The sequence below is a fragment of the Strigops habroptila genome, chromosome 11 (genome assembly GCF_004027225.2).
Source record: "Strigops habroptila isolate Jane chromosome 11, bStrHab1.2.pri, whole genome shotgun sequence".
In the NCBI taxonomy this organism is placed as follows: Eukaryota; Metazoa; Chordata; class Aves; order Psittaciformes; family Psittacidae; genus Strigops; species Strigops habroptila.
Window position 1 is genome coordinate 16,273,719 of NC_046360.1, and position 281,033 is coordinate 16,554,751.

At 42.9% G+C, this 281,033-nt stretch overlaps 2 protein-coding genes and 1 long non-coding RNA gene across 15 annotated transcripts; all 3 read left to right on the plus strand.

Moving 5' to 3' along the window:
- The first annotated feature begins 3,966 nt into the window (after window positions 1-3,966).
- On the plus strand, window positions 3,967-102,170 carry BICD2 (BICD cargo adaptor 2). Of its 2 annotated transcripts, XM_030501280.1 has the most exons (8): window positions 3,968-4,409; window positions 54,610-54,822; window positions 79,494-79,646; window positions 81,900-82,352; window positions 83,390-84,409; window positions 85,514-85,665; window positions 96,755-96,965; window positions 100,010-102,170. In XM_030501280.1, the coding sequence occupies exons 1-8, from the start codon at window positions 4,170-4,172 to the stop codon at window positions 100,013-100,015; spliced, it is 2,448 nt and encodes an 815-aa protein (XP_030357140.1). In that variant the 5' UTR covers window positions 3,968-4,169; the 3' UTR covers window positions 100,016-102,170. The 2 variants fall into 2 exon arrangements, with proteins under 2 accessions (XP_030357139.1, XP_030357140.1); XM_030501279.1 differs by having other exon boundaries at window positions 3,967-4,409; window positions 96,755-102,170.
- Window positions 102,171-119,028: 16,858 nt separating this feature from the next.
- On the plus strand, window positions 119,029-240,803 carry FGD3 (FYVE, RhoGEF and PH domain containing 3). Of its 12 annotated transcripts, XM_030500876.1 has the most exons (20): window positions 155,831-156,002; window positions 156,232-156,348; window positions 185,528-185,698; window positions 191,290-191,458; window positions 192,331-192,925; window positions 200,804-200,893; window positions 202,078-202,214; window positions 203,972-204,128; window positions 207,614-207,752; window positions 208,585-208,643; window positions 210,717-210,863; window positions 211,381-211,473; window positions 211,929-212,008; window positions 212,440-212,470; window positions 212,952-213,053; window positions 216,777-216,839; window positions 228,512-228,634; window positions 230,065-230,217; window positions 231,936-232,076; window positions 238,550-240,803. In XM_030500876.1, the coding sequence occupies exons 3-20, from the start codon at window positions 185,674-185,676 to the stop codon at window positions 238,772-238,774; spliced, it is 2,529 nt and encodes an 842-aa protein (XP_030356736.1). In that variant the 5' UTR covers window positions 155,831-156,002; window positions 156,232-156,348; window positions 185,528-185,673; the 3' UTR covers window positions 238,775-240,803. The 12 variants fall into 12 exon arrangements, with proteins under 12 accessions (XP_030356728.1, XP_030356729.1, XP_030356730.1 ...); XM_030500868.2 differs by lacking the exons at window positions 155,831-156,002; window positions 156,232-156,348 and adding an exon at window positions 119,029-119,766; XM_030500869.1 differs by lacking the exons at window positions 155,831-156,002; window positions 156,232-156,348 and adding an exon at window positions 119,029-119,766 and having other exon boundaries at window positions 231,939-232,076.
- Window positions 149,705-150,633, plus strand: LOC115614269. Its single transcript, XR_003993669.1, has 2 exons — window positions 149,705-149,994; window positions 150,520-150,633. It is a non-coding gene; the product is annotated as an uncharacterized LOC115614269 (long non-coding RNA).
- Window positions 240,804-281,033: the final 40,230 nt, after the last annotated feature.

Below are 281,033 nucleotides of genomic sequence, written 5' to 3' on the forward strand. Positions count from 1 at the left end.
AAGTGTTAAACTTAGCAACACATCTTAGTTTTAAGAATGACCTTGAAAGAAACAATTACCCAGTGAAGTCACTTGTGCTATGACGAGTTGACAAGCTCATCTCTATTAATCCAAAAAGCTGGTCAGGTCTCACAATTTGCTTGTAAGCCCAGCAATATTCAGGATGTGAACTGATGCTCCATGTCCTGAGAGCAAGTCATTATGCACAGATTTCAGTTTTGGAAAGGGAGGAGCATGGAAGGGTAGCTAATTTGTTTGAGTCTGGAGTTGCAAAGAAAAACCTTAGCAAAATGAAGGCTCAGAAAGTAAGAGGTGCAAGAGAACAAGCCAGTATTTATTATGTAAAAAAATCTTATTGATTAAACAGTTGCAAATGGGTGGGATTAGCAATGCTACCTAGCAGGAGCAGACAAAAGAAAACATAAACGGCAAAAGATTTGGGAAGGAATCCTAATACTTCAAAACATAGTGTGGCAGAGAATCTGAGATGCAATGTTTTTATTTTTCTCACTTGGGTTTAAAAGAGAATCAGGATGTTTAAACCCCCTAGAAACATTCTAGGTTGTACAGTGACGTGATGGTTGTGGGGGTACAGCAGTGTAAATCCAGCATAAGAGAGTTAAGACACCTTTACATAAGAATCCAGCTTTATGGAAATAGCATTGAACTTTTATTTCCACATTAATTTCATCTGGAAATGGTGGGTTGCAGCTACTGCCATTCTAATGTGGGCATTTCTTGATAAGTGCACAGAGCAGGCAGTTTTGAAGGCCACCAGAGCTTGAGCAGACCAGGAGCAGGAGATGGCACGGCCAGTTCAGCTGAGCATGCCTGAGGCAGGATTTTAGGGGGTGAGGTCCAACGAAGGTCCCCTGTCAGGCCTGGGTCTCTGCCTCCATCTCACTCATCCCCTGCTGGGTTTCAAGATATTCAGAGCTGGTGCAAGATTCCCACCACAGAGCTGTGGAATGGTTTGAGTTGGAAGAAGAGGAGTTTGTTTATTTACATGTCCTTTATGATATATTTTTCTGCCTTTCTAGCATGTTGGCTACTCCCAAGGACACCTGAGTTAAGGGATTAAAAGGAACTCTGAGGAAAAGTTACTGACTTTAAATGATCCTCAGTGACACTCTATCTCTTTACTCTGTTCTTCATTAGATGCACCTTCCCCCACTGAGGATACCTATCAGAAGCACTTCTCAATATCCAAATCCCAAACTGCACAATTGGTGATGAAGTAACTACCTCTCTTTGGGGTGTAATACTAGAATTTGCCAACGCAGCACAATCCTTGGAAAAAAAACAAACAAAAAACCAACCCAAACAAAAAACCTCAACCAAATGGTAAATAGTTGAAGTCTCAAGTTTTGGGTAGAAGTTAGAAATGAGAAAAGGAAGCCGATGCAGCAGTGTGAGGCAGGGTGCTCTCCTCCATGTCCTTAGCTGCTGCCAGCCTACCAGTTCTTATATGGGGTAATGGAGGAAAAGTGTATTTCAATAGTTTCACATGAATATGAGGTTGCCTGGAGGTTTTACAGTCCTGCTGCCTTATGGTCTGAATCTACTGAGGGCAGCAGTATGTTCTGCGCCAGTTGAAAACAATGTAAGATCACAGGCAGCCCAGGTAGTGCCTGAGAGTAACAGATAGAGATTTTAAGTGGGCTTCAACACATGCAGCTGACATGGCTTCAGGGGAACATAAAAACCTGACACCGTACCAATGCCGACATATTGATTACAGAGGGGGTACACGAGTATTTTCTGGCTTAAGCCAACCGATATTTATTTATTATTAACAAAATCTTCCCTGAGGAATTCTGAAAATATAAAGCTAAAAGAATTTGACATACACACCATAGGCTGAGAACATTGACTTGCTAGTTCTTCAATCCAGGTGACCATTTGAGTGTTGCATTGGTGCTCATGGGACAAATAAATACATCCCTGCACGTGAAGCACAGAGAGCTTCAGGCAGTTTCAGGGCCCTGAAGAAGAAAAATTGGCTGACGCAGTTTCACAAGGAAGAGACAGTATCCAGCCATTACACAGTTTATGAAAGGGATAAGGGTTTATATGTACCAGGACAGAGGGTGAGGAACACAGGCAGAAGTTGAAAGTAGTTTGAAAAAACCCTGCAGCTGCGGACAAGTTGCTTTATGTTCTAGACCTTGTGGAGTGCTCAAACATGTAATTGTTTTTATCTTTGCCATGTGCTTACCAGTTCAGTGATGGGGGTGGGGGGGTGGTGAAGCAGTTCTCTCCCCCGCCTGGGAGTAAAGCAGAGGCACATTCACATGGCCCCTATGAAGCTGCTTATGAATCGCAATGGTCCAACTAAGAGAGGTGTCGGGCTCTGCCCAGCCTTCATTATGTTTTAGAAATTAATTCTACCTGTGGTGGAGAAATGAATATCCCAGTTTCTGTGCCTTTGCCACCATACTTGCCCAATAGTGTACCCTGTAGCAACGGCTAATCACATTGTCCTACTAGACTGGCAACTCTTTTTTCAAGAGTGTAATAAAGTTGCCCAAGTATTTGTCTCACAACTATTTATGCCAGTTGAACTTCCTGCACCATTTCCCTCCTTCTATTGAGCAGTCCTGCAGCATGCAAGAATCTTGTCCCATGGATGTGCCTCTCCTCATGATGACACTGGGGAACACAGTTTTCATTACCTGTTGGTGGATGAAGAGCTACTTGAAGCAGGAACTGCACTGAATATATGAAACATGGGAATCAAGATGCTGACAGTCTTGCGTCTGGAACTGGGGCTGACACCAGCACTTCTCATGTTAATTAACCTTTTATGCTTTCCACACTGGTATGGCCTACGATACACTCCATTCTGTCTGATGGGAACCATCCCACCATAGCCATGATTTTATCCCCATGTGGGACTTGCCGTTACATCTCCCTCGCACAATGTTCACCTTTTCACACTCAACTGCTTCCGACACCTCCTGACTTTCAACCATTACAGAATCATGGAATCACAGAGTGGTTTGGGTTGGAAAGGACTTTAATGCTCATCCAGTTCCAGCCCCTTGCTATAGGCACGAACACCTTCCACTAGCGCAGGTTGCTCCAAGCCCCTGTGTCCAACCTGGCCTTGGACACTGCCAGGGATGGGGCAGCCACAGCTTCTCTGGGCACCCTGTGCCAGCGCCTCAGCACCCTCACAGGGAAGAACTTCTGCCTCAGAGCTCATCTCAGTCTCCCCTCTGGCAGGTAAAAGCCATTCCCCCTTGACCTGCTCCAGCTCTCGCAGCATCTCCATGGCCTCCTCTGGCCTTGCTCCAACAGCTCCACGTCCCTCTGGTGTTGTTGCGCCAGAGCTGGACCAGGACTGCAGGGGGGGTCTCCCCAGAACACAGCAGAGAGGGAGTAATCTCCTCCCTTGACCTGCTGCTCACGGTCTGGGAGTGCAGCCCAGCACACAGCGGGGTTCTGGGCTCAAGCAAACGGCAGGGCCATGGAGAGCTTCTCGTCACCCAACACGCCCAAGTTCTTCTCCTCAGGGCTGTTCTCAGTCCATTCTCCGTCCATCCTGTGTTTGTGCTCGGGATGTCCTGGCCCAGCAGCAGGTCCTTACATTGTACCATCCTGCAAGCAGTCGTCAGCGAGGAGCCCGCGCCGGGGATGTGTGCGTGGGGGTACATTTTCTGCTGCGCTCTCCCTTGGGCTGCCTTAGGGTTAATTTTCGATGCCGTGGCTGACGGGTGAGCCCGTTCAGGACGATATTCAGCCATCCCGACGGACCTGCTCCCCGGCGTAGCGCTGCGCCCGCACCACTCAGCGGGCACAGCCGCCGACGCCCGGCAGGAGCCGCTCTCCTTTCCCGCTGCCGCCACCACCCGTCGTTGTGCACGCTGGGAGTTGTAGTCGATGCATACTGCCACCCTGCTGGACGCACCGCCCGACGGACTACAACTCCCAGCGTGCTGCGGGGCGCCGGGCCTGCCGTTCCTTTTGAATGATTTCACTGCGGTCGGCGCTTGGGGCGAGCATCGCAGTGGCGGCGCTACGCCCGTGGATGGCAGCCCGAGCGGGCCGCGCCATGGCTGTGCGCGGGCCGCGGCGCTGCTAAGAGCGGCACACGGGCTGTGTGTTCGCTTTCTGGCCTGCCCGCTGGCCGAGCCGGCTGGGAGCTGGCGGCCGCCCCCGTCGATATGTCGTTGGCCATGGAGGAAGAGGAATACTCCAGGCTAGTGATGGAATCGGAGCCCGAGTGGCTGCGGAGCGAGATCAAGCGGCTGTTCCAGGAGCTGGGCGAGACCACCCGGGAGAAGATCCAGGCGGCGGAGTACGGGTTGGCCGTACTGGAGGAGAAGCAGCAGTTGAAGCAGCAGTACGAGGAGCTGGAGCTGGAGTACGAGACCATCCGCACCGAAATGGAGCAGCTAAAGGAGGTGAGGCGGCGGCGGGGACCCGGGGGTAGGTGCCTGCCCTGCGGGGCGAGCCTGGCACTGCGGATAAAGGAGGCGAAGGCGGTTGGGGGAAGATGGAAACGGGGCAGGTCACCGTCAGCGGAGCCCGGGGCGGTGGGCTGAGGGGCCCCGGGGCTGCGGTGGGGCAGTCGGAGAGTCGGGGCTGCCGGCAGAGTTCGGAGGAGGGCGAGCAGGCCTCAGTCTTGCTGCCGGCTGCGCAGTCAAACCGTTCCCCAAGATGACAGCTCTTGGAGACAATTAATTTTCAGACCAGGAAAGGGAAAAAATAAAGGGGGGCGGGGGGGGAAGCTGTTTCTGTCTCTAACCTCCTGTCTTGTGCCGGGGGAACTTGTGAGGGAAGCGTGTAAATGCTTTTATGTCTCTTCCCGTCCTGTCTTGCCTCAGGCTTTGGTGGCAGGTCGGCTTCGCAGCCGCAGCCAGGAGAGGAAGGAGGCTCTCGGCCGCCCCCGGCGAAGCGGCGCTCCCCGGGCGGTGGCTGCCGGCACCGGCCGCTCCTCGGAGCGGGGACCGAGCGGGCGGGAGCGGGGCCGGGACCGGGACCCTCTGGAGGCTTTTGTGTGGAGGGAGGAATCCTGCGTTGGTGTCAGTAACTCCCTTACTGCGGACCACCACAAAAATAATATAGCGGGCTTTAGTCCACAGCTTTCTTCTGGTGGAGTTCCATGTTGTCGTTGGTGGGTTTTATTGTTTTGTTTTGTTTTTTTTAATATATATATATATTAAGGAAACTTCAGCTCTAATCTGTGCAGTGGAGTAAGGTTTGCCAGGAGAAATTCTGTTTTCTTAGGTCAGCTGGCACAAAAGCTTTTCTCATGCAAGGTGTTGTGCAGGTGTAGAATACAGAACAGTGGTGCCTCAGGAAGAGCCTGTGCAGAATGGAATGGACTTCTCAGCATTTATAGACGCATGGTTAGCTCTCCTTATGAGAGCATAGCTGATCCCCTGCCAGTCTGCTACATAGCATGGCCCATAGGAACTTGTTTGTCTGCCTGTACCTTGGTTATTTTGATGATTGCTTCTGTGCAGGCAAATGCTGTGCTGCTTTTCAACTGATTTAGGCCTTGCCTTAATTGCAGAAGATCTGATAGAGCCTAAGAGATGAATGTATTTGAATTTACTTGACTGATGTAAATTTTATCTAATGGCTCTTTAGTATAGCTCATTCAGTTGGCAATGGATTTGAAGTAACATCAAACTACACTATTTCAAAGGGAGAGTTTTAAACTGACTTGTACAAATTCAACTAAATCTGAAAGCCTTTGCTTCCTGAGTGTCTTTTGGTCTTGTAAATAAAGCTTTATTCTGCTTTTATTATGTTACACGAGCATAAGCAAAAGAGGTTAATTACTTTGAATTACATGTCTATAAACTTGTTAACTAAACATGCAAGCTGAACTGATGTAGCGCTATAACTAAAGCCATGTGAGACCAACACGGTTACAGCAGCATACAGTAGCAGAGATGCTATGTGAAAGTCAAGGGCAGAGGCAGTCTTGAAAAGAAGATGAGAGCAATAAAGTTGTGCTAACGGGAAAGAAAAGTCAGTAAGCCCATTCGGTAGGTTGGATGGGAAACATGGCATTGAGAGGTGAACCTCATTCAGCACAGAAAAAGGCTTGAAGACAACTTCTTTTCATTCTTATAGGGCAGCAACACTTCAGAAGCTTGTAAAAGATATTAAAAAAAATAGGGGGGGGGTTAAGAAAATGGCAGTATTAGCAATGATTCACTTCTTTTTGCTTTTAACATTCTGAAGGTTTTGCTTTGTGTGTGCATGTCCTGTCGTAATTAAGTCAAAACCTGGGAGGCAAACAATTCTGGGAACAGCTTGAAGACTCTGCTAGCTAGCCTACGCAGGGAAAAAGCATTGCTCGTCTAGCTTTCTTGGAATGCTGTGGAAGAATCTGGTCTGCATTAGATCTTTTAAACCTTTAGCAGATACATGAAGCGTGCTGTCAGAAGAGGAGTTTGTCTTCTTTGCTGCTTATGCAACCTCTTGCTTTTCACAGGCACAGCTAGAGGAGTGTTGCATACGAGACTTGCCACATGTCAAGCTCCAACCTAAAGGGACTCCATCTGGGGTTACCCGAGGTTGTTCTTGGGAAGGCAGGGGATTAATGGTAGCATGTCAGACTAGGACAGGGATGCTTTCCTTCTCTTGCTTCTTAACTGCGACTTCATGCAGGCTTTTAAAATACAGCAATTATAGTCTCTATAGATCTTGTTTTATTCTGTTCTACTCTATCTGGAGACCTCAGTAGCACAAGGCCGTGTTATGCCAAGTGTTCTGCAGGCACACAGAGAAGTTTCTTGCGCTGCTGGGTGTCGTAGGTTTGGTTATACTTTATTTAATGTTATAACGCATCCCATATCATGGCCCTGTTCATACTGTAGGTAAATGGGCTCCCACTTTGGGAACTTTGTAATATAATTTGTTGAAAGTACAGGCTGTTCTGCTACAGTCATCAGATCTTTCATAGCATTCTGGTCAGGTTCTCCTACCTGTCCCACATCCCTGACTGTGGCAGAATGTCATAGCCTTAACCTCCACAGTTTTATCACTTTGGTAAGTGCAGATGGCATCCTCAGAGCTGTACGCCATTTTATAAAGATGTCCGTGTATTCCCAGTGTTTGCAATTCAAGTCCTCCTGGTGAAGCTGGGGAGCTGTTCTGTCTTGCACTGAGGCTCCACACCAACCTCTCTTTAGTCATGGTCCTTGATAAATTGTCGACTCTCTTGAGTTTGTCCCTTTATCTGCTTTGTGTGGTGACTTGATCTCAGATCTTTTATGGTAATTTGTGCTGCATTTCTTCTATCATTTTAATTTGAGAGAACTAAATTTAAATACAAACCATCTCCCCAGAGAAACTTACTGGTTATCTTGAGTCCCACCTTTGCTTTTGTAAAAGGGAATTGATTTCAAACTTTTATTAAACATTATAGATGTGTTCCCTAACTCAAAGGAATAAGATACTGGCTTTCTTGGAGTGAGGAAACATCACATTGTATACGTATAATTTTTACTGCTGTTTTTTCCGTTCTAGGAGATGTAGTAATGAAGAGTTGTTTCTGTAGGCTGTGTTCAGCTAGTAAGTCATTTGGGAGCCTTTGTCTGCAGTGGTGCTAATTGTGTAAATTATAGAGCTTCTGACCTGTCTGAGCTGTTGAAGACACGTAGAATTGGCTCTTTGTGTGCTCCAGCCCACAAAATTGATTGTCTGGGGGTTCAATTATTTGTGTTCCTGACGATTTGTAGGGGAATGTGGCATGGAAGGTTAACTTGCATAAGGGATTATCTGCTTCGCTCAGTACTTTTGAGTTGCTTTTGAGACATCAGTTAGATTGATAACTATTAGCTCAGTTATGAAACTGGCTGCTGTCCAAAGCTCCTTTCTGATTAAGTAGTTACGTTGTATTGGTAGTCATAGACTTGCATTTAAATCCTTTGGAAAACATGGGTGTTATGTTATGAATTACTTAGTTCTGTAATAACATAAAAGTATGCAAATAGACTGTGGCTGTCCTTAAAGTATAAAAGCATCTGTCAGTGCATCGCAGTTAATGTGATGTATATGGTTTATATATTGTTTCAAAGGGGGGCGGAGGAGAGGGGGGAGGCTTATAAGGAGGGCCAGCAATGATCTGTAGGATGACAGTGGCTCTTGTTTCTGGTTTTTTTGCCTATAAGGATCGTGTACTGACTTTATGCCACGACGTGAATTCTGTCTAGAGGATTCCTGGTAGACTTGGAAGCTGTCTTTGACAGAAAACATTCAAATAACACCTTGCTGCTTCATTTCTGGTTAAGCCAAAGTGGGTGTATTATGCAGCTGAGGTGATATGTTCCGGGCTGTAATATTTGTGCGGTTTATTTAAGTGTACTGCTACTGCTCAGGTGGAGTGTACAGTATCTGTGGTCACTGACAGAAGTTTTATTTTGCTTAATTCACTTAAATATGTAACAGTTACTTGGATATGTAATACATCATCCAGACTGGTTTAACGTTTTCACTGTGCACCTTCAAAAGTAGCAGTGATTTTTCCTTACTGCGTTTATCTAATTTCAAAACATTTTACCAATTGTGCTGCTGTATTGCTGTGCTCATTTTGTGTGTAGGAACATAAGGGCAAAGAGGGTAAAAATGGCTGGGCTAGAGTCTCATAACAAGCCAGTGTTATGCTGGCTGCTGCGAGGCAGGCTGGCAGCAAAGTCTTGTGGCTTCTTTTTGGAAACAGAAGTGCTGAGGTAGGACCAGGCTGACTTGTGTTCTTACATCTGCCTCTGAGTGGTTCCAAAGAATGTTTATCAATATGGTGATAGGCACTTTATATATATAAATATATCTATATAAAATCCTGGGATTAAATCCTCTGTGCTCATAGTTCAGTGCTGGATTGACTGTCTTTCCATTCAGTCATAGTAAATAATGATGTTCAGTAGCTCTAAGGCCTCAGGTACACCTCTGCAGCCTCCTCCTAATAAACATTCAGATGTAATATTGATTCCTGCTGAAAGGGAAGGACCTTAATGACGTTTGAGATTACCTCTAATCTTCCAGTGCTGTTAAAACAAAAGGAAGTGTGTTGGGTTTTTTTGTGTTTGGTGGTTTTTGGGGTTTTTTTGGTGGGGTTTTTTTTGTTTTGTTTTGTTTTGGGGTTTTTTGTTAAATACAATTTAATTCTGGTTAGACACGTGTAAATCTAGACTAAGCAAAGTACAACTACAAATTGATATTGGGGAACTGATACCAGTTTTCACATACTAATGGAAAATAGTTATACTTCTGTGAACCTGTCTTGTGGATTTAATGGCAATGTTACTTGGACCCTCGCACCTGCTGCAGCTCAAATGTAAGAAGAGAGGAGAATTGCTGTGTCTAGTGTAGAATAAGACAGGAAACTGGTTGAGGTAAGTAAAATACTCCCATGTAAACTAAGGTTCTTATATTTTGGTGAGTCATAGTTGGTGTACATTAAGAATAGAGCCACCTGTAATTTAATCTGATGTCTGCAGTGGTAAAGACCCTTAGTACTGTGTTTTGGAAAAGCTACTTTACTTATATATCCTTCTTTTGGAAAAAAGAAAATCTGAGAAGTTAAACATTCCAGTTTTTCCTGCTGTACTAGAAATAGTAATCTGTAAGGCTTCATGTTGTTAACTTCATTCTCTTTGCCAGTGTTGCTTGAACTGCCTTTCTTAAAAATCTGCACAATTATATTCTTAAAGTGATGATTTCAAATTATGTTCTTGTGAAATTGCTGAATTATTGGGCTTTTTCTGATAAAATTCACTACACCTTATGTAATATAACATCCATAAATATTTGCGTGACTTAAATTGTTAAAACCCCCCATGTTTTCAGACTAGTGGTTTTCTCTAAGCTGCTGTAGTCTCAGTTGAGAGCTGGGTCTTGGTGAAACATTATATTTACTTCTGTTTTGTGATGCTTGTGTGTGATGTGCCTTAGCCCAGAATGAGGCTGTCCCTGACCCTTCACCAAATATTAGATAATTTGTTTCTAATTTTCTACATTAGATTAAACCCAAGGTTCATGAAACAAAAGTTTAGCAGCAGTAGTGCCATTTACTACATAGTGCTGGGTGTTCGCTGTCCTGGTGGAGGGGATAGAGTGAACTGTGCTGTGGAACCGAACCAAATTATTTTTTTTTTTTTTTTTTTTTTTTTGGTGGTGGTTTGGTTTTTTTTTTTCTTTTTTTGTTAGCAAATTTCTTGCTTTCAAGTTAGGTCATTCCTAGATTTGGGTTTCAGAGGTGTGTGCAGGTACCATGTCACAACGAATGTGTTGCAGCAGCAGGTAATGAGAGGAGCATCCCAACCTAGTTTTGCTGCTGAGCTTGACCATTAAACTGCTGCCTGAATAATCCAAACCCCACAGTCTGTGCAGTGTGCGTGGATCCACCTCATATGACTGCTGGGATTTAGCAGTCTTGGGTTGCTGCTGTGGCAGCAGCATTATTGACAGGCTGGCAGTTATGGTAGGGGTCTCTATTGGGATGTAGTCTCTCTTGCAACACTTTTTCTCTTTACCCAGATAAACTGTTCTTGTTAGAGACTTGCATTTGGCATCATTCAGTGCACAGTCCCAGATGGGGACAGTTGAGAGCTGAGGCTCTGCATGTGGGCTGGAGGGCTGCCAGGGTGTTCAGAGACAAGGTGACAGGGTCAGCGCCAGGGGACAGGCAGTCTGGGCAGAAGAAACACTGGAGTAACTATTTGAGGGATGGAACACTTCTCCTTTGAGGAAAGGCTGAGAGGCTTGAGGTTGTTCAACCTGGTGAAGGCTCCGAGGAGACCTTATTGCAGCCTTTCAGTACTTAAAAGGGGCCTATAAGAAAGATGGAGAAAGACTTTTTAGCAGGGCCTGTTGTGATAGCATGAGGGGTGACAGTTTCAAACGAAAGGAGATTCAGGCTGGATGTGAGGAAAAAATGGTTTAGAATGAGGGTGGTAAAATCCTGGTACAGGTTGCCCAGAGAGGTGGCGAATGCACCATCCCTGGACACATTCAAGGCCAGGGTGGATGTGGTTCTGGGCAACCTGATCTAGTTGAAGATGTCCCTGCTCATTGCAGGGGGGGTTGGACTAGATGAGCCTTGAGGGTCCCTTCCACTCTGAACTGTTCTGTGATTCTGCATGCTGGCAGTCCATCTCCACAGGTGCCACAGGGTTAAGATTATTTCAAAGCGATATTGCTGAGGGCTTGTGTGAACCTAGAGGGGTTCTGATAGGCACAGCTCTGCAAGTGGCAACTGTGTATTCCTACATCCCTGGAGCCGAAGTTTGTGCAGCCCTGGTGTGGTAGACATGCTGCCTGGAAACTGAAAGTCTCAAACCTACAGTCATCGATGTTTTGTCACATGGGGTTTTTGTGCAGCTCTGCTGTGGTGATACCCACAGTTTACTCAAATCACAATTCTTACTTGTCATTTGAACATCTGCTGGAACGCACTCGCTAGTTTCTGGGCTCTTAATGCACAATTTATACTTTGAATTTAGGACCATTTTTCTTCTAATCTGAAAGAAAATTCTAATGATGTGGAAAATTGCCTGGTTTCCCTAAGAGGCGGGCGAGTGGATGGGAATAGCAGTTCTCTGGTCTGTGTGCTGCCCCAGAGTTAATGGATTCACCATTTCCTCTTTTGCTCTACTGTCTGTGAGGTTGTGACTAATCTGGAGGAGTATGGGGCCATAAGATGACTTCCAGAGGGTGACGCTTCCTCCAAGCATTAGTTTGCTTGCTTTCTCTGCTTTTGGCCGGCTGCAGAGAATTGTTTGTTCAGTTCTGGTAACCCAGCAACAGAGGAATATAAGTGGGTTGGAAATATGATCTACAAAACCTTAGCAGGGGCAAGCGACATAAATAAACTGCAATCCAAACGAATGCAGCAGCCTCCATTTTGGGGAATAGCTGAAGTTTTAAGTGTAGTAGCTGCAGAACTGTGAATTTTTCCATATTTTTCCCATCTTCCACCTCCTGCTTTCCTTCCCCTCCTCTTTTCCCATGACTGCTCTGGATGAAGTGAGCCAACATCCGTCCACTCGCCTGCAGACAGGCGTCACTTTGAAGTGGGTAGATGGGACCTACCTGAAGAGTCTGCTAAGAGCTGTGGTCTGTCTTGCCCATAAAACAGGATGGTTTGCCCCTGGGGCTCTAGGGAAGCAGGGGTCCACACAGAAAACAGCTTGGCTCTGGGGTCTATGTGTGTGGTCATGGGTCTAATTGGGAATGTTCGGCCCAAACTGAAGTGCAGTGTGGGGATGGTCTTGGTTTCTCTGCATTGCTGTGGCTGTGTTAGGCACTTGGGCTGGGGAGTGGCTGCGTACAGCTCTCACTAAAACAAATGGTGTGCCTCGTGGTGTGCTGCACTGTGCTGTGGCATATGCCACACTGCTTTGTCTCCTTAAATCTTTTGTTTTCACCCCTTAATTGCTGCAAACATGCAGCCTGGATATTGGCTGTAGGCAGTGAAGCAGTATCATGGTAAATTCATTACAACGGACTTCATTAGGAAGGCTCTCTGCATGTCCTGTCTGTCAATGTTGAACAGAACTGGTTCTGTAGTTCAGCTCTGGTTCCAAGGCAGAGAACTGTATTAGCCTAATGGATGTATAAACTTATTTCTTCAGTATTGCTACAAACTAAAAGGACACTTGAACTGCCATCTAACCTGCCAAAACCAAACAAGTTTCACTGCTTCCTGTGCACAGACATTTTAGTCTCTTTCAACATTCAGAATCCTTTTGTTTTGAAATGATCGATGGATGATGTTTGTTTGGTGCTTGTTCTGTTGCATGAACAGATGACTCTAAAGTTAAAGAAATTTTTTTGCACTCCCTGCACACAAGGCTGAGTATGTTTTCTGGGAGGGATTTGGTGTGGCTAAATATTGTGACATGTCTGTAACCTAGCCCAGCCCACTAGTTCTTTCTAGAGCTTGGCAGCGGGTGCACTGCCAGTAGCTGTGAATGAAACTTTTCAACAGTATGATACTAGGAAGATAGATGATGCTAGAAGATGCTAGAAAATAGAGAATGCATTTTCAAGCATTTGGTATGTAATTATTTTGTGGTTTTCTCTGATCAGGTAATCATGTTTCACATAAATAATTTCTCTTGAAGTGAGGAACAGGGATTAATCTATTAATTTTCAGCTCAAATTTTCATTTGTCCCTTTCAAATTTTGTATAAATGTGCATAATTTAACAGCTATAATGTGAGACTTGACCTATAACAAGAGGTGCCATTTTGCCCTTCATCAAATACCTATTCTTTCACACAATTCTTTTTTTCCTCCTCAAACTTTTGTGGCTTCAGTCTTGTATATTTCTCATTGTAAAATCCAATTTACACGTTTGGCAATGGCTTTTATTCTGTTGCTCAGCAGTACTGGGATGTTCTTCATCGTCTTATAACTGTGGTGGTATGCAGAGGGTTTTAAAGAAGAATCTGCATTGTGATGAAACATATAAGAAAATGCAAACCTTTGTGCATCCTTTGAAGTATTTGTACCCGTAAGAAGGCTTTGTTCTGGCCTTGCTCTCTAGAAAAATACACAGATTTTCTTTTCTCCGAATTATAATTGAGTGCTAAGCTTTGTGATCTTAAATAAATCTGACTGCTCTAGCTTTTGTTGGCCAGCTTTCTGGTCTTTCATAACAATACAGATGGTTGTTTTTAAATTTTAATGGCTGATTGGTTTTTGAGATGAGTTTTGTCCTGTCATGTAAAAATCTGTTTTATGTGTACATAAGAAGTAAGCCTAATGTGAAAGTGGGATCTTTAGCATACTACAGAGCTACAGAAAATCTGCATTTAAATAGTGTGAATGAGTTAACTTCAAGTGCATGAAAACCAGAACATTTTGTTAAGTTGGAAAATCCCCTTGCCATGGCAGGTTTATTAGGCCTTCTTTGTGGAGGCTTTTTTTTCCTGATGGGAAGGAGAAGATTGCAATTTCAGACATTACACTGGGCTTATTTTTGGTCTTGTCTTGCAATTTCTTTCCTTGTCTATCTTTAATAAGAATTTTACTTTAAATCCAAACTTCTCTAATTTTCGTGTCATTGGTTTTGGCAAACGTTTCTGATTTTCTCAGTCTGCTTGTGGTAGGATATAATGGTCTTTTCCTGCTTGTATTTTTGTGATCAAAACCATTTCAGGTGGGCAGGAAGGCACTTACCTGTCTCCTCATGTCAACTGCAAAGGTTACAAGGAGCTGACAAGGGCAGACTAGTTACTTACTTTCCCTCATTTCTAAGATTCCTCTAAAAGCTGATGATTCAGTTGTGATGAGATCCTCTGGGACTTCAGTAGGAACAGAGAGCGGCCTCATATCACTTTATTTCATAGGTGAGTTATGACAAGCTTGCCAGAAAAACTAATTGAAGTGAGAGGAACTTGGGAAAACATTAAATCCTCATTAAATCCTTCTGTGTACTGGGCTCACACAAGATGTGGTGAGATATGTGCCCTTGTGCAGCAGACCTGTTCAGGGGAGACGTATGTGAGAAAGCTGCCCCTCTAGCCTCAAATACAGCTTTTCGTAGACAAAATCTTGGCTTCGTGCACTGCCTGTTTATTGGCAGTGTTGCCAGTCTTGAATGCCAAGAATTGAGCCTTTAAAAACCAATAATCATACCTACAGTTTTTTGAAGTAAGGCCAGAGGAAGGAGGAATTGATAATTGGTTGACTTGTTTCTTTTGTGCACCCACAGAGGCTAGAAAGCACCTGAACTGCTCCTGTGTTTCCCCTCCTCCTCTCCTGGACTGCAGTAGTTGTATTTTAAACGCCAAATAATTTAAGACCTCTGATACTCATGTATGTATGTATGTGCACGTCTGAGGTGTTAATTGAGTGTGACCTTGTACAGATGTTTGTATTCCTGAGCCCCCAATATAAACAAATGCATGCATAAAACCATGCCCAGAACTCTGTAGCCGCTGTGAATTTAATGTGGGTTAAGGCTTGTGTGTTTAAAGAGCCTTAGTTGCAGCTTTTCTAAAAACAGCAGAAAAATGTAGTCTGTTGTGCTCTAATTACTTACAAATGGGAGATTTAATGGGAACGCAGACGGCCCTGAAACCTAAAGGCCAGGACTGCGATGACCTTTCTTCCCCCACAACAGGAAAATGACGTGCTAGCATTGCTTCGGAGAGTAGGCGCTGGAGCTGGGAAGTTCAGTGAGACACCCTCATGAATACTTGGATTTAGTTCTGCAGTTGCAGCACCAGATTTTTGTCTTGTTTTTCTCCCTCCTTTATTTTAAATGGGTTAGGAATGTTTTATGGGCAGGAAATGGGAATGGCTGTTTTGTGAGCACAGCTGTTTTAAATAAACTAGTGGAAGGAACCCTCCAGCGGCCAAAAACCTCTTGGAATTAGAATAGCTATTTGCTTTTTGAAACAGCAGACTTAGCTTTTAAACAGTCCCCTTGTATCCTTGGTTTAAAGCATCACAAGTTTCCTTACTGAGGATGTTTCCCTCGTTAAAATTTGTGATAAAGTAAATTGAAGGAAAGGGATTTTAGATTTTACGCTTTACTACTGAAGTTTAATCTTAATTTGACATTCATTCCTTCTTTAATTCTGAATTTTTCATCTTGTTACCCTTGTTGAGAAATGAGCTACATTCTGAAATTCCAGAAATCTGTTTTCAAGTAAAACTTAATGTATTTAAACAATTATTGATAAAATTACCTTATATACAGTCCATGAGATTAGCACTTTCTCTCTCGTGTGCTACAGTACAGGCAATTAAACACTGAATGGATGGACTCGGCTAATTTAATGTGACCTTCGTGAACTGCATTGAGAAATCTCTTTGAACATATCAAACCTAATTGTAAACACAAATTTCCCCACAACACACAGCTAACACAATGAAGGTTTCTATATTACACTGGAAGTTAATGAAGCATAGATGTGTATCGAGTATCTTGCAGCATGAGGCAGCTACTTGTATTTTTATTCCTTACTTTCTGTGTATACACATGCATGTCTGGCAACTTCCAGCATTATGGGAAGACTGAAAGAGCTGTTCTTTGGTTTTTTGCATACAACAGCTAAATACAAGAAAAAAATATCTTCAACCTGCAGCTCTTTTTAAGAATGTATTTTGAAAAATGCTTATGATCACTAACTTTTTTTTATATATATATATATAATGAAAGGGTGTGTAAATCGTTCTCTTAAGTAGATCTTGGCAGCTGCCAGTTGTGTGGGGGAAGGGGTAAGGAGAGCAAAACTGTGGTATGAGCTAGGACTGAGCTTGCAACTTTCAGTCTTTGTTTACATGCCCCAGGCCTGTCCAAGCACAGCATTCCACAGAAACCTCCTTCCCTTCGTAGACCTGTGGTGGTGGAGGATGTTGCAGCGTTGTCAGACACCTTCCACTCCCCCCACCCCCACGGGCCCTCTGTCTGCTTTCCAAATACGCTTTCCTGGAGAGTTCCATTGGATCCGTGAAAGCATTTTTGAAGGCATCTTTCCCAATAATGAGTTGTGAAGTTGTAGAGGTGCCTCTCCCATTTTCTGGCTCCTAGAAGCATTCCATGCGTGAAGGTTTGTCCATTTTGTTCAAATCCCTTCTGATGACAGTTGCTGAATTCAATCTCCTAATTACATGTCAGTTTGGTCTTAAAGTTTCTTCAGAAAGATAAAATGGAATACATGGAAAGGACAACAGGTTTTTTTTAGTTCTTTTCTCAAAAGAACTGTTTCTCACACCCTCCTGCCTGTTATGTATTGTATGCTCGAGAGTTACAGTCTTGATGGACTTGAAAGGGAGTCTCTGAGGCTGGGGATAATGTGAACTCAGCAGATTGGACACCTGGGCGGGTGGCAAGTGGGTTCGAGCTGCCCACAGGAACCAAGAGAAACTCCAGCTGCTGGATTTAATAGACCGCAACCATCTCCAGCCTCCTGTCTGTCTTGGGTCTGTATGTTTCTCGATAAATCCACAGCTTTGGTTCTGTTGTGTCTCTGTTGCTGATTGTGAAATCACTGCAGTTGGAGAGCAGAGTAATTTACATAACCTTTATAAAATTTCTCCTTTTTCTGTTCTGGAAGGATTTTTACCAAAAGGTCGTCAAAAGTGGAGTCTTAGATAACATAAAAAACATTAGTTTTATTTGAAATTTAACATCACTAATCTGTCACAAGCCTGTCATTTTCCTCAAAATGTTAGCGATTACTATGTGTAACCCTTGCTTTTAGTTGTGCACATATGTCATGTTTCGTCTTGCATGGTTTATATATGTAGGTAAACATTACATGGTAATTTGTATATTCACTATGTTAATATTTTAGCAATGGCAGGTGTACAAGTATTCGCACAATTGGCTTAAAAAGAAAATGGTAAGTCTTGGCCTTCGACTGAAGCATAGTTAGCAGGGAAGGAATGCTGTTTTGCCTTGGGACAAGTAATGTCCAGACAAGTTGTCTGTCTCCCTTGTGACAATCCAAATACCAGCCAACTTCAAATGAAAGTTTGTCTTCGCGTGACTGATAAGTTTGTCAGTGGTGGAGAGCTGATGATGATCTTACAGCAGATTTGCATGTTAATAGCTTGCTGCTTGTGTGTCTTTTCTTGATCAAGTGGTGGTTTATCTGGGGTGAGCATGCTGGGTGCTGTGATGGTGGGCACTGCAAGAGAGAATAGAGCACTGGGAAGCTGCCACACACAATGGCCTGTAGCTGACTTACAAACTGCGTTGAGAGACAGTACTTTCTGCATGAGAACAAGTGAGATTTGCCTTGCAATGGTTTCAGGCTGGGATGGGTGGAAAGGGTTTAGGACATGCTGATTAGGAACTGTAGGAATGTGTGAGTATGCACTAGATTCTTCGAGCTCTTGGGTGCAGTTTGATGGTTCGAATGTAACATCTGCTAGCTTCCACCTGAAGCTTTGTCAGCAGCTTCCCTGTAGCCACATTTGGCTGAGAAACAATAGGCAAAATACAAGGCAGCTATTTTTGTAAGTTTCTTCTTTTACAATTACAGATTCCCAGACTGGTTTGTGTTGGAAGGGACCTTAAAGCTCATCCAGTTCCACCCCCCTGCCACAGGCAGGGACACCTTCCACTAGAGCAGGTTGCTCCAAGCCCCTGTGTCCAACATGGCCTTGAACACTGCCAGGGATGGGGCAGCCACAGCTTCTCTGGGCACCCTGTGCCAGCACCTCAGCACCCTCACAGGGAAGAGCTTGTGCCTAAGAGCTCATCTCAATGTCCTCTCTGGCAGGCAAAAGCCATTCCCCCTTGTCCCTACAGGCCCTTGTCCAAAGCCCCTCTCCAGGTTTCCTGTAGCTCCTTTAGGCGCTGGAGCTGCTCTAAGGTCTCCCCTTCAGGAGCCTTCTCATGTCCAGGCTGAACCAGCCCAGCTCTCTCAGCCTGGCTCCAGAGCAGAGCTGCTCCAGCCCTCGCAGCAGCTCCGTGGCCTCCTCTGGCCTTGCTCCAACAGCTCCACATCCCTCTGGTGTTGTTGCACCAGAGCTGGATCAGGACTGCAGGGGGGGTCTTCCCAGGGTGCAGCAGAGGAGGAGAATCCCCTCCCTGACCTGCTGCTCTTGCTCTTGGGGTGCAGCCCAGCACATGGAGGGGTTCTGGGCTCAAGCGCACACAGCCGGGTCATGGGCAGCTTCTTGTCACCCAACACCCCCAAGTCCTTATTTGGGGGTAATTAGTACTTTCTTTTGCATGAATGCAGCCTGTGATCTCTACTGTGAGTCCAATTCAAGAAGCTATTTAAAGGTGGGCTGAAGCCAAATTATCCAAAATAATCCCTGGGAAATGAGACAGCTTGCGCTTAACGGGCTAAATTACAGCAGTGTTTGGGGAGTAGTGGTGCTTTAAAACATTTTGCCCCTCCCCCACTGGTTACAGTGGAGTCTTGTTCTAAGATCTTTCAGTAATCGTAGACATTAAGAGCATGTTTGAGTCACTTGGAACAAATCCAGATGTGGAGTTGTTTAGCTCCTGCCTCTCGTGTATTTGGGTTGCTTCAGAAAAGCACATAAAAACTAGGGAGTGAACCATAGCACATACATCAGTAACCACAAGCACAATGTGCCATGTTTAACTTATTTTCTTATTTTCTATTTGCTGATAGGTTATGGGGCCTCCATCTTTGGGGGCATTCAAAACCCAACTGGACAGTGTCCTGAACAACCTGCTGTAGGCGACTGTGCTTTAAGCAGGGAAGTTGGACTAGGTGATCATCAGAGGTCCCTTCCAGTCTCAACTATTCTCCTTTTTTTTGCTATCCTGCTGCTTACATGTGTGCTTTATTATATGCCCTGTAGTTTGGGATACAGTTCTGAAGTTTGAACTCAATTTTATGATTCCCCTCTTCCAGCTATGTTTAGGCAGTGAATACTTGCTGAAAAATTGAGTAGCTGAATCTAGATTTTAGCGAGAGGAACATGTGAGATATGTTAGCAGTTTGACTGGATTTCAAGAGGGATGAAGGAATGTTGCCTGCTGTAACGCTTGCAGCATTACCTCTTGGGAAAGGAATGCTGAGATGCGTTGTCTTCTGTCAGCATCAGGCCTTTTGCAGGCTTTATAGTTTTATTCCCACACTTAGGTTTTTTTGCAGTGATCCTACTAATCACTCTCATGTTCAGGAGTTTTGAAGCCCTCCTTTCACCCCTCTGTGTGACATCAGCCTACCCCGTATCCTTACGAACTGCTATTTAACTCCTAGAATGGTGTGCATGAATTATGGTCACCTTTAACTTCTCTAGGGTTCTGGGATGGTAAAAACCCTGTATTTCAGGATTAGTTTTGACACGAGTGAGCCATTATACTTTTCTGTCCTCTTGGGTCCCCAGTGGAGGCAAGTGCCATGGTGAATTGGAGGGACACTGTACCTGGGACTGTCCATGGCCAGTAGAATGAGGCTTGACGTGTGTATCTTAGTTTGTTATTAGCTCCTCCTTTCTGAATTTTGAGAGGTTTTTAGGAAGATGAGAGAGCTTCTTAGTGTGTAGGGTTAGTGTCAGGGCTGCTGGGACAGTGGACTTGAACATCATCTGGCCTGTAAATTTGGAGGAAAACTTTCCTATCAAAATGTTCTGTATTTCAGTCTCTCATGCATATGTCTAGGGTAGGGAGAGCATAGCTTTCACAGCAGTTCATGTTTAAGACAAGCTTCATCCAAGGACTTACTTACAAATCAGCTTGATCTTACCCTCTCTGTGGAAGGAGACAAAGAAGAGAAATGTCTCAGTAGATTTCTTGTTGCCTCTACTCATTGAACTTGGAAACAGGTAGAAGCCAAACAACTGGAGTCCAGTAAGAAACGTGTTGACAGGGAGCTGCTGATAACCTGCAGGTATATCTGCATAAAATGGAAGCTGTGTGGATTTACATTAGGTACTATAATGGTTTGTGGCTGGTTGTTCTAATCTAGCCTGTGTAGCCAGGCACCCTAAAATGTAAATAAGTTCTTGGGACTGAAGCAAATGGACCCTTTTAACGTGACACAAAGCTTGTTAACATCAAAATTGGTCTGATGTTCCCTCTGACCTCCCTATTGTTAGGGTTTGCGGGGAGCATAGTAAGGCATTCATTCCTTTCATGCTCCTCAGCCTGTGGGACTGCAGCTGGGGAACCTCTCTTGGAATTTGGCTCATCCGGGGCTGGTGAAGCCCCTGCGAGGCATCTGTTCACTTCTAAGGTCTTGGCTCTGAGAATTGTGAGAACTGGCCTGAAAGTATTTATGGACCCCGTAGTTTACCAAGCCTCTACTTGATCAGTGTGGGTTTGTTGTTTCACAACCATCCGGTCTTGTACTTACAATAGGCCTGAAATAGCATGAAAGCTGACACTGTATTTCTATGTGTGCTTCACAAGGAGTGTATTTTCTCATCTTATTATCATTGTTCTCTGTGGCAGGGTCATCTCCATAGAAAGTTATTAATTTGAAAGTACTTCTCTTGCCCTGGGCTCCCCTTTTACTGCCTAGAACCATGCTGTGTTCGTCATGTGTTAGCTTTGTCTTACTGCACATAATATCAGGCTTTGTATGAAGAATGTGGCCTTAATCTTCAGTGGGCACTGCTGTACAAGGGAATGGAGCCTCCACAAGATGCGGAGTTTATGCAGATCTGAGTTTTGTTCCATTGCCTCTTGGTTTAATGAGGTTCTAAAGCTAGGTTTTACTTGTAAAAGATTGCCAGAGCTAACAAGAACAGCCCAGCACTTGGTTTCTTTGTGCATGTGAATGCTCTACATTGCACAGGCTGGATTTTTAACCTTCCTCTTGTGTTTTAAGATCAGTGTTAATGCTGCCTTTGGTATTGCTGTTGCAGCAGAGCCTAGTTACAGTGTTTTCCAATTGGACTTAGTGATCTAGTGTCTTGAAATTTCAGGACTGTAGATAATGTTTGTATTTCTATTTCTCTTTCTTGGAGTGCAGAAAGCTGCTGTAATAATGGAAAAAGTTATGTTTGAGGAATTTGAATAACATCTGTGAGGACAGCTAGAATTCCTTTTACTCCATTTCTTCAGTTTTTCATTAACTTTGAGGCCTTTGTGTGCCTGCAAACAGTGTCTACAGACCACCTGAAAACAGACGACCTTGCCCAAATTCCAGCTCTGAATGTAAAATGAGCTCTTGGAGAGAGAGAATTCTTCCTTGTAGTCTTAAAAAATAAAACGGATCTGGTTCAGTATGTCACGAAGTGCAAGATGGGGCGCTCCGCTTCTCCCAGTTTTGTGTTGGCATCATAGTCTGGTTCTGAATTAATCGTGCTGTAGACGTTAGTCCCTAGATGTACCCTATGTTTCTTTGAGAATGAACAGCAAGGGCAGCAGTGGCAGTGAATGTAATGTTATCCAGGGAAATGGTGGATGGGAGCCTGCTGTTAAGTGTGCCTTTAAGAGCTGTGTGTTTGATTCTGAAAGACTGAAGAATGTAGCCTTAAAACTTCCTTCAGTCCTGACTTGGCTCTTTACTACAGTCTCTTGCTTACTTTTCTAAATCTGGGAAAATGTACTTTTCATTAATTACCTCCCTGTGACCAGAGTAGGGCCAACATGAATGGAGATGTGCTACAGCAACTCATGAAGCTAAACACAGAGGTGTAGTTTAAGGCACTCCACTTAAGGCAGTGTAAACATCTCAGCACATCTGCTGTGTCCCTGCTGTGTAGCTGCATTAAATGCATATTGCATATTTGGGGTCTGGTTTCCTTCCAGGCCCCTTCTCTATTTACATATAATGCATGTCTCTTAGCACATTACCTCTTAAATGTAGTTCGATGCTTTCAGTTGGCAGTAACTTCAACATCCCTACAGTTGCACCCGAGCATGCAGAATTGCTTCACGTTTGGTTCTGGGGAGAGTAGCAGAGCAATGCACTTCTATCAGCATGCCAAGAACATAGTTTATTCAGTCAGATAATATTGCACGAGCACTCTGAATATGTAACTGCAAAAATGTATCCCCCATAAAAAAAAACCCAAACCAAGCAAGTCAAAATCCCTCTGCTGTTTGATCCTCTAAAGTGTCTTGAAGTCATTTTTGAATGTCATGCCAGGCTACTGGTGTTGAAGGGAATTAGGGAAGAATGCCTTGGGCAAATGACACAATTATTCAAGTCAGGTATTGTTCTCAAATAACTCACAATGTTTCAAACTAGTGTGTGCTTACATACTGAACCTGAATTTTGGTTATCCACTTTCTTTACTGTAGCTTCTGCCACATCTGAAGGGGGTCAGAAATGGTCTTGCTTGCATGTGTGAACACTAGTCAAAAAGAGTAGTTCTTGCACATTGGTAAGTTTAAACTAGCACTGTTCCTTGTCCCAACTAAGATGATTTCCCTGTCCTGTATGAAAGTTTAGACTGAAATAATGTCTTGAATGGACTTGTGTCTCTGACAGTTGCTGGTTAGCTAGATTTGGTTAATGTGGGATGTTTTTAACAACTCTTGCATAGCTCTGTTGGAGATGATGCTTTTTGAATTTTACCTTGGAGACTAGCAGGAGAGACAAACTGTAGCCTTAGGCTAAGAAGTTGGAACCAGTTACCGCGCAAATGGGATGAGGGCTGTTGGCTGCCCATTCATATCTGAAGGACAGCGTGGTCAAGCAGCTACAGACTCGCGTCTCTTCTTCCCACTCCTACTTCCCCTGCCCTTAGTTTTGTTCCTTTTCCACAGTTTCCTACTGAACTCCATTGCGGTCTCTGCAGTGCAGGTTCCCTTGATCTTCCAGCTGCTGTTCTTACCCTGTGCCACTATCTTGGCTGTCTTCTCTTAACCTTTTCCCACGGACAGGTGCTCTTTGCCTTATCCTTACGAAAGATTTGCTTTGTCCCTTGACATTAGCGGTTCTCATGGCTCCTCATCTTATCAGTCTTTTCCTGACAATTTTCTCTCCAGTTCCCAGCCCACTTGCTGAAGAACCTTTCTTCCCTCCCTGGTTTCAGGATGCTCACATGGCTCAGCCAGCTGGGAATTAGCATCATCTTTCAGGCCTGAGGCCATCAGAAACACCAGGCAATGCCAAGCTGGGTAAGAAGTGCAGGGGGAGGAGGTTTAACCTTGGCTTAGGGCTGTGTCTATGCATAGAAATCACTATTTTTCATTGAACTTTTTAAAATAAAGCTGGGTTGAGTTAAACTGTGCAGTAGGCTCCGGGATGTCCTATGCCAGCCTAAACTGGGATTATTCCAGTTTTATTGAGCACAGATGTAAGACAGGTGTCACTGCAGCAAAATCTGTTTGAACAAGAATTAGATTTTCCTGGAAGGATATTAGGATTGCTCCAAATTAGATGACATGTGTAACGGGCTCCTGAGTGGCTAGGAGCTACTGGCTCTTGATAGGGTTCCGGCGACCCTACACCTGAGGCACACAATGTGTGTCCTCCAGCTGCCTGAACACAGCGCGATGCCTCTTGCCCCATCACCAGGAATGGCTGGGGAGGTGCCTCTGCTGACCTGGTGCAACTGACACCGAAATGGAAGATACCGGCATCTCCCTGGTACCTGCACCAGCTGGGGCCCTGACCTGAGGCCCCATGCGTTATTTACGTCTGAGCCTGTCAAAAGGCTGCAGCTCTTCCCGGTGTGTTGTGGTAGTGTCTCTGCCCTTCAGCACCGCTGGCTCTTCAGGCTCTTCCTGATTTGCACGCTAGTGGGGGTCTGGGGGTTTGTGTCCCCACTGGCTCCCTTGCCTGGACAGGGCTGTCACTGCCTGGTTGGAAGCTTTGCAAGGAGGAAGGCTTTTAACTGCTGCTTGTGTCTGCCAACTTCTATTGCAGTTAAAGGGTAATCTTTTCTAAATGGTGCTAAATTAAGCCTAAATCCCTCCCTCATGCCACATAAGAGGATGAATCTCCGGTTTTCTAAAAACAGCTTATTGTTTGGGCCACTGTCCAACCGACCTGGACAACAATGGCCTGGGCAATTTGTCTATTGAGAGGAATCAAACTTTTTGTTCAGTCTGTCTGTGTAGACCCTACTCAAAGATCTCCTGTGGGGGATATGGGGAAGCAGAAGAGTTATTTACCACTTCCTTGTATCGTATTTGGTTTGAAGTTTGTGAGGAGGTTTTGTTTGCTGAAGTGCTTATCCAGGCCACGGTGGCAGTGGGAAGAGGACTTTCCTTGTGACTGTGTGCTGGGTCTCTGCTGTCAGCCCTCAGCTCATCAGCTGCTGGCTGTGCGTGGTACGAGTGTTGTGTTGAAGAAAACAGTCCTGGTAGCATGGCTTGGTTTGTTTTAATCAAGGCAACTGTGTACATGAAACTTTAGCTTACATTATTGTTGTTTGACAGAAGGTTGTGGCCACAACATAAATTGGTGAGGAGGGGGGTTAACTTTTGACCTCTCTTTTGGGATTGGTGGTCTGGATTAATACACATGATATGCAACAAATTTCACCTTTGGGGAAAGGTGGGGACTGCCTTCTGATCACTTGTTAACACTAGGCTTTTATGCCTCCTTCTAGGTGAACTACTGTGTCCATAGGGCCAGCTGCAATCAAAAGTTGTATTTGCTTCCAAATTTGTGGAGGTGGTTTTTAAAAGATTCTTAGATAAGGAAATGCAATTGAGTAGGAGGGAGGGGGCAAGAATGGATGAGCAAATTGGTGCCCAACTGTTCAGTGAATGTGCTATTGTAAAAGGTGTCCAGAAGCTTGCTTTTATTACATGTTTTTACACACATTCCTTGGCGGGGGGGGGGGGGGGGGGGAGGGGGTTGGGGGTGGGAATCCTGTAGTATTATAAAGTATTATGATATAAAATCCTCTTGTTATACAAGATTTTATTTTTCTTTCTGTTTGCTTATGACCAGATACATACACATCTGTAACATTCCTATAAAGATCAGGCCCTGTTTTGGCTTTCTTGATGTGATACCAGGCTCCAGGAAGAGATGAATCCTGCAATAGTCTAGTCTCACTGAAGTGTCAGAGTTGCTGGTTTTTGCCAGGGTGCTGAGAGGTGGCTTCAGATGCACAACCACCACAGGCAGGTGACCATAGCTGAACCTTTGTACAGATGTTTGGAATATAATGACAATGAAACCTGCATTACGTTCTTACTAAATGTGACGTCAGAACTTGAGTCAAGATATGTTTACTTGTTTAAAGATGTTTTTTCAATGAGCAGCTACCATCTGTAGCAAGTATTCAGAAAGCAGGCAGCACCACGTGAAGGGCTCTGCCTGGGGATATGTAAAATCTCTAACAGGCATTCCCTGTCTTGGAAAACAATGTAAGCAAAACTGAAGAGCTGAATGAACAGCTGTGTAGATGGAAAGTGGCCTTTGAATTAGTCCTTGCGGCAGCTATAAAGTGAAGTTTCCTCACATGTCTAAAATCCTATTTTTTTTAAAGTTGGTAATGACATTTGTTTCTTCTAGTATACATGAAACTTTGGTTGGAAGTTGATGAGAGCAGGGCTGAGGAATGTAAACATCGCTCCCTGCTTCCTGCTTCTCTGCTCTGCTGCAGGCTTCTGTCCTGCTGAAATCAGGCGTGTGATGAACTTGTGAGCAGAAGACAATAAAATTAGATTCATCACAGGAAGAAAAATATTTCCTTTTTACTTTTAAACAATATTTGCCACCACTTCGTTGGTACTGCTTAAAAAGAGATAGTCTGAACTTAGCCCTTACATCTTTTTATTTTGTTTCTGTATATGCAGTTCTGTCTTGTGTTGTTTAACAAGCAATTGGGGATCTGTGGGCAGGATTTCACATTTATCATCCTCTCTGTGTTTGATGCCTGCCGTGCTAACTACTGAGTTCACACCTTTACAAAAGGGATGTACAGTCATACCAGATCTGCATATGTACCACTTCATACCTAAGATTACAGTTGGAAACAATTACCCATGGAGCAAGGCAGCAAAAATGAGATTTTTGTCTCCAGAAATGGTAACGAATATTTAATTATTTTTAAATCTGTTTGGAAGGAGAGAAAATCAGTTCACTAGATAGACAAATGAAGTCTCAGTCTTCTTAGTTGGAAATAAATTCTTTAATGAAATACATGATGTATTTATGGTTTGACTTGGCTATAAACAGATGTATTCCACCAACTATTTTAGGAGCTCTGACTGTGATCTGCTTTCAAAGACTCCAGAAGTCACAAACTTAATTTATTGCCTTTTGTTTCTGAATGTCTGGGGCTTTGGAATAAAGTAACTGCATAGATTATTCAATTTTCTTGTCTTTGATAATCTTGAACAAATTGCTAAAGTTTGATCTACTCCTTTGCCTTGTAATGTTTCTTGCAGTTTCTCACTGTGTGTAAATCCAGCATGCTGTTTGAACATCTTAATTGGTCTTCACTTGATCCTCATAGCTCTAGTGTCAGTTCAGGTTTCAGACCTTGGATTTGGATTCTCAAGACAGATGTTTTCAAGACAGTCTTCTGGAACTTGTAATGATCTCTATTTTTGTTGATTTCTAACTGTAGTTAAACTGCTTTTTGCATATTTATTAAATGTCCACTGAGCAATTCTTTGAAGAGTTTGGTAATTCCATCTTTTCTGTGTTTTTAAACCTGCAAGCTTTGAGGCATCTTTTAACTTTAAAGATTTTTTTTTTTAAATTTCTTTTTTAATGGTTTTCTGTTGAGGTGCTTTACAGTTCAGACAATAATTAAAAAGTGTACATGAGTCTTCATAGTCTTTTAATTAACAAAAAAACCCCCAAACCCTTTGGCATCACTAAGAATAATCAGGCCTTGTTCTGTTATCATTCAGTCCTTTATTTTAAATAATCATTCTGATCTCTTTTCAGTAGCCTGTGATTGTGTACAACTAATTTGTAGTTTGAAGCCAGCCTTTTCTTGTCTTTTTCCTGTTGCTTGTTTGCTGCTGGCAAGGACAGGCTCCTGACCACTGGGTTGTGTTGTTTTATTTTCTGAAGACCCATTTTGGGTTTTGGTGTGTTGCTTGTTTGTTTTTTTTTGGGGGGGGGGGTTTGTTTGTTTGTTTGTTTGTTTGTTTGTTTTTTTTAATGACAATTCCTCTGAGTTTTTTTTTTAAGGCAGGAATAGACCATGTTCACACATCATCTTTGGCTTTCTCAGATTACATCCAATTTGGAGAATTTTGATTTTGAGCTCTTCCCTGTGAGGGTGCTGAGGCACTGGCACAGGGTGCCCAGAGAAGCTGTGGCTGCCCCATCCCTGGCAGTGTTCAAGGCCAGGTTGGACACAGGGGCTTGGAGCAACCTGCTCTAGTGGAAGGTGTCCCTCCCCATGGCAGGGGCTTGGAACTGGATGAGCTTTAAGGTCCCTCCCAATCCAAACCAGTCTAGGATTCTAGAATTCTGAGTTTATCCTGCTTTCAGACAATGGGCATTGCTGTGGTAAGGTAGCTAGACGTCTCCCGTTGCACTTCACTGTTCTGTCTTGCAAGTGATGAGACTCATTCACTTTCTGTCTTCCCGTGGGCAAAGATTAGGTCTGTCCTGGTGGAACTGAGAACCTTCTATATGAAAAAAAATTCTGTTTTTTTTTAACTGCTTGTTTTGAAAATCTTGAAATATGTAACAGGCTTTCAATTTTCTTAGAGTTGTAATTGCTCTCAGGTAGGCCATGCCTCACTTGCTATAAAAGTACTGTAGCACTTGGTCCTCTTCCTGCTTTTCCATAATCTGTTTGAACCCGACTAATTCTGGGCATCCACAAATGTGGATGTGAACATATTAAGTCCTTGTCTGTGCCTGTCCTTAAATCACATTCTCCTAGTTAGCTACTCAGCAATGAGGATGAAAGTAGTGTTGTTTTGCCAGGAGTGGCAACTGTGATGTCCTCACTTCTAAACCCAGAGGCATGTTGTTTGCCGTAGAAGCCCACCAGACGGAGGGTGTGCACTCTCTTACTATACAAAAAAGATCTGTTCCTCTACAAAAAAGATGTAGACAGGCTGGAGAGGGTCCAGAGAAGAGCCACAAAGATGATCCAGGGACTGGGAAGCCGAGTGAGGAAAGGCTGAAGAGAAGTGGGCTTGTTCAGGCTGGAGAAAAGAAGGTTCAGGAGTGACCTTATCACCAAGTTCTAGTACTTAATGGTGGGCTACAAGGAAGATGGAATATCTCTTTTACAAGGAGTCCAATGGAAAAGTGGAGGGGTGATGGGCACATGTTACTCCTGGGGAGATTCTGACCGGACACAAGAGGAAAATTTTTCACAATGAGAACAACCAGCCACTGGAATAATCTCCCCAGGGAAGTGGTGACTCCCTAGCGCTGGGCACTGTTAAGATTGGGCTGCACAGGGTGCTGGGACATCTAGTCTAGGACATGCTTTGCCAAAAAAGGTTGGACCAGATGATCCTTGAGGTCCCTTCCAACCTGGTATTCCCTGATTCTGTGCTTACATGCATGATCTGGCATTTACTTGCACGAGGGCAAATCTGCAATGTGTCTGGTATGATCAGTGGAATTGCATCCACATAAACAAACTGTGCTGAGTAAATTCTGGGCCTCAGACTTTCAATGTGTGGATGATGCTGACTTGTCCGTCTTTTGTTTTTAAAGATAAACAAATACAAGGAACTTGGAAAGCCATTGAGAAGATGGATTGTTTTTCCACTTATATATTTTGGTGGAAGGGGGAAGTATCACAGTGAACTGATTCTGCCATACAACTCATGCAGACATATAACTTGTATTTGGCTGAAAAATTGGGCAGTTTGGAGGAATGAGATCTGGTTTTTTGGTTTTTTGTTTTTTTCTTATCAGTTTTAATTACAGTGTTTAGTGCATTTTGAGCAAAGACCATTACTTCCAGCTGAAGTGGCCGAAGTCACTTATGTTATTTGCTGTTTGTATTTATGGGGCTGAACTTCAGGGGACATGCCTCCCTTGGTACGTATGGGGAAGAGCAGCTCTGAGAAGTAGCTGCCACCAGTAACTATAGCTCTAGTGATCTTTGTGCCGGCATGCACTGCTTAAGTCCTTCTGAAATCCAGACTGTATGGCCTCTGCCATGGAATTTCTACGAGTCTGTTGATTTTAATTTACCTTGTCTTTGTTTCCTTGTTTCCATGCTAACTTGTCTGTCACCTTTTTTTCTACCTACTTAACGGGGCAGGACTGATGTTGAAGGGCTTTGTGCTTTTTGATGATTGCCAGCTAATGGCTGATTCCTGGTGTAGCTATTATAAATAAAAATCCAATAACTATTAAGAAACTCTTTACTGTTTTGTACGCTGTGCACCTGTCTACATGGGTTTTTGTGTTTTGCATTCTGGCTTGTAGTTTCCTTGGCTGTTCGCCTGTATTCTTCTTACTCTTAACCTGTTTGTGTTTCTGACAACTTTATTCTGTTGCAGTTCAGGCAGAATACGTAGAATAATATAAGCTTTAATGTCTTAATGCAATCCATTTGGATTAGTGCCATTCTGCTGCATTGTCAGGGAGGAGGACCTGCAACAGCAGGGAGAGTGCCTTTGGGCTCTATCTGGCTGCTGATCTCACTGGGGTCAGTGTGGAATTGTGTCACAGGCATCCTGTGTGCAGAGCACAAGCTGGGCACCATAGTGGGTGACTCCCCATTGCTTCAGCTTTGCTTTTGCAGCAGTTCTGTGCTAGCGAAGATTCCCTAGTGTTAACGTCTTTTTGTTTTGTGTGTGCGTGTGTTAGACTAAAGCCTTATGTGGAGACCTCTACGCTTTATGGTAATAAATAAATTGAAAATTTATAAGACTCTCTGTTAAATGTAAATCTAGTTGAAGAAACATGAATTGGCCAAAGGGGCTGCAAGACTATAAAGCAACATGGAGAGTCCTAATTTAAGGAATGGTCAGTGTTTTAAACACAAGGGCCTTGCATAGCTGAAAGAGTGGCAAGCACTAAGGGATCGATACTTTTAATGGGGACCTGTAATTCACAGCAGCAGGACCTCTGCATTCACAGCTTGGGAGTGCTAATTTTTTGTAGTTCTAAACAACAGATGATGCTTATTAAGATCATTAAGAGCTGAAGACTTTGTTTTTATATATATATATATATACACGCATTTTTTTTATTTTTTTTTTTTTTTTTTAGCACTGACCATAGGAAAAGTTTGCATCTGTATTGAGTGAGGCTTCCTGGATGTGTTCAAGTTGTCTTACTAGCATCAGCAATAGTACAAAAAAGTGGCAAGAAATCACTACCAGAATGCCATAATTGCAATTCCAGGGAAGATTTTGGATATACTGAGTGTTTGTTTCTTTCTATGGTACAAACAGAATCTAACTGTGTAGCATGTATAAAGACTTAGATGTCTCTTCTGATATGGTCTGTTTTCTATACTTCTTTCTATCAGTCTAAGTCTTTACTATCTTCCACTTACATGCCTGTAAATGAACACAGAACTGAAGCCGTTGGTGTAAAATTTAGGGCAGGTAGTGGGAACAGGAGAGACTTTGTACTGAAGTTGCCTTTTTGAGCCAGCAATTATGGCTGGAGATGGCAAGAATGGTATTTGTCAATAGTTAACTACACAGGTCCTTAAACTGCTCCTGTGATGCTTCAGTATTACTCAGGAGGCAGAGGAAAAATGCCTTTCTTTTATACCATGACACAACTAGTTAATACGTGACTCTGGCGAGCATTAGGAATTCACAGGGAATGAAGGCAGACTATCCATGCTTTAAAGAAAGATCTTAGGTTTTATTTGGGATTGTCAAGATGTTTAATGTTATGGATGCCTTTTGTTCTGGCTTCATGCTGAATTTTGTGGCTCCTCTTGATGCCGTTATATGTCAAGGTGCTGCAGCCTTGATGTCAAGGAAATAAAAGAATGGGCTTATGTTAATGTTGATTTAATCAATGTATTAATTGGTGTTCCTAAGCAATTCTTCAAAATTCTACAGAATTGTAGTTGTATGTCATAGTTGAAGAACCCACCCTTAATGAGCAGTGCCCAGTTCTCGAAAGCTGGATGGTTTGTGGTTGCATGTGTGATAACAGGAATTAACCCCCCTCTTGTTATTTGGTGCCAAACATGGACATCTTTTATTATTCAGCTGGAGTCTGTGATAAATTCTGAGGTTTGTACACAAGGTAGGTGGGTACCTGACTCATTCCTCAGGAAGTTGGAAAATGAGTATCTGGAAATATTGTGTATCTACAAAATATTCTGATTACGTATCTACAAAATGGAGGAAAATGAATGTGAAACTGATAGTTTTTTGGTGGGGTTTTTTTTTTTTTTTTAGATTTGTAGTGTAGAATAGGTATGTACTTTCTAGCTACTCTAAGGGTATAAAATGCAAGCAGGAACCTTTCTGATGATAGCAATTGCCAATGTTCTCTAATTATTTAAACAATATGGCACTTGAAGGAATCTACAAAAGAGGTGCCAAAGCAGCCCATGGTACTATCAAGTCTGTGCTTTGGAGACTGAGTTTTGGAAAACAAAAATGGTCTTAAATCATGAGAAGTACTAGGGATAATATGGGCCCTCTCCGGAAGCTAACGGGAGAACTGGCTACCCTGGATTTGGAGAAGGCTGAGGTTCTCAATGACTTCCTTGCCTCAGTCTTCACTGGCAAGTGCTCTGACCACGCTGCACAAGTCTTAGAAGGCAGATGCAGGGACTGTGAGAATGAAGACCTTAGGCCCAGAGCAGGAGAGGATCAGGTTCGAGACCATCTTAAGAACCTGAACGTGCACAAGTCCATGGGACCTGATGAAATCCATCCGCGGGTCCTGAAGGAGCTGGCGAATGAAGTTGCTAAGCCACTGCCCATCATATTCGAAAAATCCTGGCAGTCAGGTGAAGTTCCCGATGACTGGAAGAAGGGTAATATAACCCCCATTTTCAAGAAGGGGAAGATGGAAGACCCAGGGAACTACAGACCAGTCAATCTCACCTCTGTGCCTGGCAACATCTTGGAGCAGTTTCTCCTGGAAAGCATGCTAAGGCACATGAAAAACAACGAGGTGGTTGGTGACAGCCAACATGGCTTCACTAAGGGGAAATCCTGCCTGACCAATTTGGCCTTCGATGATGGGGCCATAGATCTGATGGACAGGGGCAGAGCAGTTGACGTCACCTACCTGTACTTGTACAAAGTGTTTGACACTGTCCCACATGACATCCTTGTCTCTAAACTGGAGATACATCAATTTGATGGATGTACCACTCAGATGAAGAATTGGCTGGATGGCCATGTGCAAAGAGTTGTGGTCAACAGCTCAATGTTCAGTTGGAGACCAGTAACGAGTGGTGCTCCCCAGGGGTCGGTGTTGGGACCAGTCCTGTTCAACATCTTTGCCAGCGACATGGACAGTGGGATTGATGCACCCTCAGCGAATTTGCTGACGACACTAAGTTATGTGGTGCAGTTGATACACTGGAGGGAGGGGATGGAATCCAGAGGGACCTTGAGATGCTTGAGACGTGGCCAATGCCAATCTCATGAAGTTCAACCAAGCTAAGTGCAATGTCCTGTGACTGGGTTGGTGCAATTCCAGGCACAGCCACAGGTTGGGCGGAGAAGTGATTCAGAGCAGCCCTGCAGAGAAGGGCTTGGGGGTGTCAGTTGATGAGAAACTGAACATGAGCCGGCTTCAGTGTGTGCTTGAGTTCACAAACCGACCGTGACCTGGGCCGCATCAAAAGAAGCGTGACCAGTAGGTCGAAAGAGGTGATCCTGCCCCTCTACTCTGCTCTCGTGAGACCCCGCTTGGAGTACTCTGTGCAAGTCTGGTGTCCTCGACATAAGAAGGGCACGGAACTGTTGGAGCAAGTCCAGAGAAGGCCACGAGGATGATCAGGGGGCTGGAGCACCTCCCATATGAAGACAGGCTGAAAAAGTTGGGGGTGTTCAGCCTGGAGAAGAGAAGGCTGCGTGGAGACCTCACAGCAGCCTTCCAGTATCTGAAGGGGGCCTACAAGGATGCTAGGGAGGTACTCTTCATTAGGAACTGTAGTGACAGGACAAGGGGTAATGAGTCCCAACTGAAACAGGGGAAGTTTAGGTTGGATATAAGGAAGAAGTTCTTTACTGTGAGGGTGATGAGGCACTGGAATGCGTTGCCCAAAGAAGTGGTAAATTCTCCATCCCTGGCAGTGTTTAAGGCCAGGTTGGGCGGAGTCTTGGGTGACATGGTTTAGTGCAGGGTGTCCCATGGGAGGGAGTTGGAACTAGATGATCTTAAGGTCCTTTCCAAACCTAACTATTCTCTGATTCTGTGATTCTAAGTATGAGAAATATTTGAATGTTTGGAGAGAAAGAGGCGCTTGCTTTGCTGCTGATACAGTGTCATGAGGATTTGGTGATTTAGGACCCTTCAGATGGCTACAGAGCAGTAATACATCCCAGTATAACTGGACCTTGGTGCGGTCTCTTTGGGTACTGTGGCTGCTGCTTAGTGTGGGCTGGAGCAAAGGGGTAGGATCAATAATCTCCTCAGCATGTATGTGATTGTCTGCCAGTCTCTGTTTTGTACTACCCATTTTAGCAAAACCTCTTGCTCTTTCTGGCTGCCAGAAAGAAGAGTGTATGTTATTTCCTTATTTTGACAGGCATTCTGCTCCAAAATAAGCAGTGAGGGCTGTAGGCCTGGCCGGGCTATATAAAAGTAGCTACCAGCGCATTTGGGGATGTCATGCGGTGGGGCTGCTTCCTCCCTTGCTGGTGGGAACCCGTGGAGAGGGGCGTGGCTATAAAGGAAGCCTTTGCTTCCTGGTTGCTAGTGTTTAAGTAACACACCAGCACTTCATTTTCACCTGTATTTTGTAGTTCTCTCTTCCCTAATCCTTCTTTCTTCTTCAGAAAGTGTCATGGGGAGTCGTGTAGATTGAAATACATTTGTCCTCCCTTTTTTTAGTGGTGGAAAAAGCCTGTCCTTGAATTGTTTCTTAGGGTGGTATCCCTAGCAGCTAGGCATTGGAGCATGTGGCAAGCACCCCGACAGTGCTGCCTCTGACTGTACCACCCCACAGCCCTGCTGAACATCAATTCAGCAGCATGTGTCAGATGAGATGGTCACACCAGTGATTTTGCTGTGTGTGCTGTCACAGCTGGCAGTTGCTCTCTACAGCCTGATTGTAGAAACTGTGTTATGAGAAGAATGGTTTGGTTTTGGGGTTTTGTTTTGGTTGGTGCTTGGGTTTTTTGGTTGGTTGGTTTGGTTGGTTATTGTTTTTCCTGTCACCCTTCCTTCTTGCTTTTTAACTCAAACCCCAAAATGAAGGCCCAAATGTCTATGTCCAATGTTTTGTTTAGTTTTGTGGGTTTTTTTAAACAATACCAGACCATAATGGGTAATGGTAAGTGGGTATGCTATGGTTCAGTGTGAAGCCTGGAAGTAGGCTGCAAGCAGGAAATGTGCAATGGAATCAAGAGACTTATCTGGAGTTCATTGTAAATGCTGTCCTAGCTGGACAGAAAAGATTATGCAATTGTAGTTGGATTAAATTTTCTGGGCCTTTCTTTAGACTTGAAGTGGAAAATAAATTCACTACTCAGATATAAGGAGATTTTAATAAAAAAAGCTATTAAAATTACAAGAAAAAGTCTGCTTTTGCAGTGCAGAAATTGCTACTGATCGTATATTTGATGATATACCTTGTGCAGTCTTCTGTGTGGGTGTGAAGGTGATTGAAGACCACTAAAACCAAAAAGCCTGACTGGTAGGTTTGATTTTTATAAACCTCTCTGTGTACAGGGTAAGTGAGCAGCTGAGCTCACACGAGCACAGGTAACTTTAGCATATGCAGTAAGCGATTCCACAGTTACCATTTAGTCTCCTTTGCTACTTCAGTGGTTGGAAGTGTGCCTAGGTATTTTAAATACTTTAGTCCGAGATTATTTTTTCAGATTTTCCCCTAAAGTGCCTCATATCTTTGTGCATTCTGGTACTAACAACTTGCAGGTATTTACATGTGCTGGACTGTGTTTATGCAACCGTGTTTCTTGCTCCTTGTGGAGCAGGGCTTGTTCACGAAAGCTTTATTATTGCCACACCAGTGGAAGAAGCCCCTATCCTGTTCAACAAGCAGCAGGGTAATGAGCTTTACATTAAATATGTTTTGCAGGATGCAGCTTACTTCCTCTTGTTGTTTCTTGAGTGCATGTGCACACCAGCAGGCAAGCAGTGCTCTTTTGTCAGGAGATTCCTCATGCTGTGAGATGCCAATGTCCATTAACTACTATATGATGGAAAAAGTATTACATATTACTGCAGAATTTTATGCTCACTGTTAGATATAGAGATAAAAGATCATTTGTTGGGGTGTAAAACCTTCCACAGCGCACTAAGTCTCAGTGCTCAAGAGAATGCTGCACTGTGTGTGTATAGGTGGTCCTTTGGTTACCAGTGATTAAAGAGTGAGTGGAAGCTGCATCTTCTTGTGCCTCAATGCTCAGACTTGCGCTCAGTTAAAACACTAGTCTTCTCGGTTCTCTGAGTGCAAATGCTGTGTTCAGATATTGCAGCAACATCTCTCAATTGTTAAAGTTAACCCATCATGTTGAAGGACATTCAGCAGGCTTTTTTTATAGGAGTAGGTAGGGAGCCTGGTACCCTGAATTTCTACAATGTCATTTGGTTTCCTCAGTTACATTCTATTACTTAACAGGCAGCTAACAATAAGAGAGCTCTGCCACAGGGTTGTGCCTCAGGGCTAATCCTGCTCCAGCTAATACCACAGCATCTTCTAGAAAGGCAATCTAGAGTTACTTTTTGTATTAATTGGGCTTTCACCAAAGAAAGCATAAACCATCATTTTAACAAAATCAAAGGCAGCTGAAGGGCTGGACTCCTTCCTGGAGTGTGCCCAAATCTTTATCATTACATCACCTCTTGAAAGATGAGTTTGGTGACTGTGTGTAGGGTGGGCTGGCATGATGGGAAGTGATGTATTGTTTTGGAAAGCCTTATGACTTCCCTGTAGGTACTGAGCAACAGTGAGCTGATGTTTGTGAATCTACTGCTGCTTAGCTAAGGTTTATGTTTGGGCCCTGGGGATATTTGAGTGTGTGAGAAAAAAACCTGCTCCCAGACTTGTGGAAATATGAGAGCTTTTGCAATGGTGAGGAACAAATGAGAAGCTGAGGTCTGTGTGCTTGTACTAACCCCTGCACGGTGACTGGCCACAGTGTGGTCATGGGCCAGGGCTCTGGAGGAAACTGGTGTTGGTGCTGGGTGCTGGGATGGGAGGCTACCGTGAGGGCATTCTGCCACATCTGCTTCTATCAAGGCCACTCACATTCTCTCTGCATGTGCCCCAGCAGTCAAACTGTTTGCAGCTGTTCAAATACAAACAAAAAATATTTTTCTCAGGGATGTCTGTGTGGGTCAATTATACAATTTCCATTTTGGTCTAATGTGAAGGACATAATGCATCTCCTTGCTTTGTCAGCTAAGTATAACTCCTCCTACCTTTAAATATGATCACATGTATGTTTGGAGTGCCAGGATCTCGTTTGATTTTTCTTTCATTCCCTTGCGGAAGTCTTTAGTGGTAGGAAAAGTTCAACTGGTTCTGTGGGAAAAGTGTCATGATGTGATACATAAGGCTAAATGTAAAAGAGCAAAATAGCACACGCATTGGGGGAAAATGCTGGTGTTAATGGTATTGAATATTAAGTTAATTGATAAGTTAATTAAGAATCGATAAGTTAATACTTATCTCACTGTCAAGTTATCTTCATAGGTTAAAGGTAGAGACACGAGAAGGAATGCAATACTGTCAGCAGAGGTACCTTTCCAGGAATTTATTGATCAGGTACTCGCTAAGCAGCAATGGATATCAGTGTTTAATAGCATTAGATAAGAGTTTTATCTTCTATTATTTTTTTAATAACAAAATATTATATTATTTATAATATTTATATATTTTATAACAAAGGCTGTGTGAGGCTGGTACTTAAGATCACCCTATGTTGTCCTTCATGGAGTGTGTAATTTCAGTATGATCTTGTTGAGTTTTAAGTAAAGAGCTAACATTTAAAGAAGGAACAGGCTTTTGCTAACATTACTAGTGTCCACTATACCCTTTGGAGGTTTATTGCATACTTCTCAGGACTGCTGATGGTCTTTAATTACTTACGCTTTATGATCAGCTACCGAAGTCTACTGTAGTATTTATAGATGTTTTCAAGTTTTAAAAATTATTCCATTGTAGGTAATACCTATGTCAAATTTTCTTTTTTTTTTTTTTTTTTTTTTTTATGCTAGTCCCACACTTGCTCAGTTCTAGTGCCTGCAGAAGAGTGACAGTCTTAACAGGACACTATTGTTCATAATCTGTGCAGTCACTTCTTGATTCATACGCAGGAGAAGATGAAGACTGGATAGGCTGCTTAAACATGATCAAACTGGCATTGTGAACTGGCTTATGTAAATAAAGCATTTATCAAATTTAGCAGAAGGGTTTAGAAATCAGAAGTTAGAACTGGCAATGAAAATTTCTGTGATATGTTTTTTGGAAAGAGTGAGTTTTAGCTGTGCTTTGATACACCAGTGTGCAGCGAAGGGCATCCTTTGCATGAGTGAGTAGAATTCCATAGTCTCTTAGGCTCTCAAACTACTGAATAGAGCTGATGTTCAACAGCATTAACTCCTTATCCCACACATTTCCATCTATGGCAGCATCTTTCTTTACTCTGAGGATTGGAGCTGGGCAGACATCTGCTTGCAGCAGAGATCATTGATCTGTTCTGATGCAGAGGAGGGAAAGATGCCTCAGGATAGCTTTTTTTTTATTATTTTTATTTTTATTATTTTTCTCCTTCACCCTGCAGGCTTGAAAGGAGGACTTCTTTATGTTGATTTCTCTATTGCTCCCCTTCACCCTCCTGCTCCCGCATGCTCTCCTTTATTTTTAAGAAAGCACAAATGTACGCACAGTGGAACCCCATTCCTCTCTAATTTAAGCTCAGCAAAATGCATTCAAGGCCTTCTAATTTTCCTTTCTTGTTATATGGTTACAGCATTTTTTTCTTCAAAACAAGCCAAAAGAAAAAAAAAACCACGTCAAAAGAAGGAAGAAAGAACCCCCAGACCTTGACTGTATGCCTCTTCTGGTCATTCAGAACAGCTAGAGCAGCTGCTGGTGAGCCACTTACTTGCAGGCAGCTTTGAAGCCTGCTGCTCTCCGGGTGGCTTTCCCACGAGGATGAGTAGTGGTGGAAGCAGCAGCAGGTGCTGATGTGGTCACAGGGGCTCTGTCCTGCTTGTTGTCCCCAAGGCAGGACACTGAGGGCTGAGGAAATGTTCCACACGCTCAGTAAATGTATTTAGATGTCAGTAGTCTCGTGAGTGACAGAGAACACATTTTGTGAAGGTATTAATGCTGGTTTAAAGCACAGACTGTGATACAAAACTAGCATTGGCCTCCTCAGGGGAAGGGTGTCTGAAGGCGATGCCCACCTTCCCTGAACAGTAATGAGTAAACTACCTTGTGGCTAATGTCTTTTGGCTTTTAACTCCAAGGTTCTCTTGGAAGTCAGAAGGGGTAGTAGTGAGTACTGGCAGGGCTGGCTTTGCTCACCCACACCAAAAGGAGAGCATCTGTGCTCTGAGCACATTGCAGCTGAAGGATGTGTGGTGTGCTCTGTTAATCAATGCAAAGCTGAAATGCATCTACTAGAGTGCTCCCAAAGTACAAACAAGCCCCTCTGCTGTGTGTTTATTCCACTGATGGTACGTATGTGGCACCGCTTCCCGGGTGTATGCACACACACGGACGTTGCTGTGCTTTCCAAACTTTGAGAAAGGCAAGGGATCATTTTCAGACAAGCTCTTTTATATCACTTTTCTCCCATATCTATGCCTGCTTTTCTGTTAATTGAACTTGAAACTAATTCCTCTTCTTTTTAACGTGCTTCCTGGAGGAACGCATTGTGCGTGTTCCAGTCTGCTTGTGGTGCATGATAATGTGACTGTGATAACAAGAAAGCCTGAAGCAACCCTTAAACATCTCTGTGTGAGTGAAAGCAAGGGTTAATGCTTGAACATCGGCTCATCTGTTGAGTACAACTAGCTTCACATAGCAGTATTTCAGTGCAGAGGAAAGGGCAGCATGGCATTTATTAAAAACAGCCCCTCACTGCTTGGCATTTCAGCGTGACTTGTGGCTGGATGCGCAGCCTGGAAATGGGGAGAAATGGGCTTTTTGGCTGGGTCAGCACCGCTGGGGACAAACACAGACCATGGGGGTGCCACTTGAGCAGAAATGAGCGTGAGGGACGCTGGTGTCCTATTTTCCTGACCAATTCCTTTACGAAAAGGTTAAAGGAAAGGAATATGCACACTTACGTGTGTAGACTGTAGGCAGTCATTGATGCCCTGTCTCGCACTTCAGCTGACAGTGCTTCATTAGAGCCTGCTGTGATGAGGCCTTCCGGCTCTGGGTTGTTTGCAGCTGAGCAGGAGTTGCGTAGTTTGCTGCCAGCATGCTTTATGGTATTGGATTGAACCTGTCTTCATTATGTTTTTCAAACCCTTCTTTCATTTTTGAAGGTTACCTTTTAATCTTAGAAAATAGATTATTGAAGTAATTGAGGAATTAGGAAGGCCAGTGAATAGCAGAAATGCATTGGTTTTCATGAGCATCCTGGTGCTGTGTGCAGGACAGAATCAGAGAATGGTTTGGATTGGAAAGGACCTTAAGATCATCTAGTTCCAACCCCCTTGCCATGGGCAGGGATGCCTCGCCCTAGGCCATGTCTCCAAGGCTCTGTCCAACCTAGCCTTGAACACTGCCAGGGATGGAGAATTTACCACTTCTTTGGGCAACCTGTGCCAGTGCCTCACCACCCTCACGGTGAAGAACTTCTTCCTTATATCCAACCTAAACTTCCCCTGTTTCAGTTTGGACCCGTTACCCCTTGTCCTATCGCTACAGTCCCTAATGAAGAGTCCCTCTCTGGCATCCTCTGAGGTCTCCATGCAGCTTCTCTTCTCCAGGCTGAACACCCCCAACTTTTTCAGCCTGTCTTCATATGGGAGGTGCTCCAGCTCCCTGATCATCCTCGTGGCCTCCTCTGGACTTGCTCCAACAGCTCCATGCCCTTCTTATGTCGAGGACACCAGACTTGCACAGAGTACTCCAAGCGGGGTCTCACGAGAGCAGAGTGGGGGGGGCAGGATCACCTCCTTCAACCTTCTGGTCACGCTTCTTTTGATGCGGCCCAGGATACAGTTGGTTTCTGGGCTCAAGCACACGCTGAAGCCGTCTCATGTTCAGTTTCTCATCAGCTGACACCCCAAGTCCTTCTTTGCAGGGCTGCTCTGAATCACTTCTCCACCCAGCCTCTAGCTGTGCCTGGAATTGCCCTGACCCAGTCATAGGACATGGCACTTGGCTTGGTTGAACTTCATGAGGCTGGCATTGGCCACCTTTCAAGCATCTCAGGGTCCCTCTGGATTCCATCTCTTCCCAGAAGATCAATGAGAATGAAAAAATTACTCTCTTGTGTAATTGCTTCCCATTCTGTCATCTGATTCAGGATGTAATATCGTAAATGTGCTCCTTCTGTAGATCATGCTTCTGGAGGGATGGCTCTAGGCCAGTGGTGTGATCATATGGAAATACATGGGAAATACTAGTCATGACTTGGGGTGCAAGTCAGGAGTAAGCACAAACCTCTTGCGTTCACTATGATGTCCACCAGTAAGTGCTCTCCTGGCAACCTGAGTTTGTAACAAAGTTAAATGAAGAAAACTTACTAATTCAAGGGCTGCCTGTGAAAACTGCTGCCAAGCATGGAAGTGCTGGGGTATTACCAGGGCTGAAATTTGTCCTTCTTCGTGGCTATATAAATCACTTCTGGAGAGAACCACATTTTTGGACTAGTGCTTAGGTTGGTTTCACCTGGTGCTTCATATAATGGAAGAATGCAATAGGTGAACTATAAACCCAAAACTTTTTTATTGTGTTTCTGTCCTCCTTTTCTTGTAGATTTACTACTATCTTGTACTTCAAAGGGCATTGGGACTCGTTTCCCTATAGTAGGTCAGGAAACTGAAGCAGAAAGTGATGAAACAGTTGTCCAAAAAGTCATCTGAGAAATGTACTGAAGAGCTGGGAATAAAACCAGTTTACTGGAGATTTATAACTATTAATATTTTACTTTCTTACTTAACAAAGTCTATATGAAGGGAAGCAATTGCAAAAGTTAGATTCCACATTTAATATTAGCAAGCAGTTTTATGAGCAAGGGCAGGTTTTTTGTTGTTCTTGTTGGTTGCTTGATTGTTTTGGTGTGTTGTGTTTTTGTTTGTTTTTTCCCTGAGGCATGTTTCCTTTAATCTTTGGGAGGGATGAAATTGGGATGAGGACAGGAAAATTCTGGTCTTTTTAGGCAGAGGGAGGTTGTGAGTTTCCTCTGTGCCAGCAGTTTGCTAGGTTGGGAAAAGGCAGTACCTAACCGGAGCATCACCAGTACAGGGGGATTATTCTCTCTGTTCCTTTTGGCCCACTCTTTCCTTTCCTAGCATAGATCTTTGTACCTCTGCTAAATTTGGGTTAGATTTACATTGGTGATCTTGTTTTATGCAAGTTGGTGTTGTCACGTTATTGACCAGCCTTTTGACCTTGGAAGTGAAATAATTCTCCTGGTGTCATTCTCTAATTCATTTTCTGTTCTTCAGCATAAGATTGGATGAACAAAGAAGAAGAAAGAGAAAAAAAAAAAAAAAAAAAAAAAAAAGACAGACCCTAAAAGTAAATAGTAAGATGAGACGGAAGTAGGTCACACAGATGGAGGGCGTGTGGAATGAAATCCCTTCCCCCTCTCCGCAGAACTCTTTAAGTTATTTTGGAAAGGGCTTTTTTGGTTTGGATCCAAATTTGGTTTTCCACGTGCATGATATGTTACTGGTTTTATTGTCTGCTCACGTGGCCCCTTCCCCCCTGCTTTTCTCCAGATATGAGTTTTGGGTTTGGTGGGGTTTTTTGTGGTTTGTTTGGGGGTTTTTTTGTTTTGTTTTGTGGTTTTGTTTGGGTTTTTTTTTTTAATTTTTTTTTTTTTTTTTAAGTGTATTGATTTAGATTTGAAGAAATCTGTTGGATATTTATGGGTGTCCCATCCCTGGCAGTGTTCAAGGCCAGGCTGGACGGGGCTTGGAGAAACCTGCTGTAGTGGAAGATGTCCCTGCTCGTGACAGGGGGTTGGAACTGGAAGAGCTTTAAGGTCCCTTCCAACCCAAACTAGGCTGGGATTCTGTGATTTTCTCACAGGTATCTTGATAGATCATCTTTTCTGCATGTTGCATGCTGTCTGTTCAGTGCTGTAGTGACCAGGCATGGGCAGGATAGCTGGATGCTACTGTTTGAGAAAGTGTGCAAGCAGGAATAAATTCTCAATGTAAGTATTTGTTTGTAGGGAGGCAGAGAAACGAAGCTGAAGGTTGCCTGGTTGGGAGACTTTGCAGGCTTTGGGTTTGTTCTTTCTCATGTTGATTGATGTTTATCCTTGGGTAAGGCCTTCAACCTCTTTGTGTCTCAGTTTCTCTCATAAAGAAGTAACACTTCTTCCTTTCTGTGAAAGTTGAATTTCTAGGATGAGAAAGACTAAAAATGTGCAGAGCCTCAGTAAATAGCTTGTCACTTCCCCTGTTCCAGCATCTTCTAAGAGCAGCAGAAATCAAAGATGTAAGTGTAAATGCTTACCTAGTGTTATGTGTGTGTTACAATAAATTGAAATCCTTCTGTAGTTTAATGCAAGTGTTGATCATGCAGGTCTTCTCTCAGAAAAAGAGACCTGAGGTACTGAAGTCTGCAGCATGAATTTGCTACCTAAAGCTGTCATCTTTTCTTCCCTGTGCAGTCTGAGAGACACACAACACTCCTGGAGTCTTTTACTTTGCATCAAATCCAAAAGCCTTTTCTTAAAATGTGTTTCATTATTTTTACACTGCTGTTCAGTGTAGCATTATACCTAACACAACCCTTGCAGTCTGTGTAAGGGTGTGTCCCCCCCAGGTGAATCAGAACAGTGTGACACGTCCGTGACCGGCCTTTGATTTTGCTCTTAATAACAGCACAGAGCTACTGGCTTAATCATAACAAATCATGGGGAGGCTCCTGTGAATTATGTCTGACAGCCTGACCCATTTGCAGGCCCATCTGTTTACAGTGCAGGGCAGGTCACTGCAATCTGCGGGATTGCCTTTGCCATGAAGACTGGTGGCTGCTCCTCCATGGTTATCGTTTCCCTTCCCAGCTTGCCTTTTGTGTCGCTGTGATGCTCATGGGGCCATTTTGTGGGATGACATGTTAAGTAGATGTTTTAAATGACCACGAGCAACCTTTACCCCTCCTTGATGTCTTTTATCTGCATACCATGAAGAAAATAGGAGCTGCCTCAAAATGTAATTTGTCAGTAGGGCAGGATGGGACAGACCAAGAAATTTCACCTTGCGTTAGGAGCGTCTAGCAGTAACGGCTGCTTGCATTCCTGGTGTGTGGCCTTTATGAAACAAAGGGATGGTTTTGGCGTCGGCAGGTGTCCATGTCATGACAACTTTGAAATTAAAAAAGCAGTTTGAATGCATGAAACTAGTGGGGAATTGGTGTGGAAGGCACACAGCTACATTGTCCAAAGAGATTTCTAGTTTCTTTGGGAAATAAAAAAAAATCTCAAAATAGCACTTTTCTAGTCCTGAAGTATCTAGCTAGGACCCTTTTTTCATACAAATCACAGAAAAAGTCTGTCTGGGTTGTTTTGCAGTACAATCTTCACACTGCTCGTTTTGCTGTAATTTTTGCATTGTGGGTTTGTGTGGGTTTTGTTGTTTTGTGGTTTTTTTGGTTTTGTTTTTGTTTTTTTTATTTTTTTTCTCCAAGCAGCTGTCAGCTTGAACTTCTGTGCCTGGGGATGAGTGGTTTATGGAAAGCTTGCGCCTTTGCTGCTGCCACTGCCATTGCTCAGCTCATGCTGTCTGATCTGCCTGTGCTTATTAGGCCGGGCAGGATTCTAACACTTTGCTTACTAGTGAGCCAAACCTTTATTGCTGAATGAGGGAGCAGAAGGGCAAGAATTGGTATGGGTAGGAATAGCTTCCAGGTGACTGGCCAAGTAGAGAGCAGGCAGGGAAGCAGCTCTGCCTCTGCAAGGGCAGGTAAGGTAGGGCCAGGAAGGGAAGAACTGACGCTGTTGATTCTCCTCATGCTGGATCTTGTGTGCATTTCTAAATCTCCTGACTCAAGACCTGTCATGTTAATGCCTTTTCACATGAATTCAATCTGGAAGCATGCTGATTTTTAGCTGCTTGAGCGATTTACAGCCTGAAGCCAAACTCTGTGCTTCAGTAATCTTTTCAAACCTCTAGACCCTCTGGTTCAGCCTGGAAGAGGATCCTACATACCAAGTCAGAAAAGAGATGGAAATGGAGCACTCATGCGTTGAACAAAAGAAGTCAAGTGCTGGTGGTTTTAAGTGAAGTGGCTCCTGCATTACTGTGAGCCATTTCCACTGCTTTCAGTTGCCTGTGTTTTATCCCTCAGATTTGTATATTTTTTCTGGTGGGTCATATGAAAGGAGTATATATTGAAGGATGTGAGAGGAGGCTACAGCCCCTTCCCAGCTGTGTCCAACATCTGGCCACTAGCTCTTGTAACAAGATGTAGAGTTGCTGCTTTGCTATGGATTTAGGCACAGTTGCTTTTAGCCCTCTGGACTATGCAAGTTAATAAGGTTAAATGTCTAGATAACTAAGCTGACAGGCTAAATTAGACTCCTGTCATCAAATCTTTTCATGCCAGTGGCAGTGCACTGAAGCAGTATATTCTAAATATAGGCCTCAGTGTGTTTTTACCATTTAAAAAAACCAATCCCTCTAAATCATCTGTGAAATGACCCTGTCATCTGTGAGGGGAGAACACTGTGATCTTATAAGGCATTTGCATTTCATAGAATCATAGAATAGTTAGGGTTGGAAAGGACCTTAACCTGGTATTCCCTGATTCCCTGATTCTGACCTTAAGATCATCTAGTTCCAACCCCCCTACCATGGGCAAGGACACCTGGCACTAAACCATGTCACCCAAGGCTCTGTCCAACCTGGCCTTGAACACCGCCAGGGATGGAGCATTTACCACTTCTTTGGGTAACCTGTGCCAGTGCCTCACCACCCTTGCATTCGGCACTATTATGCATTATGAGAGAAACGAAATTGGAACTTTTAATCTGCTATTAGTAGTAAAGGCATCCAGTTACCCAACATGTTGAAAAATGATATGAATCCTGAAAGGGCAGTGCTTTTATGTTTGTTCCATCCCCAGCAGTTTCAGGTGGTTCATTTGTGTGGCTCTGAGTCCCTGATCCTGACCAGTATGTGAAGGCTGATCCTGATCAGTATGTGAAGGCTTTGGGTTAGATTTCCACCCCTTCCTATCTGCGATACCTTGGAGACAATGCTCGCAGCTTTTGGCACAGTCTTGTTTTCTTACTGACTACTTCTGTTGTTTCTGTCCACCCTGGAGCATTGCAGCTGTAAAGCTGGCATCTGTCCTCTGCTCCCAGCATTCTGCTCAGAATCTTATTTTCCCCTTTCTTCCATACGTCTACAGATACTTAAGCAGCTGCATCCCATGACTCCTTAAAAGGAGTCCTGTATTTGTAATCTCTGGATGAGCAATGCTAGAGGCTTATTGCTTTGGGCAGCAAATTGTTAAGAGACACAAAGTGGAACATAGATGTCTCTTCCCTTTATTCCATATGCAAGGTGGGTTGTGTACCCTCAGTTCTAAACAACTCTATGACTGATTGATTGATTGATGTACAGGTCAAAGACTAGCTGGATGGCCATCATTTACCTTCTGGTAGTGCTTCTTACTTACTCCCTCCATTGTGATGCTGTTGCATGCAATATCACCTTTCCTTGGAGGCTTTTTGTAGCTAAATCCCACTGAAACATGTATTTGTAGCCCAGTGAAGGTTTCTGAAGCACGAGGTTTTGCATGGATTTCTGATTTTTTTTTTGTGACGTTACCTTACGATTCCCCTCTGTAACTTGGACGCAGGGTCACTTGCTTGCTCTTAGCCTCTGTCTTGGGAATTCGTGTTGGGAGCCTCAAGGTGTCTCTGCCTCCAGAGTCCAGGACTCAGACCTCAGCTGAGCTTCATTCTGTGTCTGCCCACCTGCTAATGACATTAAGCTTGACTATTGCCACTTTGCCCTTTCTGATGTTCTTGATTCAAAATGTAAGTGGTATTTTGTGTTGGTATTTTTCAAGCTTTCTTTATCCTTGTTTAGAAACAGCAGCTTGATTTTTAGGTCTGTGAAGCATTAGGAACAAAACTGCACTGTATTTTAGTCATCTTTTCCCCTTGCTGTCCCTTGATAGATGTGTACAGCTTGGTTGCCAGAAGTATCCTGCTTCTCAACAGTGAATATGTCCTCTGTCTAGTATAGCATCTATGTATGTGATTGCAGAGCAACTGAGGATTTTGTAAATACTGTCATGCAAAAAACACCCCAAGATCAAAAAACACCAACCTCCGTCGTTTAGACTCTGCTCAATGTGTGTTTTCAGTAACTTGGCAGTCTGTGTACTCTAAGGACTACAAGCAAGCAGGAGCTGTGGATGATTTACTTGAATTTTATCTTAGCCCCTTTTTCCTTTGTTCTTGAACTGTTTTCATTTAAGGAAACAGAACTGGTGCACAGTAGGAAAATTTGATTCACTCTGAGAAGCTGTTTCTCAGTCAGGTGATGCAACTTGGGCACAGTGTTAAAGCCACTTAGAGGCTGCAAATATCCGTGGCTTGCTTTCAGTTAGAAGTGTTAAAAGCAATTGACTGTTATATGTGGGGTTTCTTATGCGCCCTTGTTAGGACTTCTGTAGACCAAGAAAGATGTTTTCAAATTTGCAATGCTTTCACTTCATGAGCATATATAAATGCAAATTTTAAGCAATTATAGAGTAAACATTAAAATCACTAATAGCTTTAATGCTTTTTTCCCCCTGCTGCTCCTGAGATGGCTATTTAGTAACCCATGACCAACTGGGGTGAGCAATCAGTATGCGAGAGGCTTATTTTTATAAAGGACAAGCTGTGTACTGCAGTAGTGGGATGAAATCGCACATGGTTTGTTGCAAAAAGGACAGAATGATCCATTGTTGTCCCTTTGTGAATGGGCATGAGCAAGCTTGGTGACATTCTCTCCAAATGGTAACCAGTGTCCAGTACTTGACTCTAGGTTGTGTATGAACTGGTTAAGCAAGTACCTGCATCTCTTTGAAAATCTGACCTTGGTTTCTGATGCATGATTTAGAATATGTTGTGTTTTTCTTTTGTTAATTCTCAACTGTTTCTATTATAGCAACCAAAGAATGTGAGATAAGCTGACCAAAGGAAAAAAAAAAGAAAAAAAAAAAGTGGAGTTTTCTTTCAAAAGATTATTTTGGCTTACGTTCAGGCTGGAGAATTACACCAGTTCAACTTTTTTTTTGGGGGGAGGGGAGAAGAAGGGGGGGAATTTGTAAGCAACTTACCTGACAAAACTCCTTCACTGAAACAGTTTTCTGTTGATTTCTGGTTTCTTGGGTGTGTTCTTTCATGGCACAGGAACCTCCCCATCATTTTGACTGACTAAGAAGGAGAGATCTTATTTCTGCTGTTTGCTCCTATGTAACATGGGGGGGAGGGGGTGGGGAGGGAGAAGGGAGGGGGGTGTTGTGACTCTTCCCTTGTCCATATATCTGTTTTAAGCAGCTCTGAGGCTTTTTCTTTGCCTTTCAATTCTTGTTCTGGTTCAATGTGTGCCTCAACTTGCACACTAGGTACAAGCATCGTGTCCAGGGAGGCGGCATAGGGCAGCCTCCCAAGCCCTTGAGAGTCCCTGTGCAGCATGTGGGCTAGTGTCAGATAGCAGCAGACCTTTAGGGACGCCAGCTCTTTGCAGAACTTGGCAGAGGATACTGTGCTGGTCTCTTGCTCAGAAACAGCTCTTCCCAGCATCACTTTTTTTGGGTGCGTTTGTTCTTGATTCTTCCGTAACTTTCCCCAGGCACTGAAGTAAGACTAGTGGGCCTACAATTTCCTGTATCCTCCTTTAAGCCCTTTTAGTAGATGGGGGTGATGTTAACCTTGTTCCAGTTTTTCGGGATGCCCCCGTATCTCCACAGTGTCTCACAGATTATGGAGAAGTGGCCTCACGATGTCATCAGCCAGCTCTTAACACCCTTGGATGGATATTGTCAGGGCCCATCATTTTGAGGGGTCAAACTTCTGTAGTAATTCACACACCAACTCTTCTTCCGCTGATCATGGGTCTGTGTTTGCATCAACCTGGATTTTTGTTCCTAAGGCCTGGGGCTCAATAGTGCTGGTAATGACAGAGATGTGAAGAAAGTGTTGAGAAGAACCTCTGCCTTTTCAGCATTGTTTGTGACCAGTTCTTCTCTCTTGCTTAACAGTGGGCCAGTATTTTCTTTCTGTTTTCCTCGTTGTTTATGTACCTGAAGAACCTTTTCTTGTAGTTTTTGATGTCTCAGGCCAATTTCAATTTGAGCTGAGCTTTTGCATTTCTAACTGCATCTCTGCACACCCTGGCAGTGACCTTGTAGTTCTCAGTGGGTATTCATTTGCTTTTTCATCTCTGGTATGCTTCTCTTTTGGTTTTGAGCAGACTCAGAAGCTCACGGTTAAGCTAAGGGGGTCTCTTTCTCCACCTACTTCCCTTACCTTTAAAGGGGATGAACTGGTTTTGTGTTTCCAAGAGAGCATTCTTGAAAATCTCGCATTACTCACTAGTTCCTGTATCTTCTGTGGAAGCTTCTCATGGAATCCCTCCCAGTTGAGCTTTGAGCGAGCTGGAGTTTGCTCTTCTAGAATCTAAAGCCTTTCTCTTAGTACTAACCTTCAACATGCTCAGCTGGATGCCCAGCTTCACAATACTATGATCACTGCAGCCAGGGTTGTCACTAACCAAGATATTACAAAGCAGGTTTTTTTTTTGGTTTGTGAGGAGCAAGTCCTGGTTGGCACATCTAATGTATACGAGGAAGCAGTCCTCTACATGTTCCAGGAACTTGATGGGTGGCATGTGGGCTGCTGTGTTGTTTTTCCAACAAATGTCTGGGTAGTTGAAGTCATCCGTAAGAACCAGGTTCTGGAGACCCAAATATTGCTTCATTGACCTTATTGTCTTGGTTCGGAAGTTGGTAGCAGATGCCTACTCCAAGGTCCCTCTTGGAGATGACCCCTCTGATCTTGATCCAGAGGCATTCAGTAGGGCTTCCACAATTGCTGTAGTTGACTTACATACATTCAAGGCTCTCCTTAACACAGGGTGCAACTCCTCTTTCTCCGCTTCTCCGCCTGTCTAAGAGACAGCCTATAGCCATCCATTACAATCCTCCCATCATGTGAGTTGTCCCACCATGTTTCAGTTGTTCCAATGATATGATATAACTTTCTGACTTGATGCAGAGCTCCAGTTCCTCCTGTTTGTTCCCCAGGCTGCCTGCATTGGTATACACTTCAGGTGGTTGGTCTTCTGGCTCTCATCTTGGGAGGTACATTTAAAGGAACATTTGCCTCTGCTCTGGTTGGCCTGGCCTATTCCCCAGTTGGTTACAATGGCATGAGAATGTTGGACCCCGTGCCCCGAGCCCTTCAGTTTAAAGCCCACCTCATCAAGCTGGCCAGCCTGCTGACAAAGATTCCCCTGTCTCTTCTAGGCAGGTGGATCCCATCCCTCTCTAACAGGCTATACTTGTCAAAGAATGTCCTGTTGTCATGAAAACCAAAACCTTCATGACGGCACTGGCCACAAAGCCACAAGTTGATTTGCATTATACACTTATTTCTGGTTTTCCTCTAACTGATAAAATCCACCACTTGGGCACCAATACTTTTTGCTTACGCTCCAGGGCTCTGTAGTTATCTCTGATTCTGCCCAGGTTCCAGCTTGCAGCATCGTTAGTGCTCATATGAAAGAGTGGCAATGGATAGTGTGTGCTCTTGACAAGTCTTGGCAGCCTCTTGGCAACATCTCAGACCTTAGCTCCTAGAAGGCAGCACACCATAAGACCCTGTCAAGCCAATGGGTGGATGCCTCAGTGCCCCTTAACAGAGTGTCACCCACTGTGAGCACTCATTGTTTCCTTTTGCAGTGTACAGCTGTGTGCTGCTGGGGCAGTTTGTCCTTGCAGACCTTGCTCATGGGTGTCTACAGCTGTTACAGATTCATATCTGGTTTTGGTTGTAATACTGGAGGATGTGAAGTAGAGTCCTGAAGTAGTGTAGTACTGGGGGAGTGAAGCAGAGTTCTGCTTTGTGGGTTACCACAGTCCAAGGTGCCTCATTCTCTGTGGTGTCTGCCACAGGAGCATGGTTCTGAAACCACTTACCTCTCCACCTGGTATTGTACAGCCTATTACCTGTTTCTGCACCTTGACCACCTGACACAGCAGATCATCAACTGTGGACATCTTTTGCAGGTACTTGCTGTTCCCTAGGAGAGGGGTCTGTGCACTCGTTTCGACCTACCGTCTGTACTGAAGTCTCCTTCCTTACCAGTTCCATTTGGGTGGAAGTGTCAGACATCTTGGGGGCTTTCTCTGTAGAAACACTGGTTGTAACTTTGAAGTGAATGTCCATCATTATGGCAGAGACCTACAGCACCTCCCTGGTGCGTGGAGTTTTACAAGAAAGTCTCTTTCACTGTGATGGGTTTTGTGCAAAAACTATCTGCTCATTTATAAGAGCTCATCAGCTAATTTCCCACTGGCTTTTGGTGCCATAATTAGCCTTTGGGCAGCATTCCCTTATGTATTTGGGGAAGAGAGGGCTGAAGAACCACAAGTACTGGTATGGCTGGTAGGGGATGGCAGCTTGACAAGAGAAAACTTGTGAGGTTTCAGTTGATCTGCAGCTTTGGCAGCAGGTTATAAGCAATAACTGATAATCAGCATTTGAGTGATTTGGTGTGTTCCTCAGGACTTGGCACGTGCCCCTTGCTACCCTCGCACTGGAATGGCGAGCACCCTGGCTGGCAAGTGTTTCATGTTCCCTTGCTCCAGAGATAAACGGCTATACGGTATTTGAGGTGGTGTGTTTAGGGTGGAGGCTGGTTTTGGTTAGTTTCAGATAGTGTTAACACTAAAACAGGACTTCCAATCTGTATCTTATGCAGCTTTCTGAAGAAATCAATGGGAGCTTGTCATACCTTTGTCCAGCAGTGTGAAGTGCTTTCCAATGTACTGATGAGTGCATCTGGCTGAGAAAACAGCTAGACAGCATTTTGGTTCACAAACTATTTGATTTTGCTTTTGGCCTGACCTTTGGAAATCTGGAAGAAAGGAACTTTGATAGTCCCTTAATATTAGTGTCTTGTGATTCCTTGAGGCAGCTGTTAGCAGAACATGATGCTTTGCAGCCCTCACATCCAGCAAGGTGTGCGCAAATGAGTTGCCAGAAACTCATTTATTTTGTGAAGAGATTATACTCCCAAAGAGTATCTATCTTTCTAATATAACTGTGAACAGTTTTCTTCCCTAACTTGGTACCATAGTAGGTAGAAATAGAGGTTTTGGAAGAAGTGGAAGAGCAGAGTAACTTTGACTTCTATTTCTGTGTTTTATATAACGGTAAAGCAAAAGTGGATGAGTAGATGCTGGACTTCTGAGTATGTCAATGTTTATGGGTTTCATGCATATCAGTAAAAAGTCAGTTTTCCTTTGAATAGTCTGATTTAAAACAGGCCTGGGTTGTGGCCATGGAGGTAGTTGCATTGCCCTGTAATTTTGCACAATTTTGTTAAATTTCCTGTTCCTCGCAGGCTGTTGCAATTATGAAGATGGCTTGTATTATGAACATATTGAATTTGTTTCTAAGTCCATACAAGAGAGATAATGAAGCTTGGTTAGAATGGAGGTGCTTTTTAAGTGTTTCCTTATAAATCCACCCAGATGGAATTGTTCCAGTCTGCCTGTCCTGATAACCATCGTCTGTTAAGGTTTCTTGTGTTTTGTGTAGTGTTAGAGTCCATTTAGCATGATAAAAACCTCTCAAACATAAAAGTGGTGATAACTTACTGAACTTTACCTTGCCCTCACCAGGGAATAGAGGCATGTGATGGAAATCGCTAAGAAACAATGAATGATTGACAGGGGATCATGGAAAAACAGCACACCCTCAAGTCTCTGAACAAAAATACATTCTCTTTTATGAAAATGTGAGAAACTTGTAAACTGACAACTGTCATGTAAAAGAGTATGATTTAAAATACAGAATTTATTGTTGTAGGACTTTATGGAGGCCAAAAATGCATAAACCCATGAAAAATAAGGGGTAACTAAATGTTAATAGCTCTTCCAAGTTTACAGCAAGCGTTCTCCTTCAAGGCTTAAAGCAGTCCCCAACTCTGGAAGATTGTGGAGTTTCTTGCATTAGCCTCTGTGGAAGATAGAATATTGAATTACCATAAAAAAGCCCAGTCTCATCTGTTATGCCTGTTTCTGTGTTCTGTGTTGCCTCTCCCTGTCAATAGTGGCTTCTGCAAAATGATGATGTTCTCTTAAAGAAACCCAAGGCCTTTGTGCATTGAAAGTTTTAAGAGCAAAATTAGTCGCTGTTCTCAGGAATTTCTCCCTTAGTGGTGTTACTCAGTTCCTTGATTGGACTCTGCTGTCTGGTCAGATGTGGCTTTGAATATCCTGAGCGCCAGCGTGCTCTATGTTGGCATCCTGCGACCAAGAAAGTGGTGCCACTTCACTGGGCAAACGGATGCCCAGACTCCCCTTGTTCCATGTCCAAGATTTGTAGTAAGTGCAAGTCTATGAAAGGTGGATCTTAATTCTTTATGGAAAAGAGATAGTGTATTTGAGAAGCCTGCATGGTTTTTGTTATCCCTTTAACATTTATGGAGATCATAGGTATTAAGCTTTTAATCTGTTTTGTGGAAACTCATTTGACAAGGACTTGCACAGATGGTGCTTTACTTTCTGTCTGAAATGTGACACTTTTTAATTTCACAATTGCATAATCTCAGTGAAACTGGCTGGAATTTCTTCAATGGGTATTTGTCTCCTGTATCTCTGACTTGCTTATCTGAAATAAAATGTAGTCTGATAGGAGCAGTATGTGGGTCTTTAAATGTAGGCAGAGCTCGCACATTAAATCATCTGTTTCAGCCCTGGTATATTCAGTAAGTACTAAGAATGCATCTGGTCTAATATACAGAAGTAATAAAATACTGAAATTTGCTTCTCTTCAAAGCAGTTAGCTGTTTGTTTTTTTTCTGCACTGACAGTACATTTCTGAAGAGCTAGCAAAAGATGATTAAGTGAAAATGTAATGCATGACTAGACAAGGAGTTTTATGTGATGCTGATCTGTCCTTGGCAGATCAGCAGGTCAGGCTGATCTGTCATTAAAGTCAGGTCAGGTCATTAAGATCAGGCTTAACTCCTGACCTTGATGTTGGCTATGAAAACCTGCTGTCTGGACACTGGCATCCCAAAAGATGCTATGTCATCTGAAAGCTCCAAATACAGGCATACTCTGCTGAAGAGGTTAGATCTCTGTGGCCTGCCTCCTAAGTCCCTTTGCTGGCATGCTGCTGGAGGCGATGTCTCTGGGAGCAGGCAGCAGAGCTGGCTGGGGAAACATCCGCTGACCTCTTTCAGCCGGTGACCTACGTTAGCTCAGGGTATGGAGCCACCCTCTGAACCTCACCCACGATGGGCAGGAATCTCCAGCAGTGAGCAGCTGAGAGTGGTGATACGTTTCTTTGGTATAGCTGCATCAGGAGGAGTAAGTGTGCTCCCAGCCTAAGGAATGGAACAGGCTGCTAAGATGAGATCTGTTTTCAGTGATCCAGTTACTGCAGAAATGAGTCTGACACAACTTCTGCACATGCAGAAGTGTCTGGTCATCTTGCTGACAACTAGTCTTGATTTAACAGCACACTCAAGTCAATCCATTGTTATTGTCTCCAACAACGGTTTATATGAGGGTCTACCTCTGTGTAAGCTTCATTACTGTACTGTGCTTCACTATTTGGGTGCTACGTGTCACTTTCAAGAGCCCCATTGGCCACTCTTTAGCATTTAAAGGTCTGATCTCAGAGGAGGAGGGTGTAGGAAAAGTTCACATTATTTTGCACCAGAGAAATAGGAGCATAAATATTTTCAACACTTTAAAATAGAACTTACACAGAATTCTGGGTTTACTAATAAAAGGTGTGTTTTCTGACTGTCCTAGGCTTTTGGGCAGGCCCATACCAACCACAAGAAGGTAGCAGCAGATGGAGAGAGCAGAGAGGAGACCTTGATTCAGGAATCGGCTACCAAGGAAGAGTACTACATGAAGAAGGTTATGGAGTTGCAGACTGAACTGAAGCAGCTCAGAAATGTCCTTGCCAACACTCAGTCTGAAAATGAACGCCTTAATTCTGTTGCACAGGAGCTGAAAGAGGTGAGTGAAAGGTGCACAGTGCGCACCGCAGCTTGTGTTGTCGTTATGTTTTCTTATTCTGGGTAACAAAAACAAGGAAGATTCTTGAGCTGATCAGTAATACTGGCAGCTGCTAAGATGGATTGTCTCTCGAGACTTCAGTGAAACATTACATCCAGACGAAGCTGTAATTCAGCAGTGCAGTAAATGCAGCTTTCTGAGTCCATCCACTGAGCCAGCCTGTGGTGGCCACAGTGCTTCTGACCCAGTACAAATTCACTCCACCTTGTTCAAATAACTGGTAGTTCTGCAGAAACTGCTGCACTGTCCCCCATGTGATTTGACTGACAGATGACTGCGTATCTGGGCCACACTGGTGCTGTGGGTACCCCACATTGGTTCCCGCTGCCTTAAGAAGCAGAGGAATCTCTTTAGTCCAAGCACAGTGGTGCTGTGGATGTACTTTTTCTGCCTCACTCCCAATTCTTGCTGCAAAATACTTGGGGCATACTTTCCCTTTTTATCTCTTTTTCCACCCTTTTAGGATGTGGGAGCATAACATAAAAAAATAAGAGTAGCAGTAAAGTTTATAGTCTTGTGTTTTCTCACATGAAAGTGATGACTTTTATTTTTTCATAGGTTGCTCATCTTACTATCTCAAAGTACCTTTGACCTTTTATTGTTTCATATTGCAACTGCCTATTTCTGAGGGGAAATAGTTGCTGAGAACTTGACTTAAAAAGTTTAATTATTTATGAAATCTGTAGCTCAGCAAGAGTTCTGTGGCACTGATAAAGAAAAGATTGTTTTCAGAGCTCAAACCATTGCTTAAATTTAGACAGTAAAAGTTAGAGAGACTGCAAACCACAGATGGATGTGGTAAACAATTAGCAGTTACTACTCATGAGCTTTTTTGCAGCTTCCTTTGAAGTGCTGGGTACTAGTCTCATCTAGCCCTGAGATAATGGACTGGCCTCCCTTGCCAGGAGGGGAAGTTATCTAAGAGCCCATGTCTTAATCTCCATGTACAATGTACAACCGCAGCCAAAAATCAGAAATGTCTAATTTAATTTCTTTAGGTCATAGGAACAAATATGTGGATAATATTTGGTGGTAAAATTAATGAAGAAATTTGGGTTACTTCAGTGGAGATTTGGGGGTTCACCACTACCTCTCTTTGGGTATGACAGAGAAGGAGATTTGTGGGGCAAACTCACGGGTGATCAAACAGGCCAGTCAAGCTCCCCTTTTAATTTCATGGGTCCTGGCTGTGGGAGAACAGAGCTGGAATTGGGCCATGTGCTCTGCTTAGGCAAGGAACCAGTCCCTGCAAGCACACACACAACTCTTGTCTGTATTTCCTAACCTTCAAGGACAACTTAAAAGAAAAGCTCCCCACCCTGGAGGCAGCATTGTGTCCATAATGGGTTCCAAACGCTGCTCAAAAGCATGTGGTCGGCAGATTTCAATCCAGCTCCCTGCGTCATGGCAGCTGAAGGTGATTTTTTCCGTGGCTAGATACTGTCATGTTTCAGCCACCTCTGCTTTGAGCTGTGTTTTGCTTTATACAACCCTTGAATGAGCTGTCAGTTTGCGTGGGTTTAGGATGTGTTTTTTTTCCTGTGCTTTGTTCTTCTACCTCACTCACACACCCTTTTACACAAACACACTTGTGTGAGTTGGACCCCAGGGAGAACTGGAGAGGGCAGGAAGAGGGGAGGTTGGGAATGTCAGGTTTCTTGTGAAGATTTTAATTTGGTTTAAATACTTCTTTTTTTTTTTTTTTTTTTTTTTAAGCTTTGTTCTGCCGAGCAGGGGAAGATGCATTTAGTTATTTGACTAGGAATAAAAGCTGATGACAATTACTGGATGTGTCTGATGTTGAACTTCGAATGGAAACTGAACTCAGTTAAAGAAAAATAAAAAATCAAAGCCCAATCCGATAAATAACTGAAGCATTGCAGTTAGGGGGTTCCCTGCATGTCACTTTGTATCATCTCAGTGTGTATGAGATGCCTTTTTTGCCTTTTTTTAGCCTAGCTGTTTCTTCTGCTGCTGGTAAATTCTGGTGGGGTGAAGAAAGGAAGAGGAGAAAAAGAAATGGCATGAAAGCTGTAGTGTTAAAATGGAAACACCTGTGCCAATTGACAGTGTGTGATTTGGGATTCTTCTCATCTGAAGATCACAGAATCACAGGCTGGTTTGGGTTGGAAGGGACCTTAAAGCTCATCCAGTTCCAACACGCTGCCACAGGCAGGGACACCTTCCACTAGAGCAGGTTGCTCCCACCTGGCCTTGAACAATTCTGAAGATGCCTATTTGTGTGTTTCATTTTGGCTTGAATTGCCTTGTAATTACTGGTAGGAAACAGTGACACAAGGTGTATGAAGAGAGATATCTGCCTGCTCCTGGCCCGCAAAAAAGTGGAGTCAGCGTGACCATCTTGAGGGACTTGGCTTTTCTCTCAAAAGATGCATCAGAATGTGTGGCAGAAGTTCAAATAGTTGCTGTTTCTCCATTGCAGTCCAGGTATGTAGAAACAGGGCGATATGCACAGGCCTCCTGTGGTGATTTACAGATCTAATAGCAAATCTAATTTGAAAGTGTTATGTGAGAGAAATCGAGGAGAAGGTGGTGTGGTTGTTGTAAGGTAGTGAGCAAGATGAGCAGTGGGCTTTTCCCCAGTCCCCGTTGCCAAGCTTAGCTTTAGCCCATTTCATGGCAAAAGTTTTATGTTGATACTTGTCCAGGGAGATTCTGTGCAATAAAGAGTTCTGCTGTAGTCTGAAGTGTTGGGGAAGAAGGTAGAATATGATCTACTGCTTTATACCACGGAGATGGTGGAAATTCCTCCCTTCGTTTCTTCTGGTTGCTGATGAAAGAAAAACTACTGTGGCCATTCTCTATGACAAGATGGAAAAGACTTGTAGACGGATCTATTCTTTATAGTGTGTATTTTGGAAGTCCAGTATTATTGCCTGTCGAGAGAACTGACTTGCAAGTTGTCTGGGGGAACAGGAAACTCTGCTTCTGTTGCAACCGTTCTGGATTTGATCCAGATGAGAGGAAGGATGTGGAAAATGCTTATCTATGTGTCCTCTGGCCAGGCAGAGGGCTGCTTCTGTCAAAACTAAAAGGAAGTTTAAAAGCAAAATAACCTACCACCAAAACTCAGAAAATCAACTGAGGCTGAAGCTCTGCCTTATTTTTAAGGGGGATTTGGTTGGCAGGGCTAGCCGCAAAAGTTTTTGCGGCTATCTGAGAGGACACAGAGGTTTACTGTTACTGAAGCTTTTAGTAGCATCCCAAGGAGGATGATTGGGTGCATGAGGCAGCAGCTCCTCTTGAGATGCTGCTGGCAGTATCAGTGGTGATGGGTTGAAACCAGATGTTGACCCACATGGGTTGGAGGTGTGTTCGTGACTGCGCGTTTGAGATGCCATTATTCTTTTTGTGTCTTCTCAGGATACTTGCACGGAAGCAATGAGTTGTTGGAAGAAGACATTCAGTACACCTAGGGTTGCTGGAGCAGACACAAGTGGTTTTGATGCTTTCTGTTGAATTATCTAACTTTGGCCTGTCGAGACAGGCTGGCAGAGTGATTACCGATTATGAGTTTTACTGCTGTCATTAGGTAGCTCAGCAGCTCCTCTGTCCTGGAAGAGTCACTGGAAGGAGTAATTGCTCCTGAGTAATTGCTAATTGCTGTTCCTTTTTAATATTCTTTCATCTCTCCGGTGTTTTAGTGGCACCAAAAAAGATTTTAGAGGGTGATTTGGCTGTGAAGTCATGAGGTAGCCATGCCTGGAGAAGCTGAAAAATAAATGAGCAATTCTTTCCCAGAAAAGTAGAGGGTGTTCTGATTATGTAAACTAAAGAAGGAAATATATTTTAATGAATATATTTTAATTCTGATAAAACCTGTATCTAATAGGATTTATCAGGAAAGTGTGTGTCAGTCTGAAGGTTAATGAACAGCATGCGGTTCCCTGGCCCTGCTATGTGCAGGGGACTCTCTGCCTCTTCGGTTGATAATGCTGGGATTCTCAGGTCTGTGTTGAACACAGACACACAACTGTTTGTCCTGGTTTTGGGGTTTTTTTAATTGTTTTTAACCCTAGAGAAAAGGGATACCCAGCACATAAACCTCTATAAAAATGTCATTCCTTCCATCCTATTCTCTTGCCTCACATTGGAGGAATTGGTCATGAGTTTGTTTGACCAGAGTCTCATGCTCTGGTCAAATCCTGTAAATAATTTCCTTAACTGAGTTTACAGCTTATGAAGCACACCCATACTCTTTAGTAAACCTAAAACAAATAACCAGCCAGCACTGACATCTTCATTCTGCAGTGAAGACCTAGAATTTGATCTCTGATTATGGGCAGCCAAACACTTCAGTGAAGGACACAGATAGTTGTCAGCACTCTGATTAGAACAGCTTTGAGTGGAAGCTGATCTTCAGTCACTGGAAACAAGACACGCTCTATTAGATCCCTTTGACCATGACTGCCTTACATGTTCAGTAATGCATTTGCCTGCAGTCATCTTTCCATATCCTTGTATGCAGCAGTACTGCAGGTGCTTGTATCAGCTTTCTTGTCCTTGCAGTTAAAATAACGTGAACAGAGGTGGAAGAGACGTTGCTGGGAAGCCCAGGACACAGTCTGTTCACATCTCTTCATCGGGGACTGTAGTGATAGGACAAAGGTAATGGGTTCAAACTTAAACAGGCAAAGTTCAGATTAGATATAAGGAAGAAGTTCTTCCCTGTGATGATGGTGAGGCCCTGGAACAGAGAAGCTGTGGCTGCCCCATCCCTGGCAGTGTTCAAGGCCAGGTTGGATGGGGTTTGGAGCAATCTGGTCTAGTGGAGGTCTAGGTTCAACTCCATGGCAGGGAGTTGAAACTGGATGAGTTCTAAGGTCTCTTCCAACCCAAACCATCCTGTGACTCTGTGATTCTAATATTTGACTATTTAATTGCTAACAGGCATTTATTTTTTGGAGGTTTCACAACGGTAGGCCCTTAAGTTGTTAGATGTCACCTTGTCTGCTCAGACTGATGGTGGCTGACAAGTCTTCTATAAATATACAGTAATCTGATTGCTGAAGTTCTTCAGATTTCCTTAACATCATCAGTGAACGAAGAGTATTCCTGAGGTTATAGTTATTGTCCTGGGTTCAGCTGTAGCAGTCATTTTTCTCCTTTATAGTAGCTGGTGCAGTGCTGTGTTTTCAACTTTAGTCTGAGAACAATGCTGATAACACATAGATGTTTTTAGTTGTTGCTAAGAAATGTTTACTCTGATCAAGGTTTTTTCAGTCTCATGCTCTCCCAGTGAGGAGGGGCACGGGAAGCCGGGAGGAAGCAGAGACAGGACACCTGACCGAAACTAGCCAAAGGGGTATTCCATACCACAGCACGTCATGGCCAGTATATAAACCAGGGGGAGTTACCCAGAAGGCTCAGATTGCTGTTCAAATCGGGCTGGGTATCGGTTGGCGGGTGGCGAGCAATTGTGTTGTGCATCACTTGTGTTTATTGTTTTCCTTTTCCCCTTTTAGTTTGATATTCTCTCCCCTTGTTATTTCCCTTATCATTATTATTATTGGTGATAGCAGTAGTGGTTTTGTATTATACCTTAGTTACTGGACTGTTCTTATCTCAACCCGTGGGATTTACATTCTTTCGATGCTCCTTCCCATCCCTCCAGGAGTGGGGGGGAAGACGGGAGGGAGTGAGCGAGCGGCTGTGTGGTTCTGAGTTAGTGGCTGGGCTTAAACCACGGCAGTTCTTTTTGGCACCCAGGGTGGGGCACAAAGGGTTGAGATAACGACCGATCTGACCAGAGTGTGTCTAATCATATTTGTGATAAGCATTCATTGTTTCGGATTAATGGTCACTTGTTGCAATGTTGATTTATTTGCGCTCGGAGTTCTTGCGCTTGATCTCAGAGTATCAGCATATCATACCTTACTTGCAGCCAGTATTTGCTGTTTTAATGTTTATTGGCTTTGAGGCCTGGGCTAAGGTTCTCCTTTCGCTGTACTTCATGGTAACGACTTGTAATACAATAGACTCACTGATCATCAGACTGGTCTGGCACGCATTCTCAGCATGGTCATCACCTCTATACAATGGGAGGCATGTAATGGGAATTTTTAACCATTATACATCTTTCTTTTTCCTTCCCTCGGGGGGTCAACCTATGGAAGAGATATTCCCTCACACCCTCTGCTCCCCCACCAGGCTATTTACAATAGGAGTAGATTCTGGAAAAGTTAAAGATCTTGGATATCCTTTCAATGCCCTTGAAAGCATCCTGCTCCTTTTGCTGGGAACCAGCTTGTTGCTGCATATGCTCTCTATGTTTTGCCTATGGCGTGACCACCCTGAGAACTTGTCTGATGTCAGAAGCTAAGCAGGATCTGGCTCGTGTCTTGCCTAAGGTTAAATGACTATTTAAGAATACTACCAAGAGATCTTCCCTGAGGCTGGACAGTCATGAGTGGCAGGGGGTGTGGGATCGTATGGGCAAGCACTTTAGCCAGTTGGCCCCTCCAGTGCTTTGGAATTTCACTCCTGAACAAATGCGGAATCCTGAAAAATTAGCAGAACACTTAGACAAGGTGTGCTGTTGTCCTGCCAATACCAGAGAGGGACAACTCGCTGCAATGTGCTGGGGCTTGGCCTACACCTATAGGGCCCTGTTCTGTAAGGAGCAGGAAGAAGATGTCCCTGGATGTGATGGCAAAGCAACAGACAACACAGCTGCTCAACCCTCCAAACACAGCAGGTTCACCAACCCCGGTGACAGACACTGCAGCCACTCCAACCCCAGTGACAGACACTGCAGCCATGCCAACCCCGGTGAAAGACACTGCAGCTGCTCCAACCCTGGTGAAAGACTCTGCAGCCACTCCAACCACAGCAGTAGACACAGTGATAGCCAAAGGACCAATCCATGCCAATATCAGTTGCCCCTATAAGCAAGGGGAAAAGCAAATGACAGCCACAAAGAGCAACCCATGCAGTGAAGAAAGACGAAGACCCAATGCGTGCACTAGAGGAGATGCCATCTGAACAAGAGTTATTACTGCGGGAATCGGAGGAGGAGGAAGAGGTAACTTCTCGATCCTGGACCTCCACTGAGCTGTGGAGTATGCGAAAAGATTTCAGCCGTCTTCCAGGGGAGCACATAGTCACCTGGTTGCTCCGATGCTGGGACAATGGGGTCAACAGTCACGAACGAGAAGGTAGGGAAGCCAGGCAGCTGGGATTACTTGCTAGGGAAGGGGGAATTGACAAAGCAATTGCAAAAGAGAAATGAGCCCTCAGCCTTTGGAGGCGGCTCTTCGCAACTGTGAAGGAAAGGTTTCCCTACAAGGACAATATTATATGTCGCTCAGGCAAGCGGGCCACAATAGAGAGGCATCCAGTCCCTGAGGGAATCAGCCATTCTAGAGATGATCTATCATAGGCCGGGTGCCGGGAATGCACCTGTAGATCCAGATGAGGTTGAATGTACACGACCCATGTGGCGGAAACTTACACAGAGTGCACCATCATCATATGCCCATTCATTGGCATCAATGACGTGGAGTGAGGCAGCACCACCAACAGTGGATGAAGTGAATCGTCAACTCCGAGAGTTCGAAGACAATCTTACCACTTCCATCATTTCAGCTGTCGAAAAACTCCTGACCCAGAAGTTCAAACAGCTGAGAGATCTGATCTCTCTGATCTATCCAGCTCCCCATGTGTACCAACCCCCGTCTCAGCTATTAACAGAAGGCGCCCTATTGCCCGAGAGAGAAGATACAGGAGGTACACAGCACAGGCCAACCTGTAGTTTTATCTGCAGGATCACGAAGACATGAGAAAGTGGGATGCAGAACCTACCTCACTTCTGGATGAATGGGTGCACAACTTGAAAAGGAAAACAACGGTCAGGGATGATCCTCCCAAGAAAATTGCTGCTCCAGTCTTTGGTGAGCAGCTTCCCGGATGGAGTGGAAGAGCTGATTTTACTCCAACTCCTGTGATAAGGAATACTAGTCACTTTCTACAAGACGCAAGTAGAGAATCTTATGATCACTCCTCCTCAGGTGGACGAGAGGGGCAATCAGGTTTACTGGCCTGTGTGGATCAGGTGGCCTGGCACATCAGTCCCACAGGAATATAAGGCCCTAGTAGATACCAGTGCACAGTGTACCCTGACGTCATCACACTCTCAAGGGGTGGAACCCATTTTTATTTCTGGAGCAACAGGAGGATCCCAAGAGTTGACTGTACTGGAGGCTGAAATCAGCCTAACTGGGAAGGAGTGGCAAAAGCACCCTATTGTGACTGGTCCAGAGGCTCCGTGCATCCTTGGCATAGACTATCTCAGGAGAGGGTACATCAAAGACCCAAAAGAGTACCGATGGGCTTTCAGTATAGCTGCCTTGGACATGGAGGAAATTAAGCACCTTGCCTGGTCTCTCTGAGGATCCTGTGTCAGAGGATCCTTCTGTTGTGAGGTTGCTGAAGGTCGAAGAATAACAAGTGCCAATTGTGACCACAACAGTGCACCGGTGGCAATATCGCACCAGCCAAGACTTCTTGATTCCCATCCATGAGCTGAACCATTGATTGGAGAGCCCAGGAGTGCTCAGCAGGACCCGCTCACCCTTTAGTAGTCCCATATGGCCAGTGTGAAAGTGCTGTACCAGACATGCTGGAACTTCAATATGAACTGGAGTCAAAGGCAGCCAAGTGGGATGCCACAATTGATATTGCCAGTACATTTTTCTCAATCCCTTTGGTAGCAGAGTGCAGGCCACAGTTTGCTTTCACTTGGAGGGGCGTCCAGTACACTTGGAACCGACTGCCCCAGGGGTGGACACACAGCCCTACCATCTGCCATGGATTGATCCAGACTGCCCTGGAACAGGGGCAAGCTCCAGAACACCTGCACTACATTGATGACATTATTGTGTGGGGCGATAGCGGAAGAAGTTTTTGAGAAAGGGAAGAAAATAATCCAAATCTTTCCGAAGGATGGTTTTGCCATAAAACAGAGTAAGGTCAAGGGACCTGCACAGGAGCTTCAGTTTTTGGGAATAAAATGGCAAGATGGGCATCGTCAGATCCCCACAGATGTGATCAACAAGGTAGCAGTAATGTCTCCACCAACTAATAGGAAACACAAGCTTTCTTAGGTGTTGTAAGGTTCTGGAGAATGCATATCCCGAATTACAGTCTAATTGTAAGCCCTCTCTATCACGTGACCTGGAAGAAGAATGATTTCAAATGGGCCCTGAGCAACAACAAGCCTTTGAACAAATTAGATGAGAGATAGTTCATGCAGTAGCCCTTGGACCAGTCTGGACCGGGCAAGATGTGAAAAATGTGCTTTACACCACAGCCAGGGAGAATGGTCCTACCTGGAGCCTCTGTCAGAAAGCTCCAGGGGAGACTCGAGGTCGACCCGTCGGCTTTTGAAATCAAGGATACAGAGGATCCGAGGCCAGCTATACTCCCACTGAAAAAGAGATACTGGCAGCCGATGAAGGGCTTTGAGCTGCTTCACAAGTGATTGGAACTGACCTCCTGGCACCTGGTGATTGGACCTCCTGGCACCCTGGCTGCCCGTGTTGGGCTGGATGTTCAAAGTCAGCATCACCTCTACACATCATGCAACTGATGCTACATGGAGTAAGTGGGCTGCACTGATCAGACAACGAGCTTGAATAGGAAATCCCAGTCGTCCAGGAATCTTGGAAGTGATCATGGACTGATCTGAAGGCAAAGACTTAGAATGTCACCAAAGAAGGAGGTAATGTGTGTTGAGGAGGCCCCGTTGTACAACAAACTCCCAGACAGTGCCAAGCAATATGCCTTGTTTACTGATGGGTTCTGCCGTGATGCGGGAAAGCACCGGTGATGGAAGGCAGCTATATGGAGTCCCCTGTGACAAGTTGCAGAAACTGCTGAGGGAGAGGATGAATCGAGTCAGTTTGCAGAGGTGAAAGCCATCCAGCTGGCGTTGGACACTGCTGAACGAGAAAAATGGCCAGTACTTTATCTCTATACTGACTCATGGATGGTGGCAAATGCCCTGTGGGGGTGGTTGCAGCAATGGAAGCAGAGCAGCTGGCAACGCAGAAGTAAATCCATCTGGGCTGCTGCATTGTGGCAAGATATGGCTGCCCGGGTGCAGAACCTGGTGGCGAAGGTACGCCACGTAGATGCTCGTGTACCCAAGAGTGGGGACACCAAGGAACATCAGAACAATCAACGTGTGGATCAAGCTGCTAAGTTTGAAGTGGCTCAGATGGATTTAGATTGGCAACATAAGGGTGAATTATTTTTAGCCCGATGGTCCCATGACACCTCAGGAAAGGATTCTATAGGTATGTAGCAAATAAAAGACAGGCTAGGGACAATGTGGACCCTCTCCGGAAGCTATTGGGAGTACTGGCTACCATGGATTTGGAGAAGGCTGAGGTCCTTAATGACTTCTTTGCTTCCATCTTCACCAGCAAATGCTTTGACCACACTGACCAAGTCTTGGAAAGCAGATGCAGGGACTGTGAAAATGAAGACCTTAAGCCTACTGTAGGAGAGGATCAGGTTCGAGACCATCTTAAGAACCTGAACCTGCACAAGTCCATGGGACCTGATGAAATCCATCCGCGGGTCCTGAAGGAGCTGGCGAATGAAGTTGCTAAGCCACTGCCCATCATATTTGAAAAATCCTGGCAGTCAGGTGAAGTTCCCGGTGACTGGAAGAAGGGTAATATAACCGCCCTTTTCAAGAAGGGGAAGATGGAAGACCCAGGAAACTACAGACCAGTCAATCTCACCTCTGTGCCTCACAAAATCTTGGAGCAGTTTCTCCTGGAAAGCATGCTAAGGCACATGAAAAACAACGAGGTGGTTGGTGACAGCCAACATGGCTTCACTAAGGGGAAATCCTGCCTGACCAATTTGGTGGCCTTCTATGATGGAGCCACAGAACTGATGGACAGGGGCAGAGCAGTTGACGTCATCTACCTGGACTTGTGCAAAGCGTTCAACACTGTCCTGCACAACATCCTTGTCTCTAAATTGGAGAGACATCAGTTTGATAAATGGACCACTCAGTGGATAAAGAACTGGCTCGATGTCCAGTTGGAAACCTGTAATGAGTGGTGTCCCTCAGGGATTGGTGTTGGGACCGGTCCTGTTCAGCATCTTTGTCGGTGACATGGACAGTGGGATTGAGTGCGCCCTCAGCAAGTTTGCTGATGACACCAAGCTGTGTGGTTCGGTTGATACGCTGGAGGGAAGGGATGCCATCCAGAGGGACCTGGACATGCTTGTGAGGTGGGCCGATGCCAACCTTATGAAGTTTAACCAAGCCAAGTGCAAGGTCCTACACCTGGGTCAGGGCAATCCCAGGCACAGCTACAGGTTGGGTGGAGAAGAGATTCAGAGCAGCCCTGCAGAGAAGGACGTCGGGGTGTTGGTTGATGAGAAGCTTAACATGAGCCAGCAGTGTGCGCTTGCAGCCCAAAAAGCCAAAGCCAACCGTATCCTGGGCTGCATCCAAAGAAGCATGACCAGCAGGTCAAAGGAGGTGATCCTGCCCCTCTACTCTGCTCTCATGAGACCTCACTTCGAGTGCTGCGTACAGTTCTGGTGTCCTCAACATAAAAAGGACATGGAGCTGTTGGGGCGAGTCCAGAGGAGGGCCACGAGGATAAGAGGGCTGGAGCACCTCCTGTATGAAGACAGGCTGAGGAAGTTGGGGCTGTTCAGCCTGGAGAAGAGAAGGCTGCATGGAGACCTCATAGCAGCCTTCCAGTATCTGAAGGGGGTCTATAAGGATGCTGGGGAGGGACTCTTCCTTAGGGACTGTAGTGGTAGGACAAGGTGTAATGTCTTCAAACTTAAAGCGTGGAAGTTTAGATTAGATATAAGGAAGAAGTCCTTTACAGTGAGGGTGGTGAAGCACTGGAATGGGTTGCCCAGAGAGGTTGTGGTTGCTCCATCCCTGGTGGTGTTCAAGGCCAGGCTGGACAGAGCCTTGAGCGACATGGTTTAGTGCGACGTGTCCCTGTCCATGGCAGGGGGGTTGGAACTAGGTGATCTTAAGGTCCTTTCCAACCCTTACTGTTCTATGTTTCTATGATTCTATGATTCTATATGCTGTTGCCTGCTACGTAACACTTCTGTAGCCCATTAACTAGATGCCCATCTCTGCCACTCTGGGCTTTGAAAAGAAGATATGTGCTGTCATGATCATCAGCAGAGTATAAAGTCATGGGAAAAGACAGCAGCAACAGAACTGTCCTCAGGTCACCATTGGCTGACTCTGACTTCCCTCAGATCATCACCCCAACAAAGAATGAATTTTGAGGAAACCAGACGAGCTCAGCAGCGACCAGACGAGTTCAGTAGTGTTGTCAGCAGGCAACAAGCCAGCACTACACACAGTCTCTCCTGCCCTGAAAGACACTTACAAGAGATGGAGCCTGACGTCATGGACTGAATGAATTCAGCAAACTTTATAGGGATGGTCTATGGACTAAGGAATGATATCTGTGTGTGCGTTTACGCATACATACATATATATATGTATATGAGACAAAAGTGATGGTATATTGAAAAAGTGGGATCTGAGCATGACATGAATGGTGTAGAATAAGAGGTGGATACTGTCCTGGGTTCAGCTGTAGCAGTCATTTTTCTCCTTTATAGTAGCTGGTGCAGTGCTGTGTTTTCAACTTTAGTCTGAGAACAATGCTGATAACACATAGATGTTTTTAGTTGTTGCTAAGAAATGTTTACTCTGATCAAGGTTTTTTCAGTCTCATGCTCTCCCAGTGAGGAGGGGCACGGGAAGCCGGGAGGAAGCAGAGACAGGACACCTGACCGAAACTAGCCAAAGGGGTATTCCATACCACAGCACGTCATGGCCAGTATATAAACCAGGGGGAGTTACCCAGAAGGCCCAGATTGCTGTTCAAGTCGGGCTGGGTATCGGTTGGCGGGTGGCGAGCAATTGTGTTGTGCATCACTTGTGTTTATTGTTTTCCTTTTCCCTTTTTAGTTTGATATTCTCTCCCCTTGTTATTTCCCTTATCATTATTATTATTATTGGTGATAGCAGTAGTGGTTTTGTATTATACCTTAGTTACTGGACTGTTCTTATCTCAACCCGTGGGATTTACATTCTTTCGATTCTCCTTCCCATCCCTCCAGGAGTGGGGGGGAAGACGGGAGGGAGTGAGCGAGTGGCTGTGTGGTTCTGAGTTAGTGGCTGGGCTTAAACCACGGCAGTTATACATCTCTTTCCCACTAGGATTTAAAACTAAGATGCTGAATATTCCTTATATCGTGTGTTGCTTTCTGTTTCTCCCTCTTGAACATGCTGGTAACCCGTACAGGAAAATGCACAACAGATCTCCCCTGCAGCCAGGGAAGCAGAGCTTCCATCTCCTGTGTGCCCTAAAAGCTGTATCAGGAGCCATGATTGAAGAAGGCATTGGTTTTATCAGAGCAGAGAATAAGTGGAAGCAACATTTTATTGTGTTGTCAGTTATAGACTCTGCACTATTGATAAGTGGCCAGTAGTGTGTTCAAATAGTTTATTACAATGTATTCTAAAGTCCTATGTTCGTGTGTTTCTGCGTCAAACAAGAGGGCTCTTTCTTCCTTTTTTAAATAAACAGAGGAAGGGGGGATACATTTTTTGATGCAACAAAAGCATATAAAATTCCCAACATTATTGCTGTAATACTTCTGGATATATTGCAAAGGTCAAAGAAACTTGAGGTAATGTTAATCATATAGCAAAAATATGCTTACAGAACACTTCTGTGCACACATGCGTAGTGTCAAGTAAACTATTTTCCCCATTCTGAATAGTGTCTAATCTGTAATGTGCTTATATAGGTGAACAGCTTAAAGAAGTGAAAATGCTGGAAGATTTATTGTCTTTCATGATAAGAATCTTGGGGAAGCAAGGAAGAAAAAACTACTCAATCTCTAGAGTTTTTTCCAAGCAGAAAGGACAGTAGCAGAGCAGGATTTGCAGCTTTTGGAAGCAGAAGTGTGAAGAATGGAAAAAGAGGTCTGAATGGCATTAGTGTCAAATGCAGAAAGCAGGGAAGAAGGACATTTTTCATGGAGACTATGACTTAGAGCAAGGGAAAAGAAGATGTCTTTAGTGCTAATATTTGGATTAATTGGAGTGAAGGAGGCTGGAAAGCTCTGGAAGTTGATGGTAGATTTGGTTGCTGTGGAGCAGTGGAGCTTGGAGTTTTGGCAGTGCAAGAGTTTTGGTTACACTGAAGGAAGGTGTAAATAAAGACTTCTGCCTTGCCTCTAGGAGGTGCAGAGGGTTGGAGACCCCATGGAGGCAGGGTGAATTGGGAGAGAAAAGAAATGGGAGCAGGGTGGTTGATCTGGAGAAAGAGGCAAGAAGAAAATGGAGGGTTGGGGTTGAATGTTGATGAAGAGCAAGGAGTGAGTTCCTTTTGTTTAAGGAGCTAAACCAAAAATGTAATGGCTTAGTTACAGAATATGGTGAACCTTGCTTAGAAGGCCTCTGTAGCAGGGCTTTGAGGCTGGCTTTATGCTTCAGCTTTGTATACTGTATGAAGTTGCCTGAGTGCTGATATAACCACCAGCAATCCAGAGTTAGCCAGAGTGGGAGAGTTGGACTCCAAGGCTGGTGGATCAGTTCTGCAGCCAAGGTGCTGAAAAAAACCATACAAGCAAGCAGAACTGTGTGAGAGAGTTGAGCACTTTGCATGAGCTTCTCTAAAACCAGGTTGCAGTCTGGTGAGTTGTGGAGGAAAGGGTATTTTGGTTAAAAAAGAAAAGAAAAAGCACAGCATTTGTCCTGCTCTGCATGGTGGGCTACAGTGAGACCTTTTGAGGGTTGCTCTGCTTGGTCATGGTGTGATTCTCCAGCCTGTAGGAGAGGCTGCAGGGTATCCCACATCACTGTATGCTGCCATTCCCTACATTGTACAGGAGGGGCTGCAGGAGAGCTCCTAGAAACTGGTGTGCTCATTAGCACCAAATCTGGGAGTAAAGCAGCCCTGTGACACGGCTTTCAGTGTAGTACTGTGGGGATAAAGATGGTTCTTCCCCACTTCTTCTTCAAGAATTCCATAGCAACACTCAACTTCTAATGGAAAAGCCTCTGAGCACAAAGGCACTGGCAGAGCTGATTACCTGTGGATTTTTAGGTCTCTTTTGGGTTCCAGCGTAATGCTCAAATAATACCCCGCAGCACTGTATAGCAGATACTTATTGATTCGTTACTGGTTTTTTTGAACTGTGTGGTCAGGAGTGTATTTAAACGATGCTAAAATACACTGAAGGAGTTACATCTGATGTGAGCAGTGTGGCTGGGGACCAGCTAAACCTTTTTTTTTTTTTGTGTTTGTTTTTAAGAATGATGAGAGCTGAGTGTTTTTACAAGGAGGAAGCGCTGCATGTAGTTGGTAACCATTTGAAACATAATAAAAATCCATTCCAAAGAAGATGAATTGTCATGGAAATTCAGTTGATGTGCTTTGCACATACTCAAGGAGGCATCTGCTTGTGGTTTCTCTATTGTTGATTCAGAGGGTAGATGTTAACAATGGTTTCTCTTGCTGTAATGGCTGCTGCCTAGAAATTCAGAGTCCAAAACTGAATTAATACTGGAAATGGGGGTCTTGCAAGTCACCACTTGAACACTATGAGTTGAACACTGTGTATTTTCAGATTTTAAAGAAATATTAAAATAAATTATTGTTCTTCTGACATGATAAAACTCCACATGATTCTCAAAGTCTTAATTAGCAGTTCAGGTTCCATGATCCTCTGTTGTGTGTGGACTCACAGGTAGCACGCTTGCTATGCCGGGGGATCTTTTAATTGTTCTTGTCTAATTAAATTGCTAGGTGCCTATCAGAGCTGCAGGAAGAGCAGGATGAGTCTTTCTCTTTAGTCACAGCTCCTGGTAGCCTTCATCACAACCTTTAGCCTGCCCAGGGTGTCTGACTAGCATACACAGTGGAGGAAGGAAGTCTCTTGTATGCAGCTGTGATCTTATAACAAATGTAAAATCGATGTGCGCAATTGCAAGAGTAGCTCAAAATGCTCTAATCAGTGAAATAATGGCTTGAAGTTACTTTGCAAACTGTTAATTCAAGAGGTTTGTTCTCTCCCTCCCTTCCCTCAGTGAAAACTTCTGTTGTGCCAGCAGCGTTGTTTTAGGATGCAGAAGCAGCAGATTTGCCTTGTTGCACCTGGGCTTGGCACTGCTTCCATTGAAGTAGGTGACCCTTGGCCATCCATGCAAGCAAGATTTGTTTAGGTCAGAGTGGAATTCTTTTGAAAATAGGAAAGAGCGTGTACTACGGATTGCCTCAAAGCAGTACTGTGATATGCTTGGGAAAAAGATTTCCTTTGTTTCACCTAGCAGTTCTGTGCTGATGGACTGGCTCAGAACAGCACCCTGAGATTTGTGTTCAAGTCACATTCTGTAGGTTTTAAGAACATAGCTTGTGACAAAAACATCACTTGGGCAGAAACATAAAGAGCCAGTGAGGGGCTCTGCCGGTACTATCAGAGATAACATTGGACTGTTCCCACACTTGGGACTGAGTCAAAATCTGTTCTTTTTTTTCACCCTTGTTTTGGCTTTGAAGTTTAGTTTTGATGTACTTTACTGATATTCCTCTTGATCTTTTTTTTAGGGGAAATAAGTTTTGGGTGATAATGTACCAAGTATCCCTCCCCAGCTCTCCATATATGCCCACTGGATCATTTGTAGATGGAGGGGGTCCAGATTTTTTTGATTGATATCGCTCAGTATTCTTTCCCTTTAGCGAAATTAGTGATTGTAGCAAACTCATTAACTCTGCTACTTTTGAGCATTGATTGCCCAGAGGGAGGTGTCTGCTGCTGTGAGAGTTGAGCAGGTGAGAGAAACCCAGCATAGCTGATATTGCCCTGAGCCAAAGCTGCCTGTCCTCTGTGTGTTAGACTGGCAGGGGAAACACTGAACAAAATAAGCAGGTATTGAGTAATCGCATGCAGTGAAATCCAGACTGCTTCTGTATGGGGTAGCTTAGGTCTGGAAGCAAGGAGGTGTCCTTGGGTTTCCTTAACTGGGTTATCCTGATACTCCAATGTTGCAGAGACTGAAAAAACGACTGATTTCGTCCTGATAAATAACAGATTGGTCAGAAGTTCTAGGAACAGTGTCGGGACTGCTTATGGCTAACTGGCAATATAGATGGTTGTGTCAGCAGAGGCACTGACAACTGCTTCCAAAAATGGGATGCCACTGCTTCTGCTGTCATGGTATTTTGTCCTAAAATGAAAAACCTAGAATGAAGACTTGCCCTTTTTGTGTTTTAATGATGGTGGTCTATGTTCTGGTGGTTATTCTAACAGAGCTGTTTGATCTTCACAATGTCTCAGCCATTCGGGTTCATAGGAACTTGGACAAAAGCTCTTGTGGGAGGAAAAGCTAGCATGGGGTCAGTGAACATAGCTTTTTTTCATGACAAAGGGACTCTTCTGTTTTGCTGCAATTTTGCCTACATGTATATTTTTATACAGTATAATTTTAGTCAAATCAATTAAATTCAGTTTAATCAAAACAGTTCTTAGAAAAATAATGGCTAAAGATGGATTTTTTTAAATTTTTTCTCCTCCTTTATGGAAATATAGGTCAGTGTCATAATAACAGGCACAGAGTGTGCACTTTCTGAGTGGACAAAGCAGGATCTTACTAATTACTGGTATACAGCTTCAGTGCACCAGGTTCTGCATGCAGGACTTGGCTGCTCCCTCCACAGTGTGTCCTGCAAGGAAAAGGCTACTGTAGTGAAAGTATATTCAGAACAACTGACCCTGTGGTATTTTTGGCTTTTCAAAGCCTCTTGTAGCTGTTAAGATAACAGTTGAGAGACAGAGGAAATCTCTGGAAACAGTCATTGCTTGATGAAGATCCAGTTGCTGTGTCTCCACATCTGTTTGTTTCCGTAGAATACAAGCTATATATAACACACTATCTGAAATACAGCTGTGAAAAAGGAAGGAGATTTCATAATATGTATGAAGTAATTGTATGAAGTCATCAGAAAGTTGCTAAAGTCTGTCCTGCAAAGTGGTAAACAAGGCTGCTGAAAGATTGGTAAGATTGGGTAGTGTAAACTAAGCGCTTTCCACATCCAGGAGGTGTGGCACCTTGTGAAAACAGGCCACTAATGCTGGGAGTGCAAATTTAGCCAAAGCTTTTTTCTCATGCTTCAAAAAGTCATCTTCTGATCTCAGAGACTTATCAGTGGCCCCACTTTTGATCACAAGGCTCGTTCCAGTCCTCCCAGCTTCTTCTACACCACTGATCTCCACCACCGCTGCTGCCTCTGTGGGCTTGCACTAATGCCAGTGTTCAGTGCCCAGTGGACTACCAGGCAAAGACCACCCATTAGGGGTCAAGGGGGATGTGTGTTTATCCTCACCTGGGTTGTAAGCTTGCAGTTGAAGAGCATTGCTAGAGCAGGGCTCGATCCTTATACAAAGAACTTAATCAAAAGTAAGTGGTGTATTACTGTAAGTGTTCAGATGTTAACCCTCTCCGCGACAATGAAAGGGTTTGAGGATGTGCTTTGGATTTCACTCTGGACTGGATCGAATGTTTGAACAGATACCAAGCAACACCTTAAGTAATGAGACATACATACTGTAGCAAGACGATGCTGACTAAGTAGTTGTAAGTTGTAAATGGCTTCAGGATATGCTGTGCAAACTGAGTTTCAGCTCAGGTGTCTAATATTGTGCAGAAAAGAAATCCATGACAGTGCATTTCTTTGTTCTCCAGTGTTGTGATAACTCATTCTTAATGTCACAGCTTCACAAAGCTTTCTATTTGACGGTTTGCAGAAAAAAGAAGAAATCAGTAAATGTTGAGCTGAGTACATCAGTAGGTGGTGACACAGCATTAATCACAGCTAAAGAAAATCCTGAGGTGTATGTATCCATGCTAAGAGGCTTTGTCATAGAATCATAGAATGGTTAGGCTTGGAAAGGACCTTAAGATGATCTCGTTCAAATGCTTTTCACAAGTCCAGGTAGATGACGTCAACTGCTCTGCCCCTGTCCATCAGTTCTGTGGCTCCATCATAGAAGGCCACCAAATTGGTCAGGCAGGATTTCCCCTTAGTGAAGCCATGTTGGCTGTCACTGTTTTTCATGTGCCTTAGCATGTTTTCCAGGAGAAACTGCTCCAAGATGTTGCCAGGCACAGAGGTGAGATTGACTGGTCTGTAGTTTCCTGGGTCTTCCATCTTCCCCTTCTTGAAAAGGGCGGTTATATTTCCCTTTTTCCAGTCATTGGGGAATGTATCTGACTGCCAGGATTTTTCAAATATGATGGACAGTGGCTTAGCAACTTCATTTGCCAGCTCCTTCAGGACCCGCGGATGCATTTCATCAGGTCCCATGGACTTGTCATGGTGTAAGTGTTTGGGTAATCGTAGAATCCCAGACTGGTTTGGGTTGGAAGGGATCTTAAAGCTCATCCAGCTCCAACCCCTGCCACGGGCAGGGACACCTTCCACTAGACCAGGTTGCTCCAAGCCCTGATGAGCCTGGCCTTGAACACTGCCAGGGATGGGGCAGCCACAGCTTCTCTGAGCAACCCGTGCCAGCGCCTCAGCACCCTCACAGGGAAGAGCTTCTGCCCAAGATCTCCTCTCAATCTGCCCTCTGTCAGGCTAAAGCCATTCCCCTTGTCCTGCCCCTGCAGGCCCTTGACCAAAGCCCCTCTCCAGGTTTCTTGTAGCCCCTTTAGGCACTGGGAGCTGCTCTAAGGTCTCCCCAGAGCCTTCTCTTCTCCAGGCTGAACCAGCCCAACTCTCTCAGCCTCTCTCGAGAGCGGAGCTGCTCCAGCCCTCAAAGCATCTTAATAATGAGGGGACAGGGAAAAAAAAAAAAACAAAACCCAAACCAAAAGCAAACAAATAAATAAAATAATATTAAAATAAATACATTTAAAAAAACCAAAACCCAGCCACCCCACAACCAGAACCAAGGCCATTTGTGTACATTTGCTATCAAAGTTTCAGTGCAGCTGCATGTTTTCCATTAAAGCGTCAGAGCTATTTGGGAGCATTATCACAAAATATCCTGAGTGAGATCATAAAGCATGTGCAAGAAAATGGAGGGATCAGGCCCAGTCAGCATGGGTTCATGAAGGACAGGTTGTGCTTGACCAACCTGATCTCCTTCTATGATAAAGTGACCTGCCTGTTGATGAGGGAGGGGCCGTGGATATTGTCTATTTGGACTTAAGTAAAGCATTTGACCCTGTCTCCCTCAGTTTTCTGCTGGATAGATTAGCAGTACATGGCCTGGACAGGAGGATTCTTTGCTTTATTGGAAACTGGCTGAATGGCAGATCCCAAAGAGTGATGGTGAATGGCAGCACATCTACTTGGAGGCCGGTCACTAATGGTGTCCCTCAGGGCTCTGTATTAGGGCCAGTGTTGTTTAATATCTTCATTAATGATCTGGATGAGGGGATTGAGGAACCGTCAGTAAATTTGCAGATGACACCAAGTTGGGTGGGAATGTTGATATGCAGAGGGATATAGACAGGGAAGGCTCTGCAGAGGGATCTAGACAGGCTGGATCAATAGGCTGTGTCCAGTGGTATGAGATTCAACAAGGCAAAGCATGGGGTCCTGCACTTGGGCCACAACAACCCCATGGAACACTCCAGGCTTGGGAAGAGTGGCTGGAAAGCTGCTCATAGAAAAGGACCTGGGGGTGCTGCTTGATGGAGCTGAACATGAGTAGCTTGTGCCCAGGCAGCCAAGAAGCCACCAGCATCCTGGCCTGTATCAGAAATAGCGTGGCCAGCAGGGCCAGGGCAGTGACTGTCCCCCTGTGCTGGGCACTGGTGAGGCTGCACCTCGAACCCTTTGTTCATTTCCGGGCCCCTCACTCCAAGAGAGACATTGAGGTGCTGGAGCGGGTCCAGAGAAGGGCTATGGAGCTGGTCTGGAGAGTAAGTGTGATGAGGAACAGGTGAGGGACCTGGGCAGGTTTAGTTCTAGGTTGTTCAGAAGAGAACAAGAGATATCCCTGGAAGTGTTCAAAACCAGTGTATATGAGGTTCTCAGTGATATGGTTTAGTGGTGGTCTTGGCAGTCCTGGGTAATGGTTGGACGTGATCTTAAAGGTCTTTTCCAACTTGGTTGATTCTATGATTATATATAAACTATTTGAGAGGAAAATAAAACCCTGAAAGTTCCATTAGATCAAATTTCTAAGCTGTTGGAATTGTTCTAATTATTGGAAGCCTCAACTTTCACCACTGCAGTGAAGATCACCTGCGTGACAAGGCTGTTCGCAGTCCCTGACAGTGGGCAAATGCTTCTGGGGCAGAGGCAGACCAGCAACCATGTGAACCCAGCAGCACCTCCTGATGATGGCCTTCTCTCCTTCATCTTCCTCTAAGCAAACCTAACCTGATTTCTTTTTCCTAACAGAACTTGCAGTATTCCTTTTTATTTTTTGGACTAGGAGACAAGATCTGAAGAGCTCCAGTTCACATGGCACATACCCACTGTTTCTGAGCACAGTCAGGTTGATACCCACAACAGATATCTTGCAGGGAACAAAAAGCAGAAGAGGAGATGGAATATGTGCTGCAATTCACAGCACATTTGTTCTCCTGCAGAAAGTGTGGAAAATAGCATCCTAGCTATTTATCATAGTTTACATGCAAGCAAGGGTGGATTCAAACTGGTCCCTGTGATTTCTAGCACTGTGCAGGCCAGAGGGACTCCTTGCAGAACTCTGCCGAGGCAAAGCTGAGAGGATGAAAATGCCGAAGATAAGCTTTCTAGCAGCAGGAGCAGGGTGGTCTATGGCCTTTAGATCAGGCAAAATCACTTCCATATCGCAGTCCTTTCCTAGGCAGGATGGATGGGAGGCTTCTGTGTAGCGGGAATATCTTCTAGGGTTGAGAAGTTGAGGGGTTTGGTCAGGTAGATGGACACTCAGCAGCCATCAGTTCTCCACTGTGATATTGATATTTTAAAGTGCTGTGTGATTTGCTTTGGGTGGAGGTAGGATTTCGTAAAGCTGAGAGCCCAGCCAGGCCTGCCTGTGTGACCCCGCTTCCCTTTCTCCCCTGTGTTGTGAGCATAGGAGGAAGGAAGAAGCCATTGAAGGAAGAAGAGTCACAGAAAGGTTCAAACATCGGTACGTCAGCTCACCATTTTTATAGACTTGGAGAATTGTAAAGCACCACCTCTGAGGAGATGTGCAGTGTCTGTCTTAAAACACATAAATACCATTTTCCATATGGGTAATAGAAAAATCTGATCAAGGAAGGATGCAGTAGCTTCACTTCCCTACAGAAAAAATCTTGCCATTTGGTCAGATGTATGAGCTAGCATGGCACCCAGTTTAACCCTGCAGCTTGCAAGCATGCACGTTTATTTGACAAGAAAGTGTTAAGAGCAAGCTGAATGCACAGCTTGCTAAACAGCCAATAAATCTGGGTTATATCTTCCTTCCCCAGTCAGGAAAAAAGGGAGCTGTTTTTAAATCTGGCCTTCCTGCACGCGCTGAAATGGAATGATTTTTCTTGTGCTAGGCAGAGCATGACAGTACTTTCACATTAAATAAGGAGCTCTTACTGTTGCTCTGAATTAAATGGGCAGGATTAGGCAGAAACCATTCCTTCTTCAGAAAAGACTGGCTCCAATGATTTCTCCAGGCATTGACCTCTGCAAAGATTAGGTCATCCACGGAGGAAGAGGAGCAAAGCAACCTGAATGGTGGGGAGAGCAGCTCACCAGTAGCTTTGTGGGAGGTCTTCCATTTCATTTCAGTTACTCAGGAACAGGGAAAATTATGAATAAGATCTCCTAATTTGTATGAAACTCTGATGCAAGAGCCTTTTGCAATCCTAACTGTTAAACAGTTTGGATTGTCTGGCTGAAGGCTCTTTCTGCCAAAGGCAAGAGGTCTTCATTGCAGTGCTTAAGGAGGAAGAAGTCAGGATGTGAATTCGTGTCAGCCTGTAGCCTTTAGCTACCTGCAAGCACCTTTCCGTATGCGCCCTGGGTCTGTGCAAAAATAGAGCCAACAGTTGCTTAGGCCTGGAATATGGAATGTAGCAACTTTTCATTTGCATTGCTATGCTGAAGTGTCTGGTTTCAGCAATTAATGTTGATTTTTAGCTCCTCAGCATGCTGGGAGGCAGGGCTCTACATTGCTAAAAATAAGCAGGCAAGTTTCTAGCATATAATCTTTCTGTACCTGACTTGTGGGGAGCTATAATTTACATGTATTGGTCTTAACAGTTGCAGGTGATTCTGTGTTTGTTTTCAGAACATGTCAGATTCAAGTTTGCTCCTGCTATGAACATTTCCTTTATCTCTTAGCTTTCTGTAGGGGTCTCATGATACCTGTGTTGTATCTCTTCTGTGTATTCCTGCTGCACACTTGCAAAGGGACTGAGACCAGATTTTATTCATTGCTGACATTCCTGTTTCTAACAAGAAGTGGAGAACGGTAAGGGAAGATGAGTTTGTATGCCAGAGGATGAGGCTTTCCCAGCTAGGCTGCTAGATAGGTGGAACCAGAAAGAAGATACATAACCTACCTAGCTGAATTGATAGGCAGCCTCTTGCATGAGCTCACCTTTGTTTTGCACTGATTTAGAACTGTTTGGAAAACCATCCTGTCACTTCACAGGTACAGCTGCTAAAGTATCTGGACACTATTTTCATAGGCAACTATACTGCCTATTTTCCCATCTCTGAAGAAATTTCTGCTAGTGTCGAAGAATGTATTTTTCCCTTTGTTTTAATTAAGGATTTAAAATGTGGCTTGAAGGAAAATAATGTTGAAAAAATAAGGGCGAAGTACAGTGAGCCATTCACACCTGGATATGTGCTAGTTCAATTTATTTAAGTTTCTCTGTATAGTCACGAAAGATCTAAAGATCATCCTACATCAGTATATTAATTTTTTAATTTTTACTTCTTATCTATCCCAAAGAAATAATGGTAATTTTTTTTTTTTCCCCCAGGTCTTTCTTTGAGTTCTTGCACAAGTCTTGGGGCTGAGGGAAGGGAACATTTTATAAATCAACCACAGTCGCTATTTCTTTCTGCCTAGGATCTTGGATTTCATTTGAGTTTAACTAGGTGTCTCTCTCCAAAGGGTTACATTACAACATATTTCCAAATTATTGCACTGGGCATAAAGAAAAGGTCTGTTGAAAAGCAGCAGTAAATACATGTCCAAATGTCTGGAGTCATCTGCATCTGTCTGTCTCTTGTGGAAAGGCCCATCTTGTTTAAGTGTTAACAGATTCAGGCATTGACTTCTGATCTGGAAAACTTTTGACAACCAGTGAGGCAATAAAGGTGTGAATGTTGCTTTTCCTGCTTGCTCATTGACTTTTCTCTGAGTCAAGGGTGAGAATTTGTGAGAGAAGACAGAAAACAAAATCTAATTATTGTGTATAGATGACTTGGGTTTCTGTACATCATTTGGGGTAGTGGGGGAGCTGGGAGGAAGAATTTGTTTGAATAGAATCTAATTGATTAGTGCACATAAGGAAAATTAATTATAGCTGTCCAAATCACCACAATTGTGGGGTTCATTTGTTTTTCCAGGTCAATCAGAATGTGGAGATCCAAAGGGCCCGTCTACGAGATGATATTAAGGAATATAAATTCAGAGAAGCACGTTTGCTGCAAGACTACACTGAGCTTGAAGAGGAAAACATCTGTCTCCAGAAACAAGTGTCTGTCCTGAAGCAAAACCAGGCAAGTTTTTCAAAATAGTGAGCATTGCTTTGGTAGTAACAGTTAATTCCTGTGTTACAGCATGGTTCTGTCTCATTTCAGCATCCAACCACTTATTTTTTGTACTGCTTTTGAGACTATAAGCTCTATCTTTTAGTACCAAGAGTTGTCCCAAAATATTTAAGTCCTTTCTATCTCTGTTTATACACTGTCATAAGACTTTATTGCTTCTACTTTGACCTCCAAGTCATTCCACTGCCTTCTCTCTCTTTGATGGAAGTTTCTACCAGTCTGCTTTGTTACTTGGTTTAGTCTTTGCTACACTAGTTTTTCAATGTCTCTTTGCAGTACTCTCCCATCTACCCATCCATCCACTCATCCATCTGTCCTCTTCTACAGTATCTGTAACTGGGTGTATTTCTGAACATATGTTTCTAATGCTACTTATTGCTTACTTTGTCTTTCCAGTTCTATGCTCCTCCTCTCTTGCAGCTAGTTTCATTAAACATGGGCTACTGTTATATTTGCTCTATACTGTCAGACCCATGTGACTGCTCATCCGAAAGGTCACATTTTTAATTGCACAGTTCCAACTATTTTCAGAATTTTAGAAAACTGCACTTTTTGAACAACCGAAGAATCTTCCTGAGTCACCATTAGCAGGGGGAGTTAGCTTAGATGTAGCCTTTAGCACAATTTGCTTATCTTCACCTATCAGATGGGGACTTGCTATTTTTATTCTTCAGGTACCCATCATCCTCATTGTATAAATAAAACTTGAGGTTCCATTGAGAAAATGGTATACTATTCCTGAAATAGAAGTTCCTGAAGAAAACAATAGTGTTAATACCATCTGTCGTAATGAGCACATAGCAAAAACTTACTAGGATTTGCTGCAGAACTCCTTCAGGGTTCTGAATGAAAGCTGCCCCACAAAGCAAGGTATTTGAGATATTGAACGTATTTAATTTATCTCCAGGTGAAATTGCATGTCAATGTTTTTATCACTTTGGCCCTGCTCATGTGCCCAAAATAGGGCCATTTTTATCTCATTCATTATACTTAGAGGAGCAAGTGGAAGCTCAATGTTCACATTCTAAAATACCAATATTCAAGAGTGCTGTCATTCTGGGTTGAGCTAACTTTCGCCTCAGATGCTGTCTTGCTTGTCAGTTACTAGTAATTATTGGCTACCTGTTTGTATTCTGCAGCCTTTGGAAATAGACTGCAATCTTGAGTATTTGACATCAGTGGACATATATAGAACAAAGAGCTAATTCTGTTGATGGCAGTGGATTATTACTAATCTTACTTTATGAATTTCAGTAAGCTTTCATTATCCTACTGATGTAACTAGAAGAAGCCATCAAGTTTTCCCAGATGTAACTTGCAAGACTGAATTAGCATAATTGCTTCCTGGTTTTTAAATCAGGTGTGGTTCAGCACCACCACATTGGTGTTTGTTGGCATCTAAAATTCCTTTAGCAGTTGGCAAAAATAAATGTATCATGTGGCATGTTTTCCTTTCAAGGTAAAGTATTCTTTAGGCTTTTTTCTTTTTTTTGTCCAAGGGTTTCAAAATTTTACCCCAATCGTTGGTGTTCAGAATTTCAGTGTAAGAGAGGCTTAGAAAAAGGCAATTTTATACATAAAACTTAGACATGACATCAAATTTCATGTAGCGGCATTGGGAGTCTGAAGTGTAGAGTCTATAAATTGTAGCTCTCAAGATGTGCTGAAATGATGATGGTGACAGAGATGATAAAACATTTTATTTTGAATATCTAAAAGCAGAGTTTGATTGCTGCATCCAAACAGTTTTAAGCCCAGTGGCGTATTCTAACAGCAGTGCAGCAGAGTGTCAAAAGCATAACTTTGCAATGCTGGATTTTGAAAATGTTGAGCTTGAATTTGTGGGAAGGTTGGACAGGGAATTTGTTAATCAAACAGAGAAAGAGTTTTCATAATGTGCTAGGAAAGCCTGTTTTGTGATGCCTTTATCACATGCTGTATCTTCCACCTGTCTTAATTAAGCTGGAATATATCAGCTCATTTGTGGTTTGCTTATAATTCTTCCTCCTTGCTCTTTGTGAAGGTAAGTTGTGTAAGCAATTTACAGTCGAAGTGCCAAAACTAGACTCCAGTACTGAAAAAAATTAATCTATTCTCACCATATTTGGTGAATCAAGCATTCAAAAGTAAAATTATTTGGTGCCTTGCAGGGAGACATTTTCATTAGTGTTCCTCTTCACCCCCCAATTTGTATATCTCCAGGTGGAGTTTGAAGGCCTGAAACATGAAATCAAAAGGCTTGAAGAGGAAACAGAATTTCTCAACAGCCAGCTAGAAGATGCCATACGGCTGAAGGAGATCTCCGAACGGCAGCTTGAGGAAGCCTTAGAGACGCTGAAGACAGAGCGGGAGCAGAAGAACAACCTTCGTAAGGAGCTGTCTCACTACATGAACATCAACGACTCCATGTACAACAGCCACCTGAATATCTCTTTAGATGGTCTTAAGTTCAGTGATGAAGCCACAGAGCCCAACAATGATGAAATCATGAATGGATTTGAACAAAACTGCCTCAGCAAACTTAGCAATGGCAAGAATAGTACATCAACACCCAAGAAAAATGAAAGCTTCCCACCAGCCCCAAGTCTGGTTTCAGATCTTCTAAGTGAATTAAACATTTCTGAAATCCAGAAGCTGAAACAACAGCTTGTACAGGTATATGGGCTTCCTAAACAACTGTATACTTCCAAATAGCTGCTAGAGTTTACTGGGGTTGTTATTTCGGTCTTTTCAATATCTCACATGGACGCCATACAGTATGAACTATATTTGTAAAGGCTCTGATTGATTTAGAACTTGAGGATGTTAAAATTTTGTCAGTGAAAAACTGCAGCATGCTGCTGTTCTCATGTGCGGAAAAACTAGCAGTCATGTCCTGTGTTTGGAGGACAGTTGTAGTGCATCTTCTGTGCAGTACATGGTGTGTCTACTTCATTGTGTCCCTAGTGAGAAAGATAGTGTTTTGTCTGAAAATTTATAGTTACCCCAGTCATCTTCATCAGAAGTTTTGTACATCAGAACTCCTTTCTCAAATTGTTTCAAAGAACATGAAGTTTTAATCAGCACCAAGCATTTCTGTGTTATGTTTGTGCTATGGGGAGGTTGGAGAGTTTGAAACAAGATGTGTATTTATGTTGCCCAGAAATGTTTTGAACGTTTTGTCAAGCACTTTTTAAGTTTTCCATAGAAAAAGCCTTTGTGGAAAAAATAGCTGGATTTTTTCAAAATGAGACCTTTCAGAGGAGAAAGTTTCAGTATTTCTGAGTCTTTCATGAAACTCCAACTTTCCACCATAGACTAGCTGCAAGTTTTCTCATTTTTTTCTAATGCTGTTTCTAATAACTTGATAATTTGCAAGATAACAGTACACTTTAGCTTATCTTCAGCTGGAAGAATATTTTCACACAGAGACCATCAGCTATGGAAGAAATCTGTAAAATGTGGATTTTGAAGTGAAAATGAGAAAGAATTGGCAAGGAACACTGTGCTCAAGATAGCTTTAGAATAAATGAAACAGCTTTTTAATAAATTAAAAATAAATAACCTTTAGAATAAATTAAATAGCACACAATGTGAAAGTGATTGGGTTTCTGTAACCATATGGATCTTGGCTAAGTTGCTGGTTTTTATAATAAAACCATTTAAGTGATACAGTTCCCTTTATGTAAGATGTTTGTGTTCATTCATTTCAGATGGAAAGAGAAAAGGTGAACTTGTTAACAACATTACAGGAATCGCAGAAGCAGCTGGAAAATACACGGGGGGCCCTCTCAGAGCAGCATGAGAAAGTTGGCAGACTCACAGAAAACCTAAATGCAATGAAGAAACTCCAGGTCAGCAAGGAACGTCAGTCTGCCCTTGACAACGAGAAGGACCGAGACAGCCATGAAGATGGAGACTATTATGAAGTTGACATCAATGGGCCGGAGATCCTGGAATGCAAGTACAAAGTGGCTGTGGCAGAAATTACTGACCTAAAAGAAGAGCTCAAAAATCTTAAGGCCAAATACAAAGAATGTGAGTCTAAGTATGAAGAAGAGAAGAGCAGATACGAGACCGAGAGCCAGGTTCTCACTGAAAAGATCACCTCCCTAGAAAAATCCAGTAGGCATGATAGAGAACAGGTCACCAGGCTGGAGAAGGAGCTGAAGAAAGTCAGTGATGTTGCTGGAGAAACACAGGGCAGCCTCAGCGTGGCCCAAGATGAACTAGTCACCTTCAGTGAAGAACTGGCCAATTTATATCACCATGTCTGCATGTGCAACAATGAAACTCCAAACAGAGTGATGCTGGATTACTACAAGGAAGGTAAAGGTGGACGCAGTAGTCCAGAGGCCAAGGGAAGAAGGTCTCCCATTCTCCTTTCTAAGGGGCTGTTAACTATAGAGCTAGGAAAAGCAGAGAATGGAAGCGGTGACAGCAGTCCATCTCCAGTGTCATCGCTGCCGTCGCCTGTGTCAGATCCTCAAAAGGAACCAATGAATATTTACAACTTGATTGCTATAATCCGGGATCAGATCAAACACCTGCAAGCTGCTGTGGACAGAACCACCGAGTTGTCCAGGCAGCGTGTTGCCACTCAAGAGCTGGGGCCAGTGGTGGACAAAGACAAGGAAGCACTCATGGAAGAAATTCTGAAGTTAAAATCCCTGCTGAGCACCAAGAGAGAACAGATAGCAACTCTGAGAACTGTGCTGAAGGCCAACAAACAGGTAACCAGGTCTAAGAGATGTGAAGGTTATAGTGTCAGGGAATTAAGCCATAAACTCAAGAGAATGAATCTTTGAGGTCATGCTGCCGTACTCTCAACTCAGAAGGGCTTTTGTTGCTGGTACTTGTTTGGTACCAGACTGAAGTAGGCTGTTTCATTAGAGGCACACAGCTGTCCTACTGTAAAGCTCAGCACTCTGGCTTTAACTGACTTTTGCTTGTCACATACTCATGAGACTATTTATTAAGCTTACTGCCTGTCTGAATTATATCAGATTATATTTCATGTAAGGCACCTAAAATGAAGAGGTAAATCTTACTTTCGACTTGAAAGAATTCTAGTAGTAACCTAATTCTAGTAGTAATTTTGAGTAGTAACTCAAAAGAGTTCTTAAGTACTCTTCTCTCTCAAACTGCAAAATAAAAGAAAGCCTACTAAGATGAGGATGTGATATGAGAACATGGTCCAAATAAGAGGGGTGAGAGGTAAAATTAGGCATTGGGGATTGGGCTGTACCATTTGATACACCTTAGCAGTGCAGTAGATGAAAATAACTGTCATTAAGACACATGTGACATGCTTCATTGTCTCCTCTGAAGTTAGAGTAATGCAAATTAAAGTTGTCTTTAAAAAAGTATAATGTTGTTTAAGAAATGTATGGCATACTTTTAGGGGTTTTTTGCACATTTTAATAAAGATGTCTCGAAATGAAAGATAGGCCAGCTGCTGTAAGGGTTAGAGAATTGTGCAAGTGATTGATGAATGCATTTAAATATAGAGATACTAGGTAGACTTGTATTTGAAGTATGTAAAGTTTAATTTCTTTTAGTGGTTGGAGATGGGAGTCACTAAATGTATATTCTGTAACTTTCCTATATGCTGCTGCATCGTTAATGGGAGTAGGAGACCCATATGTCCAATCTGTTTCCAGTGTTCAAAAATGAGATCTTATTTAATCTGTACAAGAAAAGTTGACCAAAATTTTAACATTCCAGTGCAAAGTGAATGTTTCATCATGTGAATAGCGATTAGGGATGCCTTAGCCAGCCACTTTGTGAAGAGTTTCATTAACTAGCAGGTTTCTGTTCTTTCTGGTAAACAACAGACTGCAGAGGTAGCCCTTGCCAACCTAAAAAGCAAGTATGAAAATGAGAAAGCTATGGTTACAGAAACCATGATGAAGCTACGAAATGAGCTGAAGGCTTTGAAAGAAGATGCTGCTACCTTCTCTTCCCTGAGAGCAATGTTTGCTACAAGGTAAAGAACATAATGCAAAATGTCATTTCTTGCTTGTGTGGGGGAAGAGCAGAACACCCTGCCCACCTCCCCATGCAGAGGGTGGTGGGGTGGGTGCCTTTTTCCAAGTGCATTGCTTACAGTGTTTGTGTGTGATATGTTCTGATTGATGAGGGAAATGCCAGGGATATATGTTGATATGTTGATACAAAGAAAGAAGTTGTGGTGGTGGTATTTAATTTGGGTGCGAGATTATCCCTGGTTCTTGAAGCCATTAACTCTGAGAAGGAGTGACGTTTAGCAGGGCAAAGCGAGTGTTTATTGCACAATAAAGATATGACTCTGCTTGACCTGTAATGATCCAGAAAAAAGTAAAGATTTTGCAAACATTTTACTATTCTTAGTTTGTCTATCCTGTAGTTGTCATCTCTGACATTTCATTTACCTGCATGAGCTGATTTGGGTTGCACATGTCTTTGGAACTTGTTTCTGCTTCTTAGTTGTGCTTGCTGACATATCACATGCTGTAGAAGTGATAAATGCTACTTTGATCTGCATGTTGCTTAGTGCTACTGTCGCAGATTTCTTCCGTAAGTCTATGTGTTTCTTTTGGTGAATGTTGAGGCAACAACATCACATTACAAAATCCAGATCTGCTTCACAGCTAAGGAACATTCAGTTGCTCCTGCATGGAGATGACCCTGGAAGATGGGAGAAGAAAAATCTTTATCTAAATGTTGCCAGTCCCAGCTCGGTGGGGTTCACAGGGACACCCCGGTAATGTTCATTTGCCTGCGTATTCCATTCATTGCCTAAAGAAGATGGAGAAGAGAGACTGCAAAGGATGCTCTGTAATGTAACCTAGACACTTGCTTTTAAGCTAACCCAAGGAAATGGGGAGTCTGTGTGCACTGTGTGCTGCTTCTGTAGGCAGCCTTCTGATGCCCCTTCTCTAGGCATCTTTAAAAAAACAAACAAAAAAAAAACCAATCCAAAACAACATCCCAAAAAAGGTTTTTTCTGTCATCTGCTAAAAAGTACCATAGAAAGGAATCACAAGGGTGCTTCTGAGGATTCCTGAAGCTTTTCAGTATGGGTCTTTTGTGGGGCTGATTCTGCAGCAGCACTCATGCTCCTTGGGTAATCTTAGGCTTCCTGATGATTCAGCCTTTCTCAGCAATATCAATGCATGTGGGTAAGCATGGAAAGGAGAAATGGATACCAAGGAATGGTAAAGGTTGAATTGCGGCAGCTCATTATGCCAGAGAAAAGAATGCCCTGTACAGTGTGGATTTGTCCTACTTTCTTTCCTCTCTCTCTCCTCCTCTGCAGGGTACTTAATATGCAGAAATTGCATCACTTTGTTAGCTGTAGATCAGCTGAGAGGAAGGAGAGGAAGCATGCTGTTAACTTTCAGTTCTTTTTCCTAGATGCAGATGGCTAGCTGTCTGAATTACACGTAACTGCAGTATGTTTTCCATACATGTTTATTTTCCTGCCTCAGTGTGAAATCAAGCGACTGTGAATGGCTTGGAGAGGAACTGTCAGAGACATGCTGGAGGGTAATCCTCTCTCTGCCTTTCTCTTGGCGCATTATCTAGAGATCAGTCTTGTCCTTTTACTGGGAAGACAATAATCAGCACTTAAGCTTTACTTAGTAAGTGTAGTGAAAGAAAACAAGGGGCCAAGAGCAAAGGAAGGCTCAAAAAACTGAGCGTGGAGTGAGTGGAGATGTGGTCTGCTGAGCCTCAAGCCCTGTGAGCACCTGCATTCCTAATGGAGGCATGGCAGGGAAGCAGCCAGGCCTCATATTTTGCCTGGGACAGTGGCAGTTGCACAGATCATGAGGAACTGCTGCTTTCTACCACCGCACCCAGTGTTTCAGATGCCACAGTAGCTATCAGGAGCTATTACTGCAGGTAGGGTACTGCCACCCCTTCCTCCCTGGTCTCTGGTCAGAGACCAGTAGTAGCTTGGTGGTTGGCTGAGTGCCTTCATCTGTCAGTGGTTGTTTCATCCAAGTCTTTATTTCAGGTAAGGTAAGTTTGGAAGGGGTATTCTTAAGTGCTTTGGTGAAGATAACCTCAAAAACTGTTTGGAATCTGATGTTTAGGTGTGTTTCAAATATCAGAAGTATATCTTCACCATCACAAACCTGTGAATTAAGTCACTTAAAAGTACACAGTAAGTTGTGTTTCTTCCCTGGCCAAGATGTTTGTATCAGCAGAGACTAATCACAAGTGATGGGTCCTTTACCCCAATGTGTTTGTTTCAGTGTTGTGTTCGAGTGTGGGATAAAGCAGACTACTGCTGCACACAGATAGGTATTTTCCACAGGAAAATGCCCATTTTGTGGGATGCAAGAGAGCTGTAACGGTACATGAGAGTTGAAGGCTGAGCATGAATATAGTAACTGACCTAATTTCGTTTTCAAACTAGGTTAATCCCACTGATTTGACAATACTACCAGCTATTTTTAATAAGTAATGAAAATACAGTAAGACCTTAGCTTGAGAAAAAGGAAGGTTTGCAAAACACAGATTAACACTTCCAGCACTGAGGGTCTGCTGCAGCACTCTAGGCAACACTGTATGGCTAAAATCAGGTTGTTGCACAAAGGAGTAAATCAGGGTTTGTGTTATGTGCTATAGATGTACGTGCAATAGCTATGTTGTTAAAAAAATGTTCTTAATTAAAACAGATATCCCTGTTGTATGTACAAACAGACTGGAAGCCAGGTGAAGATCTGCCCTGTAGAGCTGAAAATGGTATTATCTGCTTAATTAGACTGCAATAGGTATTTATGTATCATTGTATTACAATCAAATATTTTGATGTTTCAATAGTAAACTTTATATTCACCAGAAAAATAAAAAAAAGGATGCAGTCATTTCTCAATTTAAAATCCGAAGATAAGTTGAGCATCTCATTTGTTTTACTGTGTCAAGTAGGTTTGCACTTGCTAATGGGCAACTTGGGTGCTGCAAAATGTAAATCAACAGCAAACAATGTAGCAAATGTTCATTAGGGTGCAGCCTTCAGCTTTATTACAAGATGTGAAGTGGTACTTCTTTTTCTTTACAGATACCAATTGGCTCCTGTACTTTACCTGCTGTCTGGAGCAGCTGTTTGAAAAGACAATTTCCCAAAATAATCTTTCTCAAAATTCATTGTGCAAAATTCACAAAATTCATAGTGTGGTTACCGGTTTTTAGAGGGTTATGAATGTATTTACTTAGGCATTTAAAACAGAATAGCTTGTCTTCATAAAATTGAATATTGTAGAGAAAGCAGTCAGTTCTACACTACACTTGCAACATTGAATTACAGTAATAGCTGGGTGGGTATGTTCTGTGTTTTAAAGACTAAATTCTTGCAAATTGGTGAAAGAAAACATGGCTTCACACAAACCACTCATGTTAGAATTTTTACCTTACACAGTGTAACCTAAGAACTAACTTGTTTTCAAATAAAATCTTCAGTGGAAATTTCCAAAAGGCAGAAGGAATCTTTAAAGTGCAGTTTGCTCTAAGAGTGTGAATTGCCTCTTGCGTTTTAACTGCACTATAACAAAATAGTATAAAGACTACATATTTGCAGTTAACTCATCTTTCTCAGGTCTTTGTTCAGGTATATATGAATCAGGGGGCTACTTACAAAGTGTTTTTTGAGTAGTTATTGAGTTTAATGTGACCAACACCCTATGTTAAAAGCCCCACATAAGGCAAAAGCAGTGAGTGAGTAGGTCCCAGACTGATAGCAGTAGATCCTATGCTGGTATTCAGGTCACTTCAGAGTGGTGTGGGGGGGAGCACAGAGCCAGGAGCTGCTGCTGTTTTCTTCCTGGCAAAAGTTTGTAACCTCCAAAAATATAATATGGTAGGCTTAAATTATTTTTTAAACTCTCATCTAATAGCTTAAGAAAATAGGAAGATTTTTTTTTAATACACAGAATAATATAAATCCCTACTTAAGTGCAAGGAGGGAGTTTAGTAGCAAATTTGAGATAAATTAATTCATCTTCATTTAAAATATTGTCAGAAGAAAGACTGATTCCTGCCTTTGCTATACAAGAGCTTCTCCCAAGGGCTTTGAGGGAACTCGAAGTGAATATGTCCTGTTTTCCAATGACTTGGGGTGGGAGTGAAGCAGTTTCTTGTCTCGTAGGTCAAGATATGTTTCTAGATAGCCTGTAAGCAATTTGTCATTCACACTTGCAAGCACGTTAGGGCTTAGGTTTCTTAAAATTGATTTTGGAGGAAAAAAAGTACTGTATCAAAACAGAGGAAAAATACCTAGTTTGGAATGTAAGCTTGAGTCTTGTTTCACTTAACTTTGCATTAAAGAAGGAGAGGGTAAGAAGACTGTAGGGTTCTGCTAGTTGTTTGGAGAACACCTCTGAACCTGCAGTTTCCAGAGTACACTGTCATTAATAGTGAAGCACAAGTACACAGATGCATCAACTCACAATTCAGGTTAAAGTCCTTAAAGGATGGTTACATGAAAAGCAGGAGGCCAGTATGGCCATCACTTCACAGCCAAGAAGAGGATGCACTGAGGAAAGCTTGTAATGGATTGGACAAGAGAGCAGTTTAAACACAAATCTGCATGATAAAAAGCAAAGGGTATTTATTTTGTTATGCTAGTCTTTTCCTTGAGTTTGATTTAGTAGAATTTGAGTAAGCATCCTTACAAAATGTCCACTAAATCTAGGAAATGGCAGAAACCATACACAATGGAAGTACAACATGGCTTTTCAGCTTTCTCTTCCCCGTGTTATTTTTCTGGTGGTTTTCTGTTATTTGATATAGCCTGCAAGTTTCTTGTCTCTTTAACCTACATGTTAGGTACTCGTGCATTTATGGGAGGATACCATAATCTCTTCTCTCTATAAGTACCTCCTGTGTGGCAGGTCACAGCCAGACTGTTGTGGTAGATGGAGTAAAGCAGGCTAAACCCAGCCAAGGTGGCTCCTTCTTGGCTTCTGTGGTCAAGGAAGGCAACAAACCCAAACAATTCTATTCATATGAAGTTGCATTTGTCCTAATAAACCCTTACAGACTTAAAGTGTCTCTGAGAAGTGACTTGGGACACATCTTCACTCCTCTGATTAAAGACACAGGTTTCTCAACTTTGCTGGTCATGTATTCTCTGTTTCTTTTCCAGAGCCTGAGAAGAAGCAGGGATAGTAAGAGAACAGACATTTCTCATCCCTCTAAAATAAACATAGAACAGTAATTAAGAACTCTAGCAGAAGGAGAAGATTTTCAAAAGCAGAGAACAAATGCGCCTACTTGCAGTTAATGGCTGTTCCCATGTTCCAGTGTTTCATAAATTGTAAGTAAAGGGAGAGACAAACTCTGCAACAGTCAGCAAGGGGACAAGTGGTAAACATTAGATCGTACTGGAAAGACCAACAGCACTTAACATGAGCTTAAAATTGCAAGAGAGGGCTTGTGATAAAGAATCAAAGCCATGATTACACATGAGGAACAGCAGCTAGCTGTTGTTGATTAATGGAGAAAGGTGTTCCAAATGAATGCATACATAAGAGTAAAACAAGCTCTGTCAGTTTTCCAAGTATCCAAAGCATTTGGGAAAATATTCTTGTGTTCGTGGACAGCAAAGGCCTGCAGAATATAAAGGAGTTTAAACTAATGCAGAGAACAGCGCAGGACTGAGAGTTGTAGCTAAAGGGTCTCCATCCTGGACTCCACACAGTAGAAGTATTCAACTTCTCTAACAATGTCCTGTAGGGTAGATGCTCAGAGGAGCCAGACACAGAAAATATGACTTTGAAAATTTCCAGAATGCTACTCCCAGACGGAAGTAACAGCATTTGCCTCTTATTCTTGATGCTAGATCTAGAGGTGATGAATGATGTCTGAAGAGAAAAATGTCTGGGCTGCCAGCACACACATGAAAGCAAGGAGACAGCCAGGAGTCATGGAAGGCATTGAAAGGCGTTCAACTATCTTACATACAGGCTACAAAAGCCCACGAGAGATGTCTTGCACATAGTCATGTTTATAACACTAAGGTGCCTGCTCTAGACTCTAAACGTGTCTGGCAGTTAAAATGTATATTGCAAGTAATGCTGGATATATTGAGACTCAACCTTGATGATTGTGCCCCTTGTAGATAGACCCTGGACCTGGGTTGCGAGAATGAGTTCCCACTCTTCTCCCAGATTTTTTTTTAAGTGGCTGTGTGTCCACACCACTATTTCCTATGTGTGTGGCGGTTTGTTTGTATGCCTGTTGTTAAGGAGAGTAAAACACAGGAGGTGCCTTAGAAATATTCAGAGTAATGACAATACCAACTCTTGTTGTGTGTTTGCCCTTTGCTTTTAAGGAAAATGGAAAGCGAGTTACTTTACCTGATATGGGAGACCACTGCAGCAGCAGTTATTTGTATCCATAGTGTTTTAGATAGGCAAGTCTTGGTTTCATTTCACAATTAATAGGAAGTGTCAGTGCTCATAGTCTGTAAAAAACAAAGCTCTTGCACATCTTCAGTGGTCTAGGGTAGAAAGGGATGGAGAGTTCAGGATTAGATCCTTCAGCCCTTGCTGTCCCCTTCGGTGAAGAACTGGGAAAAATGTCTTGCCTGTGTGATAGCTTTAAACTTCCTTATAATCTAGTTCAATAGGGTTGTTAATTTCAACCTTCAAATATACAAAAGCAGCTTTCTTTTAAATTCTAGGAGGAGGGAATTTGCCATAAAGTTTATGATCTCTCTTTGGGAGTTTTTATAAGTGAACATTTAGAAGAGCTGCAGTGTCCAGCGGTGTGGAGCTGATTGTTCCCTCTCAGTGCTGGAAATAATTCTTCCAATATGTTTCAAACTACAAGAGAGATTTGTGGTCTGATTATTTAATAGTTTTTACTAATGGACATTGATTATACATGGCTGATTAGCAACGCTCTGGAAAACTATAGCTGGTTATAAACCATTCTCTGTTCTTAATGAAAATCACAATGATTTATACAAATAAAGGCCAAAGGATTTATTCCCTTCAAATACACAACTCGGACGAGATCAAGGTATTGAGGAAAATCAGCAATTAGCTAAGGTTTCCATAGATACTCCCTTAAACTTGCTTATCTATAATCCTAAACTGCCTAAATCTGGGGTTTCTTTCTTCTGCCTTCTTCAGGATTTGTGCTTTATTTTGTTCTTCAGAGATACTTGAAGACCACATTACTGAAGCTGTGATGTGCATGGTTTACAGCTGTGCAAGCCTAAAAATGTCTAAAAGATGCTCACTCAGCACTCCTGCAGTCAGGTGGGGAAAGGTGGTAAAATTCAGCCATTAATATTAGTTTCTAATACAAAGGTTCAGTTTGAAATAGCAGCTGGCTAGTATCACTTATAGCAGAATGCAGTCAATGCTCATTTACGTCTTTTTAACAGCTTCTTTGCTAATATGTTTCCCAGTGTTTAATAAAGCTGAAAAATGATTTTTTTAATCCTCCGTGTTTTAATTTCTTATGTAGCTCTTGTGATCTCTTGAGCTAAAAGTTAAAGGTTTCCTTCAGTCACATCTGCTTTGCTTTCTTGGAGGCTGTCATGCGATACTCGTATTGATTGCAGAGGAGGGGGAAAAGTTGTAATTATGTCTAGGTGCATTTGGTTACATCCCTTTTTTCTTTCTGGAACAGATCTTGATTCAGTACTGAATTAAGCTATAAATGTTATTGAATATAGTACAAGCTAAAGCTTAAATAAAATGGTATGTAGAAATAAGGCACAACTGGCATTTGTGGGAAGCAGTGGTATGCAGCTTTTGAAAACAAGACAACCCTTCTAGTTTTCAATAATTTGGCTTCAGATAGTGTTTTAGAGGATTTAGTTTTTCTTTCTTATCATTATATTTATCATTCAGGATATTTCCTCTGTGTAGATATTTGTTTCAGCTGGTGTTGTTTTTAAAAATCTGGTTGATGTCTCCTTAAGCTCCCTTTTTGTTGTTGTTAATTACCAGTCATAAGAAAACAGGCAACATCAAAGCTGTCTGTTCACTATCCACTTAAAACTGTGAATGTGTAAATGTACAGCAGGTTTATACTAATTTCATATTCTTCTTTAAAGCATGAAAGCTCAATTATTTCCTTTCAAAGATGGTTTTAAAACAACGACATTTTCCGTCGTTGGCTTTTGTATTGAATATGCAGCTGGGAACTAGCTTAGCACATGGCAAATTAAATTGGAAAAGTGAAGGATCTTTTATTGTTGTACCTGCAAAGCCACGAGAATAGATACACGTACCACAACAACACGTAGCTACTACCACTAGGTAGAGCAGTGTTAGAGGCTGTGTCCTCTTCAGTGCTTAGGGAGGCTAACTTTTTGGAGAAAATTAAATTGGGAGTCAGTGAACAGAAGGAAGGCAGATCCCTCTCCACATGCAATGTCTACATGCACTTTTAGGAAACTTTTCAACCCTCACTTGTTCCGATCAAGTGAGCAGTTGCTGTGTTTTGCATAGTGTAGTGTTCCTCTGACGCTGGACAGCCGTGCTTGCAGCAGGGTTTGGTTTTGAGGCTGTATCACTTCATTTGACTTAAAGATCAGGAGAACAGGTTTGGAATGCATGACCGTTTGTTGTCATAGTAGTTAACGCTCCTGCCTCTCCCTAATCCTCCTCTGTATAGGAGAGAACACTTATTAGGATACAGTAAAAACCGCAGCTGCAGCAATGCTACTGGTAACACTTCCTTTTTGTTGAAAAGGAAGGAAGAACTCCTTGCATTGAGTTTTGTGAGAGGGAGGGATGGGGAATCTAATTTAGATATTTGAAACAGTGAATGCCTTGTAATTTCTAAGGAGAGTCATTTGATGTTATAATTTTAAACCTCTGTGCTAACAGAAAGCTTGATGAGATAATGACTTGCTACAATAACCTTTTGGAATCAAAATCAGGACTTTAATTATAGCTTGGCTCACATCTGAACGACTGTACTGCCTTCTAGACTCTTGACAAGCTTTGTCTGTGTTACCAGTCAGCTCTCAGGTTTGGCACTGTGTTAGATCAAGAGGCATTTGAATAATACCAGAAACTAGAGAAGAGGATGAAGAGACATAAGCAAGACTGTGTGGCAAGTCCCTACTCTGTTTTACTGCAATGGTTTTGTTTTCTTTTTATCACCTCTTTTATTTCTAAATGGGGCAGGGAGAAACCTGCCACTTGCCTTGGCTGGTTTTGATTAGCACCTCTAAGTAGACAGTCTACAGCAATCTTGACACTGTTTCACTGCGCTGGAAATCCTAGGGCTAATTTAACATACTGTTCTGTGCCAAAAAAAAAAAAAAGTGGATACATTTTGATTCACAAGAAAGGAGCTGGGAAAGGGGGAGCAGGGAAACTCCCCATAGTTTCACCTTGCCCATCTCTCTTGGGAGGGTAATACTGAGAGTGAAACAAGGGTAATGGGGACAGGTCACTCCAGTGTCAATTCATATTTTGCTGAAGTAATCACATTACATTCCTCAAGGAATTTGTAACACTTTCTGGACATTCCCCTGGTTTGCAGTAGTGGAGCTTTGAAGGAATCAGGTTTGAGGTGTGGGTAGAAACTAAAGAAGAAAGGTAACTCGTGATATAACCAGGCTTACGCTTTTCACCTCAAATGTCATGAGTGTGTTTGAAAACTGGAGGGAAACCCCTCAGGCCTCTGACTGTTCTTCAATCTGTGCCTTGCTCCCTGCCGAGTGAAGAAAATACATATCTCCCAATGCAGAGCAGCAGGCTGCAGGGTTAGTGGTGATGCTGTGAGCTGCTCGTTTCTGTAGCCATGCCCTCATTTTGGAGCATGAGAGGGGAGGATGTTGTGCCCACAAGGTGTAGTGGTGTCTTTTCAGACCTCCTAGGGCCATTTCAGACTGTGTTCCTCTTTAGTGCTCATGGCAAATGGGATAAGGTTTGGCCCTTAATAAATGATGATAAATGTCCCATCAAGTTGGAAGGTTTTCCACTTTGATGTTAAAAGGAGCTTCTTTGTGATTGTTTTTGCTTTTATGAAGAAGTTTTATTTTACAGGTGTGGCCATTGTAAATTCCAGCTGGTACCTATGAATATTTATTTTTCTACCATACACGTAATTGATCTTCTGTGCGTGCAATAAATATGGATCTACATGTAAAGACATTAGTTTTTCCATGATGCACTGTGCATTTTAAGTAGTAGCTTCCAAGTTAAGTGAAAATGACCATAGATGAAACAGTTTGCAGGCATTTGTACAGCTTCCCCCCTACAGCATTCCCAGTAACACTCAGTTCCTTTGTTTAACTGTTTTAAAATTAATTTTGATGGTGAAAACAATTATATAAAGGCCACTTGCTGTAGAGATAACAGTAATAAACCAATGTTTATAGAATTTTTAGGAATCTGAGTAGGTTAAAGTAGAATTATGAAAAATGCTTGCTTGTAACAATGCTGCTCAGTCACCAGTGGAAATCTGTTATTTGTTCTTTACTTTGAGGGTGGTGAGGCACTGGCACGGGTTGCCCAAAGAAGTGAATGAGCCATCCCTGGCAGTGTTAAAGGCCAGGTTGGATAGAGGCTTGGGTGACATGGTCTAGGGTGAGGCATCCCTCCCCTGATGGGTTGAACTAAATCATCTTAAGGTCCTTTTCAATCCAAAGTGTGAAGTAACAAACTATGAATTTCAGGTGCTCATCAAGTGGTATAATAGCTACTTTAGCAATGGTCATTTTACAGCACTCCTCAGACTGCAGCCTAAAGGTTAGAACTATAGTGGTCTCTGTATAAGTAGAGACAAAAGTAATTTGGCTGCACTGTGTCTACTCACTATGGAAGGACATCTGACTAATCTTGAGACATGAGTACTTTTATATCAGGCTCCATACTTTCATAGTTTAAGGATGCTGTTAATTATACTACATCTTGAAAGGCATGAACGTGTGGTGTGTGGGATTGTAAGAACTCCAGTGAAAGTAATTGTGATTTTCTACAGGTGTGGTCGAAGTTCCTATTTAAAAGAGCAAGCAACTACAAAGCTATCCCTGCTAATATTGGCCAGACACAAGGGATTCATGTGTTACAGATGGAAACAGGATTGCTAAAGATTGCTATATTTCCTTGCAGATGTGACGAATATGTCACGCAGTTGGATGAAATGCAGCGGCAGCTTGCAGCAGCTGAGGATGAGAAGAAGACTCTGAACTCCTTGCTTCGGATGGCTATCCAGCAGAAACTGGCGCTGACCCAGCGCCTGGAACATTTGGAGCTTGACCATGAGCAGTCCAAAAGGGCGCGCACAAAATCTGCTTCCAAAGCCAAGAGCAGTAACCCAAGCGTAAGTCATATTCAGTCCTGCGGAGACAGGTCTGAAGGATCTGTCCTTAACAACCAGGTTTTTTGCAATGAGAAATATAAAATCTATTGTGACTAGGACAGGTATGTAGAAAAATCACATTATGCATCTTATTTTATGCTGTCAGCGTAAATCTCCACTATCTAATGTCGCAGTGAGTTGACTTGTACTAGTATGTTGTTGAACCAGGTAATACAAATTGTATTATGGTGGTCTTAACTGTAACTAATTCATAAGTATGGGGATGCTATTAACAAGTTAATAGTGGAAAGGAATTAGCTTTTTTCCACAATTAACATGTATGGGTTTTGCTGTTTATGGTAAATGTTAAAAGAGTACACCTGATATAGCATATCTGGTGCTACTAATTGTAGTTTGTATAGTGCAAACGTGATCCTTTCTCCAGGGTTGCAGCATACTTTGGTAAAAGCATTTACAGGCAGAAACAAACAGAAAACCTTCCTTGTTATTGTGGCTTAAGAAGTGGTGAAAAGCAAATATTAAAATGCAGAGCATTTTGAAACTGGAACCAAACTTAATTTGCCTATTGTGGCAGATATTAAGAACTTGCTGTCAGATCACCACTGTCCAAAGTCCTAAAGCTTTTATAGGCTATAAAAGCTAGAAGGAATATTGGTAGGGTACACTCTTTACACTCTGCTTCTCTCTCTTCAGAGGGTTAACAGAATAAACTTGCACATTTATATTAAAAATATGCAATATTTACCCCATCTGATATAAAACTTAAAATTTGAAGAATTGGGATCCTACCTGGTAGACAGTTCCACTTTAAGAAGTTATGCTGTGGAAAAGTGTCATGTCCTGAAAGGATCTTTGTGGTCTCATATTGCTCCTTGCCAACATAACTCTTTGGAAAGAATCTGTTTTATATATTACTGTAGCCACAAAATATATATGTGTAGAATTAATGTGATTATGGTCTAGTATTGTCAGTTACAAAACAGGTTTTCTCAGCGTTCAGTATTAACCTACATAGGATTAGTATTTCCGAGCTCTGATAGTTTTTTTTTTTAATACACAAAAGGTACTGCATTCCTTATGCAAGCACATGTTTCACAGGGCTCTACATTATAGGCACAGGAAATTGAACCAGATCATTCTGCTAATAATTATTTATGAAGTAGCTTAGTATACAGATTAATCTTTAAAAACAAGTAAACCTTTGTCTGCTATTAAACTTCTAAGAGGCCTTTTTAGCCACTTGATTATTCAGTATGTTTCATAATATAAAAGTGTACTTCATAATTGGTGCCTACGTAAGAGAAAAAGATTTGAAAATGTTGCTTCTAAAATTGTGGAAAACTTGTGGAGCATAGGAAGGCACGCTTCTCTAAACCAGAGTTTTAAAGTGCCTCAAACTTTATTTTAATGTAAAGCCCTGTTCATTTTGTACTCTTTCAAGTAGTTTTGTATGCCTGTAGTATTACTAAAAGCAATGCGAGACTGCAAGTTGCCTGCTTGGTCGTGCTGTTTTATAAAGCCATTCTAATACTCCTGGTGTGGTACTGCCTCATCTCACTACCATTTCTTGCAGATGGTCAGCAGCTTGCTTCCTGCACATTGCCACTCTGCTTACAAGTAGTCAGGAGATATCACAGTGCTAATATAAGGTAATAAGGAGCACAGCTTGTTTTCCCAGTGAGGGGAAACCACAGGGGATTTTGGCTTCCCAGATATTGGGGGAGGGAGGAGGGGAAGACTTCTAAATTTGTACAGTGAGACTTTAAGTCACTGCTTGAGAAGTTCAAAGAAATAGCAATTCTGGCTTTAGGAAACCAGGCCCTGTGCATGTATTATTACTTTTTTTTAGAAAACATTGAGTTCTCCTGAATTTGAGCTTTAATATTGCTAAGTAGCAGGTCTGATATTTTAGAAGCGAGACATCTTTTTAACAATTTTCAATCCTGCTTTTCTTGTTGCTGCACAATCTTCCAAAAGGCCTTTATTCTTCTCATTCATGCATTAAGAATAATTTAAAAATACTTTGTAAAAGCCACATTTGCATGCTAACTTTCTCTGCTTCCATAGAAACAGTTACAATTTTGCTTCCACTACTAAAGGTAGGGAGCTTTAATGCAGTTTTCACTGCTTCCATGTCTCTAATGGCAGTAATTTTGCAAAATACTAATGGCAAAAAGGTAAATTGGAAAAAGTAATTGGATGCATTGTTCATTTATTTCAAATTAACTGGAACTTTCTTTAAAGATTTCAGTGTTACCACAGTGGTACCAGACAGGCAGTGGTACCAGACTATTACTATCAGTCTTGGCTTATGCTTTCAGTTCCAAGTAGGAACAATTTTGCTATTATGCCAATAGTCTCAGTAGTTATTTTCATCTTCATTAATTTCTGTGAATTATCAAAAAAAAAAAAAAGGTAAAAAAGCCAACTTGACTGCTGTTTGAGCTTGTCAAAGTTATGGTTTGACTTCATGTTACAAAAAGAAGTGAAGAATGGTGGTAAGGTGACTTGATCCTGCTGTTTGTATTTTTAGATAATATTTAAGACTGAGTCTTGTCATTCTTGATTAACAGTTTCTTGAAATGTACATTTTCTGTAAGTCCTTCATATCACTTCCAATGGGTTGGGATAAAGCATGGAAAATTCCTTAAGCCGTCACCTACCTCTGCAAGCAGGCTCTTCTTCTGAATGATATTCTCTGCATTGGCCTGCATGATATAACTGACCTGCATGTTTTGGAGAACCTAAAGCTTCACTGAAAATGTTTCTTGCACATTCATTGCTATTAATGTGCTTGAACAGCAAAGCTTTATTCAGTACTTGTAAGAAACCTTCTTTCTGCAAAGCTATTGCTTCCAGGCTAAACCTGTACAGCATTGTTTCACTGGCGAGCTAAGGTGGCTGCTTCTACCCCAGTAAGCTAACAGACACCCTCAGCCAACTAACCTGCGTTTGCAGCACGTTGTTTTCAGTTCTTTAATTGAGAAATAAACACTGATTCTGATTTTTTCCCCCTAACGCTATTTTATTTTTCCATTTTCCAGCTGTAGAATAGTCCCTGGAGAAGGCCTTTCCATCAGTTCAACAGCATTTCTTAGTCTCTTTCATTATGGTTGAAAGTGGTAGCCCATTGTACAAAGAATGAAAACCACTGATCTGATCCTAAATTTTGAAAACGCCTTTTCCTATATATACTACCTGAAACTTCCTTTTTATGTCTGAAGCTATAAAACAAACAAGCTTTACCTAAAAGTGCTGCTGCAGTAAGAAAACTTACAAGTGCTGAAGAAACCTACTTCAAATATAAAGATCACCACATTAGTTTATGATCTACTAGAAATGTTCAGATGGAGGAATTTCTTATTTCATTGCAGATTCTCATTTTTATCTGATTGTTAAACCTGTGCACTTTTGATATTTTGATATTTTTCTTTAGCTTCTTTAGTTCCTTTTGTAGAATGATTTATATAAATGCAGTGGTTTGTGCTCATAGTCTCTTTCCAGTTTGGGCTTGTGATTTTTGAATTCTACATCAGCATGTGGCAGAGATTTTTTGAGGACTCTAGATTGTGGTTATAAAAGAGTTTCAGCAAAAAACCAGGAGCTCTGCTAAACTGCTGTGCTTCAGCAGCTTTTTTTATTATAAAATATTAAGCTTTATATGTTTAAATTACTGATTGATTTTTTTTTTTTTTTTTTTTTTTTTAAACTGCCATGTTAGTTAAGAAATCCAGGGTATTCAAATTCTGGGGTTTTTTTCATATTGTATTATTATTCTTAGGAATAGTTCAATGTAACAAGAAGAAAACTTGACTCTGCTCTGGTTAAAACAGTAATAGGCACTTGAAAAATATTAAATAAGAGTAGTATTACCTATAAATTCCAGAATTCCTGGGTTCTAGGAAGTTGAAGTATTATTGATTAACAGAATTTTATACAACTATACCAGTTAAATTCCAAATTGGAATTGTTTTGTTACTTTTTCATTTTATTGTGCCAAATTCTGGTACATCTAGAAAGAAAAATTCTAAAGTTGTCAGTGATAGGGTGTTATATATCAGCGCCTTTCTGTCATTAATTATTGCCAGTAGTGCCTTGAATCATTTTAAGGGAGAGTCTTAGAATAGCTTAGTCTAAGTCATGTAACTTAGAAGAAATGAAATAGCTGTTTTGGAATTTATTGAAGACATGGAGCAATAAGTGAAACTGTGTGAACTCCCCCTTCGCACATTTTAATGGGTAGTCTTACTATAGAGATTATATATTCAAGGAATTGTAATAAATTCTGTTAGTCAGTGATATTTCATCAGGCAACTCCTTGCAAATTCAGGGCTGTAGAGAAAAAAACAAAACAAAACAAAACAAACCCAACAAACCCAAATACACTGTGGGAACCAAACGGACTCATGTTGAACTAAGAAGCAAGATATATTAACACATTTGTGGTAACAGTACAGAGAGCATATTGGGAATGTTGATGTTATGTTAGCTTTGTTGGTGGTGGATGCATTTAACCATAGTATTGTTTGCAAATGTGAACAGCAAAGCATTGATATCTTCTCTTGCATGTTGTATCTAATTGTAATTTCAGGAAACAGAAACAGAGAAGTGAATCAACAAGCTGGGCCTATTGCTCAGCTGTTTGTTGAGGCTCACATGAATGATTAAATTGGTGCTTGCTGGGGGGGAGCATTCCCACTCCTCAAAAAAAGTACAAATTGAAATAATACTGACAGTGGGGAAAAGATTTCTGTTTGCTGGAAAAAGCATTATTATTCCTAGACGTGGGGACTTGTATTTCCATCTTCTGTTACAGTATTGATTCATAAGAAATATTGTTGCATTTAAAATAACTACATTTGTATGTGGGTATTTATTTGAAATGATGTCCAAGTACTGTATTATGTTTTATGTGCATTACCTTTTAGTGGTGGATTGGTCTCCATTTAACATCATATGCATGTATTCCTGCCAAGTAACCTTTACACAGATCTGGAAAAAAAGTTTTTAAAAAAAAAAAAAAAAAAAGTTAAAGAGAATGTGGAAACTTCTGAGAAGTGTAACTGTGTGTCCATGGGTGACCTGAGGGGTAGAGAGGGCAAAACCTTACTTCCAAATTAATAGAAATATGTTTAATGTAGGAAAGATCTGCCTGCGTAAAGGTAGTCACATTGGCAGTATCAATAAAAGAAAACAGGAATTGCATTTTCTGCTTGGTGTTTTTGTTTTAAGGCGGCATCATTTCAATTAGTCTTCCTGAGCCATTTTCAGTGTGGGGCTAAAGAAATGTTAATTTTTATCTGAGAGAAAATAAAAAACCTAACTTTGCTGCAGGTCTAGAAAACTCATTACTTGTGCTCATATTTATCCTGTGTGCTATTCCATGAGATTCTCCTGGACCAGCTTTGGCCCTGGTCAGACTGGTTTAGTCTGTTTCACTGAATAACCGTGCAAACACTCATACTAGTACAGGAACTAGTACAGGGAGAGTAGCACTAATGTTTTTGGTGGCAGTGGTGACAAGTCTTCCTGAAATTACATCTTAATTTCTCATATACTCTCCAAAATGTATTAAGATGTTGTTTATCCAGTAGAATTAACAAACAACCCTGAAGGAGTGTGCTTACAGTCTGAGGGCGAAGCTGAGGTTTACCCCATCAATACAAGGATATTCCTTGATTGATGAAATATGGTTCTATACTATAGTTTAATAACTCTTCAGTCCCCAGGTAGGATTCCTAGAACTATTTTGTTTATTGTTTGTATTCCTGGTAGCAGTGAGTTGCATTACACCAGCTAATCTGGGACTCTTCATCAGGGACTGTAGTGATAGGACAAGGGGGAAAGGCTTTAACTTGCCAGAGAGGGGAGACTGAGATGAGCTCTTAGGCAGAAGCTCTTCCCTGTGAGGGTGCTGAGGCGCTGGCACAGGGTGCCCAGAGAAGCTGTGGCTGCCCCATCCCTGGCAGTGTTCAAGGCCAGGTTGGACACAGGGGCTTGGAGCAACCTGCTCTAGTGGAAGGTGTCCCTGCCCGTGGCAGGGGTTGGAACTGGATGAGCTTTAAGGTCCCTTCCAGCCCAAACCATGCTGTGATTTTGTGATTTTAATCAACATAATATATATTGTTACTGGAGAGCAATGTGGCATTTTTACTTAAGCATTGAAAATACTTCTTGAATTGTGTGCAGTATACTATCTGAGCATATTTGCTAGGATACTTGCCCTGGTTGTGCAGTTCTGTATTTGCTATAGCAGAAGCTTTATCTGCAGGGCGATCTAAGGGAGAAATATCTTATAAATATCTATATGTATACAAATGACAGAAGAACAGGAACAGACCTGCTGAAATAGTACAACAGTGTGGTTCAAAAATGCTTTCTTAAGAAAATAAGAAAACGAGAAGGAGAATATTTAGCTTAAAAGCTTGTCTAGTGAATGGCTCCATTAAAACATTAGTGTCTTTGACTCTTTCCATTTAGAAAAAAATGCAGTGCCTGGAGGGAATGTCGCCTGTGCTGAGTGGGGCGGGTGGGTCACCAGCTGCATTCCAGGCTGCAGATGTTGCTTGATTTAGTCTCTGGGCAAGGAATCTGCCTGCGAATGTGTAACACTCCTGGATTCTGTGGGTTCAGTAATCCATTAGTGATAGTTTGTTTCATGCAAGTAAGGCTTGAAAACAAACTCATAACTTCCCAGAGGAGGAACAGGGCAGAATTCAGGTGGGCTTAAGAGGCCTAAAGATAAAGAGAAGCAGACCTGAAAGTCCCCATGTACCTAGTTTCATGGGGTTAAGACAAAGAAAATTAGACATAGGTGCTTTTTGGAGATTCCACTGAATAAGATGGTAACATACACAAATATTTACAGAACTTAGTTTCAAAAATAATTCACATTCTTGTGGGTTTTTTTAAGGCTGATGATGTAGATTGACCTATAGGACCAGGAAAAGGTATTTTTCTACCCAAAGACTAAGCAAAACCAAAATAAAACTATAAAGATCACTTCTGTGAGCTCAAAACCAAGCAAAGCAGCTAATTAATATGATTATTTTGAGTATATGATTATTATATTGAAAGTTTATCTACAAACATTTATCATATATGTAGAATACCATTGTAGAATGTTATTCTACAAACATTTATCACAAACATTCATTAGCGGTTGCTGGGAAAAACACTCGCGTACAAGCTACTCAAAAGATTACTTCATCCTATTCCTTTCTTTTCTTCCAAGAGGTGCTGACCTTTCCCACTAACGGAAATTTCACTGCTTCTTGGTGAAAAAGCAAATTTCCACAAGAAGGGGCTATTGCAGCTGCAGAGTGAACTTTCTTTCCTTGTATACTGAGCATGGTATCCCCAAGGTAATCTAGGATCTCATACATTGGAACTGCATCAGCCAGCCTTACCACATCCGACCCTGTAACTCTGGGACACACTATTCTTAAGTCATCAGATTTGATAATTATCAAGTGAAGTGGTTGTAAAATGTCTTAGATCCAGTAACTGTGTTAAACAATAACAACAACAACAACAACAAAAAAAGCCAGCAAACAAGCTGTATCCAGTTCTAGATGTTAAAGCAGACTCTTTCTGAGGCCTCCAACACAAGAGGTCATGGAGCTGTTGGAGCAAGTCCAGAGGAGGCTACAGAGATGCTCCAGGGGCTGGAGCAGCTCTGCTCTGGAGACAGGCTGAGAGAGCTGGGCTGGGTCAGCCTAGAGAACAGAAGGCTCCTTAAGGGGAGACCTCAGAGCAACTCCTGGTGCCTAAAGGGGCTACAAGAAACCTGGAGAGGGGCTTTGGACAAGGGCCTGTAGGGACAGGCCAAGGGGAATGGCTTTAACCTGCCAGAGGGGAGATTGAGATGAGCTCTGAGGCAGAAGTTCTTCCCTGTGGGGGTGCTGAGACGCTGGCACGGGGTGCCCAGAGAAGCTGTGGCTGCCCCATCCCTGGCAGTGTTTAAGGCCAGGTTGGACACAGGGGCTTGGAGCAACCTGCTCTAGTGGAAGGTGTCCCTGCCTGTGGCAGGGGATTGGAACTGGATGAGCGTTAAGGACCTTCCAACCCAAACCAGACCATGACTCTATGAAGTAAAGATAATATACCAAGTGGAAGCAATGTAATGAAAGCTGATTTTTGTGATTATTCTGGAGAAAACCTAGAGAAATTTTAAAATATATTTAAAACCTACTATATCCTAATACTTAACTAGGACAATGTTTGTGATGCAGGTTAAGGCTACAGACATAAGCAAAGCTTGAGTTAGCTACATATAGAAGTGAATTTAAGGTAGGCTGAGTTAGTTACAAGTATGCACACTCAGATTTCCACCAGCTTAGCAAGTAAGAGTCAAAGTTGGTTAACTAATTTGCAAATTACTTTCTGGGCAGAACCCACAAATAGTATGGCATTCTCTGAATCAAGTTGTGTTAGAAGGACACCCTGTGAGGCTAAAACTGTACCTGCCCAATTCTCCTTGTTGCAAGAATTTTGAACAACTTTTTATTTTTAAAATAATTCTGTGATCTTACTTGCAAAAATGTCAGCAGGTGGATATGTGAATTGTCACTGTCCTATGCTAAAAATACTGCCGCATGTTTTAACAGACAGGAGAAACTTTAAATCTGACAATGCAGTACGTGGTTTTAAAAGAGATCATACATATTGAGCAGACTTTTTAAAAATAAATACTTGCTAGCACATGTATAATTGGTTATTGTCAATAGTGGTATTTGTCTGTTTTGAAACTGATTATTTCTGCTTTTCAAACAGTAATGGATGCGAGTAATTACAAATCTCTATTTAAGGAAAGAAAAACAATGGTTCATTTTAGTATGTGCTGCTTTGTATTGCTTCACATTAAAGAAGATAAAGGAGAAATTATCTTTTGAAACTTTGCTCCCTACTTTTCACACAGAAATGTTAAGTTAAAACAGTCTCTCGGTATACAGGCACATGATCACTCAAAGCTAAGGAAAATTCTATTTGGCAATTTTATCATCACAAGCATTTTTCCCTTAATTTCTGGTGATGAAGCTGTTCCTACCTAGAACAGTTTGTATCCTTATTCCAAATTATGTTGAGTAAATATTCAGGCAGCTTTTACTAATCTCAGATGTTATTTAGCTTTTCCTAAAAGGTAGTGCTTCTACCCTGGATTTCAAATTAATGGAGCTCAAGGCTTTATCAAGGGATAAAGAGTAAAGTATTTGTTCCAGCAGTAGAACATTAGCTTCCTGTTATCGCCAAATGAACAATGAGCCTTTATTAAGCCAATCATCAAAGTCTTGGAGACCAGGCATTAATATCTCTCTGTTTAGAAGACTCATGTCTCTGTCAGGGAGACAACTGTTGAGCCCATGCTATTGACACCTTTGGGAGGAGGGATTTTAAGCATGATCTTACCTGCATCTAAAGAATAGCCTGAACTTGGGCCTTCTTAGGATCGGGAAAGCATTAATTCTTTTTAGCTGGTAGTCATGTGGTTATTTAGTAACAACTCTCAAACCCAAGATTCGATTTGTACAAAGAAGTTCCTTGTGTGTTTGACTTTCTCCGTAGGGACAGAATTCCTAGCTATCAGCTATCGCCAGTGCGCACGTGCTCTTCATACTTAGGGTGGCAAGGTTTTTTTGGTCAGAGCAAATACTTGAGTACAGGGCCAGGACCCTGCTGGTAGGGAGTCACCTACATGGTTTTAGCTGCAGGTACTGCTAGTTAGTTTAGCTCGGGTACTCACCACTACAGCCTGATGTGCTAGAGGTCTGATGTGCTTCACATCTGTTGGCAAAAAGTTAGTGTTTGCTCTTTCCTCACTTCAGATGCTTTAATCTGAATAACAAATCAGGTAACTGATTCAAAATAGTGTGCAATAGTCAGCCTATGAAGATGCTGTCATATTGGAGGATGAAGCAGTTACCCAGCAGAGCTGGAGATGAAGTAGCGCACCTAACCATTCTCAAAGAGCTGGGTCAAAAGAAAGCCAACCACACTGTGCCACTGCTGTGAAGCATCAGACCAAGCACCCAGTCTTCCATCTGTTCTCCCTGTCTTTGACCTTCAGATCTTGCTGCGAACATGAGCAGTGCTTTTCTCTTGCATGTTTGTGTCCTCCTGTTGGGTTTGTGTGAGCAACTATTATGTACTAGTTTTGGTCTTTGCTGACATTACTTTAGGAACCAGCTAGAACAAGAAAGAATCCAATTTTCAGGCACCAGGTACTTTGTTTTTTAGTTGCAGGAACAAAGCCATCTTGCTCTGTAAGACCTGCTGGCTCTTTTACAGAGCAGTTCATTGTGGCTGGCACCTTCCATTCTGCTGCTGGTAATTCATCAGAATGGTGGCACCTTGTAAATGTCTCTAAATTGCACCTTCCTATAGGCTGCCAATGAAACTACATGCCTGATGTTGCACCACTGCTAGTGGGCTTTAGGGTTTGTGGCTTTCTTAAGTTACTGCGTTTAGGTATGATACTAGAACGGGAGGGGAAGAGAAACAGGCTGCTCCTCATCTTGGCCTTTAAGCTTTTTTTCCTTTGTGCTATATGGATGAAAGATTGGGTGGTTGTTTGGGTTTTTTCCCTTTAAATAACAGGAAGCTGTCCCTTCCCCCAGCCCTTCCCTCCATCCCCTGATTGGATCTTGATTTTCAGTAAAAAAACCCAAAAAACAAACAGTTGCTAAAAGCTTGTTCAGCTTTTAATTGGAACAATGAGGGCAGGGAATAGCTGAGAACGCTCCTCCCAAGAGCTGTTCTCCAGAGGCTGAAGTATCTTTCATCGGCTCAGTGCAGTTAGGCTCTCAGTGATGTTCACAACCTCCCTAAGTTAACGACAGTCTACAGCAGAACTGGAATTACAGCCCAGAGAAGGGCTGAGAGCTAAAGATAATGTTTGTGTTCTGCCTTTCTAATCTGGTTGCTGATTGGGCAGTGGAAAGTATGGTAAGAAGACATGCCTTTCCTCCCCTTTGTTTCTTATTATTCTTAGAGACATAGTTATCATAAGCTCTCCTGATTCCTTGTCTGACTTGGGTTAGACTCTTCTTTCTCATCTGGAAGGAGATGTAAAAGTGAGACCATCACTTTTGCTGCTTTATTGTATCTATGGAGCTCAGGGCTCTTCTAAGAAACCTAAAAGAACATCTGCTAGCAAAGGGGCAACAAATAGATCTTCTTCTGTTTCTGTGCCATTTGTAGGAGGCAAAATTGTCATTGTTGCTCCTCCCATTCCTCTGAAGCCAGTTTTCACCAGTGTTCTGTTTCAGAACACTTTTTCTACCAAAATCAGCCACTAGTCCAATCTCAAATATCTATTTGTAGAAAATCTGATGTGTTTCTGACAGGCGGGTGAGGAGGAGGGGAAGTTGCAGGAGGAGAAATGAGAAAGTGTGGTGAGGGGGTGTAAGCATGAGGCAGATCTAAAAGGAAAGTATGCAAGAACATGGAAGAGGCAGCAAAGGAAAAAATGGCAGCAATGGATTAGAATGGACTGTTTGAGCAACCTGGAGCAGCTGGATCTGCTGTGGGCAGGGATTGTTTGGCATAAAGCCTAAGAACAACTCAATTCCAAAAAAGCAGCTGGCAATTTCATGTAGTCTGGTAGTACAGACTGCCTAGTGTGCATTTCTCCATCTGAAAGGGATCAGCCAGCACATTTATTAGCCATCAGGGGCTAGGAAGAGGCACATGAGACCACAGAAAGAAGAAACAGTGCAAGAAAATGAGGAGAACGTGGAAGAGGAGCATGTTCCCTGGCATGTTTGAATGCTTTATGTGTGGTTTTGGAATGTCTCCTGCAAGTCTCCTGAGTTGCAGCAATCCTCTTTCTTTAAGCTTCAGTTCATAGAATGATTTCTTCCAGTTACTCTCTGAGTCAACCTAAATGCAGCTACACTTATCTGAGTGTCAATATCAAGCGTAAGCAGATGCATTTGACTAGCCTCGGGTTAGGTTGCTTTTAAACATGGTTTTAACTAAATCAGTTTCTATGTTGTTATATTGAGAACTAAGTTTGCTGCCCCACCTGCCTATGGAAAGCTGAGAGCCAAGTCTATGTCAGTCCCAGCTTCCAAAGCTAAAGCAGGCCAAATGCTGTCATACCTCATCCTACTGATGGACACACTCCTGGGAGAGCTGGGAGATCTGTGACCCCTAGTGCCCTCTGAAAACTGTGCAGAAAGTAACAGAGAGAAACAGAGCAGAGGCGGGACAGCAGGACAGGTCCACCACGGGGGAGCCACGAGTTTGGCACGGGTAATGTGGTGGCAAGTCCCTGAGTGGTTTAGAACCTAGTATTCACAGCTGTGGTATTACTGTGATAACCACGTAGTGCCCAGCTCTCCCTTACTCATTTAGAGCCTGCAGCTCTGCAACATTCTTACTAGAAGTCCTTCCTTTAGCCTGCATTTGGTGCACACAGCTAAAATGTGGAAGTGCAGATGCTGTTGCAAGTTTGCTGTTGTGGTATGTTCCCCAAAAAGGGTTGCAGGGTTTGTGCAATTACAGACTATCAGGGCTCCTGACACAAAATACAACTGTTCTCATGTGTAGGTGTTAGACTGGGCAGTCTAAAACTGGTTTAAGTAATGTGAAGAAAATTTTTCCAAATGAGCTTCGTGACTAGAGGGGAGGCAAGAGCACACGTCCCAGCAGGGTGGGATGCCAGCACCAGCGGCTGGTCAGGAACGCTTGGTCTTCGACCTCACTGACTGTGGGTTTTATTCTTGGTATCCAGCAAATCAAGGCATAGATTTGGACAGATGAGTTAAAGTTTGTACTTTAGCCGATCAGTTTATGCAGCATGGCTGGAGTATCTGGCTAATGTGTGAAGGTGACTAAGTCCTATTCTTTACAAGTCTGGCCATCACTGAAGATCCAATTCTTCTACATGGCCTTTGTGCTGAAAGTGCCAAATTTCCCACTCAGCCCCCTCCTGCTCTGTCAATTACAGAACTTCTCAAAGTTTGGAACCACTCTTTGTAATCTCAGCTCTGTGAAATAAGGCTGACTGTGGCCTAAGAGAAGGGTGGAGAATCCAGAATGAGAGAGAAATCTTCTTCCTAACTTTCCAAGAACTTTTTCCAGATATCAGGATACAGAAAAAAACCTTCAATAAAACAAAACCCCCGAACACCACCACCAAAAAACCCCCCCAAAACCCTAAAAAAAACTATAGAAGCCCAAATGCCAAAGTTTAAATGTAGTGCTAGAGGCTGGTTTTGAGGTCTTGCCTATAGAACGTTAAGGTATTTTAAAAGGCAAACTCTATGAATAAGTTCACTGAAGCTCGCTGGGAAAAGACAGGATGTCCTGGCAGTTCCTTCCTTCTCTGTGTTCTGGCAGTCTTGTACAGGGTTGTTTCATCCTTGTTCCCTCTTTAATTCCAGGTTAAGGGTACATTCCTGCAAGGAGCACTGTAATGGCGTTTTATCCAGTTCTCATCTCTGTGCAACATACTTTCATTCATAACTAAATGGTAAAAAAATGTCAAAGGGATGTGCTCATTATGCTGGAACACACAGTATCGGGCCTTCCAACTCCGGGGCTGTGGGATTTGGAGCAGTTCTGCCCGGCAAGCAGGAGATGGCAGCGCACTGTAGAGCAGCTCCTCATACAGCCTGCACTCAGCATCCCTGCTTAGGGCAAAGGAGCCGAGAGCAGTGCGGACATGTCATGTTTCTTCCACGCTAAAAGACTTGACTTTTACCCCAAGAATTCTTCTTCCCCGCCCCTTTCTTCCTCTGTTTAGCTTTGCCAGTTTTCCCCATGGCTTTTCACAGCTCATCTTGAATGTATTTCTCACTCTTCTGACAAGTTGCTGGCTTGGCAGGTCTGGAACAGTTTTATGAACAGTTACCATTACTGCAGCTGATTACCTTTTTGAACCATGGGATAGACACTAAATGGAACCACAAGTGCGAAGAAATTTTCACAGAATCATCACAGAATCCCAGACTGGTTTGGGCTGGAAGGGACGTTAAAGCTCATCCAGTTCCAACCCTCCGCCATGGGCAGGGACACCTTCCCCTAGACCAGGTTGCTCCAAGCCCCGTCCAATCCGGCCTTGTACACTGCCAGGGATGGGGCAGCCACAGCTTCTCCGGGCAACCCATGCCAGTGTCTCACCACCCTCTGGTAACTTGGCTTGGTTCCCCAGGATATGCCATTTATCAGTGTGCCTCATCATCAACTCTTTTAGGCTTGAGCTGTACCTGCCATGACCATGAACCTGCCTGCGAAATTCAATGCCTATTAGGAACAGTTTGTGGGCTAGCAAAATCTGTGTTTCCAGCTGCACATTAGGTCAATTGGCTTGAGAGTGGTTGTCAAGCAGGAAGAGCTCAGCCTGCATCTTCCACTTTGCCTGTCCTAATCCAGAACTTGAGAGTACTGTTTCAAAACAGCATGGCCAAGATGCCATCATGGGTGAGCACAGCAGCCTGTGGCCAGTCCTGGGGAGGCGGTTGCAAATAAGCGAATACTTCTCTGTAGTCTCAGCTCACCACTTAGTGGCATTGCCAGTCTGCGCGGGCTCTTTGTGAAAGGTAAGCAGCTAGGCAAGCACTGCAGACATTGTGTCCCACTGTACAGAGAGAAACAAAGCTAAAACTGTTGAAATAAATCATAAATCCCATTATCCAATGGATAGCACAGCCGCACATGCATCGCCAAGAAGCTTCTATATGGCATTTCACAAAAGCTGTTGCGCTTTGGCTTTCCTCACTGTCATGCCATCACTGTTTGAGATCTCACACTATTTTTAGAAGTCAGAGAACCAGGAATCTGCTCTTGCTTTGCAACTGATCAGGAAAAGATTTACAACTGATGAGCAAAGTACATTGGGCTTCCTGCCATCCCAAGCTACTTTCCATTAAGGAGGGATGCTGAATTCCTACCTCTCTGGTTTCCTCATTGGTTGTTTCTTGCTGGTTTCTGTTCTAGCTTGCTTCAACATATATATTTGGGAAAGGTGTACTTGTCAGCTCAGGGCTCTGCCATGCACTGAATCACTCAGAGACAGGATAGCTTTGCTTATGGAATGTTATGTGCTTTGGGTTTTGTGTGTCCTCTACTCATTATGCCTTCGATGGCAATTTCCTTCAATGACTGCAGGAAAATCCAGTGTCTAGTCACAACATGATGAACTAGTCTGAAAAGTTATGAAGAAAGATGTGTCTAGCTGATTACTCTCTTCTGCACTGGACCTGAACCTATGGTGTACCTTTTTGGTTACTATTGCTCTTCACAAAAGAAAAATAGTGCTATAGATGTTTTTACCATCTGGTAAAAAACAAGCCCCAGTGCCAAACTCTAAGCACCAAAACGAAAAGCCAGGTTTCATTAGTTTATGAAATTTTGCTGCCTAGTGCTAATGTAGAAACTACAGTAATTAATTCCAGTAGCTTACCTGCTAAAATTGGTGTCATTTCTCAATAGATAAACCTGCTACATCAAAAGTGGTAAATAATTCTGTTATTTAAAAATTAAAGGCTAATAGTGCTCCAGGAAAGACTTGATTTCTCTCAGAGATTTAAAGAAACTGCACCAGAAAATCTACTCTTGGGTCTGTAGCGCATCTTCAGTTGTATTCTATGGTGAGGCTACAGATCTGATGGACAGGGGCAAAGCAGTTGACATCATATACTTGTATGACACCTGTACTTGTGCAAAGCGTTTGACACTGTTCTGCATGACATCCTTGTCTCTAAATTGGAGATACATCAATTTGATGGATGGACCACTTGGTGGATGAAGAATTGGCTGGATGGCCATGTGCAAAGAGTTGTGGTCAATGGCTCAATGTCCAATTGGAGACCAGTAACGAGTGGTGTCCCCCAGGGATCGGAGTTGGGACCGATCCTGTTCACCGTCTTTGCCAGCGACATGGACAGTGGGATTGATGCACCCTCAGCAAATTTACTGACAACACTAAGTTATGTGGTTCAGTTGATACGCTGGAGGGAAGGGATGGAATCCAGAGGGACCTTGAGATGCTTGAGACGTGGCCAATGCCAATCTCATGAAGTTCAACCAAGCCAAGTGCAAGGTCCTACACCTGGGTCAGGGCAATTCCAGGCACTGCTACAGGTTGGGCAGAGAAGTGATTCAGAGCAGCCCTGCAGAGAAGGGCTTGGGGGTGTCAGTTGATGAGAAACTGAACATGAGCCGGCTTCAGTGTGTGCTTGAGTCCACAAACCGACCGTGTCCTGGGCTGCATCAAAAGAAGCGTGACCAGCAGGTTGAAGGAGCTGATCCTGCCCCTCTACTCTGCTCTCATGAGACCCCACTTGGAGCACTGTGTGCAGTTCTGGTGACACAAGAGAGACGTGGAGCTGTTGGAGTAAGTCCAGAGGAAGCCACAAGGATGATCAGGGGCTGGAGCACCTCCCGTATGAAGACAGGCTGAGAAAGTTGGGGGTGTTCAGCCTGGAGAAGAGAAGCTGCATGGAGACCTCAGAGCAGCTTCCACTATCTGAAGGGGACTACAAGGATGCTTCTTCATTAGGGACTGTAGCGATAGGACAAGGGCTAACGGGTTTAAACTGAAACAGGGGAAGTTCAGGTTAGATATAAGGAAGAAGTTCTTTACTGTGAGGGTGGTGAGGCGCTGGCACAGGTTGCCCAGAGAAGTGGTAAATGCTCCATCCCTGGCAGTGTTCAAGGCCAGGTTGGATGGAGTCTTGGTGACATGGTCTAGTGTGTGGCAGGGGGTTGGTACTGGATGATCTTAAGGTCCTTTCCAACCCAAACCATTCTATGATTCTATTTTTTCTCTTACAAGTAAAGTCATGTGGTAGAATAGTTGATGTATTGAAGCCTCACAAACCGATTCTTGCTTAAGACCATGCTACCTAGAGCCTGCCTTTCCTCATTACAGTGACCTTTAAGAAAATATAGGTATAGAGAAAACCAGATAGTCTAGTATCTCTTGTATATATCTTGTCTGTTACGTATATACAAAATGTATGCACAAGATAAAAATTACATCTACTACATAATTCAGTAGATCAAGATCAAGTTTTTCCATCTGTCTTGATTGACAGATTCCAGGTTTAGTACCTCTCTAATCAAAGCAACCAACTGACAGAATCTCATTTTGGCCAATTTTAGGTTACTGAAAACTTTGGGGTAAAATCTACAATGCCCTTTAGATCATTTAAATATGGAAGTAATGATTTCTGAAAAGGCTTAACCTACATCCTGTTCAGTCTAAGAGCATTTAGGCAGCTCTGTCCTTTCCCTTTTGAATAATGGAGTTTATGTTCCCGAAAGACACTGCTTTTGAAAAATATCACTTTCAATGCATCTGTGCCATGTCAAATGACTCGATTCATACAGCATATCTTGTTTTTGAGGGTAGTATGAAAGTCAGTGTTGTTTGGAAATGTTTAATCGATTGACGACAACCTGTAACTGTTCATTTACTTTATAATGTGATACAAAATAAATTATGAACATGGCAGTTGAAAGGAGCTTCTGGGTCACTGAGTTCATCCCCAATTCTGCAGAGGAACACACACACATTTGACAAGCCTATGGCTTTCAGAAATCTAAAAATAAAAATGCAAACCCAAAGTAAACAAGCTAATGTATGCACAGAGGTGTCTGTAGCACTGCTGCATTCCATTGTAAGTTTAACTTCAGTATTCTGGTTGCTGAGCTAGAGAGGCCCTCACTAAGAGACCAAGAGTCTGCTGGCTGCCACACATGCTGGTTTTTAGCTAAAGAGGTCAGAAACACCATCTCATTCTCATCATCCTCTCCTGTGAGTGTAGATAGTCACACATTAAATGTAGCTTTTTTGGTTAGGATATTAGGAGTCCGCTAATGACCCAAGGTACTACCCTCATTTTACAACAGAGACGCACAAGAACACAAGTGGATCCACCACCCTTGTAGCTCATTGTTATTTGTCAAGTAAGGGCAACAGGATTATTGTTTTCCCCAGCCCAGCATTTAAAAGATGAAGAATGGCTCTGTTACCCTCCTTGGGGACTCCAAGAAGAACATTTTTAGTTGTGAAGATCAAGCTCTGGGGAGAGGTGACACACTGGTCATGCATCATCTGCGACATGAACCTGCTTCTACTTTCAGAGTCCAGATAACAATTCTGCTGTATATTACCTTTAAAAATTCTGAATCAATTTATATGGAAAACAACTGTTAAGCTGGTGTATAAAGAATACCAGTGAAATTAGAAAGTCCAGGATTTGAAATGCCCTAGTGTCAAGGCATAAAACATTAACACTGAGTCAAAATACAAGCCCTAGTAAATATTTAAGTAAGTTCAACTCCTTTAAGTAGTGGGGATAAAACACGGACTATTCCACTCTGCTATAAAAATCTTATGCCAGAGCATAAAAGCTGCTACAGGACATGTGTCCTAAATAGAAGACCGCTGTACTTTTATCTGCAGTTTCTTATTTTTGCATGTCCGTGTCATGCGGGTTTTTTTCTCTCTGGATTACTGGCTGCTCTGGTAACTGCTTTTGGTGAATATGGAATAAACTTCCTTTTGCCTAAGGTATCATTAAAAAAAAACCCCAAAACCTTACCTCAGAAGGGTTTCAGCTTAAAAATATTTCCCTAAAATGCTACCTTTGATGAATAATTTTTTCCCACTTTTTTTGCAAATTTAAAGTGAAAGCAACCAAATAAATTTCAGTGCTGCCATCAATTTTTTTTATTTTTTTTTTTTAATTGCAATTGCTGGTTTAATCTCATTGTGAATGAGAAATAAAGCAGAACTTCTTTCTCTGCAATTGAAAAGACTCAGTTTCAAATTCACAAAAATGAGATTGCATAAATACTCAGAAGACATGTTACAGTAACCTTCATATCTTCATCTTCAAATGCAAAGTAGCCTCTTCAGAAAGGGAGAAAAAAAAAAAAGCTGTGATCAAGATTCTGGGAGTCATAAATAAGGACTCTGTACACAAAAGAACTTTGTATATTCAGTAGAGTGTCATATGATGGCAAAAGCACATGAGGGTCACCCTGAGGATTACATCATCCAGAAGAGAACACAACATGTATCTCTTACATGAAAAGCATGTCAGACAAAGCCCATGTATTTGCAAACCTTAGCTTCTTGGTCTCCAATGTCTCACTAAATCTATAAGAGGTTATTTTTACCCTCTTTGGGTTTATCATTCCTGGGCCTGCAATGGTAATCCTTATTTAACTGCAAAGCCTACCATGAGGGAGAATTAATTTGTGTTGAGAGAGCTCTTCTTGTAAAAGAATTTTAACGTGATGTGACAGGCAATTTTTTTTTTTTCTTTTTGAAGGAGAAAGCATGAGTATTTGTGTGAACTTTACTAACTGTTTACACTCATTTATTGACCCTCTTCTCTTACCTTTGCATACATGTACATTAGACATCAAGGATTTGAAAACAATAAAAAATATTCCATGATAAAGACCACATTCAATAGAGCTGTTGGAGCAAGTCCAGAGGGCCATGAGGATGGTCAGGGGCTGGAGCACCTCCCCTATGAAGACAGGCTGAGGAAGTTGGGGCTGTTCAGCCTGGAGAAGAGAAGGCTGCATGGAGACCTCAAAGCAGCTTCCACTATCTGAAGGGGGCCTATAAGGACGCTGGGGAGGGACTCTTCTTTAGGGACTGTAGTGATAGGGCAAGGAGGAATGGGTTCAAACTGAAACAGGGGAAGTTTAGGTTAGATATAAGGAAGAAGTTCTTTACTGTGAGGGTGCTGAAGCACTGGAATGGGTTGCCCAAGGAAATTGTGAATGCTCCATCCCTGGCAGTGTTCAAGGCCAGGTTGGATGGGTGACATGGTTTAGTGCGAGGTGTCCCTGCCCATGGCAGGGGGGTTGAAACTAGGTGATCTTAAGGTCCTTTCCAACCCTAACTATTCTATGATTCTATGATTCTATGACATTGCCCAGTGCTTCAAAGCTTAAAGGAAAGTATAATGTACTGGATACAAAGTGCAATTTGCATTTGCAAATAAGATTTAATAAAACTAAAGACCTTAACGTGCTCAGCAAGATCCAGTTCAATGCAGAAGATTGCCAATCAGTTTCTATTCTATTTAATAGAAACTTCGACTTCTTTGAGATTAAGCCTAGGAACGACAGAAGTGAAAGAAATGTTGTCAAGGGGGATGGACTTGTTCCTATTAGGACTTCCTGCATGAGACACTGAAGAAAAGAAACTTGGGTACCTGAGATAGCACAGTCAGGAAGACTGTATCCTTTCTGGATATGGATTTACAGCCTGCCACTCAATAAAAGGTTGACTCCTGTGCTTTTGATCAGGAGTCATAAGCTGTGCTGCAAAGCACAATCCCAGGTTTTGCTCCTCAAGCTTTTAAAAGACTGGATGCCTCTTGATTCAGAGGGAGAAGTTACAGTATTCAGAGGAAGCATCCCAGCAAACCCCTTTCTCTTCTAAAACCAGATCTGTACTGGTTTTCCTTTTTGCTGGTAGTGTCAGCCCACGTTCTACTATTCCTTCAGCTCTCTGACACAGGTGCAAAAAAGAGCCCTTCTTTTCTGCATGGCTTATCTGCTGAAACTGCTCTCTGACTCTGTATTACTTACTTTGGTTGAAGAAACAGCTAATTCTTAGATCTGAAAAAACTTATACAGGCCCTTTGTTGCAACCTTAGCTGGATAAAAGTAATGGCCGCAATTTAATGTTTGCTTCAATTGCAAACTCCCTCCAGAATTATTCCACTGATTTTGGTCAGATACAAACGAAATACTGTAAATGCCAGACTGTGAGAGTTGAAAAAAGCACCTACAATGAATATAATGCTCTATTTCTCTGGGGGGTGGGGTGGGTGGATCAAACCAAAATGCTGGCTTGTATGGGGAAAGAATTGGTCAGGAAATAAAAGAAATCCTTCTAAAGAACACGGATTATTTGGTGTTCTGGTGCTATATCAAATATGCTTAAAGTTGTTTCGTCTCAAGTTTATAATTTATAGCATCGACCTTGCTTTCTTGAGCTCAGCAATTTTGGAGTTTCTTTCAGCTGCTGAACACCCATTATATCTGATAACCGTGCAGCAATAGTTGGTAAGATCAGATCTGCTCTGGTGAAAGTACTTCAGAGATGACCAGCCACATTATCCTGAAGGACAGGACTGATTCCAGGGAGCTAGAACTACTTAATACAGCAAAAAATGCAGGGAGTCTAATCTCTGAAATCTGTGTATTAATGCTTTGAGTAGATTTTTGGAAGTAACAGGTACATTTCAAAAGTAACATCAAGAAATCCAGGTTGGTTCATTAGTGATAAACCAGACTAAGAGTTACTCTAGAACAGCTACTCCTTTTTTATCCTGGAATAATCAGTCCAAAGAAATACATTTTAGGAACTTCACTACAGAACTGTTTTTCCATTTCACCACATTATTGAAGTTACTCAAAACTGTATTTCCATAATGGGGACTACATCAAAGTTGGACGTTTCAGGGGAAAGATAAGATGCAACGGCCAATTACTGGGTAATAAAAAGTAGACTTAAGCCCAACGTAGTTAACTTTTGAATTTGCTGGTTTGTTTTTTTTTTTTCCTGAAGGTAAGTGCCTTTGTGAAGACAGTTTTACACTGTTTCATTCTTTCAGAGATAGAGTGCTTGATATATACTTTTAAGCTTAATGCATTTATTTTGCTCAGTATTATTTACTCCTTGCACGGAGGAGCCGAACCCTGAGCTCTCCTTTAACATGGACCTCCCCTAAGAGGCCGGTTTCACCCCGGCTGCAGTAGGAGCACTTCACCAGCGCCCTGCTCGTGGCCTGCCTGCCAGGGCGAGCGTCGCTCTCCCCGCTCCCGGCCAGTCCTGCTCCATCTCCGGGGCAGGGAGCAGGGAGTCGGGGGGGCACCTGTCCAAGCAGCCCTGTGTTTTGGGGTGGGTTTCTGGGAGATGGGAAGAGGTTGGCTGTCTGAAGGGACTAAACACCAGGGCTCGTGTCTGCGTTGCTCGGGCAGTGCCTGCAGGACACGCCGCCAGCCCCGGGACGCGCCGTCCCAGCCGGGTCCAGCAGCTGCACCCAGAGCTTTTGGCTCCGAAGGCAACAGCTGCTGCGGGAGCCCGTAGCCTCCGGAGGCTTTTTTTTTTTTTTGCCTTTGCCGCGATTTTGGGCTTTGCCCTGGGGACGCTCCCCATTTCTTGAGCAAGGAACGAGCAAGCTTCAGCCCTGCGGTGTGCTCGGGGACTGCGGCCCCTTACCCCGGCCGGCTGTCCCCGGCAGGTCGGGCACCGGCAGAGCCCGGACGGCTCGCCTGGAGGGAGTGAGACGCGGCCTCCGCCCGCGCGGGGCTGGTTCGACTCGGTGGGAGCCCCTCGCAGCGCTATCCGCGGGGCCCACGCAGGCGGTGGACGCTCCTCGCCCCGCAGCCGCTCGGTGTCCTGGGCGGGAAGGAGACGCGGGGTGGGATGGGGGGTCTTCTCTTCCCCGCCACCGCGGCCTAGAGCGGGGTCCCCGCCTCCCGGTACCGAGGTGGAGGGTCGGACGGGCCTCTCCTTCCGGGCCGGGAGCGGCACTTGGTACCCCGGCAGCGAGCGTGGCCCCTGCGCCTGGTCCCGCTGGGCTGGGCCGGGCCGGGCCGGCCGGCTCCCGCCTCCACCGCCTTTGGGGGCGCCTTGTCCCGCTCGCGGCGCCTCATGGCGCTTTGCGGCTGAAGTGGGAGGGAGAGGAAACCCACCCCCCTCGCCCGGCGACCGCCTTTGTAACCGCTCGGCCCGGAGCGCCGCCCGGCCCAACTCGCAGCAGCTTGGGGAGCGCCGGAGCGCGGCAGCGGGAGCAGATGGAGCCGGAGGGTAAGGCTGCGCCCTCCGCGCCGGGCCCCGCAGCCCGCCCGGATATCTGCCCCAGCACCCTTGGGCAGAGGTTTCCGTGCGCGCCCCGCGCTCGCCCGCCAGGTTTTCTCCTCAGCGGAGGTTGGGGCGGGCAGGGGCCGCGGGGAGCCCGGGCTGGGGAGTGGGGCGGGCGGGGGTCCCGGCGGGGTGCGGTCCGCGGGGTCGCCCCAGTGGATGCCGAGGAGGCTGCTCCGTGTGCCGACTCCGCTTCAGGTGTGCGAGGCCCGGAGGGGAAGCGCGGCCCGCCCAGGCACTGCGCCCCCACCGCCCTCTCCCCTGCCTTGCCCGGTCGGCGGGCGCTGCCCCGGCGGTTCCGCTGGCGGGGCCTTCCTCTCCCCGCTCCCCCCGCAGGGTGCTGGGCCTGGCCCGGAGCGGTGGCACCCGGGAACGCGGACTGCCCCTGGGGCGGAGGCCCAGCCTGCAGCGGAGCAGCCTGGACAGGTCCGGAAGCACGCTGAAATTTTTGGTGTTAATTTTGTTCTCCCCTCTTCCCCCCCCCACACGCCCCGCCGGAGCAGGCTGCCGTGTGTCTCAGGCGAACCCATTGTCCTTGGGGGCCCGACCAGCCCGTCTTTAGGCCCGAGCTCTGCAGCCGGGACTGGCAAGTGCTGCTGCCCTTGTCCTCCTTGGTGGAGGTGAAGCACTCCTGCAGTGCTTCCCTTCAAACTTGGTGGATGTCCGCAGGCACCGAACAGCCTTGTCCCTGCAGGGCTGACAGAGCTCAGAGGTTGCATGTTTGAGTAAATACAGTACTATATGTGTAATAGTACTGTACGTGTAAATAATAGTACTATATGTGTAAATATATTTTTAGTTCTCCTAAAACCACATAAAACCAGTTCTGTTAAACGCTTACTTCAGTAAGACTAGTTTTAACTTCATAGATTAAATTTATTTTCTGCCAATCCATATTTAGGCTCTTATGCTGAGTTTTTCTCCACTCTTGCCTTTTTAAATACCTTTTGGAGCTGTTAGTACTTGTAATGTAAACCATTTCTAGTTGCAAACTGGAAGCCTCTGAGCCATAATGGTCTGTTGCATTTAGCTGGCTGCCTCTTGTAAGCCCTACATTCTCGTGCAAAAAAAAGAAAAGGAAAAAAAAAACCCACAAAAACCAAGCCCTAAAAAACCTTATGAGATTCATGTTTAGAAAATTGGCTGCATACATTGTAGCTGTTTTTTAAACCTCAGTACCTAAGTCACATTTTCCATTCCAAATATTGAGTGGTTAAACTGTGTTAAAGGGGTATACTCTGCCTTAGCTCCCTTGCAAGCTTTAGGGAATTTTAACACAAAGGAAAATGGCTCTACGATTTACAAGAATCTGGGACTAACTGCTGCTTGCAGTGCCTGATCTGCAGCAGCAGCAAGCAGTGAAAGAGACTGCTGGCAATTGTTAATGACCAGAATTGGGTTTGTTGCCCAAGCAGAGAAGTATGCAGAATGTAAATCAGATATTGATAAAATCATGCATGCTTTATAAGAAATTTATTTTTAATAGAAAGCTGGTTTTCACAGAGCCATTACGATGCTTTAGTTATTCAAAGTAGCAGAGCTGTGTTTATAAAATCATACCCCGAAATAAGTAAGCTGGGTTTGTTCTTGATTTAGCTCATTTATGACTCAGTTCTTTATATTGTATCTCTCCTTACCTTAGTAAAGTTAGAGAAAAATGAGAACAATGAAACTGAGTTTAAAGGAATTCCTTCCTTTGAAGAAATAAATACTTAAAAAATGGAAGTTTTCGGCACGCTTCTCAGGTAGGTAAAGGCAGATCAACCCAAGAAAGAGTCCGTCGAGTTGCAGGCTTGTTGAGGTTCCCCATCTGCACTGGGTCCAGGGATATTCAGCCAGTCTGGCTTCTGGCACCTCCTGAACTACACGGGTACCAATCTTCAGAACGTTAAGTTTGGAGATGGGTCTTCCCACATGGATTGGACACTGCAGGAGCTGGAATACCTGTGTTAGCAACCTCTCCGTTAGATGGAGCCGGGGCTCTCACATCAGGTCCTTGTAGATGGGTGCTATACATATTCCACGGTATGTGTGAATATGTAGTTTTTTTGATTGTGGTTGTCTTCAGTGAGTTATTTCTGTTCTCAGAGTTACAGCACCTAGAGCATGGTGATCTAATAGAATGCTACAGAGACTTAAACTTGCTTGCTCCTGTGACTTTGATCAGATGTGTTCTGCTTGTGTAGTCCTGACTCAAATAATTCTGGAATGGAGCTGGAATTGCCATTGTCCAGTCCCTTTTGGTGGAGCTCCTTGCATTTAAATTATGTCTAAAACTCTTGATGAAAATGAAGCCAGGACTCTTTCTCCCCAAAGGAGCTCTGCCTCTTTCCAAATACGCAGATGCAAGCCCTTACAGGTATCTTCCACAGAGAAGGGGAAGAAAGACAGAAAGTTGATACTTGGTTGCCTATCCTTAAGGGAATCTAGTGAAGTGTAGTATGCCGTGGCAAATACTGACCTGCAGAGTTCTTATGGGTGTCTCCCAAGCTCCAAACATCGACTGAGGTGATAATGTGCGAGGAGACTGGGACTTGGAAGCTTATTTGAAGTGTCTTGGGGACGCAAGAGAGGATGGTATGTTCAAACCAATAAAAACAGTGGAATCGAAATGGAGTGGTGGTGGTCCTCATGGCTTTCTGTGTGGGATGGGCTTCCATAGTGTGATCCAGAATGAGGAAGACTGTCTTAGGTCAGTAGCAGTGGAAGCAGGTTGTTGAAACCCTGGGACACTGGGAGGGAAAGACTTCAGAAGTCAGAATCCAAGGTGATAATTTTTCATTTGTGCATCGTTTGCGTTGCATGTTTTCAGGACAGGCTTTGTGGTTGGGTTTTTCAAAGCATCCCAAGGGTTTTCTGCTCTGAGCTCCCTGATCAGGTTGCTATGGTGTCTGGGGTTCAGCTGTAGCAGTCATTTTTCTCCGTCTTAGTAGCTGGTGCAGTGCTGTGTTTTTGAATTTCAGCCTGGGAACAACACTAATAACACCGATGTTTCTAGTTGTTGCTAAGTAATGTTTACTCCAACCAAGGACTTTCTCAGCCTCATGCACAAGCCGGGAGGAAGCAGAGACAGGACACCTGACCCAGACTAGCCAAAGGGGTATTCTATCCCACATCATGCCCAGTATATAAACTGGGGGGAGTTACCCGGAAGGGCCAGATCACTGCTTGGGTCGGGCTGGGTGTCGGTGGGCGGGTGATGAGCAATTGTATTCTCTCCCCTGGTTATTTCCCTTGTCATAGAATCATAGAATAGTTAGGGTTGGAAAGGACCTTAAGATCATCTAGTTTCAACCCCCTTGCCATGGACAGGGACACGTCGCACTAAACCATGTCACCCAAAGCTCTGTCCAGCCTGGCCTTGAACACCACCAGGGATGGAGCATCCACAGCCTCCCTGGGCAACCCATTCCAGTGCCTCACCACCCTCACTGTAAAGAACTTCTTCCTTATATCTAATCTAAACTTCCACGCTTTAAGTTTGAAGACATTACACCTTGTCCTACCACTACAGTCCCTAATGAAGAGTCCCTCCCCAGCATCCTTATAGACCCCCTTCAGATACTGGAAGGCTGCTATGAGGTCTCCATGCAGCCTTCTCTTCTCCAGGCTGAACAGCCCTAACTCTCTCAGCCTGTCTTCATACAGGAGGTGCTCCAGCCCTCTTATCATCCTCGTGGCCTCCTCTGGACTCGCTCCAACAGCTCCATGTCCTTTTTATGTTGAGGACACCAGAACTGTACACAATACTCCAAGGGAGGTCTCACGAGAGCAGAGTAGAGGGGCAGGATCACCTCCTTTGACCTGCTGGTCACGCTTCTTTTGATGCAGCCCAGGATACGGTTGGCTTTCTGGGCTGCAAGCGCACACTGCCGGCTCATGTTAACTTTCTCATCAACCAACACCCCCACATCCTTCTCCACAGGGCTGCTCTGAATCTCTTCTCCACCCAACCTGTAGCTGTGCCTGGGATTGCCCCAACCCAGGTGTAGGACCTTGCACTTGGCTTGGTTAAATTTCATAAGGTTGGCGTCGGCCCACCTCACAAGCGTGTCAAGGTCCCTCTGGATGGCATCCCTTCCCTCCAGCGTATCAACCGAACCACAGAGCTTGGTGTCGTCGGCAAACTTGCTGAGGGCACACTCAATCCCACTGTCCATGTCACCGACAAAGATGTTGAACAAGACAGGTCCCAAGACTGATCCCTGAGGGACACCACTCTGCGTGCGGCCTTCCACCCAGTTCTTTATCCACTGAGTGGTCCATTTATCAAATTGATGTCTCTCCAATTTAGAGACACGGATGTCATGTGGGACAGTTTTGAACGCTTTGCACAAGTCCAGGTAGATGACGTCAGCTGCTTTGCCCCTGTCCATCAGTTCCGTGGCTCCATCATAGAAGGCCACCAAATTGGTCTGGCAGGATTTCCCCTTAGTGAAGCCATGTTGGCTGTCACCAACCACCTCGTTGCTTTTCATGTGCCTTAGCATGCTTTCCAGGAGAAACTGCTCCAAGATTTTGCCAGGCACAGAGGTGAGGCTGACTGGTCTGTAGTTCCCTGGGTCTTCCACCTTCCCCTTCTTGAAAATGGGGGTTATATTACCCTTCTTCCAGTCATCGGGAACTTCACCTGACTGCCAGGATTTTTCAAATATGATGGGCAGTGGCTTAGCAACTTCATTCACCAGCTCCTTCAGGACCCGCGGATGGATTTCATCAGGTCCCATGGACTTGTGCAGGTTCAGGTTCTTAAGATGGTCTCGAACCTGATCCTCTCCTGCTCTGGGCCTAGGGTCTTCATTCTCACAGTCCCTGCATCTGCCTTCCAAGACTTGGGCAGTGTGGTCAGAGCATCTGCTAGTGAAGACTGAGGCAAAGAAGTCATTAAGAACCTCAGCCTTCTCCAAATCCAGGGTAGCCAGTTCTCCCGATAGCTTCTGGAGAGGGCCCATGTTGTCCCTAGTCTGTCTTTTATTTGCTACGTCTTTATAGAATCCTTTCCTGTTATCTTTCATATCCCTTGCCAGATTTAATTCTAACTGGGCCTTAGCTTTCCTAACCTGGTCTCTAGCTTCCTGGACAATATCCATGTATTCTTCCCAGGCTGCCTGTCCTCGCTTCCACCTTTTATAAGCTTCTTTTTTCCGTCTCAGTTTCCTCAGCAGCTCCTTATCCATCCATGGAGGTCTCTTGGCCCTCATTATTATCATTGGTGGTAGCAGTAGTGGTTTTGTATTATACCTTAGTTACTGGACTGTTCTTATCTCAACCCGTGGGAGTTGCATTCTTCTGATGCTCCTCCCCATCCCTCCAGGAGTGGGGAAGGAAGAAGGGGGGGAGTGAGCGAGTGGCTGCGTGGTTCTGAGTTACCAGCTGGGCTTAAACCACGGCGTATGGGTTTGGTTTTGGGGAAGCCTTATTCTCAAACAAGCTGTGTGCAATGGGATGATTTGGGGACTGCTGCCCTCTGACATGCTATCTAAAAGCCATGTGCTTCCCACTGGTTTCAAATGGAAAATGAACTAACTTCCATAGGAGATCTTTGGAACAGTTTTGTCTTCTTGTGTGCCTGTAAAGTGTCCAGCTCATTGAGCACTGGGTGTTCCTGAGTGGAGCTTGTATGTTACTGCTGACCCAGCTCAATAATAATAAATACATGGTTTTTTCCAAATTGTTTCTACCTTTTTTTGTTCTAGGGGTCTTGTTAAAGTTATCAGACATCAGTAATATTGGTGCAGATGGTCCTGCTGTGGTTAGTGAGTGGGACCAAGTGGGCCATGCGAGGATTGAAAGCTCAGAGAGCGCAAATGCAACAATGATGTGGTTAATGCTTTGTTTCTGCTATGACTATACACTGGTTTCTACTAAAGGTACTTTTAAGATGCTTTTGAGTAAGATTCATTTTCTTCTTCAAGCTGTTTTGTAAATATTTAAAATATTTTTCATTTACTAAATTACTAAATACTGAAAACTTACAGAATTCTAAACCATTTAAAAAAGATGGCTGGTAAAAACAAAGTAATTGTGTTAGAGATTTGAGCTGATTGTGTAGATATTAACTTGTTCGGGTAAATAGTGTGGCAGATTAAAAGTAGCAATAACTACTGTGGTATTTGTTGGTGTTGGTGCTATCAAAATTTAATGTGAAAGTGAATGTTTCACATGACAGCCCTTGGTTTATGATTTTTACACAATGATGAATATTGATACCATTGGCAAAAAGTCTCTTGTTCCAAATTCCCTGAACTAACTGAAAGTTCCTTTCAAGTGAAAAAAAAACCAACCAAAACCAACAGCTTTGTATATTTTTTCGATGTGGAAACAGAGAATTTGGGATAGCCTGAGATAAGGCGGACTAAGGTACAAACAAGAGAGAGGAGAGAGAAAATACAAGGGAGTATCACTGAGGTCCTGCGCTAGTTCCTTCCACGATGCGGCAGCTCTCAGGCCACGCTGCGTGCCCACCACCAGCTCTCAGATCTATCATTTTCTTGTCCTCTGCCAACCCCTATGAACTCGCCGAGTACAGAGCCCAGTTCCCCAGGTACAGGACCCTGGACCTCCACCATGAAAATCCACATGAAATTGGGAATAGATGTTTGCAGATCAGTGTTGCGTTCAGTGGAGCATACGGTAATTGGAAGGGAGTCAGTCATGGCACAGAACTTCAGCTGGTTTGAAGGTTATGAGTAGTGAAATTTGAGAAGGCGTTGGTGGAACAATAGTGGAGGTACACTGGAAAGTGCTTCCAGTTGAACTTTTTGCCCCTCCCTCTATCTCCTCGCTCCTGTTCCCCAGCCAACTCCTAAAAGCGAGATTTAGTGTAACTATATTTGCATTTTATGCTTGGCAATATCTTAAAATTTTGTGGGTCTTTGAATTTGATTTCACACTTCATAGCTTTTCACTGTATCTGTTCTAGCGATCATTAGGAGTTCCGGTACTGAAAGCATGTTTGCTTTACCTTGATACCGGGCAAATACTCTGCTGGCCAGCACAGAGAAGTGCTAGCACATGGTGTCTTCTCCTGCAGTGCTAAATGGAGTGACAGCCTGATGTCCACCTCCGTTTCCTCATTGGTATGGCCACTGCTTTTTCTGGCAGTAGTCACCATGTACGTCTGTGAGCAATACCCAGGTGTGCAGTTGTGACCTGTATTCTCAGGGTTAAGTTACTGAGTTTAAATGATGCTATTTCAAGCATGTTGCCTCAGTGCTGTTCTCAGAATGCTATTCTCCCTGCTTTTTCCTCTGGTGTCACTGACTTTCTTTGCTATTTTTGTCTTTCTGTGAAATGCAATTGTATTTCAGAGTTTATTGGTATTACCCACTTCCTTGTTTTCTGGGTTGCACTTCTCTTATTGTTTCACCAGTCTTAAGACCCTGGTGTGGGACAGAAAGTGATGTGACTGCTGTGGGAGAGCTGGGAGGGGAGCTGGGCAGAAAGGCTGGGGAGAGGAGGTTGTTTACTTAGTGTAACATCGGTCCTCTCTGGCAGGATTCCCTGCAGGGTCCTTGGAGGGTTCAGAGAGGTGATTTCATCAACTTAACCATCTTCAGAAGCTCCAATAACAGAGGGTCAAGGTTTCTACCTCAGAGCTGCGCTACCTGAATAACCCTTCAGATATCATCAGGATACTTTTCTCCCTTTGTCTGTGTTCTCTTTTTCTTAATATGATTAGGGTTTTGGTTCTTGTCCTGGGTTCGGCTGTAACAGTTATTTTTCTCCTTCTTAGTAGCTGGTGCAGTGCCGTGTTTTCAACTTTAGTCTGAGAACAATGCTGATAACACACCAATGTTTTAGTTGTTGCTCAGTAGCGCTTATCCCGATCAAGGACTTTTCAGTCTCTCATGCTCTGCCAATGAGGAGGGGCACAAGAAGCCAGGAGGAAGCAGAGACAGGACACCTGACCCAAAGATATAAGAGGTACACACCACAGGCCACCGTATTTTATTTTACTTGCGGGATCATGGAGAAGACAGGAGAAAGTGGGATGGAAAACCCACCTCACTTCTGAATGAATGGGTGTGTGACTTGAAAAGGAAAACAACTGTCAATGATGATCCTCACAAGAGAGTTACTGCTCCAGTCTTTGGTGAGCAGCTTCCCAGATGGAGTGGAAGAGCTGATTTCACTCCAACTCCTATGATAAGTAATTCTAATCCCTTTATACAAGAAGTAAATGGAGAATCTTATGATCGCTATTGGAGAGGCCCTGCCTCCAGCCGGGTGGACGAGAGGGGCAATCAGGTTTACTGGACTGTGTGGATCAGATGGCCTGGCACATCAGTCCCACAGGAATATAAGGCCCTAGTAGATACCGGTGCACAGTGTACCCTGACGTCATCACACTCTCAAGGGGTGGAACCTATTTGTATTTCTGGAGTGACAGGAGGATCCCAAGAGTTGACTGTACTGGAGGCTGAAATCAGCCTAACTGGGAAGGAGTGGCAAAAGCACCCTATTGTGACTGGTCCAGGGGCTCCGTGCATCCTTGGCATAGACTATCTCAGGAGAGGGTACATCAAAGACCCAAAAGGGTACCGATGGGCTTTTGGTATCGCTGCCTTGGAGGCGGAGGAAATTAAGCAGCTGTCCACCTTGCCTGGTCTCTCTGAGGATCCTTCTGTTGTGAGGTTGCTGAAGGTCGAAGAACAACAAGTGTCAATTGTGACCACAACAGTGCACCGGCGGCAATATCGCACCAACCGAGACTCGCCGATTCCCATCCATGAGCTGATCCATTGATTGGAGAGCCCAGGAGTGCTCAGCAGGACCCGCTCACCCTTTAGTAGTCCCATATGGCCAGTGCGAAAGTCTAACGGACAGTGGAGACTAACAGTAGACTATCGTGGCCTGAATGAAGTCACACCACCATTGAGTGCTGCCGTACTGGACATGCTGGAACTTCAGTATGAACTGGAGTCAAAGGCAGCCAAGTGGGATGCCACAATTGATATTGCCAATGCGTTTTTCTCAATCCCTTTGGTAGCAGAGTGCAGGCCACAGTTTGCTTTCACTTGGAGGGGCGTCCAGTACACTTGGAACCGACTGCCCCAGGGGTGGACACACAGCCCTACCATCTGCCATGGATTGATCCAGACTGCCCTGGAACAGGGGCAAGCTCCAGAACACCTGCACTACATTGATGACATCATCGTGTGGGGTGATACAGCGGAAGAAGTTTTTGAGAAAGGGAAGAAAATAATCCAAATCCTTCCGAAGGCCGGTTTTGCCATAAACACACACCACAGCCAGGGAGAATGGTCCTACCTGGAGCCTCTGTCAGAAAGCTCCAGGGGAGACTCGAGGTTGACCCGTCGGCTTTTGAAATCAGGGATACAGAGGATCCGAGGCCAGCTATACTCCAACTGAAAAAGAGATACTGGCAGCCGATGAAGGGCTTTGAGCTGCTTCACAAGTGATTGGAACTGACCTCCTGGCACCTGGTGATTGGACCTCCTGGCACCCTGGCTGCCCGTGTTGGGCTGGATGTTCAAAGTCAGCATCACCTCTACACATCATGCAACTGATGCTACATGGAGTAAGTGGGCTGCACTGACCGGACAACGAGCTGGAGTAGGAAATCCCAGTTGTCCAGGAATCTTGGAAGTGATCATGGACTGATCTGAAGGCAAAGACTTAGAATGTCACCAAAGAAGGAGGTAATGTGTGTTGAGGAGGCCCCGTTGTACAACAAACTCCCAGACAGTGCCAAGCAATATGCCTTGTTTACTGATGGGTTCTGCCATGATGTGGGAAAGCACCGGTGATGGAAGGCAGCTATATGGAGTCCCCTGTGACAAGTTGCAGAAACTGCTGAGGGAGTGGGTGAATCGAGTCAGTTTGCAGAGGTGAAAGCCATCCAGCTGGCGTTGGACACTGCTGAACGAGAAAAATGGCCAGTACTTTATCTCTATACTGACTCATGGATGGTGGCAAATGCCCTGTGGGGGTGGTTGCAGCAATGGAAGCAGAGCAACTGGCAACGCAGAAGTAAATCCATCTGGGCTGCTGCATTGTGGCAAGATATGGCTGCCCGGGTGCAGAACCTGGTGGCGAAGGTACGCCACGTAGATGCTCATGTACCCAAGAGTGGGGACACCAAGGAACATCAGAACAATCAACGTGTGGATCAAGCTGCTAAGTTTGAAGTGGCTCAGATGGATTTAGATTGGCAACATAAGGGTGAATTATTTTTAGCCCGGTGGGCCCATGACACCTCAGGCCATCAAGGCAGAGATGCAACATATAGATGGGTTTGTGATTTGAGGGGTAGACTTAATGATGGACACTATCGCCCAGGTTATTCACGAATGTGATACGTGCTGCAGTTAAGCAAGCCAAGCAGTTAAAGCCTCTCTGGTTAAGGCTGAAGTACAAATATGGGGGGGGCCTGCAGATTGACTATATCACACTCCCACCGATTTGCCAAGGCAAGCGTCACGTGCTTAGCATGGTGGAAGCAACCACCAGATGACTGGAAACATACGCTGTGCCCCACGCCACTGCCCGGAACATTATCCTGGGCCTTGAGAAACAAGTCTGGTGGCGACACGGCACCCCAGAGAGAATTGAGTCAGACAATGGGACTCATTTCCGGAACAACCTTATAGACACTTGGGCCAAAGAGCATGGCATTGAGTGGGTATATCACATCCCCTACCATGCACCAGCCTCTGGGAAAATCGAACGGTACAATGGGCTGTTAAAAACTACACTGAGAGCAATGGGTGGTGGGACTTTCAAACACTGGGATACACATTTACCAAAAGCCACCTGGTTGGTCAACACTAGGGGATCTGCCAACAGGGCTGGCCCAGCCCAATCAGAACTTTTACATACTGTAGAGGGGGATAAAGTTCCTGTGGTGCACATAAAGAATTTGTTGGGGCAGACAGTCTGGGTTATTCCTGCTTCAGGTAAAGGCAAAGCCACTTGTGGGATTGCTTTTGCTCAGGGACCTGGATATGCTTGGTGGGTAATGCAGGAAGATGGGGAAGTCCCGTCTGTACCTCAAGGGGATTTAATTTTGGGGGAAAACGGCCAATGAACGCAGTTATATGCTGTTGCCTGCTACATAACACTTCTGTAGCCCATTAACTAGATGCCCATCTCTGCCACTCTGGGCTTTGAAAAGAAGATATGTGCTGTCATGATCATCAGTAGAAAATAAAATCATGGGAAAGCCGACAGCAGCAGCTGGAGTCTCCCAGAACTGTCCTCAGGTCACCATCGACTGACCCTGACTTCCCTCAGATCATCACCCCAGCAAAGAACGAACTTTGATGAAACCAGATGAGCTCAGCAGTGACCAGACAATTTCAGCGGTGGTGTCAGCAGGCAACAGTCCAACACTACACACCATCTCTCCTACCCTGAGAGACTGTTAAAACAGATGGAGCCTGACATCATGGACTGAATGAATTCAGCAAACTTTATAGGGATGGTCCGTGGACAAAGGAATGATACCTCTCTCTTTGTGTGTGTGTGTATACATATATATATATATGTGAGACAAAAAGCAATGGTATATTGAAAAATGTGGGGCGTGAGCATGACGTGAATGGTATGGAATAAGGGGTGGATACTGTCCTGGGTTCAGCTGTAGCAGTCTATTTTCTCCTGACCTGAAGTAGCCAAAGGGGTATTCCATCCCATAGCACGTCATGCCCAGTATAGAAACTGGGAGGAGTTACCCAGAAGGCCCAGATCGCTGCTTGGGTTGGGCTGGGTATCAGTTGGCGGGTGGTGAGCAATTGCATTGTGCATCACTTGTGTTTATTGTTTTCCCCTTTTAGTTTTATACTCCCTCCCCTTGTTATTTCTCGTATCATCATTATTATTGGTGCTAGCAGTAGTGGTTTTGTATTATACCTCAGTTACGGGACTGTTCTTATCTCAACCCATGGGATTTACATTCTTTTCAATTCTCCTCCCCATGCCCCCACAAGTGGGGGGGGTCAAAGAGGGGAGAGGACAAGCAGCTCCGTGGTTCTGAGTTAGCGGCTGGGCTTAAACCATGACAGTTCTGAACTCTAAAAACCCATGGCTCTTTGACAGTCAAGTGTCAGCATAAAAAAGTTGCAGAAGTGCTAAAATGGGATTTCCCTTCTATATTAAGACACTTGGTACTGCCTGGATGGTGTAATGTGCATTGGTGGTGGGACTGGGATGTCTGGGCTTACTGTTGTGTGGCATCCCTGACAGGCTGGTCAGAAGGCGCTTTGTGGGTGCCACTCTGTACTTGTGCTGGGCAGTAATAGCCTGGAGAAGGAGCTTTTTGTCATGAAGAAATGTGTCAAGCATCACCAACTTTTGTATCTTTCTTAAATGCTTGTGACTTTCTAGAGAGCTTAGTATTATTAAAAGCTGGAATAACCATTTTTAAATGGCAGAGGCTTCTATGGTATGTTTAAATGTGGAAGTATAGGTTGGTGTTCTGAAGCAAGCTCCTGATGTTGGGTAAGAAGCTTTCAGCAGGCGGTGAATGGAGTAACGTACAATTCATGGTCTTCAAATCTGTTGTTAGTAGTAGGAAAAAGTATGACTTGGGATGACAGAATCTTCAAGGTGTTAACAGGGAGGGATGGAGCAGACCACTGGCAACTGCTATGAGAGGGAAGAAACTGTGGAATGTTACAGGTCCTCATGAATTTCATTGTGGCCATGAATAATTATATTACTGAAATTATGTTTTAAAATGCTGAAATGGTACCTATTGAAGGAAATTCTAGTTCTTGAATTTCTTCAGAGATTGATTTGATGCCACTTCTAAGAAATTCTTTAGCTTAATGAAGATTCCAGGAGACCATATTTTTATGCTGGACTGCTGAATGAATCTATTTTGCATTATATTTGCCATTTTTTTTCTCTTCAAGCATTTTGAATATTCTGTTGCTGAGGTATACAGAGCCACTGCTTTAAGTGTAGCTACCTCTTAATTTATGGTAATTCATGTTAATTTATGGTACAAGTTGATTTATGGTATTCATTGAGCTGGTGAATTAATGTGAAAGGCTAAAACACTGACACTTTGGATTCTGGTTAGTTGTTAGCCTGTTGTTGGAAGTCCAACCTCTATCCTTTGGGCAGAGCATTTGGGTACAGTGTATGCACGAGCATACACATCTGTACACATCATCGTGGCAGTCTGGTTGGAGATTCTAGGAAGCTACCAGCCTGCATATTAAAGAATGTGATTTCTAAAAGTCCAAAGAGCCCAGTAGTACCAGTATTTTTTTGAAGGCAGGGAGACATCTAAATATTGCTTGGGTGTCAGAGTTTTCTTCTGTTTACTTTAGACTTCTGAAAAGCAGGCAGGTGTCTGACTATAATGAACGAATTTAAAACTGGGCTTTTGTTTTCTTAAACTTTTGGCCTCTTTTTATTCTTTCTTTTTCAGCTCGCAGGCTCTGAGCAGAAATTCTCTCTTGGTAACTTTACCCTGAGCAAATATTTACATTCATGAGCTTCTTCTACTTCAGCAATCATTTTGGGCCTTGAGTTTGGAACAGGGTGAATGTTACTGTACCAAACATTGGAGCTGAGGAAGCAGTGGGGATAGGAAGCCTGAAGAAGCCTCCAAATAGGTTTTTAACTGTTTAGTATGTATTGGTTGTCACTCCACAAACATTGATGTGTTTCAGAATGACATTTGCAGAGATACCATATTTCCTGCCACTGGCCCTATGCTTGTGATTTCAATTTCACCTATGTCTTCAAAATGCTGAAAAAAAAAAAAAGTTTATGTAAAAACTGAAGTGAATGGAGTAGTAGAAGGACACACTAAGATGGAAAAGAAGGAAAAAGTGGAGAGTACAGTGCAAAATACTTTGCAAGGGGTGTAGGAAGACATTTTGAAGGAAGAGGGTTTTAAAGTCAAAATTGGTTAAGAAATCTAAAGTTGTAAAAGAGGAAACCCATACAAAACGCAGTTTGAAATTAACCTGTGGACACTGCAGAAATAAATGAAAGATTCTCCAAGGTACAGAACAACAGAGAGCTGACTCAGTAAGGCAAAGAAGGGAGTTCTCTCCCCTAAAACCAGTGGGTGAAAATACTACCAGATTTTGCCCTCATGTGTGTTGTTTTTTGTTTTGGTTTTTTTTTCCCTAGACTTTACTGCTGTTGTCCAGCAGCGTGCCCTGTGCTAGCTGCACTCTGAGAAAGGGGGAAGATAACCATGAACTCAGTTCTCACACCCTTTGTGGGAGAAATAGGCAGGTTTCTCATGAGGGATCTCAGCAGAGAGATGTCGCCACCGATGCAGCATCCTCTTCCCAGCTCATCTCTCCCATCTTGGCTTGGGGCTGTGCGGTGATCTGGCCCTTGGGCTGAACATCGCAGCTGGCGGCAGGAGCATGGGAGAGTGTGTGCTTGTATGGGAGAGCTGGCCACGTACACAAACTAGGCATTGTATTCCCTCTTAAATTTCACAGAAAAAGGGATTGTGCCTCTGCAGCTAAATTTGTACTACTGGAGCTATGGCTGAATCTACAATAACTTACACTGATTAAAGGTCTAGCCCCCAGGCTGTAATAGCGTATAGCTACATGTTGGAACTGTTACCCCTTGAAGTGAAGTAGCATATATGGTTTTTCTATTTTTCTTTTTCCTTGTTTGTTGGATAGCTGCAAAGGCCGGATTGGAGGTGGGTGAATTTGCCTCCAGGGAGATCTCAGTGGCTCCAGTTTCCTGCTGGAGCCAGGTGTGCCACCCCCTGCAGTGCTCCCACCGGCTGCGGGAGGTGTGCTCTGGGAGTGAAGCTTTCCATGAAGGAATGAACAGCGGCTGCCTGCTGAGCCCTCATGGATCTGTTCTACTAATGTCTATTGAAATTCTTGCAGCCTGTTTCTCAGCTGTAAAAATGCAGAGCCAAATATCAAGGTTGGGGAAAAGAATCCCCCCCATATTACTATGCAGTCAAGAAATTAATTTCTTGAAAAAGCCTGTCTCATCCATACTGTCTGGAGTTGTTGGAATTGGGTCGTTGGTCTGAGTTGCGGCTCTTTGACTTTAATGGTTGTGCAGTCGAAAAAGTTGCTTCACTGGGAATGCAGAGCAGATGCTTTTCTTATTCACTTGAAAGGATAGTCTAAATTTTTTTAAATTTTTTTTTTTAAATTTCCCAGACCATGAAAGTCCCCAAAGTTATTTTAAAAATTGCTAATCCTCTTTTTAGAACAAAGAAACTCTGGAAGCGAATTTTGAGGGTAAAGGAGCTGCTGTGTTCATCTAGTGCAGGGTTCAAGCTCTGCCCCTGCCCACAGCCACTGCTTCAGCCATGAAGATCTTTGTAATAAATGGTTATAGAATAGCTAGCAGCAAGAAGTGATTTTATTTTTATTTTTCTTCCCTCTTTTCCCCCCAACTGTTTAAAAATGGGATTGTGTCATGAGGCAGGAGAGTTCATAAACTGTCAGAACACGTGGCCTCCACCAAAATAGACATTTTCTTCTGTCTGGTAACAGATTTAGGGTTGTTAGTACATCTTATTAAAAAAAAGAAGTTAATTTCTAGTTGTTAAGAAAATATATACAGAGTGGTGTCATTGTTTTACTTGTATGTTAATCCAATGTGTTAAACCATTGGATTTTGACAATAAACTTAGTTGGGGAGGTAGGTGCTGTTCATCCCCACTACTGTGTACATGGACAAATTGTTGCATTTTGGATTTAAGCTGACACTCCCAAAACAGTAAGAAACCTGCAGATAAATTGCTCCAGCTGGGGTACAGTGTGCGCTATTTTGATGTTCCTTTTTCTCTCCTCCATCCTTGTTGAATTAGGTTTCAGCAAAACCACTGTTGAAAATTGAGCCGGATCTTGCTTAGTTATTATTATGGCAGCACAGACTCCATAGGGTAATGTCTTGTGTTCTGTTTAGTGGAGGGCTGGGAGCCCAGGAGCCATAAGGGTGCCTGCAATTTGAGAATGGCTTGGTGAAATGCTCTTAAAGATCTTAAACCGTGATAGCGCATGTCTTAAACTGGACTATTTGATTTCCACTATATCTACTTTTGCACCTACATTGCTTGAGTCTCCCAACCACACAGGTATCAGCTGCTATGACTGTATTCCAGATCTGCCAAATGCATTAGATTATCCTGTCTCCTGTTTTCTGATCTATTCCATCAGCTTCACTGGGTGAGCCTCAGACTCTTGTTGAGTCCTGTTACCTGTTTGTCCTGCTTCAGGATGACTGTGGAACCCTCAGACGCTACTGATGAGGCTCAGCATTGGCCTCCGACTTGCTTTTATCCATTTCTCAGTCTTCTTGATCTTTCACCTCGACTGAAATCTCTGGTACCTTCAGGATATTCCTGATGACATCTCTTCCCAAGATGTTTTTTAGATTTTAAATCCAAAACCTTGAGTTTTAACTAGATCATGTGCATGCAGTTTTGATAACTGTGTAATTGTGCTGCTGTTTCCCTGGGTTTTTTTTCCCCCATAATTTATGTTCCTCTATCTTGTGATGGAGAAAAAAAAAAGATCTTATATATTAAGTCAGACTTTTGAGCAAGTGTACTCTGGGTGTAGTTTGCAGAATTCTGGGTGTGGTAGTATGACAAATACCAAGATTGATCATTGTTGTCATTCCCTAGAACTGTGCATCCTACAGGGAATCCCTCAGATGCCCTGCGCAGGAGGTGCTACACACTGAAAACTGGCTTTTTCTTCTATTTTACTATGGGGGGGGTGGGGGTGGGGAAGATGGGGCTTCATCTAACGTCCGTTCATAGAATCATAGAATCATAGAATAGTTAGGGTTGGAAAGGACCTTAAGATCATGTAGTTCCAACCCCCCTGCCATGGGCAGGGACACCTCGCACTAAACCATGCTCCCCAGCATCCTTGTAGGCCCCCTTCAGATACTGGAAGCTGCTATGAGGTCTGCACGCAGCCTCCTCTTCTCCAGGCTGAACAGCCCCAACTTGATTGATAGCTCATATCAATCCCCCTTTTGAAATGTATTAAAAATGTCTAAACATCATGCACCTTGGTTTCTAAAAATGCTGCAAAATCATCATTTGCACTGAAAGCCTCAAAATATTTGGTTTTTGTTTTTTTTTTTTGGGTGTGGAATATAATTGAAGTTTCTCTTTTTAAAATGTTGGGTAGGATTTTCAAAGGGAGCACAGTTAAAGGAGATCTTGATTCTGTAACTTCCATTTCAATTTTGTTTGGGTTTTTTTAATACTTGAAAATCTGGTGGTGGTTTTAGGTTTTTTTAAGTTAATGCACGAGATTGCAGTGGTGTCTCCTTGCTGAAAAGCCATGTGGCAGACCTTAAAATCAAAGTTAGTACTTTTCAGTCTGGCATAATGATGCAAAAGAGAAGACTGTCATTTATTTTGCTTAGAAGCTGAATATGCAGAGTGCTCTGGCTTTTAGTTTTTCAGCAACTTTGATGTTAAAAAACATGACCCAAAGGAATTTTACATTTTTACCCCTGACACTTCTGCTGCCACGTCTTGAGGGGAGGTCACGCTTAAAGGGATGAACAGAAGATGGAGCAAGATAAAGCTGTGTTGGAACAGCCTGAGCAGGAAGTGCTTTGCATGGGTATTGATTCTTCTTGGGTGTCTTATAATGTCAGTGGATAAACAGTACAGGACTAGAGTCAGTCAGCCATACTGCATGCCTGGAGATGCCTAGAGAAAGGGAATCTGTTTGGAAAATGCTTATCCAAAAGGGGAGCCTGGCCTGGAAATACTGGTGGTGATGTTCAAGTTGCTGTTAAAATTACCTACAGAGTTCTGCTTAAAATGATGCTTCTTTATTATATTGTATTTTTAGGTAGTGTTATGGCTGGTTAATAGACTTGTGGAAATGTGTCTGTTGAATGAATGTGTATTTAGTGCTGAATATTATGTGCAGAATAAAAGAAATGTAATTTGCAAGATATTTCTTCATAAGGACTGCATTTAGAAAATAGGTTTGGTTTTTTATGTTAGGAACATGCAGAAAGCTGGATGTAGATTGTTACTATTTCTTGCTTTGGCTCTGACTTTTTATTGAATTTGACTTTCAGTGATGAATAAGTATTCCATGTGTTTATCTGACTCTTAACTGACTCTGAATTTGTCCCCACTGCCTGCACCCAGCTGGCCTATTCAAAGTGATGCGGAAAGTCTTCATTTAAACTGGCTGCTATTGATTAAACTGTAGTGTCTGATTTTTTATTTTTTTTTTCTCCTTTTAAAATCTGTTAAATATATTTTTCAGAGCTCCCCTCTGGATCTCACAACCGCAGGATTTGAGCTAGTTTGTTTAAACAAAAAACTCAACAAAAAACCCAACAAAAATTGGAAGTCTGCATTTTTTCTTCATTGTTATTTTAATGTTTATTTAATGGCAGTTATGATAAAGTCTGATTTATGTATGGTTTGTAGCATAGACTCAGCTATGGATTTCTACAAGCAGAATTTTAGAGTGCTTAGAAGTGTTCGTAGAAGTTAGATAATGATCGATTTGGTGCTATGCCCTGGCTGAAATACATAGCATGTTAAATAAAGACACCGACATATCTGGTCTTGTATCTGGAGCTTGTCTAAACAAGGCGATGTTGCTGCTCTCCTCAGGCCCACCCTGTGCAGGCCCATCTGTTCTTTACATAGTCTGAATGTAAGGGCTAAAATCCAGTTAAATACATTTACAGTTTTTGTTGGCTATTGAAATGAAATCTGGAGTGGTTTTTGGTCGGGGTTTCGTTTTGTAGTTTGGTTTTGGTTTTATTTTTTCTTTGCTGTATTAATTGCAGCACAATCCCTTCTTGAGAGCAATCAGCAATATGACTTCCTTCTGGACTGTTTTTCAGTGCTGACAGTTGTCTTCTACATATTTGGTCCAAATCAGCAGATGCACGCTCCATCAGCCAGACCTGCTTCTGAATCCATTCCTGGCACAGTAACTACTCCAAAAGGTTAATGCAAACACAGTTTCTTCCTACCCTCAACTTCTGTCATACTGACCATGTAAAAATAACTATTTCTGATTAAATTTGAATAGTTTCTTTTTGCTAGTCTCCAGGAGCGCTCCTTAAGCTGTCTGTTGCTAAGCCAGCTTGGAGGTAGTCAGGACCTGGCTCTTTGGGGCTGAATGTGTGAAGCAGGCTGAGATACAGTCAGGGTAGTTAAGGGTCTGCTGACTGGGAAGACAGCAAAATCTGTATTACAAGTACTGGGTTTTTTTTGGGGGGGTGGCTTTTTTTTAAGAAGGCCTTTGAAAATAACGTCATCTGTTGTACACATGATTAAGTGCCTCTGTCCCAGCTGAGGCAAACAGCAGATCCGTGGCAATATGAGCTCAGCTTTAGTTTGCATATGTTGCCAGATCCCTGGATGGATTTGCCACTAGGAAAGGAATGTTATCTTCTGAATTCTGGTTGGCTAACCCACTGTTAAAAGTGGGCTTGCAGTGTTTGTTAGGTAGGACACACCATAGTCTTACATCATGTAGCCAGGATTATTCTAAACAGTGAAATGCTTTCTTACTCTCTGCACAGTCATGCTTAGTGGGATGACACTTCAAAACCAAGCAGTGATACTCAATTTTTAGTGCTGTAGGCAGCCTACAATACTAAGCAGACCCTGTACAGGAGAAGATACAGTATTTACCAGTGTCTTGTCAGGGAAAAAAAAGGATTCTTCTGAGTTCATAAGGATTCAGTATATTTCCTTGCAATTACATCCAGCTTTGTAAGACAATTGGTATTTCTTTTGCTCAGGTTTAGGTCATTAAGTATACTCAGAGACCTGAGCCAAACTCAGAGTTCCCTGGAAGTCATGGTGCAGGTTTTCCTTCCTTTACATTCAAATGCTGGGTAAGACTTAGATTATTTTAAAAAGTGTTTGAGGATACAGATTACAAAATAACATCAGCATTTGAGATCTAGGGTGTTCAACAGTTAAAGATTTTCCTCAACATATTGATATCATTAGGAAAAAGCCCAGTCTATTATAAGTTGTTTTCTACTATCTTTTCCACTCTCTAATTACAGGCTTGATATGGGTTTTATCGTTTAGATGGCATGACAGACTATAGTCAATAAGAGCAGGAAATGACAGGGACAAATGTTTGCTATCTGTTACACACCTCTGTTCCAACAGGAAAATAAAAGTAGGAAGAAAACTTTTTTATTTTTCCCATTAATTTTGCTCTTTGTGAGATGAGTGCGAGTTCATTCTGATAGAAACGAGTCAATGAGACTCCATTTGCAGTTCTGCTTATGAAGAACGTGGGTACATCTAGAAAGCCTAGATTGCTTTGCATTTGGGAGATCAGGGCAGTTTTCAGCAGTCCAAGGTATCTGTCATTCCTGTGGTGAAATGAGATGTTTTAGGATCAGTGGCTCAGGGGGGTTACATATATACTTAATGAAAGCAGTCGGAAAAGTCAGATCCTGGATGCTGAAAAGTGAGAGGGTTTGGGTTCTGTCAAAGAAAAGAGCTTTGCAATGATCTTATTCTGTGGGGAATACTCTAAACTGTTGGCTCTGCAGCAATTCTTGGTGTCTTGCAGGGAGTCACAGTGGTAGCAGAGCTTGTCTTGGTGTCTTATACTGCCTAATCAAGAAGAGAAGCATGGCTAAGAGAGGAAAAGCGTCTTCTGCATTTCTGCAGCAGTTCACCGGTGCTCTGCTGGTGTTGCAGGAAACTCCTAATTGTTAATATTTTTAGGAATGCTTCATCCTCTCCCTCCCCAGCATTGCAAGCCTGAGTTGCTACTGTGCTGGCAGACAGCACACTTGGCACCAACATTAAAGGCAACACTATAAAGATGTATATTTAAAGAATCTGTAAGATGTATGTCAGGAGAAGATTTCTTTAGCTGAAGCTGGTGCCGTGGTAGAGTTATGCCTGTTTGTAGTGAATTAACTGGCATTTAATTGAGTTCTCAGAAGACCACAGATCTCTACTGGAAAAAGTGGGTGTTGTAGGAAACTCTAGATATGACCATGCTAATTCTTGTAAATCTCTCAGTTTCTTTCCACGCCCCTAAACGTAGGGTTTGCAATCCCTAATGGGGTATGAAGACACTGCATTGAAGTGGGTTTACTTGGCACCGTGTTAAAACATGTTGGTGCCTTGAGCTGTAACACAACTTGATTCTGGCATCATTGCTGCACTGCAGTTTGTGGAGGAGGGCTCCTCTTACCATACATGCAGAGTTAAGAGCTTTTTATCCTCCTAGGACTAATAGCAAGGACCTTGGAGCACCAGGGGTACGTACATGCGTGGGCAGTATACCTATCATTAATTTTTTTTTGGTTTGTTTTAATATTTTAGTCTCCTTAGTTGCCTGAAGTATTTTTAGCATCCAGAAGCAACTGGGCATGGAATTGGGAGGTTACTGGAAGGTGAGGTGCTGCTCAAGTGACTTGTTTCAGCTTTTCTGCAATTAGGCAGACCATGTTTACACTTAGTTGCTTGAAAGTTTTTAATCAGGAGAACCAGAAACTTATCCTGTTTCAAGTGCTGACTTACACTGTATAATTTAAACAACTGAACCTTTAGATGTTAGTATACAGTACTTGCAATTTAATCCGACTGTGAATCAGCTACCTTTGAATTGAGCGTTGAGGTAATGCTTTTTGGTCTTTGTCAGCTCAGTTGAGCTTCTGGCAGCTGTTGAGGAAGTTGAAAAGAAGATTGTTTTCTCTAATCTGTTGCTTTGTTACCTCTAATCAGTTGAAGCTTTTTGTCTCTTCCTGACCTCATCTGGGGCAGTTGAGGACTTCATTTCGAGTCTGAAAAAAATTAAAAAAAAAAGAGGATTAGGTTATTCGAGCTTAGTAAAAAACTTTCCTGGACTTTTGGAGTTGCAGCTTTAAAGCTGCCCAAAAGCTTGGTTCAGATCTAGGCTAGCTTGTTACCAGCCAGGCAGCTCTTTCCATGAACTGATCTGTTGGTGTTTTGGATAACCTTTGAGATTCCAACTTGAACTGGAGTGTGTGAACACATAGTCTCCCTTGCAGCCAGATGGACCAGCTTGCTCTCTGTGGCATCGACATCTATCAACGGCAGCTGTGACTTGGGATGCAGAGGTGAGCAGTCCCTCACAAACATTTTTCCAGTGGGTGCTGCCTGTTAGAAATCCCTGCTGAGAAGCTTGCTCCTGCCTCCTCCTGAACAGCCTGGGCTTTATTTAAAAAAATGCTGCAGTGATTGGCTTCTCTCTTGGGTCAGGTTTGGGGAAGGACTTGATTTGGTTAGTAGGTGGGGCATATAAACAATTTTTGGAGTATTTTTGTTCCTGGTTCAAGAGTGGGAAGCAGTTCCGGTTGATATTGTCCTTATTAAGATGTATTCTTAATTTTTAATGTTTAGTAGTAGGTTTTATTTAGGTTAAAAGTATCAAAGAAAGGAAAAATAGCTTAAGTCAGATGTCTGCATCAGCAATAAATGTGGCCTATAAAAGTGGGTCTATAGAAAGGAGCCGGTGCTGAGGACCCTACATCTGCCCTGTGTGTCTTTGACAGTCTTTTACATTAATTAGATCAACTCTAGGTAGGCCCTGTGGGTTGAATGCATGTTAGCTGCTGTTGGGTGCTAGATGCACTCACTGAATGCATCTTCTGTTTCTTCTGAAGGGTATCCAGGTCACATGCTCCGAGGCTGTGGAGCTACAAGCCAAAACTCAGTAGGGTAAGGCATGTAGGGAGACTGGCTTCAAAGGATCTCTCTGGTCAGGACCGAAGTGGGGATGGTGGCACATCCATCATCAGCGCCACTGCAACCCTGCACAGCGGGGTTGGACAGCCAGCTCGGTGGGGCTGTTCTCCAGTTGAGTCTTCTTAGTATTCTTTGTCCAAACCTTTGATCCCACACAGGAAAGGAGCGTCAAGAGTGGATTGATTCTGTATCCGAAAAGTGTACTTTGCTCATCAAGTTAATTTTGGATTAATACTTGAACTTAATGAAGTCTAACTTGTGTAGACCTTGACAAGCAGAGTTGTGGAGCCTGGGTTGCCTTCTCCAGCAATCAGATTTTGCAGTGGTTTCAAACACTTAAAAGTCACTTCAGTTCCATTGATAGCTGTGATCTTCCACAGCTGAAATTGCTTGGAAGTCCAGGAAGATAGTGCTTGCTGATTTTTCTACCTTAAAACTTGATTAACATTCTTCTTTCTAAAACCTTTGAGTGTTTCCCAAAGGCATCTGTCCCATTTACTTACCAGGTTTCCTAAATTACTTATTTAAAAATCAGTGTCTTTAAAGTAATACATTTAGGGGGGGAGGGGGTAGTTGCTTTCATCGTTGAAGCATTAAAACTGATAGAAGTTAATCTTTTGGTGGTGATCCTGGCAAAGGCTTTTTACTTTTTTTTTCTTATTTTTTCTTTCTCTTTAGCTCCATTAGGAGGTTATTGTAGTCTCTCTTCTGTTTCTGGCTTGGTCTCTTCTCTTCAGTGATAAGAAAGGAGATGTATTTTTTGTTTTTGTCAGAGATAGATAGTGCATCTTGGCTTATAGAGAGGAGACCAGAATGTGTGTTGAGAAGGCACAGAAAAAAAATAGGAAGTTTGTTTTCTAGTTTAGTATTTGCTCTTTTATTTAAAACATTGCAGCATGCTTGTTGGCCTTGATTAAGGCAAAAGTAATTTGACTAAGGATTTTTTGATGTCTGTGCTGGAAACATGCATCTTTTTAGTAGCTTTCTGAATGCTTTTTGGTAGCTTTTGGGCAGTAAGTCATAAGTAACTTGAGTTTCTCAAATTTCAGTGAGGTGAGGCCATCAAATCTCTAGATATGTTATGAGAGGCTTATAGTTGATCCTTTTCTAAACACATACACCTGATGGAGGTTTGTACTTCTGCTCTTTGCATCTCTGAGGTCCTATGTATGTATTATTTCTGCTTAGTTTGTTTGATTTTACTTCCCTAGTAAAATTTGCTCAAAGGAGAGGTTACTTTCAGTGCAGTTCTGTGTCAATCCAGCAGATGACACTTGATGCTTAAAGATAAAAAGATGAATGATCTTGCATTTAAAATTCTGTATTCCGTTGTTGATTCGGAAAAAATAGTAAAATTTAGGACATTTTGTTTCCAAAATGTAAATTTTCAGTTGTGTGTATTAGAAATGTTTATATGCTGAACTCGGCCTTTTCCAATGTGCTCAAAAGAAAACAAAAATTGAAGGGAGACCTTTTTAGTAAAGGTTTTGAACAAAACTGTGCAGATAAATCCACAATCATCATCATGTTCTGATGCGCTATTATTAGATATGTTGCTGTTCTTCAAGAGAGGTTAATGGTGGGAGCAAAGACATTCTTAAGGGTGTATTCTTACACTATTAAGCTTATTGGAAGGGAAGTGTTTTTGTGGTCCTTTTGTGTGATGGAGTCCTGGTGTCTTTTCAGGCTCCACCACAATATTGACAGTAATTGCAAATAGGTAAATGGTGTAGACACAGTTTTGTCAGTGCAAAATGTTCTTGAGCACAGACCTGTCCATGCAAGCCAAGCTGTACTGTAAAACCAAGAGAAGGTTGTTCTCTTTTGTACCAGTGCAGAGCTGAACTCCCTTTACAGCACTTACGTGACAAGTCAGAGGATTAAAACTCTGGTGTTAGCATACATCTCCTCTGTGTATTTTTGTGTATACAGAGAACAGAGTAGACAAATGAGCCAGAAAATTTTGTGTGGCAATATTTATTTTTTTTAAGCCAACAAAATAATATGTTGTAAAGGGTTTTGGGAGACGTTTTTTGTCAACCCGGACTCATGCCATCAGATACGGAACTTGGGGTGAGCAAGTGCTGGGAGAAATGGGGCTCAGTCCCTTTGGACAGATCCTGGAGGGGTGCACATCCCCATCTCCATGCTCAAACCGTAGTTACTTCAGCAAGACCTTTGTAACGTGTAACTGTCTCGCTTCTGTTCATCCTGAGAAGCAGCTCGTAATTAGAGATGCATTGTACTTGTCTGTTCCAGTTCCAATCATGTAGTATCTAAGAAGCTTATAGATGTGTAAAAAGGGCTGGTGGGTGGTTCATGGGTAAAATGCATAATTTTATATGAAGTAATCTCCCTCCTGCCAAATAACTTGTTTTGTTGCAGCTGTTGCTCTCTTCATGTCTTTTTCTTTAACCTCTGCTGAAGATATTACTAACGTGCTGTGCCTAAGCAGTGTGATCAATTACACTGCAATTTTTGGAAGCAGCGTACCTCAGTGGTGTTTTAATCAAAAGCTGTAAGATTAACCTAACATCTTATTGATACTGTCTTTGAAATAATACAACTTGAGCACCTAGCACGCAAACTATGTTTCTTCTTCCGGTGGAAAACATCAACCTGTGGCTGTGCCTTCCTTGCTTTCCAAGGTAACTTATTTGGTAAATTCATAGAATCATAGAATAGTTAGGGTTGGAAAGGACCTTAAGATCATCTAGTTCCAACCCCCCTGCCATGGGCAGGGGCACCTTGCACTAAACCATGTCACCCAAGACTCCATCCAACCTGGCCTTGAGCACTGCCAGGGATGGAGCATTCACAACTTCACCCTCACAGTAAAGAACTTCTTCCTTATATCTAACCTGAACTTCCCCTGTTTCAGTTTGAACCCATTCCCCCTTGTCATATCATTATAGTCCCTAATGAAGAGTCCCTCCCCAGCATCCTTGTAGGCCCCCTTCAGAATAGAATCATAGAAAGTTAGAGTTGGAAAGGACCTTAAGATCATCTGGTTAATAGGTTTCTTTCTAAATGATTGTAGGGAAGAAAAAGAGGAGGGGAAAGACTGGACATGTGGAGCTGTAGGGTCCTCCTGAGAGCAGGCTGGAGCAGCAGGATGGGTGTCTTCTGGAGAGCTGCTTCTCAGCCCTAGATTAGGAGCCACTGGAACCGAAGGAGGGTGTCCATGGGTAGCAGTGTTGGCTGTCAGCCTACCAATTCCTTTAGTAAAGATCCAGGTTTGTAGAGTTCAATGTAAATGAACAATATTTTATTTATAGTTGTAGGATTTAAGCTGACTTTTGCAAGTCTACAATTCTGTGTTTTTCAGGTGATATACATTGTCTTTAGCCCAGACAGAAATTCAGATGTTGTCCCGTTCAGTCAAAGGGCCAGTCTGGGATCAGTTTGGAAATACAGATAAGAATGGGTTACTTGTAAAGCTCTGTGGTCTGTCTGCATGAGATGCTACAAGACCTGGCTGTCAGGTTACCTCCATTGAGAGGTGGACAGTGCCAAACGCAGCTTGGAAAGCTCTTCAATGTCAGGAGAAACATTGATGTTTGTTTGGAGTGTTGGCAAAATTGAATTCAGTAGTTGGTATCATTTGTAATTTAAATCTCAGTTTCCCTTTGTCTTTTATCGTATGCACAGACTAAAAGCACATCCTTGCCTCTCTTTCCATTTTGCTTCCTCCACCCTTCATACCTGGGCAGTGTATTCCTCTATTTAAATGGAGGAATTGCACTTCTGATGGCACAAAAGCTAAGCTGGGATGAAATAGTTTGCAGGCCATAGTATGCATTTGTCATGTTCCTTGCAGCTCTTCCTCTTCCCTTTCCATCTATTACCCAAATATTTTGTTTTTCATTTTCACTCTTATTTTTCTTTTCTTATAATTGTTATGGTCAACTCCTTTGTTACTCTTCAGTTCTGTCTCAAAACCCCATGAAAGAATTATACTGAAAAGATAAAGCAGTAATTCCCAGACAAGCTGTACTTCTAAACTGTGTTCAAAGGAGGTTTGAAATTAGGTGATGGGAGTTTATGCATCCCTAATTAGAAGCAAAGTTAAGTGACCATGACAAATTCATTGATGATCAACCTCAGCCCTGATTAAACATCTGTTGAAGCTCAACTTAATAAATTACAGCAGATTATTGCTGCCTGACATGCAGTTACTGGGTGTTTGTGGGGCTCTGGAGGAGCCCCATCACGATGTGTTTGGGGGACCAGTAATGGCAATCTTGGGGCTCCATCCACTCTGCCCAGCTTGATGCAAGAGTTAAAGCCCCTTGTCTTCCCTAACATCAACATAACTTGTTTCTTAAAAAAAAAAAAAAGAAAAAGAAAATCCAGAATCTTGTCAAGGTGTACTACTGAATAGAACAGAAGATAGTGCATAAAACTTAATTTTCTTTTTGATTAAAGAGAATCTGAACAGATCCTGAAGGCAGGCAGAAGGCTGTAAAGTTTAAAGGGTAACAAAATACTTGGCTTAATGTGAACTTGAGCTTACTTGTGCAGAAAATCGTGTTTTACAGGTTGGAGAAGAGTGCAGCAGTCACAAGGAGCTTCAGTGCAGCTCGGGTTTAGTGCTGGTGGAGATCACCTGGGGCTTGGGTGGTTTGTGTGAGTCTGGCACATTTTCCCACTGTGGGGAACTCAGGGATTTCTTGAATATGGTGTTTACGCCTTTCCTCGCTTCACTTAAGTGGGCCCAACTTGTTTTTTCCTTTTAGTCCAACAGATCCAAGATGTGTTGTGTTTTGTAACTGGTATAGTAGTTTCTCACCTTTTCACCTTTTTCATATTCATTTAGCAGTATTGAAAGATATTTCCTTGAGAAAATGGGTTTCTTGAGCCAAGAGTACATTGCCAAATTTTTGTCTAAACCATGTCATTAGTATGGATGAAACAAATGATAACCAGCACAAATTCAAACCTCTTGGCAGTAAGCTAGAACAAAGAGCTCTTTTGACTGTTTTGTGCCAAACGTTTAAACCCATGCAAGAGACTGTGCTTAAAGGAGCAACATTAAAAATAGAAGCCCTGGGTACCATAAAAGAGGCAAGTTTGTACAAGACAAGAGGTCCTGATAACTTCATTCCTCAAGCCAGGATCTAGTTTCATGGCTATTTGAAAAATAAGAGAACAAAGTAAATCCTTTTCCTGCAAATACTGAGCTTGCTCTGGGTCCAAAGCATCTCAGGCTGGACTCTGGTCATGGAGCCGCGCTTCTCCGAACAGCAATGCCCAGCAACCCATGGGGATGCTGCAGAGTGGCAGTTGGCGCAAAGGTCGAAGCACTCAGTCCGTTGATTCATATTTCTTTCTTTAGTTCCCTTAAGCAAAAGCTGCTAAATCTCAGTCAGGAGGTGATTGGATTTCTGTAATTGATACATTATTTCATGTCAATAGAAATGTTACTTAATAAAGTGCTTTGGGTTTTGGTTGGGTTGTGGGGTTTTTTAAAGTCTTTTCTATAATAATAAATCATGAAGTCTAATTAATTATGATTGAACATATTCCGAAATCCAAGATGAAGGCTCTATAAATGACAGGCTTGAGTTGAGTGTAATTTTACAGATCTGTGTGCAGGCACTGGTTTTCTATCCATGCAGTGCAGAAATTAATAGAAATGCCCATATTTTTTATAATTTTTATTTGTTTAATTTGTATCCCTACAGTTTTAACTTTTCCCATGGTGGAGCAGGCTGCACCGATTGCCATGCTAGGCAAGTGCGCTGCTGCTGGTTCCTGGCAAGCAAACCAGGTCATTTGTACCTCTTAAGCCTGGTACAGAAACGAGCAATTGAGTGAATTGTAACCTTTTTCTTTACAGCCAAGGATAAAATAAAGGGGAAAATTATAAAAAAAAAGACCTTTGCTTTGTTTTACATGAAAGCATACACGTGTACAGATAATTGCAAAAGCTGCAGAATAAAGCTTTACATGCAAAAGCTTTTTTTATAAATCAGAAAGTGGAATGATAGCCGATACTAAAATTGCTAATATAATCATGGTCTATGTTGCTGTGCAAATTTCTGCAGAGTAATTTGTCTAACACCATTTCTGTTTTTTCTGAAACAATTTGGAAACTGAGTAAGAAAAAGCAGCAGAGCTCTGAGTCCAGTTGGGTATTTAATTGGAGGGAAGCAGTGCAGTGCTCTAACTGCTCTGGCAGGAGGTGCTTGTGCTGAGCTGGAAACCAGTGTAGAGAAGACTCTGCTATTATCATAGAATCACAGAATGATCTGGGTTGGAAGGGACCTTCAAAGCTCATCTAGTCCAACCTCCCTGCAATGAGCAGGGACATCTTCAACTAGATAAGACTTCCCAGAGCTACATGCAGCCTGGCCTAGAATGTGTCCAGGGGTGGTGCATCCACCACCTCTCTGGACAACCTGTGCCAGGATTTTACCACCCTCATTGTATTGCTGGGTTCTGTCACCTTTACTCATAAAAAGTAGCTGCTGATTCAATCAAATTAATTCAGTTAAACTTTTCAATTCCTTTGACTAAGACTGTTGTATTTTGATATGTGGATGAGAATTAGTTTCTGTTTGTAGGATCCCACATCTGCATATAGATCCTTATAGAAATACAGTTTCTGTTCTGCATAAATTTGCTCTGATCTAAATTTATATATGGGCCCACCTGCCTTTTACCATGGGCCAACCAATACCTTTAAAAGCAATTTTTAATAGAGGACAAGACCTTTCAAACATTAAACCTTGTAATGGCAGCTGTGGAATAACCCTGCTTCACTGCAGCATGAAGAGGAAGCACGTTCTTTGAAAGACCTGAAGTTCTGCTTGGAAGCACTGATTTCAGTCTTTGAAGGGAACGGGTTCTTTGCAAATATACTTGCTGCCCAGTGCAGGGAATTTGTGTGGTAGAATAATGCCTTCTATTTAGTACTTCTTGCACAAAACGCTATTATGGTACTAACTTTTTTGCATTGTGTCTATTCTCTGCGTGTTTCTTTACTTTTTGTTTTATTTTGGTGGGGTTTTGGGTGGGGGGTGTTGTCCTCTCTCCTTCTCCCTCCTCCCCCCCACAGAATTGCATGTTTTGTTTGCACTGGGCCATGGCTAATGTATGGATTTGCTTTCTGCAGCACCAGTTAATGTTCTGCCAGTATGCTAGCAGGGAAATCCCACAAGAATTTCCCTGCCTCTCCCAGGTACCAGGGAGGACGTGTGTGCATCCAGAATACATGAACTTCATTTATTTACTTTGGGGAATGGGAAAACAAAGGCTCTCATTTACTTTTTTTCTTCTTTTTAACTCTGAACCAGCAGCAGCTCAATAGCTGTGAGGGGGGAGAGGCAGCCCTGGCATGGGAGCTGGGCAGGGTGACCACTGGCCAGGAGTCTGCTCCAGTGCTGTTCCTGATGGGAAACCTTGGCAGCATTTCCTTTTTCTTTCTCTTCTTTTTCCTTTCATTTTCAAGCATTCTTTGTTTGGACTGTGAACAAAGTCTGGTTTTGGTAAGTATTTGTACAGTGCCTATCTTTCTGGGCTTTGCTTTCTTTGGGGATTGTTAACTGCTTTTGTAGTAAAATTTTAAAATTAAAGCTAGACACTGTTTGAACAAGCTGCTATCAAAGTGCTCTCACCAAGAGCAAGGGCTGGCATTCCCCATCCCAAATCTTCTAAAAAGGTTACCTACATCAAGTGTATCCACATCCTCAGCTAATTTCCAAGACTGATTCTCTTCACTGCTCTTTCTCTTCCTTTGCCTCCCCAAACCCTCCTGCACCCCTCAAAGCACCTCCAAACTGTGTGTCCAGCTTTAGAGCTGCGTGGAGGAGACCACGACCATGGTCACTTCGGGGAGGGTTAACGGAGGCCACTGCTGTGTTTTGGAGGTGTGGGTTTATCTTCATTTATTTATTTCATGGGGAGGATGAGATGCCATCCATGCCCTAAATGCCTGTCTTACGACTTGGTAAAATAAGTACATGTGGGCATTTTCCTGGCTGTCTTTACTGCTGGACTTTTTCTGTTATCAGGATGATATCAGAACGTCGCAGACCTGAGCACTAACACTGTGTTGCTCTCTTGCACTGTCTGCTGTGGCAGCAGAGTTTGGAGTTTTTGGAATAAAATTGTTCATTGATGTATTATTTGTGAGTAAGTTTTCATTCCTATTGTTCTTAAATAGATGATGCATAAAATTAATCATGGAAAGTTACTGTAACAGCAGCAAACTACCACTTTCAGAGTTTGTAGTTAGAGGGAATGATTGTCAAGGTGCGTGTGTGCGTATATATATATATATGTAAAATATATGTACGCATGTGTGTATATATGTATATTAAAAAAAAAGAATTATATGTATCAAAAGCTTAAAAAGAATTGGCATGGCTCATGCTCTTGCTGAAGCTGTTCAGTGTTATGCACCATTCAAAGTACACAACTGGTTGCCCCTGGACAAAGGCTGTCTTTGTTTTTTGTGTGAAGTCATGGTCTATTTAAAACTCTGTGTTTTAATAATGAATTTCACTGGAAACTGGAGGAAATGAGACCATGGGGTTTTGTCCTGATAAAAACCAAATTGGAAATTGCAAAGACAACTATGAATAAATATGCATGTCATATTTTATTGTTTCTGCTTTCCAGTTTTGCTTCTCTTATTTAAATGTTTGGGAAGAAATTAAAAAGCTCAAATCAGTGACTTCATACAAGTAAGTTCTACCTACTTTTAAAGCATATGCTGACCATGGACAGAAAATGAGAGTGGAAAAAGGTACTTCACACCTTTCAGATTTGTTTTTAATAGGTTTCATTTAATTGGACTTGCAAGACTGACCATGCTCCCCCTGTTTCCCACTTCTTGTTGGCTGGGTCTTGGTTTTCTCCTGACACTCCCGGCATGGTTTTAGAGTAGAGCACCCTGGTGACATGCAGCCCTGCGCTTAAAGTCTGTCTTCAGGGTTTGCTGCTTCAGGTAATCATCAGCATTGCCTGGCTGTTGTTGATGTTAATGATAATAATAGTAATCTATTACTAGTACAATGAAATTTAATACCCTTGTTGAACATGTGGAGTGAAATTGTTGTATCAAAGATCTCTTATAAAGACCCATTCACCTAGTTTTATTGCAGAATATATATATTTTTGTAAGAAGAAGAATTAGCAAACTTCACTAGCCGAAGCTATTTGAGACTTAAGTCTTTTGACACCAGTTTTACCCTGCAAGTGATTTAAATCTTTCACTTTCTTTTTCCTACAGGATCTTAAGGGAAGTGTCTAAAATAGGTTGCAGAAATCTGTATGACCAGGGCAAAATTTTCTGTTCAATTTGTTTAAGCCTGAAACAGCAAAGCTGCTAAGTTCAAAAAGGAATGTATTTTGGCAGCAGAGGTGACTGACAGCAAAGCTAGTTCCATTTTCTCAAAATTTATTAGGTTTTCAAAAATTTATCTTGCCACTGAACAGTGATAAACACCCATTTCTGGCTTAATGCCACCAAGGAAACTCCAAGTGGGTTGGAACAATCATCATTTAAAGTTGCAATGCCCCTGTAGTAACTGCAGATTAAGTTATCTTTTGAAAAAATTACTTCAGCTTCCTTTCTGGTGACTTGGACTGAGTTAGAATGTGTGGAAAACCTGCATGGCTCCCAGAAAGCCTCCCAGGGTGTCCGTCTGCCCACACAGCCAGCTCTGCATAGGAGGAAATGGTAAAATACGCATTGCAAACCCCAGACGGTCCCTGTGTGTCACGGGTACCTCTGTATATCTCCACTTTCATGAGCTGGCTGAGTATTTCACTTGTAGTTGTTCGACTTGAGAAGCTATATGTATTCACCCTGTGTGCTTGTGTAGCTCTCAGACAAATTAATAATTGTAGAGTTTTTGATGATTATTTGGATGTTGTTATTCCGTTAAAACAGTGCCTCTGTTGCACAGTGTTACTGGGTGGGTGTTACTGGATGGGTGCTTTGTGGCATCTTCTGGAGGGTTTGAGATTTTTTTTTTTGTTTTTCTACATGCAGCTACTGATACTATTAATACACAGCGATTCAGGTGTCAACATTAGATACACAGCATTGCAGTCAGGCAAGCTGACAGGGTTTTCCTTTGTTTCATTCGCAGGTGAACGTAGTCTTCAGTATTAAATAAAGGGTAAACAAACAGCAGTAATCTCCTTGTTCCCCGTTTTGCTGTGTACATGATTAGTTTATCTTTAACAATGACCTTTCTTTTTTTTAATAACCTCTTCTTCCATCAAGAGGTTATCAATAATCTATAAGATACCAGCAAATGAGAGATTAATTCTTCAGTTCTTTGCATGTGAGCAATTATAATAAAAAGCATCAAGAAGATTAGGGGAGGATCACACAGTAATAAATAGCCGTTCGCTTGTCATTTTTGTTCCATTTAGTCTTCCTCAATAAGAGACTAAAGTTGGGGTTTTTTTCCCTCAGCTTTGCACATCTGATATCTTGCCTTGTTACTAGGAGACGTAGGTGTATGTGTATGTTACATTGATATTAGCCACTTAAGCCCAGGAGTGTCTGGTAAGAGTCTATTGCTGTTTAGCTGTTAGAAAGTCTAAACCAGGAATGCTTTTTTATTTGTTCAGGGAGTCTCTGAAGAAACTTGCTGACTATCCTTTCCAGACATATCTGGATATGTGTGATTTTTATATACATATCTGTGTATATATATTCTTTGACTTTTGATAAACAATATATACTATTCCTGCAATTTCTTGGCCTTGTACTGTGCTTGAGTTGTTACCTTTGTCTTTCCCTGGCAGGCTGCCTTTTAAAGAAAAGAACAGTACATATGAGCTGCTTCCATGTGGATTCCACTGATCTTGCTGAACTTCCTTGATAGTCGACATTGTGGCTTTCTAACCTGGTTTCCTGCAGAAATGCGGGTTATGCAGTTTTCTGTCTGTCCCCCAGTGCTCGAGAGGCTGTGGGCTCGTTTCAGAGTAGGTTGATAAAAGGGGCAAAGAGCTCCAGAAGGATTTTTTTTATTTTTTCCTTTCGTTTTTTTCCAAAAGTCATTAACCAAATAGACAGGTCCCTGGAGAGGAGGAGGCAAGTGGGCAAAGCCATCAGGTTGCCAGCCACCAGCTGGGCAATGGACTCATGAGCTGCTCCAGACCAGGCCCACCCCTTCTGGCCCATGCACAGTGGGAAGCTGGTGTTGGGGTGAGGGGATGCGCCTGGGAACAGGCCAGGCCACGTGAGTCCCACTGCTCCTCCTCTCCCCCTGCAGCCCTTGGGCTACTCTGGTGTCTGGCTGTTTGGATTGTTCAGCATTTTAACCCTTCCCTGTCACTTGTTTGTAGCAGTTTTTTGCCAATGCAAACAAAGTATTTTGCTGTGTTTGCATTTGCAGATTTAGCCCTGCTCGTCCTTCAGTTTGCGCAGGAATTGGGATTCTCTTGAGTGAAACTTAGTGGTTATAAAGCTGTGATGGTGGGGGCAGCTGCAGGAGCACAGGACAATGACACAGAGTGAGCTGGGTATCATGTCATCATCAAACTTTTATTGTGATGCCATAAGTAAGATTTTGGTTTATTTCTATTATGCCCTTTGATTTGTGGCCTGGTAAAGAAATGTGGAAATCCTGTTTGGTTGCAGAGGAAAACAGAAATATGTGGATAAGACTGTTTACTCCCTGCTTCACAGGAAGATGGACTATGTTCCCTCTGGGGTTTCTCCGCTCCTGTACCTGCAGTATGTCTTCTAGGGATGGTATATGTATAGATGTAATATTACTTCATCTTCCCGCTGTGAGATGATGTTGGGGAAAACATTTTTTCATTTTATTATTTCCCCTTCTCTCAAAGGAAAAATGCTCTTGCAAAAGCTGTTATTAGTCAGAAAGGGACCCAGTTTAGGCTATTTCTTCCACCAGTTCTTCCCTGTCCCCACGTGTTGGGAGATATCGGGCACCCCTCGGGGGGCACGGGGACTGCAGTGGTATCTCTGGGGGGATGAGGAGGGAGCTCCAGGGAGAGGGCTCTGGGGCTGGGGCAGCCGCAGGAGCAGCCACCGCCGGGGTTTCTGCAGAGAGGCTTTTGCTACCTAGTGCCCAGCTGGCTTGTGACTGTTCCGGTGTCCTCACCTCAGCTCTATCCATGTCTGTCCTTTTGTGTGGCCCACAACTCGGTTCCCTTCTTGTCCTGACTTACCTTTTTAAGCAAGCCCTCTGGAAATGATAAGTAAACATGTCAGGGAAATTTGGAGGGGATCGCCCATAGCTGCTGTGCTTGCAAACCCAACATGATCTGCTGAGTGACTCGGGCTTCTTGGTGTCCTCCAAGGAGTGGGGAGGTCTGGCTAATATGCCAAGGTGGAACGCTGTTCAAGAACTATTATTAAAAAAACCTTTAGCAGTTCCTGTGTATTCAGAGGGTGCATGGGGACTTTTTCACATGCGAAAGTTAAATGCATTGGTAATAGTTAATGGTAAACTGACATCTGTGGAGTTGCTGTTGATTTGTGGCAAATACTGGACAGTGAGTTTTACACTTGGTCAGAAGCACTGTGTTAATGTCACTGTACCTAGCAGCTCTTGAATTGATACAAATTAGATTTGTAGCACATATAATCACTTTGATGAAATTGTGTTGGCCATCCTGGCTGGGATTTTGGTTGTAGACTTAAGCCTACCATGTCTTACTTTGGTTGACGTTTAGTGGGAATGCTGACAGACGCAAGGAGGGGAGCATGGCAGTGGATGAAGTCGGGATCTCACTGGGGCAGCAGCCTGGAGCAGGGCGTTGCAGTGCCTGCCCTGCTTTTGCTGATGGGTTGTTCTCGTTTCTGCAAATAACAGCAAAATCATTGGGGTTATCTGTTTCATATTCTGCCTGATAATTGTGCGTAACAGAAATGCTGCCCTGCATCTTAATGATAAGCTGATGCTCCTTATTGAGCCTTCCTGAAACTAGTCATCCTTGCTACAGCCTCAGCTCTGCAACAGGTTCATCTTTCTCAAGCAATTTTTAATTGGAATTGAGCATTAATTCCTATCTGTGCAAATTCTAATATGTAAATGAAGTTCCAGTTTTCCAGCTCCTCTTTGGAGGCTCTTTACACTACACTTGCTTCAAACAGCATCCCCCCAGTATCTCGGAGCAGTTTCATGCTTTTCAGCGGTATGGAATCTGGTGAAAATGAAAGTAAGTGCAGGTATAATTATATTGGTGGTAGTAAAACACATTTACTTCTCCTGGTGCACAGTCCCACACAGCCTGGCGTTAAAGCATTTCCACCAAGCAGCAGCATTGCCATCAGTGAAACCCCCTCCCCTTCCCACATTTATTTCCATGGAAACCCAGGGAAGGCATTCTGCAGCCTCAAAACTACTTTTGCTCTTTCATCATGCAAGCTGGCATTGTCAAAGGCTGAGTGTATTCCTACAGCTTTGAATGAATTAAAAAAAGCTGAATTTGGATGGCCAGTTGTTATTTGGGAGGGCCCATAGCAGGAAAGAACAGGCAACATTCAAGTGACCTAGTGTCTGTACGTTGCTTAGTAAGGCAAACCCAGTCTTGCTTCATTAATTGATTAACTTGGAGGGTGGGGATTGTCAGAAGAATCCTGTGAAGCGAATCCAGTGGTTTCCTGCAGCGGCTCGTGGGGAAGAAGGGGCAGATGGCTGGGCAGGCGGTGCTGGCGGGCTACTGGTAAGCTCGCATGTGTGATCTGCTGGGAATCTTGCTTTCTAATGGAGTCTTTAATGTCTTTTCAGGTATCGTTTAGAAAATGGTGTCTTAACAGATTCCTGCTCTTTGACTACATGATGCATTTGCCTTTCGTTGGTGTAGAAGTGGGAACGTTGAGCGGCATTTGGAAGTGCGTGCTCTGTGTGAGTGATTCAGGAGCTGGTAGTAAAATGTTTGCTGTGTTTCCTGCCATAATGAGCTGGAATGATTCTATGATATCTACGGTGCAGGCTTGCTAAAATCTGTATTTGTGTAGTGTTTGTGTGGAGATGTTTAGAGGATTTTATTATATTTGAGCAAGCTGAGGCTATTTGATTGCTGTGTGTGATATGAGTAGCATGTGGAACTGGTAGTACTTGGTTAAAGAAAACCAATTGCTTGCAAACAGTCTCTGCAAATGGGGAAGATGAAATGATGTAAGTAATTATTTTTTAAAATATTCTGAAAGCAGAAACCTGTCTGATGCAAGCGTGCTCAGAACTGTTTCATCTGGTACCATAAATTGAGTGGTCGGATTATTGGTTTTTAATTTTCTGCTTCTGTTTCCATGTTGTCTGAGTCAAGGAATCATAGTGCAATAATAGTATTGATTTAAATATTTCAGGGGTGCTGCCTGATCAAGGGTTGGATTGCCATTTAACTGGCTTCTGACATGCTGGCAGGATTTTTGTTTTTCCTTCCTTGCATTATTTGGTTGGGGAGAGGTAAAAATGTAGCTTTCTTCTAAATGTGTCTGAAGTACATAATGGCTGTGAAGTCACCATGACAACACGGGGACTTGGATCAGATTTTTCTCCACCCATTTTCTGTTCTCTTGTTTTTTAAATCTGTGTTATTTATGCATTCTCTGAGATATTTGAGGAAGCCTCTGTTGGTACGGGATTTTAGTGCTATCCAGCTCTGGAAATAATGTGTGTTTGCAGGGTCTTCTTTGATTAAGCACAGTCCAATGTGTATAATTTGCTGTACAACTAAGGTGGGATCTAAACAAGGACATGAGCACCTCCAGCAGAAGTTAAGGGTCTGCCTTTCACACAATTACAGTGTTGCAGCCCCGAAAACTTCTGCTGAGCTCTCACATGGTCCCTGGGCTTCCCATGTTCTCATGGCATTGCCATGTGGAATGTGGAGCCTGGGGATATCTGAAAGTTATGTATGAGTTAAGGTGTAAGATCATCTTCATTGGAATTTGGGGCAAGCTTGGGGACAGCAAGAAAAAAGTCAGATGGTGGCGAAGAAACAAGTAGTTCTTCCACATTCCTTTGCTAAGGGACCCTGAATGCACCTCCCGGGTAGGAAGACAGTGGAGGGTTTGGCAGGATGTAGCACTAGCCCTTCCTTCCACTTGTTGGGACTTACTAAAGACACGCTGCCCAGGGCAAAGTGAGGTTGGTGTTCAGGTCCCCTCTTGGGCTGAGGCATTCAAATTTCACAGTTTTTTTCCAGCCTGCCAAGGGTTGGACTGGACAGGGCCCTTCAAGCTCTTTTGCAGCACTGGCACTGTTCAGAAAGGAATGAAAGACTCACCGAGTTAGGGTGTGTGGGATGGGCAGCGGCTGCAGCACACTACTTAGGAGGCTGTTTGGGGAGAGATGCTGGGAGAGCATCTAGCTTCTGGTCTCCACTCCCAGAGCTGCAGGCACATGAATGGAGTTAGATAGGTGCCTAGTTTGTGGTTAGTGTTTTGGTGTGACCCAACTTGGGAATCTTCTAGGTGAGTATTTACTTTGGGGAGTAGACATCTTACCTGGAGATCTTTCCCTAGTGCCACCTTCTGCCTCCTCTCGGCAGGGTTTGTAGGATGGGAGGGAAAGTGTTTGTTTCATACTTGTAACAGCAACCTGTGTAATTTATAATGTATATAGAATAACAAGTAGCAATAGATGCTCTGCGGAGGTGACATTTTAATGTCAGCAGAGGTGGGTAATTATATACTTCTAAGCTATCATACTTACTGATGGAAAAAACCCACTGTAATTTGGGTAAACGGAGGTAGAAATCATTGCAGTTGTCGCTTGTGCCTATGTAAATCTGGAGAAGTGCAGCGTCTGTGACATTTTCTGAGAACATACAGATTTACTTGCCCTAGTGCAGTTGTGAGCACATTTTGGTATTGAGGCAGCTGGAAAGCAAATACAACATGCCGGAGAGGGACTCTTCATCACGGCCTGTAGCGATAGGACAAGGGGTAATGGGTTCCAACTAAAACAGGGGAAGTTCAGGTTAGATATAAGGAAGACATTCTTTACTGTGGGGTTCCTGAGGCGCTGGCACAGGTTGCCCAGAGAAGTGGTAAATGCTCCATCCTGCCAGTACTCAAGGCCGGGTTGGACAGAGCCTTGGGCAACATGGTCTAGAGTGAGGCGTCCCTGCCCATGGCAAGGGGTTGGAACTAGATGATTTTAAGGTCCTTTCCAACCCAAACTATTGACGGTGACTTTTGTCTGTGTTTTATTACCCTGCTTGACATGACAAGATGAAGAACTGTACATTTTTTCTCCGCTGCCATCAACTTGATGTCTTACTTGCTGTCACATAAATAGTATAATAACTTTTTTTAATTTAGAAAAATGTTGAGTTCTGTCTAATGCTGAGCTGAAGTTCCAAGTAATATTTAACAGGAATTATCTAGAGCTGGGTAGGATTGTGTCCTTTGAAGAATCACATGTCTACATCACAGAGCCCTGTTCCCTTCTCCTTAATGTTACCATTTTGAATATTGCAACTGTGCAGAAAATCCAGTCCTTTGGAAATTCATCTTGAATGTTGGAGAAGAGATTTCATTTGAGCCAGAGGATCAAAACGATGAGATAAATCAGTGCTGGGAACAACAAGTAAGAGTCTGATCAAGTTAGGTTATACAGATTTTTGTGGTTACGTACCTTCAAGGCTTTCAAGATCCTTAAAGTTAGGAAACATACCGTAAATGCTAGAGGCGAAAACTTGAAAGTCATGAACTTGGAAAGAGACAACCACAAACAATAAAACAACTCCCCATCTTTTTTCCAAGGTTTGAGCCAAGCCTTGTGCTGTAACAAAATCCAAGCTGAAAGAATCCCTTTAGGTGTATAAAATTCCAATGGGGATAGGGCAGATGGGCAGTGAAGATGGCATTACAGCATTCTTGGTACTTAAGAGATCTGGAGTTTGAAATTACGCTTTTTACTTCATCTGATGGTAGCACCAGTGATTGAAAAGCTCACTGACACTCACCAGAAATCAAGGCATTTGTTTTGGTTTTTTTTTTCCCTTCTAATTTTGTCCATTTCTAAGTGAGGAAAGGAAAGACTTGATTTCAGTCCTACGGAATAGGGTCATGTTCATTTGTAGTATTTTATTAGGAACAACCTAGTTTTGCTCTGTGTCAGAGACTGGCACTACCTTGCATTGTAACTGGTCTTCTTGGCCTTTCCCAGTACAGGGGGAGTGTTGGCATATGCACTGCCATGAAGAACTGCATCCAAGGTCCAAAAATTCTTTTCAACTTACAGGGTGTTCCCCTTTTCCAAAAAAGTGAAGGATTCACCATGGTTGATAAATTAACAATTAATTTTAAAAACTGAATCCTGTTTTTGTAGAGCTGTTGTTCTTTGCCTCCTTTCCCCCCACAGAAAATTTTTTGCATTTGCAAGTTCCAACAGGAAACCAAAATTGAGCATGTTCATTTAAGCATGGGATCAGTTAGGTTTAATTTCCCCTTTAAATGCAAATGTGGCATTAAAAAACCCTTGCCACAAAAATGAGAGAGGTCTGGACGAAATGCCTTGTTGAAAAGACTAAAGGTTTCAACCTCTTTGGTTGTCAAAGACAAGCTAGTTTTAACTTGGGTTAACCTTGGGTTAGATTTATTGAACAACTAGCCAAAATGCCACGGTCTGAGAAGGTGGGAAGATGAAACTGGTTATTTTGCTTGTGAAGGTGACTTTGTTTTTAAGAAGAAAGAAAAATACCAATTTTTGGATACTTCTTTCAGCACTGTCGACGGCCAATGAAAGTATTTTATTGCAAAACAAGAGGTTTCTCTTTTTTTTACATGCTGTTAGGTAAAAATAATTGTGGCACAGTGCTTCTGCTTAGTGGCCAGTTGAGTTGCTGTAGACCATATTGTTCCCAGGGTCCTGCCAGAACATCAGCTTTATCTGTTGTACTACAGTGGGAGATGTCACGGAGCCTAGTTCCAGTTTGTGCAGCCTGTGGTCTTGCTGGCTTCCATCCAAGCACAGTCTGCTTTCACACCTCTTCCCTGTGCATGGGACGAGCTGAATCAATGCAGAGGTGGGTCTATTTATTGATCTGACAAAACCCTTCTAACCAAGAATCGTATAATGTCTGGTTGAGGGAGCAGGGTGGGAGAAGTCCTTCACTTGGAGGAGGTTAAGTACAGTAAAAAACCTGCACCATTAGTCCCACCATCTGTATCTTGCACCTGTGTTAATTCTGTCCTTTAGCACTGGATATACCATTTCTTTCTGCTATTGAATATTTGGTCTGGTTTGCTAAAATGTCCTTTTTTTTGGAAATACTGCCGTGAGTAGCAGAATGAATGGCAGTTACCATTAACTTAACATACTAGCTTGGAAATAGATATGACACACAGAGGACTAACGGAGCTCCAAGGCTGATCCTGCGAAGTGTTGAGTTTCCCTTCCAAAGGAGGTGCACAGTGCTCTTACGTTCCCTCTGAGCAGCCTGGATAGAGAAATACAAAGGGACTGCACCCTTCAAGAGTTAAATGCACAGAATCAGTGAATATTTAGGTCATGGAGGACTGAGACTGGAATAAGACTGAATGTTGCTGACAGCTGATGGGCTTTGTGCTGGTAAGAGAGACTAGAGAATGTCTTCTATCTAGTATTAACACTAGATTTTGAGTTTCTAATTGTACTTTCTGTTGAGTTTGTGTTCTCAGTTGCATTTCTGTTACTTTGCTAGAGGGGAAGTGTGCAACGGGTCTCTAAATGGGCCTTCTAGAACCATTACTTGTGTCTTTCATCGGCTCCTACAGCCCTAGTTGGAGTTGACTTCCTGGTAACAATGGATGTTTTGAAGATTAAATATGGGTAATTTGCCATTTTTTCTGAGGAAATGCTTACAAAATTCGATGTCTTAACTGACTTTCTGCAGGCCTTTGACCCATAAACCCCTTCTCAGCTATATGGATAGTCCTGACTTTGAAAGCTGGGTGACCGTTTGCATGGTACGTGTTGTAACCGTAGTCCTGTGAGCAGTCCCTCTGACTCATGCGTCTTGCCATTCCACACTCAGGCTTGAAAAACCTTTATTTAGCATCCTGGGTAAGGTCTGCAGGAGTCAGGTCTGGTCTGTCATGTCCTCTCTCTGCTGTGGGCCAGACATGCCCCAGAAGCTTGGTCTGATTGTGCTTGCCTGCAGCTGTACCTGGGTGCAATAGTTCTTCTCAGGGAGACTTTTATTCAAGCCCAGCCATGCTAATGTGGCTGGAGAAGTAAAGAAACTGGATCAGCATGGAATTTGTAATAGTGTTGTGAGAAGGGCTGGGTGTTGTTGGTTTGAAGAAGAATTCACTGAATAAAGCTTACCGAAATGCTGTTAATAGGACTTCCTTTCTTTTACGTTTAGTGTCTGTTTACCTGGGAAGAGTGGGGTGGGAATGAGTAAGGGACTGTGAAACACTTGCTGCTGTAGCAAAAAAGTGACCATGTTTCCAAAAGAAATAGGTTTTGGAAACAGATTTATTTCATGCCTTTGGTCATGATGCTTGAATTTGTAAACTGTCATTCAGTGAAAAAAAAATCTCTGTAATTAACTTTTTTTTCTTGTCACTGAGCTTGGTTTTTCTGGTTGGTTTCTTGTCTGCATCAGGAGAGGATTCTCTTTATTTTGGAATGAATTGGGTTTTTGCTTGGCATTGTTGAGAATTGCTCAAACTACACTATTATCATCAGTGTTCATAGGAAATGAAAAGCACCTTTACTATAGGTATAAATGACTGAGCACCCTCACTTCTGCATGCATGGTTAGTAAGGTAACTTTAAAATGTTAAGGAAAGAGCCAAACATTCTCATTAACATGGTACATTCTCCTGGTTTCTTATATTTCCAGGGAAGTGGAATTACATGCATTTTTAATGTTAAAAACAGATAGCATATACTTTGCTATGTAAAATAGAACTGTCCTGTCTTCCTACTTTCATAATAATTTTCTTTGGCAATGGTTTTTAGCATGGGTAGATCAAGACATTGCTGGTTCAATTAAATGGTGACATCCTTGTCACTGAGAAAGACAAAATGTTCACAAAATTCAAATGTAGCTTTAAGACAATATCTGTAACCTTGATTTGAAAGCTTGTTCTGTCTTTAACATGAAATGAAGTAATTTCTAGAATGTGCATTTGCTGAGCAGCAATCTCTTGTGCCTGTTCTGAGCAGGGTATTCCAACAGCAATGTTTCATTAGCTCTTTTCTATTATTATTATAAAAAAAAAGAAAAAGTTGAAATAGAATCTGACAATCTGGCACCCTAAAGTGTTCAGTTGATAGCTGAATTATCTACCCAATACATCCTCACTTATTCCTGCACTTGCCCCATATTGTGTGCCCAGAACACAGCAGTTTGGGTGAGTATTTGTTTCTATGCTGATGTAGGGTGAGAGAAGACTAAGAGAACGTTTCAAAGTAGGGAAAATCCTGTGGTTTTCCTTCATCCTTATGTATTTGGAAACTGATTGAAGAGCTCTCTCAAATAGTATGGGAATCTGTTTATTTAATTAATGTGAAATGGGTTTATTTCCAAGCCACTTAATTAAATCTAGAGGGACGTGCAGGCTGTGTGTTTGCTGACAGTTTGAAGCATGCCCAGAGAGAAGGGCTGAGCTCGGTGGGTCAGGCAGCAGTGTGGTGTGCTGAGTGCTTTGGATCAGGGTGCTGGCAGGTGAGTGGTGGGAAGAAAGTTGCCTTGACCTTAAAGACAAGAAATAATTGAAAAAGGTCAGAAGAAAAGTGATAAAGCAAATTGAGCTGTGCATATCAGGAACTTTCTACGGACATTTTCTGCTTAAAAGTGATATCCAACGTTGGTTTACCTGTTGACTCAGTTACTGAATGGAGCAAGTGGAGGGAAAATAGTATAATGTGCTCTCTTTGTTGACTTCAGCTCCATTTCAGAAAGACATTTTTACTGTGTTGTGTTGTCTCCCTGGTGTTGCTCATGGTTTTAAGGAATTCTTCAGAATAACTGATTGAGAGCCTACGTTTAAAGTGGGTAATGTTTCCATCCTTGCATAATTTGTGTTGTGTGTATGGATCAAAGCCCACAGTTCCATGGGCAAAAAGATAATTGGGCTGTGCAAATAAAGAGTTGTCCTGCTGAAAGGAATGGCAACTACCGTTGTACCCTATTCTTGTTACCTATGGCGTGTGCCCATATAGTGTGTTTGGAGCTCAACTGGGAAAAGCAGAGAAAAGGAAAGTGAGAACCACGAACACAAGTTTGACATGTCACGGACTTATCAAGATGGTGTCAGTTGCTTCAGTGTGGAGGCAAAAAGAAGACATTACACCTAATGGTGGGAGAATAATTCGTCTGCTGGATATGGACAAATCCATTGCTACACGTAAAGTAGCTCCCAATAATACTGTAAGTCATAATCAAAACATGGAAAGAATTCAGATGTATCTTTTAGAGAGATGAATTTAAAATACCTTTGCCAAAGGTTTGCTTATTACTATTTGTTATTACTTACTTATCATTTAATAATAAGAATTAGACTGATTTAAGTGAGTGGACCAATGATAGCCACATAAGAATACCAGATTTCTTATGGTTTCCTTAAGCCTTGGATGATTCAGCTCCCTTCCTAATGAGTTGTGCACCTAAGTACTTACTGTTTCTCAGCACAGCTGTGCGTAACGTAGGCAATTGGGTTTTGGAAATCAGTATTGTTGTTTCATGCAATGGTAAAATACTGCTTTCTTGTTTATTCTTCACTGGTCGTACCACTATTAATACTTTCTTTAGTGGTATAGATTACATTGCTTTCAAGCTTGGTAATTACATCATCTTCAATGTGTGGTAAAATTCAAGCCATCGTCGACCCAGTGGGGACTGTCTGCTAATGTATAGTTGCATTCCCTAGGGGACCATGGGGATGCTCCAAGGACTGGAGCACCTCTGCTATGGAAACAGGCTGAGAGAGCTGGGCTGGTTCAGCCTGGAGAAGAGAAGGCTCCTGAAGGGAAGACCTTAGAGCAGCTCCAGTGCCTAAAGGGGCTGCAAGAAACCTGGAGACGGGCTTTGGACAAGGGCCTATAGGGACAGGACAAGGGGAATGGCTTTAGCCTGACAGAGGGGAGATTGAGATGAGCTCTTAGGCTGAAGTTCTTCCCTGTGAGGGTGCTGAGGTGCTGGCACAGAGTGCCCAGAGAAGCTGTGGCTGCCCCATCCCTGGCAGTGTTCAAGGCCAGGTTGGACACAGGGGCTTGGAGCAACCTGCTCTAGTGGAAGGTGTCCCTCCCCATGGCAGGGGGTTGGAAGTGGATGAGCTTTAAGGTTCTTTCCAGCCAAAACCAGGCTGTGATTCTGTGATTCTCTGGTACTCAAACTTGCTCTGATTCTTCTGTGAAGAACTGGATTTTGGACGTTAATTATGCAGACAAGATCAGCAATTGTTTTAAAGTGTTGTTAAGGACAAAGCGAAGAATCAATTGCTTCTGCAAAATATGGCATTGTGAATGGCACGGATACCATCTGGTGTAATTTGTCTGTCTACCTTTGAAAGCATTGTGCAGAAAGATGAGCTTAGCTTTCTGAGATGATTACCCCTAGTGAATATGAATACCAGCCTATTCCTTCCTCCGTATTAAAAGATAAAAGAAAATTCTGTCATGTGCTTCTGTAAAAATAAACAAACAAACCCAAGCAAATTAAAACCTGGCCTGAATCTTGCAGTCCTTCTAAAATTGTCACTGATTTCAGTCTTTGTGTTCATGGTTTTGTGCTACACAAGAAGTGTTGGCAGGGTGGGAACTTGGCACTCAGAGTTGTGTGGCAGTAAACCCTGTGTTGGAACAAGGTTGGGCGTTTTGTAGTGTCAGACTAGGGGGACAGTTGTGTCTGTGTCTTTGTATGCGTGCACGCACACCATTTAAGCTACCGTCACAACAGAAAGGAATGCAAGCACACAGATTTCTTCTGATTATGAGAAAGGAGGTAATGCAATACAAAACCAGGTTATGACCTCATAAATGCCATGTTGTACTGCTTCACAGCCAGTGAATGAGTTCTCATATTTTCTAACATGGTAACAACTTAAAAAGTTTGTTCATCTAAGAAATGCATGTGAGTGGTTGTGTGGCACATGCAATATCTTTAAACCAATTTCATCATACCCTTTATGGTTTAACAGTCAAAGTTTAGGGCCTGAATTATTTAGGAATGCCTTTCTACCAAGCCATATTGCTACCCAGGTTGTCTTGCTTAATCTGATCTGCTCCCTTATCCAAGTACCTACAGAGTAAAGTGGCAAAGAAATACAAAGAAATTGTGTTGAGTCTCTTCTGACTGTGGATGAGTGCTGCTTTAGGGAATTATATTTTTCCTTAATGAGACTTCCCTTTGTTCAATTCTTAAAAGAAAATCTCAATTTATTGGGAACCAGAATGTTTGAAAAACCTCCAGGAGTTATTTCCACCTGTGCCTCCCAATTTAACCTCTGAGTCAACTGAGAAAAGAGGATTAAATGTGGCTCCTGCAGTGCAAGACACAGAATCCTTTTGTGCTGTTAGACCTTGGATCTGTTCTCAGGTAGCCTGAAAATGTTAACTGATTTGAAATAGTTAAGGGAATCCAGGAATGTAACTGTTTGCCATCAAATTATGGCAGAACAGTAAGTTACCATCGATCAGCTCACATCCTCAGTGGTTAATGTGCAAGCTGTCGCCTGCCCTAATTTTGAGATAAAATGTGTCAATCTGAAGTTTCTTGTTCTCTGTGATCACACAGGTAATTCTGGCAGCTCTGAGGAGGAGGGGGCAGTCATTTGCTAAGCTGAAGAAACTGGGGATGCTAAGTTATCCTGAGTTCTGCTCATGCTGTGTTCTCCTACCTGGAGCTAGTGGCAGAAGGGAAAAGAAGGTGGTGGTTTTTCTTGGTGCTAATTTCTTCCCATTGCATGCCAACTTCTGGAGTGCTTATTGCTGATACCCATCTTATGATGCAATGTTGGGTAGAATATGAGCTTGTACCTAATGAAAAGGGAATGAAAAAGTTATCTTTACTGGTCGAGAGCTAGTACTATACTAGGGTGACTGTCTGCATCTCTGTGAAACGGTGCAAAGTGCCACCCATTAGCAAACTAACACTGATTTCTAGTCATCTTGCAAGAAAAGATAAAGGCCATCAAGGAAGATTAAACAGGAGCAAAGCGTTTCATGTTGTTGCTGGTTCTTACCTATTCATGCCCTTCTGTTAGTCACAGGTTGACCTTCCTTCTCCTCTGTTTCACACCGTTATAACTCACAATTATGTTTGACATTGTGCCTGTCATCATAGCATCTGAGTGTTTCCAGTGCATCATCTGCTTCTTGCAGAGAATTCTCAACTTTATGATCACCCTCCTTCATCAAACAAGTTAAAATTGGACATGGGGGAATAATTCACTTTCGGTTCAAGCTGGAATAAATTTCTTGACCTCTTCGCTCCCAATTCTTCCTGCCATTACTACTGACCCCAGATCACAGGGAGGACCACACAGCCAAGTGCTTTCTCTGTGGAGTTCTTCCCTCCACAGCACAGCCCAAGCTCTCTGTGTTGCACAAGGTAGCAATAAGTGTCCCAACTGTCTCCTCTGCGCTTGCTGCTGCAGATGTGCTGGGGGAATGGATTGCAATGTGCACAGGCTTGCTTAGAAAGGCTTACACGAGTTCTGCTCATATGGCTTTGTTCTGTCCTAGCAGAATTTGATGCCCGAGGGCAGGGCTTTTTAGTCTTTTATCTGTCTGTAAAATGTCATTGAACATCTATGGTATGGTGTAAATAACAACTGTAATGATAGTCTTGCCATGTGGTGTATTTCCTTGGGGAGAACAGAGACTCCTGCTCCACGATTCCCAGTCCCTGATTCCCAGATGGTGGTGACTCTTAATAAACTTGTTTGCATCCTCTTTGAGCATCAAAACTACGTGATTTGGTAGTCATTGACACTTCAAATGCAGTCATTATGAATCCTGCAATCTGCCTTTCAAGTGATGATTTTTTATTTTTTTTTAAATGCCAAGGCCCAGTGATTTAATTTAACATGATCATCTGTATTTCCAACAGATTGCTGAGTGGATTGGATTTTTATGCTGTTAAATGTGATCATAATTTTAGTTCTATGTTCAGAGAAACTAGTCTATTGTTATGGCTCTAGTTTTTATATTTGTAATTCTGAAAATGTTTTGAAATAAGATATATCTTACTGCTTAGAATAATGAGGAACACCAGAGTATAGTACAGTTTAGACTACATGATAAATTGATTTTTCATTGATATGAAAAAGTTTGTATAGTTTTCATGGCTATAAGGAATTATTTGATTTAACTGTAATCTAACTGTTGTAATTCCGTCATCAGATTAGATCAGTGAAATGAAATATTTGGGGAACATCTCTGGTTAGGTCACTTACTTTGAAAACTGTACGTGCTTTGTGTATGCTATGCACTCTGGCATTCAGATATCATTGAATGCTTTTAAATTGCATGTACAGAATTCTGAGATTACTAAAACATGTATGGGGTATCCACTAAATTCAACTTGTCAATGCAAAACTAACCAATCATTAACACACTTAATGTTTGTTATACTTAAGCCAGTCGTGCTTCTGTCAAATGCATCTCCTTGTTTCAGAAAATGGAAGATTAACATAGTATTCCTCAGCGGTAGATCTTGTGCTATGTGCCTTTCTCTTAACATAGACCTTCTGCAAAGGATGTTGCCTTTTTGTGCATCTGAGAAACCAAAACTGGCTGCTTTGTGGAGAGGAAGAAGCATCTGTTCAGTCAAAGAATGGTTTTCCTAGATGCCTGGTTAGGAAAATAAGGCTGTAGATGTTGCATTCCCATATCTAACTGGGTGGAGAAGGCGCATCACAGTGAGAAAGAAGAAATCCGCTTGGATCCATGACCAGAAAATTGGAGACAGTAACTAGATTTTTTTCCATTTGTCTCTAGTTTTATTCTGGTTGTTTTATCAGCAAGCATGCATCTTGCAGTGAACAAAATAGAGGATTCTTCCTGATCATTAGTGCAAATGAGCTTTTAAGTTGAAAACCACCTCCAAACAATTGTTTGCTTGATGGTTACAGTTTTTCCTCTGTTGTCGTCCATAATGAAACCTGACCAGAGTTGTTGCATTTTGAGAGCAGGGCTTCAGCTGAGGGAACCTGGAGATCAGGGTTGATCACTCTGAGTGGCACCAAGCAGTGTATTCCCAGGGAGGCAGAACGTGTACTAAGGAATTTGGAGATGTACTGGTATTACCATGTCATTGTTTATTGATGATGCTAACTCAGGTTCTCACTTTAGATGTAAAGATATTGCTTTAGAAGGTGTCTCATTCATCTTCTTGTGATGCGACGTTGGCAGCAGTTCAGGCTAGCTGAAGCCAATATGTGATAATAGATCTAAAAAAGCTCAAACCAAACAAAACCCAGTTATCTGTAACCCATTCTAAGAACTGATACAATTGTGATCATATACATAAATTATACTTTCTTTGTCAATGACTGTAAGAGCTCAGAATTATAAATACAAGAGTCATTAATGATCTGAAATAATCTTGTAATGATCTTTTTTTACTCTTTCTTATAACAAAAATTCTGTGCATTTTTCTTAATAGCTTCTAAATTTCTGTAATCACTTTTATTTTTGCATCCCTTCATTATTTCCAGTTCTCTTTTCTCCTAACAACGCAGCTTTGCCAGCAAGTATCTTTGTATGCATTGAGTATTCTCTATGCATAAAAGGACAGTATGGAATAATGACACCGAAATTTCACGAAAACCAGTAATTATTGAAACAGCAATTGTGATTCAGTAAATGCATTTTATGCAATAAAATGTTAAACACAAATAGTCAGGTATGTCCTGTGCAAGTAGTATGGTTGATAATTATCCTTCTTAGCTATACATTTATATTTGAAAATGCTGGTTGCCAGTCACATTGCACGTAATGATAGACTAAACAGTCTATGTCAGGATTGAAAGCTATCACCTAAGTAAGTGAGAGAAAATGTATACTATTTTCAGGGTATTAATTTGAATACATATTTTGGGTTAATGAGCTGATTCTGAAATTGTTACCTGTTTATCTTCATCTTGAGCTTCAGATTTCTTCAGAATGTCTTTAAAATCATTACTGGCAGAGTTGTCATGCATTTTTGAGATGAAGTATATATGTTTATTTCTTTAGAATGAAGATATAGTTGTCAGTCATAAGGATTTTATTGTTTGTGATTTATAACTGTTGTCCCAAATAATCACCTGGGTGCATACAAAATGTTCTTGTTTTCACATCTTGTAGTTACTAATTTGATGAAAGTGCATTTAAAGATAACAGGAGAGATGAAATAGTTGCTACAAATAGAACAAATCAGCTGGAGTTTTTTGGGAAAACTAATAATAGTTCCTTCTACTGTAGCTTTTTTCTGTAGTCTGTGTTACAGGCCTTCGAGATGGTGTTGCTTTCTTTAGAGCTTGCCAGGCTGAAATAAATGTAAAGGGTGCTTTATACCATTCTGTCTCTGCTCTGGGATCCAACATACTGGAGCCGGTTCAGTGGTTTTCAGTCTCTTTGAATTTATTTATCTGTGTGTTGTTTGTGTGGATCACCTTTAACCTTTCCAGGTTCTTTTTCTTGCTCTCACTTCAGCCCTTAGAGACTTGTGAATCATAGAATGAAGAAGCATTGATCTAGATGAGGGAGATGTTAGTGCTTTGCTCTTGGTTCCTCCATCTGCAAAATATAGAATATGCTTGTATATTCCATTGGAGTTGGAAGCAACATGGGGTTTGACGTCAGGAGCATGTGGAATAACCTGGCAGGCTCATATCTGCTGCAGGGACGCAGTCTGCAGAGCCTGAAGCTACACAGATGGTGGTAGGGATTGTGTATTCTAGTTAGCTGAGAAGCCAGTGCAGTGTGGCATGGGCCTTTGGTCATTGTTGTAGGCTGCCCAGTGTCTCCAGGGAGTGGTATCTAGGTTCCTGGTGGCTGGGCCACTCTGTGGCTTCCATTGTAATGACTTTGCAGTAGCCAAGTATTGCTTTGTCACAAGTACAGTCATGACGTAGTAGCTCAGAGCTAATGATACTCTTGTTTTTAGCCTCTCAGTGCTGTATACAGCTGCTCTAAACTGCATTTGCTGCTGTGGCCCCATCTGATGCTCAGTCTTCCAATGTGCATCAGAGGGTACTACAGTGACCTGTTCAGTCCTCTCCGGTTCCTGCCCATGTTCAACCTTACCAGATAGAAATAAACTGTTTTCTTCTGTCTCCTTTTCCAATAAAGTGCTTCCTTACTGAGAAAGAACAATTTACATTGTTCTTTTGTTACATTGTAGTAAATAGGAAAAAATAATAATTCTTATAGATGTCATACCATTATCACAGAGTCATAAACTGGTTTGGTTTGGAGGCGACCTTAAAGCTCATCCACTTCCAACCCCCTGCCACGGGCAGGGACACCTTCCACTAGAGCAGGTTGCTCCAAGCCCCTTGTGTCTGTCCTTGGAGATAGTCAAACCAGGTCCTGAACAACCTGCTCTGCATGACCCTACTACTTTGAGTAGAGGGGTTGGTCTGGATGGTCTCCAGAAGACCCTTCCACCCTCAAAGACTCTGCAACTTGGTCATTTTCTGTAAATTCAATCTTCGAGTAGGGAGTTACCAAGAAGCACTAAGAGATTAAATATATTCTCCTTTAATGATTATTGTGAACTACTGCGAATGCACTACTGTGAAATTGTTCTGTATTTTGCAACATGCAGCTCTGCTACCAGAATAGTGCATCAGTGTAAAAATACTCATTATGCTTTTCAATAATGAAGTAAAGAAAATTCAGCTTCTACAGTATGGGGTGACAGCATGTGGTGGTAACACAGGAAAGCTGGTCCTCTCCTTGAAAGCAAAAGATCTGAGCTGAGTTTTACCTACTTTTTATTTAGTACCTAAACAGACTTTGAAATGAGCAGAGGCTAACTACTGTTTTACTAAAACTAATAAAATTATTCAAGATGAAAAAAGAAAACCAGTTGTTTGGGACACTGTTGGAGATAATATATTGTCACCGAATCTTAAGCAAAGAATATTTTTTATTCTTCTTACTTGTTAAATGACAGTTTAGTCATTGTAATGTGTGCTATTAAGAAGATCCACAAGCACATCAGCTGAGCAGTGTGAGAGTCTTGCATGGTGCTTTGGTCATTAGCAAAAACAATCAATACACTTCTAGTAAAAGGAAAAATGAAGCACATAAAGCCTTTTTTTATGACACAGTTTTAAATGAAGGCTGGAATCTGGCTTATCAGGGCTAGCATCTAGCTGTTTCTCACCTTTATGTAGTCTTTTAAATGACTGGAAGGTGGGCAGTGTAACACTTTTCCTTCATTTTTTAATTTATTTTTTATTATCCCCTTTCCCTTCCCACAATATAAACAATTCTGGGAATTGCAGATCCGCTGTCTTCCTCTTTGTTCTTGGGAGAGATTCCTCAAGACAGTAAAATCACCAGATGCAGGTAATCCAAAAGGAACAAATGAAATGGCTTTGGCTGGGATCATTTGTTAGTGTCCAATTGGTATAGACTCTCTAGATTTTTACCATAATAGATTGCTCTGGCGTTATGATTCCTGTGTTAAGGAAGTACAGATGTGAAGTCCCTGAAGTGTTATTAGCTTGAAATATGTTCTTTGATTTGCATAATCAGTGAAATTGTAAATCAGGACTCCTTCATCATAATGAAGGAGTAACCTTCATAATGTAACCTGTCAAGGGAAAAAGAAAAAAACCCAAACAAGCTCTGTGCTCATCTAAGGGGAAATCTCAGGACCACTGAATAACGGTTCTGCCTGCATCCTGTCAGCAGGGGTCCAGCGTGTGCATCTTCTCAGAGGAGAGACCGTGTTGCAGGCATCAGTGAGGGCTCTGAGGTCGTCAGATAAACAAATGGCAGCTTTAACTTAGGAAATCCGTGGTGAAAAACAATAGTTGCAGCCACATACCACACTTTGCCCTCAGTGAGCTTTCAGCTCCTGTCTGAGGACACTGCATAGGAATCAAAGACAGTTTTGTGTGGGGTGTTCCCTTCTGGGGGACCAGAGGTAGTCCCTGGGTGAGCATCTTGGTGTTGTGCAAGAAACATTCAGGTCTCTGAATCCAGAGACCAGAGTTAAACTGAATTAGTAACAAGAAAAGGGTGGGATGAGAAGCCAGTTTGAACTGTGGAGAGGAAGAGGGAGGGAAAGGTAAGTTGAAACAGTGGTGCTCTTGCTGCAGGACGCTGCAGTGGTGGTATGAGGGGGACAGCCTGTGGGTCAGAGAAATGTCTCTTCTTCCTGTCACCTTGCTAGAATGAGAAATATGGTGGTAAAATTATGATGAGAAATGCTCGTCTATCAGTAAGACTTCCTTAGAGAGCATTCTAGTCTGTGTCAAGTGTTGACCTTAATTTTTTTTTCTCCAGGTATGTTGTCTGCCCAATACTATATAATACCACTAAATTTTTTTTGTAGTAAGAAATCAGGAATAAATGAGGGTGCGTTATCTTCCATCTTCAGTGAATCTTTTTGCAAAAGAGAAAACCAAAGCAAACCAAGGTTGATGAATGACTGAATGCTGGGTTTCATTATAAAGGTGATGAAATACATGAACGAAAACCCAGTTCTCCCTCCATCTGCTAAATTAGGCAGTTGCAACAACTTGGACGTCTGATATCTGGGCCTTGCCTGCTGCAGGAATTAAGCCTGAAATCTGAAGTTAAACAAGTTGCTTTGCATTTCAGAATGCCAAAATAAGACAACACCTGAATGCACCAAGGAGATGAGCCTGGCTGCTCTTCTCTTCCCGCCCACCTTTCTGTTCTAGAGAAACGTCATTTGACAGCCCCAGTTGATGGCCAGATCTCCTGGTGTGTGCTGTGAGCAGGGCTCTCATCACCCACAGTGTCATGCTGGCTGACATCTGCCCCAGGCTGCTTCTCGTTTGCTTTGTCACTCTTTCTGCCACAATCTTTATACATCATATAACCTGCTTTCCTTACTAGATGGAAGAGTCTCAGGGTTGGTTTTTTTTTGTCTTACCTTTGATCCTGGTGTCATGGAAAGTTACTGTGCTTGTTATTTTAGCCTAGAGTAATTCAATGATTCCATTTCAGGGGGAAAAGTCAGCTAAATGCTTCCTCCAGAAAAATGAGTTTTTCATAGCCTGTCCCTTTTATTTTGTTAAATCATGAAAATTCATAACTCTGCCTTCCAGTTATAGAGATTTGATGTTCAGTATCCCCCAGTGTTTACTCTATGCCTATGTGAAAAGCAGGCTGCATGTAAATTCTAAGAAAACTATAGCTAAATTCAAGGATTTACTTACCTCTGAATAGTCTCCATCACTAGAGTGAGACATTAAACATGGTTTTTTATAAATTGAAAATATTTTCTTCATCCCTTGCATATGAATGTCACTGGAGGCTTTAAATTATATTGCCAAAGTTTGGGACCAGATCTGGTAAGATGTATCCAAGTTCTGAGATGTGATAGAAATGCTGTTGCACTGCAAAGGTTGCTGGTGGGCTCCTGTGTCAGTCGCTATGGAAACAAGAGCTAAGGGCAGACTCATATTCTCTAGAGGGGTACAGAATATAAGCAAAAAAAAAAAAAAAAATTTTTTTACTTTGGTTCAGGTTTGTCACAAAATGGAAGAAGGAGCTTGAGGATTGCCACTTGGATATGTGGCAAAACATGGATTTTAACAGTGGCATCAGTCAGGTCGTTGACTGTGTAGTTCATTATCATAGCTCAGATAGCAGGAACAGAGAGCTAGAGATTAAAATATCTGAATTAAGACACAAGAGAGAACACACATAACTACTTAAAAAAAGCCCCCCAAACAAACATAAAGTCCATCAACCCCCACCTAAACTCCAGCAAAGTTTAAATTAAATTCACTTAGAGGTTTATTAGCCACTGAAGGGCTTCTAGGTGCTGTGCAGTGCAGCCAGTCCTGACCTCAGTGTCCATGTGGATGGTAACAGAGGACTTGGTTTGCTTTAAAAAGAACAGCTTTTTTAATGTCACTAATAACCTGGGGAGACACAGGTAAACGACTGTTGGCTGCAGCAACGTATCCTGTTTCATACAAAAAAAGAAAATGTTTCTGTTTCGAGCTTTAATGTACCTATTGTTATTCTGGTGGAGAGTGTGTTATGTGGTATTTGACTTTGGTTTCTTTCTCATTTTCCTTTTAAGTGAGTATATTTTCATTCTGTTCTCGGTATGGTTTTTCTGGTTCCTACTTCCTCTTCTGCAGCCCCTTTGGAATCACTGGGGTTGGAAACTGGTCCTACCTCCCTTTCAGCTGCTATTCTTTTCCTTTTGTCTTGTATTTGGTGACAATTGGCTTGGCAGCCTGCTAGAAAATAATAATAAAATAATAAATACCACTTTTTTGGCTAGGGAAAATGACCTTCCATGCAGTTAATGCTAGATTCTGCCTTTTTCTCCTGGAAAAGTATTTTAAATTTTCTCTGTCGGCAGCAAGTGGAGTTGATCACACCTCAGCAAAGGCTGTCATTCCCACTTTGGTGGGAATGTGGAATATCTGAACGATCTTTCGAGAATCCTTGCTTTGTGTTGCCTTTGAGTGGTGTCCTGGCCAGTTGTAGTCAGAGCACCATGAAAAGCCTAAAACAAGAAGCGAGTGCTGCTTAGGTTTGTTGTCTGGGTTTTTTTCCCTTGCCCCAGTGTGAGGTTGTGCGTAATGACTTTCTAGCAGCAGGGTTTCTAAGAGATGCTTGTGTTTTCTTTACCTTGTCACATAGTAAGTATAAAGGAATTTGGTTTACACACCTATGTTGTGCTCTAATACATACTTAGATGTGAGGCTCTTAATTTCTGTGGCTCAAAGATCCTCTCCTGACTGTTGTATATTATATAAATGTATATAAATTTTATACACATACGTACTTATAAATGTAGAGCAAATACTTAAAAATAACTTTTATAGCCCATTTTTAATAGCGGTTTGCCAGCTAACCCATGTCTAAGGGAGAAGCCCTGGTGACCAAACTACACCTGGCAGTCCTGGGAGGCAGGACTGTCAGCTCATGCTGACAGATCAGTCCTGCCTTCTGTGTTGAACTAACAATACCACCAGTAATTCTTGCTGGACAAATGGGTCTGGGGAGTGAGGTTTGTTAATTTACATGCAGAACAGAAAGTGAGAACTGTGCTGTAGTACCCTGTCCAGTCAGTGTTGAGTGGGACAAGAAGTATGCTTGACTGTTGTGAGGAAAAGGCTAATGTACGTCTGTGGAAAAGCTAATTCTTGAAGTGAAATAAAATCAGATTAAAAGAATCACTAAAATTCCGTGACGATTTCTTTATAACAGTTGTGGAGTAATGCCTATCTGCACGGTCAGGTGTGAAACGTCCCAGAGGCAGAGGAGGGTTTGAGTGGCATGGCACAGGACCTGGGTTAGATATTGTTCTGGATGGAGCAATAAAACCGAGATTGTAATAGATAGAGAGACAGCACTGAAATGAGTGTGTAAAAACAGAGAAGCACTAGAAAGAGTCATAAATCACAGAATCCCAGAGTGGTTTGGGTTGGAAGGGACCTTAAAGCTCATCCAGTTCCAACCCCCTGCCATGGGGAGGGACACCTTCCACTAGAGCAGGTTGCTCCAAGCCCCTGTGTCCAACCTGGCCTTGAACACTGCCAGGGATGGGGCAGCCACAGCTTCTCTGGGCACCCTGTGCCAGCGCCTCAGCACCCTCACAGAGAAGAGCTTCTGCCTAAAAGCTCATCTCAATCTCCCCTCTGTCAGGCTAAAGCCATTCCCCCTTGTCCTGTCCTTACAGGCCCTTGTGCAAAGCCCCTCTCCAGGTTTCCTGTAGCCCCTTTAGGCACTGGAGCTGCTCTAAGGTCTCCCCTTCAGGAGCCTTCTCTTCTCCAGGCTGACCCAGCCCAGCTCTCTCAGCCTGGCTCCAGAGCAGAGCTGCTCCAGCCCTCGCAGCAGCTCCGTGGCCTCCTCTGGACTCACTCCAGCAGCTCTACGTCCCTCTTGTGCTGTTGCCCCAGAGCTGGATCAGGACTGCAGGGGGGGGTCTCCCCAGAGCGCAGCAGAGGGGGAGAATCCCCTCCCTCGACCTGCTGCTCATGCTCTGGGGGTGCAGCCCAGCACACGGGAGGGTTCTGGTTTCAAACCACACTGAAGCCGAGTCATGGGGAGCTTATCCTCACCCAACACCCCCAAGTTCTTCTCCTCAGGGCTGCTCTCAGTCCAATCTCCACCTGAATGAACAGTGAAATCTCATTCCCCATTCATAGTGAAGTAGTCAGTGGTCAGACAAATACCCTTAATTTCAATGAAAGCTGTGTAGCTACGTCCGCTTGCAGCTCTCCCGCATGGGTGTGCAGCATGGCTGTACGTGGGGAGCTTACTGCTAGGAGCGGTGCTCAGTGATATGACAGGCCTTTGGTCTGGTTTTGAGAACAGAAAAAGAGCCGAAAACTGGTTTCTCAAGAGTATGTAAGTTCTGAATCAGATGATTCAGCCTTGAATTACTTGGATTAGCATGCAGGAATTTGCTTTAAAAGTAAATTAAAGGTGGGAAGTCTTGATGTAAGTTTATGGAAGATACTATGGCAGTGATGTTTAGTAGTGATCCTGGGGACACTATGGAAATCTCTGTTAAAAGAAACATCCTCACTGAAGGCATTTAAAAGTAGAACAGGATAAAAGTAAAGTAAATCGCAAAATCCCAGTTCCTAGTACTGCAGGTCTGTGGAAGCTGCTCCTTGTGCTTTGTATGTACAGATCTGTTTATTTTAGCTATTTGGTTCTTTCTGTGAAAAATCTTTTTTCTTTCTGGAGATACTTCTGTGGTGTTGTATGTGTGTTAAACTGAATTTACCAGGTTCCTCACAGGCCGCCTCAGACTAAACACCTTGGGGTGCTTTGCAGGCTGTGTGAACTTCTTGTGAGGACACAGACCAGTTGCCCTCCTGCAGCTCCCCAGGGATGGCTCTTGCCCTGAAGTAAAGTGTTTCAGTTGAAAATTCTACAGCTTGTTTCTTCCTTGATGGTTTCCCATGGTAGGATTCTGCTGGGAGAGCAGGAGGAGAGAAGCAGCACTGAAAATTTTCAGGACTTCTGATGGAAACCTTTTAACCAGCCTCCTGAATTGCATTTATTGTCACTTCTGCGGCTGTTTCATAGCAGAAAGCTATTTAGATAACCCAGTCTAACCCTTCTGGGGAGATTATATGTGGTTGTACCAGGGCCCTTCATTTCCCAGAGGGGCTGGGAAGCAGCCTGAGAGTTTGAGTGCTGAGAAGCGACGTTTTCCGGTTTGCTTTGTTTCTGTGGCATGTTACTGCTGTTACTGACTGTTCTTGCATATAATATTAAACCAAGCAGAAAGCTTTTTAAAGACATCCAGCTTTCTCTTCTACTTCGGAAAGATTCAAGCTTCCAAGCCATCCACATCCTATATGTTGCATTTCAGACATGTGTGAAACATAAAACTAGAGAACATTTTTCTGCAGACTCACCACAATCTCCTGTAACTTATGCTCAGTAAAGCTCCTCTGCCTGCATTTGCCACGTTTCTGTTCTTTGAGTCACCCAACCACACTGACGGTCGGAAGTGGGATGGGGGCGTCAGTTCCTGTGAGCATGGCATTTTAAGCCATGAAATGAGAGATGCAGCACGAGCTGGTCACCCTTATTTTTGGTTGTCTTACAGCTTGAGCAAATGAGAGAAAAAGTGGGGGTCTCTGCTTGAACACAAGTAAGTAGTATATATCTCTTTTGATCTAGAATTGTAATCCTTGCTGGATTCTCACTCGCTTTTGAACATATATGTTTTCTTGATTGTATCTTGTTTCTTAAAGCTTATGGTGATAACTTTGCTGTCATTCTTTTTACTGAAGTTGACAGTTTGGAATGACAGAAATAGTTGTCATGTGAAGTAACATGGTTACATTGGCAGTGTCGCTGAGGTGGGTTTGATAGGAGGGCATGTGTGCAGCTCCAGTGTGCACTGCTTTACACCCCTCAGGGGGCTTACAGGCCATCCACACAAGGAAGACGTGAGTTTTTAAGTGGGTTGGAGGAAAACACTGGAGTTTTAGTTAATGAAGCAGCATAAGAGGGAAAAGAAGGGTATAGAACCACAGACTGGTTTGGTCGGAAGGCACCCTAAAGCTCATTCATTTCCAATCTCCTGCCACGGGCAGGGACACCTTCCACTAGAGCAGGTTGCTCCAAGCCCCTGTGTCCAACCTGGCCTTGAACACTGCCAGGGATGGGGCAGCCACAGCTTCTCTGGACACTGTATGCGTGGTGGCAGGATGGGAAAGGCTTTGTCTCTGTTTTGCTTGGCAGGAGAGGGTTAGGTGCTAGTCCAGTGCAGAGCATTGTGGAATTGGAGAGATGAGGAAAAACGGAGGTTCCAGAGCTGTTGGTCCTGGACCACTGAGAAGTGTTGAGTGGTTTGTAACTGATTGTAACAAGGAGGATAACATTGTGGCATTGCTAGAGCTGGCTCAATGAGATAATTTCTTTGCAGTATGTGGCAGGTGAGGCTGTGGGCACTGGGTTTCCCTACAATGTAGTGACTGCTGGAGCTTCTTGAAAGATGGCCTTACCTAGCTGTGCCTGCAACACAGCCTGAGCATGAAGGACAGAGCATTATACTACTCACCAGATTCCTGCTGACACAAGGAAAACATAATCAGCACCTTTTATTTTGTGTCAGAGTTCCTCTTAGCAGTTTAGTTTTTTAATTCGAATACAGACATTAGCTGTGCCCTTGAAGCCCTTTGCTTTCTAGCAGAGTAGGTTTCTGCCGCAAGAACAGGCTCTCCCTCCTGAAAGGCTTTCATTAAGGAGGAAGGGATGAAGAAAGAGAGAACTTCACTGTCAGTGACAGCATTAAGGAATTCTCAAGTGGATGTTTCAGTTGAAAAGACAGGAATGAGCTGGACATAATGAAGCCTGTTAACAGAGATTAGAGGTGCATGGTGTATGCTTGGTTTGTAGCCAGACTTTGGGAAAAGCTACATTCCTGATAAGATGGCTGTTAAGATGGTTAGGCAAGGAATAGCTTTCAGAATGTCTCTACCTGTCAACAGCTGTGGGGCTTGTTGTTATTTTAAAATCTGGTCAAGATATTTAGTTGTCCAGATTCCTGTTAGCTGCAAAAATGTCTTTTACCATTACATAGATTGCAATTCATTTGTCTTTGTGTATTTTCCTGCAGGCAGGTTTTTAATCAGACTGGTTATGGTTGCTTATCCCTTTGTTGTGTCTGATGCATATTACAGAACAGCATTAGAAATGGAGACAACATTACTGGATGCATTTCCGGATGCAAAAGACAGTTTCACTTTTAGATGCTTGAAGAAAGCTTAGGGAATTATAATGTCTTCCCATGCTTAGAGTGGGACCTGGGTCACATTACACTGAGTTGCCTTTTGGAGCTGTTGACTCCGCTGATGTTGCAGAGCACCTAAATCACCAAAGAATTGGGAAACTGGAAGCTCCCAGAGCTGTGGGTGACAGCAGTGGGTGGTAGCAGTGACGGCAGGAGTAGGAAAGCCCTTCCACTGGTCGCTCAGTGTTTTCTCTTCCCTCCAGATAGCAGGGAAGGTTGCCCAAGGAGGAGGAGCAGGGGCTCCATGGCTAGGATCATGCTGCCTGTGGGGCAGCTGGGAGACCTGGGTAGAGCCTCCCCTCTCCTGGGGTTCAAGTTTGGGCATGGCAGAGGGCTTGAGAATTGCCCCTGGACAAGCCTCCCTTGTCCAGGGAGCAGGCATTCAAAGTCATGTCCGTAGAATCATAGAATCAACTATTTCGGAAAGACCTTTAAGATCATCCAGTCCAACTGTTCCCCAGCACTGCCAAGGCCACCACTAATCGATGTCACTGAGGGCCTCATCTACACGGTTTGTGAACACTTCCAGGGACAGTGACAACGTCCCTGGGCAGCCTGTTCCAATGCTTGATCACCCTCTCAGTGAAGAAATTCTTCCTAAGGTCCAATCTAAACCTTCCCTCCATCGTTCTAGATGGATGGAGAAATCCCCCAGCGGTGTTAGTTCTCCGTGAAAGCAAACTTCCCAAGTAGGAGTTGTTTATTAATGCCTTTCCAGCATGTCTAGTCTGCAGGGCCGCCTTCTGTTGGTCCGGTATTTATCCTCCCTGTTACTCCTTGCTCCTTGCACATTCTCTGTGCCTCTTGAAGGGCTAGGAGGTGGGCTGGCCAGATGAGGTGTGGGCTTACTTCCTTTGCCAGCAGAATACCACAAAACTCTCTTCCTCTAAAAGAGGGCTGGGTGAGAAGTCCTTCTATCAGAGCAGCAAACATAGGATGTGCCAAACCAGTAGCTTGTCTTAACATTTCAGGTTCTTGCAGCTGCCTGTCATAGGCCTCCAAAGTATTTTTTATTTTAAACCGGGGTTATTTTTGAATGCTGCTAGCTGAGGACAAGGTACCAAGCAAATGATCTGAATCTGGCTTGTGCATGGGGAAAAAAGCCTGAGAATTGACCTTCAGCATCTTGGGTTCTACTGGTCTCTTTACTGTTACGCTCAGTGGAGCACCCAAAATCCTTATGTTTTATCTTAGTCCAGTAGAAAAATATATCATGGACTCAGAGAGTGCTTTGGTTTGGAAGCGACCTTAAAGCTCATCCACTTCCAACCCCCTGCCACAGGCAGGGACACCTTCCACTTAGACCAGGTTGGTCCAAGCCTCATGCAACCTGGCCTTGAACACTGCCAGGGATGGGGCAGCCACAGCTTCTCTGGGCACCCTGTGTCAGCACCTCAGCACCCTCACAGGGAAGAGCTTCTGCCTAAGAGCTCATCTCAATCTCCCCTCTGTCAGGCTAAAGCCGTTCCCCCTTGTTCTGTCCCTACAGACCCTTGTCCAAAGCCTCTCTTCAGATCTCGGCCTTCAGACTTGCAACAGTGTCTGAGAGCAATTTTTCTAACTATAGGCTTTTTTCTGGGTGCAAACAGCTTAGTGAGGTTAAGGGGAGATACTGGAGAAATTTCTCAGTGCCATGAAAGAGTTTCCTAGTGGTGTTGAATTCTGTTGGAAGGACCGAAGTTATTTTTGCCTTTGTATTGCAAATATAAATTGTACATTCTCTTAGGCATTTTCAGAAGTTTGGTTTAAGTTTTATCTTACTAGGAGCCTTAAATATGTATTATTTTATTAATTAAGTGCAAAGAAATATCTCTGGAAAGCACTATCTTTTCCATTTTCTGCTTGGATTGGTTTTGAACAGAGAAATTGTAAGCAGTGTTGTTCATGTGACTAGAATTACAAACAAGCCATGAAGTACATATGCTAAAATACGTTAGAGACACAAGGACTGCGCTTAGCAAAGGTGACTTTCACAGCAAAGTGTAAGATGTTTGAAAGTGCTTGCTCAGGCTGTTAAAGCTCTGCCAGTTGTATGTGCTTGGGAGGTGCTGGCACGTCCATGTCTGGACAGGTGGTGACTTTCTGTCTGGAGCTGTCACAGATAACCACGGATCAGATGTGAAGTCAGCATCAGCCAGGGTCTCTGGGAATAATAGTTTATTAGCAGTAGCTTTTTATAAGTTTTGGACAGAAATAACCACTTTTTATCAATTCGCATGTACCAATGCACATCCCAAGTGCTTCCATGGCAGTTATGGCTAATCTGGTCTAGGGAAGGTTCGCACAATCCAGTGCTGGACCAGAGAGCAAAGAGAAGGTAGTTTCTACCTTGGGTCGTGCAGGTTTGGTGGGTGCAGGAGGGCAGGTGATGGGGGTCCCATCACCTCCTCCCACCTCTGGAAGTGTCTAGGAGAACCACAGACATTTGGCGGTGGCTCTGTGGGCTATGCCTCGATCTTGTTTATGTTTTCCCTCTCCTTCTCCATTCCCGGGATCACCCTGGAGTGTGCTCAGCAGACAGTGGGTTTTACTTTCAGAGAATTCCATGTGAAATAATCCAGTAAATCTTGTTCTCACAAGTAATTTTATAGCACTTGAAAAAACATGTAAGGAAAGTGGATTTTTGTCTTGTGTGAAAAAAAGCACCCCTTGGGGCCACATCAGAGACAAATAGAGAGAACCATCTTGGCTTCAATTGAATAAAAAAGAATGAAAGTCACTTCTGTGGTTTCACCCATTCATATTTGTCTTGATGTAGAGCCAACACTACATTTGGTGTTTAAGAAGGCACTTGTGGCTTTCCAAGTTCCTCTTCTTTCCAACTGCTTACCAGTTTTATTTTCTTCTCTGCACCCACATAGTCTTGGCATCTATAAATGTGTAAGTCGGGTGTGGGCAGTAGGTGAGCAGCGATATATTTTCAGCAGTAACCTGTATATGCAATGTGCAAGATGATACAAGATGATACAAAATACTGTGGGTTTAGATGTTTTGTTTTGTGGGGGGTTTTTTTGGTTGGTTGGTTTTTGTTTTTGGGTTGGGGTTTGTTTTTTGTTTGTTTTTTTGTTTTGTTTTTTGGGTGGTTTTTTTTATTAGTATCAGGTCTTGTTTAATGGGAAGTAGCATAAGGCTTTGCTAAGTATTTACTCTGCAGATGCCTCTGTCCACAAGTCCTTGAGCATTTGGCACCAAGGTCAGAGCTTGTTTTGGGCAAGATGGACATGTTTGTTGAGTACATACTTTTGAAGGGTCTCGCGCCTTGATTGTTTGATGAGTTTATGCAGTAGAAGAGAAAAACTTCTATATGGATTCATAAAATATGCATCAAAGTGCTCAACTTTTCAGTAGTGTAAGCAGGTTGTAAGAGCTTTTAGCCTAGAGATAAAAGAGGTGTCTGGCGGTGCCATGCACTTGAAAGCAAACAAGCGAGCACAAGCTCTGATTTTTATCACTAAGAAAGAAAGATGGTCGGACCTGCTTTCTCAACAGTGAATCTCAGTAGAAAGAGAAAAGAATTGGACTTTAATTCCTTTTGATACTTTACAAAATGGTACCAACAAGATAGTCCTTTTTTGTGGCATTGGTTGAAGAGGAACAGGGATGTTAAGGGCAACCAGTACCTTATCCCAAGTCAGCATAAGGGTAGCTGGGCTCAGCTTAGAATGCCCAGCTGAAGATACCCCTGGGTTGTGGTACCCGATGGCAGAGACAATGCTGCTGTGGTCAAATGACATAGCATGGTTAGAGGTGTCTTCTGATCTCTCCTATAGCTGTTAGAGGTACAGAGATTTGTCCACTGAAGAACTGGATCATTAAAGTAATTTTTAGGAAAATGCAGCATTGCTGGATTGTCTTCCAGACACAGGCACTGGTGAATACCTGCTGAAACACCAAGCTCTGTTTTCTGCCCTTCTCATTTTCATGAATTAGAGCTCTTCCCTTGTGCTTGATTTTAATTGCTTGGTGTGTTGAGCTACTGTTAATAAGCAGAAAGTCTTGGTCCTTCCCCTAAAAAATCATCCTGCTGCAGCACTGCTCTTGCTGTTGCTATCAGAGGGATATGTTGGTACTCAGAGCTGAGGCATCTGTGTAAGCTCTTCCTATGATGATGTGTTTGCAATAATCTATTAATCTGCCCTAATAATCTACTTCTATTTTCACTGCCTTTCCCTGATAAGTGAGATTATATTTGAATGAAACCTAGTACTTATAAATTCCTGGTTTCAGCTGGAAGGATATATTAATAGCTGGTCTCAAATCTGCTGAAAAGCAGATTTTGTGCTAGAAATGCTAATGAAGCTTCAACAGCAGCAACTGTCAGCCATACCAGGGAATTCCAGGGTTGTATATTTGGGTGGCAGAGATCAGTAAATACATTTGTGCCAACTGACTTGATTTTTGTCAGCAAAATTGACTGTAATGTTAAAAAAATAAAAATGTGTGTCTCTGTGGAAGTTTCTGCGTTTTGAGCCCTCAGCTAATCTCCCCAGGCTGACTGGATGTGTCAAAGGTTTTATTCAGAAGGTCACATCCTTATTTAATACTATTAGTATAAACTCAGGATAATTTAGCTGATACGGATGGAGATGCTTGTCAGTTCAGTTTTTTGATCTTAATATAAATCTCGCCAAGAATAGGTTGCATTTGTGAAGCTAATGCCATGTTCTTGAACACATCACAGGAAGGCAAAGGTTGATGTTTCACATTTAGATGAATCCTTTCTACAGGATGCAGGTTATTTCAGCTAGTCCGCTTTAAAATGGGAATATGGAAAGAATGTTTGCCATTTTTTTAAGGATTAGCATTCAGATTTGTACGTTTGATATGTTTTCCACTTCTCAATACTGCTGGAAGGATGTATATTATTGTGTTCCACTGCAGCAGTTTTAAACCACAGTCCTTTTTAAACTCTTTTTTTACCTTCTTATGACATACTAGTAAAGCTGTAGGCTTGCCACAAATCCAAAAAAACCCAAACCAAATAAAAAAATGCAGTATCCACTATGTGAAAGTGGATATGTAGGTTTATTTCCACAGTCCCCACAGAAATGAATCAAGAATGTTAAATTAAAAGACAAACAAACGTATTAGTCGCTTCTTTCTCTGTTTTCCCACTGCATCATATCTTAATGGCATCTTTCAGACCAGAGCCTTTTGAAAGAAGAAATAATCAATAGCAGTAAAATGCAGCTTGAACGATTACATATCCTGAAGGAATGGTGATAGTACCATTCTCCCCATGCAGGACATGTTTCTAATTCACCATGACTTAGTTGTGTGTCCCTAAATAACATGATGTTCTATGCTGAGGCACTTGTATTTCTGTTTGGAGAAATCCTTTTGAAATTGTTTTTATCTTCTATATTTACTCTTTTATTTTGGGTGTCCTTAGTAAAGAAGTAATTAATTAATTGGAGATCTGATTACCAAAACTCCATCTGTCTTACCAATCAACCAATTTAATTATCATCAGCTAGATGATCATTAGGGCTGGATATATTGGTTGTAATAACTTGTGAGTGAATGGCCCACCCTCCTCCTACTCCCTTCCCTTTCCTCAGGAACTTAGATGAGTGATATGCTTCTAAAAGTAGCACAAATTTTCTTCAGGATTAATAGAACAAAATAAATACTTTTTTCCCCTCCCTCCTTCAGGTTGCCCTTGTCCTCCTTTTCAAATCAAATGTCACATTGACTCAAATCCAGTGTTGGAAGCACGGGGGGAACTGCAGCACATCAGCCCGACGCAATGTATCCATCAAACTGGAAGGAAGCCCAAAACCAAAACTCCACTGGCCAAAATGCATCCTCTGCAGAAACCCCAAGGCAAGTGGCTTTGTCCTTCTAGCAACTGTGCAAGCTTCTATTGCACTTGAAGTGTAGTATTTTTAAAATGAATTGGTTTAATTTTAGGTCACCGCAAAATAATTATTTCTGTGTTTGAAGGTTCAAGTGCAGCTGGTAGTGTTTGATTACCTTGATTTTTTCCAGTGTTAGATAACCTGTTAGGGAAGTCTTCACGAAGAAATTGATTCAGTAATAACAAATTACTTAGCTGGTCAATTTATATCTCCTGTATTGTTGTTATACCTCATTCAACTGTAAAGTGTAAGTTTATTTAGCAATATTGTTTCCATTCTTTAATAATTTTTAAGTATTTAGGTAAGATCAGCTTATTGTTAAAAACTGTTCTGTTTTCCATTTGTCATGTTCCATTTTGTCCATGTCAGAACTGTGCAGAGCAGCAGGAAATATCTAAATTTAACAAATGCATTTTAAAAATGAGAAATAGAAGCTAAATCAGTCATGTGCAAGGGTGGCATGTGTGCTGTGGTGATCGCATAGGCCTGCTAGAATCATAGTCAAAGAGGTGGCAATCCCAAAGCATGGTAGAAAAGAAGCCAGGAAGATATTCCATCTGGTCTGCAGGCAGGTCTTCTGCTCTCCCCAGCTTTTCTTCCCTAAAACTTGTGAATGCTAAAAAAAAAATGCAGTAAATTTTTTGAAAGAGGGTAAATTCTTTTCATGTTTCTCCATCAGTGAAATGACATGTGGTTGTACTTTGTCATGTCAGTTGGTCAAGTGCCTCCCCTGCCACCACACTGTAGAGTTGGTTAAAATACTGTCTAAAATGGGTGATTGCCTTAAGGGAATTACAAATGCAGAAAGCATATAGTTTGGAACAAAGGAGGGTGATCCCAAAAAAGAGTCTAAGTTCATAAACCAAATTTTATATAAGAAGCATGTCCATGTGATAGTTGGTCATTGTCACGTGAGAAAAAGAGAAAAGATATTTTGGTCACTGCTGTAAAAGTAGCAGAAGAAGAAATAGAAGTCCCAGTGAAAATTCCCATGAGAGGCTGTTGTGTAGTACCCAATACTGGAAAATCACACCACATACTGGTGTCTGACACTGAGCCAGGTTAGCCAAAGTGACAAATCAGCATTACAAGTCTTGGTCATGGATGTGCCAGTCATCTTCCTGAAAGACACTTCTTTGTCATCAATTCTAAATAATAATTTTATTCTTTCACTTCACTTCTTTATAATAAAACTACTTTTTAAAAGTATCTGCAATTAGCTTACATCCGACAGGAGAGGACAGGATATATGATACTTTGCAAGGAAGGGTAGATGGTACAATTTTTTTTCTATTCACTTTTATTGACTTTGTAACTTTGAAATGGCTTTTCTTCCTGTAGAGTTTGTTGATCTCCTGTTACTGTATGAGTTGTATACCCAGTAAAGAAATGAGAACACTTAAAACACTTAACGCCTCTCCAGGAAAATGAAATTGTCGAAATAATACTAAAAAAAAGTTGGCTTTTATTGAATTAACTGTATTGAAGTTGACATTTTTCCTGTAAACCATCCTTACTTCTCCTTGGTGTCCATGTCCATAAATATGTAGTTGTGACAGTGTGGTACATTTCCTCGCAGCAACAGAATCATAGAATCGTAGAATAATTAGGGTTCTGTGAGGAAAGGACCTGAAGATCATCTAGTTCCAACCCCCTTTCCATGGTCAGGGACGCCTCACTCTAGACCATGTCAGCCAAGGCTCTGTCCAACCTGGCCTTGAACACTGCCAGAGACGGAGCATTTAATATTTCTTTGGGCAACCTGTGCCAGCGCCTCACCACCCTCACAGTAAAGAACTCCTTCCTTATATCTAACCTGAACTTCCCCTATTTCAGTTTAAACCCATTCTCCCTTGTCCTGTCACTACAGTCTCTGATGAAGAGTCCCTCTCCAGTATTCTTGTAGCCGCCTTCAGACACTGGAAGCTGCTCTGAAGTCCCACACAGCTTCTCTTCTCCAGGCTGAACAGCCCCATCTTCCTCAGCCTGTCTTCATACGGGAGGTGCTCCAGCCCCCTTATCATCCTCATGGCCCTCCTCTGGACTTGCTCCAACAGCTCCATGTTGTTTTTATGTTGAGGACACCAGAACTGCACACAGTGCTGCAAGTGGGCTCTCATGAGAGCAAAGGGGCAGGATCACCTCCTTCGACCTGCTGGTCATGCTCCTTTTGATGCAGCCCAGGACACAGCTGGTTTCTGGGCTCAAGCGCACACTGAAGCCGGCTCATTTCAGTTTCTCATCGACCAACACCCCCAAGTCCTTCTCCACAGGGCTGCTCTGAATCGCTTCTCTGCCCAACCTGTAGCTGTGCCTGGGATTGCCGTAAATCTTTCTTCTGTTTTTTGTTGGTATTTTTATGCAAGAACCTTTCTTCCCAGGGCTTTCTCCCTAGAGCTATATGGATGCCTCATTAAGGCCTGTTTCTGTGCCGGCATCACCACCTGGGACTCTATGAGCGGCTCTCTACCCCCACCCAAAGTTGTGCCATTGGGTCATTTATTCTTCTTATGAGTGTATTCACGTGCGAGGGAATAACTCTTCTGCTTCATCTTGTGTGTTTTTTAAGGCCTTTTCTTGTCAAGGGACCATAACTGAAGCAAGCAAATTTGCAAGTGAGGCACCACGTGAATTTCTCTTGGTTAGGTCCTCCCAGCTTTCCAAGTGAGTCATGCCAGACCCACCACCTGATGATGGGATGATTGATGGGAATGCCTCCATCGAGTTGCTGATAAATGCGCATTACTGTAGAGGAGGCACTTGGGAGAGAAATTCCATGGCCAGGGGGGCTGAAGTAATGTAAAGGTCAAAATGCTGGTTTGGGAGTGAGGAAAGGGACCTAATTCCCTGCTGGTTTACAGCCCCAGGTTGTACCTTCTCCCACATATTTAACCTTGTCTTTCTTTCTTTTTAATTCTGTCCCTCTTCTTCTCATTGTTTCACTTGCTTCTTCTGCAATAAAGATTTTGTGTCTTGGTTTCTGTCCCTTCCAAACAGCTGTAGGCTGCTATCATAAAATCATAGAATGGTTTTGGTTGGAAGGGTCCTTCAAAGCTCATCTAGTCCAACCCCCTGCCACGGGCAGGGGCATCTTCAACTAGGTCAGGTTGCTGAGAAACACATCCAGCCCGGCCTTGAATGTCTCCAGGGATGAAGGAGGACTGGGGAAATACCATTCCAGTGCATGGCTTCAGCCTTCAGGGACCACCTGGAGTGTGCTACGTAATACTAATATCTCTTCCACGCAGCTGGCTTGCTTCCTTTCTCCACCAGTTTACTTGTCCGTGAGCAGAACAGGTGCTGGAAGCTGCATCCAAGGTTGTGCTGCTTTGTGGCTGGGACCTGCAAGCAAGAAAATAGCAGCTTTGTTTCCTGCATGGGCTGATGTGTGGAAGGTGGCTTCAGAGCATGGGCAGGAGAGCTCCCTGGGCTCCCACTTTGGGTCCTAAATCGCCACCTAAAAGCACCTACTTTTTTTTTTCTTTTGTAGCAGTCTAAAATGGTTTTGAGTTTAAAAGTGTGTGTTGTGATGTGTAAATTCTGAGTATAGGCTTTTTGTGCCAGCTCTGCATGGTTGAATTTTGCTTCATAAGTCATGCTTGATAGGCTTTGCCTCCGTGCTCAAAATTATTTCATTAAATAAAAATTCAGAACTAACAGAAGTGTTTTCTTCCTTACTTTTTGTCCAGTGCGGTGTGCTGTCTTGGGTGACTCAGATGGAGTCCACTAACAGGAAAGCTATAAAATGTTTTCCTGGACAGCAGTGACACCCATTGCCATTAGTGTAAATGCTTTGGCAGTGAACTTCTGAGTGTTGTGGACCAGTCTGAAACTATGAAGGGCATGACAGGGGATGTGGGGCAGGTTCTGTCCTGTCTGCGTGCTGCATTATGCCCCTTCTGTAAAGAGCCTAGAGCTTGCCTTTGCTGGCTAGATGAGCCAGATGGCTGCATGGATACTTTTTTTAGGGTTGATTTTGTTTTTACAAGGAGATATGGCTGGGCTCTCACTGATCATGCGGTGTGTGAGTGAAAACCCAGTGACCTAAACATAGGGCTCCACCATCCCATTCATATGCAAGATTATTTCCTTTTCCTGATCACCTGTTATTCCTGTGTAAGATAGGTTTTGTGGTAGTGGTTTCAGAATTGAACTGTTAACACCTTTATTTTAAGACAAGAATTCCAGATGGTTTTGGAGACTGCACTAATAAGTCCTTTTATAGGAAGTGTCCCATTTGGTACTGAAATAAATTCAGTAATATAGATAGTTTAAAGCAGACCTTTACTTGGAGCTCAAAAACTCTTTGAACAGTCCTTTATCACGGACCTCAGACAATGACTGTCTATGGCAGCTCCTGATCCGCTGGAGCAGGGAGGACATCTGGGTTGATGTTGGAGCTCAGAACAGATGCAGAGCCTTCTGTGGGGTAGGGACAACAGCAATTGGCTTTTTGGGTGCATATGCCTCCTATGAAAAGTAACCCTGAAGTTATATTCAGAGCAGTTGCTAATTAAAACTCCGTTACAATATTAATCACATTATGCTGATGTGCCATCTGGACCATTTAAAAATTGGAAATGCCTGAAATAAATTGTTCTTGAAAGAAAACACATATTTAGAGTTTCCTCCTTTAATGTATTAACTCTGTGGATAGTCTGGACTGGAGGTGATCCTTGGCTTTGCCCACCCAAGTAGCGTGTGCTTTGGGAGTAGTCATGCAGTTGGTTTTTCTACCTTGTAGTGTCAGGTCTGTCCATGTAAGGCTGCTCTCACTGTGTGAAGCTACAGCAGCACGTGAACCTGTTGCCAGGGGTTACTGCTTGCGTATTTTCAAACTCATGAACCCTGCAAGCAGTGCAAGGTCTGAATAAATTTTTTAAAATGACATTTTTTTAAAATACTGTATTAAATGTTGTACCCTCACCTCCTGCTGAATCCTTAAGCAGAAATGTATACATTCATACAACCTGTGCTTTATTTATATCATACAGAACTGAATGCAGAACCAAAAGAGGAAGTGAAGACAGCACCACAGAAGATGGGGGAGGGAGAATGAAAGGAAGAGAAACTGTTATGTTCTGCCTGTGGCGCTTGTGACCAAGCAAACACAAGGCACTGAAATCCATGGTGGGATGGGTTTTGGTGGCTTGTTTTGGGTTGGTTTTGGTTATTGTTTTCCAGTATAAGAGGTTCAACAGAGTGCCTGAGTTCTAAAACGTCTGGGAAGGGATTTTGATGGTGAGCACATTTGCAAAATCGAAGGGTGAGCTGTGCATCCTGTTTCATAACAAGGAAGCGGTGAAGTTCTGTGAGTTGCTGGGTCGTTATCAGGATACAGCACGAGAAACACAAAATAGAAGCCTGTCATTTCTCTTTAGTGTACAGCAGCTTGCTTTGGCCCAAGAAATACTTCGGGACTGGCTCTGTGCCGTTTATAAAGGATGGGGAAAGAATGGATACCCCGATCTGCACTGAGTGCTTGAATTTTGTTCCCAGTTTAAGATAAAGAAGATGGAGATTTATCCTCCCATTTTTCCTCCTGTCTTTTATTAGTACCTCCTAAGCCTGTCCATCTCAAACCCGGGCAGGAAAGAATTCCTCCTGCACCTTCTCGGCCTTTGCCAGCTGATCCCAAGTCGTCAAGGAGCATAGCACCTGGAGAAGAAGAAATACCCATATCAGGAGGAGTCAACACACTCATTGAGAGATTTGAAAGTATTAGGTAAATATGGCTTTGGAGATCTGCTCTAACCTCCCTTTTCTGCATTTTTAACTTAGAACCTAACCATAGAAAACATTAATTGTAATTATCATGTAGGAACTCCTCTCAAGATGTTTTCTACCAGAAGTGCAAAACTTGACTGACTACACAATGAGTTGCTTTTGCTTGTTTGTTTGTTTGTTTTTATAAAAGCATATATTACAGCAACTTTCAGTTTGTAACACACAGTTGTTCTTAAGAAGCTTAAGAGCTGCTGAATTTGGTAAGTGTTCTATGAGAAACAAGAGGCCAAGAGTCTGCTTTCAGTACGTTGCCTTGATGTTAAGGTTGGGTTTTGGTCGTAGGAACTTGACTACTGTGATATAAAGTAATTGAGTTTTCTGCCTAAGATTCAGTAAACACCAGACGTTGTTAGCTTGCTTCTTGGAGGCAGGGGAGAGTTAAATCACAATGTGTTGTGGAACGGTGTCCTGTAGAACAGCATTTCCTCTGAAACTTTATATATAAGGGGCACTAAATGGTAAAATATGTGTTTTGCTGTAAACCCAGGTTGTTTACAAATACATGAAAACTCTCTGAAGACCAAATCAAACCAGACTGTTCTTCAAGGCAGCATTGGGAGTATTAAGGGCCCAGGGTTCTAGTGGGGCCATTTCAGTAAAACTTACAGCTGGGGGTGGTGTGTTTTTATTGGGAATTGTTGGGTGAATATCATTATGGCAATGTGCACACACTTGCCTCCTAGGATTGTCAGAGGGGTGCAAGAAATACAACTTGAATCAAATGATAATCAGGCCCTCTGTGTTTTGGGGCACTCTTGAAACCTCTGGATGTTATTATGAATGGCTGTGGTGCTTTCTCTTTGCCTGCAGGCAGCCTGTACATATTCTTCAAAGAAACCAGCTCAATTTAGCTCTTAAGATGGACCCTGGCCTGGACTCACCCAAACAGCCGAGCTTATGTGACTGTGACATGGTGGCTTCCAGCAGTTCTTCAAATGAGAAAAGTGAACCAGATGAAAATGAGCCAGACGTCCCGTGCAGTGCAGATCTGTCCAACACAGACATCATGAAAATCAAAGAGCTAAGCATAGGTGATAACAAAAGCCGTGAAGACTGTACTGCTGTGCCTGTGAGCAAAGAGCCCTCTGCAGAGCTTGGCAATAAAGACTCAACTGCAGAATTGAACAGTAATGGTAAAATTCCCAACAGAGACAGTGGCATTGACAGTCCTTCTTGTAGCGTGGCAGGGGAAACCTTCCCCAGTGAGGAAGGTGCAGAGCAGAAAAAGCCTAGCATGGCTGGGAACCCAGGGGAGATGGAATCTGACAAAAAGGGCATCAAACCTTCCTCTGCAGAGCAGAAGAGAGACTCCACACAGGAGGAAGACAGTGACATTGATGAAGGAAGCAGCGAGGAGCAAGAGACAGTAGAAGTGCCAAAGTTAGAGTATTTGGATATAAACAAGGTAAGGTAGTTTGGTTCATTGCTGTTAAGTGCTCTGAGATCCCTTGAATCACTTTCATATATTGTTTGGGGTTTACATCAAAGGATCATGACAATCATCATGATTTCCTGCTTGATGCAGGTCGTAACTTGCTCCTCACCTAGATAGTACGATTTAGAAAGGTTCCCAGTCTTGATTTAAAAGGTTTCATATAAGAGAATACATCATAGCCAGAGGTAAGGAGTTAAAATTTAAGTGCTTTTGTAGGTGAGCTTTTCTGTGTTTTGTTTGGGTCGAGCAGCTTCTAGCTGCTAGATCATGTTGTTTTCAGTGGGCCCTCATGATCTGTGGAGGGCAAATTGAATAGTGCATCTCGCAGGGTCACAGCCTTGCATCCTACAAGGACGTGCATGATGGAATCTCTTCCAACAGTGATTTCTTTTTTAAACAAAGACTGTGCTTCTATTGGTGTGATTACTTTTTGAGTGCAAAAAAGTTGTTTTGAGGGTGGCTATATCAAATTACTCTTCAGGAAACTGTAGCTAGAAGAGATTTTCTTTGAATCCAGACTAATGTAGTCCAGGCTGTTCTGTATTTGCTGCATCTGCCTAAGATTAATGACAGATTCCTTTCATTATCTGTTTATCAAGACAGTTATTTTTAGAAATAGTGATGATAGGATGGGTTAGTTTTTTTCCAAAAAAGAAAATAGAAGATGCTTTGAGCAAAATGTCTGAAAAACATTCCACTTTTTGTTTCTTGGGGTTTTTAGTTGGTGTTTGGGGATGTTTGGATTTTTTTGTTTTTTCCCCCCTCATCCATCATGACAGTAAAGTTAGTATAATGGATTTTTGTTCTTCAAAGTATATGGCGAGCACGAGCAACTAATGAACTGTAGCATTCACACCTCAGTTTGTGCCAATCGGGTGGTTCTGTTGAAATCACCAAGTATATCCCAATTCGTCAAGTGCTTGTTCCCTTGGAAACATGACAGTTAAAACTCATGCAGTAGCTGCTGGGTCAAATCAGGCAGTGACATGATGAAAATTGCATGCATGTATGAGGTAAATGGGGAGGATGTTATCTTGTTTGCCCCTCTCTGAGTCTGCAGTCCCTGACAGCTGTTGCAGATTCAGGAGGAGGAACCCGTCAGCCTATCCCACCTCCATGAGAGCCAGGGAGCACACCCTTGCCTTGGACTGCCTACGCTGGATAGGACTACCTGGGCATGGAAGGCTGTGGTGCAGGTTGCCTTGGACTTGCACAGGAATAGGCATTGAGTTTAGGGGATCCAGCAGGACTGCAGGGTCTGTACTGCTAAAGGAGACCTCTGTCTTTTATCTTGTGTGCAAGAATTTAAAGTGGGTGTCTGCAGGAAGCGTCTTAGAAATGAAGACTCTGATTAACATCTTGCTATTAGCATCTTTTGCTAATACAGTATCTTGTATTATCCACATCTGCACTTGTAAAATTATGGGAGTGGTGGATACATGAGGATGGTGGGACACTTGTACAGGGTGCCCAGAGAAGCTGTGGCTGCCCCATCCCTGGCAGTGTTCAAGGCCAGGTTGGAAACAGGGGCTTGGAGCAACTTGCTCTAGTGGAAGTTGTCCCTGCCCATGGCAGGGGTTGGAACTGGATGAGCTTTAAGGTCGCTTCCAACCCAAACTACTCTGTGAGTCTATGATCTATTAACACAACATCTAATGCAGCCATTGACATCCCCAACCTCCTCAGTAGTCTGCAGTGAAAGCTTCTTTACATCTCAGATGGGCAGCATCACCCTCACAGTGCAAGGCTTCTTGCCTGCTGCTGTTGGTTTTCTTCGTGTGTGTGTTTGTATACATATACACACACTGTGAAATACTGTCATTATTTTATATTCATAATATATGTGCATGTGTGCAACTGAAATGTTATTTAAAGATTGTTTATTAGTTGTAACATGCCAGCAAGAAAATAATGCATTGAATTAGACAAAAAATATCTTTAATCTGGTAATTAAATTTACTGTTTGGACTAGGAATGCACTATCAAACCAGATGTGACAAGCCAAGCAGAAGACTTTGCCATGTGATTTGACTTGCTGGCAAATGCCAGTGTCTTGTGATACATGAGTTTTGATGGCTGTTCTGTAAGTCTTGTTCCTTGGGTTAAGTATCCATATAGTATGAAATAATGCTGATAAAACACAGAGTTACGAGGTTATAATTCTCTGCTTGGTGAATTTATAAAAGAGATCTCTCTAGAGGATGGTTTTTTGTTTTGTTTTCTCGTGTTACTCTCCTTCCTGAAGTGCATTTAGGTGATGCACTTCAGGCTCTCCCTTGCATTTTGAGTTGATTTCACCTTCCAAAAGGCAGTTTTGATGCTGTTAGCTTGGTTTTGCAGCCAAGTGGAGGGGGAAGGCTTAGAGGCTGGCTGCCTCTTCTGCAGTGTAAGGGTTGTGCCCTTTTCTGGGGATGCAGCATGTGAAGCCAATGTGCATGTGCACATCATCCTCCTGCTCTCCCCTTCAATTCTGCTGCAGATTTGGGACACTATGGACCAAGGCTTAGGGTAAAGGGCCATGGCTTCCATCAAAGAGAGCCATTGTGATTCGAAGTTGACTTGATCTGTGGTTATTCTTAGGCTGAAGTTCACATCACCCTTGACAAAACTGGGAATTTTCCAGAAAACAGGATACCTGTCCTGCTTGAAGAAAGAGGAGAGTTCAGTCAGCACCAGCTGCTGGCTTGAGGGAGGGGGAGACCCCAGCTCCCCCTAGAAAGCTTTGTGTCGGGAGCCAGCATCTTTTTCCTGCATCCCCTGTGCTATTCCTAGTACCAGGCTTTGCAGCTGCACGACAGGGGTAACCAAGGTCTCCTTACATCAGCAGCTTTCCAGAAAGCTTTGTTGTGGTTGAAGGAAGATGCATAAGAAGTACAGCTGCAGAATAATTTAGTGATGGCTCAGTAACTCCTAGTACATCAAGCTAAGCGAAGCTCATGAATAAACATAAGTAGGGGAAAAAAAAATCAGATTTGCTTCTTTCTTCTCTAATTTTCTGTTTCAGATCTCTCTCCATCCACCACCCAAGCTTTCACACATCCCATGGCTGGTGAAGCAATGCTGCCAGATGTAGGACTCGTATTGTTTTATTTAACTCTGCAGTGTGATATGGCTTCCTCTGGGAGTCTGCAGCACAGTTTTACCGGTCTCACTATTAGCTCCAAATTATTGGAATATGGTTTTAAATCTCAGGAGTGACTTACTGAGCTTTCCAGTTATCTCTTGACAAAATGAAAATGAACAAAGGGAGCTTATTCGTTTTGATGATGTCTCAGAAAATGTCAGGAGCTCCAGAAACTGAGGCATGTTAGCCTTGATGGTTACAAAAAAAAAGGCATGAAAGTGAGACTGAGGGGCTGTCATGCTCTATAGTCATATACCCAAGGCTTCTGCTGACGGCCTAGGAGCAACAGAGTAATACTCTGGAGATGGCTAACACTTCGTCGTATCTTTTTATTTAGATATTTTTCACTAAAAGTAATATGTGCTCATTAGTAATCACTAAAAAATGCTTTTCTCCATCTGTCCTGCTTCCTGCTGTGCCAAATAGTAATAATGAAGTCCCACATGGGCCTTACACAGTCCCTGACACGTGCTTACATTCTGCCTGGACATGGCTGGAGTTTGACTTCTGATTTCATTGTCCTGTTTGTGCTGGAAAAGTTGGCCTCCAGACCTGCAAGTCAGACCTTTGGGTAGGATTATCTCCATGTATTATCTCCATGCTGAGAAAAAATTGCGTAAGTCAATGTTTTAACCAGTCATAATGCTGGCTAAGAAAAATTAGATATGTTCTCATCATCTTTTCTTAAAATATCCTAAGGAAAATGAGATCTCAATACAACAAAGATGATCACCAAGCACAGGATAACTTTTCCATATTGTTTTCAGCATTTTTGAGTAGGAAGTTTTCTGTCATCTTTCTAGGACTTTCTGTGTTCTTTGTAGGTATGGCTAGTGGGGTTTTAAAGCATAACTGTATGTTATTTTAGCCTGAGCTGTATCCCAGCAGCTTTCCTGCAGGATTCTTTGGAAGCCCCTTGTGACAGAGGTGCTAACTGAATACTGAATGTGGATGTGCACAACCAGTTGTATGAACACTGGTTGCTGCAGGGTATTGCTCAAGTTTTCTCCTATCAAGCCCTCATTTTTTACTTTAAATATTCATTTCCAGTTTGCTTTTCAGGACAGATGGGTCGGTCTCTGCATCCAGGGCTCTGTGGCCTGGGTGTGCTCAGCGGGATCAGCCGTGAAGGTGAGTAGGATCGCAGGAAGCAGCGATGCACTTGTGGGCACTTGACAGCACAAGTCTGCTCAGCATGTGCTGCACCCTAATCTGTGTCTGTGACTGCGGTATTTGAGGTGCAGATGCGTTCCCACCATTGGTGTGTATCTGACCTTTGAGAGAAGTTGGTTCTGTTTGTTTTCAGGCTGGTGTTTCCTTTTTCTTTAAAATGTCTTATGGACAGTAACAGCTGGAAATGAATTTTTGAACCTTCCACAAAGAAGTGAAAGAGCGTCTTGTTGCTTTGAGCCATGGAGTGAGCTTTCTGTGGCGTGAAGTCATAGAATAGGATCATAGAACAGTTTGGGTTGGAAGGGACCCTCAAAGCTCATCTAGTCCAACCCTCCTGCAATGAGCAGGGACATCTTCAACTAGATCATGTTGCCCAGAACACATCCAGCCTGGACTTGAATATGTCCAGGAATGGTGCAGCCACCACCTCTTTGGGCAACCTATGCCAGGATTTTACCACCCTCATTGTAAAGATTTTTTTCCTCATGTCCAGCCTGAATCTCCCCTCTTTTAGTTACAAACCATCACCCCTCATCCTGTCACAACAGGCCCTGCTGAAAAGTCTCTCCCCATCTTTCTTATAGGCCTCTTTTAAAAGGCCACAATAAGGTCTTCCCAGAGCCTTCTCTTCTCCAGGCTGACCCAGCCCAGCTCCCTCAGCCTGGCTCCAGAGCAGAGCTGCTCCAGCCATCACAGCAGCTCTGTGGCCTCCTCTGGACTCGCTCCAGCAGCTCCACGTCCCTCTTCTGCTGCTGCCCCAGAGCTGGATCAGGACTGCAGGGGGGGGTCTCCCCAGAGCGCAGCAGAGGGGGAGAATCCCCTCCCTCGACCTGCTGCTCACAGTCTGGGAGTGCAGCCCAGCACACGGGAGGGTTCTGGGCTCAAGCACACGCTGAAGCCAGCTCATGTCTGTGTCAACACCTCCTGCTTCCCTTTTCTCATCTTTCTTCTGACCTCAGCAGCGAAACAATTTTGACAAGGCTCTGCAGTAGATGTCCGGTTGGGATGTGTGACTGTGGAGGACAGTCAGAATATACTATGGCTGTGCTGAGAGGTCAGTTAGCAAGTGCATTGGGCAGAGCAGAATATAATCCACGTTTGAGTTTGCAAATGTGTTTTACTTTTACTTTAGAAACACAGACCATGAAATACCTCATTCATAGTGAACTGAACTGTGGCTCAGGCTTTGTTGAAGCTGTCCTGCCATGGCACAAAACAACATTAAAAGAATGGGACTGCATCACGTTCATTTATCTACTGTTTCATTTAAAACGTTTTGTCCATTGAAAAGCAAATATGTTGCAAAGTAGTCTGAGAAACAGCTCACTGCCCCTAGTAGAGACAGCAACTGCAGACAGAGTCGCTCTTTAGAATTGAGCTCAAGCTGAGAGCCTGTTTAGCTGCTGTTTGGTATTTAAGCAGATGTCAGCAAGGTTTTTTTGGAAATAAAAACTTAATTGCAGATGGTGAAGGTCCAGAGGTTAGAGAGTGGCTGCGCTGTGAAGATTTACTTCTGAGAACAAACGTGTTTGCTTGGAAATAATGATTTTTCAAATTCTGAATTCAAAAAGCTCAAAAGATGCTGTTGGCAGCTGGCATGCCAGCCTGTTCCATCAGTGTCTTTCATTCAGGCTCTTTTCTGGGCCCTGCAGAACTGGCAGGTAAATTCTTTCTCAGTGAGAGATTCTCGTAGTTACTGGAATTTGAATGTCCAGCAGTGCATTTCATTCTGAGCTGTAATGTTGTGGGTTTTTTCTTTTTCTTTTCCCCTAAATATTAATATATATCACATGAATGAATGGAGCAGGATGTTCTGTACATTGCTAGGATATCTTAAGACAGTATTTGAATTTGCTTGAAATAATGTGAGTAGTGGGGTAAGCAGAGTATGTGCCAAAGCTTTATTCCTGGCATGGTTGCCCATCTCCAGGTTTGTGCCTAGGAAGAGAGGGATTGCTTTAAAGGAAGACCGATGTGCTTTTAAACCCGGAAAAGCTGTTCACCTTCCTACAATTAATACTTACATCATGGAACTGTGGGTAGTTCATGCTAAGTGGTGTCTCATTTCATGTAGGATAACTGTGGGTCTGGTTTGTTCGAATTCTTGGTTAGCTTTGAAGAGTCCTGGAGCTCTTTTAAGTTGTATTGCAGTTTGCCTAAAGGGGGGTAAGGCGATAGGGGTGTTACTTTAATTTTTTCTTGTCAGCTGTGTTTGGAAACACAATAAAGTGATGTTGAAGAAGCTCAAAGAGAGCATTCAGTTGACGTTTTCTAGCAATCTGGTCGTGGCCTTCAGGGTTATGTCTAGAAGTGCCTGACACAAGTGCTGGCAAGCACACAGAGATAGGCATTTGGGATGGAAAGCTCTGCTCCTGGTGAGAGGCCCAGGTGCTTCCCGAACTGGAAACAGCCCTGTGTGTTTAACAGACTTCAGCTGGACTTCTGCTCCATGGATTTGTCCAGTCCTTTTGTGAACCTGCTTGTCTGCAGCGATATCTTGCTTGAGGAAGTGGCTCTTGGTCTTTAAGCAGCACCTTGGTAATTTTATTTGATGCCCTTTAGTTTTCTTGTGGAAGAAATAGTGAATAATTGCACTCAGTTGTTGCTCTCTGTTCCGTTAATCATTTATACATCTCTCTTACCTTCATGGCAGTTGTTTTTTTTTGTGGATCCAGCCTAGTAGAATTTCCCTACTTTGATCATCCTTGCTGCCCCTTTTAGATGTTTGTATTCCTGAACACAGAACAGCCAGCCCTCAGCTCTGACTGGTTTGGTAATATGTAAGCATGGCGTTGAAAACCTGCGCCCTTAGAAAGGTATCTAGAGAGTGTCAGAAAGCTAAAGCCTGTATCCTAATAATTTGAGTATTTTAAGCACTTGAAGAGCAAAGAGTCTGCATAGCTTTTGGGTAAATCATGAATAAAGTCAGTGCTTTATAACTGCATTCAGGTTTTTTAATTAATCCTTTCTTATTTATTTTTTTAAAGGAGTTTAATGAAAGACTTCACGGAGTGACTCAGGTTCCGTTGCTGAAAATTCTTTCCAGGGAATAGGCTGGTCTTTAAAGCTGTGCAAAAATCTCAGAAATATGCCATGGAGAATAGTGCTGTGCTGGCCAGGGAGAAAGACCTGTGCCCAAACTGGTCTGGTTTCTAGTTTTCTTTTTAGTCACAGGACCTGAACCAAAAAAGGAGAACAGTGGATTTATAGTCTAGTGCCTTAGTAAGCAAATATAGACTTATTTCCAGATTTGGAGGATGTTTTTGGTTTCCTTACAGAAATCATAATGAACTTAAGTGATATGCTGATCAGCCGTTGACTGCATTACTAATTGTTCTTTCAGAAAATAGCTCTAAAAATGTCTCTGGAGCAAACTGATCCTTTGATGACGGATGCCGAGCATTTCAGAGCAGACTCTGAAATGTATTACCATCCTTCACTTCAGGCTTCTCTGCTGGCAGGGAATCTGGCCCATTGAAAAAATGGAAAAGAGAAGAGTTGATGAAACTTAGGTGCAGATAGATTGTGTTATTTGTGACTTTTTCTTTCAGTGTACAGAACCCCAAAAGCTATTCAATATCGCAAATGAACTGCTCCATACAGAAGAAGCGTATGTTAAAAGACTCCATCTGTTGGACCAGGTAATTTGATTTTGAATAAACTCTGCTTTCTTTTCTGTGAGCAGCAAGAATGTCTCCTGTTCATCCCCTAACCTATAGCCCAATAAGGTGAAACCCCTGTTTATAGGTGGGAGATGGAGTTTGCTTGCCAGGCTGTGTGCCATGGGTCCCAGAGGTGAGCTTTTGGCAAGGGAGATTCCAGAGCTGGAACCTAAGGATTAGGATGTTGGAAAGAAGAATGGGAAAGCAGCAGCCCAAGATACAGATACCATCAACATTTGGTTATTCCCTGGGCATACATGGAGAGGAAACCTCAGGGACAATGGAGGCACTGAGAAATTATGAAATCAGTGATTGCTCTGTAATGTGCAAGAAGTTTGAGTTTTACTAAAATCAGGCCACATGGGTAAGTCCCAGGCTCACAGAAATTAGAGGGTTTTTTTACCCACTGTGTTTCATAATTGTTGTCCATCATGTTTACACATGGGGATAAAGTAAAGCTGACGTGATGAGCCTGAACTTTCTTCTGCATAAACACCAAGGCGAGTTTGCAGAGTTCAGGCATTTCTATAATTAGCTCAAATTAAAAAACCAAATCTGAATGTGCAGGAAAAGAGAAAGATGAGGATGAGTCACATTGCTAATAAAGTGCTTGTTAAAACCAGGGCAGGGAGAAAATTGTCACCTTGCTAGAAATCTTGTTAGAAGCTGTAAAACTTGCAGAGCCCTCTGCCCTCTGACTCTAGGACCTCTGTGGAAGACTTTCGAATGTTTGCTTTGGATAAGCAGAGACTGTTTCAGGACCTTAGAAGTCATGGGTGTCTTTCCCTGTTGTTCAGTACACAGAGAAACAAAATAATCACATAGTTTATTTTGCTTCACAGAAATAGGAGTAAGTCCTCTTCAGGGACTGGTTGTTCTTTGCAACTGGCACTCCTAAGTACAAGATGCCCAATCTTCTTGTTAGCTCCAGTCTTTTTGCCATACCCGTATGGCTATGGCCCATAGTCACAAATCTAACCCTACTTGACAGTGGGCTTACATTTTCTGAACCCTCTGAAAGACCTCAAGGAATGACTACCAGAAGTCAAAAGTTGTAGCTCTCTTCTAAGGCAGTCAGCTTTGTAATACTGCAATCTAAAGCCAGTGTGTCCAGGATTGGTTTTTGTAAATATATGTTGGTACTGTCTTGTTGTCTTACGCAGGTTTTTTGCACTAAGTTGTCAGAAGCAGGTATCTCATCTGAAGTGATCACGGGCATCTTTTCAAATATTTCTTCCATCTATTGTTTCCATGGACAATTTCTTCTTCCTGAGCTCAAAACAAGAATTACACAAGAATGGTGGGTAACTGTCATTACAGTTGTTTTAAAAATGCATTTTCAAGAAACCAGAGCAACCATAAGGCCTCATCTCATTCCAGATTTTTAATTGTTTAATGCAGAAGCTCAATTGTTATTTAATACATTAGTCTGCAATCCCTGAAGCATTTCTGACTTCCGAAATAGACTTGAGCCCTCAAAATTTCCAGAGTACATTGTGAGAATTTTTTCAGTCCAAAGTATTGCCAGAGCTGTTTTCCTTAATGTACTGCCACTCTCCTGTTAATGCAGTACTGTGGAATTGCAGTATTGGGGAAGGAAGGAAATTGCTTCTTTTGGCTCCAATAGATAAAGTATTTCGGCCCCACTCTGAGGTGTTAAAGAACCTCAGTTCTCAAAGAAGGAAAATGCATTGTCATGTCACAGTCCAGGCTCGCGTGACATTTTGGAGGTGTCACCAGAAACAGCCACTTTGTGGGGTTTTTTGAGTTTTGTTGTGGTTATATAAAATTAAATGTTAGAATTAGCATTATAGCAGTCAACCAGTGGAAAATCTTGACAGATGAGATGGATGACTTCATATCTATAAATCTGCTTATGTTGTTACACAACCACTTCTGTTGTTGAGCACCACAGCGTTGTGCAAGTTTTTACCCCAGAATTTGTTGGCCTTTTGTTCTAGGAGATAATAAATACTGTTGGTTACAGTGTATACCTGCTTTCTTTAAGAGAATAGGTGCAGTTCAAGTTTTTGGGTTGGTTTTTGTTTGGTTGATTTTGTTCCTTTGGGGTCTTTTTGTGGGGGATTTTGTTTGTTGAGGCTTGAGGGTTTTGTTGTTTTTTTGGGTTTTGGTTTTGGTTTTTTTTTTTAATTTGGAGTTTGTTTTTGTTTTTCAATGAGTAGGAAAGGTCAAATACCAATTAAAATTTGTCAACTGCAGAAAGTTGTAGATAAGGCAGAAATGCAGCAATGGGTAGAAACATTAATTGTAAGGCAGATGTAGGAAACTTGATTTGAGATGACACATTGACTGCATAGTGCCCTGCAGTGAAAGTTTCAGATAGTGCTGCACCTTTCCAAGTACCCTGACTGATGAAGACAAGACCAGAGTTCACATCTCTCTTGACTGAGGCCAGTCTTCATATAGCTCATCGAAGACCAGAAGGAGTTAGTGAGTATCAGCACCCTTGGACCTGACTTGGCACTTACAGGTACAGCTGTAATAAAGGGAAGGGAAACTGCAGAGTCTGAAAGTCAGAAAGGGCAGAAGCTTGTTTGATAGCTGAAGATTTCAGCAGGAGAAGAAAGCTGGGGGAGAAATGGCTGGCACTCTGCCCAGCTGTGAATTTGGAGGAGACAGATGTCTCTGGGACTGCCTGGCTGCACCGAGTGATCTCTCTGTATTAAAACCTCTTCAGATGTTTGGCTGTGGTGGAACAGATGATTTTAATGAAGTGAAAGTTTCCTGCAGGATTTTGTGCTGGACAGCAGAGATGTATAGAAGTCTCTTTAACAATGTGTGGTCAGTTTGAATTTGATCTTCACTTACAAGAGTGACACTGGGGGCAGAACGTCTGTACATCTAGATTAATGTTGGGCATTTCATCTAGGGTACCACATAGATTACTTTAAATTTATCCTGAAATATCTTATTGCATATGTGTGTAAGTGCTTGTGCGTGTGGGAGACAACTGTTACAGTCATGCAGTTGCGGTTTTTCTCTGAAGATAGTACTGATTTCCAGAGATTTCAGTGCTTACCTGTTGCTTTCCCATAGGAACGTCAACCCACGGCTTGGAGATATCCTACAGAAACTTGCTCCTTTTCTGAAGATGTATGGAGAGTATGTAAAGAACTTTGACAGGGCAATGGACATGGTGAACACATGTATGCAGAGGTCCTCTCCATTCAAAGATGTTGTTCAGAACATACAGGTATGTTGTTAATTGGCATAATATGGAGATCCTCATTTATTTGTGTGAGTTATTTTTTTTCCCAGTATGTGACACACAGTGTTTAGATACAAGATAACACTGCTCTAATACTAAAAATACATCATTTTTAGCCTTTTTTTCTCTTTTTGCTGTGTGACATGCATTTTTCACATAGGTAGCTTTTTTTTCTGTTCACATATTTAAGAGGAGTACCAGAAGGCACAGAACAAAACCTCGCGCCTGGCACGGCAGTTCTGACTGCGAACATGTCCATTTATAAATGCTTTTTGATTTCTTTTCCTCATCACTAATTTTAATTACTTTTTAATAAATATGTTTTCATTCTGAGGTGTGTGTGTTTGGGTGCCAGTGTGTCACCAGCAGCATCTGCTGGTCTGGTTTTTGCGAGGCTCAGGAAGTGGCATGCAGCTCTTGGGGCTCACAGCTCTGCAGGAAGATGCTTATCACATATTTTCATGTGTTTTCTCTTAATTACATACGCAAAAAGCTGTGTGGGGAGGGAGGAAGAGCTCTGCTGATGCTGGTGTATCTGTGAAACCTCTCTCTACCCTCAGGCCCAGGGCCAGCTGAAGGGATGCAGCAGGCTCCAGTACACTTGCAAGCATCTCTCTGCCTGTGCTGGGAAAGCAGATACCATCCTTTGGGAAGGGTGAGCTGGCAGGGAGTGGGTTAAGCTGAGGAGGGAGCACAGCTGCCTGCCCTCAATGGGAGGATTGTGACTGGGCCAGCTGTCGGGAATCAAGTAATCCCCAGCAGCAGGGAGAGAGGCCCTGCACGGAGGGTCAGGGCTTGGAGGAGCAGGGACTGGGGAAGGTCCTCTCCTACCAGACTCTCTCTCCACATGGCCCTTTCTTAACCTTGTTCTGTCTGAACCCAGCTTGGTGTCTCCCCACCCTGTCTTCTCTCACCACCAAGCTACCAACACAAGACATGTCAGTCTGCAGCTGCCTGAGACCGTGGCCATTTCTGCTGTTGCTTGAGATAGACTTTGTGAGGCAGTGTGAGAGCAGGCAGTGCATGTGGAAGGTGCCGTTCTGAACCCCACTGACGGCAGGATTTCACTGTGTTATTTTAGTGGCAACATCAAAGCAGCTTTTGCTTCTGTCGATGACCGTACCTGCAGGAGGCAAAGATTTGACCAGGAATACTTAGTTCACTCATCTGGCCTGTCTCTGTGCTATCAAAAGTCACTATTACTTTTCAAAATACCAGCTGAAGTCTGTTGTGGTCCTTCAGTAACAAACTGTCCACCTAAGCTGTTAATGGAACAGTGAATTGCAGTGTGAACTCTCTAAGCTTTAAAAAATTGCATAGCATTAAACTTTTCCTATTTTGAACAGTTTATTTTGTCACTGCTGACTTTTTAGGTAGGGATACATTTGGCATGTGAATACAACTGATGTGAGCCTGGATGTGACTTCCTCCTCTGCTTCTCTATTGCTCTTCAGTGTTAAGGTTCATCCAATTGCTGGAATAAAAAGGCAATGGAGAAGGTTATAGTAAGTGGACTGGGAGTATAAACCAAGCACTAACATGCAGTAGTGCTGTTCCATGCTCCTTTTAGTTCTTCCTGGAATCTCTGATTCTTTCCATCCCAGTTGCGTTTTCTGGGAAATGTGGTACAGTAAAACACTGGGAGACAATAATTTCACTTCATCTCCTATAAACAGAAATATTGTTCATGCTGCTACACTGTGACAAGAGAGTTTTAAAAGCAAATTTACATCTGAATTTCTGGAAAGATAGCTTTTCCTTTTCTGTCAGACACTCATTAAGGCAGGCTTTGCCTTGGGAATTGGGTGAGCCAGCAGGGTGTCGTGGGCTGTAATATGTATGAGGAAAACGGCAAAAACCTGAAGCAAGCACATTTCTCTGAGAAAAACATGTTGAAATTAATGTGGTTGTTGAGGGGCTGCTTATAGTAGAACAGACCAAGGCATGGCATTAGTGAGCTGACGTAAAACCAATGCTATGGAGAAGAGTGTGTGTGTGGTTAACACACTGATGTGGGATTCAGGGTTTAGATTACATCGATAGCAGAAATTTCCTGTGTGCTTCAAAGCAAGTAACTTATTTTCATAGGATCCCTATGAAGTGAACGGGCATTTTTATTTAAAAGAGGAGAGGAGAAATGAGAAACACAGAAAGAATAAGTACACTGCAACACTCTACCATTGCAAGCAGAGCAGATCAGTGCCTTACTGGGTAGTATTTAGTGTAATCAGTATCAAACCTACCTCCCTTCTTGGTCAAATGGAAAGAAAAAAAAAAAGGAGAATTTGAGGCAGCTCCTTCTCCAGACGTGATATGTGAGCAGTGTGTCTGCTGCTTGTGCTGTAAGCTCTAGCAAGCACTATAGCCCTGTGGGGTTTTTGGTTTTACATAGTCTTTGGGAGGAAAAATGCTGTGTAGGGCCATGGAGGGGAAGAGTTTTTCTGAGCTTGCGAAGGAGCATGCAAAATCTGAAAAAGAATTGTTGCATCTCTGCAGACAATGCAAGACATGGGACTAAGGTTCACATGAAACCTGTCAGCTCTGATAGCTGCTGGTGGGCAGGAGGCTCTACAGGGGCAGCTGGACAGGCTACATCAATGGGCTGTGGCCAATTGTATGAGGTTCAACAAGGCACAGTTCCGGGTCCTGCACTTGGGCCACAACAACCCCCTGCAACGCTCCAGGCTTGGGAAGAGTGGCTGGAAACTGCTCATGGGAAAGGACCTGGGAGTGCTGATTGATCGAGCTGAACATGAGCAGCTTGTGCCCAGGCAGCCAAGAAGCCACCAGCATCCTGGCCTGTATCAGAAATAGTGTGGCAGCAGGGCCAGGGCAGTGACTGTCCCCCTGTGCTGGGCATTGGTGAGGCTGCACCTCGAACCCTGTGTTCATTTCGGGGCCCCTCACTGCAAGAGAGACACCGAGGTGCTGGAGCGGGTCCAGAGAAGGGCACCGGAGCTGGTGCAGGGCCTGGAGCACAAGTGTGATGTGGATCGGCTGAGGGGCCTGGGGGGGTTTAGTCTGGAGAAGAGAAGGCTCAAGGGGGACCTTATCACTCTCTATAACTACCTGACAGGAGGATGGAGCCAGGAGAGCTTGTTCCCAAGGAACAAGTGACAGGACAAGAGGAAACGGCCTCGAGCTGCACCAGGGGAGGTTTAGACTGGAGATTAGGAAGAATTTCTTCACCAAAAGGGTGGTCAGGCGTTGGAACAGGCTGCCCAGGCTGTCCCTGTAAACACAAGTCATCCCTGGAAGTATTTAAAAGATGTGTAGATGTGGCGCTTGGGGACATGGCTTAGTTTAGGACTTGGCAGTGCTGGGGAATGGTTGGACTTGATGATCTTAAGGGTATTTTCCAACCTGAATGAGTCTATGATTCTATGATAGCTTGAGAAGCTGTTTTATGCTCCTCTAACTACTTAAAAAGACAAACTCTTCCGTGCTTGCTTGTTTTCTCTCTGTTACAGAAACAGGAGGTGTGTGGAAACCTGACATTACAACATCACATGCTTGAACCAGTGCAAAGAATTCCTCGTTATGAGCTTCTCCTAAAGGACTATTTAAAGAAACTTCCAGAAGAGTCTCCAGATAGGAAAGATGCTGAAAGTACATGTAAACTCCTCTCCGTGTAATAAGCACAATTAAAACCTTTGAATTTTTTCTTCACATCTTCAGATACTTTCAACTAGGGCTATGGTTGAAATGGAGATTAGAATGAATAATTTATTGCCAAACATCACACAAAGGGATTTTGAATGCTGTTAGAGAATAAAAAGAGTTAATATGTTAGCTCTAGGAATGAAGGGAGCTTTGTCAAATAAACAGTGACAAAATATTGAAGTTTGTAATGGTAGAATATCTCTCATTTTTATTTAATCCATTGTATGGCCAAGGACAGATACAGGAGGACTTCTCTGCAATAGCCAGAGGAAGAAAATAATAATGACCTTAAATGTATATGCTTGCCAGGAAAGCAGGTTAGACTCTGTTGAGAAATGGACTTGTGTTGGCTTCTTGGAGTCTGTGATCTCGGCCAAAACAGGGTTCATGTTATTTCATGTTACAGCACAGAAGCCCTGTTTTGGGAAAACACTCTTAAAAACATGTTCATGAAGACTTAAGTGACACTTAAGCTAACTTTTAGAGGTTGATTCCCAGAAGGTGTTTGGGTTTTTTGCCGCTGTGTGCTTTGACTTGCGTAGACTTCTAGGAGAGAAAGATTAAACACTTACATGCACATGGGCCAGCTGAACACGCAGAAATGATTGTGTATATAAAGCGTTCCTTTTACTTCATGGAAGGAAAAAATACACAGTCCTTGCTTTTGCAACAGGAATTTTGCAGGAAAATCGCTAATCAGGGAGGTGAAATAAAACCCCGAATTGTTGTTAGCAGACATATTTTGGAGAGTGCATAACTGTTGCTACCTTTATTGCAGAGTCACTGGAGCTCATATCTACAGCAGCGAACCATTCGAATGCAGCTATCCGAAAGATGGTGAGTAGGAATTGCATAATGGAATTGTAATCTGACTGGAACAGTTGGTTGAACCAATGGTCCCCCATTGCAACAGGCTCAGTAAAGCAGGCTGAGGGAGAATTTTCCAGTACAGTGAGTCAGGCTTTAAACATCGGTTTGATATCTGAGTTCTCTTTATCATAAATGATCCTGTTTCATTTACCATGGGTTGTTGGGCCACTTTCCCTGTCCCTAACGACCCAGTGGGTTGAAAAAGGAGGTCTTTATGAAACTCATTATTTGCTTTTAATTTAAATACATTGACAGTATTCCAATTGGATCCATTCAGAAGGCATCCTTGCAGATTTTCACTGGTTTTTTTGGTGCTACAGTAATTCGCCAGGCTGGAGGTTGTTCTGGTTTGATTTTGGCTCATCTTGATGCACTTAATATGTGTCAGTAGCTTTGGTAAGCTCTACGTCCAAAGCTGAGCTGTCTGAGACCGTGGGGATTCTGAATGTTGGCTTTATGTGCTTTACGTCCAGAACAGCAAGTGCACTACTATTAAAGTAAATGGACTTTATAGTTACAGATGTTACCCCATTTGTGCACCCAGGTGCCTCGGGAGCTTTTGTTTCTAATTGATCTGAAATGCTACGTGTCCTGCTTAACACTCACTGACCATTTGTGGGTCTAAGTTTCATGTCCTCTTCCTTATCAGACACTTACTTCCTTCCCCTGGCTGGTGGGGACACCAGGAGACATTTCCTGTGGCTGCTATAGGGAAGTAACAATCTAATGTCTGTGTTTTCAGTATGTCGCAGTGAAAACCAGTTTTGAAACCATATGTGTCTATGTGAGTCTAACGTGTGCTCTGAATAAGGATATATTTTGGTGGAAATTTTTCTGGTTTGAGTCACTGAACACAAAGGGGACAGTATACAGTATCTCCACAGACAGGATTAATATGAAGCCACCAGCTAGTTGCTTTCTGTGTTGGATTTTTTTTCTGTTGGTACACAAAAACCTATTGGAAAAGGCTGCTGCAATAATTTCGCACCCCCTGTTTATTTCTGATGAGAACCTGAAGCCTCTAATCAGGGCTTCTTATTGCATTGAATTCTTCTGTAATTCAGGTTTTACCTGAACAGAGACTCAGAGGAATAGTATCTGAGTAAGAATTTCAGGTTTGACTTCACAGAACTGCTCATGGTGTTCTAGTTCCCCCTTGAAAAAAATAGCTTGATAAGTTCACTGGGTTTTGTTTGTCTTTAAATTAGTGGGATCTCTTGCTCATCCTCCCATCTGGTGCAAAAAATCTACTTTTGGGCTTAGGTGATTTCCTTACTCGCTTTTAATCCAGAGCCCCCCACCATCCATTGTATTTTGCAGTGAGTTTATTTTAATGGTTAGATTTTGTTTGGGGTTTTTTGGTGGGGTTCTTTTGTTGTTCATTTTTTTAATCATTGGTCAGAAGAACTGATTAGGACAGGAACTGGTGTGATGTATAGGTGTGGTGAAAATTCTCAAGTCAAATGGAGATAAACAGAATCTGTAAAGACCTGAAATTCCAGCTTAATGTATAGATGGGTAGAGGTATGATTTAGAGACGGTTTGGGCATATATTTGGGTGTAATTGCATGGATCTCTGTCCTCACATTCTGAACAATTGCTGGCAGTGCCATTTGGAGCACATCAGTCCAGCTTGTGGTTAAAAGCCAAACTTTTCCAAAACTCAGTAGCAAGATTTACACATCTTTCTTATTTTGACTTGTGAAAGCTGCTTTGACTTTAATATTTGGATGACTTAATATAAGTGGAAACAGTGGTTTGCTGAAAAGGAAAAAGTAATCCCTTCATTAAAGAATTTTGATGAAGACATAAGGATGCCTGAATGACATTAAAACTGTATTTTAAGCATTTTGTCCTGGACTATTTCAGAGGTACCTTTTTGCCAGGGAGGCCCCTCTGTAAGACTGCAGCATTCCCCATATAGCTGTGGTTTTAGACTTAGCTTAGAAATGCAGAATATGACCATGCTTCCTGATGGAGACTTAACTGCCATTGTATCAGCAACAGTACAAGAGGTGAAACTTCACTTTGTACTTGCAGGAAAAGATGCACAAGCTTTTGGAAGTCTATGAGCGACTTGGTGGTGAAGAGGATATTGTTAACCCAGCCAATGAGCTCATTAAAGAAGGACACATTCAGAAACTCTCTGCAAAGAACGGTACAGCCCAGGATAGGTATTTATTCCTGGTGAGTTTTTCTTGTTGCTCTCTTATTTTCAGAGTTGTGCTCTGAAATGGTACATTTCCATCTTCCTATTCTCAAATACAAAAAGCATTCACCAACTGAGCCCAGCTACTCCTTCCTCTGAGCAGCAGTTTTCTGGATGCTATTTCCTTGAGGATTTCATTCTTCTCCCATGCTTGTGCCTTTGCTGATGGCTTGCCAGCCCCAAAGGGCTTTTTCCCACCTCCCTCCTCAGAGGCTGCTGCCTGAGGACCACCTTGCCGTGTAAGGTAACCAGCTCTTGCTGGCACTCACAGAATTGCTCTCATTTGCCTTCAAAGCAGCCAAATTGGTACCAGAGAGAGGGGAGAAGGGGAAAGCGAGTGGCTGACATTTCTGTCTGTCCACTTCTTTCAAGTAATGATCTGTGAACCTAGCTTGCTCCTTAAATCTCTTCTTGAGAACTGTGAAGTAAAACACACCACTCCTGAACAGCCAGAATGCATGAAATCCCTTCATTTAAAATCTTCCCTTGTTACAGTTTAACAGCATGGTGCTATACTGTGTGCCAAAACTGAGGCTGATAGGCCAGAAGTTCAGTGTTCGGGAGAAGATGGACATTGCAGGACTGCAGGTTTGCATCTCTTCTTTCCCGTGTTTTAATGCTTCCACACTCAATAGCATCAGATTCTCTCTCAATCCAAAATATAACAACATATGTAAGCAGAAATATAATAAAATTCTAAAATCCAGCTTTGAATCTCTTGGGGGGGATTATTACGAGGTAATTATCCAAAGGTGGGTTAGAAAAAGGTTACTGTCCATGCTTTGATTGGAAGCCTTCCCTTGTCACCTAGTTGATACAGGAGCCACCTTTTCTCCTACAGCTGTAGGGGATGGGTTGTGGAAACAGATTCACAAGTTTTGTAGCAAGACAAGTAAGTAATTACGGAAACAATCTTTGTTTTTTCTACCTCTGTACTATATTCTGAGTGATCCTTTCTGCCAAATATTTCACAGAATGACTGTATTTGTAAGCTGATTGAAAGCAATGGAGACTAGTAAGAAGCTGCCATGTTCTTTTTACAGGTCCAAGAAATTGCGAAACAAAACGTGGCTCATACATTTTCGATAACAGGAAAAAAGAGATCTTTGGAACTACAGGCAAGGTATGGTGCTTGTTCTGTCTTTCAGGGTTTGTTAATATTTATGTAGATATTTACCATCTGAGGGGTATGGCTGTGCTAGTATGGCATAGCTTTAAACCAGGAGATGAGCACCAGAGATGCATAACTCCAATATGCAAGGGAATATGTTGGTCCTAAGTCAGAGTGTGTTAAATTGCTATGTTGGTTTGCTTCATTGAATGGTAGCAGTGTTTTTAGTAGTGCTTGTAGGTTCCACTGTATTAATAATTCAAACTTTTTGGCATTTTTTTGGTGATAGTTGAGGTCAGTAATTATTGATATTGTTTATAAAATAGTGGATAGCAAAGCTAAAATCTTGATGGATATAAAGCTGTGAAGATGTGAATTGAATTTACTGAAAATATTGGAAGTAGAATTATGATGTTTTCTGTATTTTTCTTTTGTTTTAACAGGACAGAAGAGGAGAAGAGAGAATGGATTCAGGTTAATACAAAACCATAACGAAACGGGTGGAAATCACCATGCAATCAGCACCTGCTGTTTTTAAAATTATCTTTTTCGGGTTCTGCGTGAAAGCAGCTGTGCGAGGAAGCTGGTGTCTAGTCTGGTGAAGCTGCTTATGTAGAAATGTGGACCCACACAGGCTCCCACTGCTGACCCACTGTCTTCAGGCAGTGTATGAGGGCTTCAAATGGCTTCCCATTTCCTGCCATCCTCAAGCCCAGTGAGAGAAGAGACTGAGACATCAGCTTAGCCTTGTATATTCTTGCAATCTGACTTACAGAGAATGCTGTCTCATAGCTCTCTTAGTTTTGAACTTGAACAGTAGTGAGTTAACAGCACCACTCATAGTTATTTTTTGAAGTTTCCATTTAATGTATGCAAGCGTAAGGATTTTTTACTAAAATGATAACCCTAACCATCTTCCTGTGAGAGAATTTTTCCAAGGCTCCTTTTGTTTCAGGTCATTCAAGCAACAATTGAAAAGCACAAACAGAACAGTGAGACATTTAGAGCTTTCAATAGCTCTTTTTCTCAAGAGGAGGAGCATTTTCCTGATTCCTCAGTAAGTACAAGTGCTTAATTCTCCTTCTTTGCTATCACAGTTTTACCAACAGTTAAAGTAGACTTACATAGTTAATTTTAAAATAGTATAGTCTTGTTCTTGATTTTTATATTACATTACAGTACAGCTCCATTTCTCTGGCTCTCAAATGCATATCAGCCATAGTTACTTAGCCATGCAGGTATTGAATAAATTACCCAGGGTAATTCAGTGCAAGAGACCTATCAGTCATATTTTCCAGACTAGTGGCTCATTTAGCATAACAAGTGTAATTCTTCCGTGTTATGAGTGGTTGGCTGTCTGGAAGAATGTTTGTGTGCCTGGGAGATTTTGTTCATTACTTTTCCCCATCTCCTCAAAGATGCATTTTGGGATTACTTCTTTTTTCTTATTATTATTTAAAGAGTTGAAAGGAAATTGATGCTTTTTTAGAAAGATCTTAAAATCATAGAATCATAGCATGATTAGAGTTGGAAGGGACCTTAAAGATCATCTAAGTTCCTGTCTTATAGAATATAAACATATTTCAGGAAGGATACCCTTCAACTAAATGTGCAGAATAGTCTTAAAAGTTTATTCAGTTTCTCTACATCTGCAGTGTATTACGCTGTGCTGTGTGTTGGTGATGATGTCGGTGGTCAAACATGGTGGATCTTGGAGCACAGGGAGAGAAGGACCATCTGCAGAGTTAAACTTGGGGATCATTTTATCTTCCTCCTCATTTTTTTTTATTTATTTTTTTTTTTGGTACCTAACCATTTGGAAACCTCTCCCTTCAGTGACTCAGTAATGCTGGATTTTTATCCAGCTGACTTCCCAGGGGGCTCAGGAGAGATGTCAGATATTCCTTTCATCCCAGCATTAATCAGACTGACATCAGAGATCATCATAAACCTCTGTCACAAACCAGCAAATGATCCTGTTGCTGATAGCAGCCAGCAATGAGCCTTTTTCAGAATATGGCATAGCTTACTGATTGTCAACTACTCATCAGATAAAAATAATAGGGGAAAAGATGGAAAAGAATCGATTCATACCTCTACTTTTAACTCAGGGCTGCCTTCAGAACCGGGATGCTCTGATCAAAAAATCCCGCCTTGCTAATAAGCAAACTAATAAGCACACTTCTTTCTATCCAGTTAAGACATGGTGTCTGTTCAACGTCATTATTATCTTGCTTTGTAAATTCTGTTTTATTTTGCTTCTGTGTAAATGGTGTAGTCACATGTTTATGCTCTGCTGGTTCACGAAGGTCAAGTAGAGCAGAAGTCTGGTTTATCTCCCGGCTATTAATGCAGAATACACCTTAGTTTCTTTTCTGCCAGAATACTGCATTTTTAGGAGATTAGCTTATCTGGGTAATCAGCTTTGAAAACTGATGCCATGGGTAAATGTGTCAGAATTGCTGTCACTTAAACAGAGCTGAAGGTAGTTCTGTAATGAAAACTGGACAAATACTGAAAGTGTTCTTGGTAGCAATATGCTGCTGTGGGCAGCATCCACCAGAGATATTCCGTCATCTTTATGGAATATTGGGCAGTGTGCTTTAGAGTAAAAATGACAGTAATATTCCCTTTTTTGCTCTCATTACTCAAGAAATAGATATGCACTCAGGGATTACAGGCTGGATCTGTAACAGCTACTAGAAATTGGACTCTGGTTCTAATAAGCCCGTAGAAAAATAGCCAAATTGCTCTTCTCCCATCCTTGGCTGTACATTTGATATGTTACAGTGCTTATGAGTTATTTCAGCTGCATGACCAGTGCATGCCTTTGCACGCAATTCTTAGCATGCTTTTGTTTTCCCTGCTGATTTACATAAGCTCATCCAAGCATTAAGGGTTGATCTTCAGCCTGTAATTTGCCTCCAGAAAACGTGCAGTTTCTTGGAGGTGCAGGGATCTGATATTTGAGTCTTAAGATTATGCCTCTGCAATAATGCACATCAGTTAATAATCTCCCATCTGTGAGGAGGTGAATATTTGGTGTCATTGCCAGGCAGCACTGGCAGGGTGGCTGTGGCAGTGGCCTTTTATTTAAAGAAGTCCTGTCAGGAATCTTCGGGGTCCCTTTATGGCTTAGTTGCTTCAGAAAGCGGACACTTATTTCCCTGTTCTCCATTTTCATCTGTAGCATTTCAAGGCTAAGTGAAGGGGGGTTTTAAATCCATCTACAAATGTTCTCGAGGAAAAGAACCTCTTTTACCACTGCTTGATATTAGAAGATTTGGAGGTTCGTGTGGGGGAAGGACCCAATTTGTGCATTTGTAGAAAGCTGGCAAGGAAAAGTGCCCCAGAGAGCTGAGCTCGGTGGAAGTGGCATCTCAAAGATTTAAGACTTAGGTGTGCTTCTGTTAGTTAGATCATGATTTTTAGATCCTGTTAAATCATCATGATTTCCCAGCCCTGTTTCTGTTCCTTCCCTTAGGTCTGGGGTAGTTCTGAGAAACCCTTTTGAACTCTCTTCCAGGTTAAAAGTAGAGGGTATCTGAGTTTTGGCACATTATTCCAAATAAATATTAAAAGGGCATGAGGATCTGAATGGGCAACTAGAAATATTTACCCTTTCCCCTAAACTTGCTGGGAGTTTTCTTGATCTCTCTTTCAGACCTCTTTTTCTTTCCTCTTTTTTCAATCCCTCCCAAAGTCCAGTGTCACAGCACACACATGTCCTTTTACTAGGCAGAGGGGTCTAAATACCTGGATTGATTAGGATTCCTGTGGAAAGAAACCCTTTTCCCCAGGACTGGGGAATAGATAATGTGATGCCCCTCAGGTTGCTGGTTTTGGGTGGAGGCAGAAGTAATTGGCTAGAGTTGAGTACATGATGCTTCCTTTAATTAAGTTGCATTCCCTGAGGAAGTGCTCCAGGGGTGGCACAGCCCTAGTCTCAGGGGATGCATTTGCTTGTTCTCCAGATTTGATTGATTGTATTGGTATATAAATAGACAAATTAGGTGCTGGAATGAGTAGCTCTTCATTTTGGCCACTTACTCAAAGCTACAGTTCAGATTGTTTCTAATAACAGATTAAACCCTTTTGCTTTCAAATGGAATGAAGTGCAGAAATGCACTGGAGATTTGGATAACCTCGAAATAGGAGATGTTGTCTGATTGGCAAAGGAAAATTTATCATAAGGAGTCTAATATTTTGAGACCACCTGTAAACTAGAAAACTCCTTGTAAATTAATGACAGATAAGATGGTTTTCCTTTTAGGATGTAGCCTGTGGTTTTGATGTACATAAGCTAGTTATTTGCCCTTTATATGTATTGAATACATATATATGCCAGTTTGCATTTATTAGGAGACTAAGAGATGTATTGCATTTAAGAAAAGCTTAACTGAGTACTATTTGAAGGGAGTAAATACTCTTCCTCCTCAGAATGCACTGACTACACAAAGCACCTGTTCCTTCGGCTTGCAAGGCTGACATGGAATTCAGAATGTAGCTGTTTGTTTGTGATCTGTGGTGCTTGTGGGGAATAGGCACAGGCTGCAGGGAAGAGCAGGCTTGGCAGTCCAGTGCCATCTGCAAAGTCACCTGTTTCATAGTCAACCCAGCACTGAAGGGTGGCTATGAACATGTGCAGTTAAAGTATATTCACAAGCAAATGGTTGAGGGGCTAGAAGCAAATGATGCCATGTTTTCTTTTTCAACATTTAATATCTGTTAGGAGGAATGTCCATGTTGAAACTGTTCTGTGTCATTCTGTTTCCCTCAGATAGCAAGCACCAGCTCGGTGGAATCGATGCCAGGAGCAGATGGTGGTGGTGCGTTTGGAGGGGTCAGTAATCTGAAGCTGATGCTTTGGGCAGAGTAGGGCGGCGGGTGGTTCTTTTTCTTTTGTAGCAGGAAAAAAACCCAGAACTACCTCAGTTTACTGGTGTGTATTCTGCTGTCTGTTGCTGCAGCTATGCTGTCCTTAACATCTTGGCTACGTTACACAGATACTTGCACAGTCTGCAGCAATAGTGCATTGAAATCCCCTTGTTGCAGATTAATGCTGCACGTGTGTGTGAACCTAGTTACGGGGTACCTAGCTCGAGGAAAGCTGACACTTTTGTCATGTTGGGGGGTTTCTGTTGTGGTTTTTGTTTGTTTGTTTTTAAATTCTGATATGGAACTACAGTGAATGCTGGGGGGAGGGTGGGCAAGGAGAGGCGAGGAAACCTCTCTTCTTAATACTGTCATATTGTGTAACTCGGGATCTCATCTCCAGAACTGGATTTTGATTAACACTTCTTTCATAGTGTGCTTTTCATGTTTCTGCCAATACAGAGGAGGAGATTATAGTACTTTCATACACCTCTGGCCTGTAAGTGATTGCCTGCTGCAAAAGCAAAATACGCTTTTAAAGGTATTCTTTCATTTTGCTGTGTACAACGCCTGGGACTGCTGCTGAGTCAAGCCAGAGGTTTTGAGTCCTTGATATGGTCTATCTTTTAGTGTTCTTATCTCTCCCTTCTAAAACGTATTCTGAGAATAACAGGTTTTTAGGAAATGCATTAGGGTCAGATGAGTTTACTGAAAAAAAATCCCCAAAAGAAGAAACAACAACCCCAAAACCCCTTACCTGTGGACACATACTACAGTATATATAGTATTAGCATGACGTTTTTAGTAACAAAGGAGCCACTCAGCAGACTCTTCCAGACCTCTGGCTTATTAAAAATAAGTGTTTGTAATTAGTGTGCTCCTTGCTATTTATTGTTTGTTCACACATCGTCTTTGCCCTAAGCAATTTTTTCTTTATTTGCAGTCAGTTGTGTGATTAGTGCCCCTGTTCATTGAGTTACTGATGCCCCAGTGAGCTGGCTACTTATTGAGAAAGATGGTTTATAGAGTATTTAAAAACAAACAGAAAAATTCTTGTTAGTCTTAAGTTTCTTAGGGAAATGTTAATTCTAGTTGTAATTAAATTTTAAAATATAGGTCTTCGTAGTTGATTATAAGCAGTTGTCAGTGATTTGCACAGTGTATCTGATACAGGAAGTGATTTTCCATAAGTTGTGTATTTAGAAAAAAAGATAATTCCTGAGATAGAACGAAGAATGAAGTTCATCAAAAAACACACAGCTGAAAATGTCCTGAATTGTGTAGTACTGATTCTGGGATCTCATTCTGCTGTATTGTAGCAAATGTATAACAGCAGCGTGAGCAATGAATTCAGATGTTACTTGCAGCTTTAGAAACTATTAATTTTTAATAATGACATCCCTTTAGAAACATCTCAGTGAGGGCATGAGAACAAGTACATTCTGTGCTTGACAACTTCCACGTGCAAACCACTTGGTGGTGATGGTGGTGAGCAAACTAACATCTCCTTCCTGTGGTTCTGCTGAGTGTGTTGAAGAGCCTTCTGGGGTTTCATCAGTGTTGCAGGTTAGCACAACCAGCCAGTGGAAACCTGCTGCAGGAAGTATAGTCTGCTTGCTCTACTGCATTGTGGTCCCTGTTTGCTGCACTGCACTGCTAGAACAACTTTTGCTTGACATTCTGCCTGCATGAGGAAGGTACAAGCCAGGGGAAGATTGTCTTGCATGTAACCTTGCATGTATGACATTGGTAAATAGAGAAACAAGCTAAACTATTTTGCTGCATTACAAAGTACAAAATAGACTGTATAACTTAATTTCTCACATATGATCAGCATTTTAGCTGAGGCCTATAGAGGGTGGAAGCAAGGGCGAATAGCCTGGGAGGAATACAGAGAAACTGTCGGGGAGCCAGAGATTAGGTTAGGAAAGTTAAAGCTCTGATAGAATGAAATCTGGCCAGGGACATCAAGGGCAACAAGAAAAGCCTCTATAGGTACGTTAGTGACAAAAGGAAGACAAGGGAAAATGTGGGCCCCTTCTGGAAGGAAATGGGAGACCTGGGACATGGAGAAGGCTGAGGTACTCAATTTGCCTCAGTCTTAACCAGCAAGAGCTCAAGCCACATCAAGCAAGTTGTAGAAGGCAAAGGCAGGGACTGGGAGAATAAAAAACTGTCCACTGTAGAAGAAGACTAGAGAGAACATCTAAGGAACCTGAAGGTGCACAAGTCCATGGGACCTGATGAGATACAGTGCCCTCAGAACCCGCAGATGTAGTTGCCAAGCCATTTTCCATCGTATTTGAGAAGTCATGGCAGACCGGTGAAGTTCCTGCTGACTGGAAAAGGAGAAATATAAGCCCCATTCTTAAAAAAGGAGGACAGGGGGAACTACAGGCTGGTCAGTCTTGCCTCAGTGCCTGGAAACATCATGGAGCAGGTCCTCGTGGAAACTGTGCTAAGGCACGTGGACAATAAGGGAGTGGTTGGTGACAGCCAACATGGCTTCACTAGGGGCAAATAGTGCCTGACAAATTTGGTGGCCTTCTGTGACGAGGCTACAGGGTTGGTGGGTAAAGGCAGAGCAACTGATGTCATCTGCCTGGACTCTACAAGGCATTTAGCACTGTCCCACACAACATCCTTGTCTCTAAACTGTAGAGGTATGGATTTGACAGGTGGACCACTCAGTGGATAAGGAATTGGCTTGGTAGAATCATAGAATCAACCAGGTTGGAAAAGACCTTTAAGATCATCAGGTGCAGCCACTACCCAGGATTGCCAAGACCACCACTAAACTATATCACTGAGGGCCCCATCTACATAGTTTTTGAACACTTCCAGGGACGGTGACACTTTCTTGGGCAGCCTGTTCCAATGCCTAATCACCATTTCGGTGAAGAAATTGTTCCTAATCTCCAGTCTAAACCTTCCCTGGCACAGCCTGGGGCCGTTTCCTCCTGTCCTGTCCATTGTTCCTTGGGAGAAGAGACTGACCCAACCTCACTACAACCTCCTGTCAGGTAGTTGTAGAGAGTGATAAGGTCCCCCTTGAGCCTTCTCTTCTAAACAACCTAGAACTAAAACCCCCAGCCATTCCTCATCACACTTATTCTCCAGGCCCTGCACCAGCTCCGTTGCCCTTCTCTGGACCTGCTCCAGCATCTCAATGTCTCTCTTGGAGTGAGGGGCCCGGAAATGAACACAGGGTTCGAGGTGCAGCCTCACCAATGCCCAGCACAGGGGGACAGTCACTGCCCTGGTCCTTCTGGCCACGCTATTTCTGATACAGGCCAAGATGCTGGTGGCTTCTTGGCTGCCTGGGCACAAGCTGCTCATGTTCAGCTCGATCAATCAGCACTCCCAGGTCCTTTCCCATGAGCAGTTTCCAGCCACTCTTCCCAAGCCTGGAGCATTGCAGGGGATTGTTGTGGCCCAAGTGCAGGAGCCGGCACTTTGCCTTGTTGAACCTCATACCACTAGCCACAGCCCATGGATCCGGCCTGTCCAGATCCCTCTGCAGAGCCTTCCTATACTCCAACAGATCAACATTCCCACCCAACTTGGTATCAGCTGCAAATTTACTGAGAGTGGCCTCGATCCTCTCATCCAGATCATCAATGAAGATATTAAACAACACTGGTCCTAACACTGAGCCCTGAGGGACACCACTAGTGGCTGATCTCCAACTAGGTGTGATGCCATTTACCACCACTCTTTGGGCTCAGCCATCCAGCCAGTTTCCAAGCCAGCGAAGAATCCTCCTGTCCAGGCCATGGGCGATGTCCTCCATTTGTCCAGGAGAAAATTGTGAGACAGTGTCAAATGCTTAAATCCAAATGCACAATGTCCATAGCCTTTCCCTCATCAACCAGGCAGGTCACCTTATTGTAGAAGGAGACCCTCTGGGACCTGCCCACTAGACCAGGATGGCTGATAGATGATTGAGAGTGGCTTAGAAAGCTCCTCTTCCAGCTCTTTCAGCATCCTTGGGTGGAACCCATCCGGCCTCATAGACTTGTGCACGTCTAAATGGAGCAGGAGGTTGCTAACCATTTCTTCCTCAATTATGGGGACTTCAATCAGCTCCCCATCTCTACCATCCAACTAAGGGAACTGAGTACCCTGTGGATGGCTGGTGTGACTATTAAAGACTGAGGTAAACGCAGCTTTATGTACCTCAGCCTTTTCCTCATCCTCAGTCACGAGGTTTCCCCTAGTATCCAGCAGAGGATGGAGGTTTTCCTTGGCCCTCCCGTTATTGCTAATATATTTGAAAAAGTACTTTTTATTATCTTTTATGGCAGTGGCCAGATTTAGTTCCATCTGTGCCTTTGCCTTTTTAACTTTCTGTCTACATAACCTAACAACATCCTTATACTTTTCATGGGGTAACAGTCCCTTCTTCCACAGGTGATACACTCTCTTTTCATGAGTTCCAGCACTATCTCCCTGTTCAGCCCCGCTGGTCTTTCCCGCGAGTTTGATTTTCAGCACATGGGTACCGCCCACTCCTGCACCTTAAGGATTTCATTCTTGAAGATTGTCCAGCCTTCCTGGACCCCTTTGTCCTTCAGTAATGTTTTTGAAGGAATTCTGCCAACCACCATCCTAAACAGGCCAAAGCCAGCCCTCCGGAAGTCTAAGGTGGATGTTTTGCTGACCTTCTTCCTGACTTCTCCAAGGACTGAAAATTCAATCATTTCATGATCACTTTGCCCAGGACGGCCTCAACCATCACTTCACCCACCAGTCCTTCTCTGTTTGCCAACAGCAAATCTAGCCAGGCATCTCCCCTAGTTGGCTCACTCACCACCTGGGTCAGGAAGTTATCTTCCACACCCTCCAAGAACTTTCTGGATTGTTTCTTCTCTGCTGTGTTGTACTTCCAGCAGACATCTGGTAGGTTGAAGTCCCCCACAAGAACAAGGGCAAGCGATGGTGAAACTTCTCCCATTTGTTTGAAGAACGCTTCATCCATAGCTTCATCCTGGCTGGGTGGTCTATAACAGACTCCTACCAGGATATCAGCTTGGTTGGCCTTCCCCGATCTTCACCCACAAACATTCAGTCTTCTCACTCACAAGACTGAGTTCAAGGCAGTCAATGCACTCCCTACCATAAAACGCAACCCCACCACCTCTCTTTCCTTGTCTGTCCCTTCTGAAGAGCCTGTAGCTGTCCATTGCAGCACTCCAATCATGTGAATCATCCCACCATGTTTCTGTGATGGTAATTATGTCATGATTTCCATGGAAGCACAATGGCTTCCAGTTCCTCCTGTTTGTTGCCCATGCTGTGGGCGTTGGCATAAATGCATTTAAGTTGCCCTGTGGATCTGGACTCCAGCAGTGGCATGCTGCCTCGTGGCTCATTTCTAGCAAGCCTGGTGTTATCCCTTTCCCCTTCAAACCTAGTTTAAAGCCCTCTCTATGAGCCCTGCTAGCTCTTGGGCTAGAATCGTTTTCACCTTTGGGACAGGCAGAGCCCATCTGCTGCCAGCAGGCCTGGTGCTGCGTAAACTGACCCATGGTCAAAACCCCCCAAATTCTGGTGCTGACACCAGTCATGGAGCCAGGAATTAATTAATGTGATTTTTCTTATGTAACCATTATCATTGTAACTGGCAGGAGGGATGAGAATGCTACTTGGGCTCCCAAACCCTGAGCCAGTCACCCCAATGCCCTGAAGTCCTTCTTGAGACCCCTCAGGCCTCTTGAAGAGATTTCTTTGTTGCCCACCTGGAAGACTAATAAAGGATAGTAGCCACAGGGCTGTACCAGATGAGTGAGTTTTCTGGTGATGTCCCTCATCCTGGCCCCAGGAGTGAGGCTGTGAGTCTGATCAGGCCGGCATATGAGGCCCTCTGTTCCCCTCAGGGTGGTCACATTGAAAGGGTGATCAACAGCTCGATGTCCAAGCGGAGATCAGTGATGAATGGAGTTTCTCAGGGGCTGGTATTGGGACTGGTGCTGTTCAACGTTTTTGTTGGCAACATGGACAGTGGGATCAAGCATCCTGAGCAAGTTTTCCAATGACACCAAGCTGTGTGGTGAGGTCGACACACAGGAGGGAAGGGATGGGATCCAGAGGGACCCGGACAGGCTGGAGAGGTGGCAACATGCAAACCTCATGGAGTTCAACAAGGCCAAGTGCAAGGTCCTGCCCCTTGGGATCAAGGCAGTCTCAATAACAAACACAGGCTGGGTGGAGAATGGACTGAGAGCATCCCTGAAGAGGACTTGGGGTACTTGGTTGACAGGAAGCTCCCCATGACTCTGCTTTAGTGTGCTCTTGAGCCCAGAACCCTCTGCTGGGCTGCACCCCCAGAGCATGAGCAGCAGGTTGAGAGAGGGGATTCTGCCCCTCAGCTGTGCTCTGGGGAGACCCCCCCTGCAGTCCTGATCCAGCTCTGGGGCAACAGCACAAGAGGGACGTGGAGTTGTTGGAGCAAGGGCAGAGGAGGCCACGGAGCTGCTGCGAGGGCTGGAGCAGCTCTGCTCTGGAGCCAGGCTGAGAGAGCTGGGCTGAGTCAGCCTGGACAAGAGAAGGCTCCTTAAGGGGAGGCCTTAGAGAAGCTCCCAGTGCCTAAAGGGGCTAAAAAGAAACCTGAAGAGGGGCTTTGGACAAGAGCCCATAAGGACAGGACAAGGGGGAATGGCTTTAACCTGACAGAGGGGAGATTGAGATGAAATTTTAGGCAGAAGTTCTTCCCTGTGAGGGTGCTGAGGCGCTGGCACAGGGTGCCCAGAGAAGCTGTGGCTGCCCCATCCCTGGCAGTGTTCAAGGCCAGGTTGGACACAGGAGCTTGGAGCAACCTGCTCTAGTGGAAGGTGTCCCTGCCTGTGGCAGGGGGTTAGAACTGGAGCTTGAAGGTCCCTTCCAGCACAAACCATTCTATGGTTCTGTGATTTCCAGAAGCGTCTGCTGATTTTCTGCCCTGTTGCGGGTGTCTCCAAATACGTAATTTGTAAATTGAAAATACACAGCAGTATAAGCATAATGAGAAGAAAAGTATTTGAAATGCCTTTGTTTCTCATGCATCTGCCTATAGAAGTGTCTCATGGTATGCTTTTATTGCATGTACAGCATTGAGGCCTCATTTCTACTTCCTGGCCCAGACAGAATGAAATATAAAGCAAGTCATAAACCATAGAACAACAGTCTCCTGAGCCCACGGGTTCTCTTGCTTTTCCTTCCAGCCCTTTGGTGTTTCCTCCCCCCTTTTCAGAAGCAAATGAAGGCACCAGTGGTTCACTAAGCAGGCCAGCCACAGGCCTTCACCTTGCAGTCACTTAGGTCTAGGTAGGAGTTGTACCTCCCATTGAGGTATATACTCTTCTTCCACCAAAATTTTAAAGTTGGAGGAAACTGTCAAGATTTAGAGAGTTAAATGCAACTGTAGGATAAAAGCACAGTAGTGGTCAAAACAACCCAGTCTGAAAGAAGTTATTGTAGATCCTGCCTCTGAACAGATTTTATGCAAGTGTTTTTTTGTGTCAGGTTCACCAGATTCAAAACAGAGCTGGGTACAGGAAGAAAGACGAGAAATATGACAATTATTCAAGTGCATTAACATCAAGATTAGTTGAAGATAGGGCAGCTTTGTACTTCCTTCATAACATACATCAATAGTAAATACTGTAGCTTGTGTAATAAAGGACACAGATGCAAAGTGACTGTTACATTTATCTTTGATGAACAAGGTTTGTAAATGACAATGCATGTCCTTGTTTTCTACAAAAGCCTCTCTTTTCAGATGGCGATAGGTAGAGTATGTGGCAAGGTCAACCTGAGACACTGCTGGGTGGGATTAGGAGGCTGCCCATGCAGCAAGGTCCCATGGTTTCACAGGGATGGAAAGCCAAGGACTGCTTAATTCTTCCCCAGTGTCAGCAGTTAAAAAATATAATACTGAATAAGTCTTTCTTATGTAATTGCTCATTGGAATTTGCCAAGTCATGAAGAAAATACATTTTCATTTTTATTATCTTTTCTACAATAGCAATGTTTCAAACTCTTGTGTTCTCACTGTATTCTCATGTTGAGAAATATTATGAAACATTTCTGGTATTCATCAAACACTAAAGGCCTCTTTATACAGGGCCTTTTTTGATTAATGGAGTTAGTATTAAACACTTATTGTATGCTACAGCAGAAGTTAAAATACAATGCTCTGAAAGAAAAGCTCGTGTGTAACTGTCATAACAAATCTTGGCCAATATAATACCTTTTCTGCTTTCTTTCCTTTGTTAAATATATAGGTTGTGTACATCTGCTAGTGAACACTGCCTAGGCTGTTTCACATTGAGAAGGAAGTCAAATACGGTATCCATTAGAGTGTTCAACTGGAGTCTTACCTGTGTTATAGAAACGTGCGTGTGGGTGATGATGGATATTCCTGTTGAAGTACAAAAAATTAACCAATTTCTATGTGAAGCAGTCCATTCAATTCGTGTTAGAGGAACTTCAGTATTTTTCCTGTGCAGGCATCTGTAGGTATCAGTTGAAAGCAAAAATTGGTTTTGTTTAGCATTCATCAGCGTTATCTTCCAGTCACATCTCACAAGGCTAAATGGTGCCTTCATTTACGCTCTTGCCGTTCCAGTAACACTAGTTGATGATGTTGCCATCAGAATCAAATGACTTGTTATGCTATATGCAAATTCTAGTAAGGAGAGAAAAAATAGGTTGACCAGTGAGGAAATCTGGTCTGATCTAAGAACTGAAGGGGAACCCATCCCTAGCCAGGGGAAGGAAAATCAGTCTTCTAAAACAATTAATAGCATTAGTATAAAAATCAGAGCGAGAAATGGCTGACCTTAGCTTATATATGTGATATAAATAACAAAGTTACTCTGTAGGTTGCTGATGATGAGTAAAAGCTTTTCAAATCATCTTAATTACATGCCTGCCTTGGAGCAGTCTGCTAGAGCCTGAGAGGAACATTTGTGCCGGTGATTCATCTGATGCATTGTTCGGTTAGTGTAATTCCAGTGGGACTGGTTGTGGAGATCAATGGCACGGACTCAGAGCATCTTCATGCAGCGAATCCCTTTATTGCCTATTGCTCCAGCTTTTATACCATTGTAGCAAAAGCTATTTTAAGCCTGTTGCTCTAACTTTTATACCAAGCTATTTTCAGCACATCATATTTAGTTCACACAATGTACTTTGTTTCGTCTTTAACTCTTTCTTCTTTGTCAAGGACACAGGGCCCGATCATCAAGGCGAAACTCAGTTAAGCCAAAATTATCTTGCCCCACAACTGGTTACATCTGGTTCTTCACAAGAAAAGTGAAATTCTGCACTCCGCTTTTGTGGCGGGAAGCCTCAGATTTGCAGGAATTCTGGTTTGCTGAGCAACTGGTATATGTGTGTATGGGGCTGTGGTGATTTTCCTGAATGAAAAAATCCATCTGGCTGTGCTTCCCCAAGCTGAATTCCAGTACATACTATGTACTTGTATACAAGTTTGAAACATTGCTATTGCAGCTATAGAAAAGATAATAAAAATAAAAAAAGCCAATCCAATTAAAAGTAATTAATTGTGGGTTTGGCGTGTAATGCCATTACAAGCCAGAGTGGTTTCAGCAGCTCTCCTGAAAAACAGTGTGCTTTCCTCTGTACCCAGAGAGGCTGAAAGATGGGAGAGAGGTGTCAGCTTATAAAACTGGTATTTTATTTTTCTTAATTGGCCTGAAACCCTGTTTTAGTGACTTCTGCAGGTTAGACATAACCACTGAGGTGAGAGTTTAGAGTGAGTGGCAGGATTTCCCTAATGCTGGTGCCACCAGCCTCTGCTCAGTGTAATTGCTGCTGCCTTTCCTCCCACCCCCACATGCCCACATCCTGTGTTAAAGAAAAGCTTTGAAGAAGGGGAAATTTGTTGAGCAAATTGTTCTCTCTCAAGTGGATTTAAGCTGTGAGTTGGTATGCACTAGTGCTTTAAAGGGGAGGGGGGGTTGTCAAGAAGTCCAGAATCTGTGTAACATACAAAGGTCCTGTCCTCACCTGGTTGATCTTCAGAAAAACTGTAAAATGTCTCTTGTCTTTTGACTTAGAGGAAATGTTTCTTCTTCCAGTAGTATGTTAAATGATCGTGTCAAGCAAGCAAAAATGAAGAGTTACCAAACCTCTTCTCATGAAGGAGTTGTGCCAGAGGAACATGATGCAGCCAAGTCCTTGGGACACGTGTCTCCATGCAGACACTGCCTGGCTGGGGGTGCCACAGGCTTCCCACAGGGAGCTACTGTTCCCTTGCACACAGCCATCCTGACTAGGAAGAAAGAATGGTATTTATTTATTTAACAAAGAGAACAAAACAGGGGGTCTGCTCGAAGTTGTCTGTGAAACTGTATTTTTGTGAACTGCACAGTGTGATGTTCATGGTCTTCAGTTTATCAGAAAATTGTACAATTGTCCGGAGCCAGGCTGAGAGAGCTGGGCTGGTTCAGCCTGGGGAAGAGAAGGCTCCTGAAGGGGAGACCTTAGAGCAGCTCCCTTTGCCTAACAGGGCTACAAGAAACCTGGAGAGGGGCTTTGGACAAGGGCCTGTAGGGACAGGCCAAGGGGAATGGCTTTAACCTGACAGAGGGAAGATTGAGATGAGCTCTTAGGCAGAAGTTCTTCCCTGTGAGGGTGCTGAGGCGCTGGCACAGGGTGCCCAGAGAAGCTGTGGCTGCCCCATCCCTGGCAGTGTTCAAGGCCAGGTTGGACACAGGGGCTCGGAGCAACCTGCTCTAGTGGAAGGTGTCCCTGCCCGTGGCAGGGGGTTGGAACTGGATGAGCTTTAAGGTCCCTTTCAACACAAACCACTGTGTGATTCTGTGAGTGACTTTATGTACTAGCTTAGGTGCTTAGCTTAAGAGGCTGAACTTGCTTGGCTATCTAGACAGATGATAGAAAGTGTCTGCTGCCCAGAGCAGTTGATAGTAGGTCCTTGGTGTGGGTGTCCCTGTTGTCCTGTGTAGCTTTATATTGATCATGGGCTGGGAGAGAGCCTAAAGAAACTCCTAATTTAAGCATTTGAAGTTGGGTGGTGCAGAAATCCACTGTCAGTACCGTTCACTTCTTCAGTCAAGCCATTTTCCCCAAAATCTTCACGTTTCCTCCCCATGAACAGAAGAGCACAACACACGAAGTTAACAGCATTTACCTTGCTTAACCAAGTCATGTTACAGCAGGGGGGAAGAAGTGAGCGCTGGGAGAAAAGCTGCTCTTGAGAAGCCCACATAGAATCATAGAATAGTTTGGGTTGGAAGGGACCTTCGAAGATCATCCAGTTCAACCCCCCTGCAATGAGCAGGGACATCTTCAACTAGATCAGGTTGCCAGTTCCTCTTCCTCCTTACCAACGGGCAGTGGAGATGAAGTTGCTCAATGGCAGGAAGGGCACAGGCGGGCAGAGAAGGACGTGAGGAATTGGCTTTAGCAACCTCAGGTCACATAATGCCACCCCAGAACCACCCAGTGGCTGGACCATCCACCCACCACACACCATCAGCAGAGTTGACGGGAATTCTTATCTAAAAAGGTGTGAAACCCACAAGGCTCCTAGTCAGCAGGAGAACTCTAGGAGTTGATTTGCAATCTTTAAAGAGAAAAGAAAAAATCACAGAATTGTACTTTTCATTTCAGAGTGATTCCTGTAGGAAATCTTCCAAGTCCAAGCGAGACAAGGAGAAACAGGCTTGCAAGAGCTGCAGTGAAAGCTTCAACTCCATCACTAAAAGGCGGCACCACTGTAAGCAGTGTGGAGCAGTAAGTATCAGGATGCACTAAGCTCTTTGGGTTCTTCTGCTGAGACTGTTGAAGAGATTTGTTAAATGTTTTTCAGTGCAGGAACTAAAAGATGTTCTGGTTCATGTCAGGTCATTGACAGCAGATCTTTCCACTTGCTTTACTCCCTGGCATCAGGGGAAAAAAGAGCAAAACTCTGGTGGAAGGGGTCTAGTCTGTGCTGGTTTAAAGGCAAATACAGTGCCTCCATTGATAAAAGGAAAGGTAGTGCCTTCCCTGGGGATGTGTGTGTATCTGGGGAGGGAGCTGTCCACTATATTTCATGAGCGGAAACAGAATGGTCTTCTGACAGCCTTACTTCATAAAGCAGCTCTTTCTAGGATGAACAGTGAGCGTACAATATTAAAGATGGTTGGGTTCCTCTTCCCCTAAAGCAGAGTTGTCAAGAATTGCTTGTGCCAAAGTTGTTTCATCCTGCTTGAAAAGTCATAAAAAACCAGTCCTGGAGATTCAAAGCCAGGTTACTGAAGGTACTTGGCCACCCCTCCCCAGTGCCATTCACTGACAGCTTAATTCTTGGGGGTTTTTCTCTGCAAATCACCACAGCCAAAATGAGGTTGATTTCTGTAAATATGACTTGAAACCTGCCTGCTATGACTTCACTTGCACAGTTTAGTGTTCCTAATGTAACTAGTACAGAATAATGTTACTTAAATACCATTATTCATTTGAACTACAGATAAATTTTCAGCTGAAGAGAGACACCTAAGTGTGTAATTAAGATTCTTTAAAGAAACCTCCGTTCCAGCAGTTGAAATAAAATTACTGTGGAGGAGACACTTTTTGCATTGGGGTTGGGATTTTCAACCTTCTCGGTTTGTTTTTATTAATAATTACTAAAATCATGAAATACATTTCTGGAGGTTTAAAATATTGCAAATATTAGCTTCCCCCATGGCCAGAGAGATAGCAAGAATTACATTATTAATAATCTGCTGTTAAACAGTGGTTGGTTATGCCATGTTTAGTGATGTGGCAATGGCATTCAAATTAAAGAAGTTAATTCGTGAAGTGTCAGCCACCTTTACTCTCAGAATCAGTCCTTCCTAGACCATTGGATGATTGGCATTAACAAGCACTAATTGCTTTGTCAACCTAAGCCCCTTTGGACTCATAAAGGCTTATAAGAAAAGAAAAACAAACTTGCATGATGTTAATCATAAAGTATTTCCCAAAAGGCATGTGTTTTCTTTAATTAGATATATTGGTACACAGTGTGGGATCACAAAACCATTGATTATTAATGGAGGTAAATAAAGTAAATAAATATTCGATTGGTCTCTTTTATGCTTACATTAGTTTTCTGGATTTTACTTTAATGTCAACTATTCTGCAAGTCACTTTCTTTGTGTTTTAATGATTTCTAATAAAGCACCATCTTTCTGATACAGGTGATCTGTGCAAAATGCTCTGAGTTTAAACCACTTGCAGATAACAACCGTCATAATCGAGTGTGTAAAGAGTGTTTTCTGCAGTTACCAGCAAGCCCTTGCAGCCCTGGAGTGGAAGCAGTGGGAGAACACAAGAAACGACTAGCTGCAGAGGTACAGAATTTAGCTAAGAAACTTATGGTGTGCCAGCTGCTTGAGTCTTTCATGGGCCACCTTGAGAAAAAGGTTTTTATTTTACCTGTGAAATACAGCCAGAAGTCACTGCATGTGTAAAAGAGGGCATTCATCTCAATTGGAAGTGGACACACAGGGACATTGGGTTCTTGAAAGAGCCACTGACACACTGAGAACTTAGCTTCATTGAAAACCATCCTTCCCTCTGATGTGCTGACATGCACCGCACTGCTTTGAGCACTGCATGGAAAATGGGGGAACAGTTGCAGCCTATACTGAAAAACATCTTATCTTGAAAAACATCTTTCTGGAAGCCACCCCTCAGAGCCATTAGACTGCTCCTAGACCTGTTATATTCCTTAGCAGAACCAAACTACATGGACTATAGCTAGACTGAGCAGGAAATGGAAACCTGCCAGTGCATATCCAGAGCTCCTGTTGTAAATGCTTTCTCAAATAGCCTTCTTAGACCCTGCCCCCTGCTTCCCAGCATGTCATATTTTTTTCCAGGCTACTAAATGTACCTATGCAGGTAAAATTACACCAGAGTGAACCCTGCTGCTCAGGTGCTTTGTACCCAAACACATCCAGAATCTCAGGAATACCAAGTGGGGTAGAGTTACAAATGCACATTGCCCTTTCCTGAACTGCCACGTCTGCAGAGCACTGACAAGATTCTGGATCCATTAAAAACTGCAAATATAAACTACATTATATACAGATACACAAGTTATGCCTATAGATGATGAGCACTTAATATGCTCATAGTATAGTCTGTGATAGCTCATGATAAATTTCATAGCACTGTTTCAACAGAGCTGTTTGCCTGAAAAGTGAAAACCTGCAGCTACCTGGCCGAGAGCTCTGTTAACCTGAAAACCAAAAAGCAAACCAGGGAAACATGACCTGTGGCTTGACTCAAGAAAGCACATTATAGCAAAATGTTGTAAAAACCCAAGAAAAAGAGTAATTTTGCTGTCGTATGCTCAGGCTTATAGCCGCCTGCTCAATCTTCAAAGGAGCAGAAAAAATGTAAGAAAGTGGGTGTATAAAAAAGAAAGATCAGAGCCGGTCTTTTCCTTCCCTCCTATTTACATTAAACTTTCTTAGCAAGCTTAATAACAGCTGAGGAGATATTGCCATTTTACAGATGTTATTAGTAGATGCCAGAAATCCCCAGGAGACTTCTGTGCAAAGTCTAATGTGAGCAGGAATTTTGTTTTTCTTTTCTTTCTGTCAGAAGACAAAAAATCTCTTTCAATCTTTCTTTGCCCTAGTGCTCTGATTTGGTTCCTGTCTCTCTGCATCCAAACAAGAGTGTCTGTTAATACACCTTTTGCATTAATATGAATTCATCCCCCAGCCTACTTTGATAATCAAGAAAATAGCTGCATCATCTTCATCACCATTCTCAGAGTACTTGGCAGAGGTGGAATTTAACTTCATGTCCGCTGGGAACTAGTTCAGCATCTGCCTCTATTACATGGAATTGTGCAGTTTTTTGATAGTATATAATAATGATTAAGCTTGTGTTCACTTATGTGCTGTCCAGCATTTGCCCTATGGTAGTATTTGACTCTGGGCAATTTAAATTAAGTATGCTTTATACTTAATTCTTGAAGCATTTTGCCCACGTAAGCATCAATGGAAATAAATAGCTCTCTTCTTTTTTCTTTTTTTTTTCCCCTTTCCTCCAGAAGCAAAGCATCTTGGCAGCTGAAAACAGCCTCTTCAGCAGCTACCTCCAGTTCCTTGAAAAAGGGAAGACTTGGTGCAAAATGTGGGTGACCATCCCCAAGACTGAACCTCTTGTTCTGTATCTGCAAGGGAGTAGCCAGGTAAAATGGCATTTGTGGATAACACAGAGCAAAAAGAAAAGAGCATTAAGTTTAAATATGTCAAGCTGGGAAATAGGTCAAAGGATTTGGCTTGGTTTCAACAACAAAAATGAACTTGATATTCTGAACATATAGCTCAAAGCCTCAGAGATTTCAGATCCTTGTTATCTGCAGTTACTGCTGATGTGGTATGAGCAAATGTTTAAGCTCATTGCTTTTCTTTTCAAGTTTTTAACCAAAAAGGACAAAACAAGGTTAATGTGGTTGTGTTTTGGGGCATTTTAGAGGTTTCTGACAGGTGTGTTCAAAGGTTTTATTAGGGAAAGCACTTCCTGGTAAGATGTATAGAGCTACAAAGCAGTCTTGAGTATTGCAATTGCTGGTCCAAGCTTTTCTGGTTTTTTAAACCTAGTGCAAGGTTGAGAGGGTGGAAGATTTCCTGGAAATGTAGATGTTGTTCGGCCTCAAAAATGGACTGTGTTTGGTAAAGCTCCTTGTCAGAGCATCATGGAATTTTATCTTTACTTGGAATAATCACTGTAATAAGTGGGTTTGGTTTTTTTAAAGTGTGCTGTTGAAGCTAACTAGCATTTGTGTGTGATGAAAGTCAAGGGATAGAAATATCTGTATCCAAGATAGCATATCCAAAATAGAGATAACAGTCATGCTTCCTTAGTGCTGAAGGTAACGAATGACAATGCCGAAATGAGATTCCCCATACCCAATTTTGTATTTGGTGTTTGACACGTTTATATAGAGCTTTGCTTCATCTCCTGGGTGGGATGGAAGAAGAAACGGGTCCAAATTCAGGCTAATCTGCTGCAGTAGTCATGATGTGAAGGGTTTATCTGCATGGCTGTAGCAAGGAACAGTCTGGGAGCTAAATATTACTCATCATTTTATAAAGCTATTCAAACTAAAGCTTACCCTGTAGCAAATGTTCAACAAGAAGAACACGTCTTTAAAAGTGCGCTACTTTTGCTGCTTGTCAGCAAGAACACCTCTGGATTTAAAGAAGCATGTGTGATGTTTTATGCAGAGTGCTTGAAGAGTCTCAGAGCTTAAATGTGGAGCTCCAGACGCAGCCCACTTGGCTTCGTCTGGGATTCACACCCCACACTGGGTAAGATTCCAATTCATTCCGCAGGCAATGGGCTGCCTGGCTTCTCTCCTACTAAACAGGAGATGCATGACTGAAATTACCAGTTGAAGAAGCAAATGGCTTCAGACAAAGCACTGAGATGAATGCAGCAAACCCAATCTTCAGATCTCTCTGGAGTCAGAGTCTGGGGAAAGGAAAAAAGCTTTAAAAAGCAAAGCAGAGAGAATGGCTTCACTGCAGAACTTTTCAACTGATGTGAAAGCTGTGCCTCAGCAACGGACCAGCACAAGCTCTATATCCCATACAAATGAAGCCAGTGTCTCACACAGAGGCAAGCTTGGGGAAGGTGAGTGGGAATAGAGGGAAGACATCTAAATTTTTGGCCTTCCTCATGCAGGAGCAACGTATGTCATCTAAGAGATGACTGGCAGGAGGAGCTGAGAGGAAGAAACCCCTCTTACATGGTATGACCTAGGAAGATACTTTCTCCTAGTGCCCAATCAATTGTTGCAAACTTTGTACTGTAGGACAGTACAAATTATCACCCATGGGATATAAATCAGCTGTATTTAAAGCACAGCAGAATGCTGCTTAGTTCTCCAGCCCCCCTCCTGATAGTTATGAAAAGTCAGGGTTGGAAGCTGTGGGAGCTTCTTTGCTTCAGGTACTATGTTGTTTGCTCAATGTCTTGCCAAATTTGATCTTGAGTGTCTGTTGATATTATTAGTAAGATCCTATTTTTTAGGGTGAAAGGGTGCCTTTGACACTGATTGTTGATTTTATGACAGTCAAATTTAGTGGGTAGTGTCCTCAACTATTTTAGGTGTGAGATAAATCTCCCAGTAAAGCAGGGAAAAAAGCATATAGGACAAGGTTGATTTATGAATAACTAAGCCAAGATTTACTATCAGGAATCAGCAGTTGCAGGCTGAGACTATAAAGAACAAAAATTAATCCCTTCTTTAAGGGCTTACCATTCCCACTTGTATACTTTCTTCCATTTGCATCCAACTGAAGGAGAAAATTACAAAGCAAATCCCATTCTTTGGTATTAACCCAAGTTAACTCACGTGCTTGAATGTTACTTTCCCAGGCATTGTTTTATTTTGTAAAACCACCTCGAAGCATCTCACAAACCTCTTTAGGCCTGCAAAGAAGCATAAAAGTTTCAGTACCTAAAGAGGAGGGGCCTCTTGGGAATAATATTGCCAAAAATGGTATTAAAGGTCTTCAGACACAGGCCAAGTAAAGCATGACTGCAGGAGTTTGAAAGCTGGGGGATTGTTTTTTAAAAAAACAGAAAGAGTAGGTGCTTCTTGGGAGGAAGGAGTAAACCAAAGTGAATCTGGAGCTTCTGATGCAGTAAAAGCCCTGACAGCTTTTGTCCTCTGCACTCCCAGCCCTCACACCGAAGATGTGCAGATGGAAATACAACTCACAGGCTTTAAAGTAGCAAGAAAACTGCTCTTTTGCTTTAGATCCTTGTTCCAGCAGAATTAATTAATCTGTTGAGTGTTCACAGTTTAAGTAAGTCTTGCAAAAGGCAATAAGGATAAAATTCACAGCTTATTTAGATATGGAAATCATACCGATTTTATCTGTCCTCAGACTGAGCAGAGCTTATGCAGCTGTTTTTCCATTGGAAATATAAGCAAAGACCACCTCAAGCTTAACGACCAGGGTTATTATAGACATTAGTCTGTCTTTCCAAGAGCTCACCTGGAGCTTCTGCCCCTGTTGGCCTTGTGAATTATGCAGCTACCACCACAGCTCTGGCATTAACCTACACCTGATGGAGAAATGAAGAATTAGGGAGTCCCAGATAGCTAGAAAAGCAATGAATTTTGGAGAAATATGGAGAGTAAATCTAGACTAGTGAGAGCTAGTGTATGTAATAATCACCAGGTTTGATCCAAGAGAAAATTGTGCTTTCTGGAGAAAAATCTTTTATTAATGATGTAAATGTGATTTACTCCTAGAAAATACGGGAATAGCTGAGTTTGAAGTTGAGCTCAGGGTTTTAGAGAAGTATTTTTTGGGCTTGTCTGTTGACTCTGTTTAGATCAACATTGGTTAGGGCCAAAGCTTTCATTGGCCCTGTACAAAACTCAGCCTCACCTTTTTCAGGGTCCTGCAGAGCTTTGCATCTTGGCACACCATTGTATCACAAAATCACAGATTGGTTCACATTGGACCTTAAAGCTCATCCAGTTCCAACCCCCTGCCATGGGCAGGTACACCTTCCACTAGACCAGGTTGCTCACACCTGATTTTGCTATTCCCAATATCCAGGTAAACTAGACCTACGGTGTTTCTGGTACCTAGGCACTGCTGGCCTTGTGAGGGTCTGCTTCCCAAAGAGTGCCCAAAGCTTCCCCTTGAACTATCTCTGAAGCCTGCCCGTGTCTAGCATCTCTGGTGTCCTCCTAACCACTAGTGAAATCTGGCTCTCCATCATGGTGCTGTTAATTTGACAGTTCCTCATTGTTACTTGTTAAGTCCAGTGGTTTTTCATGGTCTGTTCAGTGAGTTTGATGTCAGGCTAGGGACTAGTGACCTTCCAAAATATCTTTTCTAAGATGAACATTGTGTCACATGTGTCTGAAATTGAGATTAGATCGTAAGTGGGTAGAGAGTGGAATTTGGATAGAAAAAACAGGTATTTTCTAAGCCTTCTCAAAAGTAGGAGGGGAAGATGGTCCATCAGTGGGTAGCTGTTGTTCAGTGTATTTGTGTGAGAGAGCTTATATGCTGCAGAGAGTTGTGCAGTGCAGGAGGCATGTCTGTATGGAGAGGGGCATGAAATAGAACTGCCCATATATGTGTTGTAATGGCTGTAATAGAGAAATAAATAAATGCTGCTGTGATTATCTAGATAAATAACTCGTTATATGATGCTGCTTAGAGTCATGATGAGTGCACAATGCTTGTGATTACTGACAGTGTTACACATCCAGTAGATTTTTGTATGTCACTCACTATCTCAGGAAAAGAAATGAAATCAACCCTAAACCAAAGCTCTCCTCAGGACTGGGGAGTTTGGTTTGATAGGATACCAATACCATGCAACCCTAGTATACTGCATACACAAATATAAAAAAAAAAAACCCACCACAAGTAAACCAGCCAAATCCAGTATGCTTTTAAAATGGAATGTGAAATTCGTCTCTCTCTAAGGCCTGTAAATCCTACTGAAGCACTCAGTGTAGGGCCTGAATTCCTTGTGCGTGCAGAATAACCCCTGTATTTGCTGGCCTCCAGGTAGGAGGGGAAGGGCTCAGTAGCAGAGGGAATCCAGAGGTGCTTGTGGTGCTGAGATCTGGTCTGAGTGTGTGGTGTGAGGCTGTGCTTCACCTTTGTGTGTCAGCAGTGCAGCTGTTCAGAGATAATTGAAATCCCTTCCTTTTGGATCAGGCAGGTACACAGAAAGTCGCAAAGGCATCATATTAAGAAAAGGGAGGAAGCAAGACCAAAGGCAGGCTGCTTAATTTGCCTGTGTCTGCACATGTTGGGTAGGTGTAACATGTACAGTTCAAACATCAATTTTCTCTTAGACTGCACTTCTTGGCTACAAACAATATCATTTTCCATTGTCATGGACAACCTCCAGTTTTACATGTGGCAAGTCCTAGTGCCTGTTTTTCTAAACCAAGTTCAGTGAAGCAGGCATGGTTGAGCTTGCATGTGCTCTTGCGCATTTTGTGTTCATGAGTCCCATGCTTGTTTGCTTTAGCACTGCCACGTATGCAGGTCTGCAGCTGCTCATGTTTGAACCCCTGCATGTGCAGACCTCTCTGTTCATACTGATGGCTGTGGTGATCTAGAGATTGTACGCTGCTTGTAAAACAACTGCTTACACTCAAATAGGAACTGAATTCTTCAGTGTTTGGCCTAAAGCTGCAGTAAATCTCCTTGAATAGTGCTTGGTCTTCAAGAGATGGGATCTGGCATTTTTGCATAACAATAAGAAGGAAGCCTGTATTGATTTAATAAAATGGGTAGACACATTTTTGACTGGGTAGTTTTTACCCTTTGGTTAATGTATGTGTTTGCACTGATGGGAGCAGTTCTGAAACTTGAATTACTTCAGTCTAAGGGTTAGAAAAAAGAATTTTTTTTGTTTGTTTGTTTGGCATTGTTCTCAGAGCTGTGGTCCCCTTCCAGACTTACCAAGTCATCTGCATTCCGTATGGAGTGACAAAAGAACAGCTTTGCCACCTCTTTGTGGGATGCCTTGTTAACTTTGGTATGAGGCTGCTACACAAGTAGCTGCTACACAAGTAGCTGCTACAAGAGGCAACAGCTTCTTACAAATACCACAGCTTGAGTGGTTTATACCTCAGTTTGGGGACCTACCTTTGAAACTGCTTTGCTGGCATCAGCTGAAATGAGTTGCTTGGTGATGGCATAGTCTGCCTTGCTGAAGTACACCTTTCCTGAAGGCTTAGAGGAGTTGGTTGATGCTCGAAATCTGACTGTTGGAGACCTGTATCACTCCTTAGGTCTTTGGGTTAATTTGGCCTTTAAGGGCTGTTCAAGAATCTGAGCTTCAACTTCCTTGACAACTGTGAAAAGCAGCATAATTAACCCAAGACCTTCTGAGAAGATTCACCAATTTATTTAAAAGCTGAAATTTTCTTTTATTGCAGTCTCTTCCCTGGTGGTTGTATTTGTGTCTCTCAGTGTCCCACTCTGCTTGTCTCTTTTTAACCAATCCTGCAAATGTCCCTTGAAGTTCAAAAGGGACCACGCTGACCTATTCTCAGCTGGATACAATTGCCTGTACCTAATGCAAAGGGTTTTTTTGTAAAAAACAGCATGCATAAGTTGTCTGTGAAATTATATGATGAAAAGCCCCAGCCATGCCACTGCTGGATCTATATTCGTACTGTGAAAGAGAACTTGTTAAATAAGAATAATACAGCACCAATAACTCTTTGCCTTTTGTTGTTCAAAGTTAAGCAGTCAATATAGCCTCTTCTCTGTGTTCTGTGCTACAGTCCTGCCTGAGGAGCTGACCATACATGGCTCTGGAACTGCATTCTTGTGCTGTTTGAGGTGTGTGCGTGCTGGCTCTGCAGGCGCTGGCACGAGGGGTTGTCAGCTGGCCACACACATGGGATGCTCCGGTGCCAGGGGAGCTTGGTGTAGCTGCTGCGCCTGAGGCTGTGACTGGTGACCGTGCCCCGGGTGTGGTGTAACACATCTCCAGCCACATTTTACTACTTCAGAGCGAGTTTGGAACTGTTCGAAATAGGCTTTTCTTTAATCCCACTGGGAGGAAATCTTTTGTCCCTGCACAGCAGACCTCCGCTCCTCTCATTTCATGTACCATTTGTTGCTGAGTTCTTACATTTGTTCTCTTCTTTAGGATGGACGGAGCCCACGTCCTATTCCTCTGCCTGGATACGAAGTCAGTTTACCAGGTTCTGGTGAGAAGTTTGAAGTAAAGCATATCTTTAAGCTTTGCCAGTCCCAGCAAACTCTATATTTCAGTGCGGAAGATGAAGAACTGCAGATGAAATGGATGGAAATTCTCACCAAAGCAGCCAAAGGGGAAACTGAAGATACAGCTGAAGGGCTCAGCAACCCATAGAGCAAGTTTCATTTAGTTTCTTTCCTACATGCTATAAACCATCATCACTTGAATTTAGTATTCATGGCACTTTGGAATCTGTATGGCTTTATATTTTCATGTGTCTGCATAGGAAATTCAGTGGTTTCTCTCCTTTTATTGTACATTTTTCACATGCAGTAATTATCTGGCATATATTATGTTAAAGGAAAAGGTAGCTGTAGTTGTTGGTGGTGTCAATGCTGGTTTTAAAACAAAAGACAAGGAGAAAAGCATTAATTTTATCAAAGGTAATGGAAAACCATTGGTCTCTCGTTTTCCTAAATGTATATTTTCCAGTCCTTTTGATTGCTGTTTAGTGCAGGATGTGTATAGTCTGTGATTAGTTCTATAAATGCTGCCTTTTAAGTTAAATGTTGTAAAGGCTTGTGCTGGCCACTGACATTCCATTTTCTGTCCTCTCACTCCTGGTAAAAGGTCTTTGTGAAGTGTGAGCAATGTACTGAATATTTTCCCTTTGCTAAAACTACATCTCTGCTATTTTGAGATGACCTGTTCCCAAGACAAATACCATGGAAGGGACTTCTAAAAATAACTGCAGACTGTGCAGAAGAGAACATTAAGAAGACTCATTGATTTTAAGCATTTATAGTATTGTTTTGTTTTCTTTTGAAACCAATACCTTCCTTCCTTCTATTTGAACCCATTTTAATGTAAGTGAACAAACGTTTTATACTGCAAACTGGGTTATGATCAATAAACAAGAACATTTTTAGTACACACAGTACAAAAAGGTGACTTTTTTGTTGTATTAGTTAATTTAAAAGTGACCTAGGATTTATTTATATAATTTGTAAATAATGTTTCATAAGTATTTTAAGAATTTTTTAAAGATCTCAGCTTAACAGGATTTAGTGCTTAGAATAAGAGATATTTGTATCAACTGAATTTGTAATTTAATTTTCCTGTTCACCTGTATTTGTCTCATTTTCAAACTTAAGTGCTTATCTATTTAAATAAAAATTAATTCAGTTAACTCCTGAGCCAGATTTCCAAGGCACAGCAAGCTTTAGGTCAACATTTAATATAGGTTTAAAGAAAGAAAAAAGAAAAAGAAGGCATATCTGTTCCCAGTGGTAGTAAGCATGTAGTACTGAGAAAAATGAAATAAAATCTGTCACAGTACTGTATTTTTAAATGGTTTGGTTTAACTTTTGTTTCCTCTTCAGCCTTCTACATGTTCTCATATTGGTAGGAACAAAGAGCTACTCCATACAGATGGACTTTGTTAGGAGTGTTGAAAGTTGGTGATCTGCATCAGCCAGTACTTTTATTACCTGTGGAAAAGGATTTGGTTTTTTCCTTGTTCGGGGTTTGCTGGGGTTTTTCATGTAAGTGTCATAAATAATGTACCTGAAGTCCATGATGCTGAAAATGAGAAGCCATGTATTTAATCAGCTATTGATGCTCACACCTTCCCCCTCCTCCCTGCCTGCACCCCAACGATCAGTTGCCATGAAAGGGGTTTCTTGCAGAGTAATTTTTACCATATAGTTCATGAAAAGGAATTATTTTCAGTGTATGCTATTTCCTCCCCCAAGCTTCCCTGACAACATAGTAATGTAGAATGCTTGCCTTGAAAATGTGCTTGTTCTAGAGTATTTCTGGTTTGGGGGTTGGTTGCGGAGTTTGGGGTTGGGTTTTGTTTGGTTTGTGGGGGGTTTTTTTGTTGTTGTTTTAAAGTTTTTCCTGTATTACTCCACATGCTTGGGTCTTTTTCTTTGTTACCAAGAGAGAAATGGGAAGGGAAAATGGTAAACCAAAACAAAACAAATGCATCTTAATAATCTTTCTTTTCCTATTTTTATTAACCAAAACTTTAGAACACCTTTTTCAATTTGTCTGCATTTTATTCTTTTTTTAAAACTATGTCAGAATACATCTAACCATTTTCTATTCCTCTGGTCACCTTTTTATAATAAAAATAAAAAGTATTTGTATTGTACCTGCGGTGTTAACATAGGATGATGGCACCCAGGGGCATTTGTGTCACAGGTCTCCTGCAGCCGCTTTATTTCCAGCACGTCTCCACTTTGGGGGACATGGAAAAGAACCTGCCTGGGGAATCCTTGCTTTATGACTGATTGAGACCTTTTATAGTTTAAACCCAGCAACTTAAACCTTGTCAAAAACTAACACAGGTTGCGGCATGAAAATGCTTAGCCTAGAGACTAAACTGAAGCAATTAATGGTGTGACACACTGGGATCCAGGTCCCTCAATCATGGTCAGGAGTATGACTGTTGTCCGCATCAGTGACACTTCTTCAATATACACTACCATCTTCTTTCAAAACCTGATTTAGCTCCTGGTGAAGCTGAAAGAAAAGCCTCTGTTGACCACAGTGGCAACTGCACTGTATTGGAGTAAGACAACTCTCATCCTTTTTGAGGCGTAATTCAGGCTTTGGATTATTCTTTCCTGTTCTTGGGGCATGTGTGTGTCTTTTACATAAACAAATTCAGTGATAGGAAGGTTGAGAACGTGATCCTGGAGACATCTTTCAAAGCATCTGAATGCACAGCTTTTAAGAATACAGGGAATAATCACTTCATACTTGCTTCAATCCTGGTTAATTCACATATCCTGTGGCCTCAAGGAAATAAGCTACTTTTTTCTTCTCCCTTTTTTTTTTTCCCCTAAATCTGTGAACACGAAACAAGGCCCGAGGTGATGTCAGTCTAGTTCACATGAACATAAACAGGCATGCCAATATTGCAGTCAGCTGAGCCAAGCAGTGATCCCTGAGCTTCTAAAATCTGCATTATCCCCATTTAGTTCTGTAGCTGTGCACTCAAAGTATAAACCTCAGTTGGTCCCTGGCTGGCAAATGGATGGGGCTTAGGAGTGCTCTGGGAAAAGCATCAGTAAATGTTTCCTCTCGTGCATGCTCTTCCCTGCACACATGAATTTGATTACTGTCAGGATGCTGGTTATATGTGGCTGTAGTCAGCCTCATTCTTATTCTCTGTTGATGAAACAAGAATATTTTATTTAAATAACTTTTCAAATGAAGAGTTGCAACTGAGAAACTCATATTGGTCAGTGGGATGAGGGAGATGTTGATCGGTCTTCAGTGTTGGAAAGCAAAAGATCCTGCAAAGACAGATAGCTTAGTGGGATATCTCCACTGCTGTCCGCAGACCAGTGCAAAGCATGAGTAAAAACCTCTGAAGTACTGGAACTAGTGTAAGACATGATTCAAATAAACTTCAAAGGCATTTGGCTCTAACGAGCTTAATTCTTAGTTTTAAACATTACTTTTTGTAGTATCATTTCTGTCTGTAGTATCTCACAGATCTATCGGATGTGTACTCACTCCCACAAATAACTGCATATGCGGAAGAGGGGAAATTGTGCTGTAGCTATTGTATTCATATAGAACAGATAAATATAGCACAGAAACCTTCCAATGCTTTCTCTGATCATTGCACGGGTGTTTTGTTGGCTTTGCATAGAGTTTGAAAATAGCATGTCAATTCAGACCAACAAATGGCATTTGCAGGAACCCAGAGGTGTATCTGGCATGTTTGTCTCTGAGAGCCACATGAAATATAAAGAAAAGCTTCTTACAGATCAATGACATGAATGGCTCAGTCGTATGTAACTGTGTCGCTCAGAGGGGAGTGATGTAAATGTCAGGATTTTTTCTAATGGTTTCAGATAGGAGAAGGAGATCTCCTATTTCTTGTAGAGGACTCTGGATTTCCAGCATTTTGGCTGTTAATGGAAAAGAACTTATGTCAAATTATAAAGCTAAAAGTGTCATTTTATTCTGAAAGAACTATGCTACATTGGTTTTGGTCCAACTCTGAAACAAACAGAATATCTTTCTTCATTTATTTGGTTTGCCTAAAGAAAAAAGACAATCAAGTCATCAGTTTATCAGGCACAAAGTGAGCTCCAAGACATGAAGAGATAAATATTATTTTTAGTTGCTCTTACTCACAGGAAAGGCAGCATTACTTGTTTCTTGTTCTTCGGGATGAAGTAACAAAAGGTGAGGGGATTTACTTGTCTGGTTTGCATTCTAACATAGTTCCCAGAAAGAGCTGCTCAGCAATACTGAAACTGTAGATTAAAGTCGGTGGTTAACCTCTCTGACAGCTGCTTCACTTCCCTCCTTGCCTTTCACCAGCAGCATGGAACATTTAGCTGCTAAATATACGTGACTGCATATCCTGTAAACAAGCACCTTCCCTTTTTACTCACCTACCATTTCTCTTTTTCTGTGCTTCGGTCCATATGGGGCATGGCAAGGTTTATCTCTAGGTTGTGCTTTTGTCTGGGTTTTTATCTTGGAGGAGTTGAATGAGTGCATTTTGCTGTAAAATGAAATAGTGATAAAACAGGCTTTTCAGAAAGCAGTTGCTGGCTGTCCTCACAGATGCTGTGTGATCTGTGATCACAGGAGATTAAACTAGAGGAAGAATTCTGTTTGATGTCTCTGAAACAGAGTTTTGAGGAGCTGTAACCAGCTTATGTAGATGACTCGCTCAAATGCAGCAAAATAAACTCAGTCCTGTTTAGAATTGCTGCTAGCATCAACAGCGTAAAAGACGGTTACCTGGACACGGCTCACCACCCTCACAGGGAAGAACTTCTTCCTAAGATCTCATCTAAATCTACCTATCTAGCTAGTCTATCCACCTAATACAGCAATGTTTGGTGTGAAACTGGTGACAGCAAGTACCAGCTGACTTCTGAATTGGGTAAGAATAATTGAATACTGTGTATTAGACCTGTGCAGGCATTATTAACTTCACTGTCCACATTTGGCAGCATATTTTTGTTTTGACAACAGATCCAGTATTGACTCGGATTATACTGAAGCTGTAAAGGGGTCTCAAGAAGTTTTAATTTTCAACACTAAGAAGTTGCCTGTGATGTTAAGTTGTAAGTAGTGTGGGTGCTTTTGGCAAATCTGGAAGCATTAGCTTGTTTCCACAGGTAGCCATGGGTAGGAAAGTGTCTCAGGAACTCCAGGAAAATTGTATATTGGAGTTTTAGAAGTCCTTTTTAAAATTACAGTAAATACTGTTGAAACCACACCGTGGAGAAAGGGAGTAACTCAGCAACAGAATTAGAATAGGAAAGCCTTTGTGCTGAAAACAATGTGAAAGGGAAATAAACTCACTGTGCATGTTGTACAACCCTTAGCACTAGGTAGGACTTCAGCGGTGGTGTTTCAACAGCTGGGTATGGAGACCAATAATGTACTAGTTGTAGTTGAAAAAATTTGTGTTACAGAAGAGAGAGAATCTGAAGCCTATTCCTTAGGCTGTGCCAGAGACACATTATTTTATTGCTAAAATAATTCTGGGTCCTGTGCACATCTTCACCTGGGCGGAACAAGGCCTATTCCAGAACTTGAGTGCCCAGAGGAAGGGTATGGACCACGTGCTCATCAATTCGTGTGAGGAAATCCCTCTTGATAATCAAGTACATGAGACTCCTTGTATCTACAACTTTTTTTGTTCCTTGATAAATAAGTCTTGGAAAACCCATGCACTATCACTGTGTTAGTCACATGATCGGTGTTCCAAGCTCATATGCAGCAATGCTCGCAGGGTCACTTGCCCCTTTGTGTGTTTCCTGGAGGAGTTCTTGGCCTGGCTATGGCTTGGGCCTTTCCCTCCTTTGAAGCCTGTACCAAACCTACCCAGTCTGGTTAAGAGGGTCAGATGCATCCACCACACTGACTTTAAAAAATCTTTCTAAATATAAGAAAAAGACAAAGAGGAAGACTGAGACTTGCTGAGCTTAAGAGCTGGAGCCCTCTCAGAAGAGAAAGATCTTCTGTGCAGGGACTGATAAAACTTGGCAAAAGTTCCTTCAAAATTTGGTTCCTTCAAAAATAAGTCAGTCGCAGCAATCCAAACAAAGAGAAAAAAATGTAAATTTGCTGATGAGACAAATCTGGAAACAAAGATGATGTCAAGAGGTCTCTAAACATGCCACATTCTCGCTGGGCTGCCAAGTAGGGAAGAAAATGGCATTCTAGCAACAAAAGAGTGGTGAAGATGCAATAAACATCTTCAGGATGAGCAGGAGCACACAGAAAAAGAAGAATGCTTCCAACCCCTTCAGGCCACCTGCTTTGCTTTTATTTTCTCTCTGCTTTGTCATTCATCCATCGCTGCAAATGGTTTACTCCCCAGATCTCCTTTCTTGTCATTTGTCCTGTCCCTGTCCATGAGTTGTTGGTGTACACTCCTGTGCTTGCTGACAAGTGGCTCCTTCCACTAGGCAGCGACTCCTCCTCAGGTTGACTGATTCAAATGATAACATGTTATGCGGCTCTGGTTTAGCATCCTTAATAAGAAATTAGCACTTGTTCATGAAAGGTCTCAAATCAACATCTTGGTGAATACCTGATGCTGCTCTCCACCTCATGCCAACACAAGTGCTTAAGCATCTTGTAAAATGGGAATTCTTCCTGCTGAACAATAACTTTCTTCTCTTTTAACCTGGGTTACTTTGTGCCTGATGCTGCCACCTCAACAGTGGCGTGACTTGAGTACCTGTGGCCAAAGCTGGCAGCTTTTAACTAACTGGTGCTACCTGGCACACCCAATCTCAGTGCTGTGATAGTCACACCCATAATTACAATAGAATTTCCACTGGATGCCTATAAGTCATTTATTATTCAGCAGTGTCATCCTTGAAGACAAGTAGTTGCTGGATTTGGGGGTTTGTGTTTTGACAGTGGATTTATTTTTTCTAACTTCCAGATTTATCCTACTTTGATCTAGTGAGAAGCAACAACACATTGTTTCGATATTAATCACAACTATCCCACTGTGCAAACTGACAGGCTGTTACAGTTCACTTTCTTTTATTTTTGTGTTTCAATTACCAACATCTATGAAAATATATCCTGGGCATGCCATTTCTGCATAGCAAAGCTGGAAGTAACCAGCTGCAGTTCAGCCACTTACTAAACTGTGGAGGGGGCTGAAGAGACTCTGAGTGAAAATGAGAAGCCCTGCCTGCAACTGGGGATGGAGTGGGAGACAGTAGAATGTGTAGGGGCGAGTGTGTGCAGCTCCCTTCTGTCTGCCTGGAGCATTTTCTGGGGCTCCTGCAAATTCACATGCCTGTTCAGTGACATTTTCCTTACACTGTCTATATACACCCATTTCTGTATGTCTATAGACATACATATTTCTGTATGTCTATAGGCCCATTACTGTCTATATACACCCACTCACCTCAGCTCACGTCCTAAAATTGTACCCAGTTTGGCCGGTTAACTAAGCCTGCATGTGGTGCAGCCCGTGATGCTGTGCCGGGTACCACGAGCACCACGAATAGAGACTGGAGTGGAGGGAGGCTGTGCTGCGCTGCCCTCCTTGCCTTGTCCCTCAGCCACCACCTCTGTCCCATCACCAGAGGTTCCCAGAGCCACTGCGCTCCCTCACCACAGGGTGTTCTAGTGCTCACGTGCAGCCTGCTCTCCTAGTAAATTTGTGGATGACACCAAGTTGGGTGGGAATGTTGATCTGCTGGAGGGCAGGAGGCTCTGCAGAGGGATCTGGACAGGCTGGATCCGTGGGCTGTGGCCAGTGGGATGAGGTTCAACAAGGCAAAGTGCCGGGTCCTGCACTTGGGCCACAACAACCCCCTGCAATGCTCCAGGCTTGGGAAGTGTGGCTGGACACTGCTCATGGGAAAGGACCTGGGAGTGCTGATTGATCGAGCTGAACATGAGCAGCTTGTGCCCAGGCAGCCAAGAAGCCACCAGCATCTTGGCCTGTATCAGAAATAGTGTGGCCAGCAGGACCAAGGCAGTGATTGTCCCTCTGTGCTGGGCACTGGTGAGGCCTCACCTTGAATCCTTTGTTCGGTTCTGGGCCCCTCACTCCAAGAGAGACATTGAGGTGCTGGAGCGGGTCCAGAGAAGGGCACCGGAGCTGGTGCAGGGCCTGGAGCACAAGTGTGATGAGGAACGGCTGAGGGACCTGGGGGGGTTTAGTCTGGAAAAGAGAAGGGTCTCTACGACAAGGGGGACCTTATTGATATCTACAACTACCTGACAGGAGGATGGAGCCAGGAGGGGGCTGGTCTCTGTTTCCAAGGAACAAGTGACAGGACAAGAGGAAACAGCGTCAAGCTGTGCCAGGGTAGGTTTAAACCGGAGATTAGGAGCAATTCCTTCCCCAAAGGGTGGTCAGGCTTTGGAACAGGCTGCACAGGGCAGTGGTGGAGTCACTGTCCCTGGAAGTGTTCATATACCGTGTAGATGAGGCCCTCAGTGACCTGGGTTAGTGGTGACCTTGGCAGTGCTGGGGAATGGTTGGACTTGATGCTCTTAAAGGTCTTTCAACATAGTGCTTCTATTATTCTATGATCATCAAAAAGTGAGTAATGAGGAAAAAGTGTAACATTTCCAGCCTATCACTCATTTACGAGTCAGAAAGCTGCTTCAGGTCCTGGTATTTTCTTCATTTTGCACCAGACTACTTGAATGTTGCTGTCTTATGAGCTAACCGATGGAGATGTCTCAGTACAGGAATTGCCAATAAGGTAAATGCTGATTTCTAGTAACAGTCAACAATCTTTAGGTTTAATTACTGCCATTAGCACTTTCTTTAATGAAAGTAGAGAGTAGAGAGTTTCTGCACAAGCACCAGATAAATTGAAAAGGAAAAAAAAAGAAGAGGAGCTGGCAGTGGGAGAATAATGGCCGTAATTAAAAAGTGTGAAGCTTTGTTTTGCATTCTCTTTCTAAAAGATTTTTTTGTGTACATTATACAGAATGAAGCACTGATTTAGAATGCAATTTAGATTTAATTTATATTCAGTGGACTAGAAGAAATGAATGCCATCTTTTCCTGAATGGAGCTAGCATTCAGACTGCAGTTCAGCCTCACCAGTTCTGTAACGGTTTTGCATTTACACACAGCACATGCTAATCTTGTCCATAGTCCATGGATTCAATTCTTCAGCATCTCTGTTCAAGTTTCTCTTTGCGTGTCAAGGTTGTAGCAAGGAGTTTTTTGGTTTGGGTGGATTTAGCTACAGTAAAGTCTGAATAAGATCTATAAAGGCTGCTTTAATCACAATCAATCTGTATCCTTCTGAGAGTGCTGCAGAGTGGTTATTAACATCTCAGAGCCAATTGTGCATTATTATGAAATGCATGAATGTTACTTTGGTTCCTGCAGAATGCAGGGGGTTGTGGACGCTGCTCACAGTGATAACAGACCAGACTAGGAAAGGAAACAGTTGCTCGGAACCCCATGGTTCAGGTTAAAACAATGGCTTTGTTTTCTGAAATAGGGGGAAATGGAGGTATTTCCCTTACTTATGTTTTCACAGTTTGAAACCAGTGGTAAAATTCCTATTGACCTATTTCTCCTTTGTCAAATACAAATTTTTCCTCCCTAGGTTTATACAGTTGGGTTTGGGTTTGGTGTTGGGGTTTGTTTTTTTGGTTTTGTTTTGGGGGTTTTTTGGCGGTTTTTTGCGTATTATTCATTGCAGCATTTAAATTCCTCAGCCCAGTAAAGTGGATACTTAACTATAAGGGTAAATGTTCTTAGTTGATAGAATTACTAACCTGCATAGGGTTAGACACACACTCGGAGTATCTGTGGAGCAATCAGAGCACCAGTGTTGCCTGTGAACAAGCCTTAGGAACACCACAAACCTCTCTCTGCCCTTTTCAATCCCTCATACAACATAGTCCTCATACAACTTTGGACTAAATTCCAGTTACCTGGTTCCTTGCAAGCGAAGTGAATTGGCATGGAGAGAACCAACCTTTAAGAAGATAAAAAAAAACCCACCTCACTTACCTCACTAGCAAGTCTATGTGGGTTTTTCCTCCCCACTGGGGAAAATGAAAGCATACAATAAAAGCTTGTAGATATTTTCCCAGCCGGTCTTTCAGAGCCTGAAGAGAAGCATAGAGCCAGTCACACACTCACCTGGTTCTGGGAAATTCACAGTTGCAGGAAAAGCAGCCCACATAATCCTGCAAATTCTGTGTGTGCCTGTAAGAACCTGTGAGATGTGTGAAATTCAGTCTGAGGTTGAGGTTGAGATCCTCGGAAGATTTATCTTTCCAATTTTTTTCATGTATAAAGTAAGAGCCCTGATCTGAGCATTGTACCTGCCACAGATTTACACCACTCTTAGGGAGGAATTTATTTCCAGTTCAAACAGAAATGTAGGAACAAAACCTCAGAGATACTCTCTCTGGTGCTTGTCTTGCAGCCAATCCAGAGACATCCAGGTGCCTTCTCAGTCAGTGTTATGGCATCAGAGCAACGTGAGGGCAGATCCTGCAGTCAGGAAAGAGGGTAGGACACAGCACACACCATGGAATCATACAATCGTAGAATGGTTTGGGTTGGAAAGGACCTTAAAGCTCATCTAGGGATGCCTCACACTAGACCACGTCACCCAAGGCTCTGTCCAACCTGGCCTTGAACACTGCCAGGGATGGAGCGTTTTTTGGGGCATCCTGTCCCAGGGCCTCACCACCCTCACAGTAAAGAACTTCTTCCTTATATCTAACCTGAACTTCGCCTGTTTCAGTTTGAACCCATCATCCATTGTCCTATCACTACAGTCCCTGATGAAGAGTCCCTCATCAGGGATGTCCTTCCATGCCTTCATCTTGCACAGCTCTGGGACACCCAATTCAGTTCGGATCAGCAGCCCGTCTCAGCACGCAGCCAGCCAAGTGTGCTTTTGAATTGCTCAGTAAAGAAGAAAGTCCCTTTTTTTTTTCCCTGTGGAATATGAGTTTATTTTACTGAACAAGCCCAAAGGGGAGCAGATGATCAAAAGGGGAAAAAATGCTGATGGGTACATGAATGATTCATTGTTTTACAAAGATGCTTCTGTGCAAATCTAGACTTAAAACTCTATGAAATGACCAGTAAGAACTCATCTCCAGCGTCTTTCTGTAAGTGTAGGGGGATTTATGTATTTTAGGTTTTACTTCTAATTCTGCAGCAATAAAATGGGCATTTTGTCACCTCCTAGCCAGCGCTCACAGTAGGCATTTGCTGGCCAGGGTTGTTCGAACGGTAACAGGCTGCCCAGGGCAGTGGTGGAGTCACCATCCCTGGAGGCATCTAAAACACGCACAGATGTGACTTTTGGGGATATGGTTTAGTGGTGGACTTGGCAGCGCTGCGATAACCGAGGTATCTCCAGAGAGGACGCCTTCAACACCGGAGCGGGGGGAAGCACAGCGTCCAGGAGCCTCAGTTCGGAGCGGCAAGAGCGACCGAGGGAGCCTCAAGTCCTCGACAGGACTTGCCCAGGAACCGGCAGCTCAGCTCACGCGAGTAGCTGACTCACAGGGGGCGGCACCAGGAGTGACGGCACCAGCCCTCAGTGGGGAAAAACCCATCCAGCGTGGCACGGCAGCTGGCGCAGGCAGGGCGAGCGGGCAGCGAGCGGGATGGTGAGCACTCGCCTCAGGAGCAGGGCCCACTCTGGGAGCTCTGCCCCGGCGGTGGCCAGCGTAGGCACCCAGACAGAGCCGATGAGAGGGGAGGCTGCGGCGCAGACCTCGGAGTGTAGAAAGTGCCTCGACTGGTCTCTTGAGGCGAGGGTACACAATGGGCAGGTCTGCACTCGGTGCGCCCTGGTGGAGGTCCTCCTGCAGCAGGTGGCTGAGCTGCGGGAGGCTGTTGGAGAGCTAAAAGATGCCAGGCAAGCTGAGAGGAAGCTGGGCTGCTTGCTCCAGGCCCAAACTGTACAGGGGCGACAAGCATCCATCATAGCTCATACAGGGAAGAAGGAGGGCAGCAACCCAGGAAGCTGGGAATTAGTAACAAAAAAAACAACAAAAAAAGAAGGAAGGAGACAATTAACAGCAAGGGGCATCATCCTAAATCTGATGTCCCCACACAGAACTGTTTCACAGTTCTGCAGGGGCCTAATGAGGAAACACCCACCACACCAAACAAACAGCTGATGCAGCAGTAAAGAGGATCACTACTGGTGCCTCCAGGAGAAAGCAGAGGGTCATAGTAGTAGGGGGCTACTTTGAAAGGCACAGAGACACCCATCTGTCGGCCTGACCCAGTCTCAAGGGAGATGTGTTGCCTACCAGGGGCTTGGATCAGGGATGTTGCTGAGAGGCTGCCTGGTCTGGTATGTCCTGCTGACTATTATCCCCTTCTAGTGGTCCATGTGGATGCTAGAGATATAGGTAGCAGTAGCCTGGAGAACATTAAGAAGGACTAGAGAGCCCTGGGAGAGGTGGTTAGGGGCTCTGGAGCTCAGACAGTTTTTTCATCAATTCTCCAGGATAAAGGGGAGGACCTTAAAAAAGCTTGGCACATTTGGCAGGTTAATAAATGGTTAGAATGGTGGTGCCATAGTCAGGGGTTTGGCTATTTAGAACATGGGACTCAATTTGGGAGGCCAGGTCTACTGGAGGCTGGTGGAGCTGGTCTGACAAAGAAGGGGAAGAGCTGTTTTGGTAGGAGGCTTGCCAGGCTGGTCAAGAAAGCTTTAAACTAGATGTGTTGGGGGATGGGGGCATCGATCCATCCCAATACTCCCAGTCAGTTGCCAGTACCTATAATAAATGCTTGGAGCAATGCAGAGATATTCCAGCTGCTCCAGCCATTGAGTTGGCTTCATTTGGAGCTCAGCTCAGATGCCTCTATACAAACACCCGTAGTATGGGGAACAAGCAAGAGGAATTAGAGATGTGTGCAAGGCTACGGGAATATGATGTCACTGGTATCACAGAAACATGGTGGGATGGCTCCTATGAGTGGAGAGTTGGAATGGAAGATTACAGGCTGTTTAGAAAAGACAGGCCTGGCAGATGGGGAGGGGGAGTTGCTATTTATATCAGGGGACGGGTGATGAGTCAACAGAGAGTTTGTGGGTCAGGGTCAAAGGGACAACAGCAATGGGGGACATTACTGTGGGGGTCTGTTGCAGACCGCCTGATCAAGAGGACTCTGTGGATGAAGCACTCTACAGACAGATAAGAGCAGCCTCACGCTCACAGGCCCTTGTCCTCATGGGGGACTTCAACCATCCTGATGTCTGTTGGAGGGACGGTACGGCCCGGCACAAGCAAACCAAGAAGTTCCTCGATTGTATGGAAGACAACTTCCTCTTGCAAGTAATAGAGGAGCCAACAAGGAGAGGTGCCGTGCTTGACCTCTTGCTCACCAACAGGGAGGGTCTGGTTGGAAATGTGACGCTCCAGGGCAGCCTTGGCTGTAGCGATCATGAGATGATCAAGTTTGAGATCCTCAGGACAGTAAGAAGAGCACGCAGCAAGTTCACTGCTCTGGACTTCAAGAGAGCAGACTTTGGCCTCTTCAGGAACCTGCTTGGTAAAGTTCCATGGGATATAGTCCTAGAGAGCAGGGGGGCCCAAGACTGCTGGTTGATATTCAAGGATCACCTGCTACAAGCTCAGGAGTGTTGCATCCTGACTAGAAGGAAGTACGGCAGGAGGGCCAGGAGACCTCCGTGAATGGATAAGGAGCTGCTGAGTAAACTTAGAGGGGAAAAAAGAAGCTTATAAAAGGTGGAAGCGAGGACAGGCAGCCTGGGAAGAATACATGGATATTGTCCAGGAAGCTAGGGACCAGGTTAGGAAAGCTAAGGCCCAGTTAGAATTAAATCTAGCAAGGGATATGAAAGATAACAGGAAAGGATTCTATAGAGACGTAGCAAATAAAAGACAGACTAGGGACAACATGGGCCCTCTCCAGAAGCTATCGGGAGAACTGGCTACCCTGGATTTGGAGAAGGCTGAGGTTCTTAATGACTTCTTTGCCTCAGTCTTCACTAGCAGATGCTCTGACCACACTGCCCAAGTCTTGGAAGGCAGATGCAGGGACTGTGAGAATGAAGACCTTAGGCCCAGAGCAGGAGAGGATCAGGTTCGAGACCATCTTAAGAACCTGAACCTGCACAAGTCCATGGGACCTGATGAAATCCATCTGCGGGTCCTGAAGGAGCTGGCAAATGAAGTTGCTAAGCCACTGCCCATCATATTTGAAAAATCCTGGCAGTCAGGTGAAGTTCCCGGTGACTGGAAGAAGGGTAATATAACCCCCATTTTCAAGAAGGGGAAGGTGGAAGACCCAGGAAACTACAGACCAGTCAGTCTCCCCTCTGTGCCTGGCAACATCTTGGAGCAGATTCTCCTGGAAAGCGTGCTAAGACACGTGAAAAACAACGAGGTGGTTGGTGACAGCCAACATGGCTTCACTAAGGGGAAATCCTGCCTGACCAATTTGGTGGCCTTCTATGATGGAGCCACAGAACTGATGGACAGGAGTAGAGCAGTTGATGTCATCTACCTGGACTTGTGCAAAGTGTTTCGACACTGTCCCGCACGACATCCTTGTCTCTAAATTGGAGAGACATCAATTTGATAGATGGATCACTCGGTGGATAGAGAGCTGGCTCGATGGCCGCACGCAAAGAGTTGTAGTAAATGGCTCAATGTCCAGTTGGAAAACAGTAACGAGTGGTGTCCCTCAGGGATCGGTGTTGGGACCTGTCTTGTTCAACATCTTTGTCGGTGACATGGACAGTGGGATTGAGTGCGCCCTCAGCAAGTTTGCCGATGACACCAAGCTGTGTGGTTCGGTTGATACGCTGGAGGGAAGGGATGCCATCCAGAGGGACCTGGACATGCTTGTGAGGTGGGTTGATGCCAACCTTATGAAGTTTAACCAAGCCAAGTGCAAAGTCCTACACCTGGGTTGGGCAATCCCAGGCACAGCTACAGGTTGGGCAGAGAAGAGATTCAGAGCAGCCCTGTGGAGAAGGACGTGGGGGTGTTGGTTGACAAGAAGCTTAACATGAGCCAGCTTCAGTGTGCGCTTGCAGCCCAGAAAGCCAACCGTATCCTGGGCTGCACCAAAAGAAGCGTGACCAGCAGGTCGAAGGAGGTGATCCTGCCCCTCTCCTCTGCTCTCGGGAGACCTCACCTGGAGTATTGTGTACAGTTCTGGTGTCCTCAACATAAAAAGGACATGGAGCTGTTGGAGCGAGTCCAGAGGACGGCCATGAGCATGATAAGAGGGCTAGAGCACCTCCCGTATGAATACAGGCTGAGGAAGTTGGGGCTGTTCAGCCTGGAGAAGAGAAGGCTGTGTGGAGACCTCATAGCAGCCTTCCAGTATCTGAAGGGAGCCTATAAGGGTGCTGGGGAGGGACTCTTCCTTAGGGACTGTAGTGGTAGGACAAGAGATAGCGGGTTCAAACTTAAACAGGGGAAGTTTAGATTAGATATAAGGAAGAAGTTCTTTACTGTGAGGGTGGTGAGGCACTGGAATGAGTTGCCCAAGGAAGTTGTGAATGCTCCATCCCTGGCAGTGTTCAAGGCCAGGTTGGACAGAGCCTTGGGCGACACGACATGGTTTAGTGCGAGGTGTCTCTGCCCATGGCAGGGGGGTTGGAACTACATGATCTTAAGGTGCTTTCCAACCCTAACTATTCTATAATTCTATGATGGTTGGACTCGATCTTAAAGATTGTTCCCAACCTAAACGATTCTATGATTCAATAATGCCATTTTTTTTCCGGAAGAAAAGTGGGTCAGCCAGATCTAGAAAAATGCAGGGGCATAGATGTTGTCAGCTCTTTACCTCTCCATGTTGTACATGACAGCCTGATGGCTGCAATCCCTGCCTCGCCTTGTGCAGCATCATCCCAGCATGGAGGTGCAGAAAATACTGTAAATTCCCACCAGAGGTTGCCCCGGTGTGTGTTTGTGGCTTGAAACCCATGAGCTTTATTCTTCAAATACCTCTGGAGGGTTTTTTGGGGTTACTTGCTGCCTGAATTCATCCTCTCTCTCTTTCCAGTACAATCAAGCAATAGGAATGGTGCTTCTTCATCCAGCATACATGGCAAACCAGCCTTGATGAACAACTTGATTAACTTATCACTCATCTCAGACCTTCAGCTGCAGAGCAGATGTTGCAGTGGAGGGTACAACAAAAGTTGGATAACTTCTTGTGTAATTTCTTTCCTTGGCAGCTCAGCTGTGCTCTGAAAAATGAAGGGGTGGTGGGGTGGGTGGAGTTGCTGCCTATTTCTCAGTAGGTCTGCTCCCCGTATATGAACCCAAACTTCTCAACTCAAATCCAAGATTACTGCATTTACTCGTCGTTCCCTCTCCTCAGCAGAGCTGGAGCTGTCGGGAGGTGGCTCAGCAAAGCTCGGGGAGTCCAGCCCTCCCTGCCTGTGCACACCGCTTGGTAACACTTTCTCACTCTCTTCATATTAATTTTAGTTTCAACACTACTGCCGAAGGAAGAAGATCTTTCTCTGTTCTCTAACAATCAAAGACCAGTTCCTCCTAGCAGCTTCTTCTACATCTATACATGTAGGAAAACTCAGATTCATCTACCATTTGCACTACATGCATGTGTGGAGGGATTACAGTAGGACAAATATGATTGGAACAATATTGCTGATCTTTTCTTCACATAACCACTAGTTCTAGACTGCAGAACTCTTACATGTGATTTTTATTTGTATTTTTTATGACTTTCATTTTTGTAGCTGGCTCTAAGTAGACATCTACACTTAAAATTAGAAGATTAAAGCAATTATTTTCTTTGGGGTAAACTTGAACTGAAGTGGTGCATTCATATTTAAAATAAATACTAATTACTCAGAACCTGGTGGCAAACTTTTAGACAAGAGATTTGGTTTCCTTGATGTTACTGCCTTCACCACTGTTAATAATGCCTCTTCTTATCTCTTCTCAAGGCCATACTACTGAAATTGAACTGTATCGCCAGATATCTCTTATGTCAGTATGAGTCAAGCTAGGAAGCACAGGCAGTGGCTTTTTCACTAAGCTTTCCTTCAGTCTACTACACTGACAAGTCTCTTCAGAAAACTACTCCAAAGCAAGCAGAGGAATTTCACCAGTTTTCACAGGAGTTGACCAAGGTAGAACATCATTTGTGCTGCTGTGCTGTTACAGAAAACCCATTCATTTTACAATCACAAGAAGAAACAGCTTTTTTGATATGTAGATTTTTCAGTTACTCCAAGTATTCAAATAGTTTTGGAGAGGGAAGAGCTTGATTATGAGTTAGCTTTGTTTTAGGCAATGTCTCTGTAAACAAGTCTTTCTGGTAGCAGCACAAAGGTGGGTCTAAGTAGGCCTTGTTCAACTGGAGGATTGGTGTGGAGTACTCTGGAGAAAGAGGCCACAGAGTAACAATTTCTCTACCTGTTTCCAGACTCTTGGTGACTTGTGACAATGCTTCTAGTCTTTACTTACTCTTCCTTCTTTCTCCTCTTTGTTTTTGGACATGGACCCTCTGGTTTGCCTCTGCCTCTAGTTGTCTATCCTTATGTGCCTCAACACCACCAAGCATGAATGGTCTAGAATCTTGGTTGGAGTCTTCTGGTGATATTGTGTGTCAGTTCAAGTCTAGCCACAAGTTCAGGTTAGGTCACTAATGTAATGGGGTGTGTAATACACTACATTTCCTGTTAAGAGTCTGTTTAAAGGTGGGAGTGGAGCTTTCCTCTATGTTTACAGAAAGAAGACTGAGAATTGTCTGCTTATCTCACTGAAGAACTGTGGAAACCAGGTTAGTTCACCCTGAAAATATCTAAATGAAAACCTACTTTACAGAAATCTTTTATGGCTTCTTTTGTTTTTCTTTAAATATTACTGTGAACTGCTCCAGTCACTTGCTAGTAGGCCAAACCTATTTCCTATGTGGTTTCCTTTCTCAGCGTTGCTGTTCTTGCAACCAAATGCAGCAAGAAATGCAGCAGGAGACCTGGATCTCATTTACTGTCACTTCATTAATATAAATCCTTCGGGATTCTAAATAATGAATACATTAACAAAGCAACATACAATAATGCAATAGCAAAACACCCTCAGAGAGAGGACACATGCTGCAAAATGCTTTTGTTGTAGAGTCTATCTTGGTCTGTATTGGTTTCCTGTAGCAAAGAAACCACTGCAAGAGGCCCAGATCACAGCTGCTGCCTTTCTCTGAGAACATCACTGCAGTTTTCTGGAGGCTTGTCATAGAGCAGCATCTAGTTTTGTTCAGATAAAAGGGTGGAGGGTCAAGACCTCTTTCTTCATTTTCTGTCATTTGGAAGGAAGCAGGAGCTTCCGAAGCTGAAGAAATAGGAGTCACAGGCAGTGTTTGTCATAAAAGCTATGAGCTTAAGACTTCCCTTTGTCCTAAAATCTATTCTTCTGAGTAGAGTTTGTTTTTGTGCAGAAGGCTGGCACATAAATTAAGCATCACATAAGTCCTACTCATGCCTTCATATTAGAGTGTAAATAAGACTTAAGCTACTAATAGCCCCTTTCTAGCTCTCTGTATAGAGCTGAATTTTATATGCTGACCATGATAAGACTAGAGAAAAAATATAGTTGTGGCACCAACAGTCAAGTTTAAACAGGGGACTGAATTTAAATGAAGTGGGGATTAAAAGTGTAATAGCCATAGCTGAGATGTCCTGATATCACGTGCATTTCAGAAATTACACCAAAACCAGACAAGAAGTCAACAACCTTTTCTGTTTGAAAACTACACATGGTGGTCTGTTGAGCTGCACCAACAATTTCCACTTTGCTGGTTGCAACTAGAAAGTAAAATACATCAGGTCATTGTGGTACCAGCTGACAGATCAAGCCCATCAGGCACTACCTGCCTCAGAGTCACAAAGTATCTTTTCTGAGCATGGTCAGCACAGAATAAATGCAAGCTGAGGTGTTCTGAGCTCTCAAGTACTGCAGGATCCCAAAATGCTGCTGCATCTGGGAGCTCAACCTTTTGGATTTGTAACAGCGTGCTCAGTCCTTCCCAGCAGTGGCTAGATGAGGGTCTCCTCTGACTAGTTGTTAATCCAGTAGGCACTGCCTCATTCTGAGGTGTCCACCACCTTGGGATGTTCAAAGACATCCCAAGCTACAGGTGGTATGTGGCCTTTAATAGCTCCTTAGAGGACTTTTGTCCTAGAACTTAGCTGATGGGGGTATTTTCACTATACAATTATTAATTATTTTATATCCATGATATCCTCTGTATAATCCTACAGCTAAACTCCTCTTACGGTAGAAACTACCCTCCTTGTTCCTGAGGCTGCTGCACTGGCAGCTTCTAGGTCTCCTGGGGAGCATCACTGAGCATGCCCCAGACACCCAAGGCTGTAAAGAGTTTTTCCCAGGTGTCAGTTTCTGGAGCTGAAGAGTGTGCCCTGCTTACTCGTCTCTTGCTGGGAAGATCTGATCACACTTGCTTCCCCTCTTTGGATCTCCTTTCTTTGAAGCTGCCCCAGTTCAATGATGCTCTTTTTGGAGCCGCACGTCACAGGGGCAGGTACATGTTTTTGCAGGCGGCTGATCACTGGTTTATATCATGGTGTGGTGCCTGTTTCTGGTTGGTTCTCTCCCCCTTTCCAGGTGATTTCTTGTATGCTGTATGTAAATACAATCTCCCCAACAACTGTTAACATTTGCAGCCTGATCTCAGTTACTCCATTTAAAGTGGGCACTGGCATTTGTCAGGGGGATGAAGGGGGAAATGTTCATAACTTCATGACCACTGCACTCAGCCTGCTGGCTGAGACCTTGAGGGGTATGACAGACAGTTGATATGAGAAAAGAGAGAAAAAAAGGGCGCCTTTTGATGTTCTGCAATGTATGCAATGTGGGAAGTGCTTTGGAAGCCCTCAGTACTTCCCTGCTGGCTAGCTGCTGCAGTGGCCTGGGTAAGTTACTGGGTTTGCATTTCTGTCCCAGACTGCTTGTGTCTGGGGCAAAGAATTTTTCCTCTTCAGTGTCTTGTGCCATTTTGACTGTCTTTAGCAATAGTGACCTGTCAGCACCTTTATTTGCTTTGTTTGGTCCCTTTAAAAAGCCAGAAGAAGAAATATTAACCAATATCAGCTTCAGACATTAAGTTGATGCTAGACTTGTGTTTGCATATCCTTTAAGAACTGCCCTTTGCTACATGAACAAACTGATGATGTTGCAGAGCATCTGCACAATTATATTTGAATACACCACTTAAGAGACTGACAAATCCATGGCATGAAGTGAAAAGGGCAAAAGGCTAGAATAAAAATGGCTTAATAAAATGAATCATTGCAATAATCTGTTTAAAACCGCACAAGGGAAATGCAGCAGTCTGGAAAACATTCGCCATGGAAAAAAAAAATCTTGATTTGTAAAAAAAGCTGGTACAAAGAGATGGATTTAGTTACAACCCCATCTGTTAAACTAGCTGAGGATCTGACCATATACCTTTGTTTGGTCTTTAAGAATGAGATCATTTTTGCCTCCTGCCAAACCTTAGAAAACCAGGGATTTACCTCACGGCTTTTGCTGTCGCTATATGCACAGATCTGTGCAGTTGTTCAGTTTCATGACACCGTTTCCCTCTTACAGGAGAGTTTATGAGGCTCTATCATTTCAGACTTGAATTTTTTTTCCCCTGAAAAAACCTGTGAAACTCCTCCCCCACTTCTGGCTATAGGCCAGCCTGCTTTGTGCCTGGAGAGGCTGGGGGCGAGCTGGTACAAGCGGCTCAGAGCAGGAGCACTGGCTGGGACCTGTCACTGCTGGAGTCAGTATGCAGGAGTGGGATGCATTGTCTGGGTTCATCTCCTCAGCCCCCAGGATAAGCATGTACTCTTTGGAAAAATACCCAAACCCACATCTGTGTTGCCAAATACAGCTCCCAACACTGCAGACTTCCAAGCTGGGGTTCAATGTTTTTTTTTTAATTCATAAGTAGCTGTGAAGTAATTGTGCTGGCACACAGCCTGTGTGGGAAACCAGAGAATGGAGGCTTCCAGCAGGAAAAAAACCCTATGCAATCTAATAGCAATTGCTAGCTGATGTGATAGTTTTTCATATTTTTTATCTATACTGATGTTGGTTTTATCTTCGTCAAGCTGATGTCAGTCTGCCAAATTAGCATAAGGCAACGGAAGACTGCACACTTCTCTTCTTGTGTTGAGTATGATGGTATGCTATGAAGCTGTGGGTGGAAGCAATAGTACCTGGATACGAATAAAAATATAATTAAAAAGATATTACTTGAATAAACATTTTTTTCAAAGATTAGTGATTGATTTGTGGCATTTCATGGAATCCCAGACTGGTTTGTGTTGGAAGGGACCTCATCCAGTTCCAATCCCCTGCCATGAGGAGGGACACCTTCCACTAGAGCAGGTTGCTCCAAGCCCCTGTGTCCAACCTGGCCTTGAACACTGTCAGGGATGGGGCAGCCACAGCTTCTCTGGGCACCCTGTGCCAGTGCCTCAGCACCCTCACAGGGAAGAACTGCTGCCTAATATGTGCCATTCATACCAGAAACATGTAGCTAAAAAAGAAATTATGCTCCAGTTTTCAGGTCTTTAGATACTGGTAAAGGCTCAAGAGAGCTGCCTTGCTGTGGTTGTGTGTGAAGGTGAGACTATTCACAGCATGTATAGTCCAGGAAGCTGTCAAAAAATCTTGTGAAGAAGTATTCTAGTTCAAATTGGTACCTGGGACAGGAAAAGTCATTATTTCTCTTAAGTTTGAGGACTCTCAGAATAAAAAACAGAGGCAGCTTCAGGGTCTGTCACCAATTTGAGATAAAAGTGTGTTAGGGATGTGGTTATGCACAGGAAGATGACATTCAGCCAGCCACCTGAGTCCATGGAACTGAAGCTTTTGGGACTAAATTGAACTGAAGTCAAGCTGAGCTTAAACAGGACTGCGATGTGCTGGCAGGGCTGAGTGAATTCTGTAGTTGCAGGAGTAAAAGGAAAAAAAAAAAGCCAGTCCTGTGATCAAATTGTTCTTCTCTCAGACAGCTTTAGTTTGAAATTGGGAATTATTATTGAAAAGAAAATGTACTTGTGGCCCATAGAGTTTTCGTCGGATGCACAGTCACATCAGTTGTGCCTTACTCTCCAAATGGGAGAAGGCAGGAGCTGGACATGGAGGTCCCCCGTCAAGCAGGAGGAGTTGTCTCCCTCTTCCTGTCCTCCTCAGCATGGGGGGTGACTTCCAGCAGCTGTCCTTCAGGAAGGGGGATGCCCACTCCCCATGGAGGCATTTGGAGACCAGGTCCTCTCAGATTTCCGTTGGTCTTTGCCTGCAAGTAGCTCTTTACTTAATTTTCTCTCTCTTCAGTGGGGAGAAATTCCCTGGTTTCAGCAGCACAGAGACAACAGACACTACAGTATTACTGCAATAGCCCCTTTTTTTTTTTTTTTTTGCCTGAGACATCTGTTTAATGTTACATTTGTGGTATATTGGCACTTCCCCCCTGATTTCCAAAGTAGACACTAGGCTTAGGATTATAATGTATTATTATAAGTCTGTAATGAAGCCATCCCTTAGGAAGAGTACACTAATGATTTAATATATTTCTTAGAGATTGCTTCCTGTTGCTTTTTTGACAGGATAAAGCAAATCCAATGAGCATCACATGCAAGCTTCTAAAGCAGACACTGTATCACATGGGTTCAGTCCTCTTCTGGGTTACACAGCTCAAAATATGCAGGACTTGTTTGACCTAGGGACTTGGCAGTTGCATGTGTGCCAGCTTTGTTACACAAACATTATCCCGGCACCATGGGTTGGGACAGATGTGGCCAGAGATGAAGTAGGTCCCACAAAATGAATGGCATTTCTTTGGAATCAGGATGACTTACTTGGTATTGGAGCAAGTTGCTCATGTTTCACCTTTGGCTCCCCCCAAAACCTCCCCTAAAGAGAACAAAATTTGTAAAAAAATAAGCATTCTTACATAAAAGACTGGATGTAAAAAAATCTGTTTTCTATATTCTAACATTGGAACAATAGTTAAGAATTTCTGAGAAAATTAAGACTAGTTTTCACCTGGAGGAGAAACTTCAGCCAAACACTAGATTTGGACAAGTTTTAGGTAGATAACACCAGAATATAATAAGAGCTGGTGTCAGGCCTTTGCCTGCAACAGCCAGAGCATTGACTCAGGTATTAAATGCTTCAGCTCTGGTCCCTCTCTGAAGTAAGGTGGTCTGAAGCTTTTTCCAGAAGTAGGAACAAGATATGGTGACCCTTGGAGTCCTTCGCTGACCCAGGCCAAGAATGAGCTCAGTGGAAATGCCAGCAAGTGGAGGCAACATGGCACTGTCAGAATTTTAGGAGTTGTCTTTTTTTTTTCCTTATGGACAATTGGTCAAATTATTATTTGTAGAAACTCAGGCTGGAAACAAAATTTGTGTTGGTTGAAGAGGCGAGATAGCTCATCTATTCTAAAAATATAAAAATAATGACAACATTGACATTTCTTCTCAGCCAGTGTCATATGGTTTATAAAGTGATGGACCATGGCTCTTGCGATGACAAGATGACAGCTTTCCTATATATTACCATTCAAAAGTACTCTGCAACTGAATTTCAGTGGAAGACTGAGGTTGCTTGAGGTTATCTGCATTTGCTTTAGAAATACAGAAGTGTTTTAAAGGGTGCCTGCAATAATATGAAGAACTGCACTTATGGAGGAGAATATCACCTTACTGTTGAGGATTGATGGTGTCTTCATTCCTTTTTCAAAGCAACACAAAAAACTGTTTTCAGTTTTAGTAGCAAACATATGAAAACTGACATTAATGCTTTTAAAATGGTACTCAAAACCCACAGAAAATGGAATCTAGGAAAGAAAACAATGACTAATATGGTTTAGCAAGGTACAAGTGGCCTATGTCATAGCACTGCAGGGCAGGATTGATATTCCCAACAAAATTCTGAGCAAGGGAGAGAAGTGGTTATTTTAGCAGTAAATCTGTAACACCTGAGAGGCTATTTCTGCAAGGATTTGCCTGGACTATATTTAAAACAATGTCTCCAGCTCTTTCAGCACCAGCACCATCGTCACAATGTCATTTATACAGAGTGTTTAAATAGGGAAATACAGAAGCATAATCTCACAGTTTCAGAAGGCTGGAAGGGAGTATTATCATCATGTGCTTAGGCAGACGCTAACATCACTCCCAACGTAGTACTGGGGAGGTCAGGTGATGGCCCCATCCTGCAGTGCTCTTTAGTCACAGAGCTGGCACACCACATTCGGCTGTTTTAAAACACGTCAGGTATTGGAATAGGCTGCCCAGGGCAGTGGTGGAGTCACCGTCTCTCGAAGGGTTCACAAACCATGTAGATTAGGCCCTCAGTGCCATGGGTTAGTGGTGGCCTTGGCAGTGCTGGGGAATGGTTGGACTTGATCATCTTAAAGGTCTTTTCCAAGATGTTTGATTCCATGATTCTATGATTTTTCTATCCTTGTGCCATTAACAAAGCCTGACAATTTTATTGTTTGTCATCAATAAAAACATTAAATGGTTCTGAGTCTGGCATGGCAGGAATGCAGTGGGAACAGTGACATGACACCCACGATCCTCAGCTGCAGTTGCATTTTAGGGGCTGTCAGTCTGCCGGCTGTTAATCCATGTTAATCCATGCGGAAGGAGGATTGAGATTCAGGAGTATGGCTTGCTCTAAGAGAGGGGTCACATGGGAATTCAGTGTGCTCTAATTTCTGCACACTAAATTCCTGCCTTTAATGGGTTTGTCTTTATTTTCCAAGTGTCCCTGCAGAGGTAGACTCTGCTGTGAAATATCTTTGGGGGGTGCTGTGTAGAGTGGGTCTAAGAGAGACTAAACTGAGGGGGCGGTGGGGGGGTGCCCTCCTGAACAGGAGATAAAGTTTGATTAAACTTTTGCTTTTGCCTTTGTTTTTGTGTAACCAGTGAATCTAAAGGATTAATTTTCCAGAATAATGATGTTTAAAAATGAACCCTAGAACTGCATCCTGTAGCAGATTAGAAAAGAGCAAGGAACAGTTGTCTCTTTTTTTCCTTTTCATGCAATGTTGGTTTTTATACAGTCTCAAGCTTCAGGAAGCATCATGTGTTTGTGCTGACTTCAGAAGAATTTAGGAGCTACTCAGTTCTTCGTCCTGGGGTACCTTCTGTAGCACGGCACACTTTGATTTCTAACTTCTTCACTCAAGCTAAGTTAAGATTCACTTAAGTTTTATATGGACCTGCAATGTAAAACTTTAATATTTGGACCATATATGTGCCCTTGAGTGCTTCTGTGTGACCCATTGAATACATCTTAAACATTGTCTTGAAAGATCTCTGCCTTAGTGAAATATTTAGTACTGGTATTGATGTTGTCCACTCGTTTGCCCACATCAACTGAAATAATTGTTTCAGCCTGAGCCAAAAGTATTGTCTTCTCACAAGGGAAAAGAAAAAGTGCATATGCATGTGTGTGTATAAATATATATGTAAAAAATATATACACAGACACATAAATATATATCTGTGTATATATACACAGAAATATATATGAATCTATATGTATGTGTCTGGTGCTCTCTGTGTGTACATATATATTATGTATAAGATATAATGTATGTATATTATGTGTGTATAGGTAATATATACATATAAATTATGTAAAATGTATGTGCACACACATACAGAGCACCAGAAAGAGCTGATGCACTGAAGTCTTTTGAAACATTAGCAAGCTGCTGAGCATGGTGCTCTAACGTCCTCTATAAATCAGCCCCGTGCCGAGCAGATGCAGCCATCCAGAAAAATAAGGGAGCTAAATTGTTCAACGTCTGTTGGGAGGGAAGGGAACCTGAAAGGGAAGCTGAACTCCCTTATGTTCTCCAAATGCAAGGAGGATGGGGATTTGTAAAATAGAAAATGTTGTTAAAATACATTATGGGGTGCTTCTGCTCTTTTATGAGCCCTTTTCTGAATTCCTGTCTTGTGTTAAAAACACGAATGCAAAAGTGAACAGCCCCCAAGATGACATGTAGTATAATACAAACAAATTAGGGAACCATCTGTAGATATGAGTTAGGGTCCCACTGTATTACGTGCTGCATGGGAATGAAAAGCCTATGCCTGGAAGGTTTTGTATTCTACATAGACAAGATAGCAAATGAGAAGCCAAATGGGGACCAAAGGAGCCACATTAGTTGTTGTCTCTGTCATTTCCCTGTTATTATCATGTTATTTAAGGGTGTGAAGCCTGAGAAGCAATTGAAGCATCTTTGGCTCCATGTGACTGGCACTTTACCAAGTGATCCTACTTCTTGAAGCTCTTAGGCTAACGCACGTCTCTGGGTTAGACAGGGGCTGCTTCTGGCTGAGTCACATGACTTGAGAAGAACATTTTCCTCCTGTCCCAGGTGAAAACCTGGAGTTGGAGGTAAGTGAAAATGTAAATCACAACAGTACAGTCATACACACAATGTTTACATAAACACAGGCATTTCTTTTCCTTTTTTTTTTTTTTTAAGGGAAATAAAATAAGCTTCTTTTCCTTTTTAAAAGACAAAGGAGATTTTAGATCAGTCTTCCTACAAGAAACCTGGAGAGGGGCTTTGGACAAGGGCCTGTAGGGACAAGACAAGGGGGAATGGCTTTAACCTGACAGAGGGGAGATCGAGAAGAGATCTTAGGCTGAAGTTCTTCCCTGTGAGGGTGCTGAGGCACTGGCACAGGGTGCCCAGAGAAGCTGTGGCTGCCCCATCCCGGGCAGTGTTCAAGGCCAGGTTGGACACAGGGGCTTGGAGCAACCTGCTCTAGTGGAAGGTGTCCCTGCCTGTGGCAGAGGGTTGAAGCTGGATGAGGTCCCTTCCAACACAAATCAGTCTGGGATTCTGTGATTCTATGGAAACTCACCAGCTGCAGCTTTGTTTGAGGTGCATGAGGCTGGTCCTTAGCCGAACGATCTCTTTGCTTTTGTTTTGCGTTATCGCTTGTGTTTGGCACAGACTGCGCCTGCATCTGAAAGCATTGCTCCTTGTGTGCTCTATGAGAAGATATGATAAGCCACACTTGAGTGCTCCTTCACTAATATTCAATCTATTAATGGAAGAGTGGACTTTGTAACTCCTGCTATTGAAAACCAGCTATCTAGGGGGCTTTTCAAGCCTCCATCACAAGGACCTTGAAGCATGTCTGGCATGAGAAGAGGGGCACCTGCTATCTGAATGTCTCCAGCACAAGGCTCATGTGAGGTTCCTCTGAGTTCTTGCTCTTCCATGGGGGATACAGGCACACCAGAGCCATCCCTAAGGAGAACAGAGCGGGCAGATCAGAGATGATGACAGAACACTTTATAGCTTAACTCAAGCAGTGAGAAGGATCTGTTTGGTGTGCGAGAGGGGAATGAAATCACACTCTCCCTCCTCAGTCCCTTTGTGCAGAGCAATTGTAGCTCAGGTTTGGCTTTGCAGAGCTTCCCTATCACCTTAACCACTCCTGATTGTCTTAGGAGACAGTTCCTACAGTTCTTCCAAGGCAAATATGCAGCCAGGCCCTGTGCCTTGCTTCAAAAGTGCAATTTGCTCCTTCAGCCTGCCACTTGTACTATTTGTATTTTTATTTTTTTTTTTTTTGTTAATTCTCATCCTCCCCCAGCCTGCCAATTGTGGGTTATTGCAGCAATTTGGAAATTGACTCCTTAATCTTTCATGTTGTTAAGACAATGCTGGTAACTTCACTTCCCACTTCACAGAGAGCAAGGAGAAAATGATTACTGCACTAAAATGTGATACTTGCTGAACAGGGAGCAGATCAAACCCCTGTCAGCCAGCATTTCTGCTTCTGAGCTGAGTGGGGTGGGGAGACCGAGACTTTCTTAGCTGCTTTGCTATTTTCTGATGAGATTGCTGATATCTAAAGCTATCACTGGTAAAATGCTCAGAGTAAAAAACATCAATTACTAGTGCTATTCATGAGGTGACCCAGTATTTAGAAAAAGCAGTTCTTGCCTAAGCATAAAGAAAACCTGTATCTTCTGGTGGACTATGCAGAGCTCCTGGAGAAAAGTGGCATGAAATTTAACTAATTGGATCCACTGTAATTCAGATGTATCAGTTGCTGGAGCAGTGACATATCCAGGTGTAAGGAAAGGTAGCTATTTTGTAAGATATAAGAAAAATGTCCTCATTTACTATGTCTCTCCACTTCCAACCTAATCGACTGCCAATTGAGATTCCTCATCTGGAACTATAGACAAGTTCCCAGATAACTGTCTCTGGTAGTAGAGGAATAGAGATGAATCTTAAGCAACTAATAAGGGCAAATAACATGTTTAGGAAGAAACTTAATCATTAGTGTCTTCTGCCCATGTAGCTGGAAGTTGCTGAGTGCATTTTGATGCTCTTGGCAATATTATTCTCTCTGGGAGGCAGTCAAACGCCTGCCTTTATGATCAGTAATTTCTTTTGTTGCTTATCCAGGGATCTGCTGGAGCACATAACCACCTCCATAGTGTGTTCAGAATTAAAATAAGGCTGCCTTTAAGGCAGAGATGAGGTTCATGACTCTCTGAGACCAAGAGTAGGACTGTTTACACCAGTTGTGAGCATTCTGGCTGTGGGATGTATTGGTTAAATGATACTTGGTTTTAGTAGCTCTATGTGATATTTAAGGTTTGGTTTGGTTACATTTTTCCTGGCCACTGTATGTCCTTGCACTTTTAGTTTTCTGTAGCACTTCATCCAGGTTTGGATGAGGGGAATATAAGGGAGATGCTGATGAGCTGGAGCAAGGCCACTGAAGGACAGACAAGATGGTGAGGAAATTAGAAGAGGCAGCCAAGGGAACTGGACCTGCTTGAAGGAGACCTGATATCTACTTTCTGGCAGCAATGAGGAAATGCCAGGCTCTTTACAGCAGAAAAACAACAGGCAGGGAACATAAACTGAAGCAAAGGACCAGAGATAAGGGAAAATGTTTTTCATTTAGGGTTTAATTAGTCACAAGAACAGAAACCCACAGCACTCCAGAGACTTCACTGACCTTGGACGTCTTCAGCTCCCATCAGGGTAAAGCACTGAGGGACATGGTCTGAAATCTGAAGCAGGAGAACTGGATATCCCTCAAGGCTCTTTGCATGCTGGAAGAGTTGCTGGTTCTACAATGGGTTATATTTAAGCTTGGCTCTGTTCAGCATCATTCAAGTTTAATTAGGACTGGGGTCAGAGCAGAAGGGAAGACAGAATAGCAAATGCTGCTTCTTGCTTGGTTTTGATTCTAATGTTATATGTCTGCCAAAATAAGACAACTTAGGACATTTTGCTTACTTTAAAGAGCTCTCTTATGTGGGAGAGTGCCTACTTGATGTTCCCACATGTCCTGGTTTCAGGTGGGATAGAGTTAATTCTCTTCCTAGTAGCTGGTGCAGTGCTGGGTTTCGGCTTCAGACTGAGAACAGTGCTGATAACACACTGATGTTTTAATTGTTGCTCAGTAGCGCTTACCCCAATCAAGGACTTTTCAGTCTCTCATGCTCTGCCAGTGAGGAGAGGCATGGGAAGCTGGGAGGAAGCAGAGACAGGACACCTGACCCAAACTAGCCAAAGGGGTATTCCATACGTTAGCATGTCATGCCCAGTATAGAAACTGGGGGGCAGATCACTTCTCAGGTCGGGCTGGGTATTGGTCAGCGTGTGCTGAGCAATTCTATTGGGCATCATCTTTGTTTGTTGGTTTGGGGTTTTTTTTGTTTTATATCTGTCTCTTTTTTTTTTTCTCCCTTTCCTTTCCTTTCCTTTCCTTTCCTTTCCTTTCCTTTCCTTTCCTTTCCTTTCCTTTCCTTTCCTTTCCTTTCCTTTCCTTTCCTTTCCTTTCCTTTCCTTTCCTTTCCTTTCCTTTCCTTTCCTTTCCTTTCCTTTCCTTTCCTTTCCTTTCCTTTCCTTTCCTTTCCTCTCCTCTCCTCTCCTCTCCTCTCCTTTCCTCTCCTTTCCTTTCCTTTCCTTTCCTTTCCTTTCCTTTCCTTTCCTTTCCTTTCCTTTCCTTTCCTTTCCTTTCCTTTCCTTTCCTTTCCTTTCCTTTCCTTTCCTTTCCTCTCCTTTCCTTTCCTCTCCTTTCCTCTCCTTTCCTTTCCTTTCCTTTCCTTTCCTTTCCTTTCCTTTCCTTTCCTTTCCTTTCCTTTCCTTTCCTCTCCTCTCCTCTCCTTTCCTCTCCTTTCCTCTCCTTTCCTTTCCTTTCCTCTCCTTTCCTTTCCTTTCTTTTCCTTTCCTTTCCTTTCCTTTCCTTTCCTTTCCTCTCCTTTCCTTTCCTTTCCTTTCCTTTCCTTTCCTTTCCTTTCCTTTCCTTTCCTTTCCTTTCCTTTCCTTTCCTTTCCTTTCCTTTCCTCTCCTCTCCTCTCCTTTCCTTTCCTTTCCTTTCCTTTCCTTTCCTTTCCTTTCCTTTCCTCTCCTCTCCTTTCCTTTCCTTTCCTTTCCTTTCCTTTCCTTTCCTTTCCTTTCCTTTCCTTTCCTTTCCTTTCCTTTCCTTTCCTTTCCTTTCCTTTCCTTTCCTTTCCTTTCCTTTCCTTTCCTTTCCTTTCCTCTCCTTTCCTCTCCTTTCCTTTCCTTTCCTTTCCTTTCCTTTCCTTTCCTTTCCTTTCCTTTCCTTTCCTTTCCTTTCCTTTCCTTTCCTTTCCTTTCCTTTCCTTTCCTTTCCTTTCCTTTCCTTTCCTTTCCTTTCCTTTCCTTTCCTTTCCTTTCCTCTTTCATTTAATTTCCTTTTTCTTTTCTTTTCTTTTTCTTCTTTTCTTTTCTTTTCTTTTCTTTTCTTTTCTTTTCTTTTCTTTTCTTTTCTTTTCTTTTCTTTTCTTTTCTTTTCTTTTCTTTTCTTTCTTTTCTTTTCTTTTCTTTTCTTTTCTTTTCTTTCTTTTCTTTTTCTTTTCTTTTCTTTTCTTTTCTTTTCTTTTCTTTTCTTTTCTTTTCTTTTCTTTTCTTTTCTTTTCTTTTCTTTTCTTTTCTTTTCTTTTCTTTTCTTTTCTTTTCTCTTCTCTTTTTTTTCTTTTCTTATGATAGTAGTAGCAGTATATTATAACTTATTTTAATTATTAAACTATTCTGGATGGAGTGAGCAAGGGGCTGTTGGGGTTAAACCACACCACCACATCAGAGTTATCATCTTTGTTTTGCTAATGGCTGGGTGGAAAGGTCATCAACAACTGTGCAAGCGAAGTTGTCTTGTTTTGAGAATAATAATACAAATGAAAATTATACATTGAATACAAATGAAAACACATCAAATTCAGAACCAAGTTAACAAGTTGTGGGAGGAGCAGGGTCAGTCCAGTGAGTTGCCTTGGTAAAATTTTCTGAATCTCTCAGTGGGAATAAAGGAGCTGGCAAAGTTTACCTGCAGCAATTGGGACAGAAGACCTACTCCTGACCTTGCAAGCATTTTGCTGGGAGGCTTGGGTTACCCCCACAGAGCCATACCAGCACCATCGGGAACTGCAATGTGTGGAAACCAGCCATAGTTTGGGAATTCATCTTTTATTTTCTATCTTCTCCACATGTGAGAGTCTCTTTCCTACGAACTCAGGGAAACAGGCATATAAGAGTCATCTTCAAAGAACAAGCCTACTGGGAGGTAAGTTTCCCTTCTCATTGGTTTAAATAAGGAATAAAAAGCAGAAGGTCCTGCATGTAGCTAGAGCTCAGATCAATTCTGTCACATGCTGTACTACATACTTCATTAATATTACATCTGTGAAAGTTTGATTCTAAAATATCAGATCTAGAAGAGATTTTTTGACTGTGAAAGCTGGAGGTGACTGTAGTCAACAGAGAAATATGTTTATAGTACCTAAATACTGCTGGAAAATTCTCAAACTTTGGAACATGGCAGGGAATGTTTGCTGCAGGACTGAATCTGTATCTGTGTAGAATACAGTGCTCTGGAATATTGCCCCGAGCGAACTCCCTGCAAAAAAACCTCTGGAGCAATGTCATATTGAGTCTCCTTTAAAACAGATTTCTTTTAATGTTTCCAGTAAATACAGCAATCAAGTGCTGCAGACCTGCATTGGTGTGTGTGTAGAGGGCCTGCAGTTCCCTCCCATGAGCAAGAAAAATGATTCTAAGTATCCTGTTTTGTTCTTGCGTCTTCCAGATGTGCCCTCCTGCAATCCTGGGAGGTCCAGAGAAACTCTGCCAGATACAGAAAAGCTCCTACAGAATTCGTTTTAACATACTTCTCCTCTGTTTTACAGTAATAGATTAGTTAAAATCAAGAGAACTCTTCTGGGGGAAATACTCATTTTATGTTCTACTTGGGTTTAAAATAAAAGATGAAATGATCTCTTAGTTCTCTCCTGTTTCTTACAGGTATAGAACAGCGTCTTACAGAACATTCATGAGTGAGAGGGAATTTGCTTTTGTGCTATTTAAAAACCTATCAAGCGCAAACTACCACAATTACACACTTCATCTAGATGTGGGGTTTGTATATGATAATGCTATGTGAATATGTATTTTTCCACATGTGCATGCATCTGTCTGTATAGAAAATAAATGCTTATCCATTTAAAATTTTAGTATTTCAAGCATAAAGGATTGAAACTGATATAAAAGCTAAAATTGCAAAATTAAACTGTCTGCTTGGATTTAGGATGTAGATTGAACCTCCCAGTCTAGAGAGACTTGCTGATAAGGACCCTGATTTTGCTGTTATGGAAGCAACATGATTTCTAGCCCAGGCTGACAGTCTGGTACTGTGTCGTGGTTTGAGCCCAGCCAGTAACTTGGAACCATGCAGCCGCTCGCTCACTCCCCCTGCTCCCAGAGGGATGGGGAGGAGAATCGGAAGAATGTAACTCCCACGGGTTGAGATAAGAGCAGTCCAGTAACTAAGGTATAATACAAAACCACTACTGCTACCACCAATGATAATAATGATAAGGGAAATAACAAGGGGAGAGGATACAATTGCTCACCACACGCCGACCGATACCCAGCCCGACCCGAGCAGTGATCTGGGCCTTCCGGGTAACTCCCCCCGGTTTATATACTGGGCATGATGTGCCATGGTATGGAATACCCCTTTGGCCAGTTTGGGTCAGGTGTCCTGTCTCTGCTTCCTCCCAGCTTCCCCTCCTCCCTGGCAAAGCATGAGACTGAGAAAATCCTTGGTCAGAGTAAACATTACTTAGCAACAACTAAAAACATTGGTGTTATCAGCATTGTTCCCAGGCTGAAAGTGAAAAACACAGCACTGCACCAGCTACTAAGAAGGAGAAAAATTACTGCTATAGCTGAACCCAGGACATACTGGGAGCAAAGACTCTGTTCCTGTCTATAAGGAGAAGCCAAGGTTTGTAATTTGGACATTTTTTCTGTACTAAATTTCATGTCAAATACTGAATACGGAGGTTAAAACTACTGCAGAAACTCCTAGGGACATCATTGTTGTCAGACACAAGGAGACAGGTTGGTTCTGTGGAAATGGTTGGAATTCAATCTCCTGCTTGTGCTCAGTATTCACGTGTTCTCAGATGGTGGTGAAGCTGCATCGTCTTGAAGGTTAAATGCTTCACCAGCCAGTAACACATCAATATTTCCAGGGTTCATTTACACCCACTGATCATTTGTGTAATCATCTAGACATTAAGATCCTTCAGTGACAGCAATGGGTGACAAATGCACTTGTGAAGTAAAAGAAAATGGATATATTCTTGTGTTTTCTTGGGAATACTGTCAGTGTCTTATATACCTTATTTTAGCTATGATTAGCTGCAAAGGCAGACGTCTCTGACTTCTGGTTTGCACTGGTCAGGGCCCATTTTTCTCAGCTGTCTGTGTGTGTTGCATTCCCCATTGCTGCCAGCTCTGACCCACTGGCGTTGAGGAGCTGAGGACTTTGGTGATGCGCACAAACCAAGGTTAAGGGTTGTGCACATTGAGGTGGCTGAAGTTTACTGCTGTTACAACTGGAAGACATCTTTCAGAGAAAGCAATGACAACAAAAAAGAAATGTTTGCCCAAGGGATAAATGAATAAAGGTTTCTTCCATCACTTTTTCAATACAAAGAGGAGAGATAATCTGGAAATCCTCTGTGGACTTTCTCATTTAGTGACATGTTCCCTTCCTTGAATTTTTCATTTGATTGCATGTACCCTTTTTATTGTTAGATTATGTTTTGCTTTCATTACTCTGCATATTTCTCTTTTCTTTTTTTAAATTTGAAGGCTAATTTAAAAGAATGAGACATCATTAAACTTCATCAGGTCTACAATTCTGGTCAACTAATTTTGGATTTGTAGAAAATTATGTTTTCAGCTTTAACTTTCTCAGTTTAGTGTCAGAACAAGTGGAGTACTTCTCACAAGTCTTTTCAGGTTATGTTTATTCCATTTTATGCAGTTGTTTTAAAGATAACCTAATTTAGGAGATACGGATCTCAGCCTGTAATCATAATCCATCCCAAGATGAAGCCCCTGTGCCAGTCAGTACTTTCCCATTCCAGTTTCTGTTGGGCCAGCACCTGAGGACATAACATATGGTAGCATTAGGGACCATCAATTTTGTTGGCTAGAGAATACACATGGATTTTTTCTATCATGTCCAGCAGCTAGAACAGAATTTTCCTTCCAGCTGCACTGATCATGAACTAGTCCATTGTGGTGCTTGTGGTTATAGTGTTATGATAGGACATCATGGCAAACCAACTTCTACTCAGATCCATGTGAACAGGGGTCATTTTTAGCAGAACACAACCCACAGTACAATGTAACTTAATAAACAGATGCAGAAATAAGAAGGCGGGCCTTGGATTCTCAAAGTTTTATGATGTTGGCATCAGCAATTTTAGACAGTATTTTTTGGATTTGAGTTCTCATTCACTGCTGATTTAGAGTCAGGTTTCTGAATTCTCGCACGCTTGAGTATTTTTTTTTTTTTTTTCCAGCTTGTTGCTAGATTCCTGTTTTAGGAGAATCATGATTTATGGTTCACCTGTGTGAACTCAAGTGATTAAGTCATTAAGTATGAACATGTATGCTGTTTCCACATACTCCACTGCCATAATGGCCCAGTCTATAGACAAGTATTTGGTGACAAGAAATTCTGGCTATGACGGGAATTGTGCCATTGCCTTTACTGAGTGCAGGATCTCAGTACACAAAACTTCAGCTTTTCATGCCAAATATTGAATACAGAGTTTAAAGCTACTGCAGAAACTCCTAGGGACAGAAGCCATTCATGTGTCTGCAGAACAAAAGAAAGATGAATGTGCTACTTCAACGGTACATAGCTTTTAAGTTGAAAGTTTATAATTTTGACTGAAGTGTGCTCAGTTCAGGGTATTTTTAGGACATATTCACTTACTGCTCAGCTGCAAACAGTCTCCAAAGATGTGACACAATTGTATTGCTTTTTCACTTAATGCTGGATATGAAATACTAAAGCAAAACAGACAACCAAGAAATTATGTGTTCTAGTAATCTGATAGCTCACTGTGCTTAGAAAGCTCTCTTGCAATTTTAATACATCCTAGAGTAAAAACAATTTGTAATTAATTTAAACTGATGTAAGTAATTTCTATTGAAGATCACAAATTGTATATGGGTGTGTTTCCCCTTCTCTTTCTCCCTTATTTCAATAGTTACTAGAGCTAGTCTCATTATTAGTTGCTAATAAGACACTTTTTTTGTCAGTTAAGCGGCAATGACTGTTAATGGCATACTCTGGATTACAATTTTCATTGGAAAAGCTTTGGAACAACTTCAAGAAGACTGCACCCATTTGCAGGTACCTTCACAAAGCTCTGATGTCTAGGGAAGTCCTCACCAGCAGGAGTAGGAACATTATGCACAGTTCGGCCAGTTGAACTTTGTGCTCTACATTCAGCAAAATATTTGTATATCTGTGCTTGTACTTTGCTGCTCAACCAGCTCTGGCTGGCATTGACCTCTAGAGCAGAGCATGGTTGACCCGAACACAGCATAGGAAAAGGAATGGCAAACCATATTTTCACATCTTCATTTCTCCCTTTTCTCTCTGTGGCCCCAGTAAGTGGGATCCTCCACCCTATGGAGCTGGAGCAGTTTTATTCGTCTGTGCCCTTGATAGCTGTATTACCTGTAATCCTTAATTGCTGTGGAGCACTGTCCCGAGTAACTTGTGCATTCACACTCATTTTCTTCATTACTGTGTTGTCTGAAATCCAACTTTTCCTCCTTCTTGCCAATTCTGTCATTTTGACAACAGCAGTGTTATTTCTTAACCATTTTGGAGCCTTGAGAGATGCCCAGCAGGAATTAGTCATTACTTCTGGCTAACCAGTTTAACAGGATGGCCTGGCTGCCTTCTGTGGGAAATGAAGTTCAGCAAATTAGTTCAGTTTTCATTTTATTATTTGATTTTCTTAACTTCTTATGTTTTATCTAATTCTGTTCACTCTTTTCTCTCTGCTGCTATCCTTCCAATGTTTAGGTTGGAAGCATTCAACCTGTAGGTGTCTGGCAGGGGACTGCAGTCAAGAAGACCACACCAGATGAAGGCAAGGCTTCTAGTGCTGTTTCCCTTGAAACCCAAGAACAAGATCCTGGAGGCTGTAGGCAAGTTTTTCCAGAAACCTTTTTTGCCTTTTTCGCCTTTTTCAGCTTTTAATATTCCATTCAAACCTTTCATATCACCTGCAGATCCAGTTTTTGTATTGCTCTGGTATTAGCACGTTCCGATTTGACTTCTAGGGATCGGTTTCATCAGCTGTGATCAGAAGGCTGACCATGCACAAGTGGTCTTGTAGTGTTGCTGATTGGACAACTCGCGTTTTCCCCTGACAAACACGTTAGATCTCCTCTTGGCGCCTCCACACATTTATTTGAGAATGGGGCTGTTGGAGGGCTGTAGCCAAAGCCCAGCAATTCTCAATAAGCTCAAGAAAGCCATGATATCACTTGTAGAAAGAAATATTTTCCGTAAACTGCACACCTGGCAGACTTGGGTCAAAAAGACTGCTGTTCTTCTTGTCTTTTCCTTGCTTGAATCAAATGGGCTTGAGACTATCTCGCTTGATAGCCCTTGTTAATATAATTCAATATACAGGTAACTCTAACAACAATGCACATCAGTAATAGCACAGGAGTTTGCTTCAGGCCAAATACTTAAGCTATAGTTCTTCTCTTCATGCTGTTACAGGGGAGGCTCTAGTGAATGGTTATTACAGAAAACTGCCCGCATAAAGTGTAACTGCATTTTATAGTGAGTAATAAACAGAGAGCAAGTAGATCCACTTGACTTACTCTAGCCAGCAGCAAATGTGTAGCTTGCGCTTTTGGAAGTTGCTAATGTGTCTCTTCATAACTCCTGTCAGGAATGTGTTTTCTTCATTCCTGTACTCAGGAATGAAGCACCTGAGGTTTCACGGAGGCTTAAGGTACAAAGGCTGAGTGGATACACTGAAGTAAAAGGTACTAATTATGGTAGGGAAGTCTGATGGGTTTGGAGTGCTGCCAGATCACACAATGTGTTTTGGTGACTGTAACTCTGAGGGTTAGTTTGTGGTAGGAAAATAAAATTAACAGGAGTATCCTAATAATAACTTTTCTTGTCTGTGAAATCAGATTGACAAGTCTGGGGGAGGACGTAACTCCTCTAACAAGCCTTTGCAAAGGTGATGACTGCTGTGCTTTGCTCTTGCTGGTATAAATTTAAACTTTCAGGAGTACATTGTGTCTGTCCTGGCTACTTTTTGTTTTCAAGAGAAAAAACAGGACATAGAAGTTGGCATTTTTTTCGGTTTAAGCAAAATAGGTACGTTCAGGAACACATTTCATGCCTTTGCTCAGAATCCATCTTAGCGGAAAATGTCATGCATGAGTAGGATGCACAGGCTCAAACTCAACTGCAGTTGGAATCCAAGCTCTGTCTGGCTTCAATATGTTTTCATTATGTGTAATGGGAAAGAACTTTGCCTGTCTTCCTGGGGATAATTTTCACTTGAACCACAAGTTTATTTGTGAACCTATCAGCATTCTTCTCTTTATATGCTTTAAAACAGGCCATCTCATTACTGCTGATAGTATTATGAACCTATATAAATCATGCCAGTCCTGTGGCATTGGACTCAATATTCTGTCGGCCTTGCATGTTTAGTCCCATAACTTCTCCATCTTCAACTTTCTACATTTGCTCATGTTCTTTCAGCCTTGAGGCTGTATTTGCAGCTCTGAGGAGGAAGCGCCCTGGTGGTGGGGGCTGGAAATGCAGAAACCCAAGCTCAGTTTGAGTACAAGGTGTCATTGAGCATAGCCATTGTGATTTCTTCTGCCTCTTTTTTGGTAGTCCACAAGGAGGGAAGGGGTTCTCCTCTCTGAGAAATTAATCCCCCCCTCACATGGTGAATTCTGCTGGGAGATGTGCTTCTGCAGAAAGCTGCTTCTGTATAAAATCAGTAGTGCTCTGATTTTCACAGCAAACCTGCTTTCCAAGAGCTCTGGGTCTTAAGCAGAGAGGAAAATCTCCCTACTTACTTGTTTCTATTCTGCCATACAATCTCTGTACTTAACACCTCATAGATGCTTCTCTTTGAAAGTGGCTCCTGATTTTTGGAACTGTTTTCACATCCAGATCTTAACTATAAAGAGTAAAAATCTTATTTGTTAGAACAAGTCTCAGCCTGAACAGTACCTCAATATTCGAATGTTCCATATTTTGGGGTGCTCATATAAAGGATACCTAATGTGAGTACAGCTCAGTTCCAAATCCTGTGGGAATGCAAAGAGTTTTGTGCTTTGAAATGTCCACCTTCCACGGAATGGGGGTGAGTGAACCTGAAATTTATCCTTTTCTTCTTCAATTTCTCCCTCCGGTGTCCCCCAGCCTTGGTGCCCATGCAGCTCCTATCTGTTCTCCCGGTATTGCGCTTCTCGACTTTGCAGTTTAGATCTTCCTCAGATAAGGGCCATCAGACCCCAACAGGCACACCCCACTGCTTGTGAGCCCCTGCTGTTTTCTTATCTCTCATTGAGGCACCATCTCATCCCCTGCAACCTGCAGTCAGGCACGATTTCATGGACTGTCCTCTGACTTCTCTGTCCTGCTGGAAGCTGTGGAAGTGCCACACACAGACACTTTATTTTTTCAGCCACTTGCTGTCTGTCTCTCCTTCCCCAGTTCCTCCCATCATTCTCTGTTATTTATTTCCTGTTCCTTTATGTGTGTTAATTCTAATACTGTGCCTCTTAAAAACATCTCTACCAGCTCAAAAGCTGGTATTTGAGCTTAAATGGGGATTGCAAAAGCTCAGCAAATCCAAGGCTGCTTTGCAACTCACTCTCACACTTTTGTAGAAAGGCCCAGGGCTGTCAAAGCCCTCAGTGCGATGCACTGTGCATGTTTATAATGTAGGGATTTCCATGGGTTTACCATTTATTTTGTTTTCTTATTCCTATAATCAGCACAAACCATTTCAATGGGGAAATAGAATTATCATTATTTGCTTTCCATTATGATGCTAAGAAATTAAGCTAGAGAAGAAAGGGTGACATACGCCAGATTATCACAGGCATAAAATTCCAAACCAAACATGGATTTGTAAGGCCATGTTTGCTTAACTGTAGTGGTGCTGATTAGCTCTGAACAACGAAAAGGTAAACTGTACGCAAAAATGAAAGCGTAACCAACCAGAGGCCTCACACTAGATGCACGAAGTCTTATAGCTAATAAAATATGGTAGCTTATAGTTAATAAACTATAAGCCTGGCTGCATTCAGAGGAGCCAGTTGGGTTCACAAACAATATGGTTTATTTATATGCAACATATAGGGTTCTTTTGGCTGTATGGCACTAACAATACGATCACAATCATGAGCTTAATTTCCTGGGTAAAACACTTGGCAAGTGGGTAAAACACATAGTTGAGGACATGATATATCCCTGCTGGGGAAATCGAGGAGGATAAACCCATCCATCTGTCCCTGCAATTTGATATCAAGTTCTCATCCCCCACTTAGGTACCTTTATACCTCCTCAATTGTACAAAATGCTGTGGGTGAGACTCTGGTCAAACCTTCTGTTCCTTGTGGTCATGTTGTACAGCTTCTTTCTTGGTAGGAGGTGTACTTGGAGGCAGTTTTATTTGGTAGCGGTTATACAAAACAGCCTTTGGTGTCAAGCAGAAGAACAGAACCACGCAGCTTCTGCCCCACTTTACGTTCCTCCCTGGTGCTGCAGCAACACAAACCACCAGACCTCCATTCCACTTCGTGCCTGCTGCAGCCACCCTGGGCCTCACCACCACCTCAAGCTTTTGCATCTCCTTCACTATTCTTATGCTTCCAACAAGCAGATAGTTTGTGTGTGAGTGTATACAGCAACATTTTATTTTGCATTGAAGACATAAATGGTTGTCCTTAAAATGTTTTTCCAAGCAACTGGCAAAATGGTGTGTATATGGATGGCACTTGGCCTATCACACTCTATTCACTTCTATTAAGAGGGAACAAAAATGTTCCCCCTTCAAATTAGCTTAATGCTTTCAGACTCTGATGGGATAAACATAGCTGTGTACTGCTGTATTTTTATATAATGCGGCACTGCTGTAGCACCAGAAAACAGTTCCTGAGCTATGGCCCCATGCTGAATCCACTACCTCCCTAATAGCTGGCTACACTTCTTGTGGTGGAAGAAGTGTAGGGTCACTAGGCAAAAGGAAAATACATTGGGTGTTTTTTGCAGCACGTGAGCAGGTCACTTATCAGCCCCAAGCTGCATGAGCACAACAGAGCTCTGCAACACTGATAGCGCAAGAAAGCCAGTGGAGGAAATAAAATGGAGTTTGGCATAGGCATGCAGCTTGCCCCGGCACAAGTGACTCTCCAGGTCCCTGAGTGCAGTATTCCTCACTCCAAAACCAGATTGATTTTCCCTGTCCTGTGGAGTTGTCATCATCACTTCTCTCTGCTGGGAAAAGCAACCCTCTATATTCCCACCTTTAATCACTTCTTTTATTTGTGCAAGGTCCTTTCCTATTGTGCCATAGTTGTTAAAGGTCCTTTGAGAGGAGATTCTGCTGAAAGCCCTTTTATGAAAACCCACATAGAAAATAAGAACTAGATTTTCCCTATCTTCTGGACTGTTGACTCTTTTAAACATCTCCAGAGGATTTTTGAGATATAACTTACTTATAATGCCCATGTTGACTTTTTCCCAGTATATTAAATCTATTAATGTGTTCATTGATGTTATTTGCTTAAACATTTTCTATTATTGTGGGTGGTACAGATTCCAGACTTACGAACCAGTAGTTTCTGAGGTCTCTTCTGAAAGAAATCTTTTCAAAAAGCTGCTGTCGCATTTCCTCCATTTCACACCTTGGGTAGTTAAGAAGATTTTAGGTGAGAGGTTATGAACATCATTAAAAATTAATTTCGTTATTTAATCTTGAGTTTCTTTTGTGCTCTTCCTGAATGCCACCTGCTCTTGTTCTTTGCATGTTCCAGAGCATCCTTTATCAACACAGACCATCTTGTGCATCCCCTCAAAGAGGAGCTCTGGCTTTCCTCTATAGTTTCCTCCAGGGTAAGCAAAGAATTAATCTAGCCTTTCTGTTATGACCTTGTTTTATCTGAATGTTTCTTTCAGGTCCTTGAGGACCCCACCAGTTCTCTGGCAGGCAGACTTCCTGCCTGTCACAAGACAACTTTGTGATTTGTTTTGATGCTTTTTGCACATTGTTCTTCCACTCTTTGGCCTGCTTCTTGTGCCTTTTGAATTTCATCTGCCAGATTTTCTACTTTCCTCATTTGGGTGCATCTTCAGATTTTTCAAAAGGATACCTACTTGCTTCTAACAAGTTTTGCACTCCACTGCTCAGTCCTTCCAGCTCTTCCTTTCTGATTGTTCTCAAGTCCTTGCTGACAAGCAGGTCTGTCCTACACCTCCAGCCCAGTGGACACCAACAGTCTCTGGTCTGTCTGGGAGGATGTGGCTCTCTTGGCTCTTCCTCAGGGGCTGTTTTCTAATAAGGTCCATTTACCCAGTTCCCCTGCCTGAGGTCAACGCAGTGATGGTGAACTGTCTGGCTCCTGTTGCTCTTGCGAAGAGGTTGGATCTAAGGTGTGCTGTGGCCTGTAACAGAGGCTCAAAGGTGGTAGCCTGATGTAGGTGTGCTCCGAGCCATTTGTCCTCTGGGAGGTTCCTTAAACAGCTGACCCATGCAGCAGTCCTTGATTGCATCTGAAAACGCAGTCTCCCAGGCGCACCTTGGGCCACACAGGGGACGGCTGAAGCCATCAGTAACTTGTAGCTGAAAGAAAAGGCAAGGGCTTCAGATCCCAGTTTCACAAAGCCTGGGTCTGGGTATCAGACCCCTGCCAAGGCTAGAGGAAAGAGGCCACTTTCTTCCTCTGGTTTTGCTGATTTAGCAGGTTTTTCTAGCACACCTTGCTGTGAGAGCC

Excerpts from the sequence above, each read along its gene's own strand:
- BICD2 (XM_030501279.1), top strand. The coding sequence starts at position 4,170 with ATGTCGTTGGCCATGGAGGAAGAGGAATACTCCAGGCTAGTGATGGAA. Across the intron at positions 54,823-79,493 it reads TTGCACAGGAGCTGAAAGAG|GTCAATCAGAATGTGGAGAT; the intron begins GTGAGTGAAAGG and ends TTGTTTTTCCAG. Across the intron at positions 79,647-81,899 it reads CTGTCCTGAAGCAAAACCAG|GTGGAGTTTGAAGGCCTGAA; the intron begins GCAAGTTTTTCA and ends GTATATCTCCAG.
- FGD3 (XM_030500873.1), top strand. The coding sequence starts at position 156,177 with ATGTGTGATCTGCTGGGAATCTTGCTTTCTAATGGAGTCTTTAATGTC. Across the intron at positions 204,129-207,613 it reads ATGTTGTTCAGAACATACAG|AAACAGGAGGTGTGTGGAAA; the intron begins GTATGTTGTTAA and ends TCTCTGTTACAG. Across the intron at positions 207,753-208,584 it reads AGATAGGAAAGATGCTGAAA|AGTCACTGGAGCTCATATCT; the intron begins GTACATGTAAAC and ends CCTTTATTGCAG.